Source organism: Equus przewalskii, chromosome 8 (assembly GCF_037783145.1).
Source record: "Equus przewalskii isolate Varuska chromosome 8, EquPr2, whole genome shotgun sequence".
NCBI lineage: Eukaryota > Metazoa > Chordata > Mammalia > Perissodactyla > Equidae > Equus > Equus przewalskii.
In genome coordinates this window covers 6,877,706-7,166,063 of record NC_091838.1, presented here as the reverse complement: position 1 = coordinate 7,166,063, position 288,358 = coordinate 6,877,706, and the positions used below count along the sequence as shown (strand labels likewise).

The 288,358-nt window shown below is 43.1% G+C and overlaps 1 protein-coding gene and 2 long non-coding RNA genes across 3 annotated transcripts; 1 reads left to right on the top strand and 2 right to left on the bottom strand.

Moving 5' to 3' along the window:
* Nucleotides 1-58,598: 58,598 nt before the first annotated feature.
* LOC139085005 (uncharacterized) lies at nucleotides 58,599-68,213 on the top strand. The gene is made up of 2 exons (XR_011542956.1): nucleotides 58,599-58,987; nucleotides 67,770-68,213. It is a non-coding gene; the product is annotated as an uncharacterized lncRNA (long non-coding RNA).
* A 7,404-nt stretch (nucleotides 68,214-75,617) lies between these two features.
* Nucleotides 75,618-286,690, bottom strand: ZNF704 (zinc finger protein 704). Its single transcript, XM_070630381.1, has 9 exons — nucleotides 285,778-286,690; nucleotides 243,073-243,314; nucleotides 122,292-122,395; nucleotides 117,550-117,788; nucleotides 102,669-102,769; nucleotides 97,660-97,927; nucleotides 95,059-95,163; nucleotides 89,330-89,427; nucleotides 75,618-88,664 (listed from the first exon to the last, which is right to left on the bottom strand). The coding sequence occupies exons 1-9, from the start codon at nucleotides 286,261-286,263 to the stop codon at nucleotides 88,553-88,555; spliced, it is 1,755 nt and encodes a 584-aa protein (XP_070486482.1). The 5' UTR covers nucleotides 286,264-286,690; the 3' UTR covers nucleotides 75,618-88,552.
* On the bottom strand, nucleotides 105,401-117,456 carry LOC139085006 (uncharacterized). Its single transcript, XR_011542957.1, has 2 exons — nucleotides 113,755-117,456; nucleotides 105,401-113,674 (listed from the first exon to the last, which is right to left on the bottom strand). It is a non-coding gene; the product is annotated as an uncharacterized lncRNA (long non-coding RNA).
* Nucleotides 286,691-288,358: the final 1,668 nt, after the last annotated feature.

Here is a 288,358-nt window from a genome sequence, read left to right as displayed (position 1 = left end):
TTTAAAGATTGGCACCTGAGCTAACATCTGTTGCCAATCTTCCTTTTTTCTTCTTCTTCTTCTTCTTCTCCCCAAAGCCCCCCAGTACATAGCTATATATTGTAGCTGTAGGTCCTTCTGGTTGTGCTATGTGGGACACCGCCTCAGCATGGCCTGATGAGTGGTGACGCATCAGCGCCCAGGATCCGAACCAGTGAAACCCTGGGCCACTGAAGCAGAGTGCGCGAACTTAACCACTCGGCCACGGGGCCAGCCCCACATTTGTATCTTTTTAAAAACCCAGATATATTTTTCATATTACTTCCAAAATAAAATTTTGGAAAATACAGAAAAGTCAAAACAATCTACAGTCCATCACCCAGAGACACCACTGTTAATATTACTGTGTATTTCCTTTTGTATTTCTTATTGATTGCATTATTTATTGAATTGTGTGTATTGAATATACACAAGAGGGTCCCTATGGCATTATTTGTAATAGTAAAAAACTGGAAACATTTTACTGTCCATAATTAGGAAATGGTTAGACTATGATACACACATACTAAGACATCCTATTGACATGTTTAAAAGAATGAAGTAGAGCTGTATGAACTGATCTGGGGAATGTCCATCGTCAATTTGTAAGTGAAAGAGTCTGAGAACTATATGTATATTATTATCTCTTTTATGCTAAAAATTCACAGATGAAAAAAGATTTGGATGTTTATTTATTACCCAAAAACATCTTCTTTGGTCTCAGACATGACTTAAGCTTGTTTTAGGAGTAATTAAGGAACACTTTATACTTAAAAGCCAGTGCTATTTGAGAACAATGGCAAATGGCTATTTATTCAATAACCTATCTATTGGTAAATAATGGTTTGGAAACCAATACTCAAGTGTCTTGTGGAAATGTCAGGTATTTAGTGTTATTACATTTATAACAATATCCTATTATGTAGTAATTCATGATTTTTAGGGTGTCCTTCTCTTTTGTGAGATATTAATGTATCACTAAGCCACGTATGAATTATTCAGATATATGAGAAGTTAAACTCAAGATGCAACCAGAATAACCCAAGTACAAGATTGTTTATTTCCAATTGCCTTGAAGTTAGTGGCCTCATTAGAAACATAGCTGTGGAGGTATCCCGTTTTCACCACTATAAATGGTTCCCTCCCCCCTTTTTCTTATTACCACACTTTTTGAGAGCCAGCTTAAAGGGGTCCTCCTCTGGGAAGGCATCCAGGCTTCACTCAGATAGAACGAGATACAGTTTTCTTTTCATGTACATAGCAATGCTTATCTGCATTATTGCAATTATCATATATAATTATCCTTATTTACTTCAGGGTCTCTCCCAAAGATTACATACTCCTGAAAGGCAAGAGTAATGCTTTATTCCTCTTTAGAACCCTAGCACAGTGCTCAACACATACCAGTACCATCCCTGAGATACTGCCAATGTTTAAAGAATGGTACTTGGAGATGAAAGGTAGTACCTACATATTTTCAAAAGCAGGTCGTTTTTGTTTCTTTTCAATGAATAGTTCCATTGGAATGATTTATTTAGCGACTGTGGAAGATTTTATTTTCCAAAGATGGCCACCAGAACATGTCCCATCGCACATGCTCCTTGTACATGAGAAGGTGACCCTCCTCTTATCAAGTAGTATGGCTTATGTCCCCTCCTCTGGAGCCTGGGCAGACCTGTGTGACTGCTTTGATCAATACAGTAGAGCTGCAAGCGATGCTGTGACTTCCAAAGGCAGGTCATACAAATGCCGTGGACTTCTGCTTCGTCCTCTTAGGACACTTGCTCTTGGAACGTAGCCACTGTGCGAGGAAGCCAAGCAGGCACATGGAGAGGCCACAGGCATGGGTCCCAGCCAACAGCCCCAGCTGAAGTCCCAGCTGGCAGCCAGCATCAACTGCTAGGCGTGTGAGCGAATCTTCGGATGATGGTGCCAGTCCCTCGCTGTTATCACTGGCTGATGCTGCAGGGAGAAGAAAAAGGCTGTCCTTGCTGAGCCCTGTCCAAATTGCAGGTTCATGACCAAAAAAACCCATGGTTGTTGTTTTAAGCTGCAAAGTATAGGCAGCTAGTTATGAAGCAGTAAATAACCAGAACAGCCACCACTAGTTCAAATTCCAGTGGAAATGGACGGAGGATCTGGGGCCCAGAGCCCTCTCTTCTGTTTCCTGTTCTTAATCCAGGAGCAGGGAGAACCAACGTGGTCAAATGGAAGTCAAATTAGAACCAGCAGGACAACCCCAAGTAGGACAGACAGTCCCTGGAAAATTAATTAGAGCCCATTAAATTCCAAACAGAAACACTGAAAATGCATTTGTGATGCCCAGTTTGTTTGTTTGAGGAGGCAGAAAAAAATATTACAGAATGATTGGGGCAAACTCTTCTCCTATCTTATTGATGTGTTCAGAATCATGCTACAGTTGTGGGAAGTGTCATTATTCCAATGCTGGTGTTTTGTGATCTCGTGATAAGAAACCTGTTATTTGCTGCAGGATGACTTCAAGGTTTGTCTAAAGTTACTGAATAATCAGTGTGAACCGAGGGTGGTTACTGACCTCATCAATGCCTTTGACATAGTAAGACACAACGCGAGGAAAACGTTACGCAGGAGTGAAATGCACGCTGCAAGCGTAGATGAGTTAACCGGCTGGTCCACGACATAGGCTGCTTTCCTTCCTGGGAAATTACGTGTGACAGTTAAATTAACCTTAAGGGACTTGGAGGTTGGCAAAGATTTGCATACTTTTTTTCCCATTCTTTATTTACGAACCGCCAAGTTCTTTGGAGAGTACAACAGTGCACTTTTATATTAACAAAGAATGACATTATTTGGGAGGAAGCAATGAAGAATGAGATTGAAGAAACCAACTTGGGGCTTATCAACCATTTCAATCTATGAAAATATTGCAGCATACAACCTTGGGTAAGACTGCCTTAGTTCTTTAATGAAGACAAAATGTAAACTATCTTTTATTAAGAACAAAAGGCCATTAGATTCTAACTTTCCTTTTATTCCCATTTAAGTCAAACTATCTCTTTATTTTTGACTTTGAAAGTGGCAGCTGTCAAGTCCACAGGAGTCTCTGACTTAGGCTGACAGGGTGCGTTCCTTTAGACATCCAACTGCACAAACGCGGGCATTTCTCCTTGTTCTCCGGCAAAGTAGATAAAACTGGAAGAAATGGACATTGAGACCATCTGCTCCTCCCTCTGATTGTTTTTCCCCCTTTTTTCTCTTTGTCTACAATTCTGAGTGGTTGCTGATTTAAACGAACTACAAATCTGACCCCCTATCGTATTTTTTTTAAGTTTTAAAGTCAGTGCAAATTTCTAGAAGCAGAAGGTTAGCACCCATTGTCATTGTGGACTCCCTCCCAGAATGCTACTGTCCTACTGCTTGAGTGTGGGAGGGCTGAGTTGTTAAAGACAATTATTAAACCCAAAATATTGATAGAGTCTATGCAGGAAGATGTTCATCACAGTATTGTTTGTGATTTTTATCTGTTTTTGTTTAATTTATTACTTATTTATTTATTTATTTTGAGGAAAATATGCCCTGAGCTAACATCTGCTGCCAATCCTCCTCTTTTTGCTGAGGAAGACTGGCCCTGTGCTAACTTTACAGAAAAATGTCACTATAAACAAAGGTTGGATTATGTACAAAAATTAACCTGGATCGGGGGAGTGGGAGAAAGTGAGTACTTGGGGTTTCCAGTGGTCTGGGGTTGCATACCTGCAGCCTTTTTGGCTTGCTCTTCTGTCATAAGTATGTTATTAACCTGTAGTTTACATGTGCACTTGGAACACAAATTCAGATTTTAGAGATTATCAAAAGATCTTGCTTTTCTCCCCTCACTTTAACGAGGAGAGGTTTCTCATCTTACTTAAACAAGTTTAGCCTTGGACGATTTTGATTTTCTTGTTCAACACACACTTTTGTTTAAAAGATTGTTCTAGTTACAAGTATCTAATAATGGGTTAATGCAAAATTTATATAAAATGGTATTTAAAAAGTGTTCATTTTACCATTTGTGACAACATGGATGGAACTTGAGGACAAGTGAAATAAGTCAGACAAAGACAAAACCGTATGCTTTCAGTTATACCTGGAATCTGAAAAACAGAAGGAACAAACGAAATAAAACAGAAACAGACTCATAGATACAGGAAACAAACTGGTGGTTACCAGAAGCGGGAAGGGTTGCGGGCAGGCGAAATAGGTGAAGAAGATTAAGAGGTACCAACTTCCAGTTATAAAATAGTCACGGGCTGTAATGTACAGCATAGGGAATATAGTCAGTAATATGGTAACTTTGTATGGTGACAGATGGGAACGAGTCTTATCATGGTGATCATTTCACAATGTATATAAATATCAAATCACTATGATGTATACCTGAAACTAACGGGATATTGTCTGTCAATTATGCTTCAATTAAAAAAATACTCATTTTGCCTTCCACCCTGCATGCATCCAAAATAATTCCATCAAAAGTTTATATTCATTTCCCAAATATGATAACCAATATTCCTGAAATCCTACCTAGTATCTTTTAGGCTGATCAATACCATTATTGTTTGCATATATGGAGAATAAAGACAACTGGCAAGTAACATCTTCTGTGCCTTGCTTGTAGCAGCCAAATTTTTTCCAAAGAGTTAAAAAGTATGGCTCTGGGGCCGGTCCGATGGCGCAGCAGTTAAATTCGCACGTTCTGCTTCGGCAGCCTGGAGTTTGCCGGTTCAGATCCCGGGTGTGGACCTACAAACTGCTTGTCAAGTGGTGCTGTGGCAGCATTCCACATAGAAAGCAGATGAAAATGGGCATCGATGTTAGCTCAGGGCCAGTCTTCCTCAGCAAAAAGAGGAAGATTGGTGGCAGATGTTAGCTCAGGGCTAATCCTCCAAAAAAAAAAGATGTATTGTTCCCTTAGCAAATCCATTTCATAGTCCTGATATGTGGCTGTAATAGTTCTCTGTTAATGTGGTTATGAAAGATTATTCACAAAGTAACCAATTGGGTATAAAATCATTTATCCATTTCTAATCCCCTCAATCATGACTCTTTGACGAAAATGTATAGGATAGTTGTTTGCAGAATACATCTTAACCTGTTAATGCTTCTCAAAAAAGTTCCATCCCACAACTAGAAGGACCTGCAACTAAGATATACAACTATGTACGGGGGGTTTGGGAAGATAAAGCAGGAAAAAAAAATTCCACTTCTCCTTCCTGATATAAACAACTCGAATCAAATTTTCCTCACACCTTCTGTGCAAGAATCACCCCACCTTCATAAGAGCAAGAGACTTGCATCGGGGGCTTCCAGTTTTTTCCAAGAGTCGTTCCCACAATGAGGACTCTATACGTGCAGTCTACACCAGTTATTTAACTAATGACTATGGGGAATCTGGTGAGTACATGTTTGTCGTTCAACTGTTCTACATGATCCAAATACGAGCCAAGTGCTTTGGACATAATTCATACATGAGTCAGGTGCTTGATTCATCCCTACTTTTATTCTGACAGTAATCCTTCTTAATGCTCTAATTTTATGATGTAATTTTAGGGGTGGAATTAACTCAGAACAACTCAAAATTGTGTAATTAATTACATTCAGCTTCAATTATAATTACAGTTTAATCTCAGCCTAACGCCCCAGCAGAAATCCGGTCCACACAACGGCCGTCACGGCGGAGTGGGGAGGCCCTTCTAGCTTGCTGGTTTGTATGGACTCACTGTATAAATGGTATTTATTTTTGCTAAAAAATCTCTGAAATTAGCCAAGCTTGTGCCATTTCCTTGGACCTGATGCTTGGGGAAGTGATGGGATAGAGACTGAACGGCACTGCTGGCAGCAATTCCTCGTTATATTTCCCTTAACACTCCTTTTGAAAGGGTTTAATTGGTGTAACGTTTTTTAAAGTTCTTGTGGTCACATAAATTTGGTTTATGCTGGATTAAAAAATTAGATAAGTTTCTTTACTATAGAGTTTCTTGGTCTTTAATATGTTAATGCATGTTGTGAATCTCCAAGAGGTGGGATATGAAATGTTTCCCAAACCGTTTTAAACAGAGGACATTCTCTCCTTTAACAAACAACAGCTTATTGAGGTATAATTTACATGCCATGAAAGTCTTTTGTTTTAAGGTACAGTTAAATGATTTTTAATGAATTTACAAAGTCACGCAACCATTACTAAAACCAAGTTTAGAATATTTCCATCACCTCAAACACATCCCTTGTTCTCATCTGCCATTACTCTGAATTCCCGCCTCCAGCCCCAGCCAACCAGTAATCTACTTTCTGTCTTTACAGATTTGTCTCTTTGGGGCATCTTCTATAAACAGACTCGTACAATATTTGTTAATGTGCCTGGCTTCTTTCACTATGCATGTTTTTGATGTTCATCCATTTTGTAGCATGTATCAGTATTTCATTCCTTTTTATTGCCAAATAGTATTCCATCTAGATAGATCACATTTGCTTTTTTATCCATTCCTGAGTTTATTGGCATTTGGATTGTTTCTGCTTTTTGCTACTGTGAATAAGACGACTATGAACACTCATGTCCAAGCCTTTGTGTGGACATCCATTGTTATTTCTCTTGGGTATATACTTAGGATTGAAGTTGTGAATCATGTGGTAAATTTATGATTAGCTTTTTAAGAAACTTCCAAACTGTTTCCCAAAGTGGCTGCACTATTTTGTATTCCCACCAGCAGCGTCTGAGTTCCATTTTCTCCACATCCTCACCAACCAGTGGGTGTGTAGTGTGCGTATGTTGGTTGTGGTTTTGATTCGCATTCCCTGATAGACAATAATGATGAGCATCTTTTCATGTGTTTATTGGCCATTCATACATCATCTTTGCTCAAATGTCTATTCAAATTTTTAGCCCATTTTTAAATTGGGTTATTTTCTTAATATTGCGCTGCAAGAATTCCTTGTAGTCTGGATGCAAGACCTTAACAAAATGTGATTTGCAAATATTTTCTCCCTCTGTGGTTTTTCTTTTCATTTTCTTCATGGTGTCTTTTTAAACATAAAAATGTTTAACTTTGGTGAAGTTCAACTTATCAAATTTCCTCTTTTATTGCTTCTGCTTTTTTGTTGTATCTATGAAGGTTGTAATGATTTACTTCTATGAGTTTTATAATTTTAGCTCTTACATTGAAATGGAGGATTCGTTTGAAGTTAAATTTTGAGCATGAGGGGAGGTAAGGGTGTAAACATGTCCTTTTGCATGTGGATATCCAATTGTCTCAGCACCATTTGTCGAAAAGACTATCCCTTCCCTGTTGAATTGCCCTGGCACCTTTGTTGAAAATCAATTGAGCATAAATGTAAGAGCCTTTAATATGTTAACGCTGTTGTGAATCTCCCACAGAGAGGATATAAACTGTTTCCCAAAATGTTTTGAACCAGGAATCCTACCTCTCCCTCCCTCTTCAAAGCACAGGCTTTCACACAGGTTCTCCCCGGGTCCACAGAACAAACTTTCGGGGCTGCTTCTCTACCGTGCCCAGGGCTCTAACTTCTACTTGCAACTTTATTGCTTGTTTCTAGAGGCGGAGAGGCTGAGCGTTGTATTGGAAGCTGCAAAACCAAAGACATAATTTCTAGTAATATGTTTATAAGAAGCATAGGAAGACATCTCACCATGCAGAAATGTATGTAAAGACTGTTTAAAATATTTGTTCCTGAATTAGGTCCCTATTTTACACATAGATAGGAATAAAGGGGAGTTTTCTTATTGGCATAATGGATGAAACCCTGGAAGTATGGAGAATTCTGCAATTGTGTTTCGACATTTTTAGGGCAATGCATCTTGCTTGATCATGACATCAGACAAGAGTAAACATGAGGGGGCCGGCCCTGTGGCCAAGTGGTTAAGTTCACGCACTCCACTTCGTGGCCCAGGGTTCACCCGTTGGGATCCTGGGCGTGGACATGGCACCACTCATCAAGCCATGCTGAGGTGGTGTCCCACGTGCCGCAACTAGAAGGACCCACAACTAAAAATATACAACTAGGTACTGGGGGGCTTTGGGGAGAAAAAGGAAAAATAAAATCTTAAAAAAAACAGAGTAAACATCAATAGTAAAATATTACAGTAAAGAAGCAGATCTATTTGCATACACTATCATATGCACACACATATATATACATGTGTACACACATATGTTGGAGATATATTTTTTTCCTTTTTAAAAGATTTTATCTTAGTGTTCTTATTTAACCAAATATAATGCAAAATGTTGGATAATCGTTTAAATGACCTTGTTAAAGTGACAATGCTCTCCCTTTAGCGTTCTATTACTACAACAAGCAAAAGAACTTAGTACAAAAATAAAAAATGAAATTAACAAGAGTGTCTCTTTATCACCTTGTTTTTATCTGCAGAGCAAGAAAAATGTAGATAAAGGTCAATGATGAGAAAAAAAAATGTACAAATACCTTGACAGGGAGAATGTGTCATCATAAATCTAGAAAAGCAGACCAAAAGTGCTTTGTCAGGGCTCCCTACACAGAACCTGGTAATTGTAGATGACCAACCGACAGGCAGACCGCCCCAGTAAATTCGTGAGGTTTTCGAAACCCACAGAAAATGACAGTGTAAACCAAGCATACAGGGGTTCCACCAAGGCATTCGGAAGTGCATTCAGTGACCCTAGTCGGCATGTTGATTTCCCAACCGTGACTCCTTCTGTCAGTAGTGATTTACCGTTCTTTTTAAAAGTGTACTGTTGTTGTCTGAATATTTTAGATGGCATTATCTCACCTTTTATATAAGAAGTCATTGCATACACAAGTTTCCAAATAGATAATAGCATTTTTCTTTTCCCTATTCTATTACACCAAACAAAATTTATAGTAGAACGTATATTTTCTTGCAAAATTTTAGCCATCTTTAGGAGAGGATTCAGAATGTAGGGTGCCTCCCCGCCTTTACTTTCCATCTCATGTGGAGGCGTCATAGCCTTTGTCCATTTCTATTCTCACTATACTTTTTTTTTTTAAAGATTTTAATTTTTTAATTTTTTTCCTTCCCAAAGCCCCCTCGTACATAGTTGTATATTCTTAGTTGTGGGTCTTTCTAGTTGTGGCATGTGGGACGCCGCCTCAGTGTGGCCTGATGAGCGGTGCCACATCCGCACCCAGGATCCGGAACGGGCGAAACCCTGGGCCGCAGAAGCAGAGTGCGTGAACTTAACCACTCGACTATGGGGCCGGCCCCTCACTATACTTTTTAAGTAACTTGAACATTCCTCTTAGTTTAAATCTCAAATCTTTTTTGCAAATGGATCTTGGTAATTTAGGAAATTTAATTTTAATTTCGGATTTAGCTAATTCGGGAAAATTGACTTGTATCTTATTCTATCATTTTTTCCCTGAAACCATGCCTCCTGCTTGCTCAGCATTTTAAGATCTTTTTTCAGGTTACTTGGAACTTCAGTCTACTTCCCCCGAAGGAGGCTGACGACAGATTTTGTTTTCAGCTGTTCTCTCCTTGGCCTGAGTGTGTGTCCCCATTCTTCTCTCCCAGGGTGTGTTATGCTCCCCTACAAGGCCCTGCCGTCAAAGGAGAGGAACTATGGGAGGACAGCACCAAGTTGAACAGTTACAGCTCTGCCCTCGCTGACCTTGTCAACCTTGGGCGGGCACCCGGTGGGCGGGTGGTGGTGACGCCACCAGCCGTATGCTCAGGTCTGGGAGATAGTTACATAGTTACCTCCAGGCCTCCCGGGCATGGCTGAGCCCTGGATGCAGAAAGTTTAGATGTCACACAAATATTGCGCATCCACCTTTCTGCCCCTGGGGGCCATCTCTTTCAGCCTGGCCCCCAATTCTGCTCAAGGAGGAAATAAAACTCCCTTTCCAACTGTGCAGCTGGAGAGTTTCAGAATGAGTGGGGGCAGAAGGCTGATGAAAGCCTGGTGCACACAGGAAGCCGTTCCCCTGGAACCAGAAATGAGGGGCAGGAATTCACATATCTTTCCCAGGACTATCAAAGTCTGGGAGCTTTTCCTCCCCAAAGCAAGCTGCCTTAAACTGCATTAAGACAGCCACCTGCCGAGGACTGTCCTTGAGTGGGCGCCCACGTGGAGTCCAGGAGAATTTGGATAATAGGGGAAGCAGAATCCACTCAGTAATGGAGATTACTCTGTTGCACACCTGGCTAAGATTTTTACGAGCGAAGAGGGATTGGAAATTAAGATATTTGTAGTCATACATCAACCAGGTATTGTAACATGCATGTAGTTCTTATGCTGCTGTGTCGGTTCAATCATTACCACATCAGTTACTCCTTTTGTTTATCTTTATAAAGCTCTGATGTAAAGAACTCCTACGTGTTGTTACAGATAAATGTCTGGGCTGGCGAAACTCCCACATCACTGTGAGTAACCACTAGGCTGTTTTTCAGTCGGTTTACCTCAGTGCTACACTTTGCACATGCAATAACAAATACAGGCAAGGAACGATGACATGGGTAGAAAATGCCCAGCAAATCTGTAAAGTAAATTCCAGTAAACTCACAATAGATTTCTGCTTAATTGCTTGCACTCCTCACTTCTCCATTCCTTCTATTTACTTTGCAAAGAGAAAAGCCCTTTGAACCCAAACATTTATCAAGCCCAGTTCCAGACGAGTCACAGAAGAGGCCAGAGGGAAGGCAACTCTCTCAGCATCTGCCTCTAGCGGAAGCGGAATTGCAAAGAGTAACCGCTCAAGAGCGGTGAAGCAAACAAAATTGGCAGTTTTCCCCACTCAGCTGAAAGATTTGACTCGGAAAACATCTTCACACAGCCATTCAAAATATAAGGATAATATATTTAGCAAATCGAAAGTGAGTGATTTTTGAATTGTCCACACCGCTACTTCCCTCTTGTCGATTCTCTTTAATTACCTTAAATAAATTTATGCATTTTCGATTAAAGGAAAAGGAAGAGGGAAGAGGTAGGCTGTGAAATGAACAGAAATGGAGGCGCCCATCCTGAAACTGACCTAAGACTCTGGAAAATTCTCAGAGGAAGATGAGATTAAATTCAGGCAGGCAGGGTTCCCACGTGAGGTTAACTTAAACTATGTCCTTTGTTTGCTTAGATACAGTGGGGATGGAAAAAAATTCCCCCATTTATTTATAACCAAGTTATTGGTACTTCTTGTGAATTATGATCTGTTTTTTAACTTTTAGGAGCGTGGACAGAAACATCTTCACTGATTAGAAAATGAGTTTTGATTTTTAAGAGAAAGTGAGAGCACCTAGAAAATGAGGTTTGTGGCTGTAAAACTTGGAGTTCAGAGCGTTCTTTGAAAGGCAAGTCGTATTTTTATGTATGTGCGTGTACACTTTACGATCAGTTACCATCTATCTGAACCAGCTTTTAACCTCAATGTTGCACTGTTCTGGGGAAACTTCAAGCTTTTTATACTCAAAGAACTTAAGTTCATTCTAAAGAATTGTAAATAGGTTTTGAAACCCTCAAAGTATTTGCTCTGCATAGAAACTAAAAGGAACTCTCCTATTTGAGAAATTGTGGTGGATTAAAGATGACTGCAAATTCTTTGTCACCACTTCCTCCCCAACCCCCCAGGTGGGGTTTTTGTCCCCTAGAACTCTTGGTTAACAGCGAATGCTTTGCGTTATTGGAAAGGCAGCTAGACCTGCTGCCTAGATTGAGTTTTGGCAGATAATTTGGCAGATAACTGTGAGTGGCAGAGGGCTCAGGCAAGGGTTCCTGCAGTTAGGGAGCACGGGGAGATGGGGTCAGAAACGACGATGCAGACAGTCGACTGGGGGTTGGGAGCCAGGGATGACCTTCCTGGCATGGGCTGCTGGTGATGCACAGGAGGACTACCCAACAAATGCTGTGAAGAAAACCAATGATCCTGGGGCAGAGCATGGCGGTGGGGGTCGGGGGGGAGGGGCGGGGATGATAAAAATAGACGCGTGATTATTCAAATAAAAATGTTTATTCCCACGCCACGTAACACGATCTACCCTATTACCCTTTTGGAAATGTTGTCTAGAAATAACACCCTTTTTACACTTCAAGGCCCCCTTTGAAAAAGTCCTTCATGAGAATGTAAGTACATAGGGAATTTCTCATTTTTTCAAAAACTGAGGTATGTTTTTTACATAATGAAACCCCGATCTTTCTTCTTTGCTCCATGGAGCAGCCACATTTAAACCCATCAACACAATTACACAGACACATTCACACACAGAGAAACACGACACATACACACACACACATTCACAGGCACACATTTTTGAATAGGATGTTTTTCAAACTGACAAACGTGAAGAAAAATTTTCAACTTTTATGCTTACAAAGTTCCTAAAATTAGATGAGTCTATTTGATATCAATTTTGGCATTTTTGAGGGAAATAAGCTTATTCATATTTTCAAACTGCAAGCCTAAAACTGCATAATTTAAAAAATTCTATATCATCTTTGATTTGCATAATTGTCTTATCATTTAACTACTAAATTGAGATTTCATCATTAGCCTTTTAAAAAAAAAAAACTCAAGGGTGCTGGCCCAGTGGCGCAGCGGTTAAGTTTGCACGTTCTGCTTCAGCGGCCCGGGGTTCGCCTGCTCGGATCCCAGGTGCGGATGTGACACTGCTTGGCAAGCCATGCTGTGGCAGGCGTCCCACATATAAAGTAGAGGAAGATGGTCACGGATGTTAGCTCAGGGCCAGTCTTCCTCAGCAAAAAGAGAAGGATTGGCAGCAGATGTTAGCTCAGTGCAAATCCTCCTCCCAAAAAAAAAAAATAAAAAATAAAAATGAAAGTATCCGCACTGGATAAAATAAAGCTTCTCTTGATTTCAAAAAATCCAGTTTTATCTACATCTTGAAGCCTTGGGTTATAGTCTCATGAGCATGCTATTTTTCCTGAGACCCATTTCTTTGAATCCCAATGTCTTCGCTTATAAAACGGGTATTCATCCACTCCAGAGCAGGACTGTCGCCATGAGGTAACCCATGTTTAAGAGCTCCATAAGCTGCAGGGGGCAATAGCTTGGCTGTGTCTTAAAGATTGAATTGGTAGACTTTCATTTCATAATTTTAAAAATAACTTACTGTTAAGACTGTTTTTTCCCTTGTGCAGTGGTTACAAGAGCGTTTTCTTAAAGTTCTGAAGCAGTGAGTTATTTGGGCTACTTCTTTTAAATGCCTGGAGTTTTACTGTTGCGTTTAGTCTGAGGACTTACGACCAACCCCTTTTGTGTTTGATCGTTTGATGAGTTTCTCCTGCCATTTCTACACGTTTATCATGGAATTGTGGGACTACAGAGCTTCGAGCAGTCATGGAAGTCACCTAGTTCTCCAACCATTTAATTTAGAAATGGTGTCCCGGAGCGAGTCATTTTTGCATGTGATTTCTCAAAAACATCCTATATCTGTGATGAGGCAGGTCTTTGAGCGGAGTGGGCTTCATGGTGTCCCAAAGGTGGGCCACAGCCCGAACGCCAGCACCCGCCTTTCTCATGAGCAAAGCCCCTCCAGAAGGCAGAAAGACCTCGACCGAGACCACCCACCAGGTCCTGGTCATCCAGAGTCCTGGCCCTCCGAACACCTGTGTGCTGGTGTGCACGGGCCAGAGCGAGCCGCTCACTGAGCTGAGCCCTAGACTGCTGCCATTGCTGCTGCTCCTTTCCCGACTCTGTGCCCTGGTCCCCAGTACACTGGAGTGGGAGGCGGCAGGGTATGCCTGGAAAGCCCCGGCACAGAAAGTTCTGCTCCAGATGAGGAGTGTGACCCCAGGCAGGGCACTTAACGTCTGTAGGTCTTAATGGACTAGATTAGATGATCTCTGAGATAAATGAGAAAAAACAACAGATGCTTAACCCAATCCTAAAAACAAGATGAACTTTTTTCACTTCCATTTTTACAAGAATATACTGCACTTGACTGCACTGCAATAATTCAGCCTTCTTCCTGCCCCTTGATCTGGAAGCAAGAAGGATGGAGGGGGGACTCATGGAAGAGCAATGTTCCACCCATGGCAAGATAAAGGACTTGTGAAGCTGGGGCTGGAGAAAGCAGAGAACCCATTTATGGTAATTTTTAAAGTAATGGGAGTGAATAGCAGTTAAGATGGAACAAGGAAAAGAAGCATATTTTAGAGAATGTGGAAGTCAGGATACAAGGAGTTAAAACACGCAGTGGCAAGCCAGAGGGAGTCTGTGGGAGACGGCCTGCCCAGCTCACGGCAGACTCCTTTCTCTGGGAGGGACCTTTCTTCCTATTTAAAACCAACCGTTGAAAATCAAAATGTTCAACCACAGACGGCTGGCTCAGAGGGGAACACTCGATTCAGTTGGATCAGTCAAATGTTTTCCCCCATATGCGGACAAGAGATTCAGAAAGTAGTGTTCCTAGAACTAAGGTGATATAAGCTGAGCTTTTCTGTGACCTCATGTTCAGGGGAGCAGCAAAGCTGGGCTGCAGAGGTGAAAGCGAAGCAGCTTCACGAAGAGAAATAGGGACAGAAGGCAGAAAGGAGGGGGGCGTGCTGCCTCGCTCCTGATGACTTTGGGTTTGGGATCTTGTGGGGCCAGGGTGCACCTGCTCTTGGGCGCCATGAAGTAGGCCTCGGTTCCTGCATTCCTACAGTCAACTCCTCAGGTAAACATTGTTAAGGCATCCCATAAAAAGGGGCAGGAACATTCTTGTCTAGTTTAGGCTCTCGGGGAAGATCAGTGAAGATAAAACCTGTCCTTGGTGTGGAAGTTGGGCTCTTGAACAACGGAGGAAAGGGTGAGTCCCAGCCAAATCAAATCCGTCGGCTTCGAGGGGTCTTTGCACAAGCTGCCCCGCACCCCCACCCCCACCCTCCCGCTTCCCCAGCGCTGCTCAGTGTTGACTCCTTCTTTACTAACATGTGGCTAAAATCTCACCACCTCAGGGAGGCGTTCCCTCCCCAATCCTTTATTTTCCCTCAGAGGCTCTTCCCTCAGGCCGTAAGAAATAGACTAATGATTTCCAAATTAGTAAACCCCACAAAACAAGGATTCTCCAATTAGATTTAATAGTAACACTATTAACATCGTCTTCTATCTTTATTTCAAGTTTCAACTCATCAATTAGCTAAGAATTTTTCTGCATCAGTCCTCTGGATATTTCTAAGCACGTCTGGACGCCTAAGAGATCAGCCTCCGCTTTCCACCCAGTTCTGGGTAGAAGAGATGCTATTATCTAAAACTTCGCTCCTCAAGGAAAGCCAGCAACACCCCCAGCTCTGTGGTTTCTTCCAGGGACACTAGGAACACAAAGTGGAAGATGGGGAGCTCCAAATGGCAGAAGGACTTGACCACGTGTGCTTTTCCTTGGGAGTCTGGGAGGTGTTGCGCTCCACCCCTACTCACTCATCACTACGATGGAAACGGGATGGAGAATCGAGATGGAATTCCACCTTCGCCACATGACCTGGGTGACCTCGGGTCAGTTATTTGGCCTGTCCGTTCTTCAGTCTCCTCATGGCTACAACCAGCCCAATGACACCACAGTATGTAGGTGAGCCTCCCAGGCCTATACGAGGATTGCCGATAATAGGCATAACTTTATCACCCAGCATCTTGCACTCACACGAAACGTCAGCTGTTCTTTTTATCCAGGTAGAACAGCCCAAGTGGACACCTCAGCCTGTCACTCTTGTCCCTGTTGAGACTTCTCTGCTAGCATAGCCCTCATCCCAAGTCCTGTCTTCTATCCCCAGATATTATGACAGCTTCCGCTAAATAATGTGTCCTGCCCAATAAACTTGTTTTCTAATGTGGCAGCACCACAAGCCCCATTTTGTAAGACCTTCTTTTCTTTTCCTCATGCTAATGAGGTCCAGATACAGTGTTGTTGCTTTTTATTTTTCTAAGAAAATATATTGCTTCCTTTCCGTATAAATAGCACATGTGCTTAGAATTATTTGGTGATCTATACTAATTAGGGATTCTGTTCAGTGGATGTTTAATGCTTTCATTCTAGACTTTCATCTAGTCACTTTGAATTGGTTGACCCAAACTCTATATTGATTAAATTGTCTTCTTTCTGTTTGACCTCCTTAGTAAGGAAAAACAAAAATCATTTCGTTGTATTCTTCTAAATTTCAGACCTAAAAATCAGCCTGTGGGTATAAAAAGAAGAAACAAGGCATGCAATAATGTTACGGCAAAATGCTGCTTATAAATTCAATTAACGTAAACTTTTGTTGAGACAAAAACTAGAATCCTGTGAAGAACGCTTATAGTCCTTCTCTCTCTCTCTCCCAGCCCTTCATTCTTATTTTCTAATAAATCTTACTCAGACTTGAGACCCAACTGGGAAATTTCACTTTTAGTTTTGGGAAATGTCAGTTACCACTGGTGGGAATAGCAGAATATTTAAGCAAAGAGAAAATAATCTCTTCTCTCTCACACGTGTTAAAAATAGTCATAGGGTATTTTTTCCCCCTAAATTCTGTAAAAGGAAAAAAAAAATCACCTTTGGACTAAAGTTAATAAGGGAGTGTTTTCCTAAGGGGAAAATCTTTTTAGAAAATGAAAGAAACCAAAAGATTGGAAATTGCAATCAGTCACAGCAGAAGGACGGGGTTGGCCAGTGGCATCTGCAGAGCACAGCGGCCCCCACTTCCTTCCCTTGCTCTCAAGGCCTCTGGACAGGCGCACAGGCCATTCGGGAAAATGGCTCTGACTGTGAGCAAATACCCTTTTTTCCCTTCAGTGTTTCAGTGAGAGGAAGAAGGGAGAGCTAGTCCCTACTCTCTGAAACTTCCTGGGGGCCTGGCCTATTGGACAGGGCCCTCTACCATCCCCAGTGAATCACTGAAGGTCAAGCTTGACCCCTAAGCCAGCCCGAAAAGAAGCTCTTCCCTCTAGATCTCAGCCTAAAAAATGGGCCTCGCCACCTTCCTGGTTCTCACCCCATCTCTCCATCTCTCCCTGGTTTTTAGCTCCCAGCATTGCTGACTGCACAGGGAGAAGTCAGTCCTTGGCTCACTTCTGTCCCAAATGTTCTCCTTCTGTTTCTTCCACACTCCTTTTCTCAATTGTTCTTCCTCTAGCCGAGGCGAGTAAAGGCCTTTAGGACTGATTCCCGCAGAAGGAAAGAAAAGTTGCAGAAGCAAAGATTTCAGGGCCATGTATATTCGCATTATCTATTTATAGAGACCACACTCAGCAGAAAACTCTCAACCCCCACTTGACTTTGAGCGTGCAAACAAACTGCAAGTGATGCTTAGTCTATTCCTCCTAACGTGCAGGTGCCCAAGAAGTTAGGGGGTGGTCAGACCCCCGATAGAAAATAGAGAAACAAGCCCAAGGATAAGTAACAGGTCAATGCCCAACCCAGGGACCCTGGTGTCCAGGCTCTGCACAAAGAGAGTGCACAAGGGCAACCAGAATAAAACGACCTGTGCAGTCTACACACCCTCATGTTTGACTGCCCTCCATGCTGTCCCCTTTCCAGTCCTGAGTCACAGGCTCAAAGGGGAATTACCAGGAGGCATTCATGACTCAAAATTTACTTCCTTTGACGGATCCCCACTCCCCTGGCTAGGAGTAAGTGGAAATGAGGCTACGGTCAGAAGGCTCTCCTTGACTCTTGAAGCTATGGCAGCATCTGCTGCTAAAGCAATAGCTTGCCTAGAATCTCTGGCCAAAGCTGCTCTTGATGATAGGATAGCCCTTGATTACCTTTTAGCTGAGCAAGGAGGAGTCTATGCTGTGGCCAACACCACTTGCTGCACCTGGATTAACACTTCTGGGAAAGCCGAGACTCAGCTACATAAGATCACTGAACAAGCCACTTGGCTGAAGAAAGTGACTCCTTCAATGGGGTCTTTCTTCGATCTATTTGATCTGAGTCGGTTTGGGCCATGGGGACCGTGGCTTCACAGCACCCTCCAAACCTTGACTATTATTCTGCTTGTAGTCATTCTTTTGTTTTGGGAGGGAAAGACTAGCCTTGAGCTAACATCTGCCAATCTTCCTCTTTTTGCTGAGGAAGCCTGGCCCTGAGCTAACATCTGTGCCCATCTTCCTCTACTTTATATGTGGGACGCCTACCACAGCCTGGCTTGCCAAGCGCTGCCATGTCCACACCCAGCATCAGAACCGGCGATCCCCGGGCCACCGAAGCAGGAGCATGTGCACTTAACCACTGCACCACCGGGCCGGCCCTGTAGTCATTCTTACAGTTTCCCTGGGTGTTCTCTCAAAAGCTTTAAATGTACACGTGCAGCCACTGGTGGCTAGACAAATGATCTTCAGCTGCCTAGAACACCAAAAACAGGATGAAGAAAATGGCCAATAAGGAGACCGAGACCCGGATATCCTTGGCAACATATTTCAGCCAGAGAGCCCACCCAACTCCAACATCAACCAGACACGGTAGCTCGGAGTGGCCCCAATATCTTACATTTTGATTAATCCTCTCAGGACTACAGTTGTACTTTGAGTACAATGGAGAGTATTGATCAAAAAGGGGAAACTGATAAAGTTAATTTGTATATTGGGAGCCACAAAACGGAGGTCACCCCAGGGACAAGCCAAGGTCACAAATCTAAACCCAAGTCAGCCTGTACTTAGGGGAAACACCTGTCAAGGAAACCTACTACACATCAATCACAATCCTCTCACTCAGCTGTAGTTACCCCACTTTAGCCTAGAAAACAGGGCTTGCTAGCCTTATAAGGAAACCTGTGACCTACTAGTCAATCATGTCCTATTTCCACGTTGCCTCTTCTAACGCTCTATAAACCTTGCTCCTGCCCCAAATCCCTCGGGAGCGGTCCTCCACTGCCCCTGACACACTGTACTCCCCCACCTCCAGTCCATACATTGTTTTCCCCTGAATAAAGGACATCAAACTTGTTACTAGGGGAGAAAAAGTCTAAGTAACAGGATATAAGCAAGTTTAAAAAATAAGGTTGTGGCCAGCCTGGTGGCGCAGCGGTTAAGTGCTCACGTTCAGCCTTGGTGGCCTGGGGTTCGCCGGTTTGGATCCCGGGTGTGGACATGGCACCGATCATCAAGCCATGCTGTGGCAGGCATCCCACATATAAAGTGGAGGAAGATGGGCACGGACGCTAGCTCAGGCCAGTCTTCCTCAGCAAAAAGAGGAGGATTGGCAGCAGATGTTAGCTCAAGGCTGATCTTCCTCAAAAAAATCCCCCAAAAAACAAAAAGTAATAACGTTTATCACTGAATTCAGAATATGTATTTCTAAATATTCCCACAATTCTAAATACTTATGTGAAGCTACATTAGCAATTTGTGCTTAGTAGATTTTGGTTGCTGCTTTCTATATTTCCAAAGTTTACAATATCATACAAAGATTTATTAGAGGAACACTTTTCATTTTTTTTTTTTAGGAAGATTAGCCCTGAGCTAACTGCTGCCAATCCTCCTCTTTTTGCTGAGGAAGACTGGCCCTGAGCTAACATCGTGCCCATCTTCCTCTACTCTATACGTGGGACGCCTACCATAGCATGGCTTGCCAAGTGGTGCCGTGTCCGCACCCGGGATCCGAACCAGCGAACCCCAGGCCACCAAAGTGGAATGTGCACACTTAACCGCTGTGCCACAGGGCCGGCCCCTAGAAGAACACTTTAAAAAGCAAGAAAATAATGACTAGTGATTTTACATATCTAGTAACGTCAGGAAACCTGGATGGAATTGAGAAATTCAGTTAATCCATAAGTATATTTGACCTACTGTTATATTTATATTATTCTAGATGAGATGCAAGGGACATGCCAGCCTTGTGGAGCGTGTGGTCAGGGAGCAAACTGCTCAGTGATGGCTGGTTTGGGGTCTTCATCCCAACTCTGCCGACTATTGCTGTGTGACTCTGGACAAGTTCCACACCTCCTCTACGCCTCAATTTCTTCATCTGTCAAACGGGATATTAGTGTCTGCCTTCTAAGTTTAAGAAGAGTAATTAGGGGCCAGCCCCATGGCCGAGGGGTTAAGTTCACACACTCCACTTCGGTGGCCTGGGGTTTTGCTGCTTCAAATCCTGGGCACCAACATGGCACCGCTCATCAGGCCATGCTGAGGCGGCGTCCCACATAGCACAACCAGAAGGACCTACAACTAAAATACACAACTAGGTACTGGGGGTCTTTGGGGAGAAGAAGAAGACAAAAAGAAAAAAGATTGGCAACAGATGTTAGCTCAGGAGCCAATCTTTAAAAAAAAAAAAGAGTAAATAAAATGCTAGTATCTATAACTTGCTGAGAATAACGCCTGCAAGGCTGCGAACCCTCAAAAAATGTTACGCATCAACTAGTTGGGAAGCAGAAACTAGAAGTTACTCAACTTGCGTCAAAATGAGTGAACATTTAGAGCTTTGTAGATATAGCTGGATGTTCGCCTACATTTTTCACCTTTTCTTTTCTTTTTGGTCAAAGGTAAGAGTTGAAACCAGGTGGGAGATCACACAATTACAAACCCACAAGTTTTCCTGTTTTTTTGGACTGGTACCTAATTTGGGAGTATTTGGGTAGAAGAAACCAAAAAATATTCCTTTGAGGAATACCTGAAAAGGGTTACAGGTTATCATTTTCAGAACAAACGACGAAAGAAAAGCCCTGGCTATATACACAGAAACAGTGTTCTTCAAGGCTGGGGCGGATTCTCTGACTCTGCTTTATGAAACACGGACAATCTTACATTTGATTGGCTAATTTTCTGCCTTTTTTTTAAAACCATGGTCCCCGCCTGAAAGCTAAACCTATTTATGGTGAGCACTGTTTTTTCAATTAGGTTTATTTTCATTTTCCCATAGGCCACGTTAGCTAAGAACAGCCAGAAGTTTATTTTTCTTTCCTTTACTCTTTATAATGATTTTTAAATAAATATACAGCACTTAGATCTGTTGGTTTTCTTTTGAAATCCTAAGTCTGAATTTTTTTTCACACATTCAACGCTACACCCTATGAGCTATTCTAAAATGCTCTTCAGAGTGTAATCGTTGTCCATTTTCGTGGTAATCTCTTGGCGAACAAGATCACATCCGTTTCGCCAACTTTGTGAAACGTCTTGGGAAAGCTGGTGCGCAGCAAAGAGGACTGAAGAATGATGATGTTTGTGGTTTGGCTTTTCCCTAAACTTTTCAGCCGGATATCAGAAAATATTATTTCAACGTCTGAGCCGAAGACTGGTAATAATTTCTCTCCATGAGGCCCCTCGTTTTGCGGGGGAGGACAGTGGACTCAAAACAAAACCCCACATCACCTTTCTAACAGTTGTGAAACAGAAAATACTCTCTGGTGCAAACACGCGGTGAGAGCGAGACTTAGCTGGAATTCTCCCTCCCCTCCGCGGCCGCAGCGTCCCCTGCCGAGCCGGCCTCGCCGCTCTCGCCGCCCTCGAGGACGAGGTGCGCACATCCCGGGGTGTGTGTGTGGTGGGGGAGGTCGGGGAGGTTGGGGAGGCGGGATCGCGGGCGGCTCTGCGTCTGCGGAGGCCGCTCCGGGGACCGGGGAGGTCGGCACAGCTGGAGAGGGGTCCTCCCGCCGACGGCGAGGGAGGGACCTGGGCCGGCTCCCGGGGCGCGCCCCCGGGTTGGGGTGGGCCGCGCCTCCCAGGGTACCCCCACCCCCCGGGCCCACGCCGCCGCCCCCCCCGGAGCGCGGCAGGAATTCGGCTGGTAGCTGGCCGGCCCGAGCCAGGAGGGCGGGGCGCCCGGGGCCGCGCCCTCCTCCCCAGTCCGGCTGGCTCCCCGCTCCTGCTCCCGCCTCCCTTCCCCCCGCCGCTCCTCCCCCCGCTCCGCCCCTGCGGCTCCCGGCGCTCCCGCTCCCTGCCCCCACCCACGCTCCGGCTCCCCTCTGCCTCCCTGGCCCGCTGCTCCCCTCCCTTCCTCCCCTGGCCTCCCTCTCTCTGCTCCCCGCTCCTCCTCGCTCCCGTTCTCCACCTCTCTTCCATCCCAGCTCCTCCAGACCCCCGCCTCTCCTCCACTCCTCTCTCCTGCTCCCCTCCTTCTTCCTCCTCTGCTCCCCCCTGCGCCCCTTCCTGCTCCCCTATTCCTCTCTCCTGCTCCCCTCCCTTCTTCGTCCTCTGCGCCTCCCGTGTGCTCCTTCCTGCTCCCCCACCCGCCCTCTCCTGCTCCCCTCCCTTCCTCCTCTGCTCCTCCCGTGTGCCCTTTCCTGCTCCCCCCGCTCCTTTCTCCTGCTCCCCTCCCTTCTTCGTTCTCTGCGCCTCCCTTGCGCCCCTTCCTGCTCCCCCGCCGCCCTCTCCTGCTCCCCTCCCTTCTTCGTTCTCTGCGCCTCCCTTGCGCCCCTTCCTGCTCCCCTCCCTTCTCTTCTCCTTCTCCTGTGCGCCCCTTCCTGCTCCCCCGCCGCCCTCTCCTGCTCCCCTCCCTTCTCCTCTGCTCCTCCCGTTCGCCCCTTCCTGCTCCCCCCACGCCTCTCTCCTGCTCCCCTCCCTTCTTCCTCCTCTGCTCCTCCCGTGCGCCCCTTCCCGCTCCCCCACCCCTCTCTTCTCTGCTCCTCCCGTGCGCGCGCCCCTTCCTGCTCCCCCAGCCCTCTCTCCTGCTCCCCTCCGTCTTCCTCCTCTGCTCCTCCCGTGCGCCCCTTCCTGCCCCCCACCCCTCTTCTGCTCCCCTCCCCCTTCTCCCCTGCTCCTCTTCCTGGTTTGTGGAGCTCCCACGCGGTTGCTATGGAGGCGCCCGCGGCTGTTCGCCGCCAGGCGGGAGCTGCCCTGGGGCCCCGGGGACGGAGCAGTGACTCTGCCCAAGGCTCTGGCGCCTCGCCCCCCGGGGCCCGGGAACAAAGCGCGCCCTCCCCCATCTCGGGAGCGCGCTGTGGGACCTACAGGCGCCCGGGCTGGGAGGCTTAAGACCACCGCGAATCTGCTGGCCCCCAACCTCTGTGGACCGGACCCCTGGGGTCGGGGTGACAGCTGCGCGCTACTGAGCCACCTTCCCGGCCCCCCGAAGATCACTCCCGCTCTCCCCATCCCTACCCCCATCGCGGAGGTGTCACTGGGGCCGGAGCACGGCCAGATGGCCCCATTTAACAGGACTGTCCCCTTTTGTTGGGGGCTGAAGCAGCGTCCAGGCCGATTTACATAGGGAAATGGGGTTTGTGTCCCCGATTCAGTGCAGTGCCCCGACAGCTGGTGGCTCTGTCATCATGTCAGGACCCCACAGCATGATGTTTAAAGTGGCTTTATGTGTGCAGATGTGTGAGTGTGAATAGCAATTGATTGCGAAGCGGTGGCTGTTAGGTCCAGCCTGGAGAAACTCGGTTCACGGAGGAAATTCGATCAGCCTGGCGACAGCATGCGATCATAGACTGGAAAAGTCTTGCCAAAGACTTCTAATGCTCTCTTCCGGAACTGACAGCTTATCATTTTATCCAGAAATCTAAAAAGCCAAATCGTTTGGATCTAAGGAGCATTTTGAAATCCTTACTCTTTACACTTTTGGTCTTTGTTTGTAAAAGTTGTGAGTCTGAACGTAAAAAGTCATAAGGAGGACTGTTAGGAGTTAAAAAACAATTATTGGTGAGAGATCTAACCTAATTCATTTTATTAAACTACCTTAACTCAGATGGTTTGTGTGGCTGCTCCAGCCTGTAGCAGGCTGAGAGTTGTCATTAGTTTGGAAATCGGTAGTTTAAACGTGTGCAGTTAGGTGACAGATGATTAGAACAGGGAGGAAGTCCTGTTCTCATTTTACCAGCGAGGGTTGAATCTCAGAGAGGTTACGTGATTTTCCCAAGATCATACAACTCTGGAATATGATCTCAACCGTTCGAATCCATAAAAGATGAAGGAAAGAGAAGCCTTAAGACGGTAGACTTAGGAGCCCTTGAAAATACCTTAATCCAGAACCTCTCAAACCTTTCCGCCAGTCTGTTGGAGCCACCAACAGGTAATTCCTCAGAAGACAAGGGATGGAGAGGAATTTTTCTCTCAGCCGTTCCGCATTCATCAACTTTAGCTCCAATCTGTGTTGGAGCCAATTCCAGCCACCAGACTCTCCCAGAACCCTGAACTGGAGCTTCTGTCTTTGTTTCCATCAAAGCAGTCATTTTGTGACAGGATGGAAAGTGCATGGTTAGGATTTGTATGAAATGGGAAATCAAAGCTGGGCGGGAACTCCCTGTTCTCGCTTTCAGGTGGGAGGGCAAAATGGAACCTGCGTTCACCTTGCTAGAAGGTGGGGTGGCTAGTTGGGAAAGGCTTTGATCTCCACAGAACAATTACACTAGCTGCCTTTGTAACTCTTGAAAAGGATCCTTGAAATGTGGTCTCCTCGCTTCAGGGAGTGTGTTGGAAGAATTCTATTAGCTAAACCTGCCTATAGACTTCTCTTGGCTAAACCCTCTACCTTTAGACCCTAAGTGAGTCTGTGATAAATTGGGAAAGAGTGCTTTTGGGGAGATTTTAGTAGAGCTGTAGTGAACCAGAGGATGCCACATTAAAAGAGAATATGAGTTCACACACCACTTCAAACATGAGAAAAGAGCAAGAGTGTGCAACTGGATCAGAACTGGAACTGGGGGTTAATTTCTACTCTGCTTCTTATATCAAAACACGTTAGCAAGTTTTTTCTGCCTCCCTTTTGCTTGGGCCCCTGTAGTACTAGGATGAAAATGCCAAATATGTGATGGGATGTTAGGTAAGGAACATTTTGAGAACCTCTCAATTCTTGGAAAGAGGGTGTTTTTAGGATCACTAATAATGTGTTATTATTATGTAGTTTTTGCTGAGGAAGATTTGCCCTGAGCTAACATCAGTTGCCAATCTTCCTTTATTTTTTTTTTTGCTTGAGGAAGATTAGTCCTGAGCTAACTGTGTCCTAAGACTGTGCCAGTCTTCCTCTATTTTGTATGTGGGTCACTACTACAGCATGACTGATGAGTGGTGTAGATCCATGCCTGGGATCCAAACCTGCAAACTCAGGCCGTGGAAGCAGAGTGTGCTCAACTTCACCACTCCACCATGGGGCCCACCCCTATTTTAATTTAATTTTTTAATTTTTTATTTTTTGCTGAGGAAGATCAGCCCTGAGCTAACATCTGTGCCAATCTTCCTCCACTTTTTATGTGGATATGTGGGTCACTGCCACAGCATGGCTGACGAGTCGGGTAGGTCTGCACCTGGGATCCGAACCCGTGAAACTAGGCTGCTGAAGCAGAGTGCACCAAACTTAACCACTATGCTATGGGGCTGGCCCCCTACATCTGTGGGTCAGGAGGAGGTCCGCTGATCTAGGCTGGGCACATTGGGTGGCCCTGCTGATGTTGGCTCAGCTCATACATGCATCTGGGGGTCTCCTGGGGCTCTGCTTTAGATTGAGTGGCTGACGAAGCTTAGCGGAAGCAGCTCTGCTCCACGTCTTTCTCCTTCTCCTGGGACCAGCAGACTAGCTTGGGCACTTTATTCTCAGGGCATTGGCAGAGCAGCAGAAAGGCAATGGAATCACGAAGGTCTCTTGAGGTTGATGTTTCTCTAGAGTCAGGAGTTGGTATGTTGTCACTCCTACCTCATTCTATGGCCCAAAGTAGGTCGCATGGCCTGGCTCAAAGTCAAGGAGGAGAGAAAAAGCCCAGCTCACTGCAGAAACCATGACAAAGGGCACGGATAGAGGGAGGTGAAGATTTGGGGCCTATAACGCAGCCAAACAGCGCTTGTCAACATCTGACGTTATGTATCTTGCTTATCCGGAAGTTTGTTTCTCTTCCTGCTCAGATGTAAGCTCCATATGGGGAGGGATTTCTGTCTGCCTTGTTCACTTCTACGTCCTCAAGATCCAGAACCGTGGGCACAGTACAGATGCTTAATCAATATTGGATGAATTAGTGAAGAGGATTCCCTTAATTATTGTGGCTTGTGGATAAAGCCCAAATTCCCTGAGATAGAATGCAATTTTGCATTCTAATCATCTAATCATCTTCTGATTTAGAGATCATTGTTCACATTTGCTGACTGTGGAAACTGCTGTTTAGAATAAACATTACTTTTAAACTTTTAAAAAATGTCTAGGTTTAAAAATAGTTTAATGTTTCTCTAGAACATATCAATAGGTACCGTATAAAGTAGATTAATAGGCGGGCAGGAAATTAGCAGTAGGGAGAGGAGGAGCTTTACATATGTTTTGGGAGAGAATATATTGCTTCTTCCCATATGGGAATAATACTCATATAAATCTCAAATTTCCAGAATTTGAATCCAAAATAATTCTCAAAACCTTTGGATTTGAACTGTTCCAAGAAATGTGGGATACAGGATAGCACCCACCCAAATTACCTTTTGTGGGGCTTTAAGGTCCACAAAAATTCAGTTGTTTCTCTCTCCTCTCCACCCCGCCTTACCCACTCCAGAAGACAGAGCAAAGGAATTTTCTCAAGGTCGTGCTTTAAAGGGGAATTCCTGTGCGATGTATTTTTTTATTCCCTTGACATCTGAATTTGTGCTGCCAGTTTTTGTGACAGATGGTGAGGCGGGAGATAAAGTAGGCGTTACTGCTTAGTTACCTAAAGGGGAACTTCCATGTGTCCATACTTAGCGGCAGGCTAATTTGGGACTCCCGCAAGAAACCCGGGTCTTGAACACTGGAGTGAATATCTGAAGTTTCATCAAGCCAGGTGACTAACCCCTCGGACAGGCAGCTTTTAGACCTGAGCGCTTGATTCCAGGTGGGCATATTATTCTGGATGAGAGGCACCTGGAAAGTTAGGGCCTAAACCTATCCTGTGTTATAGTGATTTCTCCTCCCTGCCCCACCCCACATGTTACTCAATAGAGTCCCCAACAATGACTATCGCAAGTTATAAATTTAAAATGTAAACATTTCTCAGGAAGGTTTCGTTTACAAATTTATACAAACATGTTTGCCTTATTAGTAGTGAGACCCTAAAAGTGTTCAATTAGCTTAGTTTAACTTCAGTCTTTTGTATTGGGAGTTTGGAGATTTGTTCATTCGGCAAACATTTGTTGAGGGGCTACTGGGTGCACCAAATGCAATTAGACAAAGTCCTTGGCCCTAGCGAGCTCAAGGTTTTTTGTGTTTTTTTTCATGAGGAAGATTGGCCCTGAGCTAACATCTGTTGCCAATCTTCCTCTTTTTGCTTGAGGAAGATGGTCCCTGAGCTGACATCTGTGCCAATCTTCCTCTACTTTGTGTATGGGATGCCCCCACAGCATGGCTTGATGAGCTGTGTGTAGGTCTACGCACAGGATCTGAACCAGCAGAAGCCTGGGCACGGAAGCGGAGAACACAAACTTAACCACTATGCCACTGGGCCGGCCCCAGAGGAGCTCACAGTCTTGGGGGAAGTTCTGCATGTCGATGGGCAATATCAGCACAGTGGGATAAAGGCTATGATTGGGAAAAGGGTACAGCGGGAGCTCAGAGGGGCTAAGGATGTCCCTAAGGATGTTGAGAGACAAAGAAAGCAAACTAACACTTGTAATTGTGTAGTGCCTTCTGATCTGCAGAAGCCCTTTTGCATTCATTGTCTCCTCTCATCCTGGCAGTTTCCCTACCTGCAGCTCGGGCAGGGCATTATTCCCATGATGCCCAGAGAAGATGGCTGAAGGGTGTGCAAACTCAAGGCTGTATGCTTTGCAATGATTGGAACCGGCATTCACACTGGAGTATCCTGATGTTCTCTTGCAGAGCTATTTCCATCCTGGTCCTACCACTGCTCCCTCTCTTGGCCAGCTCGGGTGTGTTAAAGAACAAAAATTCAACCAAATAAATTTAAAGATCCAATTGGCTTTATGCAGTGACTCGGGAATAGGGCCACATCCCATCCAGCAAACAGATAGGAGCAGTACGAAATGGAAGGTTTTTATAGGCAGAAAGAGGGTGGGACAAAGAAGTTAAAAGAGTGGAATATTTCAGGCAAGTTCACCCTCCCTTAGGGGAAGGCAGGGGGTCTTATCAGGCCGATCACCTCACCGGTGTTGATCAGGAAATTCCAGACTGATTGCTTTACAATTCCATTCCTGGGAGAGGATGAAATTGCATCCAGTTAGATGTGAAGTCTTGATGGGGCTTAGCATAAGTGACTCCATTTTGGGCATGTTGTTTCTTTTTAACAGGTGATTTCCAGGTGTGGCTCGGTCCAGGTCTACTTAACCCTTCCATTCTTCAAGTGTAAAATGACGACACTGTCCGGGATGATTTCTAAGATCTTGCACCTCTAACGGTCTATAGTTCCAAGAACCTTTCCTTCTCTTGTTGATCTGAGGAAGCTTGGTGTGAAAGTAGTGTTGGTTTTTTATTCATGTTTTGCAGAACCGTTTGTGACAGGTTGGTCTTAATTTAAAAAAAAAATCTGTTTCAAGATGAAGACATTGAGGAACTAAGATCCTGCCACTTCTCTGTGGCCCCACAGTGTCCTGGCACAGTCAGTGTTCATACGTCTGGCTCCTGAGTTTCTGATCTCTTGTTCCTCTGTGTGAAATGGGTTTCCTTGTACCCCTTCGTTTCTATTTTAGTTTCATTTCTAGTGGGTGATGCTTAAAACTCTGTTCTGTAATTAAATGTCCCAAGCTACTTCTTGCTCTGGGTGTTTGAAAGTCTGTGTGAATGTGTGCCCGCATGTGTGTATTCTGTACTTTGCCCATTGTTGAAAAGAGAGGTTGCAGACTGAAAGTTGGAGGGCCAAACACTTACTTGCAGATAATATTAAATAATATTAAAAATATCATTTTATTTATTTTGAACAAGGAAAACTTGAAAATGGTACACATTCCAAAAAAATCTGTACAGGATTTAAAACATTTAAGCTGACATTTAATGAGTGGGGGATTTCATATATAAAAATCTGGGTTTATGACTTTTCATGGAAATTAGATCTGGAACATTAGCCCAGATTTCCTATAATGTCCCCAGTCAGCCTCACCTTCTTTTGGCACACTGTGGGCTCACCAGGCCTCCCCTCCAACCCCCACTCCAAAGTCCTCACCATTGACAGCCTCGGTCAGTCACTTAATTCCCTGGTTGGCCCCTGTAGACATTTGTGTTTGCACCTGCTTGCTTCAAGTATTTGTACCTTAGATGCCCCACTGACACTGAATGGAGCCTGGTGGATCCAGGGCGGAACAGCTCAAGAAGGCGACTTCAGTATTAGGATGCCTGCACAGCCTTCCACTCTGCTGTACAGAGGGTCGCTGGGAGTCAGAACGGACTCAACCGCCCTAACAACAAATGAGGATGAAGGTGGGTGGGGTCATCTGAGAGATGCTTGAGGCCTGAGAAGAAAATGCTGATCAGGAGAGTCTTGGGATCGGCTGGCATATTTGTTCTCTGGACCACAAACAAACAAAGAAATGATAACAATAACAACAGCAAGTAAAACAGGGAGATCAAAGGAGAAGGAAAAGAAGGAAAACAGTAGGGCTTCTTGAAAGACAAAATTGGGCCAGTGAGGACAAACTGGAGAACAGCTCAAGAAGGCGACTTCAGTATTAGGATGCCTGCACAGCGTTCCACTCTGCTGTACAGAGGGTCGCTGGGAGTCAGAATGGACTCAACCGCCCTAACAACAAATGAGCCCTAACCACATGAAATGGCGAGCTAGAGCAAATTATTCTCATCCACGAAACGGGGATATCTCCCTTAGAGAGCAGTCGTAAAGATAAGAGGCAATATGATTAAAGACTGTGTCACAATGCCTGGCCTTTGAGAGTTGATAGAGGATGGTGTGAGAACTCCTAAATGTAGGTGTGGCTGCTTCACTACGTGCTCGAGGAAGTAAAAAAGGCATCATTTTTTTTTGGATAAAATTCTATTTTTTAATAAAATATATACTCTTTGGGCATTGAAAATGAGTTTTTGAATATGGCAGCATTTTTCTTCCCAGTTACATGTGGGCCTCCTGGTCTCACAGCAGTTACCTAGAGCCTGTGAAATAGGCACCTACAGGGTTAGGGTGACAGCTTAAATTTCCAAAACAAGTGACTTTACCGTTCTCGTAGTTAGAGCAGAAGTTCTGGCTGAGCCTGACTGGGTTCGGAGCTTGCCTGTGTGTGCATCCAGCAGGGCGGTGAACACCTATTAGAATGGGTTTATTGGATGTCGTCAATCTGTTCACAACTATTCTGGTTCTCTTCCTTTCAAGCATACAGTAATCGTACTTTCCTGTTGCCTTGAGTTCGGGCAAGCCCGTGGGACTTTCTTTGGTGGCCGAGGAGATGCGTTTAGAGGTGATTTGTGTCACATCAAGCAGCCACCTGGCCACGGAAGCCATGGGAGCATGTCAAGAGGGAGCCTCCGTCAACTTGGTTTCGTAGGTGACTTGGATGAGCAGAGACACCCTGGTGACCTGCGCTGAACACATGGGAGGCACAAGAAATGAACTTTTGCTGTGCTACGCCCCTGACAGTTTTGTTACAGTTGCACAGCTTGGCCTATCCTGACTGATAGAGTTGATATTCTAGAGCCATTGTTTTTTTAACTGAAGGAGGAGAGGTTTTGTTTCTTTTGCTTCTTTTGTGGAAGGAAGTGGAAGGGATGGAAAGGACAAAGACAATGGAAGGAGGTGGCATGTATCTCCATGCAGGCTCTTGGTCTCGTTGGAAGCCCCAGTGGAGAAAGAAGTTGAGTTGGAAGCTGAAGGAACTCTTTTCATGGGTAAACTTCAGAGAGCCTTGCCGTAAGTTTTTAGGCCTGACAAAGAAATGCTCTGAGATCAGGAGAGGGTCGTGTTCTGCACCTGTCTCCCATGACCCAGCAGAGCCATGGTGTCTCGTGGACCGGTGGTTGGGGAGTATCCTGGCACAGCTCCCCTTTATCAGATATTGGTATTTCCACACAGGGGAGCAGCAAAGGCAGGTATGACATCCTGAAGTGACAGCAGGAGCAGGAGAACATGGGTAGGTTTGTGACTGGACGTCCATGAGATGTCACCTGGAGACTCCCAGAAATAACTGGGGGAGATTTGGGAGGAACGGCTAAGGTCCTGGTTACACTGGGGGTGCTGAGAGCCGCTGTCCACTGGAATTAATATTAATGAGACCTCGTATGTATACCCAGGGTTGGGAGGCCTGGCGACAGTGAGTCAGATAGTCAGCTGCTTTGGTTCAGCTGGGCCTGAGGCACGGCTGCAATGTGGTTACTGAATGCACCTATTGATCTTTCTCATTGACCATCAGCCTTACGCTCTGTCATGTTTCCACGGAGCCTCCTTTTTTCTGGCGGCGTGGATCCATGCCTATTTCCTCTAGCAGTCAAACTAAATGTATGAAGCATTCATTTCTTGAGGAAGAAAACAAAAATGTTTAGTATTCTTTTAAAAACCGCTGTAATTTCTAGACTTCATTGCAGGGACAATTTTCCTCTGTTTTTCTTTTTTATGAAATAATTTTCTTCTTGGGAGAGAGGTTTGGGGGCAGTTTGCCAAACTACATTGACCTTGTCTATGAAATGACTTTAGGAAGCCAACAGATTACTCCCAAGGTAGATTTTATAATGAATGAAGAGTGTTTCACAGGAAGAAATAATAAACTGCTATTGGAGCACAGATATCTGTGTGAGTCTAAATGATACCAAAAAATAGAGATAGACGATTTTATTTTATTTTATTATTTTTTTATTTTTTTCCATGTAGTTGCTAGTCTTCCTTTTATTTTATTTGCCTTGGGTATAAATTATTATTACAAACTACCATAAATTCCTTTAGGAAGTAGGCAGCATATATTGTTTAAATATGCTTTAGTGCTCGGTAAGAAGAAACTTAGACTGACTTTCTTGCAGTATCATAGGGAGAGGGCACTAAAGGGCTGGGACAGGGCAGTGATGCGATTAAAGCTTTCTTGGCATGTTGATGGGCTGCTTGCAGGAGGCTGCTGGGAAGCGCATTTTATCTGTTGTACAAGGGGTGGAATAAGTCAGTCTCTGGGAACCCCAGGAATCTCAGAGTGTTGGGAGGGGCCTGCCAGGTGTTAGGTCGGCCGTGAGGGCTCTCTGCAACCCTCCTTGCCCCTGCCAAGCTTGAAGTCACGTCCTTCACATGCCCAGACCACCTTTTCTTTCATTTTCACAGTATCTCAAGATAGACGATTTTATTATAAGTAAGCTTGAATTGGGTTGGGGAGAGTTCCATTTTAACACCTTTTTTAAACCCACAAATTCAGTCATACTGCCTGGGGGATGTTATTAACAGCTCACATTCGTCTTAGGCTATCTGACCCCAGACGGCGGCCTGAGAGGATCAACTGCTCCTCTCTCTCTCTCTCTATTTTATTATCTTTGTCCCTGTCTTTAGGCAGCAGCTTGAAATTTCCTGGTGACACCTGCCGTTGAGACCCCGGCTTCGAGAATCCATTAATTCTTCTCCATCTGCTTGGATCGATAGCTTAGGCAACCCTGGGCATCATGGTTTTGTGCACCCCAGAGCCACCTTCCTCCTGAAACATCGTGTAAAAATCTGGGACAATGCTAACAGGGCAAACAGCATTTATTCTCTTTATAGTCAATGGCAAATGGTTATATTTGTTAATAGTGTTATATTTCTTTCAAATATTATACCTTAAAATTTATAAAGGTCTTTCCAATAAATTAACGCAATTTCTCACCCCAAAATGGTGAAGTCCTGACTCTTACTCAAGGTCCCCAATTAGTAGCAGAAATAGAACTCAAACTCTGACTTCACCCTCCTTGACCATCTCTCCCTTCCTTCGTTTGGGAGACATTGTTTTTTTTTTGTTTTTTTTTTTTTTAATTTTTTTTTTTTTTTTTTAAGATTTTATTTTTTCCTTTTTCTCCCCAAAGCCCCCCGGTACATAGTTGTGTATTCTTTGTTGTGGGTTCCTCTAGTTGTGGTATGTGGGACGCTGCCTCAGCGTGGTCTGACGAGCAGTGCCATGTCCGCGCCCAGGATTCGAACCGACGAAACACTGGGCCGCCTGCAGCGGAGCGCGCAAACTTAACCACTCAGCCACGGGGCCAGCCCCGGGAGACATTGTTAAACAACTAAAGCGTAACGTTTTCTACAGTGTTTTCAAGCTTCAACACTGTTATTTTGCTTCTATGGAAAGGATTAAAGAAAGAATGTTTCTGCTTTGATGTGAAGTGCTACATTTCCCTTAATGACAGCTATTTTTCTTACATTGGCAAAACAAGCTTGTCTCTCTATGAACCACTCTACAAATTTACCCCAAAAGCTAGCTTGGGGCCAGCCCGGTGGCGCAGCGGTTAAGTCCACACGTTCCACTTTGGCGGCCTGGGGTTCGCCAGTTCTGATCCGGGTGCGGACCTATGCACAGCTTGTCAAGCCGTGCTGTGACAGCATTCCACATAAGGTAGAGGAAGATGTGCACGGATGTTAGCTCAGGGCCAATCTTCCTCAGCAAAAAGAGGAGGATTGGTGGCGGATGTTAGCTCAGGGCTAATCTTCCTAAAAAAAAAAAAAAGTGAAAACAAAAGCTAGCTGCTGAAAAGAGCCTATATACAATTAGCCACCTGGAATCTGACAACTTGGGATAAAAAAATGTTAAAAGCAAATAGTTGCCTGTATATGACTTAATCCAAACCTTTCTGTATTAGCTCTAAAGAGAATAATAATAATATTAAACCATTAGCACTAACCATTTCCTGAACAGCTATTCTGCGGTCGAGCTTGGTACTCAGCCTGATGGCCATCGCTGTCATTCACACTCCCCACAACCTCATGACGTCAGTGCTGTTTGAGCCGCATTTTACTGGTGAAGAACTGAGGCTGGTGGAGAGTATGTGACTTGCCCAGGTTTCACAGCAGCGAGCGGCTGAGCAGTATTCACAACCGTACCTCTGATTTCACTCATGCCTGAAAAAGCTCATTTCCAGAGAAAAAGAATTTTCCACAAATCAAAAAACATTCACCCAACCCAGAAAAGAGCTGAAGAAGCCAAGAGACGCATGTAGCAGATCTAAGCTTTGCTTATTGGCATCTGGCTTCGATGGAGATTTGTTCATCTTGTCAGTTTTCCTGGAAAATTAATTGGCTTTGCAGCAAAGCCTCAGGATCACGTGTATTAAACATGAAACTAAGCTAGACCTGGTCTACCTTTAGCCAGGCACAAACTGTACAATTAGGGGAAAGAACAGTAAATTAAGATAAAGCAACGTGAAACATTTTTCATTTAAAACAGAGCCCGCTGCTTAATATATTATTTTTCTCTAGCTACAGGGTCTCGACCCTTTGGGGATGTTGAAAGGAATAACAGGATTGATTGAAGTAGGGAAAACAGCAACTCTAAAAAGGTTATGGCAGATTAGATGGCGTTATGATGTCCTTCGTGATTCCTCCTGCCAAAATGAGATTCATTAAAGAAAACTCTTAACTAAATTAAAACTGTCTTCGCCAATATCCTCCCCTCCAGATGGGAACAGCCGGCCGCGGCCCATTGGACAACACGGCTGAGGGTAATCAGTGGAAACGGTTCTAATAAAAGGGATGACAAGAAGCCCTGGGAAATATTTTGTTTACTTTTGACCAAAAATGATGAAAACAGTTGATGGATGGATGACTTCTTGTATCAGGAATCCACAAGGAGACGAGGCGATGCTGGTGCTGTGAGGAGCGATTGCTCACAAATTCAGATGTGGTTGTTCCTGCTCCAGCACGATGCTCTGGGTATTTCCTGACTTACGTCCATGATGAAAAGACAGCTTAGGGAGCCACAGGGCGAAGGAGCATTTGCTCAGAGAGCACCAGAATTGTGGTCTTTTCTAGAGTGATCAGTAGGGTGGCTTGTGCCCTGGGGTACAGTGACAACTCCTCCTGTGGGTATTTCAGTTTGTGGAAAATGGCAGAAAACAGAACTGTCCACGTCAAACAAAAATAAACTTCCAGCTCTGCCTTTTTATTGTCCCTTGAGAGAGCATGCCAAGGACACATCCGGTTATGGGGGCTAACTGTGTGGTGGGTCGGGGGAGGACCTGCACCTGGGAGAGGTCATCGCAGGTCACACAGCTTGTATTCCGTCTAATTCTAAGGGGAGTTTAAGAGTCCTCACCCTTAGGAGACGAGTTGTGCCCCGTGTGTGCACAAGGGGGAAAGAAGTGTGGAACAGGCCGCTTTGCTCACCCCGCTCCAGGGCTCGGGGGAGAAGGGCCTTGTGTAGTTTTCAATTTGTCCCGAGGCTGATCTGGGGCTGAAACTCCAATTCAGAGTTCTCAACCTTTACTGAACCTTAGAATCTACTGGGAGTATTTTTTAAAAATACCAGGATCCCACCCCCGGCTAATTAAATCAGAACCTGGGGTAGTGATATCAAAGGGAATGAATATTTTTTAAAAAGTCTCTAATGTGCAGGCAGAGTCGGGGGCCAGGGCTCCAGTTCAGTGGCTCTCGCTCTGTGATGTGTCAGAATCACTCACGAACGTTCGAAATGTGTAAATCCTTGGCCCCACTTCCAGAGGGGGATTCGGGGGTCCAGGTTGGGTTCACACGTCTGTGTTGACACCAGATTTTGAAGAACAGCAAGGATTGAGAGAACTCTTGGACTCAGGGTTCCACCTTTCAGGGAACAACCTGGGGTGGTTGTTTAGAACACAGATTCTTGGGTCCTCCCTACACCTGCTGAGTCAGACTCTCGCACGGCGGGGGGAGGGGTTGGGAATTTGTAGTTTGAAATGTGCTCCAGATGATTCCCATGATTAGGGGAACATTACTCTAGCTTGGTATTTCTCCAAGTGTGGCCCCAGTACCACCTGGGAACTTGTTAGAAATGCAAACTCTAGGGGCCAGCCCCATGGCGGAGTGATAAGTTCATGCGCTTCGGCCGCCCAGGGATCCTGGGTGTGGACCTAGCACTGCTCGTCAGGCCATGCTGAGGCAGTGTCCCACGGAGCACAACCAGAGGGACCTGCAACTAGGTTATACAACTAAGTACTGGGGGGGCTTTGGAGAGAAAAGGAAAAAAAAAAAGGAAGAAATACAAACTCCAGGGCCCCACTTTGGACCTACTGAATCAGAAACTCTGGGGGTGGGACCCAACACTCTTTATTTAACAAGCCCTGCAGGTGATTCCGATGCTCGCTGAAGCTTGAGAGCCGCTGCTCCAGTTGCCTGCTTCTCAAAGTGTGGGACCCAGACCAATGACATTGGCATCACCTGGGAGCCTGTTAAAAATGCAGACGCTCATTAAAAAGAAATAACGTGTTGGAGAGGGTGTGGAGAAAAGGGAACCTCATACACTGCTGGTGGGAATGCCAACTGGTGCAGCCACTATGGAAAATAGTATGGAGAGTTCTCAAAAAATTAAAAATGGAACTACCATATGATCCAGCTATTCTGCTTCTGGATATTTATCCAAAGAACATGAAAACACTAATTTGAAAAGATATGTGCATCCCTATGTTCATTGCAGCATTATTCACAATAGCCGACAGTTGGAAGCAACCTAAGTACCTGTCAATGGATGAATGGATAAAGAAGATGTGGTACATGTAAACAGTGGAATACTACTCAGCCATGAAAAAGACAATACCATCCCATTTGTGACAATATGGATGGACCTTGAGGGTATTATGCTAAGCAAAATAAGTCAGATGGAGAAAGACAAACACTGTATGATTTTACTCACATATGGAAAATGAACACATAGATATGGAGAAGAGATTGGTGGTTAACAGAGGAGAAGGCAGTGGGGAGAGGGCAAAAGGGGTAAAGGGACATATGGGGATGGCAACGGATGGAAACTAGGCTTTTGGTGGTGAACACAATGTAGTCTATAGAGAAGCCAAAATATAATGATATACACCTGAGAATTTACATAATGTTATAAACCCACATGACCTCAATAAAATTTTAAAAAAGCAGAATCTCAGGTTTGCCCTCCCCATCCCGACCTAATGAGTCAGAGTCTGCATTTTAAGAAGATCCCCAGGTCGTTCTCATGCACTCTAAAGTTTGAGAAGCCCTGCTTATCACCCAAATAAATATCACTTTGCTGTGGAAAGAAAAAAAAATGTAAGCTCCTTTAATGAGAAGCAGAATCCAAAATCAGTAATATGTCTCCCTTTAAGAATAGAAGTGGCTTTAATTAAAGAGAAACTGTGGGACTGGCCCGGTGGCACAGCGGTTAAGTGCGCACGTGCCGCTTCACCGGCCCGGGGTTCGCTGTTCAGATCCCGTGTGCGGACATGGCACCACTTGGCACGCCATGCTGTGGTAGGCGTCCCACATATAAAGTGGTATAAAGAGGAAGACGGGCACGGATGTTAGCTCAGGGCCTGTCTTCCTCAGCAAAAAGAGGAGGTTTGGCAGCAGTTAGCTCAGGGCTAATCTTCCTCAAAAAAAAATAAATAAATAAAGAGAAATGTGAAGCAGGTCACTTGGAACTATACTAATATAATTAATAAATCCCAGCATTGCGTCATTAATTAGGCTGAAGTAAAGGATTTGAGTAAGATTAAATGTAAAGATCTTCTATCTACTATCCTGTATTACTTTTTCTTTTCATAGTATTTCCTAATTCCGTATAGTCTGTCAAATTACTTTACTCCAGAGCCTAACTTTACTCCTTTGGAATATAAATTTGTGCTGTGCGTGTATACAGATAAATACACATACACACATGTGCCTATAAATGTTTTAGCATTCTCCAGAGAAACACAGCCAATAGAATATAGTCATACATATATATACACATGTATTTTTATACATATTTGTACATATATTTATGTGTGTGTGTGTATATAGAGAGAGAGAGGGAGAGACAGAGACAGAGAGGAGCACTTTACGGAACTGGCCCACGTGATTGTGATGCTAGCAAGTCCAAAATCTGTAGGACAGCCTGGCAGCCTAGAAATTCCAAGAGTTGATTTGCGGTCTTGACCCCAAAGGCAGTCTGAAGGCAGAATTCCTTCCTTCTTGGAGGAGGTCCATCTTTTTCCTCTTAAGGCCTTAAACTCATTGATGAGACCCACCCACATCATGGAGGGTAATCTACTTTACTCAAAGTCTACTGACTTAAATGCTAATAACATCTGACTAATAGCTGCGCAGACACATCCAGACTGGTGTTTGACAAAGCAATTGGGCACCATAGTCGAGCCGAGTTGATACATACAATTAACCATTTATATTTATGAAACATAACTTTGAAAGTTCTAGAAAGTCATAAATATGACTAGAATCAGAGCTAGTGATAATTCATACAGTGCATCTACTTTTACTCATTTTAAATGTAATTGAACTCTTTGGGGTTTTTTTCTGTTGCCCCCCCCCCCCCCCCCGTCTTTTCCCACCTTGCATTAAACTTGTGTTCAGACAGCATAATCTCTTAGCGCAGCCTGTGGTGTTCCAGATAGCTGTCACAATTGCTCATTCTCTGCTGTAACTGTTAATAACAAATCCGAATGAAATACGTAATTCCTGACGGCTGCAACTGGAAACACACTGTGGAGCTTCATTTATCTTCCACACTGCCCTTCTGGTGTTTCGATAAACGCGGCCCGAACCCACGTTTCAAGGCCTGGGCCAGTCCACAGTCCTTTTGACTCTCCGTTTGCACTACCAGCCTATCTTCCTCACTGCTCTGTCCGCCTCCACTTCTGTGTCCAGGAGAGGCATTTAGCTGTGGCCCCTGCCATGTAGAAAGACAAATTCAGACCAGGCACCTGTCTCGGGGACTGACACCTATTAATTTTGAAATCTTTTCCTTTAGTGCATTATTTTTGAAAGAGATAAATGATTTCTGTATGACAGTATAGAGGTAGCTTTGCGTAGACAAGACTGAAGATATTGTGGTTTTGCATGGCCCAAAGAGAGAAGGGAGGGTTCATTTATAAGAGGATGTCTAAGTGTGGTCCCCGATAGCTCCCTGGACTTTGCTTTGGCTTGTCTTAATTGCTATGCACATGAGTCACCTTAGACCACCTTAGACCCCGGGTGGGGATTACTGACTACAAAAGTCGTGCAAAACGCTGGAAATGACAGTGATTTCCACAGATGCAGTGGGCCGTCATTTGTTCATGTGGATGATGGTTTCAGGTGGGACTCTGTGACAGAAACTCGATCTGATTTAAGGAAAAAAGAGGCTTTGTTCGATGGTATCACAAAATTGAAGACTGACAACAAGGCTGAGGGTGACTCCAGGCATCTGGGGCTGGGTCCTGCGTCCTAGGACTGGCTTGTCCCTTGTCATTTTCTCAGCCTTCTCCGTAAGGTGGGGCCTGAACTGCTGGCTGAGCTGAGGGTCATCAGTATAGCTCCCGGTCGACAGAGAGAACAGGCTTTCCTATGAGCCTCAGGAGAAAAATCTCAGCAGAGGACTTGCCTTCACCGTGGTTGAGTCACATGCCCATCCCTAGACCAGTCGCTACCGGCAGGAGGACGGTTCTCTGACGCCTCAGGCTGGCTCACGTGTACATTCTTATGGAACAGGGGGTAGAGTTTGTTTCTAGAAAAACTGGGGACAAAGTAGGCAGATAAAAACAAAAGCTACTATGGTTTGAGAATTTATTTGCTTATTCATGGGTTTTAATAGCTCTATTGGCAGCCTCTTTCTTCTCTGGGAAGAGCTTCTTGCCTTTCTATGGAGAGGTTTTTAGTTTTTCATTGTGTGCTGCCCAAGGCGGCCATTTTTGCTCATGGCAGGTTTTTCATGCTCCATCTCATATTTATTTCTTCTCCATGGGAGACTCTCGCTATGAGAGTCTATATTCTCTTTGGTATATGTTGGGGTTCTGTTTGGTTATGGTATAATAATTATCTGGTCTATGGTATCATAATTATTTTTAACGGCTTATTGAGTAAGTAGATATTTTTGTAACTTATTCAACCAATTCTCTTGGACACCTAAGTTGTTTCTGATTTTCCTCTCTTATAAATGTGGCAGGATGGGATTTTCTTTTACCTTCAAACTCATCTTTTCTTTCTCTCTTCCCTTTTTGTGAGAGAAGTTATTTTATAGACAGAGTGAAGAGAGACTCTGCTGAACAATACTTCAAAATTTTGCTATGAGAGGTGGTCAGTGTTAGGAAGAGAAAAGTTTGTTTTTCCAGAGCTGCTCTGCTCTAAAGAATGGGAAAGGCCAATGCTTCTTCCAAGAAGCATGATGAGGACCTGCCGTTGACCTCTCAGGATGGAGATACTAAAGACTTTATGGGCAATGCATGAAGGAGCAAGTACACTGGAGAAAAAGGAAAAGAAAATTCTTTTAAAAGACTAGGAAGTGGACAGAACATGGAAAAAAGAGATTCCTGGAAAACTACATATGGAAGACTCTGGATGGACAGTAAGCGTTATATAGATGCAAGCAATAGAAACCAACTATGGATAACTTAAGCATGGCAAGGTATAGAGAGGTCACAGGATTTAAAAATAAATTCATGAACTAGACTCAGAGAGGGTACATACCAGAGCAGCTCCAGAGACCCAGGGAGCAGGAACTAATGGACGGTCTCCAGTGCTGGGGCCATAGGAGAAATTAGCTTCAGTCTGGCTTGCGTGGGGGAGACCAGGATTCTTGGACAGCCACACCAAGTCTGTGCACAATAGTTGGTACTTCTCAAAGCAAACACAAGGTGTTGCTACCAGAAGAAAGGGGAATGGATTTTGATCAGCAAAAACAACAGTTGTCCTCTACGATGTCTACATGGGAAGTGAGGAAATAAGTTCATTATCTTCTGGGAGCCATTCCCTTTTGTGCTGGGTCAATAATAGGATTGCTTTATTTCTCACTAGACTATCCTCTAATACAGGCAAAAGGATGGGATTACATGAATAATGCGATAATGAAGATCTTTTGCATTTGTTTCATCTTCTGGGTTATTTTCTGAGGCAAATTTCTGGGAGTGGAATTGCCAGGCAAAAGGGATGATCATGCATATGGCTCCCCAGCTTCAGTTTTAAACTGAAAACAAATGACAGCAAAGATAATCAAGAAAGGGCAAATAAGATCAAACTGTTGAGGCCTAATTTTGTCAATCATGTTTTGTAAAGAATGCAAGAAGAGATATGGAGTAATAATTAAGGTTAAGCAATGAAAGAACAATATTATCAGATAATATTTTGTGAGGAGTAATAAAGGGAAAGAGCCCAACTGTGATTGTGTTAGGTCCTGTAGATTTTGAGCAACAGAGACATCTTTGGTTATCTCAGTTAGTGGAAGTGTTTTTCTTTTTAACACAAATTTTATTTTGAAGCCATCTACTGAACTTGCAACTACAGAAAAAGCTTTTCTTTTCCTTCACCATTTGAGGGTAAGTTGCCAACCTAACGTCCATCGCCACTGAATACTTCCGTGTTCATTTCCTGTAAACAAGGACATTCTCCCGATAACCCTAGCACACCCATCAAGGGCAGGAAACTGACACTGATACATTTCTACCATCTAATCTTTAGCCTCATCCAAGTTTTGCCAATTGTCCTTTATAGTAAAGATCCAGTTTGGAATTAAGCGTTGTGCATAGTTTCAGTCTCTTTTGTCTCCTCTCATCTAGAGCACTTCCACAGTCTTTGCTTGACTTTCATGCCCTTGATACTTTTGAAGAACACAAGATAGTTACTTTATTATCACAGAAGTGATGTGGTGTTCTTCTCATTGCATCCTATCAGGAAGCACATGCTTTTGATTCATCCATTTACTATGCAGTTCACTTGATTGCTTGATTTAAGATGGTGTCTGCCAGGATTCTTTAGTATAAAGCTCCATTTTTTTTTTTTGTTTTTTTTAAGATTGGCACTTGAGCTAACAACTGTTGCCAATCTTTTTTTTTCTGCTTTATCTCCCCAAATCCCACCGGTACATAGTTGTATATCTTAGTTGCAGGTCCTTCTAGTTGTGGCATGTGGGACACTGCCTCAACGTGGCCCGATGAGTGGTGCCATGTCCGTGCCCAGGATCCAAACCGGCGAAACCCTAGGCTGCCATAGCGGAGCACGCGAACTTAACCACTCGACCACAGGGCCCGCCCCTAAAGTTCCTTTTTTACCGTTTGTAGTCAATGAGTATTTTGGGGAAGATACTTTGAAACTGTATATATATCCTGTTCTTCATCAAATTTTGGATTTATTTCTATCAATATGGACTCATGGTTTCCTTTTCATTCAGTAGGTTATAATATGATACTATTATTATTTACTTTGATGCTCAAGTTGTCCCAGAGTTAGCCCCTTCAAGATGGATCTTGTGTCTTTTTGACTTGGCTCTGTTATTCTTCACGCGTTTCTCTGATTTCTGGCCCAACAAGATGGTCCAGGCTCACCTTGTCCTTTTCCTGCCTCAGCCTTGGAATCAGCCATTTCTGCAAGGAACCCTGGTTTATTTTGAAGGAGAATGGTATTTAAAAACATCTTTGGGTTGTGGATGTGCTCACTGCTATTGGGCTGTGCTCATTGGGGTGGGCTCATTGCTCCTTGACTCTTTCAGTAGATAGAGCTGGGGAACACGGCCTTCCCCTCCTCCCCCATCTGTGTTTGTTTCTGTATCTAAACATGTCTATCTATCCATCTATCTATCTATCTACTTACCTACTTATCTATATCTATCATCTGTCTTTTATCTATCACAAATGTAGGTTATATTGATATTTACAACACTTACAACACCACAAGGTTCAAGCTGGCTTCCATTATCCTAAATATAGTCACTTATTTGGTCAATCTCCCTATGTGTAACTATCTCCCATCATCTCTGCTGCCTCCTCCTCAGCATGGGGACCTCCTCATCCAGCCAGTCTTCTGAATTTCCACGCTGCTTCCATCCCCCTGGATGGACACCCACTCCAGTCTGCTTGGGCTCCAAAATCTCTCTGAAAGCTGCCTTTACCACCCCCACACTTGGGGGCCCTTTTCACCCCTCTGAGGCCCTGACACCACTTGCCGGGAAGTCACTCTGAATGGCCAGAAGGTTTCTTTTAAGGGAGAAAACATCAGAAGTAGTTTTAGGAAGAATTGCTTCCTGGGCCTTTTGTCTTAAGAGAAAATCATCATAAAGCATGGGTCATTGGGACTGTTGAAGAGGCATGCTGAGCTGCTATGCGGCCAAAAAGACCACAGAAGAGCTAGAACTCTTAAGCATGGCATAAGTTTCAAAGTAAATGGGCTTCTGGTGACTGTGTTGTCCTTGAGGAAACCAAGGCTAAGCAGGTCGCTTATGCATCACATCTTTGATTTTCTCCATAAGAGCACAGACCTAAGTGTTCTGTTACTTTCTGCTGTGCCTATCTTATATTCCCCAAACTGTTTCAATTGGCAAGACGAGCCTTCCTTGCCCTTGAACTCTAATGGAAAATTCCTGATGAGACCTCCTCTGTCAATGCCCGTGCGTCTTGGGTAGACAGATTCAGAGAGGGTTGTTTAGCTGGGCGCGGGAAGGCATTGAGAGGAAGCCCTGGACAAACCTCCCACAGCAGGACCCAGATGGCTTCTGTAACTTCCCCAAGCTCACAGAGGCGGTGGGAGGCTCAGCTGGGGATAGCAGCCTGGTTTCTGACCTCCAAGGCCAGTGCTCTTACTTCAACATATCTGCTTATGATGGCTAACTTTATGTGTCAACTTGACCGGGCCCCAGGATGCCCAGATAGCTGGTTAAATATTATTCTGGGTGTGTCTGTGAGGGTGTTTCTAGAAGAAACATTTGAATTGGTGGACTGAGGAAAGCAGATGGTCCTCCTCAACGTTGGTGGGCATCATCTAATCTGTTGAAGGCCTGAGTAGAACAAAAAGGCAGGAGAAGACTGAATTCTCTCTCTGCCTGACTGCTTGAGCTGGAACATCCATCTTCCCCTGCCTCAGTGCTCCTGAGTCTCAGGCCTTCAGACGTGGACCAGAGTCCACACTGTTTATTCTCTGGCTCCCAGGCCTTCAAATAACACCATTGGCCTTCCTGGGTCTCCAGCTTGCACTTGGCAGACTGTGGGACTTCTCAGCCTCCATAATCATGTGAGCCAATATCTTGCAATAAATTTAAAACACATATATAATCCCCTACTGGTTCTCTGTCTCTGGAAAATCCTGACTAATACACCAGTCGTTACAACTTCAAATTCAGGTGTTCCATGAGTGAGTTTTTACTGAATTTGAGAATCGATGTGAGAAGTAAAAGAATAATTAAAGCAAGTATTTGGAGAAAAAAATATTATTGATGACAATGGGGCATGAATGGGACAGCAGCATTTCTAGGGCAGACTTAGATTTCCAATATGGCTGTTGACGGGAATTATGGGAAACAAGGACTGGTGCGGAAGGTGAAACATTGTGGGCCAAGAGATGAGCGCTTGGGTCCTGAGGAAGATCAATATGTCATAAGCACAAGGCAGAGCCCAGTGTCTGAAGAAAAAGCTCATTTTCTGGATATATGAAGTTGTGCCCCAAAATCCATAAAGTGCTTTGCTGCGGTTCAGAAACAAAGAGTAGGGGGGTAACCGTAAACGAAGATCCTATGAGAAGTGAGGGTGGACGATCAGGCAGAAGGCAGGCCGGGGATGCGGCATCTGCACGCGCCGGAGACTCGAGTCATCTCAGGGGAGACACGAGGGGTGGAGAGGTGAATGGGGTGTTGGCTAGAAAACAAACGGACCAAAGAAGCATAAATTAAAGGACTATAGTCGGCTAGTTTAGAACCTACAAAAAAAAAGACAGAAGGTATGGCTGTCAGATAGCCAGAAACTGGAATTTGATCTAATTTTAAGTTTTACGAACTTTGTTTAAAAATTATTAGTATGTTTAGGGGCTGGCCTGGTGGCCGAGTGGTTAAGTTTGCATGCTCCGCTTTGGCGGCCTGGGGTTCACAGGCCTGGATCCCGGGTGCGGACGTGGCATCACTTGGCAAGCCATGCTGTGACAGGCGTCCCACATATAAAGTAGAGGAAGATGGGCACGGATGTTAGCTCAGGGCCAGACTTCCTCAGCAAAATGAGGAGGATTGGCAGCAGATGTTGGCTCAGGGCTAATCTTCCTCAAAAAAAAAAAAAAAATTAGTATTTCTACTGAAAAAGTACATAGTAAAAATTTTAATTACAGATCTCTATTACAATCCCTTAATTGCAGTTAAACTCCGAAAACTAAAGTTCTCAAACTCTGAAAATTAAAGTTTAAAAAAGTTTTCTTAAAAAAAGAAAATCCTAACGCATGGGTGAAGCACACAGGTAATTTGGAAGAGCTGAAGGGGCACGCTGGACCAGGATGCAGCCAAAGAGACAGCAGAAGAGCCAGAATTGTGGAGAATTAGAGAATTTTTGATGTAGATGGGTACTCCACAAAGTATTCGCAAAACCCTCCCTGAGCTGACATGACGCTATTTTTGTTTTTATTTTGCCCACTTAGTATGATTATTTTTTCTGCTGCAGAAATATTAACGTGTTCAGTTATAGACAGCTTTTTGGCTCAAGGATATTCTATTGCCCATGCCTAAAGAAACAGCCAGTCCAGATACTTCTTAACGTTTTCTCTTCCTGACCCTCAATTTTGGCTTAACGCCGATGTTTCCATTGTTCCAGAACTGTGCCCCAAGAAGCGATGGGAATGGAGTAAGTGCTCAGTGGAATGAGCAGAAAAGAACAAGGATAACTTGCCACGTTCTTGATCTTTCCCTGCCTGCCTTCCTTTATGATTCTGCTTCTTCAGTCTTCATTTAGAGTTCAGTGAACTCCCAAGTGAGAAAAAGAATTCTTTCCCATCCAGAACTTTTTCCCATCCAGAAATAGTAAATCATTTTATATATCTATTATTAATACAACCTCGCGGCGCTCACCACATGGGCTCCCTGCCCGTGCTTTCTAGGACTCTTCCTCTTTGTATCTGGGAATTGTTACTAGCCTGAGACTTCAGTGTTCTTCCTTACATGACCTTCCTTGTGAGTAGTCTAGCACAGAATGTGTCAAGATGTTAAAATGATAGAATATATTATATAACGCGAATATGAATTTGTACGCAATGTGTTGAATGAGGTAACGCAAATAACACATGTAACACATTTCCTGGCCTTCTATTTAAGTCTCCATAACTGTGCATGATGATGATGATGACAGATGATGACGACAGTAGTTATTATTGTTTTAATACCCAGAATCTCCAGGCAGCCTTGTCACTGTCCCATGTTTGTTTCCCTCCCTAGTGACCCTGGGCTCATCTTGTGCTTTCTACTCTGGTCAAAGCAAATCGGGCTCCCCCATTCTCTTGGAACCTCAGGAGCACGCTGATTTCTAGCATCTCTAGGACTCACCCTGTATTGCACCATCATCCGAGTAAGGGGCACACCACTTCCCCAGGACTGACGATTTTGTACACATGCACTTAGTGGTAGAAAACCTCTCAGATTTACCCCAGAAGAGTGGTCATATTCCCTCTTCATAGATCTTAGCACTATTACCTCTCTTTTTCTCTCTTCTAAGAAAGCCCACCTGTCCTATTCCACAAGAGAAAAACAAACCCTAACTCTGAGAACACCCCCACATGTTCCAAGGGTGGCTGCCTTTTTGACTCCCCCAAGAGCAAGTTCAAAAATTATACCTTTGTTCTCCCAGGAAAATTTACATCACCTATGAATTACTTAGCCTTTAGCCCATATAGAGTCTTCAAACATTTTATTTTTTATTATTACATTAATAACCAATGTCTATTACAGATGAATTAGAAAAAATATAAGCACTTCCATAAATTATTCCATATGTGATTCCATATATAGTTCAAACATCCAGGATTTGCTCAACTAGCATGTTAATGTGTGGACTTCCATATTTTCTCAGTTCTTGGGATGGGATTTTTGTGTACATGCTAGTTTTTAACCTGAATTACAATTTTTAAATTTAACATAATTTGAAAACGTTTGACTGTTAATAATAAAATCTGATGCAGTCCCAATATTGAGTCCAATCATGGAAAGGAAGGGAGATATGGTTAACAGCAAATAGAATTACTATTGGTTTGTTGGCATCCACATGGGAACCCCCAAAACAGACAAATCATTATTGCAGAGACGTCCCCCTTCTCTTTTAGCCCCCTTGCCTTATTTCTCTTTATACCTCTTATCTCCACTTGACTATTTTTTGTGTATCGTTTATGGATTGTCTATCCTCCTTGCCACAACGTAAGGTTTGGGAGAGCAGAGATTTTATATCAATGAAGAATTCACAGCACAATCTGTGATTACCTACTTGTTCACTTATTTGCTATCTTGTTTATTGTTTATCATTCTCCACTAGGATGTAAGCACAACATCTGGCACATAGTAGGTCTTCAATAGGTATTTTTTGATGGATGAATGGTGAATTAGTAAATTCACATCCTCACTTGATGCCACAATAACCAAGTGGATTGTGTCAGAGGTGGTGCTTACTAAACGTCCATCTTTTCCCCTACATTTCCCAGCATCCCTTGCAGAGATATTGTAGTCATGTGACAAGTCCTGGCCAATGGACTGTGAGTGGGAGTAGCCTGTGTTGCTCTGGGGATGAGGCAATTAAGAGCTAGTGCGCTTCCTGCATCTCTGTCTTTCCCTGACTCAGGACCTGGGAGGCCAGGTGTTTCAGCTGCCATAGCTACAAGGTGGAAGAAAGATACCCAAAGCACATCAGACTTTAGGTAAGGGAGAAATAAAGCTTTTTTTGGATTAAGCCACTGATATTTTAGAATTTGCCTTTTTAGGACTCACTGCAACATAGCCAAGGCTAGCCTGGTTAAGACAGATATAAAACCAGGATTAGAACTTTGCTCTTTGGCTGTGGAACTGAACACATTTAATTGACGTAAACTAGAATGTAGTCTGTGATTTTGACCTCGTAGTTATATTTGCTTGATTATTTTTATAACACTCACCCTGAAGTGCTTGGCTGAAAGCAAAGGAAATGAAACCTGAAAATGTTCTGAATATAAATTAGACGTGTCATAGGTTTGAAAGAAAATACTTTAATTTACTGTGCTATCTGGATTGCTTCTATTGTAAATTCTAATTTCACCTAACCCATAGGGTGTTTATAATTTCCAAACAATTCCCTTAGAGCCATAGTAAGAAACAAATCCTTATACTCCTGGGTGTCATATCTTCAGGCTGGCAGCTGCAATGATGGCAAGTCTGAGGAAGAGGGACATTATTGATTTGCTGGAGTCAATTGTTCATCTATTTCAGAGGTTCCCAAACTTTCTTGTTTCATGGTTACAGTCAACTCAGTAATTTATTCATTGGCCGTAGACCAAAATATATATATAAATGTAACCTCTCAGATTATTAAGTAGTCAGGTCCAAAGAACTTACTGGTGGTAATTTGTATGGTACCTGACAGATGTCCCTGTGTTTCCCTCAAAAATTAAAACCTCCTGGGCCGGCCTGGTGGCATTGTGGTTGGGTTGGCGTGCTCTGCTTCGGTGGCTGGGGGTTTGCAGGTTTGGATCCTGGGCATGGACCTGCACACCACTTATCAAGCCAGGCTGTGGCAGGTGTCCTGCGTACAAAGTAGAGGAAGACTGGCATGGATGTTAGATCAGGGCGAATCTTCCTCAAGCAAAAAGGGGAAGATTGGCAACAGATGTTAGCTCATGGCCAATCTTCCTCACCGAAAAAATAAGTAAATAAAAGCTCCGGCAGGGCCCATCTGATTCACTGTGGTGACCCAGGGCACCTCAGCACACACAGTTTGGGAACTATAGATCTCTGATTTAATGTTTGTGAGGATTTGAGGAGCCCTATCTTTTGAGAAGATCTTTTGCAACGTTCATAGCCTTTCATGAGCCTCTGTCTTGTTGTAGAGAAACCTGAATATCTACTGAGAACATATCAAAGAGTGATCATTTGAGCTTCATGTGAAATTTGGAGCGTTGAAGCCATTGCTCTACGTATTTCACATTTTACTGAAAGAAGTCACCAGAGTAGATAACAACAGGCGGGAGTCACTAGACAAAAGAGTGAAGTGGATGAGCTGGTCCCTGGTACTGCCAACCTCTGTTCTGTTGGCTTCCAGTAATCCACACCCTTGTGGGTTTCCTGTGACCTCTCTGGGTAATCCTTCACAGCTTCTTTGATCAACTAATCCTTGCTGTGGAGCTTTTGATTGTTGACATTCTTCAAGTCTTGGTCTTAGATTTCAATTATAGTCTCTGAGCAGATGGCTGCCCAAACCTTTAATTTTTTTTCTTCCTACTAATGTTTTCCTTTTGAAATCATCCCCCGACTTTCAATAAAATAAAGTCAACCTCGACAGCCAGAGATAGAGCTCTCGAGACAGGCAGGGCCGTCAAGGGCTGCCTCCTCAATTTCCCCTCCCTCCGGCCCCGTAGACAGAAGCTGGATCCCGTGAAAGGAACGAAGGTGTGGAGGTCCAGGTGGGGAGCAGCAGTACTGTGAGGGGGCCTGCGGTGAAACAGGACCTGATGGAGGAGACAAAGGACACCCATACACTGCATCTGGGGAGATGGTTCCAGAGAGCCCTGAGAGGCAAAGCTTCTACTTACCCACAGGGTGCTACATCAGGTGTCCTTCATTCTGAATGCACAGGAGAGTCACCTGGGGAGGATTTTAAGACACCAGGGCCCTACTCTGACCAACAAAATCAGATTTAGGAAGAGGCCGGAGTATCAGGAATTTTAAAAAGCTCCTGAGGGGAGCCCAGTGAGTAGCCAGGGTTGAGAACCACTTTGCTAGAGGAAGCTGATCTGAGAAACAAGCGGAGGTGACGGTGGGGAAGAAGGAGCTTGAATCTCTCCCTGGTCTACCAGCAGGTTCGGGGAACAGGGGCCTGGACCTGCAGGCAGACATTTTGCCACCACCTGAAGCAGGGGATAAACCCAACATGGAAGACTGTGGAGCTGAGATACGGAGAAGAGACAAATCTTGATGACATGATTTGAGACATTCCTGAAGGTAGCACTGTGTTGGAGATTCCAGTTTCATATCCCGCACTTTCTGTTTTTACTTAAACCATGATGGCGTGGGCTTTCTGCTTTTGTAAGTCATGAGCAGAGGCTTACCCGCGTGGCTATTACTTCCTACCTTCCTCTTCTCCACCAAAACTGTGGGCCTTACGTAAAGGACTTTGTTTGTGCTTTGGTTGGCAGAGACTCATGCTCATATTTATGCTCCCTTTCTTCCATGTAGTAACAGTTATAGCTGAGCTGCCTAGAGAAATAGACTACAAGCCTCAACTTCCATTGCAACTGGAGCCATGAGACTAAGTTTTGGCCAACAGGATGCAAACAGAAGGATGATGTGGTAGCGTCCAGAATCCTTAACAGACAGCAAGAACTGGCCTTTTTCTCCATCCTTCCTCCATTCTGCTATCTGAAACGTGAATGTCACCATTTTTGACTTGAGGATGAGGCCATACCTGAGGAACGGGATGGATGGGGAGCTGGAGTTGTTGGAATTGCAGGGAGCAGAGCCCACATTGACTCCGGCCTGACACTTCTGCACTTCACTTATGTGAACGAGAAGTAAATTTCTCTCTTATTAAGCCACTGCTGTGTTGAGTGTTCTGTCACTCAAAGCTGAACCTACTCCTAACTAGTATACCCTATTATGTCTCATCTTGATAGATTTGGACCGTCGCTGTGTGTCTGGGTATAATGTCATCGTTCAACATCTCTACCCTATCCAGCTTTCCATCATCTGTTAATGAGATCAGGGTGCCATCTGTGCCTCCAGCCAAGTCATTAATAAAAATAGCATCAGGAGAGGACCAAGGACAGCAATCTCCAGCGTGCTCCAGAGGGCTCTCTCATTAGGGTGCTGGTGATCTAGCCACCTCGCCTTTGAACACAGATATGGGATGGTGCGGAGGGAAGCTGGGGAGCGTCAGCCATTGGTCGGCGGGTCTCAAACTGTAGTGTGCATCAGAGTCACCCAGAGGGCTTGTTAAAACACAGGTAGCTGGGCCTCATCCCCAGAGTTTCTGTTTTATGTTTTTTTAAAAATTATTTTATTGAGGTCATTTTGGCTTATAACGTTGTGTACATTATTATATTTCAGCTTCTGTACAGATTGCATCGTGCCCACCACCAATAGTCCAATTTTTATCCATCATCACACGTACGTGTCCCTTCATCCCTTTCACCCTCCCCCCACACTCTTCTCCTCTGGTAGCCACCAATCTGTTCTCCTTATCGACGTGTTTGTTTATCTTCCACATATGAGTGAAATCATATGGTATTAGTCTTTCTCTGTCTGACTTGTTTCACTTAGCATAATACCCTCAAGGTCCATCCATGTTGTCACAAATGGTAGTATTTTGTCTTTTTGTGGTTGAGTAGTATTCCGTTGGGTATATATACCACATCTTCTTTACCCAATCATCCATTGATGGGCACTTGGGTTGCTTTCTAGCCTTGGCTATTGTGACTAATGCTGCAATGAACATAGAGGGGCTTGTATCTTTTTGAATTATTGTTTTCATAGTCTTTGGAAAATACCTAGAAGTGGAATAGCTGATCATATTGTATTTCTATTTTTAATTTTTTGAAAAATCTCCATATTGTTTTCCATAGTGGCTGCACCAGTTTGCATTCCCACCAGCAGTGTATGTGGGTTTCCTTTTCTCCACATCCTCTCCAACATTTGCTGTTTCTTGCCTTTGTAATAATAGCCATTCTGATGGGTGTGAGGTGATAATCTCATTGTAGTTTTGATTTGCATTTCCCTGATAATTAGTGATGTTGAACATCTTTTCATGTGCCCATTGGCCATCTGTACATCTTCTTTGGAAAACTGTCTGTTCATATCTTCTGCCCATTTTTTGATGGGGTTGTTTGTTTTTTGTTGTTGTTGAGTTGTATGAGTTCTTTGTATATTTTGGATATTAACTCCTTATCAGATATATGATTTGCAAATATTTTCTCCCAGTTGGTGGGGTGTCTTTTCATTTTGTTGATGGTTTCTTTTGCTGTGCAGAAGATTTTTAGTTTGATGTAGTCCCATTTGTTTATTTTTTCTTTTGTTTCTCTTGCCTAAGGAGACATGGTATTCAAAAAGACACTGCTAAGACCAACGTCAAAGAGTGTACTGCCTGTGTTTTCTTTTTTTTTTTTAAAGATTGGCCCTGAGCTAACATCTGTTGCCAATCTTTTTTCTTCTTCTTCTCCCTAAGCCCCCAGTACATAGTTGTATGTTCTAGTTGTAGGTGCTTCTAGTTCTGCTATGTGGGACGCCACCTCATCATGGCTTGATGAGTGGTGCTAGGTCCATGCCCAGGATCCAAAATGGTGAAACTCTGGGCCCAAAGTGGAGCACGTGCCACTCGACCATGGGGTCAGCCCCTGCCTATGTTTTCTTTTAGGAGTCTTATGGTTTAGGTCTTACATTCATGTCTTTAATCTATTTTGAGTTAATTTTTGTGTATGGTGTAAGATAATGGTCTACTTTTATTCTTTTCATGTGACTGTCCAGTTTTCCCAACACCTTTTATTGAAGAGATTTTCCTTTCTCCATTGTATGTTCTTGGCTGCTTTGTTGAAGATTAACTGTCCATAGATGTGTGGTTTTATTTCTGGGCTTTGAAGTCTGTTCCATTGATCTGTGTGTCTGTTTTTGTGCCAGTACCATGCTATTTTGATCACTATAACTTTGTAGTGTATTTTGATGTCAGGGAGTGTGATGCCTCCAGCTTTGTTCTTTTTTCTCAAGATTGCTTTGGCAATTTGGGGTCTTTTCTTGTTCCATACACATTTTAGAATTCTTTGTTCTATTTCTGTGAAGAATATTGTTGGGATTCTCATTGGGATTGCACTGAATCTGCAGATTGCTTTAGGTAGCATGGACATTTTAACTATGTTTATTCTTCCAATCCATGAGCATGGAATATCTTTCTGTTTCTTTGTGTCTTTCTTCAATTTCTCTCAATAATGTCTTATAGTTTTCTGTGCATAGGTCTTTCACCTTCTTGGTTAAATTTATTCCTAGATTTATTCTTTTTCTTGTGATTGTAAATGAGATTATAGTCTTGATTTCCCTTTCTGCTAGTTCTTTATTAGTGTAAAGAAATGCAACGGATTTTTGTATGTTGATTTTGTACCCTACAACTTTATTGTATTTGTTAATTATTTCTAATAGTTTTTTGGTGGATTCTTTAGGGTTTTCTATATATAGAATCATGTCATCTGCAAATAGTGACAGTTTTACTTCTTCCTTTCCAATTTGGATCCCTTTTACGTCTTTTTTTTTAAAAATGTTTTTTTAATGTTTTTTCTCCCCAAAATCCCCCCAGTACATAGTTGTATATTTAGTTGTGGGTTCTTCTGGTTGTGGCATGTGGGATGCCACCTCAGCAAGGCCTGATGAGTGGTGCCATGTCCGTGTGCAGGATCCAAACCAACGAAACTCTGGACTGCCAAAGCGGAGCACAGGAACTTAACCACTTGGCCAGGGGCTGACCACCCCCTTTTACTTCTTTTTGTTGCCTAATTTCTCTGGCTAAAACTTCCAGTACTATGTTGAATAAGAGTGGCAGGAGTGGGTACTCTTGTCTTGTTCCTGTTCTCAGGGGAATGACTTTCAGTTTTTCACTGTTGAGTATGATGTTGACTGTGGGTTTGTCATATACATCCTTTATTAAGTTGAGGTAGTTTCCTTCTATACCAATTTTATTAAGTTTTTATCATAAATGGATGTTGGATCTTGTCAAGTGGTTTCTCTGCATCCATTGAGATGATCATGTGATTTTTATTCTTCATTTTGTTAATGTGATGTATCACATTGATTGATTTGTGGATGTTAAACCATTCCTACATCCCTGGAATAAATCCCACTTGATCATAGCATATGATTCTTTTAATGTATTGTCATATTTGATTTGCTAATATTTTGTTGAGTATTTTTGGCATCCACGTTCATCAGCAATTTTGGCCTATAATTTTCTTTTTTTGTGTTGTTCTTGTCTGGTTTTGGTATTAGGGTAATGTTGTCCTCTTAGAATGAGTTAGAAAGCATCCCCTCCTCTTCAATTTTTTTTGAAGGCTTTGAACTTCCTCATCTTTTGTTTGTCTGGGAAAGCTTTTATTTCTCCTTCATATCTGAAGGATAATTTTTCTGGATAGAATATTCTTGACTGATAGTTTTTGCTTTTCAGTATTTTGAATATATCATTCTACTCTATCCCAGCCTGTAGGGTTTCTGCTGAGAAACCCACTGAAAGCCTGATGGGAGTTCCTTTGTAAGTTGTTTTCTTCTCTCTGGCTGCCCTTAATATTCTTTCTTAGTTGTTGACTTTTGATAGTTCTAATATTATATGGCTTGGAAAAGGCCTTTTTGTATTGAGATAATTAGGAGTTCTATTAGCTTCATGTACTTGTATATTCAGTTCTTTCCCCAGGTTTTGGAATTTCCCAGCTATTATTTCTTTGAATAAACTTCTCCTTTCTCCTCCATCCAGGATAGCTATTACTCTTATGTTACTTTTCTTAATTGAGTCAGATATTTCTTGTAGAATTTCTTCATTTTTAAGTTCTCTCTCCTCTTCCACTTTAATCACTTCTGGATTTCTGTCTTTGAGCTCACTGATTCTCTCTTCCATATGATCTGCTCTATTTTTAATGCTTTCTACCTTATTTTTCATCTCATTATTGTGTTCTTTGTCTCCAGAATTTCTGTATTTTTTTTTTTTTTTAGAGTTTCAATCTCTTTGGTAAAGTACTTCTTCTGTTCATTACTTTTATTCCCAAACTCATTGAACTGAGTTTTTTGTAACTTGTTGAGTTTCTTCATGATGGCTATTTTTAATTCTCTGTCAGATTGTAATCTTCTGTGACTTCAAGTTTGGTTTCTGGAGAGTCATCATTTTCTTTCTGCTCTGCCGTGTTACTGTAGTTCTTCATGGTGCTTGATGAGTTGATCCTCTGTCAGCACATTTGTGGTAGTAAACACCTTTCTTATTTGGGTTCAGCTTTGGTTACTTTGGTTCTGAGCTGCTTCCAGTTGTATTTGAGAGCCTGCACTCTCCACTCTCCATTGCTTCTGCTAGAGGCACAGGCAGTGCCTTCCTTGTGCTGCCTTGTGCCTCTGAGGTTGCTGGTGCCCTGCTGCTCACAATGTTGCTGCAGTCTCAGATGTTACCACTGGCGTCTCCAGGCTGCAAGCACTTCTGCTGCTTCCGGGGTTGCCTGGGACTCATGTTTCCCCACTGGCTCCCTGTGAGCTCTCCACAGGCTCTCCATGGGCTCAGGTGCTGCTGCCCTGTGCACACCTGAGCTGCTGCTCCTGGGTTGTTTGGGAGTGCTGACTGCACTGCTGTCAGGGGTGCTGGGTTCATGAGTTTCACTCTTGCTGCCAGGGGCCTGGGGACCTGGGGACTTGTATGTGGCTCCTGTTGCAGGTAGAGCCAGTGTCAGGTGTGCCACCACTGAGGTCTGGGTCACCAGTTCTGCTGTGATCCTTGAAGCCTCTGGTCGCAGGTCCCACCTGCCACCACTAAGCAGGGAGAGATTGTCGTTCCTGCTCACTCTGTAGCCTCTGGTCTCTGGCATGAGCCAGTGTGTTTTGAAAACTTAGGTCAGGGCTTGCCACACCAGCTGGAAAAATCTGAGTTTTGTATATTGTCTCCACTATTGGAAAGACTGGGCCATTGCCGGGGGAGGGGAAGGGATCTGGGTCACCGGCTCTGCTCTGTGTCCTGAATTCTCAGGGTGTGTGCACTGCCCGCCACTGCTATGGAGTTGCAGGGGCTAATCCACAGGTGCCGTGTCTGCCCCTGCAGCCTCTCTTCTCGGGCACACATGCCAGATCCACTGGGGGCGGGGGTGGGTAGAGGCTAAGCTGAGTCTGTTGTATCTGCCCCTGCAGCCTCTGTTTGCAGGCACACGTGCCTTGGATCGCCATTGCTGGGGGAGAGTGAGGGGACTGCTCCCCTAGTTACACTGCCTCCGGAAGGTCCAGTCCACCTACCTTCAGATATACAGGTGCATGGATCTTAGGCATTCTGTTGGGCTGTATAGGGAGTCCTTTGCTGGTCAATGGATGTCTGATTGGTTGTAACTTAGAGGGAAGAGACAGAGGCAATGAGGCAATAACTCACTCTACTGTGATGCTGACCTCACTCCCCCAGAGTTTCTGAATCAGTATGTCTGGGGTGAGAATCAAGTATTTTTGTTTCTACCAGATCCCAGGTGATGCTGATGCTGACGGTCTAGGGATCACACTTTGAGAACCATTGCTCTAGGCTATGACTTTTTAGTTGGAAGTAAACTATAAAAGAGAAAGAATATTTAAAAGTAGCTTGGCTATGGAAAACAAGTTCTTGAGGAGACGACAGGGGATGGACTGCAGAGAATTGGGGAGGGCTGGACTCTGACAGGACCAGGGCACTGTGTCGTGGCTTACAGGAAGGAGGCCAGCAAGGTCGGGCACAGATAGAGGTACGGAGGTCCACTTGCTTTGAGGAGGCTGTGGGAGCTCCTGTCCGATGGGTTCTATTTTCTCAGTGAAGAACATGCAGGAGCATTAACTGAAGTGAGCAACGTCAGCCATGTGAGGAGAAATTATGAAATAGTTTTGGCACATCCAATATCCCAGGGGAGTGTAATCCATACTAGCGAATGACAGAAGACTCAAGCAGGGTTGAGTACCTTCTTAAGGAGAGAGTTGACTAATCCTCACTTTAGTACATACCAGGAACATCTAAATATTACACTTTAAACAATTCCAGGGAGGATAAGGCCAGGGCAGTATATTCATCAAGATGTCTCCTGGCCCAACAAAGTGCTTGGTGAATGCTCAGCTCACATTTAACTGTAGACGGGCCTGTGAAGTTCAATTTGTGGTTTAATCGTCTCCTTGGAACAAAATGACAGTTTTTACATGGGTATTTTTTTTTTGTTACTTTTAATGAATTAAAAAAATACTTTACTTCATGGGCACACATTGTATAATGTGTGATTGTCTTTTTTTTTTTTTAAGATTAGCACCTGAGCTAACAACAGTTGACAATCTTTTTTTTTTTCTTTCCTGCTTTTTTCTCCCCAAACCCCTCCAGTACATAGTTGTATATTCTAGTTGTGGGTCCTTCTAGCTGTGGCATGTGGGACGCTGCCTCAACATGGCCTAATGAGTGCTGCCATGTCCGCGCCCAGGATCTGAACCCTGGGCCGCCTAAGCGGAGTGCGAAAACTTAATCACTCGGCCACGGGGCCGGCCCTATAATGTGTGATTGTCTTAAGAGACATAATACTTCCTACAACCTTGAAGCATCACCTTAAAAAAAAGAGGCTACAATTGTACAACCACCAGATCCTGAAACGCAGTTTTCTTTCCAGCATTATAGGGAATTCCAACAGGTGCTGCCACATATGAGCGCTTTTCAGCTTACTTCTGACATGTCTGAGCAGCCAGAATCACAATTCAGCAGCTTTCTCTCCGAGGACATAAAAAATAGGGGGAATAAATCTGAATGGCTTTGGAATGGCTTCACACCCCACCACAGAGATGGGGACTGGCCTAAGATTGCGGCTGGTTCTGAGAGGAAGAGATTAAGACCAGTAGGAAATCAGAGGACAGCTCTGTCAGTAGAACAAGTCCGCAGAGAAGAAGGTGGTGAAAAATGGTCCTGTTTTGCCAGGGACTGACTATGTGACCGGAAGGTGGGATTTTCTGTGTTGAACCTCTGATAGTCTTGGCCAGCCAGGACAAGTCGATCACCCCAGCAGGGGCTAAACATTGTGGGGGGGGAAAAAACCAAAATAGTAGTAACCACAGTAAGACTGCTGTTTTGATTTATAGTAGGAAATCGGGCTGGCTTCATGGGTGTGTCACTCGAGTGGTGTAGTCACACAGCCCTGTGCTCAGAAGGGCCCGGTACTTGGCATCATGCTCACTTGAAAGTCTTAATAACGTCGGAAGAAAGTGTTCCTCACTTTCATTCTGTGCTGGGTCCTGCAAGTTATGTAGGAAGAAGCCGGGGTCTTGTTTTTATCTTTGTGTGGCCTGATGAAGAGATGAAGACAGGTTCTCTCTCCTTCTTGCCCTGTCTCTCTTCCTCTCCTCCCCCTCCCTCCTCTCTTCTTCCTCTCCTTTTCTGGTTAAGCAAAGTGAGGTATTTCTTTATCCATTAATTTTATTAAAAGGCCACGCTGTCCTCTCACAATCATTAGTGTGTAAAAAATAAACTTGGCTCAAATACGGGATTTCCACCCTGGATGTGTTTCTCCCAGTATGGAAAAGGGAGCATGGGAAGGAACAGATAAAATACATAGGAAAGTTTAAGAAAGTGTGGTAAAACTTTCAGCTAAGGAGTCTCCACAGGGGGATAAGCCACACATAACTCAGGATCAAAGGGGAAACCTGAGGGAAGATGAAAGGGGTGATAATTGTAAGTTGAGAGAGAGAGAGTTTTATAACAGGTGACAATAACAGGCACTTATGGCTGACACTGGGGGAGGGTTGAACTTGGGGAGAGTGGCTGGTGGCCTGAGGAGGGTCCCCTGACTAATCTCTCCTATGGGAATTTTAATTCTCTCCGAGTTACCTCTACTTGGACATTAAAATCAAGCTTTTCAAAGAGGGTGTTCTACTGTGGTATTTACTTATGCTTTCGTCGTTTTAAATATGCACCATAAGGAGGACGGGGACAGTTGGCTGAGAAAGGGTAGATAACGCTGAATTTGGAGTGTGACGCTCTGCCCTGGTGGCTGGGCTGGGTGTAAGGTTGTAAAGGTGACCTTTGGGAACTCGCTGAGCTCAGCTGTGTTCTCACCGTGACCACACCTCCTAACGGGGATCCAGAAGGCCGGCTTACGTGGAGGGCGAGCACCGTTGCCGCTCCCCGGGTGACCTTATTATCCTCCCCGCCTCACCTGAGCGAGCCGCCCAAGCGACAGGCATCTCGTCGGGTCGTTGAACAAGGCTGTTCCCGGCCACGGGGCGCCGGGCACCGCAGCTCAGAAAGGAAGGTGGAATAGGGCCTGCTGTGAAAGGCGCAGACTCTGCGATTTTGAACGTATTTTTCTTCCCGTCTTTGGATGGCTTGATGTCAAGGCCCTGTGATGGATGAGGCCGGGGAATGCGGGCTGGAATCAGACGCAGGGGTACTGCCCCAGGCGCTGAAAAGGATGCTGCTGTCCCTGTTGTTTCTCTTCCCCATCCCTTGCATGTAAGTAATAGGATTAAGAATCGCTCTGTGGAGGTCTGGGCAAAGCATTCTGGGCTTCTTAGGGGGAAAAAAGTACACTATAAATACAAAGTATGACCCGGCTGGAAAAGAATAATTTTTAAAGCTTAGAAAACTTGGCAGCGCGCGTGTGTGTGTGTTTTTGGGTCCCGAGTTATATTAAACGACGTGATCAATGACTTCCAGGCAATGAAGCAGAAAGGCCGGAGAAGTTCCCAAGGGACTGCCAGTGTGTTCAGAACAAGGACACCAACCCTATGTGCTTTCTTGCTAAAATGCTCTTACATTATAGAAGTTACCCCTCTTTTAAGCTCTGCTTTAACAATTTTAAGACTCAGAACAGGGTTGCTGATGAATGATTTTTAAAATTATTGTGCATATCTACCTATTTCTGGAAGTAAGTTTTATGAAATAGTATACATTTTGTTGGGATGTTTCTGAAGTCAACTCAGGTCTGCCTTGGAAAACAGACTCTATTTGTGTGTTAAGGTAAAAGTGTTCCAGCAGGGTAAATATTTAAAATATTTAAGGAAATGAAGACAATGTCAACATTTCATGAAAGGCAGAGGTCATTGAAATTATTGTTGGATGGTGAATACTTAATTTCAGAAGAGGTGCATCTATTTCTAACGTTCTCTCAAAAACACATCTCCAGCCTTAATTAAAATCTATTTTTAGCGGAAGGTTTTACCGGATAGTCCACTAGAGGGCAGCATTTGATAAGCGTTTGATAGAAATATACGTTCACTGTAATTTATACATCTCATAGAAGTTGAATGTGTTTTATTAACAATGATAATTAGCAGACGGTACTCCTCTTGCTTCCATCAGCACAACGGAGGCAAGGAAGCTATGCAGGCTTGGTTCGTATGTCGGGTAAATAGTTCTTAAAGCAGCATGTCCTAAGTTGGAAAGGGTGTGTTTGTTTTATAGTTTTCAAGATGAAAAAAGCAATCAAAGGAACTAGAAACAATTTAGGTAGTACTTTACAAGCCCTGGATTGATCCCATTGGCTTGCTAAAAAGGAGTTTGGTTGTTTTAACTTGATCTCCAACGCACTATTTACCCTTCCTGGGAAACCAGTCAAATTTGGCTGCCTTCCATATGCTAGAAAAAGCTCGAAGTCAGGGCCAACTGTGGGTTTGACTGAGGTGGCAGAACAGCAGGAGGAGAGGTTGCAGGCTGGTTTCCAGGGGCTAGAAACATCCTCGCCATGCCCAAGGGGCGAGAGTGATTGGGAGGCGGTGGGAGGTACACTCGGCTCACAGATATTGGTCAGTATTTGTTTGTCTTCTATTCACTCGCTATGCAATGATTTTCTGACTTGTGGTGTTGCTTAGCTTTTGTTTGTTGTATTTACAATTTAAAACAAGGAAGCACATACACGTGGTAAACAAACTGTATAAGATGCTACATGATTAAAAACGTCTTTCTCACGCCACACACCAGACCCACTCTCCAGAGATAACTACCAGCAATGATTTTTCGTATATCATTTAGAAAATTTTCATGCAGAAATATGCCTATATGGACATATGTATATACCATATACATTTTTTTATTGAGTTCATAATAGTTTACATCAATGTGAGATTTCAGTTGTGCATTATTTCTTGTCTGTCACCACATAAGTGCTCCCCTTCACCCCCTGTGCCCACCACCCACCCCCCTTCCCCTGGTAACCACTGAACTGTTTTCTTTGTCCCAGTACTTGTTTATATTCAGCATATGAGCGAAATTGTCTGGTGTTTGTCTTTCTCAGACTGGCTTATTTTGCTTAGCGTAATTCCCTCTAGGTCCTTCCATGTTATTGCAAATGGGATGAATTTGTCTTTTTTTCTGGCTGAGCAGTATTCCATTGTGTATATATACCACATCTTCTTTATCCAATCATCGGTCAGTGGGCACTTGGGTTGCTTCCATGTCTTGGCTATTGTGAATAGTGCTGCAATGAACATAGGGGTGCATATGTTACTTTGGATTGTTGATTTCAAATTGTTTAGGTAGATACCCAGTAGTGGGATAGCTGGGTCATATGACAGGTCTATTTTTAGTTTTTTGAGGAATCTCCTACTGTTTTCCACAGTGGCTGCACCAGTTTGCATTCCCACCAGCAGTGTGTGAGGGTCCCCTTTTCTCCACACCCTCTGCAACATTTTTTATTTTTAGTCTTAGTGATTATAGCCATTTTAACAGGCATAAAGTGTATACCATATACATTTTTATATAAATAGGAGCATGCTATTTATACAGATGCTAGTCTGTAACTTGCTTTTTTTTTTTTGTTCAACTCATCTTGGACATCTTCCATATCTTATTGCTTCCAGTCTTATTTCTCTATGACAAAAACTTCATTATTTTTCTTTTCCCCTTTGCTTTGTAGTGTCAGAGAGAGCACTGTCAACATGCTAGGTGTTTAATAACCATTCTAGGATTGATTGCCTAGAATGTCAGTCTGCTCCTGACGAGCTGGGACAAGGAAGAAGGAAGGGTTATGATCATATTGAGGGATTTATTTTGTTCATTTTCAAAAGACAAGAACTGGAAAGAGCACCTTGGGTCATCTTGTGTAATATTTTCCATAGCCTCTAATACTTGAAATTGACTGCAAAAGCCTTGCATTATTTTGGTCTGTGGGTTGTATCAGCTCCCTTCGTCATTCACCAGTGAGCTGTGCTTTTGAATCAGCAGATGTTCCTAATCTCATCATTACGACCGATGCTCTGTGATGACAGGGTGTGAATGGCTCCTCAGAAGCTGAAGAAGACATTCATACAGTCTAGTGGGTCCATGCTGTATCGCGCTGATGATGGTCCTTCATTTTGTTTCTCCTTGGGCCTTGATCAGAAGGACTTGGGCCCCCAGTCCTTCATTTTAAAGATTGCGTATTGGGATAGTTGAAATCACAACAAGAAATCTTGGTACTTTTTACACTAGATCCTTTGTTAAACTATTATTGCCTCGATTTGAGAAACCATTTTTTGTTTCCAGAAGATCTGTGTATTTTATCGTTTAGAAATAATCGTACCTGGAGACTTGATTGTGGTGTAACCTCTCAAATTTTTCTCCAAGTCCTTGCATGGTTTTAACAGTGAGTTACAACCGTTTTCTACTGAATACAGGCTAAGTCTGTGAGGCTGGGCAAGGTCATAGTGAATCTGAGATGTCTGTTTCCTTCCAAGGACCCATGTGTCAGCCAACTGGACTGTTTACCAAATGTGCCCCTACTTTCTTGCCTTTGGGCCTTTTTCTCCTTATTGGCCTTCAAAAGTTCGACCGGTTTCTTAAGGTGCAGCTTTGATGCTACTCAAGCCAGCAGGCTTCCAGGGTGTTCCGTGTGCAGAGATGCGCCCATGGCTCTGGGGAGACAAGGTGGATAGGGCTTGATTTCTTCCCTGCAGTAGTCCATGTGGACTACAGCCACTAGGCAGGGCTGCAAGGGAGGCCTTGAATGTGCTACAGGAGAAGACAGAGGGAGCAGTAAGTTTGTACTGGGGATGAATTTGTGGTTTTGCAGAAGCGATGCTCGAGTTGGTTTTTCAAGAGTTTGAAGATCTTGGTTGACCGGTTACTGCCAGTGGAAGGATATTCCAGTTCTGAACGAAGGCCGTAGGTCTTTTCTAATGGTGGCATGTGGGAGAATGACAAAGAGTCTGTGTCTAAAGGGTAGAGGGCATGTGGAAGAGCTGGAGGCAGACCATGTCTAGATTCTGAGCCTTGATTGTCATGCTCAGGAATTTGGAATGGAAAACCATTGGGAGAATGCCATGCAGGGGATGACTGGGTGGGTGATGATTGTGTTAATCCAAACAGGGACCGTAAGGTGTCCAGGGAGGGAGAGAGAAGAGAATTCCATGGGTCTTGTATATACTGAGTTTAGGGTGCATCAGAGACCTTTCATGGTGATTGCTGATAAGATTTTGAGAGCTAAGAGAGGTTAAGAATGGGGATGTATGAGTAAAAGGTTAACAAAATATTTTCTCCTTCTTTATGAAAAAAATGACCTTGGGTTAACTTTCCAGCTCCGTTTGTCTGGAAACCAGTTAGACGTGAACGCTGGCTGTGTTACCAGGCAACACTGCTTATGCTAAGAATGACCTATGATCAGCAAGTTGCATATGGACTGGGAGGTCCCTGAATGAATATCACCACCTGGCGAGAAGGCACAGATTTGGGCTTTCTGAGTGCAGTGATGTAACTGCCCCCTCCTTTCACTGGGACCTGAAGCTGCGGCTCTGGGACTGTTATAGTAGAAATGGTCCTGATGTGTGGGGCTTCTAGCCAGGGAGGCTTCTGTATCCGCCTATGTGTTCTCAGGCTCTCATCTTGGCCTGTGACATACACCCTTCAAACCAGCCCCTCCCCTGCTGGGAGCAGCCCTACTGGCATGCTGCTTCCTGCTCTGTACCCCTGGGGAAGCCAGCCCCATGTGAGGCTTCCGGGGCTCTGTAAATTCCCCACGCTGAGCCGAAGGCCACAAAGAGTGGACACTGCAGGAAGTAAACATTGAATTTATTTATATGTAAGTGGCAGGCCAAAAACCAAATTGTTCTCTTCTTGCCTGTGAAAGAGATTATTCTGGCTTTGTGCGATCAACTTTTCCCCCGCTGAACCCAACAGTGAGCCAGGTATACGTCCCTAGCATCCAGCACAGTCAGTGCTGGTCACGTGGCAGATGCTCAGTCAATACTTGTTACATAACTGCTGTCAATAAATATTTATCGATTACCTCCCATATGTCAAGTACTCGCTTAGTTGCCAAGAAACAAATATGTGTCAATATGTCCCTTCCCTCAAGGACTTTGTGTTCTGTTAGAAGACTCTTCGGAAGAATGTTGTCCCTGTGTGCGGAAACGGTAACAGTAGAATGAATGACCGACAAGGTTGATGTCATCTTAGACTAGAGAAAGTGACTCTCAGTTAGGACCCATTTTTCAAAGTATGCCTTTGTTACTTCTTTTCAAGGTTATATTCACATTCTCAGATTTTCCTCTCTTTCTCTCTACCAATTAGTCACTAGTTATCATCCTCATCCTTCTCCTCATCATCATCAGTTGGCACTTGTTGAGCACGTATTATTCACCAGGAACTGTGCTAAGTGCCTTGTGTGGATTATCTAACTGACTCCTCATAACAGCTCTATGAGGTGACTGCTAAAAGTATCCCCACTTTACAGGGGAGAAAACTAAGTGGGTGGAACTGGGATCCAGACCCTGAAGTCTGACTCCAGAGCCTTGCTTCTTAATCGCCCCACATTCTGCTTGCTGCAGCCATCACCTCAGTGATATTTAGGTGAAGTGTATTCTAGGCATTTATCTGCTTGGGTCATAAAAAGGGCAGAACTGCATCCTGTGTATGTCTGGAAGTAAATTAAGGCAAATTATTTTTCAAATATTTCATAGGTATAGTGGGTTCAAGACTAATGTAGTAAAAATGTCTAGTTCTCATTTGTGAATCTTTGCTAAGTGAGACATCCCTTAAAGTCCTGTGTTGATTTTTGGATGTGGCATTTGGAAGCGGTTTTATTTATAACATACAAGAAGCAAAAAAAAATCTGATTTTTAAATGGGCAAAGGGCCTGTATAGACATTTTTCCAAAGAAGATATTCAAATGGCTAACAGGTATGTGGAAAGGTGCTCAACATCACTAATCATCAGGGAAATGCAAATGAAAACCACAATGAGATGTCACCTCACATCTGTTAGGATGGCTACTATCAAAAAGACAAGTGCTAACAAGTCTTAGCAAGAGTGTGGAGAAAAGGGAACCCTCGGACATTGTTGGTGGGAATGTCAATTGGTACGGCCACTATGAGAAACAGGATGAAGGTTCCTCAAAAAATTAAAAATAGAGCTACCATAGGATTCAGCAAGTCCACTTCTGAGTATATATCTGAAGGAGATGAAATCAGTAGCTTGAAGAGAAGCCTGCACCCCAGGTTCACTGCGGCGTGATTCACAGTAGCCAAGACTTGGACACAGCCTAAGTGCCTGTCGGAGGATGAAGGCACAGTGTTATATATATATATACAATGGAATATTATTTAGCCATGAGAATGAAGAAAATTGTACCGTTTGTGACAATATGGATGATACTGGAGGACATTATGCTAAGCGAGATAAGCCAGACAGAGAGAGACAAATACTGTATGATGTCACTTATATGCGGAAATTAAAAAAAACCACAAAGGTGAACTCAGAGGAAGAGAGTAGAATGGTGGTTACCAGGGGCTGGCGGGGAGGGGAAATGGGGAGCTGGTACTGTATTGTATACTTGACCTTTGCTAAGAGAATAGATCTTAAGCGTTCTCACCACACGCACGCAAAAGGAAAAAACACGCGAGCAAACACCCCATGTTGGATCTAAAGTTAGAAACTAATGCTAATGTATTATAGTTAAAGCTCAGGCTATAGGACTTTTTGGTTTTACTTTACTTTGCATGTGCTAGTCTAGTTTTATTTTCTCCTTGTGGAAATCTTAGATAACTTTATTTTAAACTTTAATTGTGCCTTGAAGAATTTTACAGGTGTTGTTACGGGTTTAACCGCAGTAGAGAGTTCTGCAGAGTAATACTGAATTTTATGAAGCACTGGGAAGTGGAAAGGCATTTAATTTGCCCAACTTTTCTTGACAATGCTTGAAAATGCCAGAAAAACTTTATTTCTCTTCCCTTTTTTGTAACTAGCTCTCTCCCCTCTTCTCTCTGTCCCCTCTTTCACCCTCCTCTGGTTTTCTTGGGGAAGGGAGGTTTGGTCTCGCTTCTGTCCGGGTTAGCCACATGGGAACTGGTCCACCATGTTGCTGGGTTCTTCTGCTGCCGGCTCTGCCTCCCCTTCCCCCAACTCTTGTGCAAGGCTGCTGGGGAGATGGCACAGGGAAGTTGGAGCTTCTTTTTACATTCTTGTCCCTAAATCTCTACAACTCCACGAGTACAAGGTTGTGTGTGTAAGTAGAGAGTTGATATGATGTATTGTCCAAATGGGACAATTTTGAGAGTGAAGCAGGGACTGTTAGTAATGACACCAGGACATCAGACACAAAGGGGCGGTCCCAGGCAAGCTGAGATGAACGGCCACTTCAGTGTAGGAGACATCCACTGAAGGCTTGTGGACGACAGAAGGGAAGCGCACAGCAAGCTACAACTTATTATTATTTTATTTATTTTATTTTTTATTGCAGTAACATTGGATTATAACATTATATAACTTTCAGATGTACATCGTAATATATTTAGAATTCTGTATAGATTACATCATGGTCACTACCCCAAAACTAATTATAATCCATCGTCACACCTGTGTCCCTAATCACCCCTTTCGCCTTCCCTCCTCTCCTCTTCCCCTCTGGTAATCATCAGTCCAATCTCTGTTGCTATGTGTTTGTTTGTCATTTTTATCTTCTACTTATGAGTGAGATCATAGGGTATTTGACTTTCTCCCTCTGACTTATTTCACTCAACGTAATACCCTCAAGGTCCATCCATCTTGTCACAAATGGCCGGATTTCATCATTTCTTATGGCTGAGTAGTATTCCATTGTGTATATATACCACATCTTCTTTATCCATTCGTCCCTTGAGGGTTACCTAGGTTGCTTCCAAGTCTTGGCTATTGTGACTAATGCTGCGATGAACATAGGGGTGCATGTATCTTTATGCTTTTGTGTTTTCAAGTTCTTTGGATAAATACCCAGCAGTGGGATAGTGGCTGGACCAGTTTGCACTCCCACCAGCAGTGTACGAGGGTTCCCTTCTCTCCACATCCTCTCCCACACTTATTTCCTGTCTTGTTCGTTATAGCCATTCTGACGGGAGCGAGGTGATATCTCATTGCAGTTTTGATTTGCAAGCTACAACTTAAAATTGACTGTCACTTGCTCATTACCTTCTTGAAAGCCCCTCAGCATCCCTACCCCGGGAGATTCGGATCTCCTCTCCTCCTGCTTATGGCTCAGGTTTGGGGACACGGAGGGATTGATGTGAAGGGCCCTCTCTCCTGTGCTGTCTAATAGGGTAAACATTTAAACTTAGATTAAATAAATTTTAAAATTCAGATTCCAGGGCACATCAGCCACATTTCAAATGCTCAACAGCCACACGTGGCGAGTGGCTGCCTTATTGGACAGCATGGGTGTAGAACATTTCCATCGTCTTGGAAACTTCTCCTGGATAGCCCTGCACTCTCCTCTTCCTTTCCTAGCTCCAGGTCCTTTATCTTCTCCACCCCGCCTCGCCCCCTCCAACACACAAGCTGCCAGACTGTCCAAATTTCATTTGTTTATTTTTCAGAAAAGTTGGCCGTTCAGGTTTGCCCAAACAGCCTTTTTTCTTTCCACTAAAAAGAACTGTCAAAACTGTCTGAGGTGTTTTCCTCAAAACCAAAGACCTGTCTGCCTGGAGATGAATGATCACTCTCTCCTAGAAGGCAGAAGGACCCACAGTCAGCTGGGTTTCTCTAAAGTTACGACACTGGTGCGCGAATGTGGCGTTTGGAAGCAGGTTTATTACTTGATCATCGTGTGGTGGATAAAGACGGGTAAGAAGTTCTCAGTCAAATCCTTTGTTTATTTGGCTATAAAAAGCACAGAGAAGAAAATGAAAAAAGAATTATGGCTCAGCCTTAGGTGCAACATTAACTTCTAAGTAGAAAATATTTGACTTGTACTGAGGGAGAGTCTGTCTGCAGTATGTTGAATAATCTTGCCAGATGGCCGTCCAAACAAGTGAACCGAGCAAAACAGCCCAGATTTATGGTTTCGTTGCAGGCGAAAAGAACTTTCCTATTAAAAGGAAGAATTTCATGTTAAGGTGCTGCGGCTTACATAACGATTTTGGATTGGGAGATACGCTAGAAAATAGTTCCATTGCAGAAGATGGTAAACATCCGCCCGAGAGAAGAGATGATTCACTTCGTGGGAGCCGTGCCAAGGGTGTGTGCTTAGAGTCCAGTTTTTCCAGACGAACATCATGTTGTAAAAGTCCTAGGGCTTCAGCCTCCGCTCAGGGACATTTATTGCTGGAGTTTTCTCAGAAAACTGTCTTCTTTCCATTGCCACCGCCTCAAAGAAACTTAAAGGGGAGACGCTGCTCCGTGTGGTTTCCTTTTTTGTAACCCTTTTTTTTTAAGGGAAGATCAGACTCCAAGTGACTGTAGTAGCCTTGCGATTTTTATTCTGTTTATTTATTTAATAAACTTTCCAGTATATTTTCATGTGCCTATTATTCTGGGCCTTATTGCCCTCTCTTTCCCCCAAGTTTGTTTGGAATTTACTCTTCCATTTCTGCCCTTGGTAGAATAGGTAGAAAAAGGCTATGAAATTACGTACAAGGAAAGACATATGCCCAACTCACGACTGGGAATTTTAACCGACTACACACATATAAACTAAGGTGCATGATAATATATAAGAAAGGATGATCGATATTGCATAGAGACAAACACTTTAGGTACCCAAGACGTGGTTCATGTTTCCCACTTGGATCTCCTGCATCCTTTCATTCATTCATTCGTTCATTCATGACCTATTGTAAGTAAGTAAGACCAGCATGGTCCCCACCTTCACAGACCTCTTGGATGCTGACAGTGTAGACCTACCCTCCACTGAGGAAGTGATGATGCGTTATCCAGATGAAGGGGTGGGGATGGAGGTGAGGGCAGAGCAAAGGACAGTAAAATGCAGGGGGAGCTCTCCAGGCAGAGGGAAGACCATAGGCAAAGGTGCTGGGATGGGAGGCAGGATGTATGTGTGAGGGGCTGGAGGGCCAGCAGGTGGGAGGGGGTGCTATTAGACATGGCTGGAGTGGGCAGGGACCCACGCATGCTGGCCGTGGTGGGATTTGGAGTTTTATCCTAAGAGCAAAGGGAATTTGCTGAAGTGCACAAAGGAGGAGCTATCTGATCAGCTTTCTGTTTAAGAGCTCAGTGGCTTCTGCGTGGAGAAGGCATTGGAAGGGTGCAACAGCAATTGAGGGAGACCTGCATGGTGCCATTGTGGAAGTCCAGGCAATAGAGGATGGGGCGTCCACCTGGGGGGGAGCAGTGGCAACAGAATTGAGGATATTCATGAGATATTTAGGAGGTAAAATCCACTGGACTTGGTAATGGACTTGCCACAAGAAGTGAAGAGAAGGTTGTGTCAAAGATGACACTGGGCTGGTAGGAGCACATGATACTATGAGTTAGAGACTAATTGAGGAAGAGGAGGAGGAGGAAGAATTCTAGAGAGGCAGAAAGGAGCAAACCTCTTGTGTGGTCGCACCAAATGTCCTAGCGGAGTGGGAGGTGCGAGCAATGCCAAATGGATTTAGGGAGATTTCAAAGTAGAGTGGGCCTGTGCCCTGCTTTCCAGAGCATGCTGCAGAGAGTGGCCATCATGGCACCAGAGAGGCGATGTAAGGGAGGTAGTGTGGCATGTCAAGGTCTGGGATGGCTTGAGACCTCCCTCGAGTCTCCCAGGACCCCAGGAGAGAGGCAGAAGAATTGAGACAAGGCCAAGGGGCTGGAAGAGTCCTGGAGGGAGTAACTTGTGGTGCTATCAGCAGATGTGCCATGGACTGTGTCAGCTAGAGACCACAGCAGGCTCATGGGCATCAAGAGTAGATGATAGATGGCAGAAATGGAAGCCCAAAGACCAGATGGAATGGATCTCTCCTCAGTAGATGACAACACATGACTTTCCGGGACCAGATACTCTCCCCGCCACCATCCCCATGTCTGATGGTGTGCTCGTGCCCAGAGAAAACAGAAAGGGAAGGTAACTTGAGTTGACTGAGTGTAATCAAGAACAAAAGAGTCTTGACAAAATCCTAATATGATAACAATTCAGTAACTAATGGTATTGCAAATCTGGAAGAATGGCTGGGTTAATCGTCAGTGAGATTTGGGACAATTAGATATTTGGAAAGAAAAAATATATTTGATCTTTGCCTACACCAAAATATTCTAGATAGTTTAAAAAATAGTATAAATAAAAGCTGCAAGAAAATATAAGGGAGTATTTTCTGATACTTGACTGTGAGGGGTCTGTCTAAGATGTGAAATTTTAAAGGAAAACACTGACATATTTAATGATATAAAGATTTTAAAATTTGCATGCAAAATGTCTCATGACTGAATTGAAAATGCACATAAACTGGGAAAGCTATTATAGCAAATAAGACAGAAGTTTACATCCTGACAATATAAAGAACTCCTACTAATACATAAGGAAAGATTAAGGTCACAAACGATAAATAGGCAAAGGATGCACATTGACATATTGTAAATAGACACTGTAAGTGGTTGACATAGAAAAATGCTCACTATCATTAGCTGGTACTGAATAAATGTAAATTAAAACAAGAATGACATGCTTTGAATATCTATAACTTGGGAAAGATTTAACAAATGATACTTCTCCTTTCAGGTGAGCATGTAAGAAGACACTCATTCACTTTGCCATTGAGCCAAATCATTTGGATAGTAATTTGACAATCTGTTGTAAGAGTTTCAAAGAGTTTAAAAATGGAAACAACTGGGGCTGGCCCGGTGGCGCAGTGGTTAAGTGCACACATTCTGCTTCTTGGCGGCCCGGGGTTCACCAGTTCAGATTCCGGGTGTGTACATGGCACTGCTTGTCAGTCCGTGCTGTGGTAGGCGTCCCACATATAAAGTAGAGGAAGATGGGCACAGATGTTAGCTCAGGGCCAGTCTTCCTCAGCAAAAAGAGGAGGATTGGCAGATGTTAGCTCAGGGCTAATCTTCCTTGATAAAAAAAAAGGGAAACAACCTATGTTTTCCAAATAGGGGACATTTTCAGGAAATCAGTGTAAATCTACATGCTGTACATTACACAGCCATTAACATGGAGGCATTAAAAAATATTCAATGACAGGAAAATGCATACGCTATAATGTTAAGTGGCTAAAAGCGACACGCTGAATTAATATTCCAGTGTGATCACAACTATGCAAATAAGTATGCACGGAAATAGTTTGAAAAAAACACGTCAATCTACCCATGCTTATATTTGAGTGTGGAAAATATATTTCTAGTATTCAGAAAAAAATATTTCTACTTTTCCATACTTCTATAGTGCAGAAGAATTCTAAGTTGGACAAATTAGAAAATAATCTTTGTTAGAAATAAATATACATGTTTAGTTTTACTGTAACTTAACTAGTAACTCCTGCTCTAATGGTTTGAGATGATTTTGTTGGCTAATGCATTTATCTCAAGCTATTTAAGTGATGACATCGTCGATGACTCAGACAATACTTCCACGGCCCTCAATATGTGTCAGGCACCATACTAAACACTTTACACATATTAACTCAGTTAGAACTCGCAATGTTCCTGTGAGGTAGGTCATACTATTATCCACATTTTATGGAGTAGGAGTTTGAGGGGACAGAGAGGTTAATTAGCTTCCCCTAGATCACACAGCTAGTAAGCGGTGGAGCTGAGATCTGAACACAGGTAGTGTTGCTCCAGTGGTCCTACCCTCTCTGCTCCACGTGGTTATGTTTAAGACAGTAGACAACCTTGTGTTTCAGAAAACAAGCAAACAATAAAAGCTTATGAAAACAAACTAGCATCAAACAACACTAATAAATGGAAAATGACACGCTTGGCTCATGAATCTCATCTGTGAAATAAGAGTTAAATTAGATGATCTTTAGTATACTGTACCAGGAATGCTAATTATTTCCTCCAGCCATCATTTCCTTCCCAGCCTCACAGCCTTTTACTAGAGACCCTCCCACGTGAGCCCGGAGGCCACCCCTCCCCCTAGCCCAGTTGACGGGCAGGGGAAGAGATCTCGCACAAGCTGGCCAGGGATTCCTGAGTCTGGAGTTGGTGCTCCAAGATTCTAGCCCACTCTTGATCAGATGTGCTGCGAGTTCAGTCAGTGTGGGCCACCGGGGGCCATTTTTCACCGTGTGCTAGAGAAGCAAAGAAAGCAGCTGCGTTGAGCGAGAAGAAAAGAGACCCACAGAGCAGAGAGGAGTCCTGATCCTGGAGAACATGGAGGCCAAGGAGGGGATGGGACAGGAAGGGTGGGGAGCGTGACTTTCTCTGTCTTGGGTCTAGGACTCCATGAGGCCTGGCAACATTACCTGTCCATGGGTCCTATAAGACACCTTGTGTCCTTTCACTAAACCCCCTACGTGTGTTTGCTTAATCTAGTTTGAGTGGAATTATTACTTGTTACTAACCGTGTAAGACACACGTGTGCAGCTGGTTCCCAGCACGTCTGTTGTAGCTGCAAAGTGAACTGTGAACAACTTTTGCATTAAGCCCTTTTGTAAAATGCTGTATTCCTGTGATGATCTGGGCATTATAGCGAAATCATCTAAAGTAAGGAATGCACCTAACAGCAGGAGTGGTGGTGAAGACGAGATAGAAAAAGATGGTGGGAGACCTGTTAGCCAGCTGTGGGCTGAGGCCCTGGTCTAGAGTCAAGGCCAGTCTGCAGGTTAACTTGGCGCTCAGGACGCTTGATAGTTTCCACGTTACTCAGGGCTTACTGTGCTTTGGGGAACTGATTCATTGTCGGCAATCTCGTGAGCGACTCCAGGGAGATGTGCGTGTTGCTCAGAACGTTAGCCCTGGACCGTGTGCAGGAGCGCCCTCGGGGCGGAGCACTGCACCAGTCCCTGTGCATCCATCTGCGGCCTCGTGCTGGGCCCTGTCTCTCTGGGTCATGATACAGTTGAAGGCTTGGCCTGTGCTAGTCTTTCTGTTTGCCGGGCAAGACTTGCATGTAATTTAGAAAAAATGGAGTCAAGCATCAGGAGAAACAGTTAAAGGAGTTAGAAGTGGCTGCTTCTGGGAGTCGATGAAGGGGCAGAAAGGGGCAGAGCAGCCGGGGGCCTGCTTTCAATGGAAGCTTTTCACTACCCTGATTCTACTTTTCTCACTATGAACAGATATCACCTAGATACAAACCATCACTATAATACGCAGATCCCCATCATAAAATAGTGTCTCTTATGGCTTAGTGCCAGCCTAGGTTCCCTCTCCTGTGTTATTGACTCAAATCCTAGTGGCCTCATTCCATTGCTCTCCCTGTTTTTAATAGCACAGATCTATGTTGCAATTTATTTCATTTAGAAGCATTCATTTCTTTCTCTAGATGTTCATTGAATTCTTGCTATGTGCAAGGAGTTTCTCCAGAAGAGCAGTGTATGTTATTGCACATTTTGTCCTGTATTGAGTAATGACTAGATGATCAACACAGTCACTTGGAGATGGCAATTTTGAGAATGTACGTATTCTAAAGAAACTTAAAAAAATGCTACTCAGACCAAGGAGATGTCTATGCCAGTCTTCAGAATGTCTACTCACTTCTTCCATCTTTGCTTTGGCGGGAGATGGTAGATTGAAAGCGGAGAGTGTATGTAAAGCCTGAAGAAGTGCTCAGTCTGAACAATTTGTTCATTCATTCATTTAAAAATTTACTGATCACCCCTTATGTGCCTGGCAGTGCACCACAGAAGGTGGAGATAAGAAGTGGGGCATGGTCTGCACCCTCAAGAAATGTAAGGACCTAGAGAATATTTTTTGAAGGGGGAGGTAGCTTTCATTTTTTTCATTAAAAGAATTCATTCCTTCATCAGCAGCATCCCTTTAGACAGCAAGCATTTGGCAAAAACCTGTTTTGCAAATATATGACTTACACATAACTTTGCAAGACATCTACAGTCCAGATCCTCAATATCTTGTCCTGCTCTCCACCCCCGAGGGCTGCGCAGCCCCCAGAGGTCGCTCTCAGAGAAGAGCTTCCTGGAGCCTTGGAGGGAGGGCCTGGAAGAAGCAAGAATGTGCAGCTCGAGCACCGTCTGTGGAGGCTGCGATGCCCATCCCTCCTCTGTCACAAAAACGTGGGCGCTAAAAGTCAAGGGCCTGGGACCATCTTTGGGAGGCCTGAGGATGATCACGCTGTGGGCTGGCAGACACGCGGTGGGGAAGGAAGCACAGGGACAACTCTAACTGTTGGCTGTGAACACGGGGCCAACCTGTCCCTGGGTGGCTTTGGATTGTGGGGAGAAACTGCAGCCAGAAGAGATGAGAATGAACAGGGGCAAAGAGGTGGAGACGGAAGGCAGCAAGGGGATGAAGAGCAGCCCACACCTGATTCAAAACTAGAGGAAAGCCACTAAGCGGAGAAAAGGAAGGTGAGCTCTGCCTTGGATAACTCACAATGGACCCACATACCAATAGCCCCTGAAGACACAGAACATCCATTGGCTGGGGTTGGAGGTAGGGGATGCTCAAGTCCGCTCTGGCTGTGTGGCTTTGGGCCAGTTAACCGTTACGAAGCTGTTTCCTTCTGGATAAAATGGGGATGACAGTTCCATACACAGAGCTGTTGTGGAAATTAAATAACATGATCATATGAAAGCATTCGGCACATTGCCTAGCATACAGTAGAAGCGCAGCAGTTGCCTAGCACACAGTGGGAGCACAGCACCATTGGTCTTATTTCTTGTGCTATCACAACTCAGGAAAGGTCAAAGGTCTCAGTGTCCCCTAGCTGAATACAAGGAAATCATAGGGGTTCAATGTCTGGGAGCTGGACTGGTGCTGGGGAGGGCGTGGAAGAAAGCAGTGGGTGTCCAGCTGCACAACCCTCTAGTTCTAGTTCTCGAATAGGCTGAGCTCGCAAGCTCTGTCCCCACTGCTCATTCAATTAATTGATGTAATACTGATGGCCGGGAGTAACCGAGAAAACACTCAGATGTGGCATGTAAGCTATTTAAGGTAGGACGTTTTTATTTTAGAAAGAATCTTCTTAAAAAATTGAAAAGAGAAAATCTTAATATTTGGAGGCACTCATCCCGGATGTCTGAGGGTTCCAGTATTTGAGTATTTTGCCTTCCGTTTGTGGAATACTTCTCCGTGCACGATGAGGTGTTATTTCAGGTAATTCTTCCCAAAGCCCCATGACGTAGGAACTTCTCTGACCCAGGCAGTAGGTCATGAGTCATAGTCGTTCCCACCCCAGCTAAGGCTCATGGAACTAGGAGTAAAGATATTGTCCAAGCCGGGCTAATTAGTTTTCCTCCCTTTATTATCATTCCTATTATAAGGATGAGGCGTATAAAGGTTAAACCTCTTGTCCAGTTATTTATCCTGTGAGAGGCAAAGCTTGGATTTGTGCCCAAGTCTGTTGAACTCCAAAGCCAGCTCCCTTCCTGGACATATATATATGCTTGGCTCTTGTAGGTGAATGTATCCAGTTCTGGCGGACACAGCCTTGGCTTAGGGGAGGGTCTCCGGGCTGGCTTGGCACCAGAACAGATGTCGCCTTTCCTCTGCTAGCCAGGTTGTATCTACATGCCTGGGACAACAGGACCAGCACACAGGGTGAGCAGCTAACATATCTGGGCAGTCATTGCCAAGGGAATAGGTTTCAGCTGTAATTATTGGGGCTGAACCCCAGAAGAGCAATGTGCCTCCCACATGTTTCTAAAAATAGCCTTGATGGCGAAACAGTTGATATAGGGAAAATATCCATTTGGTTTTAAATTATTTTTCCAACTGCGGGTAAGACCTCAAACCCTCTAATCCCATGAGCCTTTCCTGGTATAAATTAGTTTATCTTTCACTTAAATAAACAGTCCCCAAGTAGAAGCAGATACACAAAAACTTTTATTAAATGGAAGTTAGACTTCATGGTAATTAACCAGTTACAAGTGCATTTAGATCCATGTGTGTGGACACTGTAGAAATCAGAAAGGTCTTATTGAAAGTCCAGTGTTCTGGCTTGGCACGTGCCAGTGCAACCCAAGGTAGAACCATACACGCGGGAAGTACAGGTCAACAATGCTGTTGGACTAGATTGGCAACACCATATTCATTGTTACAGCTAAGCAGTACAGAAACATGAGAGTCCAAAGACCAGAAGACTATTACTAAAGAGACTCTTACTATAAGCCTTTACTTCTACTTCAATGCTCCCATAGTACCAATGTAGCAAATCCTCAACTCTCGGGGGACAGCGCCATTTCTGTATTTTATACTTAAATGGGCCACAGAAACTGTAAACATTCAGTGGTCCTCCTGACGCCCATGGCAGGTAGACGCCACCTGTCCCCTGGGGAAAGTGCGGTTTAGTTCAGTTTAACTCGTGTGAATATTTTATACTGTAAATCTTCAATCTGAAATTTTTCTTCGCTTTCAATTAGCACCAGTTTATTTTAAATGTTTTTCCTGGTGTTAAATACTTAGGAAACATTTTTTTTTTTTAAACCAACAGACAAAGTTCCAAACGATGGAAAGCAAAAAACATTCAAAAAGTTGTTTTAGAGAACAGCATTTAGAAAAACAACATCATTTAAACGTTCGACAGATTTATGTACAATGTGCCAAAAGCTGGCAAGGAGCATGGCCAAGACAGTCACGTAAAAGGTTATTAACCTGAACCTCCACAGGCTGTATGTACAGAAATGTAGTATCAGAACATCTGAATTTGGCTAAAATTCATATAAAAAGACACATCCCTAACCCCCAATAACTTCTAAATAGGTAGCAAACACATCCAGTATAACCATAAAGACCAGGCTGAGAAGCGCGTTTTTCCGTATTTTACATACAAACAGTTGAGAAACCTTCTCAATGGACAGAGAAGAAAACCAGAATGGCAGGGAAATGGAGTTCTTTATTCCCACATTGTCAGATGAAGGCGAGAATACTCTTTCATGCTGAGTAACGTAGTAAACCACTGATTCAGGAGCAAAGATACATTATTAGAGGAAAAGTTTTCATGGAAATACCAAATCAAAAGAGGGCTGAAGAAATGTGTGCATACTCTATATGGATCTTCCGAAAATATAAGTAATTATCTCCACGTAATTTTGAAAAAAAGATTAAAGACTTGTTTTGCTGGACAATATTTTTATATTTTGTTCTTTGAAACTATATAACCCAGACCCTTTGGGGAATAGTTTTTTCGTAGATTGAGAATTAAACACAACAGGCACAACCTATGCTCCGTGGCTCCAACGCAAAGCACATTAACTTTATGCAGTTCTGTTTGCTTGCTAATCCAGTGTTACCGGATCATCTACCTTTAAAGAACCGGGCACATTTTGTAACAGCCAACGTTTCCCATTTCTGCTTAAGAAGTAAAATATAAACCATTTCCCATTTATTCACCGTAATGGCTGAATTTGTTCAGAGCCTGAAGTTTCAATGCCCTATCTGTAAAAACATCAGCTAGAAGAATACCGACACGGGAGTCCCACATCCCCATGGTGATGTGCGTGCAAGTTTATTTTGAATAGTTTGCTGTTGTGAGAAGTCTCTGTGGAAAAAATTTACTTGGATTTGATACAAAATACACGTTACTCTTTGAAAATGCATAGTTTGTAACTTTATACATTCATTCACTAATATTAAAGACTTACCTCCAAATGGTGGTAAGATTGTATTTCCAAAGATCTCTAAAAATTGGATAGCGTTGCCACATTGCTTCTGAATTCGTGCCCAAGTTAATGCCTGTCCTGTTAACACCAGCATCCCACGGCAAGGACTGCTTCTTTCTCTCCAGTCGCCTTTCTCTTACTTGTGTAGCAGGCACTAAAAAGCAATGCTTTCTCCCGACAGCATTTCCACTAAATACCCCATTTCAAATATTTTATAATTTCATTTTAATATTTTAGATTTGGTATAGAAAACAATTCAAAAGATGGCTTCATTTTTAAGAGTAGAGTTTTTTAAAAAATCTTATCACGGACTAAGGGCCACAGAGGTTTTGTGGTAACTGGTGTTCTTGCTCCCCAGCCCCTCACTTGAATTGATGAGCACAGGCCACTCGGCTGCTGTGTCGGATGATAGTCACGAACCCTTTGGGACTTAGCGATTTCTCTTATCCTGAGTTCTTTTCTAAGTATATAGATTTTGATACACGAAACACTTTGGAAACTACACTAGTGTCTGGTTATTCCAGAGAGCATATGTTTAAATGGCTGACCATCATTCAACCATCAATTACAAAAATAGGAATTTTAGGTTGCGTAGTAGGAAAATATTGATTAATGACTTTTTTTTTTTTTAAAACCTCTATGATCCACATTCCTGGGTTATTTTACACCCAGGGTATTTTAGTTTATTGAAGTCATGGACAAGTGCATTTTGGGGCTGAGTGCTTCCCTAAACATCTAAATCTCTCCTAAAGCTCTCCAGTAGTGGTCACGGAGGTTCCCCAAAGTTGGGATACTTTGGAAGAAGGGGCCTTCTTATCATCACAGGGCTTGGTGAAGTCACAGTTATCGATTTCCAATTAGCAGAATATAGGAAAAAGGCGTAAAAAGCAAAGCAAGGGTTTGTAATCTGCGAAGTGATGCATCCTTTTTTGGGGGGGGGGGTAGTTTATGGTTACCCTACGCTGTAGGTCCCTGAGGGCTAATTCCAGCTCTGGAGCTGCTGGCCCCAGAGCTCTCCCTCTTTCCTCTCTGTGCCCAAAACATGAGGTGGGGTGGGGGGTGGGGGGTGGGGGGAGGCAGGCGGGGCTCCACTGGGGGGAGGGGCTAATGCTTAACAACGTGAGTGGATTGGAGCAGTTTCCTCTGTGCATAAATATAGAGTTAAAACAATTACACCCTGCAGGGGTGGGTCACTTCCTTGTCACATAATACCGGCCAATTCATTTTCCTGCCCCATGATCGGTGCAGAGATCAGGCCCGGAGCGACCACACCGGGGCTCTCTTCCTCTGCCTGTGTTGGCTCTGATCACTCTACTGCTGCCACGTGGAGGGGGCTGGCGGGGAGGTGACTTACATGGGGGAGTCCAAGTGAAAGGATGAGACATCTGCCCCATCCTTCTCCATCCGTGAGCCTGACCAACCTTTCGTGATGAGCGTGGCAGCTGTACGTTGACCCACTGGCTCTCTCCATGAATGGTCATCAAAGACCCTTCAGACAGATAGAAACTTTTCCCTCCAAGGAAGAGGCAGCCTCACTGACTGAGCCTAACACACCCGTCACAGTAACAGCTACCCTCTGGGACCTTAGCTTAAGAGGGCCAAGTCAGCAGCACAGAAGCAAGAAGGTGTAATCTGGGGCTTTTGGAAGGGGACGCACATAATAAGCGCACGGCCTCAGCTCGGGCGGATGGGGGCCAAGAGGGGAGAGTCAGGTGTCACCTGCGAATGCAAGGTGGGTGCCAAGACGGGGGAAACAAGACCAATAACCAGAATGAGGACTATTCCTTCTGGAAGCTCAGCAGCTTCTCCAGAGTTCCGGTTTTCCTTTCTAGTCACGGATGGAGAGAGAATTTGGAAGAAAATAGATCAGCAACATTTTTTTTTTTTTTTAAAGAAAATTTTGTTAATGACAGCTTGCTTGCCTTTTTCAGAAGTTGCTACTTTCTACTCTGGCTAATTTCCTGAATTAAAAATTTAGGCGATTGTTCCCAGTAAGTAAATGTAACAATTAATTAGACTTGAGAATTAAACATTTTCATAACATAAATAAAGGGGAGCTTCTCTCTGGAAGGTGGCAGTTAATAATTACGCGGATGGCGCCCAGTATGAGACATTTTTTAAAAACGAGGACTGCAATTTAAGTGTTGAATTCACAATCTCCACCTTCTTTCAAAATCTACAGTTATCTTCCTTCTGGACGGTAGCTTTCTTCCCGTCCCCTAAAGCCCGGGTCCTTTTAAGTCCGGCTCCTGTCACAGCATTGGTGCTAATTGTTGCAAAATGGGCATCTTTTCCAGCAGAGGAGAGAGTCTCAGCGGCTCCCTCCTCCAGCACTGTATTACTTTTTGTTGTCAGTGTCATGGAGTCCATTCTGACTCCTAGCGCCCTTTCCGCAGCAGAGCGGAATCCTGCCCAGTCTTTCTGTGCCGTCCTCTCCCCTTCTGGTGCTCTATCAGACAACGCTCCACTGCTCTTCACAGGGTTTTCGTGGCTAATTTTTTCGGAAGTGGGTGGCCTGGTCCTTCTTCCTAGTCTGTCTAGTCTGGAAGCTCCACTGAAACCTGTCCACCATGGGTGACCCTGCTGGTGTTTGAAATACAGGTGGCATAGCTTTCAGCATCACAGCAACACGCAACCACCACAGTATGAAAACCGACAGATGGGTGGTGTGGGTTCCTGACCAGGAAGGGAACCCTGGGCCGTGGTGGTGGTGAGAGGGCTGAATCTTAGCCACCACACTGCCAGGAAACATCATAAAAGTATCACTCATCAAAAAGCCCGTTGATGAAGTAGGTGGAGGGCCAGGATGGTTTAGGCCCCTTCTAGCTCCATCAGTAAGCCCCTGTGAGTGGCTTTACCGTAAACTCAAGATGTGAAACCTGGTAAACTAATGGGAGAAGGGTCAGATGGAATCCATTTGTGTATTGGACGGCCTTTTAATCACTCACAATGACAGAAACCTCAGGCATGCCAAGGCTGTTTAAATTGCATTCGTATTTAAATATTACTGAACCCTATGACCAGGCGATTCCAACTTTGAGTTGACAGTACTTTTCAGTTTGATCACTACCAATTGTAAGTTTGAGCTGTTTTTAAATTTTCTGGCATTGATTTAAATTTACATGGGTAGCAAGTGTTGAATGTTAGCAGCAAAATAACTATTTCTCAAAGAGTCAAAACTTTTACTCAGAATATTGCGTTAGCTAATAAAACTCCTATAATTAACCATGTGGATGGTTGCAACTTAGGGAATAGTGGCAGGGTAGTCACCCTAAAGGGACGCATGTGGGCATGATTTAATAGTTGGCATCTGACTGTGGGACTGAGCGGGCTCTTTATTTCTGTGCTGAAAGACCTGGATTGAAAGGATGGGTTGAGAACATGGTGCGTCCCTGGTCTTCTCAGGTCTAGAGCCATTCTGGAAGACCAAGGGCTGAGTCAGCCCTTTAACAAGCCCCTTCTCTCCTCCTTGCAGGCAGCAATGAGGCTGACCCACAGGTTCGAGGCTCCTCCGGGCTGGCCTTGGAGGCCCATGATAGTCATCCTACATATCCCTCTTCTACACTGGACTCTTAGGAAGGTCAAATGAATCGTGTATTTGAAAGAGACAGACTTTCCTGTATATGGGAAAGGGTCAGTGGTTTTCCCAACGCTGTCAGGACTCTGGTGTGAGACACAGTCTGAAATAACTTATTCCATCCGAATGAAGGAAGCGACTTCTAATTTTTTCCATGACACATTTATTCCCATTTTGTCTTCGTCTGAGGGCTAAGGTTTTTCTCTGTGGAAAAACTCCATTTTGAGGTTAGTGGACACTCAAAAATACTTAAGTATCTAGCATTCTGAGGCAAGGATTTTGCCAAATCAAAGGGGAAAGACGGAAATTTTACCCTGGAACGAAAACTCGTGAGGCGGGATGGAGCGGGCAGGAGTATGGAGGGGGCGGCAGAGGGCTTTGGCACAAGGAGGCAACGTGGGCTAGCTTTAACGGCTGGGGCTCCCGGCCTTCTCTGAAGGCACAGGCTGCTCTTTGCCAGCCCCTCGTCACAGTGGTCACGGTAGCGAAAACAGTAAGAACGTCGGGATTACAGTCACTCGATGCTTTGGGGCATGGCCTGGGCACGCCAGCAGGCAGGGGGAGAGCTGGACGCCACCTCAGCATCTTTGGATCCGAGGCAAGGCTGGTTCAAGGATACTAGATTTCTGTATTCAAGTCTTCCATGGGAATGATTTCCTGGGGAGAACTGACCTCTTTCCCTTCTTTGATTTTAGTTGCCCAGACAGTACCAACGTGTGCGTTCGTGGGGCTGATGGAAAAACTCGATGGCCACGGCATGTGACATGTGCTTTCCCCAACAGTTCAAACTGGTGGCCAAAGGCTGTATCTGCCCACATACGGGCTCTCTTTGGTCTGCTTAGTGTTGGCCAAGAATCTGACTTAGCTGTCAACACTTCAGTGTCACGTGACAGCATATGTCCAAGTCAGAAGGCCAGCAGCCCTGGGCCTGATTTCTGTGTGGTTCTGATTGTCTAGAGCTGAGTGCGGGGTCCCCCCGTCAGAGGGGGCATGTGTTCTCTGCTTCAGTACCATCTCCACCACTCGCCAGGGTCCCTCTTCTGCCTGAGCTGAGTCGTTCCTTTATAGAACCTGCCTGGCCATTCTAAGGCCTGTGCCATGCACCATCAGGCAGCTTTTATTTAAAGATGAAGCAAGACTCATTTGGTTCAAAACCACAAAGCAAGGAACATTTCTTGGGGACTCTCATGCTAACAATGGAGATGCTCCAAGGGAATGAAGAGAGAGATCTCAGATGGCCTCATCTCAGAGACTGGGAGCCGAGGCCATGCACAGTTTTCCCTAACTCTGTGCATTCCCAGTCCTCATGGGTGCAGATTCGAAAGCCTACTTGAAAGCAAGATCCGAGGGACCCCCTGACCACCTCACAGGAGTTGCCCAAGGGGTAGATGACCATTCTATCCTGGCTTTTCTTTTGATGTTATCTGCATACTTGGCTAATTAGTCTAGCGTCTGAATTATTAAAATCTTAGGGGGAAAAAAAGATGTTTTCTTGTTTTATCAGTGAGTGGGCTAGAAAAAACTGTACAGTATTAGGAAATGGATTTGGCAATGCTCAGAATTATTTGTGCAGTTCAAAAACGCTCCATGGCTCCCTTCCTTGTTTCCCGACTCTAGGGAATACAGTGACTTTCTGATCTCAACCTTGCGTGTCTGCGAATTCTTTGTGTGAAAAATCCAGCACTTGTTCCGATAAGGAAATTCGAGTTATTTAGTTAGTGCTGGGGACAGAATTATTTTAAACACCACTGATCACCTAAGAGTTCTATCTTTGGGCTGACCCACCATGACTTTAGAAATTTCCACCAAATGATACTTGCTAGTTAAAGGCAGGTTTGTGGTTCTGGTGGGTCAAGTGGTAAGCTTGTCTTTGTAACAGAATCTATCATTTTACACTAAAGAATTTGCAAGAATAGTTTTCCCATTGCCTATAGGCATATCTACTGACATTTTTTAGATTTAAGATACCTAGGATGATTCTTAACATGTCTTTTTTCCATTATACTTTGAAAACACTGGTAATGACAAAGGAGTCGCTGTTGCATCTTGATTCTCCTGTGATGATCTTCCCAGCTGGTCTGCATTTCTACCCTCGCTGCAGAGGGTTAATTGGAAAGATATGCATGAAAACACTTGCTGAAAAGAGGCATAGCCCTTTGTCTGGAGAGCAGGAACTGCTTATAATATTAACAGTTCCTGTCTGGTAAAACACTGTATTTTAAAAAATAAGCTACAATGTAGAAAACCAAGGTCGTTTCCCAGAAAATGTTCATGTTCTTTGTGATTACAAAACACTGCAACTTGTAAGATATTTTCAGTTCTGTTAACTCCAGAAGGTAAGAACTCATGCTTGTTATAAAAAAAGGATCATGTGTCTTAGAACTGTAGAAGCCTAAGCAGGAAATATCTTGTCTCGTTTGGAAAATTAAGTTATAACCGTTATTGTATTTAAGATTACATTTTGACACAACACATTACCATTGTGATTCTCAGACCCACAAGAAAAGCTATAAAACATGAGATTGTCTTCAAAATAAAGGAACTATTTACAGAACAGGACCAGAAGTAAAATTCCCAGTTTGATTTCTGGTTCTATGATAGATACACCTTTTAAAGCATGTGTATAATCGGCTATGGGCTTTTTCAAAGTCAGTCACAATAAGCAAACCAGGTGGTCTTAAATACATTTTACGCTTCCTTGCTCTCTTGGTGTGCATCACATGGTGATACAACTGACACCAAGAAGTGCTAACTTGTCCTGTTTACTGACTTCTGGTTGGACTAGTTACAATGCAAAAAGACCCACGGGAAACAGTTCCATATGGAGGAATCCCCACAGGTAAGAGGAACACAGAGAGTGTGTGTGCCGCTGGTAGGGTTATTTCCCTTAAAGAAACAAAATTTCCAGTTGACCCATGTGCCCAGCGCATTCTCCAAAATGATCCACATCCTCATCCATATTCATGATGCCTGCTCTGTTTCCACTCATTTGTATGCACAAATTCTTCCCTGCGTTCATACAAGTCAATGCTACGGTTGATGTGGTCGTTAGAAATTCTACAGGGTCATGAGAAAAAGCAGCACCTTGTCCACAAAAGTCCATGGAAGTTTGCTCCTTAACATGCTATTTAAGCAAAAATGCACCTCTTTAAAGGCTTTACCTACAGAATTCGGCTTAGAGCTAATAATCAGTCACCCAACCAAGGGATTATACAAAGGAACACCAAGGCTTCATAGTCACAATTACATTCAGAGAAAGCCTTACGGGAGCCTAGGATTACTCACCAGGGGCTGTGCCTGGGGTTCAAATGTCAGCTTTAGATGCAGGGCAGCTACAAAGAAACAGCTCTTTTTCACAGAGCATTCCTCCACCCCTCAAAAAGTTGGTAATGTCCAGTTCATGTAAATTTGTCTTGAAATGATATCATGTTGATTAAAAAAAAAACCCACCAAACTGTTCTAACTAGAAAAGACTCTCGAGATAATAAGTCTTTCTAGTCTTAGGATCCTCCAGATCTGTTTTTCACATACCCTTTAAATTTCCCTGAGGAAATGAATATTATTTACAGTATTTTGCTACTATTCTCAAGGTATTCTCTCCCATATGTACAATTCTTTCACTTTTCTCTAACCATTCTCAAACGAATGCTGCGCTTCCATTTTCAGATGAAGTCTGATGAAAGAGAAAACCGATGCAGCAGTGTCAGTTAATTCAGAGCCCAGGGCTGCTTTCAAAAGTGGGGCTTAGTATGACCCCAGAGACAGCCGACTTCAACTCAAATGACCTTGGAATCTGACAGAGGGCATTTCAGTTTCAGAAATCTTTTGCAACATACATGTAACTATTTCATGAAAAAGTTTTTGGAAAGCTCAACAACTGCATCACGCATCATTCTCTGCTGAGCATTTTCATCTGCAACCTGATGATGACTGGACTAGGAATCGTCTCGTAAAGGGCACCTTGGTGGTGCGTGGAGCTGCCGACGGGCACTTTGCAGCTGAGCACGCACGTTCCTGGTCAGAAACCCACCGCTCTCCTCCTGACACTGGCTTTTGCCAACCAAGGGAGGAAGCTGTCCATCAAGGGAGGCGGAGAGAAGCGCCTGCCCACTGGAGATGTGCACAGCAGCCCCACACCCCTGGCTGGAGGTGCTTCCCTTACAGGAGCTCGCTCCTTGCCTTGGCAGCTGCTCCCAGAGGGAGAACAGGCTGCTCCCTTGGAGATGCCAGGGACAGTCACCCCTGGCCTGTGCATCAGTACTAGAAAGAAGAGCGGGAGACCTGTGTCCGTAGGCCTCTTGTATCTCCTCTCTGTCCCCCGGCCCGCAGCTACCTGGGTGTTCTCTCCAAGTTGTCACACTGCCTCCCGCCAATTAGGTGCATGTCCTCTGGGAGGGAATAAGGCTTAAAACTACTGCCTGCTGAACGCTTTGCTTTTCAGCCATCTGGAGAATGCCTGCCCATCACTATGAAACACCTTCACTGGAGAAAGATGAGAAGTCTTTTTCTGAAGAAAGGGGCACCAAGGGAGAGAAAAGTCAAAAGGCTATAACATGCCTTATTTAGAAATATTTTGGGACCAGAATCCATCGTATTGCTATTCCTTTCACACAGACAGGTCTCTGAGATCCTGTGATGGACAGGGCTCCAGTAAGCAGCCAGTGTGCCGAGGGACTCCCCTTACCCCCGCCCCACCTCCCCCTGCCGAATGAAGACATCAAAGAACATGGTACCACAGGGATGGCATAAGAGGAATGGTGGGCATAATTTGGCACTTTGTTCAGTTCCAAAATACAACAAAATAGCTCTACATTTTTTTTTTTTAAATTTTAGCTTTTACAATCAGTGCTATATATTGCAATTCATAGCTTTCTGGGTGGCTTGCAAGAAGTTTAATCCCTTTTCTTCAAGGCCAGCCAGGCAGTCCCCTAGTTATCACATGCCTTGGTACAGGGAATGGGGTCTGTGTGTGCAGAAAGGTACTGAGGTCTCTGCACACCTAGAAGCTAGAGAAGAGGGTACACAGAGCCCAGGGCTGGCCGGCAGAAAGGAGCCCCCCACGTGCGTGGGAGATGCAGAAGAATATGTGTAAAGAAGGCTTTAGAAAGTAGGAGAAATCCCAGGGAGGTTGCATTCAGCTCTACACTTCTGCTTATACCCGTGCATTGGCTAAAAACCAGGTAAGAACTCAGCTTGGCTCATCCAGGTCAGAGCTCAGCACCAACCACGGGCTGTACCTCTGGGGGTAGAGCCACAGGTAGGGCCCCGCTCCAGGACTGCTCCACAGCAAAGATCTCCCCCTCCTCGTGTCCCAAAGCTCTGAGTGGGGGTGGAGTTAGCCCCTCATCACTTCAATATGTTTTGACTAGTGATTTAACCCAAGGGTCAAGGGCCAGGGAGATCTGCTGAAGAGAAAACCTCCAGGATGCTCCAGGACTGCACCCCAACCATCATTTAAGTACACAGTGAACCCGCTCAAGTGGTCGAGCAGCCCTGGGCTCACCGGGGCCCCTGGGCAATCCATCCAGAGCTCAGGGCCGGGCCTCCTGGACCACGCCAGAGCATCATCTCATGGCCCAGGGTGCCTGCAGGTGAAGTGACAGGACACCAGGGAGGAGCAATGATATGCTGGGGGGAGGATGCAAGTACATTTCTGTACTTAAAAAAAAAATGCCCTTTCCTGGCTGACCTTCCAGGTACTAAAACATATATTATAGCTGGTGCTGTGGCTCGTATTGATTGGTAATCACAAGGCGAAATTAAATGACGCTCTTTTTCTGCTCTCTGAAGTGTTTTCAAAGAAAAAACAGACGAAGGAGGAAAACAGGATCTTTTTCAAAAAATAGTGTTTAAAAAGTCATATGAGAGTTTAAAAAATAAAATTGCCAAAATAGATGAATGCACAGATTGTGGATGTTACACCATAGAACCACCTTATATTTCCCTCACTTATAAAAAAAAAAGGATATCTATTATTACTAGATGACTTCTTTCTACTCTTTAAAAAAAAAGTGTATGTACAATCTCTAAACATATATTAAACTTTCTTCTGTGCAATTTCATTTAACATTCCTATGGCTGATCCTAGGCCCCCCATCCTGACACAGTACATCCCGAAGGTGCTCTTCCCTCTTTGCATAGGTAGAGGAGAACAACTCTTTCGCAGGGCAATCGAGAGTAGGGTAGAGAATGAGCTTATTTATAGGGCTTGACAACTACTCCCTTCCCCCTGCACCGTTCCCACCAAAACAAACGAATGAACGAACATACCAGGCTAGAAAGCCTGGAACACAGTGTAAGCCCTGGTCCTACTAAATCGAGAGGGTCCTATACCAACATGCCCTTCCTTTTGGTGTTCTGTACCTTCCCTTCTGAGCGAATTCTTAATGAATAGCTCCAATATTTTTATAAGAAAAATAAAGGTTTAAACCTTCTGTCTACCCATAGAGTGTTTATATTAGTCATTAACCCATCTCCCAGGCATGCTAAAGCATACAACCTATAAAAGTGCACTCAGAATGGACGCTGGCTTGTCGGCCTCACGTGACTTTCTGGACAGCCGGGGACGGGTGGGCTGTGCTTTGCTGTCGAAGGCAGCCCTGCTGGGACCGGGTGGAGCTCTCTCCCTCTTCTGAAGCCAGTCAGCGGTGGGGTTCTGTGGGAAGGCCCGAGGACCCATCACTCTGGCAACAACTTTGTCAGACAAGCGGTGACGACCAGATCGGAGCTGCGGGGAGCGTCACATCCCTGAAGGAAGCTTCGAGGCTTACCCGGAGGGCCGCCCGTGCCCGCTCTTGACTGCATCGTGGCAGGTGGAGAAGGAGCCGTGCTGCCTCGTGGGGATCATCAGTCCAAGGAAGGCTCCTCGATGTTTCCCAATGGTGACAGCTGCCCGTCCCTACCTCAGCTGGGGGCTGGCGTGTGCTGGCGGATCCCATCGTCGGTCTCTCTTCCAGCTTATGCCATCCGGGGCCCTTCGAGCTAACAGCTCGACCATGGTTCAGTTTGGGGCCATTCTTCAAAACCAAACCAAACAAACAAACAAACAAGGACATAGAAAAGATACCTGGTGCTGCCCTTTCTGGCAACACATCATGATGTGGACTGCTCCAAGAAGTCCAGCGGGAGACAGGAAACAGACCACTCACAATGACAGCGGGTCCTTTGTACAAACGCTACCGAACAACGTGTCGCTTTTTAAGCATCCAAAAAAATCTCAGAAACGACGTTATTCAGAAAGCTTATCAAAATATGCCTCCTTTCTAGGTGAAATGGACTTTGTCGGTTCGATTGCTACAGAAGTCCACAGTTTTCAGACCTAGACATATGAAAAGTCAGTGGACCTTTCGAGGAAAAGAAAAAAGAGCGACAGCTGCTTGAGGCTGGATTCTCAGCAAGAAAAGGAAGGTGGGGACCTCTTACTGATTTATTTTTTTGCTATGATTCCACCAAGGTTCCTGGAAGTGCTTCTCCTGGGCTTCCTCTGAATTTTGCTCGGAAGGAAGAGCGCTTTCCAGAACCCGCAGCGGAGGCGAGGGCAGGGCCGGGCGCTGGCCAGCCTCAGTCGATGAAGCGCTGGCACGCCTTCTTCCAGCGGCAGGCCGTGCACCACAGGTCCCGGTTCTCCATGCCGTACACCTTGCGGCACTTTTTGCCCTCTCCCCGGGGCTTCCTGGAAGACAGGGAAGGAAAACGCACTCAGTGGGAGGGATTCCACCAGCATTCTAGGGAGAGCTGCAAATCACTTGAAAAGCTGAGACAAATGGTTAGAAACATCGGGGGGGGGGGGCGCCCCCCGGGTGCAGAACCGCCGTGCGACGGATGTCTTCCAGGCCACGACACTTGGCTGTCACAATCTGCTCCCGTGACTCTGAAGCTTCTATTTGTCCCTTGGTGGACATGTCCATCTGGCTTCTTCATAAAACCGAATTAAGCAAGCAAATGCGAGAAACACCATAGCGTTACTCTTTCAAGTTTTTAGATACGTACTTTCCACTGCCCTCTTGCTTCTCAAATTTCTAGCATTCTAGTCCTCCTTGATCTGGATTAAACATTGTATCTGGTAGTTCATTTCATGCAGGGTTTAAAGCAATGTGGCTTTAAATGCCCCGGCAATCAGCATCACCTATTCTGCCAGAGACCTTACTGCAAACTGTTACTCCCCCCACAAACAACGAATCTTCATTAATAGTTAATGGATGGCGAAAACCATGGGAATGAACGAAAGAGCGTTTCATCCATCCAGACACATGGCATACAGGATCATATCTCTGCATCCCTTTTCCCTGCTGGTCTTCTATTTTGAGGTCACTCCCCTACAGTTTCCAGCAGTCGTACCTTAGGCTGACCGTCCCCCGGGGCGGCGAGGACAAGACCGTGTGGGTGTGCTGTCTCTGCTCTCCTGGGCCCGCCGGGTGGCTGTGTGTTGGCGACACCTGGTGAGTACACGGAAAACAGAGTTGACAGGCGTGTCCTCCTCACCATGCATTTATTCAGCCTCTGCCACAGGGGTAGGCAGGGGTGCTTACATCAGACACGGGGATGAAGCGTTTCCTTCACAGAGACTGCATGCTAACATGAATGCGGCAATGCTCCTGGCAGAATTTAAATGCATCCCAAACCGAAAAGACCCAGCAACAATGACTACTTTAAAGATCTTCATGACTTCACATCTGTGCATTCCAGGTTGCCCCTAGTAACATGCTTTCACTTGAATAATATTTTAAACCTTAGTTTAAATAGTGATAGTATTATTCCTATTCTAAGCCTCATGATCTCCACTTTAAAGAAGAGAAATATCTAGAGAGGTTGAGAGAAACATCTGCAATTCTACAGCCAGTCAGTGGCAACAACACAGCGGGACCCCGGCCTTCAGTCCCTCTACCAGATCATTCGCAGCCACTAAAGAAATGGCTTCTTGCATGAGACAGCCATGTGGCAGACTCGAGTCCGAACAGGGATAAGGGGAAGAAGCAAAGAGTCTGCACAAATCAGGAGCAAATCCCATCCACGTCATAGTTACTCAGCACTCGCGATGTACCAGGTTCACTGGCAACAGCTTTAACTCTCACAACTACCCTGTGCGTTAAGTACTACTATTGCTCCCATTTGACAGACGAGGAAACCAAGGCAGAGGAGGTTGTGCAACTTGCCCGAGGTCAGGGAACTTGCACTGGCAGGGCCAGGGCTGCCTGAGCTCTCCCTCATGCCGGAGTGTGTGTTGGACCCCCGACACCTCTGCTGCTCAGTCGTAGGAACAGGGGCCCCTTTCGTTCTCCATTCCTCTTGCGTTTCTCACTCGGTCTCTCCATCACTCGCTCTCATAACACTAAATATCCTCTAAGCTCGTGGGATTCCCAAAAGCTGCAAAAAACTAATTTTCATAACAAAAGATAAATGATGTCTCAAGGAAATACACGATATTGCCACAGACAGAAGACCAGGCATTTAATGCACTTAAAAACTCAGTCATCTAGAAGCCAACATGGCCGGAGAAATGGGATCACCAGTCAACAGCAATGGGAACGTTCCTCTGGCACACTTATGGGACTGACCTGTCTCCAGTACAGGTACTGGGACTTGCCATTTTCTTCCACTGTAAAGGAAGGTGCGTCAGTGTTCTTTTCCCAGATATTAATCCCCCCCCCCAAAAAAAAAACAGGTAAGAAAAAAACCTAATGTTTTAAACCATTGTTGTCATGAGTGTGAATTATTCTGTACCATTGGTCTTTACTTTTTGCTAAAGTTGGGTGGAGCGAGGGCCAGCAGAGGTGAAGAATATGCAGAATTTTTTTAAAAATAAAAGTTTTGGGGGCTGGCCCCATGGCTGAGTGGTTAAGTTCGCGTGCTCCGCTTCGGGGGCCCAGGGTTTCGCTGGTTTGGATCCTGGGCGCAGACGTGGCACCGCTCGTCAGGCCACGCTGAGGTGGCGTCCCACATGCCACAACTAGAAGGACCCGCAACTAAAAATATGCAACTATGTACCCAGGGACTTTGAGTAGAAAAAGGAAAAAATAAAATCTTAAAAAAAAAAATAAAAGCTTTGGAATTCAGTGTGTGTACTTGAGGTGGATAGATGTGTAGGCTCTTCCAGGAGCAGAATCCCCACGAAACCCGCCCCCCATCCCCTCTGGACCAGGATGCAGAATAGCAAACCAGAGGGTGTTCACGGCCACTGTAGATGATGTACACTCCTATGAATTGCACAGTGCGCAACAGCACAACTCTACAAGGTAGGGTTGGGGCGGAGGCCTTTGCTTAAGAGAGGCCATGTGACTGGCTAGAGGTCACGGTTTGTAAATGCCAGACTCAGAATTTGCATCTGAGCCTCACACTAGAGCAGTAATATGGATGTTGTGTCCTTCTGGAAAAATGCTGGAAGGGCTGGCCCGGTGGCGCAGTGGTTAAGTTCACACGTTCTGCTTTGGCGGCCCGGGGTTCGCTGGTTTGGATCCCGGGTGCAGACATGGCACTGCTTGGCAAGCCATGCTGTGGTAGGCGTCCCACGTATAAAGTAGAGGAAGATGGGCATGGATGTTAGCTCAGGGCTAATCTTCCTCAAAAAAAAAAAAAAATGCTGGAGAAATTTCTTGTCTTTGTGATTTTCTCTCTCTCAGGTGGAAAAAAAGAAAGGACACGTCTTGGTTTTAACCTCTTATAATATACTATTCTGAACCCTCCCTCAAGGTGTAAAAAAAAAAACAGAACCCTCTAACCACCTAACAATTGAACACGGCGAGGTCAGGTTTGCAGAGCCTCACTCTGGCCTGACTGGTCCTGGAACGGCCCTTGGATAGCAGGTTGATTAGCTCTTTCTTGCTGGGGTGGGGCCTGCTATGGACTGAATGTTTGTGTCCCCCCCCAAATCCATATGTTGAAGCTCTAATTTCCAGTGTGGTTGTATTTGGAGATGGGGCCTTTAACGATAAATCAAGGATAAACGAAGTCAAGAGGGTGGGACCCTGATCCAACCGGATCACTGTCCTAATAAGAAGAGATAGGGCTCTCTCTCCATCCTCCATCCCTCCAACAGAAAAGGCCAGATGGGCACACAGTGGGCAGGTGGCCCTTTACAAGCCAGGAGGAGGTCCCACCCCAGGAACCGAATGCGCCAGCACCTTGATCTGGGACTTCCAGTCTCCAGAACTGAGAAAATAAATTCTGGTTGTTAAGCCACCCAGTCTATGGGATTCTGTTATGGCAGTCTGAGCAGACTAACTCAGGGGCCAAGAGCTCTCGGCTTTCTGCCATGAAAAGACAGAAGAAGGATTGGAGATAATTAGAAGATAAGACGGGCCATTCGGGAAAAGCAGGTCAAAGAAGGCTGTAATTAGTGACGGTCTCCTCCCTACCCCCAGTCCACGGTCTTCGGCTCGGGAAGACTGCACCTGCAGGGATGTTTGTAAATAGGCAGCCGGCCTTCTCGGCTACAACCTCCGGGAAGAGGTCTTACCCAGGGAACTTATTAGAGCCCAGTGTCCAGGAAGTCTAGTGTGGGCAAATGAATAAATGAAATCCTGCAAGCCTTGGCATTCCTCAGAGGGAGGTGACTTCCACTCTCTAGGAAGCATACAGAAGCATCCTCTCTGCAGTACCAGGTCTCAGAGATGTGTGAGAAGGGCAAACCCTAAATGGAGCGGACAACCTCGGCTATTTGGTTTGGAGTCCAAAGAGAAATGCGTTCTTTAAAGAGCATTTTATAAAACGGCAACTGCTCTGCTCTTCAGTTTGGATATATCTGAAGCCATCACTAATACTAATTCAGTATAGTTTAAAACTTTTGGAGCTTCTGTCTAAAAACCCTCTTCTACTAATTTATAAGGTAGGAATTCACACATTCTTAGATTCCACCTGGCTGCCTGTCTTCTAGGGGTGGGACTAGCGCTCCTGGAGAATTCAGGGACAGCGGCACCCCTTCAGTGGAAGTGTGACAGTCCTGTGCCTGTGTGGTGTGGAGTTGTGAGATCCAGCCCCCAGTAGGTGAACGGCAAACACGCACTTTTTTTTTTTAAAGCATTGATAGAGAGTATAGCAACAGAAAGAACATTGTTAGTAGTAAGTCCTTGTGTCTTCTTTCTAGAGTAAAACAAGCCTGGAAAATAGTGCACCCTTCGCTTATCTTTCCTTGTAAACAGGAGTGGCAAGCTTGACAGTTAAAATAGCCTAGAGCGTTGGCTGAAACAGACTACACATCAGACAGATTGGGAATTCTCTGGGGAAAGAACAAACTGGAAGCTCACATAGGATTTCAGTGGGGCACTGGCTAACCCAGCCACTGTATATACTTTCTGTCTAAGCTCTAGTCTAGAACATCCCTGGTAAGCGAGAGATAATGAAATTGGGGACTCTGTGAAAAGTTTGGGGCATTGAGATGAGGACAGACATATAAATACTAGTGACTATAGCAGAGAAGAGTTTTAAAATTTCACTGTTGAAAAAGAAACAGGAGAAGGTATCGTGGCTGGTGTCCTACCGTGTAAGACATCCTGGAACTATGGGGGGACACAGCCAGTAAAACGCCACTCAGAGAGAACTCTCTGTACTTCAGAAAGGAAATGACGGAATTAATAAAACGAAGGGGAAAAAATTCCATTTTGGTTGGCCACAGAGGCGATTTGAAAATAAGTCAGAAGTGGTCTGTTCCATCTACACACCATACCTGTTTTACCCCAGATGAGCCATATGGTGCATGCTCTTGAAAATGCTTCTCAAATCAAAACCAGCAATTAACAGAATTCAGAATAGCAGGTCTGCAATTCTGTAAGTGTAGCTGCCTTTCTAGGTTAAAACTGTTGTCTCAAATGTGAATTGAGCCACTCTGCATCTTTTTATGTCTACCCCAAAAAATAAGTCACCAAAAAAACTGTTACCCTCTGACACCCACCTCAGCAGATCATTGCTCTTGCCAGAAACAAAACTAACACTGTGTGTCTACGCTGCTCTCTACCCAGGTCCCTCACTGCATTCCTGCTCTTTCAGACCGACTAGCAGTTACCATTATCTGATGAAGCAGGCAACTTTCATAATTACTCCAGGTCCATGATATTGTTTAAAAATCGAATTCCGGGAGCATTTTCTAGAAGCCACAAATTGTTGCCAGCAGGATGCTTTTTATTGTTGGCTGTTCCTCTAGGGAATTTAATAAATATTCATTGACAGAGCACAGCATAATTGATTGAGCCACTTTCATTTTTATCAGCTCCACAGGAGGCCTTAGCATTTGCTGGAAACCTCTGGGAGCTGCCAGTGGTGGCAATAAGAGGCTTTTGGGAAGTCTTTGGGGAGAGGGGTGGAGAGGAGAAAATAAGTTACTATCGTTATCATAAGCCACTTTCTGAACCTTATCAGGAGTTATAAACCACCGTGAGCATTTACAGTGTGTAGGTCTATGGCTATTCCGTGATAAGCTATAAAAGACCCAATATATTTTTAAATGAACGCTTAGGAATCAAGTTAATCCATGGTGATTTATCAAACAGTAATCATTTAATATATCAAGTCAATTCTTATATACTACTTAAAACTGATTGCATATTTCAGCACTCATTTATTTTCAAATTACCCATCAGCATGCATTATTCAGGTTTTGGAAGAAAAAAAGTGATTTCAGTTTACGTTATTTGAACCTTCAAAATGACATACCCACAAACAATAATTTTAAAGTCAAATTTTATAAAGTTATTCATAATGATCGATGCCATGTACATACAGAGTCTTTTTCTTTTATGTTCAGAGTCTGCGTTCAGCTATTAATTTTATAAAGGCTTTTGGAAACACACAAATGTACACCAACACAAAAAATCTTGATATATTTCCAACAAGCCGTTTATCAACCGCTAAAACTTCCTTCTAATTTTCTAAAATTCCAATCCGAACACCTTTTCACAGAGAAGCTGGGCCAGTCTGGACCGGGTGGCACCTTGTGCAGGAGGTCACAGATATCGCTCAAAAAATAAAGGACTTTGGGCATTCTGATTTTTGTCTTTTTCTTGCGTGTTTCTGCAATCTGCTCTCTAAATTTATGTTTCGTTTTGACCAGGTTTCTGGCTTTTTGTTTTTCTACTTACTGGAATGCCTGTGAAGGTAACTGGAGGAGACTGCCAGGAAATGCTGAAGCTGCTGCCATTGGGGGTGAATTCGGCCGATCCTGGAATGGTCACGGGGGGCGTGGCCTGTTAAAGAGAAAACAAGGGTGTTATGAAAGAATATTTTTCCTCTGAATCTTCAGCTGTCACTGCCAAGGGAGGGCCTCAGAAATGGTCTCAGCTGTATTAATAACTTAGACTAATTATCTAATAGGAGCAGCTGAAACATGGTCAAAGAGAGGAGCTAGAAATAAACTTTCATATATCTAAGCAATCTATCTAAGGTATAAAAGGAGAAAGTTTTTGACTGTTGATTTCAGAAAAGAAATGTGATTATACCTACATATACCTGTTTTAGCACTTGTGAGGTACAATTCCTTACTATCAAATTGGGAAATAAACACTTTTATACAAAGGTGGTGGGTGTGTAAATTGGTACAACCTTTTGGGAGGGTAGTTTGGCAATACATATCAAAATTCCTCGTATTCTGTATATTAGCTATTCCACTTCTAGAATTCATTCTAAGGAAATGGGTACAAGGAGGTTCACTGCAGAACTATGTATTATAAAAGAAAAACTGGAAACACAAATCTCCAAGAACAGGGAAATGAGTGAATAAATCACAATATACCCACAGAGCCATTAAAAATGAGTGTTGGAGAATACTCACTGGCGTGGGAAAATGTTCATGATATATTAAGTGGAAAAAAACAAAGCATAGTAAAAACAGTTCTACAATACATTTGTTTTTTTTTCCTGAGGAAGATTAGCCCTGAGCTAACATTCATCGCCAATGCTCCTTTTTTTGCTGAGGAAGACTGGCCCTGAGCTAACATGTATGCCCATTTTCCTCTATTTTATATGTGGGGCACCTGTCACAGCATGGCTTGCCAAGCGGTGTGTAGGTCCGCACCCAGGATCTGAACCAGTGAACCCTGGACCGCCGAAGCAGAATGTGCGCACTTAACCGCTGCACCACCGTATTGGCCCCTCCTTTTTTTTTTTTTTTTTCCTATTGAGTATACATACACACATAGAACCAAGTCTTGAAGCACATACAAAAAATATTAACCAAGGGGCTTTCCTGTCACTGGTACTTGGGATGAATTTTCTTTCTTTGTTTATGTTTTTAATATTTTCCATGCGGAACATTTATGATATCAATAAGCAGAAAAATTCCAGTATTATGAATAGATGGTTTGGGAAGGAACTTCTCCATTGCCTAGTGTGTGCTCCGATACAGATGAGCAAAGGGAGTTAAGTACGCTGACTCACACCCATGATTTCAGACCTGAACGCGACACTGACGAACAAGAGCAAAGGAATGAATTCTTCTTCTTGACCCACGTAACAAGAGTCAGGAATGAGTTCTACTGCATCCACTAATTTAATAATTAGCTCTAATCCATTGCTCTCGAGGTTTAGTCTACTAAGTAAGCGGCCGACTTCTTCCCCCACAAGGTTGCTTCTTCTAATTATAAACAGATTTGCTAGTGACAGAGGTTTCGTAACGGGCGCCACTGGAAGATATTTTGGCAACACATAGCAAGAGCCATAGCTGGTCATGTTATACCCTCTGACTCAATAAGTACTCTTCTGGGAATTCCAGGGGAAAAAAAAGCTACTGGCACAGAGGTGTTCCTAGTAGAGTTATTAATGATGGTGTAAAAACCAGATAGACGAAAAGGTAGATACCCAACAATAAAAGAATGATGAAAACAATCTGGTGTTTCGATTTAATTGAATACTACTCAGTTATATGAAAAGCGTTCATAAAACAAAGGTGGGAGAACAGAATTACAAATATGTTAAGCAGATTTTTTTTCTTAAAGTTGCATAAGGTAGTGGAGAATTATAGGAAAAATGTTTTCGGAAAATTTGAATGGATTGAGATTTTATTAAAACAAATCAACATTTAAAAGAGTTATTAATAATGGCTGGAGGGAGGGACCTTTAGCCCTGACCCGTCCTTGCAGGATTTGTCTCTAAGCCCTTTTCAGACTTTAGAGAAAAGTGGAATTGCCCGGGGAGTCTGTTACAACAGCTTCTGGTCCACCAGGTCTGGGGGGCTGGGGTGGTTCCAAGACTTTACATTTCTAACAGGTTCCCAGGTGATGCTGACGCTGTTGGTTTGGGGAACATTGACAACCATGCTCCCATCTGAGAGCGTTAGTTACCAGTCCAGAAGGCGGCGCACCAAGTCCCAGACTTGGGGTGTAGGGCGATTCTGTCACTGTGCCAGAGCTTGTCAACACTCACCTTTTCATTTATTTCTTATTTAACAGATACTTATATCACGCGCCAGGCACCCCTATGATGGCTTTACAATATTCCGGATTTTAATCCTCACAACCACCTCTAAGGGGTCGGATCTTCAGTCAGTAAGGGGAGTCCAAGAACCCACAGGGTCCCATCTGTGTGAGATCTTGGCTTTAAAAGAAGAAAACGAGACAGTGAACTCAGCTACTGGGCTGCCATGCCTGATGCTGTTTTCCTGCCGAGTTATCCTTTACTCGCAGCTCAGAACGACTGCTTTTGGTCAGGGGTCAAAGCGATTACTCTCACGGGCCCTCGCAAGTCACCTGGTAAGCGTGGTCGGTGTGCACGAGGTAGAGGGTGGTGGGAGCCGAGCGGCTCAGGGGCGTCATCAGCTTAGTCTCGGTTTTGGCACAAGGAGTTTCTGTTCGGCTTGACTCTGGGATGGGGAAAGTAGGAGGCGAGGCCAGCGACTGGGAGGGCGACACCGGGGCCAGGCTGCTCAGTCCGTCTGCCACCGAGTCTGTGTTGAGCTTGATCTCGGTGTAGTAAAAATCCTCTTCACCATCACTGTAGTCGGAGTCCCCCACACGCCTGAGGCAAAAGAGAGCAGAGCAATCCTATGAAACCAACCTGTTTTCTTGCCTCGAAACTGTGCACAGGCTGTTCCCTCTGTCTGAAATGCTTTTCCTCTGTCTCGTCTGCCTTGCAAACTCTCACTTATCCTGCAACACTCAACTGTCCGCTTCCAGGGGAGGCCTTCCTTGACCTCTTAAAGCAATTTATTCAATCAATCAAGTAATCAATCAATCATTCAACAAGAATTTATTGAGACTTTACTACGTCCAGGCACTTTTCTAGGGTCTCTGGAAATCACAGTGAACAAATATCACAGATAGATTCTTGTTCTGTGTCAGTCTCAGCCTGTCAATAACCAATGTTGTGAATGTACTGGCCCTTGTGGGTCTTATTATGACTGCAAGATGCCCTTCAGCAGTAACCATCAGGAAACTTTGAGAAAATAAAGGTTCCTTACTTACAAGACCTGGAAATTACCCAGCACACCTGGGGCCACACAGCAAGGTTGCAGGGAGAGAGAGAGAGCGTGTGCACATGGGCGTGGAGTTCTGCTTTTACTGGGGTTGAGGGTGGGGGCCGAGGGTTTTGCAGACTCACTCTGTATAGGGAATTTAAAACATAAGAGCAGGAATTTAAAGTGTGAGAAGAGAAAAATCAAGTGGCCCAAACGGTCAGTTATGGAAATCGACTGAGATCTTGACAACAAGGGGGCTGCAGCGGGGCAGGACCGGCTCGCTCTCTAGTCCGGCCTCGTGTGTTTACTGCAGAGAGCCCTCCTTGAACCGGATGCCTCGGCAATCAAAGTTCGAGTCAGGCACTTGAATTATAAAAAAGAAAAAAAACAACTCCCAGGGCTTCCAAGACAAGTCTGCACTGATGGAACTTGGAGTCTAGTGGGAGAGGCAGATAAGAAACCCATAAAGACATAGACCCTTCATGTATCAGGCAGTGATAAATCCCAGGAAGAAAAATTAAGCAGCATAAGAGTATCCTTAAGCACGGTAAGTGAGGGGCGACATTATTCTAATGTTCAGAGGAAGCCTCTCTGAGGAGGTGGTGTGAGCAGAGACCTGAATGAGGTGAGGGAGAAACCCAGGCTGGGACCGTGGGACGAGGGCCCGGTGAGCAGCAGCACAAAGCCGTGGGGCGGGCAGGTGGGCTTGGTGTTTTCCAAGAAGGGCAGAGAGGCCAGTGGCCGTCATTCAGGGCACCGGGAGAGAGTGAGCGGAGGGAGGGAGCGAAGGCAGGGGCTGTGCAGCCCACAGGAATGGCTTTGGAGTCTTCCGAATGTGATGGAAGCCACTGGCGGTTCTGAGGGATCCCAGGTACTTTGGGAAAGTATCATTCTGGCTATTGTCTGGAGGATAGAGGACAAGAGGGCAAGAGCCGGAGGCGAGACCAGCGAGGAGGCTGGTCATCGATGGTCCGGATGCGTGTTCACAGCGGCTGCGCAAGAGGGTGTGGTGGAGGTGAAATTTGGGCTGTATTCTGAAGGTTAGGAGTTGGGACTTCACTCCTAAATGTTAGATCCTTTGTGTTCCCTTGGACGTGAGTTCATTTTATTTAATTCACTTTAATCACTTGGTACATGTTTGTATTTTTTTTTTTAACCTCTGTCGCCTCCCTAAGCCTGTGATTCTCTAGGGCTGCGTCTTGTTCATCCTCATGTCACTTCACATAGATCAGTGTATCTGGCATGGAGTGGGTGCCTATTAAATGCTGAATGAGTGAGTGAATGAATGAATGAATGAAGCTGATGGTGATGCAGCATAGGGATGATGAGCATGAATTCCGGAGTCAGATGTCCCGGGTTCAAATCCTGACACCGTCTAGCTGCGTGTGTGATGCTGGCGGCCCACGTGGCCCCATGCCTCAGGTTCTTCACTGATAGAATGGGGGTCATCACAGTGCCTGCCTGTTGTGAGGATGAAGCAAATTAATCGACAGTGTTTAGAGGTGCACCTCCCACAGAAGCAGCACTAACGCTTACGAAATAAAAATAAAGTTGATGCTAGAAGCCCTCGATTTTTACTATCACCAGGAAAAGTATCTTCTCAGTGCTTTCAGAGTTCTTCACCCTAAGACATGGGAAATTGTCCACAGAAACTTTCCACAGAAGGTTCTGAGTAAAATAAAATGAAATAACTGTCCATCACATTAGAAAACAATGATTGGGTTTGTTAATTTCTAGAGACGCGGGGGATATCTAGCCACCCAGCTGTGTGGGACAGCTGAGCAGAGGCCTCTGCAGTCTGCCTTCCACGGGGCACCCCAAATTTCACGGAACAGCCAGCAGCGGCAGATCACTGACTCGGAATCAACGTTTTTCCCGCTTACAATCCCTACATGGAAACTAAGATAAAAATCCGCCCCTTTCTTGGCCTTTCTGTTGGGCCAAATCAGTGGTTTCTCCCAGCCTGGGGCCACCTCCCCTGAGCTCCTAGGCCCAGTGGCTAGGAGGTGTGTCTGCACCATATCAGGTCTGGCCCGCTTGGCTTTCGGACAAGCATCCCGTCAAAGACCCCAGAGAGTGGGACGAGGCTTGCACCTCAGTTCTTTTCCTGTCCCCACTTCCTTTCCAGTGAAGGGCAGGCCCTGTTCCTCCTGGCTGCCAAGAGCTAACAGACACAGGGGCCTGGGGGAAGGGAGTATCCTCTACGGAGATAGATCAGGATCAGCCCCTGCCCCTGGTGCGCAGGAATGAAGTGAGATTAAAGAGAAAAGCAGGGGCCCGCCCGATGGCACAGCAGTTAAGTTCACACATTCCACTTCTCAGCGGCCCAGGGTTCGCTGCTTGGCAATCCATGCTGTGGTAGGCGTCCCACATATAAAGTAGAGGAAGATGGGCACGGATGTTAGCTCAGGGCCAGTCTTCCTCAGCAAAAAGAGGAGGATTGGCAGCAGTTAGCTCAGGGCTAATCTTCCTCAAAAAAAAAAAATGTATTAAAGAGAAAAGCAGTGGGCTGTTTTTCCCCGGCCACGGGGTACACTGCAGCCACAGCAGAAAGATCTATGTTCTTTGGGGTCTGGAAGGTGTCCGCCACCTCCACCAACATTCATGACACACATTCCATCGTCTCAGAGACCCCTAATGGAGCTCCTGGACGAAGGCAAAGGCACTCTCTCTCCCAGTCCATGGAAAGCTCAGGCCCCGGGCTTCACAGAGTTCAGCCTTGCATCCTGCTACCCAGCCCATTGCTGCGCAGTGGCTGGCAGGCAGGGAGTCGGAATTCACCGGGGCAACGTGAGGAGTACAGCGTGAACAGGGACTCCTGCGGAGGCAAACGCGTGGCTGCATTTTGAATGGCACCCACCACGAGAGCACCCCGGGAGCTCAAGGGAAAGTCGTGTGATGCCACTTAAACATGTATACACGGCTTCATGTGCTTCTGCGAGGGGTGGGACAGCATTCAATTTTCCAGGCAGACGGACTTTAAAACAAATGTCCTAGTTCCTGATTATAGCTTCGGGAAGTTCTTTCTAAGCCTTTAAATAACTCTGAGCTATTTATAAGGGGAGTTGTCCTGACGATGAGGTTTGAGGGGAGGTGGGCAGGATTTCCTTGCCTGAAGCTTCAGGAACAAGAATGAGGCAGTCTGCCCAGCGTGGTTCCAGAGTGGGGTTTCTTGGAGGATGAAGGCGGGCCTTGCTGGGTCACACCCACAGCGCTTGGTGCCATGCTCTGGAAGGGTCTGGCTCCGTCTCCAAACATCAGCCCTATGGGTTAGGGAGCCAGATCCTCGCTGTTCTCCACAGTCATGGAAGGCGCCCGCCGGCACAGATGAGCAAAATCACCCCAGCATTGTCATTTTCTTTTTACATCACTTCTTAAGGATGACGCATTTCCTAAACTGATCCCTTGCTGGGCAAAGTGACTGTACTGTTTATTTCTCAACACTCATCTTGTTGGAAGGCCACCTCTGTGTCCAGCATCCGGGGCCGTGGTCATGAGTTCGGACCTGCCTTATGTGCACTCCTTATGCCTTACAGCCTCTCAAGGTCCCTTCTAAGTCCCAGATCTCTGGACGAGAAAGACCCGGAGACTACAGGACAAGACTGCTGAACCACCACTGTCCCCCTATGTGGTCCCTAATCACTGAGGCTCCCAAAGCTTTGGTTATCTTTTCTTAGAAAGGTTTTTATAGAACACAAAGGAAAGTGTAGATTGTACAAATAAAGGGCTTATTTGAACAGCAGAAAATGATGGAGCCAGGTCATCCGGCATCCTGAGAACAGCAACAGCAGCACTGATCAACACAGTGGTTCTTAAAGCCTTGTTGGGCTGTCCATGCCTTTGAGGCTCAAAGTCACGAATACTCTTCATTGGGAAAAAAACGCACATTAATTTCAAAGACAATTTCAGGGGGTCCTACCCTACGCTGGTGCTTTATATCTTACAAATCACTCTCACATTTTACTTTTGACCCTCACACATGAGCCTGCAGGGCTGATGGTATCAGTAGCCTCACTGGCAGAGGGCCTGGAGGCTCAGCACAGTGACTTGTCTAACATCACTTAGTAAGTAAATTGGGGAGAGTTTACAACGTTCAATCCACGTGCTTTCCACCGCGCCATGTTGGCCCACACTGTCTGCAGTGGCCATCTCCACAGTGATCAGGAAGACCAGGCACACCCAGTCTCCATTCTGGTGCTCAGGACCTTGAAGGCACAGTGTGGTGTGTAATGTCCGAGAGCAGGTGGCCTTGGAATGAACTGATGGGGACGCCACCGAGCTCTGAGGGGAGGGCTGCCTTACCCAAGATGGATGGTCCGGATGTGTTTCTGGATTCCCGCTGCAGTGCCCAGCACCTTGCCACAGTTCTTCCAGAGGCATTTGAACATCACCTTCATGGAATTCTACAAAGGCGAGAGGAGGTTACCTTAGAATGAAAACTAGCCCATCGACATTGTCTTTCTGTCGCCCCACACATTTTTTCCTTCATTAGAAAAGTAAGGGCTTCCCATTTTCTCGACTATAACTCAGCACATTGTTCTAGGAAACCCCCCAGCTGCGGAGGGTCTTGGTCATCTCACGTTCCCCTGCATCCCTCGTGAAACTGAGTTCTGCTGGAGCACTTAGTTCACTTCCATCGAGGTGGTCACAGCGTCACTTAGCCATTAAGGAAGTAACATTCACAGAGCACTTACATGTGCCAGGTGCTGTTCTAAGAGTTTATGTCATTTAATCCTAAAAAATGGATACGATTATTTCCATTTTACAGATGCATAGACAGCTCAGTAAAACGCGCCCAGTGGATGAACCAGCTTCCTGCAAAGCTGGGATACGAATCCAGGAGTCTGGCTCCAGGAACCACCCTCCACCAGGATGCAGTCCCACCTTCTTCTATAAGGGTCTCAGTGTTTTCCAAAAACAGTCCAGCACAGTGATTGAGAACACAGATTCTGGACTTACTTTCTCAAGTCTGCAGTTCCTTTATTTATCAAGAAGGAACAAGAATAGTACCTATCTCACAGGGTTATTACGAGGGTCAAATGAAGTCATGAGAGTGAATCCTTTAACACAACCCCGACAGGAGTGATCATTCAACCAAGGGCAGCTATTGTGGTATTATTATTATTGTTATTATCATCATGATTAGACTTCCCGTTGTGAATCTGACAGGCAATAGATTTTCTCCAGGGAGAGCCCTTGTCATTGGGATGCTGTCTCTTTGCTGACTGTTCCCACGGGCGTGGTGACAATCACTTCCATGTGCTCACCAAGCCCCGTTTCCTTGTCCTCCTGGGCACACAGCTAGACTGAATTTCCCAGCCTTCCATGTGGTCAAGTGGGGTCATGTGACTAATTAGGACCAATGGGATGCGGGCAGAAGTGACAGATGTCCCTTCTAAGACTTATCACTAAACTATTTCCCAACACCACCCCAGCTCGCTCTGCTGTCTAGATGCAGAGGACACTCGAGGACTCAGGGGGCAGCAGGACCACTAGATCAGGGCTTCTCGATCTTTTGTTTGCCATGAACCCTTTTGGCAGTCTCACGAAACCTATGGACCCCTTCAGGGAATAATGCTTCTTAACGTTTAAAATAAAATACATAGAATTACAAAGAAAAGCAAGTGTACTGAAATACAGTTACCAAAATGTTAAAAATATTTTGTGATATGGTAATATATGTACTCTTTAATTAACACATTAAATAACAAGATCTGGAAGTGAGTCTAATAACTACCATAATTTCAAAGCAGTGTTAAGCACAAATGATATTGCATGATATCTGCTAAAATTGTAATGTGATACGAAAATATCTATGATTTCCCATGGTAGTAAAGTCACAGGTGGCACTCATATTATTGTGGTTCAATGCTTTCAATCATAATTGTAGGAAATGCTAAATTATAGTTAAGAGGTTAATGACAATGAAGATTTACTTTTTCCCCCGTCTAAGTGCGCAGACCCCTGAATTCTGTCCACCCCGTTGGGGATCTGGAGAGTCCAGGTTCAGACCTCCTGCGTTAGGAGGAAGGAGCCTGGGTCCCTGGAGGACTGTGTGGAGCAGAGAGCCACCTGACTGGATTGTGACATAAGAAATAAATAAACCTGCGTGTTGTTAAGCCATGTCAGTTTGGAAATGGGTTCTGGACAGTAAGCCGATCCTGACCAATAAACACAGCAGTGGCGACACCGTCCCTGAACTGATGAAACTGATGTAGCTTTGCTTACAAGTCTAGTAGGATTTCTGCCATAAAGTCCTTGTGGCTCCCACCATCACATGCCCAGTTCTATGAAGCAATCGTTTACACATTTAGAAGATGACTCATCTGGCTATTACTGATGGGATTAGCGTCCTGATCCAGACAGCCAACCCCACCAAAGACCTTCTCTAGGCTTTTTATTTTTTTGGAGGAAGATTAGCCCTGAGCTAACACCGGCTGCCAATCCTCCTCTTTTTGCTGAGGAAGACTGGCCCCGAGTTAACATCCATGCCCATCTTCCTCTACTTCATATGTGGGACGCCTACCACAGCATGGCTTGACAAGCTGTGCCATGTCTGCACCTGGGATCCAAACTGGCGAACCCGGGCCGCCGAAGTGGAACGTGTGCACCTAACCACTGCACCACCGGGCCGGCCCCTTCTCTAGGCTTTTTAATTGAAAAGGTACTTGGAAACTTCCAGAACTGAGGAGTATCCTGTGCGTTGGGGAATGGTCACTTTCAGTATGGCAAGAGGAGGAGAAAGCACAGCAGCGCATGGCTGCCTCTGCTAGAGCAGATTAGTGACAGCAGAAGGAGCCCAGGGGTCCGCTGTACCCCAGAGGCTCTGCGACCAGCATGCACGGCGCAGCAACCCAGCCATTCCTGCCGCCACTCCTGGGCGTCACCACAGCTTGGTGATGCTCCCCACAGCAACGTGCGGTACTGAACTCCAGGAGCTGCAGCTACAGGGAGCAGGAGCTGAAACTGTTACAGGAGCTGAAACTGTTACGGGACGTGAAGGAAGCTGAGAAGCAAAGACACAATTAAGAGCCTTTAAGGTACAAAATCCTGATGAGTCCGTGTTTATTCTAAGGAGACAGTTCACAAATTTCAGGCTCCCTGATCTCCTTGGGCCACTGATCTAAACACATAGGATGTAAGATGAGCTGAAGCGGGAGTTCCAATCCCACCGCCAGCCCCCAAGGTTCGCAGAAAGGGATCTATCTGCTTGGTATTTTTTTATTCAAAGCCCATAACAACTTAATAGTATTAACGAAAAAATCCTCACACTATGAGTGCTTTCTGCCCATTTTTCAAATGATGAAGCTACATTATTAGAAAATATGTTCCACTTAAAGAAATTAATGACTCAAACTCAAATTACAGGTAAATGAGAGTCCAAATATCTGTCTGCAAATGCAGCCATGATAGATGACAACACTTTCTGATTAATTCCAAACCTCTTTGCTGATGGTATTCCTTGACACATTGAACTAAACAGCTATTTAGCAAGGAAGATTCCAGGTGCTGGGGATACAGAGCAAAAAGAGGAAAAGAAGCTACCCTCTAGGAACCTTATGTTCTAGCGGGGGAGAGACAGAAATGGTAGCAAACGAGGGTCGTTTCAGATGTGGAAAGGCTGCTGGAGGAGCGGGTGGGGCTGCTTTAGGTGTGAAGAGGCCTCTGGTAGGTGACTTCTGAGCTGGGAGCTGAAGGTTGGAGAAGGAGCCAGCCATGCTGAGAGCTGGAGTATTCACGGCACAGGGAAGAGTTCATGCAAAGGCCTGAAGAAGGGGAGGAGCTTGACATCCTGGGGGCCAGGAAGGATACGTGTTTGCAGGGAAACGAGAGCGAGCGATCTGTTGGAGAAAGGTGGAGAGGAAGGCAGGGCCAGGTCATACAGAGCCTTCTAGGCGAAGGTAAGGAGTTCGGATTTTATTCTGAAATAAAAGAGAAGCTGCTGAAGGGGTTTAAGCAGAGGAGTGACGTTATATCATTTGGGTTTAAAAAAATATATATCACTCCATTGTGGGGAGAGAGCAATATCATCAGCGTTATGTTACTGCAGGTCAGAGAAGATGGTAGCCTGGAAGAAGGTTTGGGCAGGAAGGATGGAGAAAAGGAGACACACTCAAGATACACGTTGGAGGCAGACCCAACAGAAGTTGCTGTTGGGTTGAATATGAGGAATGTTGAAAGGGATGGTGTTAAAGATGACTTCGATAGCTGGGTGAATTGCGGTTCTGTCTTGCAAACGTTGATTTTGAGACACGTATTATAGATCGGGGAAGGGGGCAAGTGGGGCACTGGATATATGAGTCTGTAACTTAGGGAAAGTCAGAGCTAGAGACATAAATGTGAAGTCAGGAGCTGAAGGACTACTTAAAACTTAGGATGAAATCATGTAGGGAAAGGTGCAGCCAGAGATGATTCGATGGCCCAGGACACGGCAGCATCCAGTATTTCACGTCTGAGATCGAGAAGGAGCAGTCAGAGAGAGAGAGAGAGAAGCAATCACGACAGTGCAGTATCACCAGCACAAACAGAAGAAAGCGTTCCAAGAAGGAAGATGTGACCAGCTGCACTGAATGAGGACTGGGCGGTGTCCCATGCATTTGGTCCCATGGATTCTCAGTGTCCCAGACAGGAGCAGTGTCACAGAATAGTGGGGATGGAAGTCAGATCACCATGGTTGGAGAGAAAGTGGGATTTAAAGAAGTGGCGAGAATAAGTGCCAACTTTTTCAAGAAATTTGGCTGATGCATGAGCAGTCAAGGGAGAGTTTGTAAAGATGAGTGATACTAAAGCGAGTGGCTATGCTGATAGGAATGAGTGCGAATACAAGAAGAAACTGACAGCGTAGCGGAGATGTGAGGGATAACGCAGGGAGAGGTCCTGCAGAGGAAGGCCAGAGGAGATCAGCATCAGCACCTCAAGTAACAGCACAGGTAGAAGGGCTGCCCTGGGTGAGAGCAGGCCAGCTCTCCACCGCAGGAGAAGGGAAGCCAAATGGTGGATGGAGATGCAGGTAGTTTGCTGATTTAAAAAATGGCATGCCTGTCTGAATGCTTTCTGCTTTTTCAGTGCGGCAGGAAGCGAGGTCAAAGCTAAGGGCAAAGAGGGGAGGCTGTGTGCAAGCTGTGAGGAGACCAGAGAAGGACGCAAGAGTTGCCTGAGAGAGTGAGACAGGACCAGGCAAGGCAGAGGATATTTCCATATTCACGGGGGAAAACGAGCATCCACAAGGGAATGAGACTTAACAGTGTCACCGGATGGTTCCTCCCCATCAGTCAGCTTGATAAAGGCTTTCATAATTAATATAATAGTATTACATGACTTATTGAGCCAAATTCCTTCTAGATCTTAGGAATTTTTTAAAGGCTCAAAGTGCTGATTATTTTAAGAAATGGTAATCACAGTGGTATTTTTGCACCATAATAGGTATTATTTATAAGAATGCTGTTCCTAGTCCTTGCAATAGTATGTCAAGCATTTGTTTTTTAAGTTGATAAGTGGTAAAGCTTGGTACTGATGATAGCAAATACATGTCATCAGTATAACTCCTTTCCTTAGTTAGGAGGAAATAGTTGAAATACAGGTATCAAACCCGAAAAATACAATGACACTGACCAACGTCCTCTCTAAATCCTGTGGAATTAGGATAACCACCAGTTGCAGCTGTTTAAGTATTATCTCCTCAATTACACCCATATCTTTTCGGGCCCCTGCTAAGGGCTCCAAAGAAATCTGTGGCCCGTGGAAAATTAGGTAACGGATCTGAGGAAAAATGACCAGCTTTGCTGCCTCCTTGCTTTTTCCTTTTGCTGGGTCTCCAAGAGGCACGTCGGGGATAGACAAAATAGCATTCATCACAGTAAGCTCCCTGAGCGTAGGAAGCATGGCTTCTTGGCCAACACTCTGCGCCAGCGCCTGACATCACATATCAGTAAGTGACTCTCGGGAGGGTCGAGTTTTGGGGCCCACAGCAATGAGCCACATTTGAGATGACTGACTTTATGGAAGCATTTTGGAATTCACTTAGTACACAATCTAAGTTCAAAGAATGTTTGTCAAAAAGATTATCGTTCTGTAGCATTTGAGAAGATTTGCCAGCACGACCAGCACTTGATTATCTTACCTGGCTGTAAATTAACTTCTCAGTGGAGGTCTATGGTGAGGCCCCAGGTGGGGACCACTGGCTTATGGAAGGCTTTCTCCTCACTCTATATAGTACTTTTTCTTCCAAACTTACACACCCTGAACTGAGAGCTACTTAAGGAAGGTCTAAGTTCACCAGAAAAAAACAGAACATCTGCTGCAGGAAAAACGACTAATTTATAACAACTCAGGTCCTTAGCATAAGCAACAGGAAGACCTTTATGCGGTTTTATACCCTAGACGTACAGTTAGAGAAAGTTCCTGTTGATTCGGGAGGTGGTAGCAAATGCAGACTCGGAACCATAATGACATATAGTAGGGAGACCGTAAACTGAGTTTGGGGAGCGGGCAGTCCCCCAACCCCTTCACAGAGGGAAAGCTCTGCTCTCTCCTCTTCCTCTTTTTTTTGGCATTTCCTTTGAATGACACACCTCACATTTATTCTCCCATTTTATCCTAACCTGCCAGAGCTCTGCCCTCAGAATTTACTCATGGCCCAGTCCCGGTGGCCTAGTGGTTAAGTTCAGCGTGCTCTGCTTCGGTGGCCCAAGTTTAGTTCCTGGGCACGGACTTACACCCCATCAGCGGCCATGCTGTGGTGGTGGCTCACGTACAAAAAAGAGGAAGAAAGATAACAGATGTTAGCTCAGGGCAAATCTTCCTCAGCAAAAAAAAAAAAAAAAAAAAAAGGAAAAGAATTCACTCCTGCACAGATATTTGCCATCTCTAAATTTGGGGTCGCTATAGATTAAAAGCTTTGGAAATGCCTATAATCTTGACCCAATTCAACTTTTAGGGATCTATCCTAAGAAAATCAAAGTGTCTGCAAAGATAGATGTATAAAGACATTCATCACACTGATTTTTAGACTAGCGAAAAATTAGAAATAATCTCAAGGTTGAGAATAGGAGATTGGTTAAATTAATTCCATATAACTAAATATTAAAGAACCTTAAAAAATGGAGTTGCAAGAAAAGCTGCTTTCATGTGAAAAAACAAGTTCCCAGCGCCGTAAGGGAATTGCTGACACTCCCAGTTTGCCCCTGCAGGTTCATAAGCTCCCTTCTCCACTCTGCTCTGTGCCCTAGAGGCTGACCTGTGTGCATCAAAGGGCCTCCTTGCCTCCTGCTGGTTTCCAGTTGGGTTTGGCCAATGGGCGGCACTCACAGGAGGCCAGGAGGCAGGAGGAGAGACAGAAGGCAGGAGGGTATGGATTCCCTCAGCTTCCTTCCTGCCTGGCCACAGGTGGGCAGAGATGACATTTTTCCTCCAAAAGCTACCACTTCTGTTGGTATTTCCAGTGTTTTGGTAAATCTATGGGTTCTGAAAACCCCTCTCTTACTTGTCTCTTCTGCTTAGGGGTGGTAATGTTGTCAGCCCCCAGGGTACCGCATGACCCCCTTCTGAGTCCTCGAACTCCGTCTGCACCTTTGCAAAGAACCCCTTTGTCAAACTCTTCTCAATCACCCCACTTGAGCATGCCACCTACTTCCTGCCAGAAATTGACCCATACAGGGGAAAGCAGGTTATAAGAGAATATGAACATTATCTCTTTTTTTTTGAGGGGGGATGTGTAATGCAAATAAAAATGTATGCTGCATGGTGGAAATATTGGGGAGGGGCATCTTATTTTTACATTAATTTCCAAATGTAAAACTTACCGTACTTTCAATTTTAAAAAGTTATTTCTTGAAAAATGGAAGTCGCCCTATATTACTTGCCTGACTAATTTGGGAGAATGGAGTCTACCAGCAGGACTTTCTCAACTTTAATGAAATGAAGTGGCTTCTCGCCACACAGGCGAAGGGTGTCCTTGGGTCAACCATGAGGTCCCTTAAATGGTCCCCTAACTACGTCCAGTGCATTATCTACAAACTGACGACTCGCTGTTCCACTGAAGGAAAGCAAGCCACGGGAAGAGGAGAACAGAGGAAAATAGCTCAATAAACAATGCCCGGATGGCCACATGGGTCCAAGCTCGCCCGAGGAAGCCAAACCAAGCACAGCAGCTGGCAGAGTCGTGGCGGCCAGGTCTGAACGTGCCCATCTGTGACTCGAGCCTGGTTCTCCTTGCAGCTCTGATGGAAGTTCCCAAAACTGGAGTGTCCAAGGGAGGCGGAGGTCACAGGTGCTTGGGAACCAAGGTGTGCTAGGGTCTTCCACACATCTGCCCTCTTTAACACTCACAGCCACCCCAGGAGCTGTGCTACGAACAGACTCGTGGACTCTCCCGTATGCCCACGTGGGATTTGCAGCAGCTTCCAGGCCAGCTCTTGAAAATCACCGGCTTTGGTGCTGCGGGCTCCAGTGGTTGGAGAGAGCTTCCTGGAGATTCCTCACCTTTGCAGCAGCCTCCAGACCGTGTGCGACACCAGCTGCTCGGGGGCTGCAGGCTGAAATCACTGGCCACGGCTTCCCAATGCAAGCCTCGTCCCTGTTTTTGAATTGTTTTGTCCTTGGAATACATGGAGTAGCTTCTGTTTTTGCACAGAACCAGTCTGATACACAGGACTGACAAGATGCTGCTGAAGGTCACCTTCTGTTCCAAGAGTGGAGACATAGCTGGATTTTGAAGTATCACATAACATGCCCAGGGATAAGTCCAACTAAAGCCAGATTCGAGAGGGGACATGGGGTTAACACCAAATTCCCTTTTCCAAGGCAACGGAGAAGATCCTCAGGTGTGTTTTACATAGTGATTGGGGGGTGTGCATACATGTGTACGGGTGTGTTGTGGACGGGTGGGGTGGGGTGGATGCTCACACATCGAAGCTTGCCCAGAGAGGACCAACGTCCTTGCGGGAAGGAGAGAGTGCAATGATTCTGCACAGGTCATTGGCTGCATCACCCACACTTCCTCAGCCTGCCTCATGTGGGAGGAACCCACACTGCAAGGCGGAGGCTTCGATGGCTCTTTCAGGATCAAGAGGTCCACTCGGACCCTCAGCAGGCTCCACAAGACTGAGAGGTGAACAGATATCTTTAAAAAATCAGAAACTGCCTAGAAGCTAGGAGGGGCTCCACTTTGGGGCTTTATTTCTTTATTTGTAAAATGGGGACTGAACAAGATGAATAGTTTTGTATCTGCGAGGTGTTTGAGGTTAATGCAAAGTGATGGGTGAATTCAAATGTACCCCAAGCACAGATTAAATATCTCCCACCGGTCTGCACTGTCTATAGATGCTGTGGTGATAAAGAAAATAACAAGAAGAATTTTGTAAAAGGAAGAACGCAGAATGTATTCTTTTGTGTCTCGCTTCTTTACCTGAGCGTACTGTTTCTGAGATTCACCCGCTGTTTTGTGTATCTGTAGTTTCTTCCCTCTTTGGGGTAGGATTGCATTGGATGAATGTACCACCATGTGTTTATCCATTGCCCTACTTACGGACATGTGGGTTCTTTCCAGTTTGGGATGGTAAGGAATAAAATTGCTATAAACGTGTGTCTACCGCTCTTTTTGTCGACACACGTTCTCTTATCTCTTAGGTAAATATGTATGAGTAGAATTGCCGGGCAATATCCTAAGTGTATATTTAACTTTACAAGAAACTGCCAAACTGTTTTACAAAGTGGTCGCACCACCTTGCATTCCCACCAGCAATTTGCCAACACTGGGTATTTGGCACAACAAAAAGTGTACGCTGTATGGTTCTATTTGCTGGAAGCTCTACAACATGCAAAATTAACCCACAGTGACAGAGTCAGGTAGTGCTTGCCCGTTTGCCACGGGGGCGGGGGCGTTGGACTGCGAGGGGCACAGGGAGCCGGCCTCGATCAGAGCAGTGGTTACTCTGGTGGAGAAATCAGTCTAAACTCACTGAACTCTATGCTTCAAGTGGATTCATTTCACTGTGTGCAAATGACACCTCTAAAAAGCTGATGCAAAGTGATTTCCACAACCACCACAAAAGCATCGCTGAATTAATAAAAATCCCTGGTCGTTATGTATTTTCTCAATCAGTGGGTTCTCAATGTGCATCGCGTCTCTGAGGACATCCATCCATTTCCAGACATGATCATGCGGTCCTCTGACTCGGAAAGGTCGAGTCTGGGCGAGGCGATTTCTGAAGTCATTCGAGCTCCAATGCTCCGAATCCTTTTTACTGCCTGGCAGATTATTCTAAGACCCTGTCAGGAAATTGCCCAGATCCTTCTGTTCCTTACCCTGATCCTCTCTGGGGCCAAGCGCTTCCCCTGCTCCGGTTGGCGATGCCGTGTCATCAGCGGGCCATCCGTATGGGGTGGCCCTGAGCTGCGTTTCTCGGCGCCGCCCTCCCCAGCACTGCTCCCAGACGGGTCTATTTCTGGAGCATCAGTTTTGCAGAAGGCATTCTCTGCTCAAAATTAGTGGGTTAGGAATTCAGTCAGCCGAGAGACTGGCAACGTGCTCATTCGTGAGGGCTTTACGGGTTTGTTTTCTTTTTAGAACAGTCATTCACAATTTAAAGTGATTCACTGCTTTTCGGTCCTGAAAGATGGAAAACCCAGAGTGGAGCAAATGATGAATTCATTGTTTACTACTGTGTGACTCTTCTCGAAGCACCTTATGCTAACTCCGCACTTTCTTCTCTGCCTTGAGATTCTCCCTAGTTCGCAGGTAAATGGTTTACGGTCAAGACACCTGGGAAGTAAATGAAAATGATGAAGGCTGGAATTTCGTGATTGCCTATGAGTTGCTGCTGGAGTCCTAGATGGGGGTCTTTGGATGGCCCCCGATTCTGCCACTGTCATTACTGCCCTCGCATGATCCGTAGGCTGACCTCTCCCATTAACTGCAAATAAGCCCAAGGTAGCTGAGGGGCCCAGAGCATCCTGAGCTGCAGCGGCACTGACACGGTCCATGGAGGGTGAGGACAGAGGACGGAGGGAAACAGCTGCTTCTCTCCACACCCCGCTTCTCAAATTTCCATTCGGTCAGTTTTCGACGGGTAAAAAGAAAAGCAAAATATTAGCAGCCAGCATTTATTGCTCAAATACTCTCACAACAACCCCATCCACGGGGTGCTCTCATTATCCACATTTTACAGATGAGGAAACTGAGGCTCAGAGAGGTCAAGTGACTTGCTGAAGGTGACATAAGGACCAGAGATGGGGTGCTAATTCCAGAGTCTGAACGGTTTTATCCTGTTCAGGAATGGACAAATCTGGAAGTTGACGGAATCAGGAATCTGACACAGAAAGAAGCACATTAATAATTAGTTATCAGCGCTTCTTGATTTTCTGGAGGTCTTCTGGAAGGGATGGTTACCTCTTGGCCTTCCACAGAATCTGTTTTCTCCCAGACGCCTGGAGCGGCTGTATTTAGGGTCACTGCATCACCTTGTGGTCACGACAGGAACTGCACCTTCCCGGAGTCCTAGTCCGGCTCACGCTGCCAGGGTTTTCTCTGAGCCTGTAAGGACTGTCAGTCTGTCTGAAATCCCAGAGGAAAAATTCTGCTGGAAGTGGGCTTGATGCAGCTGGCTGGCTGATCGCCAGGGTCGGAGAAGGAAGCCTTTCATTTCCCCTTCTCGCGTTTCCACCCACCTAGCTGAAGGTCCTCTTAAGAGCAGTGGGTGCTTCATGCAGGCGGGCGGCCCACCAGCAGCCAGCCTGGGGTTCCTGCCTCCGCCCTCCATTTCTTTCTGAACCCTCTGCACCCCTCTCCCGCCCTGCCATGTAATGCTGGCTGTAGCTGTGTCTGATTATTTCCTTTCCATGTGATTCTCCTCTGTGGGCAGAGGGAAATGTGGATTCTTAGAATTAATTTGCCTCAAGAGTCTCCTCTTTGCTATTTCAACAAAGCTGATCTTATCTCAGCCACATTATAAGCTACACAACCTTGGGCAATTCACATAACCTCAGTGAGCCTCTTCTGCAAAACGGGGATATGAACATGCCAAGGATTTTTGTGACGATTAAATGAAATGCTGCATTTCAAAGCATTTGGTAAACTGTAACTAAATATGCACACGTAGTTATTATCAACAATGTTTCTTCCTTGCTGCTGATAAGAAGAGACATTGCCTTGTCTAGGCAGCCCATCTCCAGTTCTCCCTCTTGACGTAAGTGGAACATGGATCAGTGTAAGAGGTGAGAGGTGTGTGTCAGGGGGAGGGAGTGGGAGAGGAGATAAATAGCTCCCATAACCAGGTGGGAGATGAGGATCATTGCTTCATAATCACATACAGGGAATGCTGGCTCCCCCTTGGATTAAGGGTCCTAAAATGTCTATTACAATGTTGCCACATTCCAGTGCATGGGGTTTTAGGACCTATAAACCCTTTCTCCACATGGTTACACTTCATCTGCATTACTGTCCTAAGATAGCTTTGGTAATACCTGTTTGCCTGTCGGACAGCTGAAGCAGCTGATGATCAGAGAGGTGAAATGATTTTCTTAAGCTCTCAGGGCAGCAAAGTTGAGTTTAGAATGTGGATCTTTTGGTTTCTGATCGGGTCTCCTTTATTTACCTTTTATCACGTTATCTCTTTATCACACAGAATAGGGGCTTCTAAACTTTTTTGACCATGAGCCACAGTAAGAGAGACATTTTGCACAGCACACACTAAGTGTACGACCGAAACAAAAGCATCCAGAACAATACCTACCCTGCTTATCTACAGGACACCCTATTCTGTCCTATTTCTCACAGAGGTGCTGTTCACAGCTCATGAAACTGATTCATAACCCCCTAGTGGATTGACACCTGCAGTTTGGAAAGTACTGATCTAGAAGGTTCTTAAATACTCCCCATAGGACATGTGACCATCACGATTGCTCATGGTCTCAAATGGATATCATGAATTTGAGGGAATGAAGAGAAAAATAAGATGAAATCAGAAATAGGATGAAACTAGAACATATTGTCTAATGGATTAAGCAAAGTAACCTAACTCTTAGAAATCTTTGGAAATATGATGGTAAGAACTCTACAGTAACTGCCTTATAGTTACTGTGTTTCTACCACATCATGAGCGCAGAAGTTATCACTCCTAATCATCACCGCCTCTTTACACATCAATGTCCACCCACCCAGCTTCCAATCTTGAAGGAAGAGGCTGCCCCTTACCCTCAGGACACTGAGCATCGTGCCTGATTGGTGCTCGATAAAGATTTGATCACTTAATAAATAAAAAAATGAACAGCAACCATCTTACTTCCTCATTCCTCTCACTATTCAAAGATACTTTAAGCTCAGAAGGCAACAACTTGGTCTATGGAAGATCCATGCATTAAAAATTAGCAACTGTGAGCTCCACCCTGTTGGTATCACCCCGGGGAAGCCCAGGATCTGAACAGAGGGAGAAGTGATAAAGAAAGGATGAACACGGTTCTTTCTCGTTCATTCATTCCTACTATCCAGCATCCTGCAGACTGTGTCTGTCCCCTTCAAATAAATGGCACTTTGTAATGAAGCTTTTTTTTTTCCTCTTCCTTTGGCGACTTGACTATCCCATGATTTAGCCCAAGCCTATATATCTTCAACAGAGTCTGACCAATGCAACCTAATTGTAATGCAAGAGTGTGCATTTTGGCTCGCGGCTACATTAGAAAGGAAAGGCGGTGGGCATTCAGCAATGCCCCTTACAATCATTGGGGGTGCCCTGTGCTGGGAGTCCTTCCTGCAACGCCAGGCCCTGCTTGATGAGAGCCAGGACCACACACACAGGGGACCCCAGGGAGAAAGTCTGTGCAGCCCGAAGCAACAGGCCAAGACTGGCTTGCAGGTTCCTACTGATACAAGTGCTGGCCTCTCTCCTCGACTAGTCAAGCGAAGACCCAGTGTCCCTGGGGATCCGCAGGGCGCTGGAACGACTCCAGCTCCCTGCAAGATGGACTGGTGTGTGAAATAGTGACTCTTCATGCCACTGCCTCTGGGAAGGACAGCAGACTACATTAATACCCTGCTCTCCGGGTAGAAAGCTGCCTGTACAACCTCCACTGTCACACGGGCTGAACGCCGCTGAGGGTGACGCAGGCAGGGACGGTGTTGGAGCAATGCCATCTCTTTGTTTTCCTCTTTGAAATGAATTGGGGGGGAAAAAAGGTTGCATCGCAGTCCTCGGGGTTTCACTTTGGATTTTCGTTTGTGAAGAGTCGTTAATAATGAAGTTCCCACTAACAATGGAAAGGGCTATATATAGAATAGTGGTTTTGTATTGACATGGTGATTTTAAAAATGTTAGAATAGTTTTCTAGATATGGCAGTAGCATTGCTTTATTCTATGAAATAGAATCGCTTTTGGAAAATTGTTTGTAAACATAATAATTTAAATGTATGTGAAGAACATGAAAAGAACACGAGCTTTAGATTCAGGCAGACCTGGGTCTGACCGTGGCTCTGGCCCTTTCTAAGTGAGTGACAGGTTGAGTTAAATGTATCAGCTTCTTGATCCTCAATTTCCTCCTGTCTGGATGGGAAAACGCTTACCCTCTGGAATCACTATGAGCAGGAAAGAAACGAGTAGTGTATTAATTTATTAAATCCATGAATTAGATCTCCTTTTTCACGTTTCATTTAGTAAACATATAATTTTCGGTAGTAAGTAGGTACATATGTTTATATGTCAGCTTCCACGTTATGTTTCATGTCTAGTTTTATAAAAATAAGATACAAGATATTCTTTCCAATTACCCTTCAGGGCTGATTGAAGCAGAAAAAAGAAAAAGATGTGAATCACGTTTTCCAGGTGAAAAAATTAAGTCCCACAAAGAGAGGGAGTTAGTCACCAAACCAAGCCCGAAGCCCCATTTTCTAACTTCCAAACAGCGGCGAGTCCCAGGATTTCTGATGTTAACTCTTACACCTGTGCAGCCACTTACAGCCAGAGGATGGAGCGCGTGGGCTCGGAGGAAACGGATCAATATGTTAGTCATTCCGCCTTTAATCCTGACCCTGAGTTCATTTGGAAACTTCAAGGAACATTGGAGGGACAGGCTGGCTGTCTATCAAAGGGGGCGTGGGTTGGAGGAGTCTGAGAGTCGCCCTCCCCCCCCCCCCCCCCAGGCGCAGCCTGGCCCCTGGAAGGGGACGGGCGCGGGACGCCGGCCCGGGACCCACCTTTCTCTTCCTGGGGATGGGCTCGTCGAAGAGCAGGCTGCCCGCCTCGGCCTCGTCGATGCCGTCGTCGGGCGGCGCGGGGCTGCGGAAGGGCTTGAAGCTGTCGGCCGAGAGCGGCGGCGACGGCGTGGACGGGTTCGACTGGTCGCTGGGGGCGCTCCAGCTCCAGTAGCCGCTGCTGCTGCTGCTGGACGGCCCGGCTCCGCCCTCCTTCCAGGAGCCGCTCAGGCCCTCGGTCCCTGGGCACAGACACAGAGTCAGCGCCCACCGCCTCCCGCGCCCCGGGGAGGATGGGCCCCGATGCCACGCCGGGCGGGCCCTGCAGCCCGCGCCACGGGTGCAAGAGCGGGGCTTGCAGGTGCCACTCTGTGCATCCCTCCACAACAAGAAGTCGCATCGCAGTGGGTCAACATTTATTTTACTCACATGATAGGTCTTTCTAACAGTTTCCTGATGTGTGTTGTTTTGCGCAACGCTAGCTCCTTAAGACGATAATGGAGATTATATGCAAACAAGGAGGGGAGAAAAGATGTTCCCTGAGTGTAGGGAGCTCTGCGTTCCTGGACCGCAGTATTTCTTAGAGGGAGATCATTTGCAGGATTCTCCCGAATTGGTTGGTTACAGAGTTCCCTCCCACGCTTCCCGCTATTTTAATTGTTTAAAAAGAATTTCTTCTAGGACTATGATCTTTGGAATACATTTGTAGAAAAAGTTAGCCAAAGATTTAAGAATCTGAGAGAAATAAGTTCTGGAGAGTTACCTAAAGCCATTACTATGCTGCTCATTATAACAGTTAGTAGTGCCTTCCGTTTGATGGATATTTACATCTTGTAAAGCTCATCCACACCATCTCATACATTCTCACAATTGTCTCTCAGAGTAAGGAATATCACCTCCATTTTACAGATGATGACCCTGAGGCACCAGGAAGTTAAGTGACTTGTACTGGGGGCTGGGGACCAAACCCTGGTCTCTCAGTCGGCCTTGTGTCTCCCACAGTGCATGCCGGCCCTGTGTTGTCAGTGTCCTGCATCTCCAGCGAAGGTGAGACCAGAGAAGAATTTATTGGTAATAATTACTGATAAAACTGATGTTGAATTTTACCCCTGCACTTGTGGGGGGCCAACATTATGAAATGTTTGCTAAGATAGAAAGATCTTTGCCCGGTTAGAATGGGCAAAGATCTCTTTTAGTCACTGAAGATTTGCTTTACTTTTCAAGATTCCCAATCTTAATTAGCATTGGTATAAGTTCTGCTTTCTTTTTGAATAATTTCTCCTCCATATTTATGTGCATTTGGAATATATTAAAATATTACAACTGCAGGGAGGAAAAAAAATCCCAAAATGCCTCATTAAAAAAACGCTGTTCACATCTGTGTAATTAGTAATGAAGACAAACGGTAGACTAACATTCATGGAAAAACTTCTTGACTATCTTCACCTAATTACAGATTTCCAGCATATTCTTCAATTATGTCAAGCAAAAAGTTTAGTTAGAGGGGTGAAGTTTTAAGTTGAAATAGCAGAAGTAAGCTACCCATCTCATTAAAGCAGGGTTATTGCGGACTCAAAATGGTCACTTATGCGGGCTCACACCTGGCCAGCATCAGCAAAACCAAATTAGCATCTCCTCTCTGCAGGCCACACAGAGACGGATGCGCTCACCAGCCCCCAGGCGCCTGTTCTAAATAAGGAAGCTGCATTCATACAACAGGACTTCAAGAGGGCTAGTGGAAGGCCTCAGGTAGTATTACCTGGTGTGACAAACTCACTTGGCAGGCCGAGGAGGCCAATGAGTACACCGCTGCCTGCTCTTGTAAAATAAAATGTTCATGGTGCTAGATGTATGATTGTGTTAAGTATGAGGAACCGAATTTATTTTGAAAACCAACTATTATTAGCGTGTGGTTACACTGCTTCATGGCAATGCCAAAAGTTAATTTGCTTACTTGTGAATGACACTTCCTTCAGAAACACGGTTTAATCAGAAGGGCAATGTGATATAGAAATGAGTTTTTCAGAACCAATTCACAGTAACTTTTAGGGAGCAGAGTCTCCCTATCTTAAACAGGTATTTGCCAGAAATGCAGACAGGCACTGCTGGGAGCTCAGTTTCTTTGCAGACCCACATCCTGGCAAAATGATCACAGACAAGGATCACAACAGTTTCCAAAAATTCACTGATATCCAATAATCCTGGAGAAAGTCTTTATTTCTAAAATAATAATAATAATAATGCCTTCATTATCATAAGCTGCTTTCCCTTTTTAAGAATTTGCTTCCTGTTGTAGACTACATGAAAGCTATCAGGCAATTTGGGATTATTAGTTGGGCAGCTATTTTTTAAATCATAATGAACGCTGAATTACTTTCTTAATAACTATGCTAACAAAAGTTTGCATCGAAGCAGCAAAAGGTCTATTTTGATTCTAACCTTTCAACACAAAGGAACATCAAAAATGCTCTCAATTGAAAAATAATGCAACAGTAAAAATAACAATTACATTAAAACATATTTTTCCTTCTCTGAGGATTCCAGGAAACTCTGCAATTCCTTTTTCCTACGATTGGTTTTGGGGGTGCCTTCAGTTTTGCTTTTCCTGTAGTCTTTCTTTGTGGTGTGGATGAAGTGAGAAAGGTAAATCAAGATTCCTGTTTGCCAAGAGGCCCCGATAAGAGAGGTCAGGTCGTCCTACAGGAATGGTCAGGCTCAGCTCAAGGACACCTTATCCACTCTGTGTAAAGAGGTGACATCACCACAGCTTGGGGTGAATCATGACAGCGGGCACTACTGATTCACGGTACTGATTTGAATTCCCAGCATCTTGGTCATTCTTGCCACTTAACTGGATTGGAGTAAGTTTTGGTGAGGACTCGCTGGATGGTCAACAAATTTATTTTAATACCTCATGCTTTCACCCAAATTAGGTGGGAACCATAGCTCCATCTCCTCATTGACTAGTCTGGCTCTTAAGAGAAGCTTTTCCCTCGCTGGTGAGTTTCATTCAGTGGTCTCGGTGCATTACATTTCAGGGAACTGCAGTCTGGCTTCTGCCCATGGACAGTCCACAGTGAACGCTCTTGCCAAAACCACCAATGACCTACCTGATGCAGAATTCAGTCCTTTCCATGACTGACCTTCTGAAGCATCAGATGCCTCTCCTTGAAACACGCTGTTCCCTTGGCTTCCCTGAAAGCACACTGTCCCAGTTGTCCTCTACCTCTCTCTCACCCCTCAGGATCTTCCTGGGCTCTCTTCCCTCTGCTGATCCCTTCCATGATGGTGAGCCTTACTACTTCCCCCTTAGCCATCCTCTCTTCGCACTCTGCTTTGACACAACTCTCTCAGGGTGATCTCATCTACTCTCATGGCTTCAAATATTGCTTTCCAATTCTGCATCATCAGCCCAGATCTCTCTCTCAGCTCCCACTCAAATCTCCACCGGGTGCTGACCCTTGAATGATCCTCATGTATTGCCTACTAAACTGGACCCATTGTCTTTTCAGCAACCCCCGCCCCTTGCCCAAACATTCACCAATAGATCTGTTCCTCTGCCTCTGTTCCCTGTCTCAGGAGGAATGGGCCTCCTGCTGAAGCATACCAACTGCCTGGAAGTGGGCCTCGTCACGCCCTCTCCTTCTGCCTCTCTGTCCATCATCAAGTACTATTGATTCTGCCTTCTCTGCATTCCTCAATTAGGCCCTGTTCATTCGCACTGTGATCCCCAAGGTTCAGGTACCCATAGGGTTTTGTTTTTTTGTTTCTGCTTGTAAACCCAACTGTAACTTCCCAGTGCTGAAGTCATCTCATAGCTCTCCTACAGCCTCAGAGTAATGTCTAAAATCCCAGCCAGGCATACATGGCCCCTCTCGGTACTTCTCCTGCCAGGCTCTCCAGCTTCATCTCCTACTGCCTTCCAGATTTATCCTATTGAATTATATGAGTCAATATTACATCATGACTAGGAGAGCAGACCTGGAATCAGAAAGATACTAGAATAGAATTTCAGCTCTGTTATCTACAAGTCAATTAACCTCCACGTGCCTCAGTGTACTCATCTATAAAATAGTGATAACAACATCTCATAGAGTTGTTGTGAGAATTACATGAGATAAAGCAAGCCTAGTACTTGGCACATAGTAAGTACTCAATAAATGCTAGCCATTGATATGGCTATGATTGATAGTCTTGTTTCTCCTGTAGAGATTGTACATTTCCTGGGAGTACGGAGATTGTTTTTAATGATGTATTCAAACCATTTAGCAGGGTACCTGATAAATATATATTGAATGAAGGAATGGATTAAATAATTCTATTTCATTAAAGAGTCCAGGAGAATGCTTTTTCAAAAATATTTCATCTTGGGAGTTGTTTGATGCAACCACCTCTCCAATCAAACAGAGGTATTGCTGGGGAAAATAAGTTCATTAGACCAATTTCCATTTACCTGGGAAAAAAGGAACATGAGTACTACAAAGATGTGTATCGGAAAGGTGACGGAGCGCAATAAACGTGAGTTGAATGGATGGATGTATGAATGAGATGCGGTGGGGTTCCCGGGAAGATGAGGAGGAAGCTGATCACTCTGAGGTCTCCATTTCTTCCACATCTCCCCTGCTTCCTGCTACTGAGTGAGAGTTAACTGTTCACGGTGTTTGATGGGAATGAGACTCCCTCAACGACAGACCCCACTCTTGGTGTCCAGGGGCCCCTCCCTAGGCCCCATACCCCAGGCTTACCATTCGGTCGCACAGGAGGGCTTCGAACCAAGGGGCTGGTGGACAAGCTGGTTAGTACCATTGCTGCTGTCACCTTGTCCATGTCCAGTTCCTCTGAAGATTTCCTGGAAAACAGAGAGGGACACTGTTAACTGTGCATCCACTCTTGGCCACACCCTGTACCACATGCTACTGCACACATTTCCTCCTTTAACTTATCCCCATGAAAATGCAATGTTTTGTTAGCTTTACTGTACAGATGAGGGAGCTGAAGTGCAGAAGTTAAGAGATCCAGTCAAAATCCTACAGTATTAGGAAGAGAAGGATCATTCATTGGTCCTCATCTAATAAGTGCTTATTGAGAGTGGACTAATGGGCTAGACCCTGTTCTAGGCACAGGTGATGCGTGGGGAACAACAGACAAGGTTGGTGGGGAGAAACACAATTATCAGTAAACAAAGGAAAAGGAAGAGAATAGTTTTTGGTAGTGACAAGTGCTACGAAGGGCTAACAGATGGACAGTGACTGTGGGCGGCTGCCCTTGAGGTGGTCAGGAAAGGTTTCTCTGAGGAGGTGACATCCAAGGTGAAGTGTGAAGGGGGAGGGGGAGTCAGGCCTGAGGGGTGGGAAATGCCGTCCAAGCAGAAGAGCCAGCCATGCAAAGGCAAGGCAGCAGGAAAGAGCTGGATATTGGAAGAACCACCCAATTAGTGCAAGAAGGGGAGGAGGGGGCAGGGCTGGCTAAGTGGGTCCTGTGGCCATGGGAGGCATTTCTATTTTATTCTAAGTGGAATGGAAAGTCACTGGAAGGCTTTAAGCGGGCCTCATGACATGATATGATTAGTATTTCAAAAATAATTACGTGAACTGCTATATGGAGAATAGATTATGGAGAAGGCAGATAGAAGCAGGGAAGCTAGTCAGGAGATAATTGCTAGGAGTCAAGACAAGAGGAAACGGCGGCGTGGACTGGGGGGGGGGCAGTGGCAGGTGATCTGATGCACTGGGTGTGGGAGAGGAGCAAAACGGAGCAATCCAGGATGGCTCCCAGGTGTCTGAGTTGAGCATTAACTAGAGCCATTTACTGAGATGGGAGAGAGCGGAGCAGAAATGCCATTAAGGTGTTTAAACCCCAGTGCTCTGCTTTGCTACCCCTCTCCTAGAGGAAGGAGAGGTCAGTTACCATGTTGTTAAAGTTAAGAACCACTGGTAACCATCCATTGAGATGAAGAATTTCCTCTGGTTCATTAATTTTGGCCACTTAACCCTGAATAAAGGTTCATAAGATAATGACCATTGTGAACTGGAGCCAGCTTGTTTAAGCTTATTTCAATAAAGAAGTAAATATTGAGAGGCAAAAATTTACGTAGTACATTGACATCAGATAAATTGTACCACCTCCCGAGGGACGAACATTTTCAAATTAGGGAACAGTTGAAGAAGCACGACACAGGATTAATAAGCCATATTGACAAATGAATTGTCGCGTTGACAAATGTGGCTTTCATTCACAGGTGTGCTGTATAATTTGTAAAAGCAATGAACTCTCATAGATAGAAACTTCATAGCATCACTTCACAACACAGTGGGAAAGAGATTCCTAAACTGGAGAACAATCAAATTGGTCCCAATGTTGGTGTAGGGGGCTGCTCGCGTAGTTTCATCATGAAGTTATAAACATTGTGACAGTTTGGCTTTCCAATGTCCACCATGATGCTAAATTGCTAAGCAAAGCTTACTCTTTCAATTCAAGGTACCAAAAGATGGGAATCTTTGAAATTTCCTTTTATAGTTCTTCTTAGAGCACCTTGTGCTCTTTCTCAGCTAATTGTTCCATCAAAAGACAAATTACTTTTTTTCAGAGACTGGCAATTAAAAACACATCTAGGAAGCAAGCTTGAGAGTACACAATGAAACTCACTCTGCAGAAGTTTTCAAGACAATCTCATACACTTAGGGGAAAAAATTGCTCGTTCTTTTGGCAAACCGTTAAAAGATTTTACAACATCCACAATTTACAAGCTCCTCGTACTTGGGAGTAAAGGTGAGGCCAATTTCTTACAGAAACGGAGCTTCCTGAAACAGCACCGGAGGAAGGGCTTCCAGCACTTTAAGGTAATTTGGAAAGTTTTGTTGGCTCTGTCTTGCCAGCAGGGGACAAGGAGGAGGGAAGTCAGAGGGGGAAGGAGAACCTTGGGGGCCTCGAAGGACAAAGGCTTGCTACACAGACTGCTGTGTAGACCCTGGGACTCCCCCACTGCCTCCCCAGAGCCCAGCTGGGAGGACCCCTCCACCCCTGTGTGGGCCGCTCTGCTATCTCCCCCAAGACTGACTTACAGGAGCTGCTGACTTCTCTTTCCGACTGTCGGTCTGGTCTTTTCTTTTTCTCTCATTAACAAAAGGTTTCAGAACCAAGAGGAGAGGCCCATGAGTGCGGCACGGGGAGATGGCCTGACTCTGTCGGGAGCCGGTCCCCTCGCCTGCTGCCCCGACCCCCAAAAGGACTCGCTATACCAGCCTTTTCCTCTTCTACATCTTGCTTTCAGGGGCCTTTACTTTTCCAGTCTGCTTTGTATCTTTTTTGATTTTTCATATCTAAGGTGAACATTTTGTTTTAGAGGTCTAATTGATAGTTAACTCAAAAGCTGATTTATGCGTTTTTTAAATATGAAAATCAACAGTGTATCATTATAAAGCACGCAATTTTTTTGCAATGCCAAAGTCTACCACTCCATTTCAAAATAATCACTGAGAGTCATAAAGCAGATTTCTGATGAAGAGTGAAAAGAGGAATAAACATTATTGTAATCAGAGTGTTTTTCTATTTGGATTACCTTAAGTTTCCCATTGGCATTGGAGGTCACTGACAACAACAAGAAAAAAATCAAAGGAATATCCTGCGAATGCTTCAGGTAACCTGTATTTCACAGGGAGTATTTTTATCGTGCTGCATGAAACACTACCAGACAATATGGCCCGTGCAGTTGTGTTGTTGTTTTTATCTTTGTTTAATTTCTTTTGGTACAGTACTATCTAATTACTGATTAATTGGTGCTGCAAATTCAAATCCTTATAATTAAACACCAAGAGATGATATACAAAGTAGAATCTGTTACACTTTGAGAAAACTGCGGCAAAGGCCTGCTGGTGGATTTAGAGTTGTTGAGGAAAAAACCCACCGGAGGAGATAGGAAATATTCTCTCCTAATCTGAAATTGAATTTGAATCTGCTGTTGAAAACCTTACCAATCAGATGTTTACAAAAGGCTGGGACCATTTTCAATGACTCTTTCCTCCCAGGCTTAGTTGAGTATTACGGAACTTAGTAATATTTAGAATTATTTAAAAATAATAGTAATATTCATTGTCATTCTATATGCTATTTGTGCCTCAGGTCGACCTGGCTTCAATGGATGGTAGGAGTTCAGCATGGGAGAAATTGCATCTCAGGCAAGGAAGCAGGCAAGGCCTTGGCTTGTGGTCTGCTCAGGAGTCCTGCTGGAAGGATTTAGTGGGAGACGAGAGGGGCCTGGGCCTGAGCCAGACCACGTGGCCTCCTGTGCCAGGCTGAGTAGTTTGTCAGACTCGTCTAAGCAGAGAGAAGCCCCTGAACATTCGTGAACCTGGGAGAGAGACAGATGATCAATCTGTATTTTAGAAACGGGTCAACATGGAAAATGTGATGGAAAGGGAAGAAAGTAAAGGTAGGCTATTTAGCTATTTTTAGTTAACTCTTGATTCAAACCCAAAGTTTTAGACTCAGGGACAACCGTCCTTCTATGAACAGATAGAATTTGGTCTACGAATACAGAACTCCCTTGATATCTGTCAAGGATGTGTCCTGGACCTCTCTGGGAGAGGAGGTAAAGGTAATGGTTAGGAGTGCAGGCTCCAGAATGTGTTAGATCACGTGGCTTCAAATCCACTCTCTGCCATTACTAGCTGTGTGACCTTGGGTAAATTACTTAACATCTCTGAGTCTCAGTTTCTTCATCTGTAAAAGAAAGATACAAATAGATCTATTGAGGGGCCGGCCCTGTGGCGTAGTGGTTAAGTTTGGCATGCTCTGCTTTGGTGGCCTGGGTTCGTGGGTTTGGATCCTGGGTACAGACCTACACCACTCATCAGCCATGCTGTGGTGGTGACCCCCATATAAAAAAAAAAAGTGGAGGAAGATTGGCACGATGTTAGCTCAGGGCTAATCTTCCTCAAGCCAAAAAAAAAGGAAGATTGGCAACAGATGTTAGATCGGGGCTAATCTTTCTCAGCATGCACACACACACAAATCTGTTGAGAAGATTAAATGAGAAAATATACGCAAGGCAGCAGCACATAGCCTCACCCATAGTCAGGGTTACATGGTGCTTGCTATTATTAACCTTCAAATTCAGGACTACGCCCATAGCATAAACCCCCATGAAAGAGGAAAGCATGAAGTTACTTTGCTTACTCTTCTTATTCAGCATCAGCACTAGCAATTGCGCCTTTCTTTTTTTGGGGGGTGGGGTGGTGGTGGTATTTTTCATAGAGAACCAAACCGCTATGACTTCACGGGAGTCACTGCGTGAGAGGTGACACCTGGCCCAGGGTGGGGCAGCTGCTAGGCCTCAGCAGAGCTTCCCAGAAGCGCCTTGGCATGGACACAGCTCGTGACAGAGTGGCTCTTAAGGACAGTCTACAAAGAGCCAAAGGCTGAAGTGCCGTTCGGATTTCACGTTTAAGACTTTCTGCTTTCAGTCCTCGCTCTTGGAGTCCTTGCTCCATGCTGCGGGCTCTTCCGCATCCTGGAAACACAGTCTCAATGATAATCAAGCAGCCTCTGCCCTCCTGGCTCTAGTGTATTGCAGAACCAGATCTTAATCAAACACACACACATAACCGTGAACCTGCAGCCATCACAGATGCCAGGAAGGGGTGGTATGCATTGATGAGGACCCACCCAGGCCTCCCGGCTAAGGGGAGGACTCCTGGCTGAGGGAGACTGGGAATGACCCCTGGGGGGGCCTGGCTGAGGGCAAGGACGAGCTCTGGGTGGTGGTCGAGAATGAGGCAAGGCTGCCTCCGAGAGGAACGGGCAGGCTGAGCGTGGCACCATGCACTTGGAGATGGACAGCCCAGGGAGGGCCTTCCGAGCCCTGTAAGGGTTTTCATCCGTATCTTCAAGGCCCTGGCAAGCACTGAAGTGTTTCAGGCAGCGTGGGGCTGGGGGAGGTCAGGTCAGTTGGGGTGATGCTATCAGATTTGCTTTTCACAAAGCTCCCTCTGGCTGCCATGTGGAAAATGAGTTTCTTAGTCTGACAACTGATCTTTTATCTGTGGAATTGATTGCCTGGTGACTGTGGCAGCAGGTTGCAGGATGACATCATCTGCGACATGAAGAGGCAAGCAGGAGCGCGTGCAGCATCAGAGGACACAACCCCCAGGCCCCGGGGCCAGTGCCCGGGTAGGCGCTGCTGGTCAGGGCCTGGGCACTGGGCCGGGGCCTGTGTTTATATTATTTATGCCATGAGGAGCCTTTGTCTTCTTTTGAGCCACTTTATGCCCAAATGTCATCTGCTTGGACGGTACATACAAACACGGCCTCCCCTGGCTAATTCACCAGCTAAGAGAAATGTTTCACACCCGCAGAGCCATCAAAGACATTTATCTGCAATTGAAGTTTAGTACTAACAAATGGAAATAAAAATGGATAATACATCCCTTAGATTAGCACTAATCCAGTTCCTTAGCAACTACCGAAATCTGCAGTCTAGACCAAGTTCAATTACTTTAAAAACTTGTAGTAACCCTAAAACAAGGAATAAAGTCTGAAAATAAAATCTCTTCTACTGGAAAGGCCACAGCAACCATCCCCAATATTGGAATTCTGGGAAAGCTTTTACTAAGAATTTGGAAAAGTGGATTCAGTAACTATTAAATGTGATTAAGCACAAAAACTTTGTTTCCTTTCTCAATGAATCTTGTAGCAAAAGTTGTCAGTGTTAACTCCTCCAATTTCATTTTGGCTGTTGTTTCTTTCAAGACTGTAGGGAAGCTGCCCATTGCAATAAAGCATCCACTGGCCTTGATCAACCAAGACGGGAAAATCAGAGCAACTGCGGCATAATACATAAGGCAATACAGATGAGTACTTCTGAAACTCCCTGTGGTGGAGGATCATTTTTAAGAAATTTCCAATCTGGCATGGATCGGTACTTTCGTAAATTACAAGAACAACTGGCTTGTGGAAGTTGTTGCAATGTCAAATTGCTATGCAAATTTCTAAACTGTGGCTTCCTCTCAGTTTCTGTACCTAGCTCATCATGGACTGGTAACAGAGTTTGCAGACGGGCACTGGTCCGCAGACCACACGCTGAGTAGCATGGAATTAGGCAATTGCTTTGATGTCCATTTCACTTTGGCTGAAAAGATGACATTCAGTCCCATCCTTTCTTCCACTTGCTGCCATGCTCCTCTTGGATGCTCCCACCGCTGACTTCTCTCCTGGCTCTTGTCGCTCTGCCCTTTGGCTCCCAAGTTCCACGGTAAATAGACCCTCACATGTCCTCACCATGGCTCTCCCCTAGGGTCACTCTTCCTTCCCATTGAGTTACTCATCCTGTCACTCCCACTGAGGTCAAGTGGGGGTGTTGGCCTTTGACCTGCCTCCCCTAGGAGACCATCCCTTTTCACCCTCATATGAAAACCCCTGGTCCTTTGAGGCTCAGCTCTGCAGCCATCTTGCTGTCTCCTGCTGCCTATTTCAGGCATCAACCAGCCTTTCCATCAGCACCTCTCTCCCCTAATAGTTATCACATCTTGGCACATAAATTATGGCCATCACTTTTACCTTACCTGGAATTATGATCCTAGGAGACTGAAAGCATCCAACAACTTCGTAATTTCTGTGCCCTTGCCCCAAAGACACTCAGCAGAGTGCAGAGGAAGGACACTGCAGTCAGACAGACCAAGGTTTAATCCCCAGCAACCCCATTTACTCGTCGAGTGACTTTAGGCAAACCTTGCAGCTTTGCACTCCTTCATATTCCTCCTTTATAAAATGGGAATGATGATAATACTGACCTCATAGGGTTTTGGAAGAATTAAATAATGTATGTAAAATATCTAGCATATACTAAACAATAGATAATAATTATTATTATCATCATCCTTTACCAGAACTCTTATTTCAGTGAACTATTCACAGGTTAAAAACCTCAGTTTTACCTACTGAAGTGTTTGTAGGTGAAATAACATGAAAACTAGGATTTGCTTTAATATACTACAGCCTCCCACTTTCCCACCCTCAAAAGTGTGAGTTGGGGATGATTCGACGAAATAAGACGGGCAAAATGTTGATAACTGTTGAAGCCAGGTGACGAGTACTGAGGGATTCATTAGACCATTCTCTCACTTTTGTGCATATTTGAAATTGCCATCATACAAATAAAAACAAGAACACAAACCCAGATTTTGGCCCCAAGCTCTACTCCACCTCACACTCTCCTCCTTTCCTTCGAGCTCACCCTGTCTCAGTGCCACTGCACCTGCCCTCCCATCCCGCAGAGACAGCCAGGCTCCCACTTCCTCCGTTTTCTCCCCAGTTACCAGCCCGCTGCCATCTATTTCTTCCCTGCAGTTTGGTTCACTGGTTGATCGCCTGAATGCGTCTTTCATCAGCATCCTTGAATCCCTGGCCTTTCTGGCCTTTTGCTTCACTGGCCCAGAAGAACCAGACCCTGGCTGGATCCTCCCTGGCTGCTCTCTACTCCCCTGCTCTGGGGCAGCTAGGTGCTGATGGAAAACACTGAAGACTCTGCTGAGGGGATGCATCCTCTGCCCAGATCCTGCCTGTGCTTGGCCTCCACAGGTCCTTCACCTGTGCTCGGTCAGCACACACCTCCATTTGCACCCAGGATTATTCCACATCTTCACCTCTCTCTTCAAAGTTGCACTCCTGCCAACCCAAACAGCAGACACGCTTACCTCCTACATTTGAGAGAAGAGCGAGGCCGCCAGGCATGACCTTTTTCACATTTTGACTTTTTAGCACCTTTCTTCAGGCTCCCAGGTGGGTCAAGTGTTGCTTTTCCTGTCTGAAGCCATGCCTCCACCCAGGCTATCTTCACCCTCTTCCAAGGCCTCGCTCCTCCCTCCTGTTCCCACTTGCTTCTTCCCTCAGTCTACGAACATGCTTGAGCTGTTTTTCCCACCTGCACGCAGGGACACTACGCAGGAACAGACAGGGAGGTCGAAAAGACATGAGGAGAGTGGTTAGAGAAGACAAGAGAGGAGAGGGTGTCAAAGAGGGACAGGTTAACAGCATCACGCACGGAGAGAGACTGAGCCGGACCAGGACGGACAGGGGGCCCCTGGAAACCGCAGCAAGGAAGCAGGCAGAACGTTAGAGGGAGTGGAAGGGGCAACGCACGGACGAGGTCTTTCCTGAGTCTGTGTGGAGTGGGGTCCTGGGCTCAGGTGCAATGAACTTCAGGTGAAAGGAGGAGCAACTGCCATAGAACTGGGGCGAGGAGAACAAAGACGGCCTGGGTGCAGGCACACTGGTCGGTGTGGGGCTTGGGAAGAGGATGATGTTTCTTGCTGGCGGTCTCTGCTTTAACGCCCTCCTCGGAGGCAGACACGTTTCTCTGTGGGGAATGGGAGGGGGTCTCTGGAGAGCTGAAGGTTGGAAATCGCTGTTATGGGTAACAGAAGAGAAACCTGAACAGGACACCAAAAGCCAGGCGGCAGTGACGGCTCCTCTGAGGTTGGGAACCTTGCTTCTGCCGTGGTGGTGACCAGATGGAGTCTGATGGCCATGCCAAGAAGCCTGGAGCAGGAGTGTGTGAGGGCAGGCTGAGGGACTAATGCCGTGCTGGGGGGGTGCAATGAATAAGAGCGCGCGAAAGCGGAAGGTTTTGGAAAAACTGTGTTTGGAGAGAGAGCCATGGCATCTTGGCTGGATTAGGAAGTGAGTGAAGGGCGGAGAGCACTGAGAGATGGGGGAGCAGACGGAGAGAAACCAGAGATCTTGATGAGGTCAACAAACGTGTGGTGGAAGCAAAAGAGAGAGAAAGCTGGAAGAACAAGAGGTTATGAGCAGGAGAGGGGTACCCGAGGTGGAGATTCGGTATATGGAGAATTCTGGAAGAGGGCAGGGCCCAAGGTGTGGCTGTAGGAGCAGAGGATAAAGGCGGAGTAGATCACTGGATCACAAACGGTGAGGCTGTGAATAGGATGGTCACCGATGTCATTCAGGATGATGGCAGGATTGGGGAAGAGAGGAAACTATGAGTAAAGGGTGAATGACCAGCATGTCATCAAGGAAGGGTAGAGGTGGACAACACCTCAAAGCAACAGGAGGTTGACGGAGAGTGGAGGGGCAACAGCTCGTTCCCAGCAATGGGGCCGTGGAGAAATACGTCCTCGGGAGCATCCCCACTGCCTTCCGGATAAGACTGCTGTGCAGGCAGCCCCTGGCCCTCTCTAGCCGAGTCTCCCCACCACCGCTCCCCCCATTTCATCCCAGCTGCTCCGTGGGGCAGCTCCCCAACCCCCGGCAATCCTCCATAAGATGAGGTACCCTCCTCTCCGTTCCTCTGCATGAGCTCTGCCCTCTGCTCGGAACAAGCTTGCTCCTCTTTCCACCGGGCCTGTTTCCATTCACCCTCCCAAAGCAGCTCAGTCTTAGCCCTGGGAAGCTGCATACACCTGCCAGCCCGGGCCAGGCGTCCCCACTCCTGTACTGTGTCGTCTGGACTGCTTGTGCCCTCTCCGCTGCCCCTGTCGTAGATCAGACTCACTCTTGCATCTCTCTGCTCCCAACACCTAGCACAAAATCTCGCTGAAGGTTAAGTTCTTAACAAAGGGCTTTTGGACAAATCAGCATTAAGTAATGGCAGTCAACAGTCACAGACGGGTGCCAGGGGGGAGCACAGAAAACATCTGGAAAACTTGTGCTGCTGGTCTCTGCTCTCTCCATCCCATCTTATTAGACCTGGTAATTTATTCATATCGTCTCGTGGAAATCAGTTCCTCAAAAATTCAGTTACTAAATAAATCATTCGTACGAATATTTTTTTACCGGCCCTAAAAAAAATGTTGGCCTATCTACGCAAAATTGATTCTGTTCCAGCGTCTCTGAGGATTCCTCTCTGTTCACAGAGGCTCGCAGACCCATCAGTGAACTCTAGAACGGCAGCAGTAACATTATTAAACAATAAGTTCCAACTCCCCTGAAAACAATTCTGTGTGATTAGCGGACTTCTTGATGTGAGCAGGCTGCAAAGCATGGCCCCGGGAAGCATCGAGAACATCCCGGGATCGCCTTTTTGCTTGGTCGGTTTGGTGCTTTTGATTGCAGCCCACATGTTCTCCCGGGAGTCAGAAGTCCAGTCTGCAATCCTAAAGGTTCTCTCCAACACAAGGCCCTCCGTGCACATGCGAGTGCCCTTCTGAGGCTGTCGTTTAGGCACCCGGAGAGAAGACCAGAGGGAACACATCAAATTCCCTCTTGTGATAGTGTGTTGTGTGTGTGTGTATCTGTGTCAATGTCCTGTGTGTGTGTGTGTCTCTTTGTGTCTGTATCTGTGTGCATATCTCTGTGACTGTGTGTGTCTGTGTCTGTGTATATCTGTGTGTGTGTGTGTGTGTATCTGTGTGTGTGTCCATCTCCGTGTCTGAGTCTGGGTGTGAGTGTCTCTCTGTGTCTCTGTGTGCATATCTGTGTATGTGTGTCTCTGTGTGTATCTGTCTGTGTGTGTGTCCATCTCTGTGTCTGGGTCTGGGTGTGAGTGTCTCTCTGTGTCCCTGTGTGCACATCTGTGTATGTGTGTCTGAGTGTGTGTATCTGTGTGTGTATAGTCCATCTCCATGTCTGGGTCTAGGTGTGAGTGTCTCTGTGTGCATATCTGTGTGAGTATGTGTGTCTGAGTGTGCGTGTGTGTGTGCGTGTGTGTCCATCTCTATGCCTGGGTCTGGGCCTGAGTGTCTCCGTATGAACCCGTGTGTGCTCTGTGCGTGGAGGCAGAGATGAAGGGAGTTGGAGGTGACCGTCCCTCCAGACCCTGTCTCCTGCCCGAGGAGGCCAGCCCCTTTCTTCTCGGCTGTCTGGGGTGGTGAAGTCCTGTCTCACTTCTCTGTCCCACTAAAGCGTCTACCTGCTACTCAGCAGTGGCCCAAGCAAAGCTGTCCGACCCTCTGGGGAAGTGCTCGTGGATGTTTCAGGATGCTCTGGCTGGGCTTCCGTCTGTCCAGGCTGTCAGCCAGTCCGTCCCAGGGTCCTGGGGAGATCCCCATTGGGCAGAGCCTGCCACGCGTGCAGGGGCGTGGGGCCCAGGCTACTGGGGTTCAAGAACCCCAGGTGTCCAGGCCGCCTGCAGGTTAGCAGTCTGACTGATAGATGCCACAGTTGTCCTCAGGAAGACAACTGTAACCGAAACTGCCTCTCTCACTCTTATTCGTGTCCACGTCGGGCACTCCGGACGTCTTGGTGGGGTTAATTACGTTATTGCCGGGAGGCCGCAAATCCAGGCCGGTCTCAAAAATGTAAAGAACTCCCAGCTCCATATTATGGTGATAATAGTTATTTCATGAGGACAGCTGGGAGAAAACAAATCCAGTGTTTTCTGTTTTTGCCAATTAGAGAAAAATAAGGTGATTTTTTCCTCTAGATTAAAAAAATAATAAAGTTTAAAAAGACTTAATCTCTTCTTAAGCTGCTTAAGTTCCAGACTTGGCTTAAAAAAGGCAAAAGAATGTATTCTTTTTTCAAAAAATGCATCTTCTTTCCAATAATAGCTCATATTTATTGAGCTAATATTTATTGGCATTAACATTAATGCCAGACACTTTATGTACAGTATTTTTAATTGTACTATGGGTTGATATTATTGCCCCATTTCACAAACATGGAGACTTTGTTATCTTTCTAAGGGCACTTGGCCAGTCAGCCAGGCCTGCCTTATTCCAGTGCCAACGGGGTCTTCATTCCACACACTAATGCTGTTTCATTATCATCTCTGTAACCTTGTTTTAAATTTGAGACATACATGTCATCTTCTATAACTGAAATATAGTTGTGAACTAAATGCAATTCATTTTAGATTTTCTGTATTATATTTAAAATTATGGTCTAATAAAAACAATTTCTTTAATATATATGGATGATTTTACATTAATGAGAACATAGCATATAAAATCTCAAGTTGACAAAAATAGATTAAATTATAGGCTTATTACTTATGTTAAAAAAGAATGTTTTGCTTTCAAAACGATTCTCTATGGATCTTCTTTAAATACAATTTTTATAATATGCTTAGAATGTTTTGAATGATTAAATTTCAATTCAATTCATATACCCAAATTCTAACCCCTACACCAATGACTCTTTTATACTATTAGGTTGAACTATATGAAATTGCCAATACTCACTATTTTTTATCCACAAAAGTGGCAGTTTCATATGGTTCACTCTGATATTTGCTCTTATTTAATCATTTATCTTTAGTTTCACAGGCTAGAAGTGTACCAATTTACCCTCATTTTAAATCGATTGTTTCAGATCAATGAGCCAAACAATGGTTCTCTTTCCTAAGGTGTGAATTGTGGGTAATTTTATTTCTGGAGCTGGTTTTTATTGAACATAATTTCCTATTAATATAATTCAAGCACACTTCAATTCAATAATGTCTATTACCTGCAAAGTATTGCTTTAGGCAGGATTCCTTGCCCCACAACTTGTCAATGTTCTACACAAGGCACTTGGACGTCCAGATTCTGAGAAATGAGTGGGAGCATCTAAGCTGCCCATGGAGGATTCTCACAGCCACACAACATTGCTGGCTCTATTTCCCACGTTCGTTCATTTATATGTTAACCATGTTACTAATATATGTTTCCATCGATTCATACAGCTATTATTTGATGACAGATCAATTCAGACCATCAGTTAGGTATCTTGTTCCGAGAAAATGGTAATTCTATCATTCTTAAATTTGTTTATAATAGTAGAGTCTAAGCGCTATGAAATCAAACTACTTATTGAACACCCAAAGGCTGAACAATTGCACATTTAGCTGTTTATACTCTGTGCATAAGGAACATGACTTCCCCAAAGGAATAAGCAGGAGAAACTGATATAGGCAGGCACACAATGCAAAGGTTACTGCTGTGCATAACAGCAGATCAGTAACACGGCTGGGTGGCTACTGGCCAGGGCATATCCAGTTTCCTGTAATAAGGGATGGATGAATACAGGTTAGTAATGCCAAACACAGCTTAAGCTCAAGCCAAGAGAGGTCTACAGGGCAGGGAAAGCAAAGCATTGTAGCTACTATTTCACATTTCTTCTGGAAACAATATAAATGGCTTATAAGCCTAGGATGCTGGAATTAATATTTAATGTACAAAGCATCACTAAAAACAACTGTATAGCTCTCGGGTATAAATAATAATTTCTACCTCTGCTGGAAATTTTTCACTCATTTAGATTGTCATACGAGTGGAGCTATGGTTTAAAGGTGCACTTACTGTAATAGCACGTTGATTAAACTACGGTGGAATTACCCATTCAAGATATCTTTCAATTCTGTGCTATTATGAAGTTCTAAATATTTCAAATGCAAATAGGCCTCTACAGTCAACAGCTCAGGGGTTACCTATCTGTTTCTTTTCCTTTTTTTTTTTCAATCATTAGGAAGGCTTCTAAATTTGCCTTTGTACATACTTGACATGAACCCATGAGCTTATGATAAGGAATTAACAAGCATACAGACTAGAGAATCTGGATTTATTTGAAATTTGATGAGAAAATGAGCCAATTAAAAATGATTATGAAAATATGGAGAAAAAAGCCTTTTCAGGATGACACATCACTAACTCCACTAACATTTCTTTTCCCACTTGGGACGCTATCTCGACGAAGCTTCATCCTGCAGAGACAGAAATAAAGCGCCTGCTTTCATTTGTGGGCAGGCAAAACTTCTAGAAGTTGAGAGAGGTAGTAATAGTTGCTATGTCAGTTTGACTCTTCCACGAAGCAGTCACCACAAGAGGCTCAGTTCTGCAAGCAACTTTTTTGGGAAAATGCCTATGAAAAATAGAGAGGGTGGGAGCACGAGAAGGCCTCGGTCCACCAGGAAGGTCTGACACTTGTAAGAAAGGAGTGAGGAAAGGAAGGACTGAGTAGGAAGTACTTTGGAGCAGTTCTAATAGAGACTCAGCTCGATCTGATGGGGTCTCCTGAGCAAATGTTGCCCGTTAGAGGAAGCTCATGGTCTTGGTGGCCACAGATGCAAAGGACTGGCAGGGGGTCGGAGACCGTCCACCAACTGAGTTCCCACAGCAGCAGCTTTTCTTGAAAGGAGATCTGAGTGGTGCCCTTCCAAGCCCTCCATGAGTACTGTTTCTTTTTGGTGATTATACAATTTAACACGGGGATCTTGTTCCTTTTAGACAAAGCTCAAAAATCCCCAGGTGGGACACCTTCAGCAGCTTCGCTGAGATACATTCTTTGAGGACCAGCTGTCTGCAAATGTGTTTTTCCTTACCAAGCATGGCTTACACTTGCTGTCATGGTACAGAGGAATAAGACAGTCAAGTTAAATAAAGCATCTGGGAGGATTTCCAGTCTCTAGAACCGTTCGAGGCCCACGCCAGTATTTGCCCAAGAGTTACCTGGGTTATGGTCCTATTGGGTCAAATCCAGGGTATAATCCACGTCCCTAAATAAATCATAATAGTTAACATTTATGCAGCCACTGTTCTAGCCTTTACTGAACTCAGTTAATCCTCCTAATTCTATGAAGCCAATATTATTGTTATCCCCATTTTTAGGGATGAGGAAACTGAGGCACAAAGAGGTAAAGCTGGAGCTTGGATTCCCAGCCAGGCAGCTGGACACCACAGGAAGTGTCTGTCGTGGACTGAATGTTTGTCTCCTCCCCAAATCCATATTTGAAGCCCTAACAACAACGTGATGGTACTAGGAGGTCCAGCCTTTGGGAGGTGATTAGGTTTAGATGAGGTCATGAGGGTGGAGCCCCATGACGGACTAGTGCCCTTATGATAATAAGAGGAGACACGGAGCCAGACGGTTGCACCCGTAAGCCAGCAAGAGGGCCCTCACCGAGAACCAGATCAGTTGGCATCTTGATCTTGATCTTCCCAGCCCCAGACTTGTGAGAAATAGATGTCTGTTGTTTAAGCCCCAAGTCTACATACTTGGTTAAAGCAGCCTGAACTAAGGCAGTGTTTTTACCCAGTATGCTGGGGAAGGAGGGTGACAATTAGGCAAGTGGATAGGGTGCCCGACATGCGAGTGCAGCTGATCACAAGCTGGAGACCAGTGACACCCACTGAATGAGCTGGGCCAGCATGGAAGCAGGGTGGGCAAAGGCTCACCCTGGTGAACGTGGGGCATACTGCAGCCCTGCGAGGCCCCCAGGATCTCAGGCCTAGGCTAACACAGCTCTTCCTGATGCCACCCACAGTGGTTCCCAGGATGCTTCCAGCTGTCATCCAAATTGGTTCTAGAGCTGTGCGTGTTCTGGCCTGCTGATGACAGATGTCAGAGGCTGTGACTCAGCAGCCACTGGGCAGGTGGAGACCAATGACAGTCCCGATGACAGTGACAGTTCTGACAGTAGCAGCAGTGGCAACGGAAGTGAAGAGAAGCAAACAGCAATAGTCTCATGGATATTGGGATTAACGACGTTTTGGTCACATACACTAGACTGAGAGAAACCCTCTGTGAATGGCAGGTCAGGTGTAAACTCTGTACCAGGAAGGAAGAATGTATATATACATGCAGACAAGATTTCGTATATTACTGAAATCATATTATTTTGTATCTTGCTGAAATTGATGCATATCCTCCAACAGGTTACAAACTCACTGTTTTAAAGAAACTTCAGGGAGAATCTGGGGAGCTCAAAATTTATAACCTGTCTTTCAGTGGCCATGTGCTAAAGGGCAGAACATAGCATAATTTTTTAATAAGTAGGGTTCCCAGGGGATAGTGGAAACCTCAACTATTGAGGCCCAGATTTTTTACCTTTTAAGCTGGTGAAATTGAAAGGGTGGGGCCACAGAACACTAAGTAAATGACACAACTTCTGCAAAAGCAAATTATGCAGGATTCATCTGTTATAACTGTTTGAGGAGACAGATAAGCATGTGGATACAGGGGAAGCCGTGAACGAGTGGCTCACAGCCTTCTGTCTTCCCAAATGACGTTTAGCTATAGTATCTAGCTGGTTAGACCACGCATGGCTCCTGAGCAAGTCCAGCTGTGGCAGGAAGGACACTGAAGGTGATCCCTTTAGGTTTTAAAAATGCCTTTAAAAAGAGTTATCTCGGAATTGAGGCAGCCGTGTCATGAATAAAGAGCCAGTTTAGAGACAGAAAAAATGGTGGAAATGGATGGGCACCTCTCTGGATGGAGACGTGTCAACAACTGAGTCCCTGTGAAACTGCTGCTCGGGACCATTTTATAAATGATCTGGACGAGGGTACAGAAAAATTTCTAGGTTTGCTGATGATCCTGACATCTAGTTGATAAGGACGGATTTCAGAAGATATTTTAACAGTATACTAAATAGACAAAAACATTGGTATATTTCAATGTGAGAAAGTGGAAGGTAATAAATGCATGAAGAAAAAAAAGCGTCACAGACTTCCAGGCATATGAGATCTGAGTGATCAGTTACAACCCAGAAGAGCTTCCTAGGATTAAATGATAGAATCCATTAATAGGAAAACTATCTCGGGGTCAGCTAGGCCAACCTGTCATCTGAAGCCACCGCTGTCTTCCACAGCATCCTCACCACGTGGACACTGAGTCGTTGCTCTCAGGTGAGGAACACATCAACTGCAGAGGGAGCAGTCTTTTTCAGACAATTCAATGTTTAGAAAGTTCTCCTTTGTGTGGAGGCAACACTAGCCTTTTCCTTATGTAGTTCAGTGTTCCAGGATGACAGAGAGCAATTCTGTAGATATGCTTTCACATCAATGGGTTCATACAACATGTGAGCTTTTGTGACTGGCTCCTTTCACTCAGCATAATGTTTTCAAGGTTCACCCGTGTTGTAGCATGTATCAGAACTTTCTCGTCTTTATTGCTGAATAATATTCCATTGTATGGATATATCACATTTTATTTATCCCTTCATCAGCCGATAGACTTTTGTGTTGTTTCCACATTTTTGGCTACTATGAATAATGTTTTTATGAATATTAACATACAAGTTTTTGTGTGGCCGTGTGTTTTCAATTCTCTTTTGTATATACTTAGGAGTAGAATTGCTGGGTCATATGGTAACTCTATGTTTAACCTTTTGAGAAACTGACAAACTGTTTTCCTTTCCTTTCCAAAATGGCGGCACCACTTTATAATCTACCAGTAATGTATAAAGGTTCCAACTCCTCCATCCTCTCCAACACTTGTTATTGTCCATCTTTTCGATAATGGCTATCATAGTAGGTGTAAAATCACTTTAATTTACATTGCCCTAATGACTAATGATGCTGAACATCTTTTTTTTTTTTTTTTTTTAAAGATTTTTTTTATTTTTTCCTTTTTCTCCCCAAAGCCCCCCGGTACATAGTTGTGTATTCTTCGTTGTGGGTTCCTCTAGTTGTGGCATGTGGGATGCTGCCTCAGCGTGGTCTGACGAGCAGTGCCATGTCCGCGCCCAGGATTCGAACCGACGAAACACTGGGCCGCCTGCAGCGGAGCGCGCGAACTTAACCACTCGGCCACGGGGCCAGCCCCGATGCTGAACATCTTTACACTTGCTTATTTTCCATTTTTCTTTGGAAAAATGTCTATTTAAGTCCTTTGCCTTTTTTTGTGTGTGAGGAAGATTCGCCCTGAGCTAACATCTGTTGCCAATCCTCCACTTTTTTTTTTTTTTTTTGCTTGAGGAATATTAGCCCTGAGCTAATATCTGTGCCAATCTTCCTCCACTTTATATGTGGGTCACTCCACAGCATGACTGGAGTAGGTCTGCACCCGGAATCTGAACCTGTGAACCTGGGCCACCAAAGTGGAGCACAGAACTTTAACCACTTGGCCACATGGCCAGCCCTTCCTTTGCCCTTTTTAATTCAGTCATCTTTCAAAATATTGAGTTGTAAGAGTTTTTATATATTCTGGATACTAGATCAATATCAGATATATGATTTGGAAGTATTTTCTCTCATTCTGTGGGCTGTCTTTTCACTTTCTTGATAGTGTCTTTTCCAGCACTAAAGTTTTTAATTTTGATGAAGCCTAATTTATCTAATTTTTCTTTCGTTGTTTGTACTTTTGGTGTCATATTTAAGAAACCATTGCCTAACCCATGGTCATGAGACTTATTTCTATATTTCCTTCTAAGAGTTTTATAGTTTTACCTCTTACATTTAGATCTTTGATCCATTTTGAGTTAGTTTTTTAATATGGTTGAGGTAGGGGTCTAACTTCTTTCTTTTGCATGTGGATATTCCAATTGTCTCAGCACCATTTGTTGAAAAGACACTTCTTGAATTGTCTTGGCACCATGTTGAAAGTCAATTGACTGTAATGGGAGACTCATTTCTAGCAATGACATTGGCCATTTGCTTTTCATACTGTGGACTCATACTGAATTTAATGTCAACTAAATCCTCTAAGTGTTTCATGGTGTTGCAGTAAGCCAAGTCTGCCCCATCCTGCCCTTGTGCAGATGGGAACTGGGGCCCAGATAATGGACTTCATCTTTATTGCTCCTGAATATCACCTTTCTAGTTCAGCTGGTCATTCCACTAAGTGGGGAGCTTTGGGATGTGGTGTCCAATGTCCCTCCCAGGTTTATATCATCCATATCATCATTTATCCAGATCAGTCATGGAATATTTAATAAACTTCCTATCAGGCAGCTAGTCTGGGTATGGGTGAATAAGACAAGGTACTCGCCCCTATGGACAAGACAGAAAGAAGACAGATAATACAGAATTAAACTAATAAAGAAGAAAGGAACAGAGAAGAACTACTAAACCATCTGGAAAAAAAAAGTAACAAAATGGCAATAAATACATTTTTATCAATAGCTACTTTAAATGTCAATGGTCTAAATGCTCCCATCAAAAGACATAGGGTGGCTAATTGGATAAAAAAACAAGACCCATGTATATGCTGCATACAAGAGTCACACTTCAGAACTAAGGACATTCACAAATTGAAAGTGAAAGGATGGAAAAAGATACTCCATGCAAATGGCAAAGAAAAGAAAGTGGGGGTAGCAATACTTATATCAGACAAAATAGACTTTAAAACAAAAACTGTAACAAGAGACAAAGAAGGGCATTAAACAATGATAAAGGGAACAATCCACAAGAGGATACAACACTTGTAAATATCTATGCACCCAACATACGAGCACCTAAATATATAAAGCAACTATTAACAGACATAAAAGGAGTAATAGACAGTAACACAATAATAGCAGGGAACTTTAATGCGCCACTTACACCAATGGATAGATCATCCAAACAGAAGATCAGTAAGGAAACACTGGCCTTAAACAACACCATACACCAGGTGGACTTAGTAGATATATATAGAACATTCCATCCAAAAACCACAGAATACACATTCTTTTCAAATGCACATGGAACATTCTCCAGTATTGATCACATATTAGGCCACAAAACAAGTCTCAATAAATTTAAGAAGATCCAAATAATACCAAGCATCTTTTCTGACCACCAAGGTATGAAACTAGAAATCAACTACAGGAAGAAAATCAGAAAAGCCACAAAAATATGGAGATTAAACAAAATGCTACCGAACAATGATTGGGTCAATGAAGAAGTCAAAGAAGAAATCCAAAAATACCTCAAGACAAATGAAAATACAACATGCCAAAATCTATGGGATACAGCAAAAGCAGTTCTAAGAGGAAAGTTTATACCAATTCAGGCCTATCTCAACAAACAAGAAAAATCCCAAATAAACAATCTAACAGTGCACCTAAAGGAACTGGAAAAAGAAAAACAAACAAGGCCCAAAATCAGCAGAAGGAAAGAAATAATAAAAATCAGAGCAGAAATAAATGAAATAGAGACTAAAAAAAATAGAAAAAATTAATGAAACTGAGAGCTGGTTCTTTGAAAAGATAAACAAAATTGACAAACCTTTAGCTAGACTCACCAAGAAAAAAAGAGAGAAGTCTCAAATAAATAAAATCAGAAATGAAAGAGGAGAAATTACAACAGACATCTGAGAAATACAAAAGATTATAAGAGAATACTATGAAAAGCTATATTCCAACAAATTGGATAATCTAGAAGAAATGGAGAATTTGAATAGACCAATCACCAGTAAGGAGATCGAAACAGCAATCAAAAACTTGCCAAAAAATAAAAGTTGAGGACCAGATGGCTTCCCTGGTGAATTCTACCAAACATTCAAAGAAGACTTAATACCTATCCTTCTCAAACTCTTCCAAAAAACTGAAGAGGAAGGGAGGCTTCCTAACTCATTCTACAAAGCCAACATTATCCTGATACCGAAACCAGACAAGGACAACACAAAAAAAGAAAATGACAGGCCAATATCACTGATGAACATTGATCAACAATCCTCAACAAATTACTAGCAAATCGAATACAACAATACATTAAAAACATCACACATCATGATCAAGGGGGTTTCATTCCAGAGATGCAGGGATGGTTCAACATCTGCAAATCTATCAACTTGATACACCACATTAACAAAATGAAGAATAAAAATTACATGATCATCTCAATAGATGCAGAGAAAGCATTTGACAAGATACAGCATCCATCTATGACAAAAACTCTAAATAAAATGAGTATAGAAGGAAAATACCTCAACATAATAAAGGCCATATATGACAAACCCACAGCAAATATCATCTTCAGTGGAGAAAACTGAAAGCTATCCCTCTAAGAACAGGAACCAGACAAGGATGCCCACTGTCACCACTCTTATTTAACGTAGTATTGGAAGTCTTAGCCAGAGCAATCAGGCAAGAAAAAGAAATAAAAGGGATCCAAATTGGAAAAGAGGAAGTGAAACTGTCACTCTTTGAAGATGACATGATTTTATATATAGAAAACCCTAAAGAATCCACTTAAAAACTTTTAGAAATAATAAATGAATACAGTCAAGTTGCAGGATACAAAATCAACATACAAAAATCGGTTGCATTTCTATACACTAACAACGAAGTAGCAGAAAGAGAAATTAAGGATACAATCCCATTTACAATTGCAACAAAAAGAATAAAATACCTAGGAATAAACTTAACCAAAGAGGTGAAAGATCTGGCACCAAAAACTATAAAACATTGTTGAAAGAAATCGAAGAAGACACAAAGAAATGGAAAGATATTCCGTGCTCTTGGATTGGAAGAATTAGCATCATTAAAATGTCCATACTTCCTAAAGCAATCTATAGATTCAATGCAATCCCTATCAAAGTTCCAACAACATTTTTCACAGAAATGGAACAAAGAATCCTAAATTTATATGGAACAACAAAAGACCCCGAATAGCCAAAGGATTCCTGAGAAAAAAGAACAAAGCTGGAGGCATCATGCTTCCTGATTTCAAAATATACTACAAAGCTATAGTAACCAAAACAGTATGATACTGGCACAAAAACAGACACACAGATCAATGGAACAGAATTGAGAGCCCAGAAGTAAACCCACACATTTATGGACAGTTAATATTTGACAAGGGAGCCAACAGCATACAATGGAGAAAGGAGAGTTTCTTCAATAAAGGGTGTAGGGAAAACTGGACAGCCACATGCAAAAGAATGAAAGTACACCATCATCTTACACTGTGCACAAAAATCAACTCAAAATGGATTAACGACTTGAGTGTAAGACCTGAAACCATGAAAATTCTAGAAGAAAACATAGGTAGTATGCTCTTTGACGTCAGTTTTAACAGCATATTTTCAAGTACCATGTCTGACTGGGCAAGGGAAACAAAAGAAAAGATAAACAAATGGGACTACATCAAACTAAAAAGCATCTGCACAGCAAAGGAAACCATCAACAAAACCAAAAGACAACCTAACAACTGGAGGAAGATATTTGCAAACTATGTATTGGATAAGGGGTTAATATCCAAAATATACAAAGAACTCATACGTATCAACAACAGAAAAACCAACAACCCAATTCAAAAATGGGCAAAAGATCTGAACAGAGATCTCTCCAAAATACACGGATGACCAACAGGTACATGAAAACATGTTCAACAACATTAGCTATCGTGGAAAAGCAAATTAAAACTACAATGAGATATCACCCTACTCCAGTCAGAATGGCTATAATTAACAAGACAGGAAACAACAGGTGTTGGAGAGGATGTGGAGAGAAGGGAACCCACGTACACTGCTGGTGGAAGTGTAAACTGGTGCAGCCACTATGGAAAGCAGTATGGAGTATCCTCAGAAAATTAAGAATAGATCTACCATGGGATCCAGCTATTCCACTGCTGGGTATTTAGCCAAAGAACTTGGCTAAATAACACAAATGAAATGCAACACAAATGCATAAAGATACATACACACTTATGTTCATCGCAGCATTATTAACAATAGCCAAGACTTGGAAGCAACCTAGGTGCCCATCAAGGAATGAAGAGATAAAGAGGATGTGGTATATATACACAATGGAATACTACTCAGCCATGAGAAATGATGACATCGGGCCATTTGGGACAACATGGATGGACCTTGAGGGTGTTATGCTAAGTGAAATAAGTCAGAGGGAGAAAGTCAAATACCCTATAATCTCACTCATAAGTAGAAGATAAAAACAATGACAAACAAACACATAGCAACAGAGATTGGGTTGGTGGTTACCAGAGGGGAGGGGGGGAGGGGGAAGGGGGAGGGGGGAGGGGGAAAGGGTGATCAGGCACATGTGTGTGGTGATAGTTTGTAATTAGTCTTTGGGTGCTGAACATGATGTAATCTACATAGAATTTGAAATATAGTATGATGTACATCTGAAAGTTACATAATGTTCTAATCCAATGTTACTGTTATAAAAACAAAAATAAAAATAAAAAACAGAAGTAAACTAATAAACAAGATAATTTCAAATAATGAGCCTCTTCAGTAATAGATGATTTAGGGGAATCTCTTTAATCTGTAATTGTTTTTAGGAGCAATTATGTCTTCACTATCATCTTAGAAGCCAGTCATGTCTCAACGTCATTGTCTAAGATTCATTTCAGTGAGTGTTGTACTTTGAGAAAGTGCCCTCCTACTCTCTGATGCTGACATGAAGGAGAACACCCTCTTTGGTGCCACGTAGGTGGGTACACTACAGGGATGGCTGGGCCACAAGCCTCACCCAACAGTCTTGCTTCACGTTCTACAAGAATACACTGCAATCCTAAAATGACCCCTGCAACTTGCTGCATCAGAGAGGGCCTGAAAACACTGCTGCCACTTTGTCCTGGATAAACCACACAGCCGTCTGCAGTCGTGGTCCAATCTCTTCCACCAGCAGCTGCAGCTCTATATGCGTGTTCTTACTGTCTGTGAAAACTGCCGTCTTGTGGGGCATTTGTAGAGTCAAAGGAGAATCATATTTGACTTAGGAGGAATCCTACTGAAGCAAATGAAAACGAAATGCACCAGAGGGAAAACATTTTCTTGAACCTCCATCACCTTTGAGATGAAATTCTATCAACACTGACGAAAAGCAGCCTTATCCCCAGAGCCTGACACGTCCAACAAATATTTGTTGAATGAGTGAGTGAATCAAGAGAAAATTCTGCACTATTCAAAACTTTGGCCTCTGCTGTACGTTCTTTGGTCCATGAGACTTTTTTCAAGTTCATTTGAGTATCAAACTTTCTGGGATTTTTGGTGTTGGATTTTGTTTTTAATTCCTTCTTCATCAATGAACCAGTGACTGCTCCCAAGGCTCCAAGGAGGTATTGGTGACCGCCCGGATACTTTTAGCACCTCTAGCCAATCTCAGTCCATGAGATTACTGGACGCTACTGATGAGCTCCTCTGGCCAGCCTCTTCTGGGTGCCTTTGATCTTTGTCTTCCTGGCTTCATATATTTACATCAGCAGTTTTCTTCAAAATAAGAGGGCCCCCAAGTTGAATTTCTCTCAGCAACCACTGGTTTCCATTTGACTGGTAAGTCATCTCTTAAGTGCACTTGTGAGTAACATATAGGTCCTTTAAAGGGGGTGGTGGCAGGAGGCTGTTAGGACCAGGACTGTGATAGCTCAGTATAAATATTTTGTTTAACACAAAACGTTTCTGTTGCCACTGATCTTTCCTTTCTGCCGTTTTGCCTCCGTGCACACAAGGAGAAGTCAGATTTAATATTCATCAATTCAACTGATTCCATGGAAACAATAGTGATTTCTAAGATGAAAAAGAATTATGGATGCATGCTGATTATATTTCTTGGCTGCAAAACCCAAAATTCTGACTCATCAAATTAAATTACTCATTAAAAAACACAGGCCAAAAAAGTATACTCTGCATTCAGATACTGATGTCTATCAGATGGGACAGAGAATGAGATAATATCACAAGAGAATAATTCACTGCCCTGTTCTCATGGGCAGAAATGAAGGATGCATTTCTAGGATCACTATTAATTTATTAAGCCCACACAAGATGTGAATTAAATAGCCCTTGTCCTTTGTTTTCAATAAGACTATCTGAGACACATGTTTTTGTGTTTCTAAAGTGAGCGTTTTATTCTTTTTCTCATGAGAGGGGCACTGAGACCCAACAGGAGGGCTCTGCAAGACTCAGGACAGCTTCCAGGGGCCACAGCATCTCTGGGCAACAGCTCATTTATGGCAGTGATTTTGCTATTTGGAAGAGAGTGGCACACTGCTGGGCCACTCTGCACCGTGAAATTTCTATTTTGAGGATGTGGGGCTCCTAGGGAGCATGAAGCCCAAGGGATGGGTGAGGCCAGAGGCTTCTCCACTCCCACCTTTTAGAGACTTGCTGTCTATACCTGCATTCTTCAAACCTTCCTGCACATTAGATTCCCTGGGAGAACTTTTATTAAAAATAATATAGACGCCCAGCTCCACCCCAGACTAATTAAATCAGGATCTCTCAAGTGGGCCTAGGAGATTAATATTTTTAAAACTTCCCAGGAGACTCTAATGAGCAGCCTGGGTTTTGAGTCTGATTCAGAGGTTAACAAACAAGGAACCCCTCATGACAAGCGGTGGGGGACTCCTTTCAGGGGGGCTTCCTGGATATCATTTCATTTCCTCCATCTTTCATTCTCAAAACTAGGAACAGGAGCATTAAACCAAGTCACATGCCATATTGGAATTGAGAGTTTAACTTCAAAGGTCTTGGTGCTTATAGGTCAAAAAACATTCATATTCTCTCCAACGCTTAACAGGATCCATACCCTTCTGCCAGCCTCCTTTCTAAAATGCTTCTTCCCCTTGATAGAGTCCAAGGAAATCAGGTCACTTAAAAAGAAAATGACGACTCCCAGAAGGAATCTTAGTTCATCCGAGACCCTTTATCCTTGCATCACCCAGAGTCATGTTCCCTTAGCCTTCTAGCAGCTGCAGCCAAAGTATTCAAGAAGACACCTACCCTTCTTAAACGCCGTAACTGATACTGATAGCTCCTAGGAAGCTTATTATGTCAAGAACTGATCCACAGGAGTTGTTTTTGGACAGACATCTAATTGCATGTCCAGAAAACTTCAAGTAATCCATTTTAAATCATTTGGAAACTGCTGTTGTTCATAATTTAGCAATTTCAAGCAAAACAGTTACATTTTTGGCACTGGTCTCTGTTCTGTATCCTTAAGACTGCACGTCTGTTCCTAAAATCTGAAAACAAGAACTCAACAGTCTCTTCAAACTGGGATTACAATATTCCTCAGTCTTATCTACTAAAGGAGCTTCATATTAAATTCTACATGGAAGGCATGTGCTGTCAGGAACAATACCTAAGGGCCAGATCAGCAAGATTTGTTACTTGCTGTTATTCGCTGGCAGCTTCCTCTCCTGGTTTGGTTTCTCTGCCTCGGGGAAAACTAAGAAAGGCCAATTAAAACACTGCTTAAACTTTATCACACTTCCATTTTTAAGTTGCAAAGGCATTCCATACTCTTAAAATAACTCCAGTAGTTAAGCCTCTCCGAACGCTTTTAGCTAATGTAAAAGCTTCCTTGGCAGGGAAAGGTTTAAGCAGAAAAAATACGTGTGAAATGTCTGAAGTCCAACATCCACCCATCACTCGTAATTCTTGCCTTAACAGCAGGGTTATTACTCATCACGGCGAGAAGACATTCAAATATCCCGTTGCTCAGTCACAATAGCATTCATGCTCACAGCACCACTTATTCACCTAATTATTTCTTGGGTCAATATCATTGGCTCCTACTATGTGCGAGTTTGTGCCAGGCACTGCGGACACAATGGAAAGCCAGAGAGCTGCACTCATGAAACATACTTTAGCGGGAGGATGACATGGAACAGAGACTCTGCAGCCTGCCAAATGGGTTAAAGTTTTCGTTCTGCTACTTACTCTGTAACTCAATTATCTCAACTATAAATGGAAATCGTAATACCTGCTTCTTGGGGCACTGCAAGATTTGAGAAAGAATGTACACAAAACCTCTGTCTCCTCTGTCTTTCTCTTTGCCAACCTGAACTCTAGGTTCTTTTGATTCCGTTTCTGCAAATTCTTTCCAGTCCATTCCCTCCTTTTTATATCTCCTTTCCTAGTCACCGTCCTCTTATTGGGATGATTACCAAGTGGCTGGCTGGGCTGTCTACTCTAGTTTCGTCCTCTTCCCCTTCTGGCGACCATCCTTACTCCATTCTTCAAATTCCCATTTACGTGATCTTTCTGAAATTTAGCTCTGATCACGACCTTTCCCCTTCTCCAAATCAAAAATCTGTGATGACTCCATATTACCTCCTGAACAAAGGTCAAACCTCCTGGCGTGGCATTCAAGGCCATTCAGGAGCTGATTCCAATCCAAAATGGTCTCCTTCTCTCTCATATATTTACAGGGTTGAACTTGCATGTCAATGTTTAAGTGTGCATTTTTCTAGAATAGAGCTTCAAAACATTCAACAAATTCTCAAATGAAACCAAAATGTTTAAGAACTACTAAACTGCCTGCCTGGCCTTAGTTTCCACCTTCCAATAACCCCTTGTTCTGGGGCTTCCGCCACCCCAGAAGACTTTTCACTCTCATATTAAAGTCAGTGTTGTGCATGATTTTCTTTAGAGTTCACTCCACCTGGAATGCCCAAACCCCCAGCTTGGCTTATTTAAATTCTACCTACTCTTTAAGGCTATCTCAAATTCTATGCTCTCCAGAAAGTGACAACTGATTCTCCAGTTAGAATTACTGCTCTCATATTATGTGCCCAACACTTTGAGCTTTTCTTGTATTACTGTGGTAGTTGGCATCATTCCTCCCAGGACCTCACTCCTCTCTGCATCCATGCCCTTTAAGAGTTGAAACTGTAGTTCCTTCCTTGAGAGGTAGAGTATTCTTCCTCACCCCATTGTTTTGGGCATGTCATGGTACTTGTTTCAGTCAGTGGAATGGGGCAGACGTGGTGGTGTGCCAGCTCTAAATCTGGGCTTCAAGGGGCCTTGTGGGGTCTGTTTGTCCCTCTGGCACTTCTGCCATCACTATGAGAACAATCTCCAGAGAGCTTGCTGATCCAGAGAAGATGAGAGCCATCGGGAACAAACCTGAACCCAACGTGCACTTTGAAGCCCGTCCCTGTCAAAGCCAGTCTAGATCAACTGACCCCCCAGCCAACCCGCATAGGAACGAGTGAGAATATATAAGTGACTTTAGAGCAGTTTGCTACTCAGCATTGTTGTGCCAGTAGCTAACTGAAGAATTTTTGTACAATTTTGTATTTTAGTTTTCCACGTACACAAGTCTGTTCCTTCCAGGAGGCAGGAGGAGCCACACAGTCTGGATCTTTGCGTTCTCTAGTGCCTTAGTCCGTATCTTGCACAGAGTGGGCACTCTATGCCTTTTTCTTGGTTTCAATTGGATAACAAACAATTTATTAAGGTTTAAAATCAACAGAGGGAGCCATTAGTTAGATGTCTTGATTATAGTCAGACTACCCAGTGTGCTCTGTGGGGTGGTACCATAATAATCTGACGAGCTTCCATGGAATGCCTCCAGGAAAGATCAAAGTAACAATAACTACTGATTACTATACAAATAACTATTAGTTGCTAGGCCAATAATGGCAGGGTTACTCTTTTCAAAATGTGACATAGGTCAATTATCACGAAGCTTTAAGGAGCTGGGACAAAGGAGCTACCACTTGTCTTGTAAATGGCAGATTTGGAGGTCTTTGACATGCACTCAAAAGGGCTTCTTGCTTCCACAGATCTTCTTTGGGGGCATTTTCTTCCTTTTCACCAAGGATTTTAGCTAGTTCATGGATGTTTGACTTAAAAGAGGTCTGCTTATCACTCTGCTTTTAGGAAATGTGTTAGGAGCTGAGGGCTGGGGGAAAGCAGGTCACTGTTGCAGCTGGCAGAAGCAGGTGGCTGAGTAGATGAGAAATGAGCAGACTCCAGACTGAGAACTGGGCCTGTCTTCCAGCCCCAGATTGGCTTCCACATAACCAGTTGTGTGACCTCAGGAAATCACTTAGCTTCCTTGAAATGGAAGGAACTAATATTGATGGGATGCAGTCATTGGTCTAGTATCCCGTACACATTGTCTCATTTCATCCCACATTAATACCATGGGAAAAGTGAAGAGCTTTAAAGACGCTGGTTTGCCCAAGGTCACACAACATATCAAATGACAAAGCCAGGGACTGAATTCAAGTCTGTCTGCCTGCCTCTAAAATCCATGCTTTTCCCAGGGCACCACTGCCTCCCATTGGTGATTCCTGCCACCTTCCCCCATCACCCAGATGTGACTCCTTGGATATTAACCTTAGCCCAGTGATAAATAAATGGAAAGCAATGGGACATATTGGAGTATGTGAGGAAGCCATGTGGTGTAAAACTAATTCAGCCTGTTTTTCCAAAGCCTTGTTTTTCCAAAAAGGGCTGACGTGGCCTGTTGAGCAGGCATTGTACATCTGCTTTAAACATTTACTATGCCCCAAAGACAAGAGTGATGCCCCTAAAGATAAGGATGTAGCCTCTCCCCATATCGGCATTTCTTTAAGGATAAGCATCTCTTCCTGGAAACTAAGAATTAAGTGCTGACCTGCTACGCTCACCTCGTGACCACTGACCTGCTGGCCACCAACCTGCTGTGCCAGCAAAGCATCTCATGACTCTAGCAAAGGAGATATTCTTGTCATATGGGATGGATGCTCTTTGTTCCAAGATGGTACATAATCACTCTGCACACCCCACTTCTTTGGGGCCCCTCCTTCCTTGGGGAAGGAAGGCCCTGGGCTAGTCCTCAGATCTGGCTCATAATAAACTCACCTTAATTTTGATTTTAGAGATTGGTTATGGATTATTTGCATGGACACAAGGTTGAGTCTGAGGTTGACAAGCCCCCTCTACAAGGAGATTTATATTTCTGTGCCCAACCTCCATTGGAAGTCAGCCCCAGGGCTTTTAGCCCCAGCTGCCAAGCCACTTCTGCTTTCCTTCCTATCTCCTCTCTGTTCTCAAAGTTTCACAGCCAAGCTCACGAAGGTTATTAGAGAACTTGTGAGCTTTCTTTTTATTAAGTGTTCGTACACAGGAAATGCTGAAGTATGAGATGAATTTTCAAGACTAGTGTATGGAGCAGTCTCTGTGTTGCACGCACAGGAACTTCCTATATAAACTTCTTCCTGTGTTCGTCCAGAACGTTCCATTTCAGTAACTCAGGATGGAGGAGGCTAAGCATCTGTAAGGAAGCAGTTGTTCTCCTCTGCTTGTGGTCTCTTCCTTTTAACCACAGCATTCATGGGCAAGCTGGAGGAACCAAGAGAAAGTTCCTCTCGTTCCCCTCAGTGGTAAAGGAGAGATACTGGGAAGGACTGTTTCCATGGGCCCTGCTTGCTCATCCAGAGGGGAAAACTTGAAAGCTGGAAGCAAAGCCCCGTAGCAAGCCATTCAGAAGGTTAATCGGCAACCACCCTTTGCTTACTCTCATCAATCTCAGTCATCCAGCCAGTCAACAGGCGACTTAGTCAAGTCATCAGTCAGCTGACCAGGCAGTCAGATGCTCCTGCGCCAGGCAGAGGTCAGACATTTACAGCAAAGGCTCATCTACTAGGCCATGCCAGGGCACTGTTCACAGAGTACCTCCACGCCCCTTTGGTATCACTGATCACACTGTACTGTGCTTGTGGTTCAACTGCTTACACCGTCTTCTAGAGCGTAAGCTCCATGAGGGAGGAAGCACTTTGCTCCTTGCTCTGTACCCGGAGCCTAACACAGAGCCTGGCCTGTAGGTAATGCTGAAACAGACATTTGCAAATGAAGTGAATTCTTGAGAAAACTAAACTTTCTTTGGAATGATGTCACTTTAAGGAAATAGAAAGAGGAAGACGCTTGAGATTCCTTTATATAATAAGGAAGGAAATATGCAGCTGTCGCAGTCTGAATGTCTGAGACATGCTACACGAAAGCAGGGCAGTGGGGGAGGCCTGGAAGGTTGGGGAGAAGGGATTTAAGTGATCACAGACGTTTTGTATTAGAAGTTGCACAAGGGTTTGTCTGTTTAATTAAAATATATTGATATTTACATTGTTAACCAGACTCCGTGGTGTGTCTGAAGGTATTCTGAGAATTTTTTTCCAAAGGTGTACTAAAATGAGAGAAATAGATAACGTATTTGGTTAAAACTTAGGAGAACTTGTTTGGAGTTGCTTAAAACTTTTTAACATCCGTTTTCGCCATGTATACAATGATTTATCATGTTTTAGTAACCAAACTGACCAAGCAGTTTTTGGACACTAAAAGGTGCCCTGCATCATTTCTGACTTACAGTTTCTAGAACTATTATTATCACATTCATGCGTCACTTAGCGACGGGGATATGACCTGAGAAACACATCGTTAGGCGATTCCGTCATTGTGTGAACATCGTCGAGCGCACTTACACACGCCTAGATGGTACAGCCTACCATATACTTAGGCTATACGGTACTCATGTACGGGACCACCGTCGTATATGCGATGCGTTGTTGACCAAAACGTTGTTATGCAGCGCGTGCCTGTAGACAGCACCTATAGTCCAGTGGAAGACCTCTTAACATGCTGGCTGGGTCAGTTAATCAACTGTTCAGTTAATCAAAAAAGCTTGTTAAAGAGGAAAATCACAAAAATGCTACATATGGACCTTAAACATTTTGTTTTTAATTCAAAATTGAGATCTTAGAGTAGGGGCTTCCTTATTAAGAGCGCTGATTCTGGAACAAGACTGCCTGGTTGCATCACTACCAGCTGTGTGATTTCCAGCAAGTTACTTTTTCTCCATCTCAATTTCCTCATCTGTAAAATGGGAATGAAAAGCTATCTACCTCATGGGGTTGTTGTGAGAATTAACTAACAAATACAAGCAAATTAATTAGGATGGGTCCTGGCACACGGCAACCTCTTAGTAAGTGTTGACTATTGTTGCAGGAATCATGAATTGTAGAAAATATTTAGTTGTGATTTAAAGTGAAACAAGAATTTGAAGACAATTACTCAGCAAGAGAAGTGCATAACTTAAAAAGATTTTTCCAGTCTTTTATAATGTTTTGTAGCACCTAGTATGTCATCAATTTTGATCAATCAAATAAAAAAAGCAACTTGTTTTTAAAGCAACGTAATTTTTATAGAAATAATTTATCATGTTCTTCAGCTTGTACGTACACTTTCTACAGCTCCTGTCTCCTACAACTGATCTGAGAATATACTCACTCTGGGGAAGAGTGGGTTCTCTTTGTCCACATCCCCAGGCTACCCTCTCCCACTTCATGAAAAAAGGCCACCTTTCATCCATCTTTCTAAATTGCCCCAGTGTGGCAAGACCTCTGGGGTGGCAACTGAGGAGTCACTTAGAAAAATCAGTGTTGGTGTCGTAAAGAGTGAATGACCCCGAGTATCGAATAAAAAAAAAATTCTTTTGCAATTCACATGGTTTCCAATTTTTTTGGTTTCAAGAAAACTGAAGGAGAACCTAATCCAGTTAGAGCATTAGAAAGAGCTTTTGGTGATACAGTACTGTGTGATATACAGCATTTTTCTCTCTCTTGATGGCAGTTCAAATAACTGAGTGACATGGATATAATAAAACTCCTTCCATTCCTATCTACTTGTCTGTGTGTACAAGTTTTTTCAGCGCTCACATTACAAACAAAAAATAGGGATAAAACTGATGTTGAATAGTGTCTCATTCTAGTAAGATGTAATATTCCTCCACAGATAAATGAATTTTTTTAAAATCCTCTATCTCAATAAGTGAGGCGGTTTTGACAAAATTTTATTTTTATGTTAACTTGCTTATCAAATTTTTAATGGATGTGTGTTGTGTTGGTCAAACATGTACGACTAGTCATTGTTAAGTATGGCTCGTAGCAGAAACAAAATGTTAAGGACTCAGAGTAGGGTAATCAAAAAACTTTTAAAGCATAAATATATTACATTAGGATAAAGTTGTATGGAGAAAGTGAAATGGAAACTGAGTTAAAAAGAAAAGGAATAAGTAAAATTTCTGCCAGTTAAAAAAAGAGTTTATTTGTGTATTTTAAATGATGGATGATGACGGGCATCAAATCTCTGCGGTATTTAGATTCCACTGGATATTTAAAAAGTGATGCTACGATTTTTAATTAAAATATCAATATGATTATTTAAATTACTATTTAAATACAATATTCCTATTAAAACCTATAATGCAAAATCTAAGGCATCAACATTCAAATGTGTGAGAGCGTGCATAGTTTTGAAAGAACTCATGAGCAAAAAGTTTTGAAGACCCCCATTGAGAGAGCAGCCTGTCAGCTTTGAGTTTTAACTGTCAGAATGAAAAACACCAGTTGATCCAGGAAATCCCTTAATAGAATGTTCTTCTGTTGAAGGATTCAAAAGACCTTTATCATCACTACTTAGTTATTAATCAGGGAAATGCTATTTGGTGGTGTCTCACACTCATTCTTATCAGCTTTTTATACTTCAAAACGATTACAAGCCTTTAAGTGGGGCTGTATTATATTTATGCACGTACATGTAAAACTGGGGCTGCTCTGAAGATTGTTAGAAGGGATTTTTTAAATCATCATCAATAATTATCTTGTGACGTTGGAATTTTCATTTTTTCTCTTCCATGCAACTCAAAGTACTTTATCGACTGTGTTCAGTTGGTCTTTAACAAAGCCTGATGAAATATGCAGGGGGCAGTCAGAAAGGGGTTAAGTGACGTTTCTGTAGGGAGTCAGGGATGGTGTCAATAACAAATCGAATAAAGCCAGTGACTCTTCCTATTTATGAAAACATTCTGGATGGACAACAGCAAGCCCATATTAAGGAGTCACTATGCCTTTTCCAAGCTGATGCTGGGTTTGGGCTCCTTCAACCATATGCAAATGCATGTACATATGTCTACGTACATGACAAACGCATATCTGCAAAATGGCATTTCCCAAGCCCACCGCTAATTTTTTTTTTTTTTTTTTTTTTGGTGAGGAAGATTGGCCCTGAGCTAACATCTGTTGCCAGTCTTCCTCTTTTTGTATGTGAGCTGCCACCACAGCATGGCCACTGACAGACACGAGTGGTGTAGGTTCCGCACCTGGGAACCGAACCTGGGCTGCCGAAGCGGAGCGCACCAAATTTAAGCACTAGGCCACCAGGGCTGGCCCATTATCATGGCTTTAACGCTCAACATTCACTGATGCTTCCCCCAAATATCTCTCCGGTCCAGACCTTTTAAAACTATACTCCTGTGTGCCGTCATGGAACCTTTGTCCAAACAGCAGTAGAAGCCAGAAAGCTGGGAGTTGTCCAGCCCATCCCCTTCTTGACCTCTTATACCCAACTGATCCAAAGTTCCATGGATTTTCCTTCAGAAATAACGCCCAAATCCTGCTCCCGTTCTGAATTTTTACCACCACTGCCTAATCCAGGCCCTCAGTTCCTCTCTGCTGAGTCCACCCTCCCAAACAAGAACCACTTCACTAGTCTCGCTGGCCCAGTCTCCACGCCACTTAATCCCGTCTCCACAACACCATCCACGCGATCTCTTCAGAAGTCAAACGAAATCGTGCCATTCCGGGTCTAAACCTTTCCCAATGGCCCTGCACTGTTGACAATTTAAATTCACATTTCTAAGCGTGGCTTCTGAAGCCCTTCACGATCTGCCCTGTGTCTACTTTCAGAGTGACACCTCCACCCCTTCGCCGCGGCCGCTCCATCCTCCTGCCTTTCTCTGAGTACCCCACGCTTGCTTTCATCCCCTCATTCAACTATCTGTCAAGGCCTCCTCTGCTTCAGGCACCGGTCAACGCACGGGTTTCCAGCAGCACATGCGCCAGGTCCCTGCCCTTATGGAGGGTCCATCCTGGGCTTTTTCACAGTCTGTTCCCTTGCACTTGTCTACTTTTCTTGTGAAGCGCCCATTTCCCACCCATCCTCTGTCTAGCCAACTCCTGCTCCGCTTCAGGACCTGGCCTTTTCATCAGAAATCCTGGAAGGCCACCTGGACCTCTCCCTCACATCGAGCTATTGCATATCCCTTCTTCAGGAAATCGACTTCAGCATGGGCTCTCCTCTTGTGCTGCTGGATGCCCAGTGCCTAGGACAGTGGCTGGCATATAGTGGGCTTTTAATCAATATTCATCAAATAAGTCAGACCTACCCAAATATCTACCTAGCTGTGTGTTTCTACCTTGACGCCACGAACTGTGAGTTCCTAATGGTCAGAAACATTTACTTCACCTCCTTACCTCCACTGCTTATCACAGTGCCTTGTACATTGTTAGCAACCAATAATGGTGGATATAGGCCACACAGATTTACATGAAGAAACCAAAAAAAAAGAACTCACTGGGAAAAATGTTGTGGTGGGTTAGCGTTATCCAACCCCTGGGGTGGGAAGGGGGAGGATGTGTAAATGAGAAATAAGACACAGTGTTTGTGTTCCAAAGTGGTGGGGAGATACACACACATACAACTAATTAAAAAGTGCTGGGGTGCTTTTGTATTTAATTAGGGGTTCCAGCAAAATGCTGTGGTAGTGGGATAGGACAAGAGCATTTGGGAAGGCTTCCTGGAAGAAAAGCCAGGCCTTGAAGGGTTTTCTTAGGTTAGCATTGCCAGATAAAACCTAGGACTCCCAGTTAAGTTTGAATTTCAGATAAACAACAAATAAAATTTTTCTATAAGTATGCCCCATGCAATATTTTGGATATACTTACCGTAAAAATACATTCATTGTTTACCCGAAATTCAAATTTAACTGGGCCTCCCGCATTTCTATTTGCTAAATTCAGCAACTCCACCTCAGGTGCATGAAATAGCTCGACAACAAGAAGAGCAGGATGGAAAAGCACAGAGAGGATGCCCAACTGTCCAAGACGGTTGGAGTCTCAGGTATATGGGGCACCGGGGAAGGATGAAGCTATGGGGTTATTGCTAGGAAAGTAATGCGGCCAGATCGCAGAGGCTTTGAATGACCTTGACTGTCAAAGAAGAATATGATGTCATCCTGGGAACTTATGTTCAGCAATGAAACAGGCACTATATCCTTTATGAAAATAGAGGGTACGCATAAATTTTTACGGAAATAACTCATGTCTTCCCGGGGACTTACTGTTAACACTGATTATATGAATTCCAAACACATTGGGAGCCATACAGAACTCGCCCTTAAATAGAAAGAGAGAGATTTTCTGAAAGTTAAATTAAATGTTTACATTTAACCGAGAATAGCTGTTGGCACTACTGAACATGAGAAACTTTTCTAAACAAATTTCTAACGTAAGTAGTGATTTACAGACCCTAAATTAAGATGAAACAAGCTCATAAATGTCCACAGCAGGGAAAGAATCAATAAATTACAATCTTGTTCATACACTAAGTGTTGGCTTAAGTAAAATTTTTAAATCATGTGTTTACACAATGAGCACATCAAAATATTGGTCATTTGAATCACAGATATAAAATTAATGATTAAAAATTAACACGATTATTATTTATTAGTTACCCTAACCAGTATAGAACCTCTTCAAAATAAAGCATTCAGGTTAACAATTGACAAAACCAAATTAGCAATGTTTTTTTACCTACTGCATAAATATCAATACTTATGTTTTTTAATGTTTGCAATTTAACTCTGAAAAAGCAAGAATTTATAGGACAGATTTAGAAATCCCTTTTAAAAAATCTAAGCACTGAGGAATATTTTCTGTGATTTTTTTTTAAGGTATAAAAAGACATTTTTGAGCAATTGGGGAAATTTGAATATGGACTGGACATTAGATGATAATAAGGAAGTATTTTAATGTTGTAGGTGTATAATAACTGTGGTTAAATTAAAAATAAAATCGTTTTCTGTTAGAGGTACACACTTAAATATCATGGGTGCAATGATATAATGTGTGGGATTTGCCCTTAAAATACTCCACCTTAAAAAAAAAGGGGTGAGTGGGGCTGGCCCAGTGGTGCAGCGGTTAAGCTGATTTGGATCCCGGGTGTGGACACGGCACCGCTTGGCAAGCCATGCTGTGGCAGGCGTCCCACATATAAAGTGGAGGAAGATGGGCACAGATATGCACTCAGGGCCAGTCTTCCTCAGCAAAAAGAGGAGGATTGGTAGTAGATATTAGCTCACGGCTAATCTTCCTCAAAAAGAAAAAAAAAAAGGGGTGAGGAGTAGCTGAAGGACAGCTGCCAGTATGTTGATGATGGTTGGAGTGGGGTGCTGGGTGTATGGGGGTCCAGCATATTATTCTATTTCAGCGTATGTTTGAAAATTTCCATAATAAAAGGTCAAAAACCAAAAGAGGCCTTTTTCATGAGTGAATAATTTCCTTGAAAGTATGTCATATAATACATTTACATCTTCCTTCCAATTCATATTTAAAAATATATATTTACATATGTATACTATACGTATTCTCTTACTGTGCCTGGTTAATAAAGCCCATGAGCATGTCTATCTTATCAACGATCACTCACATTTGTTGAGCACCTTCCAAGGACCAGTCATTGTGCTTGGCGGTTACCATGCAATGTCCATTTAATTTCTGCAACAAGCTTGTGATCTGGGCTTGATTATTATCCCTGTTTTACAGAGGGAGAAACTGAGGCTTGGAGAGGTGACACGAATCTCACCATATGAAGAGAGCACAGGTATCTGTGTTGGGATCCGGACTCCGGCTGCCTGCCTCTCAAGTCCGTGTGTTCAACTATTACTGTACTGCCAGGGAGACTAACAGGAGTATAAACATACTCACAACACACATTATAAGGAAAAGAACGTGGGAAATTGCTCACACGGTTCTCCCTGGCCACAGCCACGTGGCTCAGGGCCAGACTTGCGATCCGTCCAGATCCAGCATGGGTTCGGGCCCAGATCAAGGTGGGGTTTGAGGGACCAAAGGGGGGAGATGCTGCTCTCGGACAAAGGAGGAGAAGCAAAGAGAACCTGCCGCAGTCTCTCCTCACTGACAACCGCAGTTCTGCCACTGCTGGGTTTTTTTTTTTTCCTTTTAGTGATGCAAAACAACTAAAATGCAGAGTTTGCCTTTTTTGTGCCTTCTGACACCTGGTTCTATTTTGCGGGCCTTCGCCTCGGTGTTCAATCATTCGTCACGCAGAGCCTCTTGTTTGGCGCAGGGGGCCGGTGGGGGCTAGGGGAGTGTGGCGGGGGCGGCGGGGAGGGAAGAGAGGCGGGAGGACGCGCATCCTACAGTCGAGGAAGCGGCGCGGCTGCAGCCCCGCGAGGCCCCGCCCCATGAGCTCATCGCCTGGCAGCGCAGACCAGGATGACATCATGTTTCTGGAGCGCTCCTTCCAGCCCACTGCGGCGAGCGCTCGTGCTTCGCCTGAGCACAGGAAAAATTAGCATCAGTATTTCTAGCTGCTCCCGAGGAAAAGGCGTTTTACTCAAAGGTGTCATGGGAAACACTACGTTACCTGCATCAGTATCAGCTCCTGCCAGAGGAAAGCAGAGCTTATCAGTAAATAAGTCACCGATTACTGCCCGTATCGGACCAGGAAGGAAACCGGCATCTTCAAAAACAGGGTCCAATTGCAATGGCGAGAGAGTGCGTTTTTTGCTTTTTTTTTTTTTTAAAGATTTTATTTTTTCCTTTTTCTCCCCAAAGCCCCCCAGTACATAGTTGTATATTTCTCATTGTGGTTCTTCTAGTTGTGGTATGTGGGACGCTGCCTCAGCGTGGCCTGACGAGCAGTGCCATGTCCGCGCCCAGGATCCGAACCAACGAAACACTGGGACGCCTGCAGCGGAGCGCGCGAACCCAACCACTCGGCCACGGGGCCAGCCCCCGAGAGAGTGCGTTTTTCAAAGAGCTTCAGCCCAAAATTGTTTTTTAAAAAACCCACGGCAATAATATTAATAATTGTAATAATCATTATCATTTATTTAGCTCTTGCTGTATGCTAAGAACTATGCTAAATGTTTTACATATATCTAATTTAATCCTTATTACCAGAGTAGGCAGACCCCCCGCCCCCACACACATATACACACTTTACAGACGAGGAAACTGAGGCCTGGAGACGTAGGTAACGTGCCAAGGTCAGACAGCAGCAACTGGCAAAGTCATCAGAACTCGGTCCCAAGTCTGCACTGTTGATCACTATGTGCACTGCTCCACAGGCCACCGCACAGCTCTGCTGCATGCATGGCGATGTTTAATAACAATAAAATACACAAGAGAGGATTGTTTCCACCGAGACATCACAGACGACCAAAGCTGGAGTATCTTCCATGCCTGGCATTTCCCACCTCATTAGACACCCCATCTTGTAAAGGGGAAATGTGGGGAGAGCAGGATTTATTAAGACCCTACTGCAAAATAATAGAAAATATATACATTGGTCTCTGCCCCCATTCCTAGCAGAGAGCTCCTAAAATTGTAATTTCCTAAGTGATAACAGCACTAGGAACATCTTTTGTTCTAATATTTGATCTTTGACCCTGTTCCTGACACAGTGCTCCTAAATCCTTTGGAATTTCCCGGGTGATAGGAATGTCTTTTGTCCTAACCAGGTGACTCTGGGTGGTCTCCAGAATAGGGGCAGGGGGGCGTCAGCAGAAAGCCCATGCAATGATCAGAAGCTTGGAATTTTCAGCCTCACCCCCTAGTCTCCAGAGAGAGTTGTTAATTGATCACACCTTTGTGATGAGGCCTCCATAAAAATCCCCGAAAGATGAAGGATGGGGTTCAGCGAGCTTCAGGGCTCCTGAACACAGGGGGGTGCCGGGAGACACCTGGACAGGCACGGAAGCTCCACGCCCCTTGCCACATTCCTTGCCCTACACATTCTTCCCATCTGTATTCTTTATCAGACACTTTTAGAGTAAACTGGTAGACAGGGCGTAAACTTTTTCTGTAAGCTGCTTTAGCAAATTAATTGAACCCGAGGAGGGGGCTGTGGGAACCTTCAATTCATAGCTGGCTGGTCCGAAGTACAGGAACAACCTAGACTTACAATTAGCATCTGAAGTCGGGGGCAGTCTGGCGGGCCTGAGCCTTCCTCCCACTTCAGATGCCAACAGAGGGCCAGAAAGAGAAGGTGGGATGAAAACTACTAAAAGGAGAGGTGATGTGGCAGAATGGTTGTGTGTGGGGCTCTTGGGTCTGAAGGGTTTGGATTTGGGTACAAGCTCGATGACAGAAGCTGGGTGGCCTTGCACCATAGACTCAGGCTTGGAGCCTCTACTTTCTTATCTATACAATGCAGAGATAACACACTCCTCACAGTGTCCCTGCGAGGCTCAAAGAAGACAATGCACAGTTCTGAACCCAGTGCCCGGGGTGCGGTCTGAGCTCAATAAGGGGGTAGGGTATGATGACTAAGGACAGGGACCTAGAATTCCCTCCACAGTACCTGACACCTGGCGTCCTCTTGGGTCCCAGAGACTAACCCTGTTTCACTGGATTAAGTGGGAGCCAATCACTTTTCTGTGAATTTTGGGGGAAGATTTTCCACCAGAACCCCTTTCACTCCCAGTCCACCCTCTCTCAAGCATTTTGCTCCCAACGCTAGCTATGGTCTGGGGCAGTGCCCTTCGGCTGGCAGGTCATTGAGCACTTCAGCTCAGCTGTGCCACGGATCGCTGATCAGAAATGCAATCAAGGCTCTGGGGGATTCCAATTGGAGAGAGAATCTATTCTCTACGGTGAGATGTCATTAAATCTGGGCTGATTAGGTATAACAAAATCTCACCCACGGAGAAGAGATTCTGATTACTATTGGAACCCCCCTGAGCCAGGATCAAATTTCTGATCAGCCTTATCGCAGAGAATCACCCGGATGGTGGCGTCTTATCTGTGCCCAAGGTGTCTGTCCATAAAATGACATGCCTGGTCCTAACGCCTATCAAACAAAGTAGGCAGCTTGATATTAATGGCACCAAAATCTGTGCCACAGGATGCCAGAAACAGAACACTCCCGGGGAGATGCTACAGCGGCACTAAGAAGGGAACTTTAAACCTGAGTCACATGGCAAGGAAGCAGATTAAAAAATGTAATTCCTGTGAAAGCATTTCTTCTCTCACAGTTCAAAGGAGAAATACATATGCGTCCAAAAAATATTGTTCGTATGCTTCGTGACTTTATCTGAAGTCATGTTATATTGGTTTGGCAAGCCTTCATGACAGTTATAGGTTTAGCTAATTGTGGCCCCAGGTGATACAGTTCAATAATTACCAACAGTAAAAAATATATTTTAATTTCTAAGCAAGAGGTTAGATTTTTTCCTCTAACGGTGGGAGCATCTCCTTCCTCACTTTCTTAAACGGGACGTTTGCAACAACGTTACTTCTGGACTTTGTCCTGGTGCAGTAAAGCTGGTGGTTTACACCAGGAAGAATTCAGCTCAGGAATGCAACAGAAAACCACTCGAACAACATGAGTTACATTTATCACAAATTGGGAAATGAAAGGTGTGACCTGGATGCCTCGTAGGCCCAAGGCTTGATTAAACTTTGGAGAGACAAATAGAATTATATAATTTCATAACTAGAACCGACTTCCTAAGACACTTATTTTAAATGCTCTTATATTTGGAGAAAAGCAAGTTCTTCTGAGAATCTTTTTAAATGAAAGAGGTCAGTCTAAGAGATAATGAGTTAAACCTAATCTGCTTTAAGGTATTTGCTCCCTTATGACAGCCACCAAATAGCCATTTGAAGCTGGAACGGTCATTTGTCCCTTCCTGTCGTGAACAAGACCCAGAGTCCATTGCTAAATGGACAGCATCCACTGTTTCATGAAGCATACCAACGTTTTAGGGGCTTGATGGTAATCAGAATTTCTATTGTTAAATCCTTGTTATTACTTAAAATGCTTGCCATTTAAAAAATAACCAGTAGAAGGAAAATTGGCAGTTTTTCTAAACAAAAGAGTCAGGTATATACCAAATTAACTCCTGCTACTATAGCATAGCCAAGGAACGTGGGGTGTGTGGTTATTCAGATACTCAATTACCAGTGCTATGTACATGGTCAATTTTTAAAGAATCGGATTACATAATCATGTGTTTACCCACAAAATACAATCAATACATCATAATGTTAAAAGAAAGAGTCTGATGGGATTTCAATACTTCAAAATCATTTTTATAAATTTCAACTACCACTGCTTTCTATATGTTTGAAAGTACCAGTTAGTAATAGTTGAATGCCAGACAGCCAGATATCATCAAGTTAATTGTGGTCTTATTCTCTGTTATAATGTACATTTTCCCTTTATATAGCGCTTCAGCTTGACCCAAAGGCTAGTTACCAAGGACTAGCAACAATTTAGAATGAAACACAAACAATACCAAAATCTCATGGCCCATTAAGGCAGGATTTTCCAAAACTATAAAAATGAACAGGCCCATTCAATCAGCAATATTGTCTTCAAACAGAGACTAAAAATATTAAGACCAATTACATGTGCATACAGTGTGGGAGAGACTATGGTTTCACATTTTTATCCTGCTTCGAATTCATAGGGCTTCTTGAATTTGTGCCTTGATACCTTTCATTGATTTTGGAAGATTCATGATTGCTTTCTCTCCAAATACTGTTTCTGCCTTAATCTTTCTCTTCTCTCCTCTGAAAATCCAATTACATAGCATATCCTACTCCCTCTTCTGGATTTTCCATCCGATTGTCTCTTCATGTTCTACTCTGTTTACTAATTTTTCTGCTGTGTCTATTCATGGTAGCAGCTATCAAGAACCCCCCTTACCCCCACAATTATCCTCACTGTCTAGTATTCACATCCTTGGGTAGTTTCCTCTCACATGAGATCAAGGCTGATCCGTATGACCAATAGGGTATGGCAGAAGTGGCAGTGTGTGACTTTTGAGGCTAGGTCATCCAAAGCATTGCAGCTTCTGCCTTACTCTCTTGGATTTTTAGTTCTGAGGAAAACCAGCCACCATGTCATGAGGACACTCAAGTAGCTCCCTTGAGAAGCTCACACGGAAAGGAACTAACTTCCCATCCATATGAGTGAGCCCACTTCAGATGGCTCCTGCCGCAGTGGTCTTTACATGACTGTCCCCCATCCTATCTGATAGCAACCTCATGAGAGACCTTGACAAGAGCCAGCCAAAGCAGCCACTCCTAAATTCCTGACTCACAGAAACTATGAGAAGGATTAAATGATTCTTGCTGCTGTCAGTCACTAAGTCTTGGGATGGTCTGTTACACAGCAATGAACATCTAATCCCCCCATCCACAAAGTTTTTGATTTCAGTTCTTGGATTTTTCAGTTGGTTCATTTTTATAAGTTTCCAGTTCTCTTCTAAAATTTCCAGTCTTTATTTAAACCTCATGGAACATATTAAGAATATTTTTTAGGGGCCGGCCTGGTGGGGTAGTGGTTAAGTTCTCATGCTCCGCTTTGGTGGCCTAGGGTTCATGCGTTCAGAACCAAGGCACAGACCCACACACTGCTCATGAAGCCATGCTGTGGTGGTGTCCCACATAACAAAACAGAGGTAGACTGGTGCAGATGTTAGCTCAGTGACAGTCTTTCTCAAGCAAAAAGAGGAAGATTGACAACACATGTTAGCTCAGGGCCAATCTTCCTCATCAGAAAAACAAAAAGAATATTTTTTGAAGTCTGTGTGTGCTAAGTTTATTATATAGAGTCCCATGTTTCCTAATCTGTTGTTTTTCTTGTTTTTTCATCCATATTGTCTTTTGTCATCATGAATCTGATTATTATTAGCTGAGAAGTGGACATGCCAGCCAGCCCTGGTGGTTTAGTGGTTAAGATTCAGTACTCTCACTGCCACAGTTTGGGTTCATTTCCCGGTCAGGGAACCACACCACCTGTTGGTTGTCATCCTTTGGTCTGCATGTTGCTGTGATGCTGAAAGCTATGCCACTGGGATTTCAAATACCAGCAGGGTCACCCACGTGGACAGGTTTCCACAGAGCTTGCAGATGATGACAGACTAGGAAGAAGGACTTGGCCACCCACTGCCAAAATAATTGGCCATGAAAACCCTATGAATAGCAGCAGAGTATTGTCTGATACAGCACTGGGAGATGAGACGATGGCGCAAAAAGACCACGCAGGATTCCACTCTGCTGTCCAAGGGTCACTAGGACTCACACTCGACCCAACGGCACTAACAAAAAGTGGACGTGGTACGTGAAAATTTGTAGAAATAATTTGAGACCTTGATGACTTTCTCTTCCTTGACAGACGGAAGGTTTTCACTGCTATTGGCAGGTTCAGAAAACAGCCATCTGAGATCGTCTTGATTCAATTTCAAGGATTAAAAATGACTTGAAGTTCAACTTCAAGCTCTGAGAGGACAACATACTTATAGTTCATTCTTACTTCTAGTGGGTTGCCATTCAGTGTCTCAATCCAATTACCAATGGGGTATTTACTGGCCTCCCCACCAGCTTTGGTGGGTTCTAGACTCCAAGTTTTATTCCTCTATTCCACAGGGCTGTCAGAAGCCCTGTTCAGTTCCTCAGCCTCTCAGTTATGTCTTCCCGAATCTGCAGACAGTTGAGTGGAAAAGTGGCCCCTCATGGCAGACTCACCTCTCTAGATTTTCTTCATTTTCCCTATCTTTCCTATAATTCTGCCTATTAGATCTCTGATGCCTCTAAGCAATTGCTTTTAGTATATTTTGTCCAGCTTTTATTGTTCTCAGTAGGAGGGTTGGTCTAAATTTTGACCCTAATAAGAAGTGGAAGTCCTCGCCTTGTTTTATTAGCTAATCTAGAATTGCAGGTACCTCAGAAAACAAAACCATACGCTTACAGCATCACTTCTTTAAAACACTGTCCTACTACAGGAACCAGGATTGTTTAAAGAAAGTTGTGAACAACTGCCATTCCACACGTTTATGACAAGTCAGCTGGTCAGAGCAGAGTGTGAAACAATGCCTATTGATAGAAATGAATAGTTTCTAGAGAACATCAAGCAAATTTCCTCAAGGCCAAACCACTAGACAGGCAGGTCATTGCTCCTCACATTTAGCCTTCAGAAAAGGACATGGGCTCTAGTTCTGTGGCGAAGCAGTAGCCATGTTGTGAGGACACTCAACAGCACTGTGGAGAGGCCAAGTGGCCATGGGGATAATTGCCCACTGTCTTCTGGATTGTTCAATATTATCAGTATATCAGAAAGCCTACCTAAAGGCTAGTTACTGAACAAGAGAAAGGAAGAAATGTTTCAAACACATAAGAAAATCTCATTTTTGAAGTAATATGAGGATTAGTAACAAGAATTAGATGTCCAGTATAAGATTGCACAAGATAAACTAGAGCTTAAAATCTCAGGTACTTTGTGTTAGAAATGGGGGAATCAAATTCCTAGATGTAACAATGTCATTTTAAAAGAAATCCTTTAAGTATATATTGTAGACAAAACCTTATTTCCTCCTGAAATACAGTCTGAGTTTATCTAAAATAGAAAGATGAATAATGTCTTTGCAAGTTTTACCACGGATCCCAGCTGAATTACAGGACTTTGCAAGAATGACAGAATCACAGAACTACACTCCTAATTTACAAATTTGGGATTCAAACGTACAAAGTAGGGTATTTGTTGATTGTATTTTTATCATCATCACTATCTATTGATGGCTGTCTGCCAGCTAGAGCTGGTCTTCAGCCTAACACCTATCCACTAAAGGGAGACTATGTATCCAATTAATCACCCAGTTCAAGTTTCCCAACTCATCTCTACCATGTCTCACGGTATCTAATTTGTCTATCCCTTCAATCCCTCTAATTTTCTCCTCTTTCCAAATCATCCTGCAAATTACTTACTCCTCCAGCCCTCTCCTCTGTACCCAGCCCCTCACTTTCAATCTGCTCAAGAACCTTCACCAGCTTCTGGGTGTTCAGCCTGGCTTCCAAGGCTTCAACATCATCTGATCTTGGTCTACTTATTCAAAACCATTTTCCATTACTTCTCAAATAAACCTCCACTTTATATCAGTGAGTCATTTCACTACTCCCCGCAGGATGCTGATTTTTGCTTTTGTGATTCTCGTCCAGCTTAGATGCTCTCCTTTCTCCTTATTTATCCGAACTACACCCATGATTTGGTCATCACATATCCAGGACCTAGCACTCTTATTTATAAGGACCACACACTACCTTCTCCTACAAATCTTCTCTGCCAAATCTAATCCATGCTTGTCATTGTTTTCTTTGAAATTATATTTTATTCATGGTTTAAAATGCAAAAACTTGAAGTGCATTCTATACTGTCTTTCATTTTATCAATTGTGTTGCAAACCTGTTGAATCAGGGGCAGAATTTTCATAATCTTTTCAAGTGCCACTCATGAAATCTATACTCAACAAATGCCTTTTAACTATCTTCAATCTGGTGTCCAAATCTAAGTAAAGGCGTTTCATTGGACGTGATGAATCTGCTTAGCCCAGGAATGACCATTTGCTTCACTCCTTTGCCAATGAGCTGCCCAGATGACAAAATAGAAAGGTCAAAACTCATTTTGGTAGAGAACTGGCTGGCTCCTGGTGGATTATATGCTTCCCTGGGTTATGCAAGGGGATGAAATGACAAACTCCTCTATGTTAATTATAGGCTCCCCATTTCATGGCTCCATGTTTGCAGTATAAAATTGCAGATCTTTTCTTTTTTTTTGTCAAATAAAGGATATTTAAACAAATTGGTAATTTATTTTTCCTAGATGACTTAAGCAGATAATTCTCTTAGACTCATATGCAGAAAATGTTGCTTTGGTAATTATGCACGACAGAGAGAGAGAAAATATAAACAGGAAAGAAGAAACTCCAGGTCACTACATTAACCAAGGAAAACATTAACTGTCCTTTGGAATACAGTCCACAAATAGTCTGTTTTGCTGCCGTAAGGCCAACAAATTATCCTGTGGTTTCTCTGCCTAGTTGATAAACCCCTTTAGTTAAAGATTGTTTCGTTCCTTTCAAAGGAGGCTATATAATCATACGCTATTTCTGTGGACAGTTTTTGAATCTTTTTTTTTAGCAACACATTTCCCCAATGCTCAAAGCCTATTTTGTAAGACAGCAAGAAATACTTTATGCTCCTGAGTTCAGAGGTCTTAGAATTTTTGGCAGCCTTTATTTAATGCTACTGTTTCTATAGCAATGGTCCTTTACCCTAGCTGTCCATGAAATTACTAAGGAAATTTTTAAAAAATATTGATGCTTGGGCCCCATCCCAGAATTTTTTACTTAATTAATCTGGCCTATGGCTTTGAGCCTTGGGCCCTCGTGTTTTTTAAAAAGCTCACCAGGTGACTTTTAACATGCAGTCTTGGTTAAGAATCACAGTCCCAAGAGGAGAGAAAATGGGAGGACTAGAATAAGAGGGGAAGAAAAATAATAGTTTCTGAACGACAATAATAGAAACTATAATTTATTGATAGAATTTGTTATTATACATACCATGAAGTATGTTAACCATGTTTCGTACTGTATTAGTTATCTATTGCTGCATAATGAACCATTCTAAAGCTTAGAGGCTTAAAATAACCAACATTTAGTACCTCATAGTTTCTGTGGTCAGGAATTAGGAGGCACGTAGCTTAGTCTTCTGGTTCCAGGTTTCTCAAGACAGGGCTGCAATCATCTGAAGGCTTGACTGGGGCTGGATGGTCCTTTTATAAAAAGGCTCAATGGCATGGCTGTTGGCAAGAAGACTTAGTTTCCTGCTGGCTGTTGGCAGGAGGCTTCAGTTCTGTACCACGTGGTCCTCTTCACAGAGCTGCTTGAGTGACTTCACAGCATGGCAGCTGGCTTTCCCCAGAGCGAATGATCCCAGTGAGAGCAAGGATGAAGTCACTTGCCATTTATGATCACGTCTTGGAAATTACATATCATCAATTATAGCACATTTTATTCACTAGATGTGAGTCACTAAATACAGTCCACTTAAGGGGAGGGCAATCAGACTCCATTTTCTTTTTCTTTTCTTTTTTTTTTTTTAAGGAATATTAGCCCTGAGCTAACATCTGCCACCAATCCTCCTCTTTTTGCTGAGGAAGACTGGCCCTGAGCTAACATCCATGTCCATTTTCCTCTACTTTATACGTGGGACACCTCCTACAGTATGGCTTAATAAGTGGTGCATAGGTCCAGGCCCGGGACCCAAACTGGGGAACCCTGGGCTGCTGAAGCAGAGCATGTGAACTTAACTGCTATACCACCAGGCCAGCCCCTAGATTCCATTTTTTGAAGGAAGAATTTGTGGACATATATTTAAAAAAATAAACCTTTTACTTGGAATAACTTTTCTGAATAGATTTATAGAAAAGTTGCAAAAATAATCCAATGATTTCCTGTCTACCCATCCAGTTTTACTTTCCCCTAATGTCATAATCTCACATTACCGCCGTACATTTGTCAAAGCTAAGAAACCAACATTAGTACGTTACTATTAACTAAACTCCACTTTATTCAGATTTCACCATTTTTTTCCTTATTTTCGTTTTTCTCTTCCCAGATCCATCCAGTGTTCCACACTGCATTTAGCTGCCAAGTCTCCTCTCGTCTGCGACGGTTTCTCAATTTTTCCATGTTTGCATGACCTTGACAATTTTAAGGAGTACTGGTTACTTATTTTGTAAAATATCCCTCAATTTGGGTTTGTCTGATCTGTTTTCTCATGATTAGACTAGGGTTATGAGTTTTTGGAAAGACCGCCATGGGGTAAAACGGCTTCTCATCACACCACTTCAGGAGGTCCATCTTAGCAACGTGACTTCTCTCTCATAACGTCAGCCTTGACCATTTGGTTAGAGGGGTATCTATGAGATTTCTCCACGTAAAATTCATGTTTTCCCTCTCCACACTCTCTTCTTTGGAAGTGAGTCACCAAGTCTAACTCGTACTCAAGGCGAGGGGAGCTAACCTCTGCCTCATGAAGGAGGAGCATCTACGTAAGTCATTCGGAATTCTTTTCTAAGGAAGATTTGTGTGGATGTATTTTAAAGCTGCATATATATATATATATGTATAGTATATATATATATATATATATATATATATTCCACCATTTAGTTTTAGTTTTTGTTTTTTTTGTAAGATTTCATTTATTTTTTATTTTTCCTTCTTCTCCCCAAATGCCCCCAGTACATAGTTGTGTATTTTAGTTGTGGGTCCTTCTAGTTGTGGCATGTGGGACGCTGCCTCAGCATGGCCGGATGAGCGGTGCTAGGTCCATGCCCAGGATCTGAACCAGCACAATGCTGGGCCGCCGAAGTAGAGTGCGCGAACTTAATCACTCGGCCACAGGGCCAGCTCCTTTAGTTTTTACAACAATCCTATAAGGATATTGTATTCCTACTGTATAGATAAGAAATCTATAGCCCAAAAAAGTTAAGTGATACGCCGGAGGTAACACAGCTGGTGAGACCTGGCATTTGATGTGAGGTTGGTTTGATTCCAGAGTCTATGTTCTTTTTACTGAACCCCTTAACCTTTGCACTAATAAGAACCTGTTTTTAGCACCACTCAAACATATTTTTAATATTCTACAAAATCCCCAAGAACTTGTTAGAAAGGGCAATACAAAGCTCACTTGATTCTATCTTCTTGTTATGTTGTTTCCCAGATGTATGTCTGACCTCCCCAATCAGCCTTTGAAAGTAGGGACATAGTTTTATAGACTTTTGTCTCCCCTGAGCACCGAGTACACGGGTACTCAGCAAATATTTATTGGCTCAAAAGAACATGACTCCTCTTCTCACAGCTTCCCACACTGCCCTGAATGTCTACCAGGGGATCCCCAAACTTAAAATGGTTGATGCCTTAACACTCAGACCCAGGGCTAAGAACTGAGATACAGCAGGGCTCACTCCAGAAGGACTGAATGGAACCTGGGAATCAGGCTAGAGCTGTAGGAAAAGCAGGAAACATTAGTTTGATCTCCCCCTGCTCCTACTTTGAGGAGCAGTTATGACTGAAGATCAGATACCAATCTGGGTTATTTAACAAATACTCAGCCCAGAAATCCACTCAGGCAATGAGTATGATCTTTAGATTTCTAAAGTAGTGGATTGTTTTCATCCCATCAAAGATTAAGAATCGTATTTCTGGGTCATACATAGTAAGTCATTTTCTCTAAATCTTGGGTCTTTGGAAGTCGAGATTCCAGGAAAACCATTAGTCTTTCAGTCAATCCTTTCTTATATGGCAGACGTCCAGATGGCTCAGGCGATGTCCCACACTGTGGTTTAACTGGAGTGCTCTGTCTCCCTGGGATACAGAAGCAAACCAATGGAGAGGAAGGCAGCAAGCCTCTAATCCTCTCTGCCCATCCTTCCTGACCTTGTCCTACGTGCTGTGTAGACAGACATATGGGACCAGTCCAAAGGAAAGGGCTAGCTCCAGATATGGTCAACACGCTAATAAACTTAGGGAGGCTTAGCAAAGCCGGGCACAGGAAGATCATGTTCATCAGATCAATTACACTGCAAAACAGTTTCCTTCTCTTCAGCCTTCTAGCAAGAAAGTGTGTTCAGAAGCCACACCTGGTTTACCTCTCCTCCATTCAAAGCACTGTCTCCTGGAGCAGAGAGAACGAGGGGGATGTTGCCTCTTTGTCTACATCAACAGTTAGGAGACTCCCGGGTCTAGATCCTTACTCACAGACTCCAGGGAAGAAGAAAAAGCCTCCCCATAAAACAATATGGGGCATAAGGACACAGCAGAATTTAGAAACATGCTTAAGGATGTGTCTCTATGATGTTAGTGCGTAAACATCCTCACACGTCCCACTAAGTAAATATGAACTATACTGTGGTCTGGGAAGAGAGAAGCACATGCCTGGCGATGTTCAGAAACGCAGGTAGGTTTCAGAGCTGACCAAGCAGCTCTCCCAGCTGCCCTGTGCCATTCTGCACACTCTCCATTCTGGTTGATCTGTGAGGGCTCCTGGGAGCTCGGTCAGCCTGGAGTCTCAGGGAGCTGGTCCAGCAAATGGGGATTCAAATCTTGACTCTGCCACCTACTACCCAGGTGACCTTAAAGAGGTGAACCAATCTCTCTGTATCTCGATTTCCTCATGTTAACAGAGAGATATTGATGCCTAACTGCAGCGGGTCACATGAGAGTTAAATGAGATAATGAATTAGTGTAACATGCTTATTAGCACACTGGATGGTTCTCTGCGTGATGCCTTTTACGATTATCAAAACTTCACTTTCTAATGATCTTAAGTCTTAAGGATAGTGAAATGTGGCTCTAAATTACAAAAAAAGTTAGACATTTTCATGACAAAACCAAGTGAGTGGCTTCCAGGTTGCCAGATACGGAGATCTTTCTACTCCTGAAATGTAGCTAGTCTGAACGGAGCTGTGTTGTAAGTGTAAAATAAATGCCAGATGTTGAAGACTTATTTTGGAAAAAGAATCTAAAATATCTCATGAATAATTTAAAAATATTCATTGCATGTTGAAATGACAATATTTTGGACACGTTGGGTTAGATAAAATTTCATTTCACCTGCTTCTTTTCACTTTTTTAAATGTGACTACTAGAAAACCTGAACTACACATGTGTCTTGGAATATGTTTTTTTTGGACTGCCCTATTCTAGAACACCAAAGTAACACTGAGATTGCATCCCAGGGCCATGAAAGAGTTAATACATCTCCCCAAGGGCCAGCTTGAAAGTAACTCAATCACAAGGGAACAGGAAGCCAAATATGTCACAAACTGCTAATTGCATCATTAAATATAGTCTCCCCTGTTGCAGTGTGTAATCACTTACGAGAGCAAAATGCTCAGGGACTTTCGAATCACAGAAAATTTCAAATAGCCATTCAAGAAATCTTGTCATTCCTGCGACATTTGTCATGATCTAAACCGGCTGTAATTTAGTGCATGACATTTTTATCACAATCCACAAAGGCACTCCACTGGCACAAACACACTTATTTATGCACGGAGCTGGGGAAAAGGAGATCTTTGCTTAAAATAATGTGCTTAACTAATGGACTGTCCCCTTTACCATTGGGAAGGCCAGAGGTAATGGAAGACACACATGAACGAACCGACGTTAAATATTCAAGTAGCTATAGTCAGGATTTATTTAAACTAGAGGATAAACAGATATACCTTCATTTGCGATTGATCCTCAAAGCTTAGTGGCTTCTGAACTTTTAACTTATTCCCTTGTAGTAGTAAATTGCTACAAAAAGAGGAATCAAAACAACACAAAACAAACAAACAAACAAAAAGAAACAACACTTGTAGGCAGTGATGAACTCTATTTTAAAGAAATCTGTGGTCAATTATTTAGAAAAACATTTACAATTAGAATGATCGACTTTTTTTTTTTGATCGACATTTTAAATGTGTACTTTTGGAATGAAAAATGTCTGGGTTTTTTTAAGAGCAGACCCATCACTTCCATTCCTATTACATCATGTAGCATTTCGTTTCTGTTTTTTCCTTAATTTTTCTATATCATCATCTCGATATGGTTGATATAAAAATTTGAAATTTTCAAATTCATAAGTAAGGAATGAAATAATTTTACTTCTTTTTGAGCCCCTATGGAATTTTGAAGCAGTGTTACCCTATATTTTTGATGGCAGCTGATACTTCTGCAATGTTCTTCTCTACTGTATTAAGCTTTACAGATAGTCAAGACGAGAAGAGAAATTTCAATTCAAGGAATCCCACAAGCACAGTGGAAATTCCTTAGTTTTGATTGACAGGCTGTGGCAATGATGCAGCTAAATTCCAGCACTAGAAAAATGCTCTAAAGAGAAATTTCACTGCAGGTGGAAATGACATCTTCCACGAGAAATAACACTATGTGTTGATAATGTCCAGTATCTTCACAGATTGGTCACCCAACTCAACGAAAGTCTTAAATAAGGGAGACATCGTAAACTTAGAATAGAATACTCTACAAAATTTACATTCAATTGTACTAGTAAGTGCACATATTGCAACAGGACGGATTCCTATACGTAAGTGTATCTATTAAAAAATTCCTTTGCAATTCTTTTTTCTATAATTTTGGAAGTGCCTTCGCATCCTAGAACATCAGTCAATGCACATGAGCACAACCAAATTCCACAATCACTGCACTTCGAAATGAAGTGGAACATGAACTCAGAACCAAGCAGATTCTAAAGACAGAGTGTAGAAAACAGGAACGAGCAGGCCCTTTAGAAAGAGAAGGAAAACATTAAAATCGTCTCAAGTACTCTCAGCTGATTAAATAAATTTCTGTCAAGGGAAAGTAGATTTAATTTCCTCGTACAATGCAGACTTTCTCAGGACTGCTGTGAGGATTGCAAAACAGTACAATCACTTTGGAGCACTGTTTGACAGTTTTGATAAAATTAAACAAATATCTACTCTATGCTTCTGGGTGTTTACCCAAGAGAAATGTAACCTCATACAAGAATGTTCCAGGAATGTCGTGAAGATTAAATGAAATCATGGATGTGAAAGTGGTTTACACAGAGTTGAGCACGTGGTAAGAGCTTATTAAATAAGATTTTCAACCTCCTTTCATGTTTTTGGATGTAATAGAAAGAGTACAGGATTTCAATAGTGCAGACTTGGGTTTATGTCCTGGCTCTACTCTTCACCTGTTATATTCATTCATTCAACCTTGTGGCGCACCTACTCTGTGCCAAGCACCCTTCTAGCAGTTGGGGATATCATATTGAACGTGATGGTCCAAGTCTTTACTCTCATAGGGTTTACATTCTCGTGCTTTGGGGCAAGATGCTTAGGTTTTCCGAACCCCAGTTTCCACCTCCGTGATTCAATTCAGTTCAGCACCCTTGACAAGCTGGGTACTGTACTGAGTTGAGGAGCACAAGAATCAACTACATAGACCCTGTGCTTCCAAGTACTTTCCAAGTCCAGTGGGGGCAGCAGACAGTGGAGGCAAATCCCCTGAAGAGCGGCAGGTGCTATGAGAGGGCTAAGGACTCAGGGCTCTGGGGTGCTGAATCCCGTGCTTGGTGGCAAGAAGACTTGTCACAAGAGTGGGTCAGAGAAGGCTTCCTGGAGGAACATTGAAAGGCAATCTTCAGAGTAAACCAGGCAGAATGCACTCACAAATTCACCATATTATTAGGAAGATGGAATGAGAATATATTGTGGAAGCACTCCTCAGTCCATAAAGTCCTTTATAATGGAAAGCAATCCTACGTCCATTTTAAGGGCAATAGAATCAAAATGGAAAATCGTTGGGTAGTCCTGAATCCAGTTTATACTCTTTGACAATACGTTGTCTTCCTAACACAGGTGCTTAATCTGGGTTTTCTACGTCTGTTTCCTAGATCCCACCTTTCTGCCTGAAGGAATTGGGTAATTGAATACATTGTTTTTAACCATACGGGGCCAATTCTGACTTCCAGTCAAGTTGGCTAAATTCCCATTTGGCAGTGTAGCTCCATGGTAGGCCACACCAGCCTCTAAGCGTGAAGCAGGCTTTAGAAACAACCAAGGTTCTTGCTCTTCTGGAACCCATCAAGCTCTTACTAATTTTTTTTTTCAATTTAATTGAAAGGCTCTGTTTATGGGACTTGAATACAATTTATATCATCAATAACCAGAACTATAAAGAGGCACAAAAAACACGAACGCCGCTGGAAAACGTTTGATCTGCATTTGCCGCTTTGTTTTATACGCTACATAAACCTCTGGAAAAAATGAAAGTGGCAAACAGAACTGGGGGCAAGGGCTTAGAAAACTACTCCTTCCAAATACTGTGGCATTCAAATGAACTTGGATAAAGGATGTCATTGGAGAAGCACAGACCACATCCAGCACATCCGCACTCTGCGGCGTGCACTGAGGCTGCGGGAAGCCTTCATGACTGCACCAGCAATCATGATGAGAGCCACTCTAAGCACGTGAACCTTGAACCGTTTAAGCAGATTTCGAAAAAAATGTTTAAAGGACTTCATTTTCCTCTTGGGAGGTTGCATCAGTTGTTAAATAGAGCAATGCTCCTATTAATGGCGAGGATTTATACAAATGTTATCTCCAGCTTCAGAAATATCTGTACTATACTCAGATGTTAGAGATGTTTTCTGAAGTGTCAGAAAAGAGGGGCTGTGATACGGAGATGCCCTTTCCAAAACTAATGGCAAGTGCAGACGCAGGAACCAAATCGGTGGTATTTCTAACAGAAGCAGGCCCCAGGCAAAGCCTGATGGAGCCCTCTCCCCAACCTGGGTACCCAGAGCCCTCTCACGTGAAGAGGCAAAGTGTGTGTGATGAAATAAGAATGACAGACTTTATTCCTTGGAAAGGAAAGCTGACCGACAATAGAAGGTGCCCAAGGCCTCGGGGTTAAGGCCATCATTCAGGCCCGCCAGCTCTGGCATCAATGTCTTGTACTCAGAGGAAACCAGACTTCTGACCTTAGAGTTCTAACTCCGCCCTGGAAGCATCTCACAAGGTTCCCTCATGGATGTGAGTCCAAACCAATGCATTAGCAACAGCCTTTTCTTTTTTAAAATCACTATACAAAAGCCACACCTTCAATGAGTGGAAATGGTAGAGGAATGGGCAATGACTGGAGGAAAAGAGGAGATAAAGCTTGTTTTTGGGTGGGAAGAGGAAAGAGTAGGAGAAAGTTCTAGAAAGAGAAAGACTGATTGGGGCAAGGGGGGATTCAGGTCAGAGTGAGAAAATACGCCAAATTTTGGAAGGAAAGAAAAGAAGGGAGGGAAGGAGGGAGGAAGCTGCCTAGTTTGAAGATGTCTTCCCCAACTTCTACACCTCCAGGAGGCATATCGGGCCTGTCTGCTGGAGAGGAGGGGGGAGTGCAGGAGTTTATCCAAACCATGGTCCAGTTAACAAATATTTATTTAGCACCCAACTGTCTAATCATTGTTTTTGTGCTGGGGATTCAGCAGGGAACAAACAGAAACAAAAATCCTTGACGTCATGGAATGTAGATTCCAGGCAAAGGTCTAAAGCAGCCGGGTATCTGGGGTCATCTCCCAACGAGGGAGGGGTGCGTTCAGCCCCTCTGCCCACAAGAGTGTGCTCACATACTTCCTAAGGAGTATAAGATTTTAACTGTCTTCAAGTGACAAGCAGCCTTTCTCCCCCTAGAAGACCACAATCCGTCTGAGGTCAAAGACTGTGTCTTATTTTCTCATTGCATTGTTTAAGGCACAGAAGGAAACCCAGTGCCTGGCCCACAGTGAGCATTTAATAAACGTGCAGTTAGCATTCAGTAAATGTCTCTGGAGGAAAACTGTCCCCGTGGAGAGCAGCAAGAGTTGAGCACCAATAACCCTACCCCCGTGGTGTCAGTCACCAATCCAGGGGTGAACCTTTCCTCTGTCTCTCCTTCTTCACCACGGGGCATTTTGCGAGCCAATTAGGTCAGTATGGAGGGTTCCAGGTGTGCTGATCCTCCCTCTCCTGGGCTGCCTCAACTCCTTTAAGGGCGTCCACTGCCCTGGAAGCTTCTACTCAACTGTCCTTTAGGCCAATCAAGAACTCTTCCTGGAGGGGGCAAGAGCCCAGGCCAGGAGCTGAGGGCACTCCTTCCCGCTCAGCCACAGTATGGCCTCTTCCTCCTTCCCCACACATCCCCCAGGCAGCTGGAACACTGCGGCTTGCACAGGAAGCCATCCTCAGATCGAGCCAATCTACTCCTAGAAGAGGCAGTAAGTGCCACGTGATGTAAAACTGGGGGCCAGATATTATTTCTCACTCTCACTGACTCGCAGGGGTGGATTGCCTCCTATTCCAAGGCAGCATCCCGTAAACATCTGTCTCATGGAAATACAATGCAAGCCATACATGTCATTCTGAATTTCCTAGTAGCCACATTAAAAAAAAAGAGAGGAAAGGAGAAATTAACTTTAACAAGATACTTTATTGAGCACAACATACGTAAAATATTATCATTTTAACATGTCATCAATATAAAAATTATTAATGAGATATTTCACAACCTTTTTCCCATACAAAGTCTTCAAAACCCACCACGTGTGTTAAACTTGGAGCTCATCTCAATTCTGACCACTCACATCCCAAATGCTCAGCAGCCACTTGAGGCTCACAGTGACCGGAGTGGACAGCAAAGCTGTAAGGAGCTTAGAGAAATCTCTGAGGACATCTTGGGGTGATCGTTCCAAGACAGATCTTTTGGCATAAATATCAATTTGGGAGAAATAAAAAATGTTTACAAACTAATAGTTCTAATAAATTCTGTGTGGGAAAATATTTACTCTTGCAACATAGACTACTAACTTTGTTCTTACAGAAGAATGTTAACGAGAAAAGTTTTACTCCTTTTTAGCCACTAAAATCTTACTATCTGGATGCACTTGAGAAGCAGCACAGCTGAGGAAGGTTTTAAACTTTCAGCGGCGATCACATTAATGGTCACACCGCAGAGCGAAGTGGGCGGCGATGCTGTTCCCCGCTGGGGCGTCCTGCCCTGACCAAAGAACCGCTCCTTGGGTCAGCCTGCTCTTGCTTTCCTGGTCTTTGTTTCCAGCGGCAAGATGAGCCCCACACAGAGGCACAGAAATAGATGGCATCTTGGTTTCCAACTTGTGGGCCCTGAAGTTCTTCTCAGTCTGCATGGACACTAACAGTTGTCCATCGATGGAATAAGGTCTAATTTTCAGTCAAAACTAGGTCTTGACTGCTGATTAGGAGGCAAGCTCTGTTTCAGGGGCTGCAACTTGTCTCCCACGTGTTTGTACTATTTTCCAAATATACATGGAAGATATTAGGAGTAAAATAAAAATTAATGTAGAAAGGTGAGTCCACTATTACTAGTATAACTAGTAGTTCTAGTACTACTAGTTTAGTATTACTAGTCGTACTAGTAGTACTAGTACTACTAGTTTAGTATTACTAGTCGTACTAGTAGTACTAGTTTAGTATTACTAGTCGTACTAGTAGTACTAGTTTAGTATTACTAGTAGTTCTCTCTCCCTTGCATTTTCCCAATCAATGGAATCTAAAAGAACACGTGAGGATTCATGACGGCGCTTGATGCTAAAGTGTGGTCTTTCGGTGCCACAAATCCCTCTTTACCCAAGTTAGTCACCGCTAGATCACTGTGGTCCGGCTCCTGTCAGCCAGGACTCTCCTGGGATGAGGACCTCCCATAGCGTCCTCGTGATTGAGTTAATGGTCTCTGGTTCAGAAACACTAGGTTTGAGAACCAACTGCCTGCTGAGATTCATTGCTCATCGCTAACACAGTCAACATGGATGATTTCATTATACAACATGCACTGCCTGTTTTGCAGTATTCCCTTAGGCATAATAAGCTTTTACCATAAAAACCAAATCAACGTTAATCTGCAAAGCTGCCATTTTATGTCCACTGCCAAGGAAAAAAAAAAAACAAAGTGAGATAAAGTAAACCTTTATTGGGGAACTGGACCCAAACAATCTTCGAGCCAGTTCTCTCCATCCCCACGGTGCAATCTGATTCGTAAGCTGAGGTTTCAAAGTATGTTTTATTTAATTGCCGAGGGCAAGAGATCAGTAGGCGTTTTCGAGCTAAGCTCTTTAGCTGCTGGCCTGCCCTGCTTTTGGGGAAAACTGAAAAACAATCTTTTAAAGTTAGCATTTTCAAGCTGGTCCACTAATCCTACCAGCATCTATTTCCTTCCCGTGGCATCAAGAGCAAAGAGTTGGAAGGTAAGAAGCTGCCTTGGTGAATGAGCGAAAAGTAGTCAAGTTTCAAAGCAGGCTGGCAGCCAGCAGCCAGCAACATCCTCCTGTATTTCCAAGCAAACACAGGCAAGGCAATGCTTTTTCTACCTCTTGTAAACAATCTGTGTTTAAACAAGGCTTCACAATGCCTTCTTCCCAGGCTCTGAAAGCTGCCCATTGTTATGTGTTTAATTACACTCCCAAATGCAAAGAGCAAAAACAGCCAGCTAGGTAGGGACTGTTTGATCTACACATCTTGGCTGGAGACGTGAGAGCAAGGCAAGCCTGTCCAGGCTCCCGTCACTGTGCTCCTCCAGGCAGAAGCAGCGCCCGCGGCCGCAGGGGCCACCGAGCCAAGCGCCCCTTCCCGCTGCAGGGCGGCCGGGGCACTCTGCACACACCAGTTGCATTCACCAAGGAACAATCTTCCTGCCCACCCGCGCTATATTTAGAGCCATCTCTTGGCTTGCAAACTCATATTTCTGGGCTTTCTGCCACTCAGACCAAAAAAAAAAAAGGGGGGGACAAGAAAAACTGGTTTGGTTCCAGTGCTGAACCCAAACAGCCAACGTTAAACGTGTCCTTCCCCATTGAGGCATTTCTGTGTCAAACAGCACTCCTTCTGCAAAAGCAGCGAGCACTGGAGGCGGCTCTGAAGAATGCTTTTTTCTCCAAATTCTGACGAGGAAAATGTGTCCCATTCTCTCAGGGTTTATGTGGTCAAGAAGAAAGCAGTGAAGCAAATTTCTATGAAAAGGACAGAACGTTTTGAAATCTGTAAAGTAATGTCATCCGTGCTGGGGCTGTGGACTTCCCGAAACATGGGGTGGCCCAGGAGAAAAGTTAAATCCCAAAGCTGGCTACAGAGTTGATGGAAAAAGAACATGCCATGCTATATCACCGGGCCTCTCCAGCCCTCAAAGGCAGACCTGGGGAGAAACACCCCCCAGCGTTCTGCTCTTTTGCCCCAAGAACATGTGGCATTTGGGAATATTGGGGCTCCTCACCAGGAGAAGTGACGTGGGCAGAGGCCTTGATACAGACACGCTGAGCAAGCAGCTGCAGGTCTTACTCACATAAGTTCCAAACTGCGGAATGTCGTGTTGTATCAGAACTGAGCCAAACAAACATCTCATCTCTCCTGTCTACTCCCAAACCTAAAGAGCCTTCCCTCCCTTTTTTGTTTTCCAGTGCGTTTTTCTTACTATCGTATTTACTGAGTTAATTTCAACATTTCTTTTAGCTCAATATCCAGGCATGGCACTGACTGCTTAGAAATGCAACAGCCTACGAACGGGACAGCCAGTATTGTCCATAAAGGCATCCTTGGGCAGGACAGCCGTTTCGTGATTTGGGTAGCATTTCCTCCACAGTGGCAGGCGTAGTCACCTCTAACAGTTTAATGAATATATACCAAGAAAGGATAAAAATATCTGCAGTTCTGCAGCCATTTTCCCATGTTAAAATTAATTCTATAACAAAAAATTAAAACAAGTACTTAAATGAAAAAACCCTCCACATAACGTCTTAAAAATACTAAATGATATGGATGCCAAGTAACTTCCCTGGACATGAAATATGAACCCTTCTGAAAGTCGCAGAACAGTTCTATATAATATCTATTCTGGTTCAGGATTTCATAAATGGGGAAATGCAAAGGAAACTCACTCACTGCCAAACAAAGAAACACTCTCAGTGTTGGGGTCTTTGGGCCTGTTCACTGTCCTGCTCCCTCCAGGCCTAGCGTAGAATCGCAGGGCCCCCCCTGAGGTCAGGTGCGGCCACACGATTTGCTTGGGTTAGTGGAATGTGAGTGAAGCAACACTGTCACCTTTCTAATGCTGGTGCTCAGTCCTCTGTGCTCTCTTCCTCGCCACATTTACCTGAGTCCTAGATGGACATGAAGCATGAGCCAGAAATAAAATTGCAATGTTTAAATCTAATGAGATTTTGGGGTTGCTTGTTACCACAGCAACCCGAGCCTAACCTGACCAACATAGTAAACTAGTAAACAATTAATAACAATTAGCAGAAGATAATTATGTAAAAGTCCCTCACAGGTCCTGGTACCAAGAAGGCACTTAAGTTGATCCTTCCATGGTGCCCCCATCCCACCACAGCTTAAGACTGGGATCTAGCCACTTTCACTGTATTTCCTAGCAGCTCTATCGAAACCAAAAGCAAATAAAATACTTAGGAAAAAACACAGCAGAATGGGTCCAGATGAAAAAACCAGACATGACGGCTGAGAGACAATGATTCCTCAGATCTGAATCTGTGGTTCTCAACATTGAGCACTCATAGGGCTCAACCCAAAGCTTCGTATTTGCTCAGTTCCTGGTAGAACCCAGGCCTCTGTCCTGCTTCCTGGTTCCCTGCGGTGATTTCAGGATACAGCCAGGCTTGAGAACCACAGCTCCACATGACCAGGCTCTACTATTTTCCAAAACTCAGTCCTGGGACATTAAATATTGCAGGAAAAAAAGAAATGCACAAACAACAGTAGCCCCAAATAGCACGTGCGTGTAACATGAAATGAGTGTCCTCAGGTACTGGCGCTGCCAGGTTTCCCCTCATCCAGGAGTAGAACACGTTTCCCATTCACGGTTTGTTGGTCATCTCACACTCTTACGTTCCATCCCTGGAGAAACCAGAAGCAATGGCTCTAACACCAGCACTTAGTATGCGAGGGCCAGACAGTCAGGCAGTCAGTTAGCTGTCTCACAGGACTCCGAACATGAGCTCAGTGTGGATTCAGGATCAGGACAGAAAGTCGACTGGGCCCTGGGACACTACAGACATAGAAAGTCTGTTAGCAGAGAAAACATAGCTGAAGAGCTGTAGCATCACCGGGGCCCCTCAAAGGACATGTTTTACTGCATCAGAAACCCAAGTCCTTTGGGTAGCAGGAGAGAAATATTCAAGGGTTTCGTACAATCTCATTCTCCCTAAGAACATCCAAAGTCTCTTTGCACCCAGACATCTGGACACATGGGTTTCCACTGTGATGACGTTATTTACCATTCATTCACTGCCTACTACACACCAGGTATAGTCTTAGGCGTTTTAAAGATACAGCTTCCTCCTATCCTCACATCAACCCCATGAGGAGGTATTATCATCATTTCCATTTTAGAGAGGAGGCGATTGAGACTATGAGTTTATGTGACCTGCCCACTGTCACATGGCCAGGAACATCATGAAGAATAAAGACATTCACCTACTGCCCCTTAATATGGAGTAAAACTGAGGGACAGGTGGTTTATAACAACTTCTCCATTGCTCTTCCAGTTGTTACAATGCTTATCTCCTAGGAACTTGGTTTAATCCAAAGAACACGCCTTATTAATGGTAGGCCATAAAGCATAATTTTGACAAATCCATAGCGAAGAATCATTCTTATTCAAATTCAAATGTGTTTATTTTATTTAAATTTGATGAAGTTTGGCATCATTAAACATAATTCACTTCTCTGCCTAACGTTAAACAGTGTTGACTCCATCATCCAGGGAACATGTTTTTATCTGAGTGCTAGTTACCGCAGATATAATGGGGAGCAGGATAGATACAACCTCTGTCCCGCGTGAGCTTATAATCCAGCTGGGCACAAAGGCAATTCAACAGCAAAAAGAGAGCGATAAGGGGTGTGATGGGACAAGCAGTACGAAGTCCTTCAAGGCGTCCAAGGAGACAGAGTGGCCAGCTGTCCCTCCTTACACGTAAAGTGCACTGGGCTTCTTACACCTGCAGCCAGTTTACCAGACACCCTCTCGGATGTCCAGACTTTGTCCTTCTCGGGAGCTGTCTTCTGGCTGTGCCTTTAGAGCAACCGGTATCAACGTCACATTGCTTCCGAGAGATCTTCATTGTCATCTGAAGTATTGCCGGCTTCATGCAGTAAGGCCTTCCCTCAGTTCATGGGAGCAGGCAAGCAGAGCAGAGCTGCATTAAGAGCTGGCTTTCAACCTGTGGAATGACTACGCCTAATGTGGGCCTCTATTCTACTTTCATTTAAGAGATGAAATGAGGGAAGCGCACTTCCCACCAAAAGGCTTTTGTCAAGCGTCACGCTTATTAAGCTTTCCGGACAGAATCATAGGTCTGAGATAGCCATTTTGCTAATAGCCACTCTTGATTTGCAAAAATCAACACTGGCTTTGTAGATCTGTTCTGCAACTCCATTTCAGATATTAAAAAAGAAACCGAAATACAATGATCTGTTTTAAAATTTGCAAGGTGACCACAATTGCTAATGATAACAACATAGCTCATACTTATTAGGCTCTTACTACGTGCAAGGTACTGTTTGCTCAGTGTTTTATGCATGCTATCTCAATCAAACTTTATAAAAACCATATAAGGTAGGCACCAGCACAATACATCAATTCTAAAGCATGTATTTTTTTGCACATTCTAAGATTTGAAATCGGGGAACATCTTATAATCAATCAAGCTATAACACAGTTTAATTGGCAGCAATTTTTCTTTATGAGTTACACATAAAATAATGCTGTATCCTAAAATCCATGTACCTCAGATGCAATAAAATAAGGTATTATCGTCCCTATTTTACAGATGAACAAACTGAGGCTTGGAAAATTTGAGTAACTTGCCCAAGGTCACACAGCAAGTAAACAAAAGAGTAAGAATGTAATCCCAGGTTTTTCTGGCTGCAAAGTTGATGTTCTGAAGTGGTACTCTATACTGCTTCGCATCATATGGAAAAAATAAGCTTTAAAAAACATTCATTCATTTAGCACTTAGTATCTATTATGAATTAGCCACCAAGCTAGGAGTGCTGGGGGTACCAAGATGAGTAAGACAGCCTTTGTGTGACAAATTAGGGACCATGGGTATATGAGCAGTTAACTAGAATGTTCAGCTTCATACATCTTTGATGGACTCTTAGTAACACCAGAGCTAAGCCTGGACTTTCTCTTCAGGGACATTTTTTCACAAAGAGTTGTTTTTCCACTAAGCATCTCACTCCCACACACCAGCCTTACCCTGGGTGAGGATCATTTAAGTCAACATTTTGGCAAGACAGACAGACTCTAACATGGCACCCAATGATCTTTCCCTCCTACTATTCTGTGACTTGCTTGTAACCAAGAGAATATGGCAAAGATGATGGGATGTCACTCTTGCAATTAGGCACACAAGATTGTGACTTCCATCTTGCTAGGAGACTCTCCATCTTGCTGAATGATGGACATCTCCAACTTGATGAAGCAAGTTGCTATGCTGGAAAGGCCCACATGGCAAGGAATTAAGGGCTGTTTCTGATCAACAGCCAGCTAGGAACTGAGGCCCTCAATCCAACAACCCAGAAGGAAGTGAATCCTGCTAACAACCACATAAGTGAGCCTGAGAGAGGCTCCCTCCCTAACTGCGCTGCCAGATGAGACCTCAGCCCTGGTCCACACTTTAGATGCAGCCTCGTGAGAGAGAGCCTGAGCAGTCGACCCAGCTAAGCTGTGTCCAGATTCTGACCCACAGAAACTATGAGATAATAAATATGTGTTTGTTTAAACTGCCAAGTTTGCAGTAATTTGTTATGAAGTAATAGATAACTAACAAACTTGGATGAAAAGGTAAATTTCTTTGTGTCATGGACCTTTACGGTATTCTCAAATAGTTGATACCAACAATTCCAATTGTGATTTTAGTCTCTTGGCTAGAGCATAAAAATTACAGCTACCATTTATTGAGCATTCACTAAGGGCCGGTAAGTTCTAGCATAGTATTAGTGAAACTCTGGCCACATTTACCAAGCAACAGTTCATTAGCATAGTCACTTCATATACAAGAAATATTAAATATTTATTTAACAATTTTTTCAAAAAGATTAGTGATTTTACTATTTTATTGTCCAATTACTACTCCCTTGCTTCTTTTAGTAAATGTAACCTTTCCTTCTAGAAAATGCTACTTCCCCTAATCACAGTCACGTTATTGTAGCGGGTCTGTATCTTACATGACTCGCTTTCCTGTTCAGAGTGGCTTGGGCACCTCATCCAAGCTGGGCCAACAAGTGCCTGTCTCCAGGATTTTCTTTTAATGTTGGGCAGGAGAGAGTGAGGGAGAGAGTCCCTCTTAAGTTCTAAAGCTATGAGGGTCAAGCAGGAATTGTCAGTGGCCATGCTCCCTGCTGTATGCACAGACATTCATGCATGAACGTGACGGATACTCATGGAGAGGATAACACAGATACTCAGAAAGGAGCAGGCACAGAGAGGGAGAGCCTAGTTCCTTCCAGTCCTTACTGCTGTGTTCTTGAAGCCCAGCTGCATCCCTACCCTTTCTCCAGGTCACAGAAGCCTTCCTGTAAACTCGCTTTGAGATCCCAAGAAGCATAAATTGAGATTCACTCATTTCCATCAAAAAAGACTTAGTGAACACGTGGATCAAGACTTCACTCATGATTTTGGATTGTCCTTTCCTGATCCATGTTACTGATGTTTTGAAATATCTGAGTCCTTCATAGTTGTTTAAAAACGATTGTTCTATTGCTAAATTACACCACATCTAGCTGATTGCTATACCGTAGAATGTTAAAATGAGAGAGACAGATTACGGGTTATCCAATCTGAATCTCATTTATAAATGAGGAAACTGAACCACAGGGAGGTTAAGCTATTTTCCAAGATAAAAGTTAGTCCATGCCAGAATTTCCTGAAACTTGACCTTCTACACCCATTCCAGTGAGTGCTGTCCATCACATGGCATTACACTGGGGAATTTATAGAAGCTTAACTTAAAGAATTTGACCTTTGTTATAAAGATCCCTCACAAATCTGTCATCTTTCACAGACTTGTAATTTGGTTAATTAATAAATAACATAAAAATTAAGAACAGTTTATTCGATTTCACCCATAAACGCGTTCATTCCTGATTCTGATCACATTGAGACAGACATGGTCACCAGTGTTCAAATTATTTAAATAAAAGGAACTCTGTGTTCACTGATCTATACTCTAGTTTAATTTAACTATTTAACGTCTAGACTGTGTAATGTTTGCTACACAAATTATAAGAATTACTAAAACTTATAATCAATAATAGTTTCATTTTTCTAATAATGTATGATTTTTAATATAAAATAATGCATACTAAAGAAAATATGGAAATACAGAAAAGCAGAAAGAAAACAATCACTCCTGTCTTATGTGTGAAACTGGTATAAGCAATGTCCTTGAATTAATAATTCTTAGGCTAGTTTCTGTAAACTTTTTAATACTAAGCAGCTAAAATCCAACGTCCCAAAGAAATAGACCTTAATATGTTCATCAATATCCTAGGCGTTCTCTTATAACCACATTTACAGAGAAATCCTCCCACTTCTCTCTACACAGCCTTTTTTCTGCTTTCAAAATTACCCCCTCAAGCCAGGGGCATCAAACCATTTTTCCGAGGGGCTCCTTTGCTTACAGCACGAATTTTCAGGATATCTGGGCCTACCAATCACCTTGAGCTTCAGAAAATCCTAAACTGACTTCTCCGAGGTTTTCTTGGGCAGTTTAGCTCACTTAAAATCTCTACACAACCTAAACGCACAGATACGTTTGGAATAAACCATGCCAAAGCCAGCACAGACTGTGGCCCAAGGGCACGTGTGCTACAACACAAGCTTTGAGCGTGGATCACGTAGCAGCTGCACGATAGAGTGAGGAGAAAATACTGCCTTTGAGACAGTTTGCAGAAACATTCAACAAGATTGAGAACAAGCAGAGGGTAAGGCCGATGACTCAGATGTTAGAAGGGAAGCTGGGATACTGAGCAACAAGCCCATTACACAAAGCTGACTGGAGATTTCTCCTTTCAGATGCCTCAAAAAAAAAATAAAGCGTTATATTACACACCCTTTTAAGTACATCTCCCATACGTGATCACCTCCAAGAAGAAATACAAAGGCTAATTCAGGAAAAATGAGTCTGCTTCCACGCTGAGCTGGACGCCAGTAAACCACCGTAATTGGTACCTTTCTCAGCTCTCCACATGAATATCCCATCCATCACAAAAAGAATTATTTTCACCAACAATAAGCCGTGTTCTCTTTTACTTTTCTTTTCTAGGTAGAGGTCATGGGTTTGCATTGAGCCAACTACTTACTGATTCTCATTGGATCTCTTAAATGAATGATAACATCTTTAACAATACGTGTGGAAGAGATTAGGCAATAAACCGAGGCCCAGCTGTCTTTGTAATTTTAACGGGACCACACAAGGTTGACATCAGAAAACAAAAGCATCACACACTATCCAACTCAGTTCCATCCAGTGGTGTGCTGGAGCTGGGTCATATTGGCTCATGAAGGGTGACCGTTAGCATCTCTTCCTGACTCTGTGTTTAGAGATGTGACCTTGGTCGAAATCAGTCAAGTAGGAGTATTTACACCAGAGAAATGAGCAAATGACACAATCAGGGCTTCCTTTTTGTTCTGGAGAGCTAACTGTACCAGCAAAACACTGGTTTCGCCCATTCATTCAACCGTCTGACAACTATTTATTAAAATCTAATGTGAGCGAGGTAGAGCTTGTGATAAACATTGAGGGCACAAAGACAACCTACACTCTGGGCCATAAAACAGCCTACAGTTTACCGTACTAAAATGTGTGCAACAGTTAAAATTCTAATATAGGATTATCTTTGCCAGCTCAGTCAGATGGTCTATGACGGTGTTGGCATCTTGAGAGATTCTAAAGAACTCTATTAGATAATGAAGTGGAACCTAAGAAAACCGCACTTTTTTTTTTTTTCAAAAGAGAATAAAGACCTACTGTTGAAACATTTGATTTGGTGATTCTGCAGAGGTCCACTCACTCAGCTATTTTTTAAATTTAAACTTTTAATTTTGATATAATTGTAGATTCACAGGAAGCTGTAAGAAATAATACAGAGAAATACCATGTATCCTTTACCCACTTTCCTTTACCACTTTGTAGTACCGTGCAAAATTACAGCACAATATTACAAGCAGGATATTGCTATTGGTACAGTCGAGACTGACATTTCCATCACCTCAAGGATCCCCCATGTAATCCTATTATAGCCACATCGACTCACCTCCCATCCCCAACGTCTCCTTATTCCCCGCCAACCACTATTGGCATACTTCGGAGATACTGTGGGTTTGGTTCCAGACCACCACAATAAAGCAAATATTGCAACAAAGCAAGTCACACAAATTTCTTGGTTTCCCAGTGCATATAAAAGTTATGTTTACACTATACTGTAGTTTATTAAGTGTGCCTATTGTTATGTCTAAAAAAACATACATACCTTAATTAGAAAATACTTTATGGCTAAAAAATGCTAACCATCATCTGAGCCTTCAGCGAGTCACAATCTTTTTGCTGGTGGAGGGTCTTGCCTCGATGATCATGGCTGCCCACTGATCAGGGCGGTGGTTGTTGAAGGTTGGGGTGGCTGTGGCAATTTCTTAAAATAAGACAACTGTGAAGTTTGCCACATTGATTGACTCTTCCTTTCATGAACGAGTTCTCTGGAGCATGCGGTGCTGTTTCATAGCATTTTGACCTCTCCCCATGAATCACAAATGTTCTTAATGGCACCTAGAATGGTGAACCCAGAACCTAGAAAGGAAAACCTTCTTTCCAGAAGGTTTTCAATTTACTCTGCCTAGATCCATCAGAGGAATCACCATCTGTGGCAGATATAGCCTTAAAAAATGTATGTCTTAAATAACAAGACTTGAAAGTCAAAATTACTGCTTGATCCACGGGCTGCAGAATGGATGTTGCATTAGCAGGTGTGAAACAACATTAATCTCCCTGTACTTTTCCATCAGAGCTCTGGGTTGACCAAGTGCATTGTCAATGAGCAGGCATATTTGGAAAGGCATCTTTTTTCTGAGCAGTAGGTCTGCTTAAAATACTCAGTCAACCATGTCGTAAACAGATGTGCTGTCATCCAGGCTTTGTTGTTCCATTTATAGAGCACAGGCAGAGTAGCTTTAGCATCCTTCTTAAGGGTCCTAGGATTTTCAGAATGGTAAACGGGCATTGGCTTCAACTTAAAGTCACCAGCTGCATTAGCCCCTAACAAGAGAGTCAGCCTGTGCTTTGCAGCTTTGAAGCCAGACACTGACTTCTCCTCTCTAGCTATGAAAGTCCTAGGTGGCAGCTTCTTCCAAGAGAATGGAAGGCTGTTTTGTCTACACTGAAGTCTGTTGTTTAGTGTAGCACCTTCATTAACTATCTTGGCTAGATCTTCTGGATAACCAGCTGCAGCCTCTGCATCAGCACTTGCTGCTTCCCCTTGCACTTTTATGTTATGGGGACGACATCTTTCCTTAAACCTCATGAACCAACCTCTGCTGGCTTCGGACTTTTCTTCTGCAGCTTTCTCCTCTCTCTCAGCCTTCACAGAATAGAAGAGAGTTAGGGTCTTGCTCTGGATTAGGCTTTGGCTTAAGGGAATGTTGTGGCTGGTTTGAGCCTCTATCCAGACCACTAAAACTTTCTCCATTTCAGTTCTGGTATCAGGGTAATACTAACTTTAAGAGGAAAAGAAAACTTTGCTGTATTTATGCATATTTTTGCTCACCATGTTCTTTCTTCTTTCCTGATGTTTCCAAGCACCTTCTTTTATTGTTTATAGAACTTCTTTTAGCTATTAGTTTAGGGTAGATCTGCTGGCGACAACTTCTCTTAGTTTCCCTCCATCTAAGAATGCCTTGATTTCCAATTCATTACCGAAGGATATTTTTGCTGAGTATGGATGCTGGGTTGATAGTTCTTTTCTATCAACACAGGAAAAATATTGTGTCATTTTTTTCTCAATGTTTTCTGCTGAGAAAACTACTGTCATTCAGTACTCCTACAGGTACGGTGTCACTTTTCTCTGGCTGCTTCCAAGACATTTTCTGTCTCAGACAAAGAAAATTTCCAGAAGTTTAATTATGGTACATCTTGGTGTGATGGTTAATTGCATCTGTCAACTTGACTAGACCACTTAACCTAAATCTTTGGTTAAACATTATTCTAGATGTTTCTGTGAAGATATTTTTTTAGATGAGATTAACATTTAAATCAGTAGACTGAATGTGGGTGGGCCTCACCCAATGAGTTGAAGGCTGTAATAGAAAAAAGACTGACCTCCCCTGAGGAAGAGGATATCCTACCAGTGAACTGCCTTCAGATTTGAACGGCAACATTGACTTTTCCCCCTGGTCTACAGCCTACTGGCCTACCTTACCCATTTGGGACTTGCCAGCCTCCACAATCATGTGAGCTAATTCCTTAAAATAAATCTCTCTTTCAGAGAGACAGAACCAATAGGATGTGTGTGTATGTCTGTGTGTATGTATTCTCTCTCTATATATACATGTATATATATGTATAGGTATGTATATGTGTGCTATATATACACATGCATGCATGTATATGTGTGCATTATATATATACAACACACATATCTCCATTTATATGTATGTTATATATACATGTGCATATATGCACACACATCCTATTAGCTCTGTCTCTGAGAAAGAGACAGAGATTTATTTTAAGGAACTGGCTTACACGATTGTAGAGGTTGGCAAATCCAAAATCTGCAAGGTAGACAGAACCAGGAACACACATGTATGCACGTATCGATACATATGTGTATATATAAGACACATATGCACACACATCCTATCGGTTCTGTCTTTCTGAAGAACTCTGACTAATACATTTGGCAAGGATTTCTTTAGGTTTATTCTGTTTGAGGTTTGATGAGTTTCTTGAATCTGTAGGTCCCAGTCTCTTGCAAATTTGTGACACTTTGAGCTGCTCTTTCTTCAAGTACTCTTTCAGCTCCTCTCTCTCTTCTCTCCTTCCAGGGATCTGGACACAAACACTAGACCTTTGGGATAGGCCCACAGGCCCCTGAGGCTCTGTTCATTTCTTTTCAACCTATTTCCTCTCTGTTGTCCAGACTCAGTAATTTCTACTGTTCTATCTTTCAGTTCTGTCTCCTCCATTCTGCATTTTTAACCATACATTGAGCTTTTATTTAGGTTATTGTGTTGTTCAGTTATAAAATTTCCATTTTGTTCTTTTCATATCTTCTATGTCTCTGCTGAAGCTCTCTTTTTATTTTTTATTTTATTTTTATTTTTTTGAGGAAGATTAGCCCTGAGCTAACATCTGCCGCCAATCCTCCTCTTTTTGCTGAGGAAGACTGGCCCTGAGCTTAACATGTGTGCCCATCTTCCTCCACTGTATATGTGGGACACCTACCACAGCATGGCTTGCCAAGCGGTGCCATGTCCACACCCAGAATCTGAACCGGTGAACCCTGGGCTGCCGAGAAGCAGAACGTGCACACTTAACCGCTGCACCACTGGGCTGGCCCCCTCTATTTTTTCTTTTGTTTCAAGCATGTTCATAATTTTTCACTGGAGCACTTTTATCATGATTGCTTTAAAATCTTCGTCAGATAATCCTAACATCTCTGTTGTCTTGGTGTTGGCCTCTACTAATTGCTTTTTTCATTCACCTAGAGATCTTCTTGGGTTTTGTATTATGAGTGATCTTCAACTGAAACCTGGACATCTCTGTGTTATGTGATGAGACTCTGGATGCCATTTAAGCCTTGTATTCCTGGCTTTCTGAGACATCCTCTGGCAAGGGAAGTAGGGAGATCCTGTCTTGTTAGTGCAAAGTAGCGGGAGAAGCCCAGGGTCCCTACTTGGGTCTGTTGACATCCAAGGCGGGGACCTCCTGCTGGATGAGGGTCGGAGTTCCAGTTCCCCACGTGGTCTCCACTGAGAGGGTCTTTATTGTCCAGTGGGGATGAAAATCTAGGCTCCTTATCTGGCCTTCTCCGAAACCACCCCAGCGGGACTTTGGGGCCTTCCTACAGCTTCACCAGGTAGAAGTCCAGGCTCCCCACGGTGCCTTTGCTGGTGTCCATGGGTGGGACCCCCAGTCTTCTCTGGGTGTTTGGCTGAAGCAGAGTGCTGGTAGTCTAGAAGTTTCTGTCTTGCTAAGCTGCCCCTTTCCTGTCTCTTGGCTAGGAGAGAGCAGGCTGTTTTTTTGTTGGAGCTTTTTTCGGTCTGCGCCTTTGGTGTTTCGGTTTGCCAGCTTCTCCAGCAACAAGTCCGGGATATAAGAAGCAAAAGGAAAATTCAGGGAACTCATCGCCCTGTTGTTCCTCTGTCCTGAGGTCTCTAGCCAGTCTGCCTTCTTCTCTCCACTCTTCACCTTTATGTTTGTTTTATATAGAATGGCCAGAGCTTTTAATCGTTCTTAGAGGAAGGAATACGTCAAAGCATGCTAGCTCGATCTTCTGGAAAGCTGAAGTCTCCCACTTAGCTGTTTTTTTTAACTACTTTGTCACCTTGGGGATAAAAAAACCCACTGGATCCCACCAAATCAGTCGATAATCTTGCCACAATTATGCAGCATCAAACATCTTGCTTATAAAAACATTATTTTGCTTAGATCGACTGCAAAGAATTTACTAATAACGTAGGTACAGAAGATTATGGGTTTTGTGATCTGTTTCATTCTCTATTTATATGACATAGTTTTTAAACTAGAACATCAACTTTTCCACTTACAGTTGGATAAAAGCATGGATGCTAATGATTTATCTGTCGTATTGGTCTGCCTTTTCTATATTTATAACAGTGATATCTGGGAAGCCGTGCAAAGTGCTTGAAGGGAAAATAAATTATAAAGTCATTTTCAACAAGTTATTTTTCAGTGTTTATAGAGTAGATGAGCATAGACTACGCTCAGCTATATAAGGTAGACCTGTATAGTCCATACACAGATGGGGCCAAATCTATGGTAGCTAAAAATTTTAAAATAGTAACTATTATTTAGTTGAATATCCTAAATACATCATCCTCTGAGAATATTTTCCCTCAGTCTGCTTCCCGATTTACTCGGAGTGTGGTAAAAATGATAGGGTGGGGGAAAATGAGAGAATTATACAGCAAGAATGATAAAATATAGTTGTTTGAATACTTATCTTTCTGTATAATTCTAGAGTGAAATGGCGAGTGATGAAAGTTTGCTCTAATACATAGATAAAGGCTGCCTTACACAGGAGACTTCATTGAATTATTTTTCTTCCTTGATGGGGGAAAAGAGATATACTACAAAGGGTAAAAACTTGGGTGAGACGAATGAATATTTATCTTAATGGTAAAGAGTAGCTCATAAAGTTGGCTTTAAGGAAATAAATATCATTTGTATTATGTTTGTAATTTTTCAACATTTTTAAACTTCACATTTCAAAATAATTTTTCGTGCAGTCTCCATAGTCATTATTTTTAATAGCTACACAATATTCCTTTGGGTACCACATCATAATTCACTAAATAGTCCATTATTGCTAAATATTTAACTCACTTGCAATCTTTCACTTTTATAACTAATAACATTAGTGACAAGTTTTTGCACACAGTTTTCACCATACCCACTATTTTGGATTATTTACTTAAGCTAGAATCCGTGAAACAGAATTACTGAATCAATGGTATGATGATTTTTATGACTCATAATAAGAAGTGCTAAATTATTTCCTAACAATCGTACAACTTTACAACGCTACCAACAGTGCATAAGAACGGGAGCTTGTCTGCGCCCTCTCCAGCAAGCTGCTGTTATTTAAAAAAAAAGAAGTAGTAATTTTAGAGTTGAAATATTAATTGTTTAATTTGCAATGATTCAGTTAGAAGTTATTTGCTGTTTTATTTCTTTTGTGAAATGTCTGTGGTTGACCTTTACCATTCACCTTCTTGGATTCAAGGATTTTTAAAAATCAATTTGAATGAATTCCTTCTAATAATAAAATTATTAACCTGCAAATTGTTCACCAAATCAGCCCTTTAATATTTTTTAATGGAGTAAGGTTTTAGTTTTTATATAAACTTTCTGATTTGTTGTGATTTGTTCAGTTTTTTCTAGGCTTAGGACGTTATTCACCATAATTGTTTTTCTTTTCATATGCACTTATATTTTTTACCTTCTATCAATATAATTTATTTCAGTGTTTGTTTTGAGAGGAAGGGCAAAGTTGATTTTTTTTGGAAAATTGCTAAGAATTTATCTCAGTATGATTTCATGAATAATCCTGGCCTTCCCTATTGATTTGTCATGTGAGAAATTCTTCATTGTGCCTGGCCCTTTGGCTATTTCAGCCCCCCGCTCCCTAGTTAGCCCTGTGCCACTACCGATTTAATAACTGCAGCGACATAACATAGCATGAAGTCAGTAACTGCTTGTTCCATGAATACAGAATCTGGCAGGGCGGGCAGCCCTCATTACTAATTTTTTAGATTTTTCCTTAATATTCTGTCTCACGTTTGTCATTCTTTTTTCCCCCAAAATTTATTTTGAAGAATTTCAAATCTACAGAGAAGCTGAAAGAAGGATACGATGAACATCTGTCTACCCTTCACCTTGATTCACCAATTACTAACATTTGCCACATTCTGTTTTTCTATTTGTAGAGAGAGAACACAATAACACATGCACACACGCAACACATGCACACACATTTTTTTCCTGAACTATTTGAAAGTATCCTAGAACCATCATGACACCCCGTCTCTAAATATTTCAGTATGTAGCTCTTAAGAACAAGGGCATCCTCCTTTATAACCACAGTTCCATTCTTCCATTCGTAGTATTATCAAATATATGGTCAATATTTCAATTTCCTCAAAGCTCCCGCAGTTAACTTCATAGCTTAAAAAAACAAAAGATCTGGTCAAGAATCTCTCATTACATTTAGTTGTCACGTCTCTTTAATCTAATCTTTAGTATAGGTCCTCTGACCCATCTTTCTTCTCTTTCTTTCTTTGTCCGGCTATCTCTCCACTTCCCCTCCCTTCCTTCCATCCCTTCCTTCCTTCCGCCTTCTCTCTCTCCGTCTCCTCCCCCTCCTCCTTTCTCTCTCTCTTTCTGCCCCTCTCCCTTTGTCTCTCTCTCTCTTTTCTTGTCCTTCATGACACGACATTTTTAAGAGGTTCGGGCCAGGCGTTTTATAGAATGCTCTTAAATTTGGACTTCTCTGACAGCTTCCTCACTTGTGTATCATTCTTGATAAATTTCAGAACCAAAAGTCCCAATCGCATCTCTTCCTCTCCTCACTTGCAGTTCTACCTGCAAAATCCTAGCGGAGTTCTGATCAGTTCTGTGATTATACAGACAAAATTTAGAGGGGGCCGGCCCGGTGGCCGAGTGGGTAAGTTCCCATGCTCCACTTCGGTGGCCCAGGGTTTTGCCGGTTCGGATTCTGGGCATGGACCTAGCACCGCTCATCAGGCCATGCTGAGGCGGCGTCCCACATAGCACAGCCAGAGGGACCAAAGCTAGAATAGACAACTATGTACTGGGGGGGCTTTGGGGAGAAGAAGAAGAAAAAATACTCCAGAAAATATTCCAGAAAAAACTGCACTGCACCTTAAAATCAATTTATGAAGAATGGACACCTTTACATTATTTAGAAGAATGTATATTTCTTGAAGTCTTCTTTCGTATCTCAAAATTTTAAAACATTCCTCATATAGATTCATACACTTATCATTAAGAGTATTATTAGTTATATTATTTTCCTATTGAGAATTATTGAAAATTATATTTTCTTACTGGTTATAAATTGGAGTCACCCTCTAACTAAAGGGCCACTGCTTTCTTTTCTTTTTCTTTGTTTTGAGGAAGATTAGTCCTGAGCTCCTGAGCTAACTGCTGCCAATCCTCCTCTTTTTGCTGAGGAAGACTGGCCCTGAGCTAACATCCGTGCCCATCTTCCTCTACTTTATATGTGGGACGCCTACCACAGCATGGCTTGACAAGTGGTGTCATGTCTACACCCCGGATCCGAACCAGTGAACCCCGGGCCACCGAGAAGCAGAATGTGCAAACTTAACCACTGCGCCACCAGGCCGGCCCCCCCACTGCTTTCTTTTTTTATTCATCTTATTTGCAGTCACTTTACTAAACTTCTAGAATTACTTCTATTAATTTCTCATTATTTTAACTTTTCTAGGTATGAGATCAAAACACCTGCATATAATAATAATAATTTTCTCTCTTCTTTCCCAACATTTATACATATTATACTACTGATGTGACCAAAATTTCCTAAAACAACATGAAGATGATACTGATCATTCTTCTCTCTTTTTTCAAAGACACTGAGTAAAGATGCGTCTGAAGGAATTTCAAAAATATTGTGAACAGAAGCAGCCTTGCTAAAAACTGGGAAATACAATTACTTAAAAAGCATACAAGTATTTTAACTTACAACTCTCACTTGATGGAATAAATTCTTGTATTTTTGTTGTTTAAAGGTTTGGTTAATTTTTGGCGCACTTTACATATCTATTTCAGCCCAAATCCAGCACAACATCATGTTTAAATAAAAGCAACGCGTGCACTGAGAAAATAGAAAATATTTTGTATTCCTTTGCACCTATATCAGATGTACGTACTTACAGACAATGCCCAGGGTGCTGTCAAGTGACAGAGTGGCCTACGAAACAAAGTGTCAGCAGCCATCCTGTACCACTATCTCCACCCACCCCCGTCCCCGCTCCACCCCATTCCCGCTTCTCTGGTCACAACTGCTGCCCCATAACCCCACTCAGGCATCTCACCTCTCTTCCTTACATCACCATCTTTTCTCCCTTAAAAAGATGATGGACGGGCGGTGTTCTCCCTGTTCACCAATCACGACTCATCCAAGCCATCCCACGCAGCCCTGACTGCCGGCGCGAGAGCCGTGGCACAGGTTCTCCCTCCACAGCCTGACGCTCTTTCCTACACGCCGTGGGAAAACCGTTTCCCACCTCACTATGTCTGCAAGTTGAGAGGCAAGACAGGTACCGGTGAGACTGGACGACAAGAAATGAAGCGAAATGAGACATAATATAGACTCAGTTCCTTGAACCTTCAACGTCATGGCAAAAACTGAAGTTCCCTGTAGACACTCACAAATCTCCATCTCCAGCCTCACCCCTCGTATTCCTCTGATTAAACGTGTCATCCTTTCCTCATCAGCATTAAAAGGAAGGAAGCTCCTCTGATTGGCTTTTTTGTCTTCTTTTGCTCTGTTTATGAGTGCTACTGAATTGGTTTCAGCTTTAGCTATCAGAAGAGTTAGGGGACACCACCACCTGTAGGAGGCAGGCCCGGAGGGGAGGAAAACGGATGCGGATGAGACAAACGGGAGAAGCTGGGGTTTTGGAAACCTCAGAACAAAAGCAGCAGCTGTGGAGAAGGGTCAGCAACCACCAATCAAGTCCACAGGAGGCCCAGGGCACCACCAAGGCCACTGGCAGCTCCACGTATGCAACGGCGGGCAGCGGGGCATTCCCTGGGCACGTGATGTGTGCACGGCTCATTTCCTTGAGGTCGTAACAGAGTGTTACATGCACAGCACTGCAGTAACTAGAAAAACACACCTAAGATTGCACAGGGAAGAATGAGTGGTGGCCATACAAGGTGTATAGCGTGGACACGGGGAACAGAATGCCTGTGTTGGGATCCTGGGTCTCGTTTTGTGAGCCGTTTGATCTCGGCATCTTTCTTCACCTCTCTGGTGCTTTGGTTCCCCTTATTTGGAAAATGATGAAAATCTCACAGGCTTGTTGTAAAGGTGAAACGAATTAGCATATGTAAAGCCTTTGGAACCCTGCCTGGTGCACAGTAAGTGCTATATGTGCATTAGTTATTATTTCTGAAGTCATTATATTTGTTACTCTTTAGGCAGCAGAGGTCCCATGTGGGTTGAATGAGAAACCCCACATTCCAGACCTGGACACCAACTTGGTCTCTTCCAAAGGAAAATACCATCTGACAGTGTTCCTACAATCCAGAGAGATTCAGCTTTCAACCGACAGACTTTCCAAACCTCCATACAAGGAGAGACTTGGAGAGTAAGATGAAAATTATGTACTCAGCTATTCTTCCCTGGTTCTTTGGAGGGTAGGCTGCCAGCCAGGTGGCAGGATGCTCCCTGTGGATAGCTGGGACGGGGCAAAGACTGGCAAATAGTATGTTTTAAAGAATATATTTTATGGGCTGGCCCTGTGGCTTAGTGGTTAGTTTGTGCGCTCCATTTTGGAGGCCAAGGTTCATTTGCAGGTTCAGGTCCCAGGTGGACCTACACCACTCATCAGCCATGCTGTGGTGGCAACCCACATAGAAGAAGGCTGGCACAGATGTTAGCTCAGGAACCATCTTCTTCAAGCAAAAACAGGAAGATTGGAAACAGATGTTAGCTCAGGGCTAATCTTCCTCAGCAAAAAAAAAAAAAGAGAGAGAGAGAGAGAGAGAGGAATACATTTTATTGCTAATGTATTACATTTTCGCTACAATATGGGTTAAACTCGCTTTGTTTTTAAATTATTCTCTGAAGTGAATAAACTTAATAACTTTGCTTCAATGGGGAAAATGCACATTGAATTCCAGAAAAAATGACTCATAAATAAGCGCAATCCATTTGTTGGGGAATTTATGTATGTCTGGAAGAAGCTTAACAATATCTAAAAGCTGCCTGCACACAAGACTGCTTGATAAAATTCCACAGAACTTTCAAAGAGCAAAATCCTGTGAGAGAGACCAGAAAGCCCAATCCCAGAACCCAGTATCAGATTAATCAGTCTGTACTTCGTGAAACTGCAGCCACCGTATCGGGGCAGGTCAGTCTGGCATCGCAATGCACTGTGTGGCCAAGTTCTATAATTATAGCAGCTCCTCTGAAGTTGGTTCAAAATCTGGCTCTAATCCAGAACTCCACCCACATTCCTTTACTACTTCCTCCCATGACACGCGGACCTGGTGTTTTGAAAAACACGTTCTAAATCCTCTTTAGAACCCTGTTCGCTAACTGGGTTAAGAAGCATAAAGACCACCCCCTTCTAAGCCCGTCCAGTCTCAGGGTCAGCCAGGGCTGGGTGCCCCCTGCAGCCACCAAGAGTGTTCTCTGCCTGGAACCTGAGCCCCACAGCAGTTTGTCAGATCAGGAACCTTGAAGCAAGTGCAGTCTTCCCGGGCCATCCTTAGAGGGCTTTGCCACAAGGGCACTCTCCCTTATGAGCATCACTATTGTGTGAAAAGCAATCTGTAAATTACTAGTTCCTGGCAGGGGTCACGGGTCATTGGTCCCTGTCCTTTTCTCAGGCACTTGCTCCTATTTTGTGAGGACTTTGTAAAAATAAAAGTCTCTGTCCTTTGGTTACTTCAGGTTATTTAGTGTTTGGCTACAAACTAGGTTCTAGGATAGAAATCACTACACGATGAAAACCTTATTTAACCACCAACTACTCATTCGATGAAAAGAAACAGTATCAAAAAGAACATTACAACAGAATTTCTAACAATACTCACATCCAGAAAAAGACAGAAAGTTGGTTTGTTATGTAGGTTTTTGCTAAAGACATGTCATATCTAGAGTTGATAAGCATGGGGTCCGAACAGAAAAACTCAGGTCACCTGCTTCTGGTGTCGGGGTTGAATCTGATGATTGAAACTCTGTAAGTATTTCTTTAGTACCTAATTATAGAAGTCCTTGCATTAGCCATCAGGAAATAGAGTTATAAGTAAGACAAGAACGACAGCTAAATATCGCATGCTTACTATACTCCAGGTACCTTACATGCATCATCTCAGTTGATCCTCACAACCACCCCAGGAAGGAGCTGTCATTATTATCCCTATTTATGATGAGAAAACTCGAGCAAGGAGCCTTGCACAACCTGTCCCAGGAAACATGGCTGGAGAGTGACTAGGGTTGTAGCAGGCAGCCTGATGCAGAGCCCTGGTTCCTAACCACTGAGCAACAGCGTCTCTCACAGCCCCCGATCTGAGGACGTTTACCTCTAGAGCTGAGATAATGCAAGTACAGACATGAGGCAGGATGAGGTAAACACCATAAAAGGTGCAGAAGGCTCAGAGATCCATATCCAGCGGGAAGGAGCCGTGAAGCTCTCATGGGGAGGCAGGACCTCAAATGCTTTGAAAGATGTTTGGGTCTTAGGTGATGCAAGGGCAGGGCTGCGGTGGTGAGGATGGAGGAAGAGCCAGTCTTCCAGGAGGAAGGAGCAATGTGAGTGAGTTCAGGAAGTGAACAGGAGCAGGGAGGGTAACGACAAATAGTACAGCGTGGCTGGAGTAAGGGACGCATAGAAAAGAGAAGGGAGAAGGAAATGGAAAATACTGCTGGTAACACCACTGCAGAAAGCCTCTAACTCCAGGCTCAGAAGTGTGTTCTACATCTTTCAAAGAGTAGGACACTATCATAAATTTCTAGGTAAGGGATTCCTGTGGACGGTAGGGAATCAGAATGGTACCAGTAGGACGGGAGACGGAAGGATGGAATCTTCAAGACGTGGAGACTGAATGGTTGTTGGGGCAAGAGAACATTGGCATCTGTACTGGGTTGAGTGGTGGCCCCCGAAAGACATGTCTGTGTGCTAATGCCTGGAACCTATCAATGTGACCTTATTTTGGAAAAAAGGTCTTTGCAGATGCAATTAAGTTAAGGATCTTGAGATGAGATCATTCTGGATTATCCGTATGGGCTCTGAATCCAAGGACAGGTATTCCTTCTAAGAGAAAGGCAGAGGGAGACTTGAGACAGACAGAAGAGAAGAGGCAGAGAAGATGACGCAGCAATGTGGCCATGAAGCAGAGACTGCAGTGGTGAGGCCACAAGTCAAGGAACGCCGACTCCCACCAGACACTGAAGAGGCAAAGATGGGGCTCTTCCCTCAGCCCCCCAGGGTGGGGGAGCAACGCCCCGCTGGATTTTGGACTTCTGGCCTCCAGAACTTGTGAGAGAATACATTTCTGTTGTTTTAAGCCCCTCAATGTGTGGCAATTTGTTACGGCAGCTCTAGGAAACTAAGACTGCATTCTTACCACAACACAGGAAAGTGTGCAAGAGATCTGACTTGGAGAAGTGCTAGCTGATCAATATCATTTATACAGTTTGTAGAAAAATGGCACACAGGATCAAAAGACTAAGTTGGGCAGAAAAAGCAAGACAGAACCTTTTCCTTCCACATCCTTAGCTCACCATCACAGTTCTGTGTGAGTGTTTGTCTAGCTGTGAGCTCCAGCAGCTTGAGAAGAATGCACCTTCTTGGAGCCCATCCCCAGATTCGGATGCCTTTGGTCTGGGGTGGGCTCAGGAACCTAGTTCCAACACATCCCCGGTGTGTCAGATGCAAGTGATTCTTTAACACAGAGCATGGCAAACTTTTTCTATAAAGGGCCAGAGAGCAAATATCTTAGGCTTTGTGGGCCATAAGCTCTCTGTCACAAGACCCTGAATTTGCTATTGTGGTGCAAGAGCAGGCACTGACAATATACGAACAAAGGGGAGTGGCTTCATGCCAGCAAAGTTTTATTATGCATACTAAAATTTGAATTTCGTATAATTTTCATGTCTCATCAAATATTATTCTTTTTTACAAATTTTTTTCCCCTCAACCACTTAACAACGTATAAAAACAGGTGGTGAGCCAGATTTGTTCCACGGGCCACAGTTTGCCAACCCCAGCTTTAACACGCCGCAGTTTGCAAACTGCTGATTTAAATGTTAGAGCTGAGGTTTTTCAAGCGAGCGGCATGTCATGAAGCAGCAGGAGAGAGGCGTCGGGGCACATCTGAGGCACCAGGATAATCCCCAGCATGCTGGCAGCCTCTCCTAGAGTGGGGGCCCATAATGTGCAACCACACTTACGAAAGGGAACACGATCCTTCAGGCGTGCTGCAGATTTACAAACGGACTGGGGCCATTATGCTGGAGTAGTGATGGCAAACCCAGTGTATGGACTGCAGCCTACACGAGAAAGCTTGGTTTCCACTAGTTTAATTCCACCCATTTTTCTCCCATTAAAGAATGTCTCAGAGGACGCAACGGAGTGGGACAGACGACAGAGAGAGTCTCAGATTCACTCTAACGTATAAGTCTTTCATAAACTTCAGTTTGTTAAACGCAGTTAGGAATGAATGACTTTCAATAGATTTCACAAAGTTGGACTGTGACCTGCGACCAAACATATTAGAGACTTGCAACTTGGTTAGAGAAGGCGGGTTGCCTCTCCATTCCGGGGCAATCATCACTGCTCTGGTTTGAGCGAGCCCAGCTGGAACAGATTTATTCGCAAGCTTCCTCCACCTCCGTCGTAGACAGAAGCAAGGACGCACAACAGAAATCCACGACAGAACCAGCATTCAATAAGTTCTCAACCAGCTGGAACGTGGGGCTCCAAATAACCAGATGAAATCTAACCAGGACAAATGTAATTGTCTGCGTTTGCGTTTAAAGAGATTCGATTACAGAAGCACAAGTTGGAGGAGAGACTTTATGAGCAGCTGCGTGCGGCACCAGTTCACAGGATGAAGGCCTCAGGGATGGTTTTAACGACAGTCTCCACGAGAGCTAGGGAGACAGGGCTGCTCAAGGACTTAATATAATTTTGGGCTGCATTAAAGCAATTACAGCGTCCAGATGAATACAAGAGTCCCCTGTACTCCAGAATAATCAGATGACAAGTCGAGTCCTTCCGCAGTTCTGCACATTAGGCTTTAAAGGGAACATTAAAAAGAATAGTAGGAAAGGTATTTAGTAACGGGAGTGTAATCAGAGGAGGAGGGCTGGGCTGAGAGGCGGAGAAAGGTATCCTATTGAGAATCTCTGAAGAGGCTGGACTTGTCAGCAGCGCTTTTCAGGAAGTACTTAGAAATATTTGGAAATGAAAGAAATGCCCCATTTTGAAAGTTAAACCATACAATCAAAGCATAATGGGTCAGAGCCAGAAATGTATAACATCTATGCCGACGGGGACCTGGGAAGCAGAACTGAAGGGAACTAGACAGAACATAACTGTGCTTCAGCAGAGACAATCATCTGTCTGGCCCATTCTGCACCGCACGGGGAGCGAAGGCCCGTCCATCCGAGAAAGAGGAGAGCATTCCATTACCAGAGCCTCATTTAAATCACGCAACTTAAGTCTCTTCTCCTTCTGACCCCATGTTCCAGCCACCTGGTTAACCTTTGGATGGTGTGACTTCCATTCAGCTCGCCTACTGGGAGAGGACATAATATATTTCTGACATTTTTTTAAACTAATAAACTTTATTTTCCAGAATAGTTTTAGGTTCACAGCAAAATTGAGTGGAAGGTACAGAGAGTTTGCATATACTCCTCACATATGGACAACCTCCCCCACTACTGACATCCCACACCACTGTGGTACATTTGCTACAACTGATGAACCTACACAAACACATCATTATCACCCAAGGTCCACAGTCTATATTAGGGTTCACTCGGTGTTGTACGTGTCACGTGTCCACCATTGCAGCATCATACAGTACAGTTCCACTGTCCAAAAAATCCTCTGTGCTTTGCCTATTCATCCCTCTCTACCCTCAACCCCAGGAAACCACTGATATTTTCACCGTTTCTTTGTTTTGCCTTTACCAGAACATCATATAATTGGAATTATACACTATGTAGGCTTTTCAGACAGGCTTCTCCAGTTAGAGATGTGCATTTAAGATTCTTCCATGTTTTTTCATGGTTCGATAGGTCATTTCTTTTTAGGATTAGTATTCCATTGTCGGGATGTATTATAGTTCATCCATTCACCTACTGAAGGACACGTTGGTTGCTTCCAAGTTTTGGCAATTACAAATAAAGCTGCTATAAACATCTGTGAGCAGGTTTTTGTGTAAACATAAGTTTTCAACTCCTCTGGGTAAATACCAACGATTGCGATTGCTGGATCCTACGGTAAGAGCATGTTTTCTTCCATAAGAAACTGTCAAATTGTCTTCCAAAGTGGCTGGACCATTTTGCATTCCCACCAGCAATGAACGAGAGTTCCTATTGCTCCACATTCCTGTCAGCATTTGGTGTTGTCAGCGTTCCAGATTTTGGCCATTCTATTAGGTGTGTAGTGGTATCTCATTGTTGTTTTAATTTGCAAATCCCTAATGATATATAATGTTAAACATCCTTTCATGTGCTTATTTGCCGTCTATCTATCTTCTTTAGGGAGGTGTCTGTTAAGGTCTTTTGCCCATTTTTAAACTGGATTGTTTCCTTATTGTTGAATTTTAAGAGTTCTTTGTATATTTTGGATAAAGTTCCTGTATCAGACGTACCTTTTGCAAATATTTTCCCCCAGTCTGTGGCTTGTCTTGTTCTCTTGACATTGTCTTTCGTAGAGAAGTTTTTAATTTTAATGAGGTCCAGTCTATCAACTGTTTCTTTCATGTACTGTGCCTTTGGTGTTGTAATTAAAAAGGCATCACCACACCCAAGGTCTTCCAGGTTTTCTCCTACGTATCTTTAAAAATTTGTTTTTAATGAATGTTATTTTTTGGGACAGTTTGAGAGTTACAGGAAAATTGAAAAGATAGTACGGAGTTCCCCTAAATCCCCTTATCCAGTTTTCCCTATTATTAACAACTCACATGAGTATGGTAAATTTGTCACAATTAATAAACCAGTGTCGGTACATTATTATTTACTAAAGTCCATAATTTATTCACCTTTCTTTAGTTTTCCTAATGTCCTTTCTCTGTCTGGCATCCTATTTAAGAGACCAACACTAAATTTAGTTGTTATGTCTCCTTAAGCTCCTCTTGGCTGTGATAGTTTCTCTGACATTCCTTGATTCTGGTGACCTTGCAGTTTTGAAGAGTACACATCAAGTATTTTACAGAAGATCCTTCGATTGGGATTTGCATGATTTTTTTACATGATTCTACTGAGGTTATTATTGATTTGGGGAAAGAAGACTACAAAAGAAAATGCCATGTTCATCGCAACATATCAAGCGTACAAATTAGTAACACCACTTATCCCTGTTGATGACCTTGACTGCCTAGCTGACACAGTGTTAGGTTTCTCTACTGTGGAGTTACTATTTTCTCCTCCTTTCTATACTGTATTTTTTGAAGGAGGTCACTACGAGCAGCCTACACTGAAGGAGAGGAGAGTTGCGCTCTATGTCCTTGAGGTGTGAGCATTTCCAAAAATTATTTGGAATTCTGCATAAGAAATTTGTCTATTTTCTCTCCTAAAACTTATTTATCAAATTGTTTATTTATATTTATAGGGACTCAGATATTTATTCTATACTTTGGGTTATCATCCAATACTACTTTACTTTGTTGCTTAAATTGTCTCAGCTTTGGACATTGGAACTCTTTCTGTTGGATCCTATGCTCTCTGCCATGCACCCAGCAATGTGCTTTTTTTTTTTTACTTCCTTACTTTCTGGCTGTCTCCAGGCTCCTCCTGTATATTTCCTGCCTCAGTCCTGGGGTCAGTCATTTTTTGAAGCCCTGGTTCCTTTTACTGGAGAAGGGTACTGAAAACCAAGATCTGGGTGCTAGGCATGCTCATGGCTACTGGACTGTTGGTGCTTCTAAGCCACCTCTGACATCAGCGGGCAGAGGAAGGAAATATACATGTGTTTACTAAGCCATGCATAAACACATTTCTATGAATGTGGCGTGTGCATTTAAATCCCCTTCTCACGTGAGCCACCCAGGTGCTGAGCTGTACTCAGCTATCTGGTCAACTCAGAACAGATGCAGCTTCTGTGTCTGCCTGGGGCCTACTGGCCTTTACTTAAAAAATGCCCTGCCACACTGCCACACCCTACTCCTCCTTGCTTCAAACATCCATAGGGACTTTTAGTCTGGAGAAGAAAATATTTAGAAAGGATGTAATAGTTGTATTCAAATATTTGAGTAACTGTCACATGGAAGAGAGAGAATTTGGGGTTGCTCCATAGGGCAGAGCCAGAAGCAACCGTAAAAGTTACAGAGAAAACAATGTGAAGTTAACATGAAGAAAAAATACGTAAAACTCAGAACTTTATTTTAAAAAGGAAGAGGCTGGTCTTGAAAAGCCATAAACTCTGTATAAATAGATGTGCTCAGAGACTGGGTGACCATCAGCTTGTCCTGGGTGCTATGATGGAGATTCTTGTACCAGGTCATAGACTGGACTCACTGAGAGCCATGCCTCCTAAGGCAAAAGTCTTCACCAGCAATAAGACTGTTTTTAAGAAAATGGTCTTATAATCTAAATACATGTGCTTATAGCCCAAAAGATTGGGATTTATCATCAAGAAAAGAATAAATAAGACTCCTGATTATTATTATACAAAAAGAACACATTTTGAGTAAGTCCCCAATAGTTGTTAAACATGGAGGTAAAATATACTAAAGAACAGAAGAGGCTTGTTTTTATTGAGGAAGTGTGACTGAAGTAGAGGTGGATAGTATACACTTTAATTGCTAAGACTATGGCAAATATTTGAACCACTGCAATAACCTCATGCAGAGATAAGATTTTGAGCACTATTTTACATCTGCTATATTCTGTGCGCGGGTTCATCTGATGAGAAGCTTCTGGGAGAGCATCCAAGGAAATCAAGCAATTTGGAACACCTTTTTCAGAAATGCTGCCAGATTCTTTTTCTCTTTACCTCTCCTTTTCCTCAAAAATTATGCATGTGGGAACACACGTGCATGCACACATGCATCATTCTGAAATCATCAGAAATTTAAACAACAACAACAACAGTATTTCAACAGAGTCCATGAGAATGGCTGATTCATCTAATTTTCTATTTTTCTTTTTTTTTTAAACAGCAAGGCAAATGTCCACCCCCTCCTGGTGTCTTTTCTGGTGACAACAATCCCAGCTCAGTACGACTTTCCCTCCCTCCAGTTTCTGGGGTCTGTGGTTCACAACAGAGCTTATGACTGAAAATGATGAGGACCACCAGTATGTTGTGAGGTGACAAGAAAAATATTATGAGGAAATTTATTTCGTTTAAAAAATTATCTTATATAAAATCTTAATTAGAATGAATTTTCCATCTAAAAATGCCCATTCTGATGAGGGGGGGAAACAGTTTCTTTGCCATATTGTAACCATAATGATTCATCAGATTCCTATTTTCCCATATTAGCAGGATTTCAAGTATATTTGCAAATTTCAAAATCAAAACACCAGGCAGCATGAATTTATGACACATTTTATTTTTACTAATAAAATTCCATGCATGACAATAATCAGAATTTTGTACAAATGCAGTGACATGCTTTTTAAAAGCGTTGGAACAATTAAAGTAGTTGAATATTTCTATAAACAGAAAAAAGGAAAACCAATAGAATATAGCTTTACTCAGTTGAATGAAACTCATTTATAATTTATAAAAATCTAGCAAATGCTGTCTTGAATTAATAACTCTTTTCCTTTAAGACCATAAAACTCATAACTTTTGACAACAAGTCACGAAGACAAGTTAAAATAATCAATGAAATAGAATGGCAGACACCACTGGCTGCCAATTCTATCACCCGTCTCCCCGTCTTCCTTTCCACCAGCATGCTTGGTTTATTTGGGATGGCAATGTTCCCAGCTAAAAAATTACATTTCCCAGACTGTACAAGTGGCCAAGTGACAATTCTGTCCAATGAGACGTAACTGGAAGGCAGAAGGTGGCCTCCAGGGACAGGAAATTCAAGGAAAGCTCTTTAAAAGAGCAAACTCAACTCTTCCCCTTTTGCTCTTTGCCCATCGTCTTGTCTCTGCTTGGAAAAAAGCGTGGTGTCGGAAGCCACAGATCTTACATCTAGGAGGACGACAGGCACCAATGCGGGAAGATGGAGGGTGAGGTCACAAGGAGTGTGGGCCGCCTCTGACATCCTGAGCTAGTGTCTACACTATGAAGTGGTTTCTTTAAGACTTCTTACTACATCAAGGGGAAAAAAACTACTTTGTTCAAGCCTCTTAGTGAGGTTTCTACTTCGTGTTGCCAAACCAATTGTAACTGACAAAAATAATGTCAAGCGCCCTTGAGTAATTTAAAAATGCCCACTTAAAAACAACTAATACACTACCACTGCCTATTTTTAACCATTCTAAAAGCAGATCTCCTACAGACCTTGACTCTGAAGCACTGCTGGCTGAGTTTGAACAAATATGTGCTTTTGAAAGTAATGTACTGTTTTCATTAAGAATAGTTTAAAATTGTTGTTGTTTGGGGAATAACGTACATCAAAGCATCACACAGTGTTAAAGAAAAATGGAATAATAGTATACGTACCATTAGTTTCAGTTTTTGAGGTTTCCTACCCAATGGTACAATGCTAAACCCAAGAGAAACATCAGCAAATGTACTCAAAAAACGCTCATTGGGAAGAAACCAGAAAGATGCTGTGAAAGAGAAAAACAGCATTTTTGATGATAGTTTTCGAGCAACGAAATGATGAACTAGCCTAACACGGCGAGGAGCTACTCAGTGTGGACATCAATACGTTCCTCTGAGAGGGTCTCAGAGTGACCGTGTCAGGCTCTGGCAGTAGAGGAACCAGCCACTGATGACCACGTCTAATTTTAATTACCATATTTCGATTGAGATATCAGCAAACATAGAATATACTGTAAACTTAGAGAAAGTATTGCAATGGGTTAAATTAAATTGTTTGTTCAAGATGGTAAACACCTTACACTACAGAGATCATAAAAAAAGAAGAAAACCGCATGGTTCAGCTTCAACAATTAACACTGGATGAAGGAACAAAATGATCAAATGAATTAAGTGCCCCCAAAGCTTCTGCCAGGATGCCGAGGTCGTGCTTCTGTCTGTTTGATGGGGATAAGGATTAGACTCAACAAATGTTGTCAAGAAGAAACAGAGGAACGGTAAATCTTCATGAATGCGTCATTTGTATGTTAAAGTCAAGTGGCTTGTCAATCAACGTACATTTCCTGACGAGTATGCACTTCAGCATCTGGTCAGAGAATAGAGATAAATGAGGTGGGAAAAAATCAGTGTGGAATTGTGTGGAGCTGGTTGTAAACACCACAGCATTGCCAGTGCGTTCTATCAGCCAGAAGCTGTTGTCCTCACGCTCCAGTGTGCATCAGTATCACCTGGGGGAATTCAGAAAAGAACAAGGATGCCTGAGTCCCACTCAAAGTTCAAGGTTCAACCGTTCCAGGCCTGGGCCCTGGTGAAATACGATTTAAGAAATGCCTCAGGCGACTCTAACACACAGTTAGGGTTGAGATGCCCTGTGTTAGCGTGATAGGGGATGGGACCCAAGGTCCATGAACTATACCTTGGGGATGGGCAGGACATCAGATCAATGGAAAGAAGGAAGATAAATATTCTAGAAGGGAAAATGTGAAAGGGATGGAGGAAGGAATGACCAAGGGCAAAAGACAGTGATGAACAGTGGAGATAGTGTTAGAAAGTTGCAGGGAATAAAAATCACATACATAGGATACATACGCACATAAGATGGGGCCAGGTTATAGGTTTTTTTTAAAGCAATGGTGGGAAATGGGAAACCATGGGTAACGAAGTGGCCGGGTGACAGCAATACAAGGGCAAGACAAGTGAGGCAGGAGCCTAATGGATGAGTGCCTGTGCACACAGGCAGAAGCAGGAAGAGCAGCTAGAAGGCAGACGCAGAAGTCTCAGGTCAAACGGTGAGGTCAGATTGAGATGGGGCACAGTAGGCAGGGTGAGCAATCTGGAGGAAAAAATACACCTATGAGGGCGTGGAACTAAGATTATCGGAAGATGCCGCGGGATACCAAAGGAAAGGGGGGAGGAGCAGAATGAGCAGAGGCAACAGTGAAGGAGCTGCAGACAACTAAGAAAGAGTTAACTAGAAACCCAGGTTGAGAGACCCTTGTGAAAAGGCAAAAAGAAAATGTACATCGCAAGGCCCATGTCGCAGTGGAAGGCGGGGGAATGGAGGAACAGAGCCCACACGTGGCTGCAGTATGAGGCTGCGGGTGGGGAGGGGAAAGTGGGCACTACAGCGAAGCATTGCAAGTTGAAGTGGAGCCGATTTAGTAAATGCATGAGATCTTACAGCTCACGGGGAGCAAAAAAGGATCGCGCTGCCCAAGAGATTCAGGTGAAGTGGAATTAAGACGAGAGTACGGAACGTAAAAGAAAATTTTCCACAGGCAAACCTACTTGCACTTTTGGGTGGAAGAGGATGATTCGCAAGGACCTCCTGCTCACACTCTGTACTTGGGAGAGAACACGTGTAGAGGTGACATGGAATGACAGTGTCTCGGTGGCTGGCGTAGTCCCTCTCCCTGGGGATCCTTAAGCAGAAATAAACAGCAGAAACTTCCCAGAACAGGGGAAAGAGATTTCCACCTCCAACCAGAGCAGGTGATACACTCAGGGCCAGAGGTACAGACTATGGGAGGAGGCGACTCCCCCAGGGGCGTTCTTGACCCGAGGTGACTACTGAATCTCAGCCTGGGAACCACAGTCCTAGCAGCAGACCCAGTCGATCCATGGGAAACATGGCACCCTGAAGTCCCCTGCTCCAGAAGCGACTCCTACCTCCACCTCCCGCACACTTCCTCACTCTGTGCAGGGAAGCTGCCCGGGCCCCCGCTGCCGAGTCTTCTCTCTGTGTGGTCATCTGGGCTGCAAGGATGGCGGCAACGCTGTCAGCGAGGGAGGAAGCGAGACAGGTTTTGCGGAGAGGAGGAAAGAGCCAAGGAAGGGATGTGTTTGGTTGGACAGGTTAAGTTTGAGGTGGGTCCAGTACATCCATATAGACCCATTGCAGGCGGGGCTGGAACTGAGGGAGCAGAGCCCTGGAGAAGCGCCAGGCTGGGCTTCCGCTTGGGAGTCAGCTCACAAAGCGGGTGCCTGTCCCTTGAGTGGGTAAGCGCACTGAAGGTACACACATTGTTGGCCTGCCAGCATTTGCTGATAGACCAGAGAAGGAAAAACAAGCCTGAAGATAGAGCCCTGGGGTACTTCTTATGTGGGAGTAGAAAGAAGAGTAAAGAAAGAGGCAGAGGGTAGGAATATTGGAAAGTTCAACACCATGAAGGTCAAAGGAAAGAGATTCTAGGTGGTCCCATTTTCACCTATTAGACTGGTAGACATTTTTTTTTTTTTTTTTTGAGGAAGATTAGCCCTGAGCTAACATCTGCTGCCAATCCTCCTCCTTTTGCTGAGGAAGACTGGCTCTGAGCTAACATCTGTGCCCATCTTCCTCTACTTTATATGTGGGATGCCCACCACAGCATGGCTTGCCTAAGGGTGCCATGTCTGCACCCGGGATCTGAACCAGTGAACCCCAGGCCTTCAAAGCTCAACGTGCGAACTTAACCACTGTGCCACTGGGCCGGCCCCTAGACTGGTAAACATAAGCATTAAATCATTAAGCAGAGAGAACTGCTCTGGTTTCCTGGGAGTGTAACCGCCAGTGGGAATGCAAGCTTGAACAACTTCTGCAAAGCAATTTGGCAACAGACATCAAAACCCCAGAAAAGGATGCACACCCTTTAATCAGGAATATTTTTTCAGGTTTATCATTTGGAAATATGTAAGAATGTGCACAAGGCTTAGCTATGAGATAGTTAACGTGGATGGCACGCTCTGAGATGACTTACAATGATCCCTGCCTCCTGATCTTCACACCCTTGCATAATCCCCTCCCCTTGAGTGTGGGCTGGCCTAGTGACTTGCTTCTAACAACCAGAAGGTGGCAAAGGTGATGGCATGTCACTTCTTTGATTAGGCTACATAAGGTTATGATTTCTGTCTTGCTGGCAGACTCTCTCCCTGGCACGGTAAATGCATGATATCCTTTTAACGTGTCAGGTGGAAAGACAGATTCCTTTGCTGACTTTGCTGAAGCAAGTTGGCAGACTGGGGAGGCCCCACATGGCAAGGAACTGAGAGCCGCCAACTGCCAGCTAAGAACTGAGGTCTTCAGTCCAACAGCTCTTAAGAATGTGGATTCTGCAACAACCACATGAGCTTGGAAGTGGGTGTGCCTCTGTTGAGTCTTCAGATGAGACCCAGCCTGGCTAACACCTTAACTGCAGATTTGTGAGAGATTCAGAAGCAGAGGACCCAGCTAAGCCAGGCCCAGATTCCCGACTCACAGAAACTGATGTGTTCCTTTAAACCAACAGGTTTGGGGGTAATTTGTTAGGCGGCAATAGATATCTAATTCAGTTAACTGCAGTGCTATCTGTAATAAAAAATAAATGGAAACAACCAAAATGTCCACTAGGGTACTGGTCAAATAAAAAAAGTACATGCATATGATGTAATACAATTCATTCATTAAAATTATGCTCCAGATGAACATAGATAAATATGAAATACTTCTGCAGTATATTAATTACAATATATATTTTAAAAGTTCAAAACATTCTGTGTCATATAAAACCACTATTTGGAATAAATATGCTTTATATAGATATATGCAAATATAAAAGAGTGAGAAGAATAATAGACAGCAAGGTGCTAATAGGCGTTGTCACCAAATGATGGCTTTCTGCGTGTTTTTTGTTTTATTTCTTCTGCTTATCTATGCCTACAAATTGTTTAAAATCATGTGCACAACAGGGCCGGCCCGGTGGCGCAGTGGTTAAGCGTGCACGTTCTGCTTCTCGGTGGCCCGGGTTTCGCCGGTTCGGATCCCAGGTGCAGACATGGCACCGCTTGGCACCCCATGCTGTGGCAGGCGTCCCACATATAAAGTGGAGGAAGATGGGCATGGATGTTAGCTCAGGGCTGGTCTTCCTCAGCAAAAAGAGGAGGGTTGGCAGCAGATGTTATCTCAGGGCTGATCTTCCTCAAAAAAAAAAAAAAATGATGTGCTCTGCATTCTAATAAAAAACAATGAAATGCATGAGTCAGAGGGAAAGAAGAGTAAACAAAAAAGGGATCATTAACAATATAGAATACCACGATAAATTAAGGAGGTTTCATTCATTCTTTTTATCAATTGCCTTTCACGTGCCAGGATGAAAACTGAGAAGAGTTCATTGATTTGATTTGGCAGGGAAAAAACAACTGGTTACCTCAGAGAACGTGTCAAGAGAAGAAGGATAAGTGATTTGTTCTAACTTGCTAAATGCCCTGGATGGTATGCGATAGAAACAAGGAAATGGAAGAATTTCAAATGATGTTGCAAGGACATGGGAATTGTTGCAAATGGGTAGAAAATGTTACATAGACAACATCTGAAATGGATACTTGCTATAAATAATTTTAAAATCGACCTTGGACAAAACTGAGACGTAACAAAATTACAAACTTGAGAAGGTCTAGGCAGTGTAAGTACAAAGAGACGAGATGGATACACACCTCAGAGGAAGAGAAACGTATTTTGCCCAGGAAATCTCAATATACTGTTTCAGTGAGTTTTGACTTTTTTGCCTGGCTGATCTGTTTCTTTAGAATACAAGTAATTTTAGGGCGGAAGCTTGAGTTTCTTCAATTCTGTTGGACTTCGGGAAAAATACACCCATATAGTAATCATTTAGAGTTTGATTCTAATGATAATTATGTAAGAAAAATATTAGATCAAGTTGACTATCAAAGAAAATTGCTGTTCATTTTGTAGCTGAACACTTCAAAAATCCTCTAGGCAACAGCCCATAAAACAGACAACCACCCACTATAAAAATACTCTTCAGAAGACAACTCAACTCTGGGGCAGGGAGACAGCACATTGAAAGAAACTAAAAAGTTATTTTAATTCCCAACGTGTCTCACGTATTCCCAGGGAGAAAGCTATGCAAGATGAAACTAACCCTCTAAAGGAGATCAAATGGTAAAACTGCCACGGTCTGTGCAAACAAATGCACAGTCAATTCCAGATTCTGCTTTTGTCTGGACTCACACAAAGCTGTCCTGGGTACAAACAACGAGGGGATACAAGCAAGTTTTGAATAAGTGAGCCATTGCTGGAAAATGTCTAAGATGATGAAACCACAACTAAACTTGAGGCTTAGGGTTGGAGGGAAACTCTAGGATTATTTTCCCTGCCTGGTCTCTATGTCCAGTGAGTAGAATTCCAAGGAAAGTTGCATGTAAGTTTATGAAACCAGAAATGAAGAGCCCCAGCATAAATATCTAGTACGTGAAGCACTGCATGGGGATAGAAGAGCAGAGGATGGACACGGAACTCAGCAAGTTGTGTTCAAAATCAGGAGATGAGTGACATGTCTTATTTCTGGGATGTGGAGAGGACCCAGCTATGGGGGGAATCTCCCCCCACCCCGGTCCCCCAGTACACACAGAGAACTTATATGAATAGCAGCAGACATATTCAGCTGGGACAGATAAGAAGCACCAGCACTCCAAAATGCAGAGACAACGCGAAAATGAATGACCCTTGGGCTTCTGAATGGAACTCGCTTTTTTCTTTTTAAAAAAATGCTGTTTGCTCTGTTTAAATGGCACAGTATAAAAATGGCACTGTAACTTGCAATTTTGAGATATAAAATGTGAAACATAAAACAAGGGGTTATAAATCAGCAGGAGACCAATTAAAATACTTAGACTGTCATTCAAACACATTCCACAGAATGTAATAAAATGAGTGGGTGGTTGGTTCTATTTTAATAACTGAAGGCTGCAGGAAGATTTTATTTCTTCAAACTATCAGCCAAATATATCTAGGACTGACTGGAACATGGAAATTACACTTTTACATTATGTTAAGCTCAAACATGAAATAAAACGCCTCAAAAGATTACATCAGAACAGTGTTCTGATTCACAGTAAAGCTCATTTGAGGTTAAACTACCATTTATCTTGAGAATTTTACAATGATATTGACAAATAGTATTTGTGCAGTTAGTGTAATAATCAAGTTATGTTCAGCTTTTATTCCACCATTTTATCATAATATGAAATCAATCAACGTTTCTTAAGGAGGGTGTCCTGGCATTTGGAGCAGGAGAATTATTCATTGTGTAGGACTATTCCACACCACCAAAACTGCCCCCTAGACATCCGCAAATGCCTCTTGTGAGTAGAATGGGGCTTCAGGATGATACCAATCACCACTGAAAACAAACGATTTTGAACTGCTATCAAATTCGTGCCCTTCAAATAGCATAACCATTTGCTTCTTCGAAAAATGGGTACTTATTTAGAAACCAAATAAAACTCAGGAACTGCTAACATCCCACACTGTAGGATTCCATCTAAAAAGACCTATAAAAAGCTGCAAGGAATAATTATAATAATGCACGATGCTGAAATATTAAATTAACATAAATTATTTTAGAGTTGAAATGGATTTATCTTCTAATTTATAGACCTGAGCCCGAAGGTGCTGACTTCTCCTGAGACAAGGCGCTATTAATGATGAATCCTAATGTTTCTTGATGTCCATGCTGGAAGGGACTTTAAGAGCTCAGCTGGTCCAATGGCCTAAAACATCCGTAAAATCAGATGACAAAACGGAGGGTCTTGGATGCCAAGGAATTTCTGTCAGTGGAGCGGAACAACCCAAGTCTCTTGACTTTCAGGGGACAGTTCTTTCCTCCAGCTTATAAATTTTGGGATTTCAAGACCCCACAATATTAAAAAATTGGGGAACCAACTTGAGGTTGCTAACATTTTAAGCTGCCTAAAATGTAAATATTAAAAACAACCTATCATCTATCATCATGATTTCATAAAAGAGGAGTCATTCTAACACTGAAAATGTGGGAACTACAGAAAAGACTATTAGGATGAAAACTTCACCATGGACCAGTGTGTGGGGGCTGCACTACACCACCTGGTTATTTCACTAATTCCTTATTTCTGATCACCATTGGGGGCATTCAGCCGGTGACAACTAAGGTTTATGATGTTTCATTTTACGATGCTACTAGGATAATCAAACTGTAAAAATGAAATATCTCATCATTGAAGTAGGCAAAGACTAGGTACATAAAACCTCATCTTTCATCAACAGACCAGTTACCTGCTTTGGAAGTTCTCGGTTTAGGGCCCACCCTGTCATTTAACAGAACCGTCATTCCTTTTAAGCAATTATCCCATGCTTTTCCTCAGTACTTCTGGCTTGTGACGCTGCAGCTCTGGGAGCACGGAGAACATGGTCTCTGATAACACTGTGCGCTGCATTCCGGAGCCCATGATCTGGAACCAACACCAACTCAACTGCACGGTCTGTAGTGGAATCGGGGGACCCAGCCTTGAGCTCACATCTCCTCTTAGATAACGTAGGAAATGTTACTTGAGAGTAATCTCAGTCAACCAAGAGAAATAAAGCCCCAGAGAGTCAAGGAGTGAACAATAAAATTAGACACCATCTTTCTTGTGGTAGGATTATGAATTTTTTTCTCACTATATATAAAAAAAAATTGTTCATTTGTTTTTAGTATCCAAAAGGTACAGGAATAAGAAAACAAAGATAAGGTGTTCTATCCACTGAATTAAACATCCCATTTTCCAGAAGATTGATCATAATTCTGACTATAGTCATAGTGGCCTTTCTCCCGCCCTAGAATGGCTGGATTTACATGAAACTACTGCCTGTCTTTGATTTTTAATTTTTCTCCCCTACTCTAGGATTTGCCCTGGGCTCCTGTGCATCTGCACACAGCAATGCATCATCCTGGTTGCATCGATCACCCCCTAAGCTGCCACCTGCCATCGCCTCCCACCTTTGATCCTTTGCCATCATCCGTGTAGTCTTCAAACAGCACTGCTGTGTTCTAACTGCAAAAACAAGTGCCCTCCTCAGTGGAGATACCACATTCCAGCTCGGGAAGCAGGTGCTACGCCTATGGGATGGGGCAGAAGGCAGCATCGCTTGCTCTCAGGTAAGAAGGAAGACTATTAGCACATTAGTAAACAAAGTCGTGCTCGATGAATTTTCAGTGCCACCTCTCAAATGAAAATGTGGCAAAATATGAAAAATCAGCTTCTAGAAAGTGTTTAAGTCCATTATTCAAGCCCAAAGTCTTTGGTCTTAAAAAAAAAAATTAAAAATCCTATTTTCCCATCTTTCAAATAATGTGGATGGACAAGATGATTTTCAAGATGTTCATAATTTTTTCTGCTCTGTGAGATATGAAAACTGACTTCGGCATAACCCAAAGACCATCACACTCAGCATCACCACCGCACACACAGTGTAGACGCCTGACATGCTTTATAGGTATCATCCACACAAAATATCCTACTTCACTTCTGGCCAGGTAGACAGAAGAAAAGGCTTGCGTTTTTTCTTTATGTGGATAATCAGAATTTATATAATTAAATTACTCAGAGTCTGGGAAATAAGGAGGAGGCTCAACCATATTTGGACTTCAAAGTTTCAGCTATAGGCTGAGAAAAACTCTGTGTTTTTTCATTTCTAATTTTGGAAGAAGGTTTTCTTCCCTATTAAGGCTGGTTCCTCTGAAGCCAAACAGGACACATTGAGTTTCAATAATGTGGAGACAAAGTACCATAACCAACAGTGGGAGCTGTCCCCAAGCCACTGGCAGATCCTTGCAAAGGTGGGGACTTCTGTCCGATTTTGACTGGGGCTAGTGAAGCGTAAGACTGACATCGACAGTGCAGCGTCCTTCATGGCAAACATCTCTGCCCCTGGGGCACTTCTAGATGTGACAACTGCTACTGAAGCCATGCGATCCTCTGGCTGACACCATGTACACCCAGAGAAAGAGTTTCTCGCTTCTGCACACAGTTGTACCACACATCGAAGGATGACTGCCCCAGAAACTCTATGTCTTTGCTATGGATGCTATGGGAGCAAAGTGCAAACTAGCGTAGTTTCACATTTGAGATCAGAGGAAGCCAGCCTCAGACTCAGTCAGCTACGCATGACTCCGAAGGAAACGCAAGCAGCATAATTCCAACATCATAATGTTTCCCTCTATTTACAAGGGTGGCCACAGAAGGAGTGACTCAATATAGAAAACTGTGAGCCTGGAAACATCAAACACATCAATGAAAAGCTGTGAAAACCTCTTGTTTACTGGACGTGTTGACCTGGCCTCTTGCTTGTCCAGAGGGGAGGAGATAACCGTGTCTCTGGGGACCACAGTCAGGTGGGTCCACCGGCCGCTACTCTTCATCACCGCTGAGTGAAGTTGGCCATCATGTGACGAATGAGGCAAGAAGGCCTCACGACCGAGAGTAACAGATAAGAGCTCATTTTATCAGATTCCTACAGAACACCTATCCAGTGAAGAAAAGTGTGTTTTTTAAATGATGAGAAAGCAAGCTTACTGAATTCTGTACAGGAAAAGCCTGGGGACGTCATGCCACGACTGTTACTTCTAAGTGGACATTTAATAAACTTCCAGGTGGTTATCCGATAATTGGCAAAAAAGTTAGCCAACAGACATGAACCAACACTTTTAGAGTAGGAAATGTGGACAATACATGTGCGAGCTTAGCTTATGAATATATCAGCTTTGCTTAATGTATTTTTCATTTGTTTGCATGGAAAAGTAGTTGAAGTATAAAAAAAAAATAAATGTATATATAGTACACCATTGTCTGAAGCACTGAGGAGAGGAAATGACCTATCTTTTTATCTCCATTCCTGTGGTTACAAAAAATATTAACAATTCAATTTAGCATTGTAATAAGCAAACAAACACTCAGAAGACATGAGTTGAATATTTTAAAGCCACAAAATGGGCTTTTACTTCTTTCTAGCTGTAGCAGGTTGTTGAGTCTTTCTTGTTTTGAAGGAGGCAGTAAAGACCCAAACCTTCTCGGTTTTCTCTGTCCAGTCTGATTACAACTATGGGAAGTACAGGCTACACCTCCAGCTTGGGACAAACAGTGTTGGGAGAGAGGAAACTCTCTGGCTAGCTGCAGAGAAGCTGAGACACAGCCAGAAAGCAAGGCTGCCAAGGGCAAGGCTGGACCCAGGGGAGAAGGTCACAGGATTTCCTAAAGATCTATGAGCAGCAGAACCCCAAATTCCTCCCTCTTAACCACCAGTTCTATTTCTCAAGCTACTCTATCTCCAAAATAGAAACATGCTCTTCAAGAACTCTCTTATTGCTTAAAATTACATTCTTCCCAAAGGGATCTGAAAGTGATGGCAGAAAAACATTTGTTAAGTTAAGAATTTTAGTTTATTTTTGTTTCAATTGCCTACAGAGAAAGGGACAGTTATTAATTGCATGTGAAGATGGGTTTGAGACCACCTGTAGGTGGCAAATCACAAAGTGCGTTTCTTTCCAGGTTTGTAGCAACGTTAACCTGCAAACGTAAACGTTAATTTTCAAGTTGTATCATTATCTGTAGAAATTATCTGTGGAAAAAATGACCGCACTGTTTATTTGTTAGGAATCAATCAAAAGGGAAACTTGTTAGCCCTGAAAAATAAACATGTGGGAGAACACAATTCTTAAAATTAGCTTTCAATGAGGGTAACGGGTTCTGTGAAGTTTACAAGGCACAATACAGGCTAATTGCCATGTTCCCCACGCCTGCAGCCCTCCTTACAAATGTGGTGCATCTGTCTGGCACTTTCTACAGCGATAGTTCTGTATGATCATTAACACTACCTGCTTAGTGTTTGTGAAATTACATTGCATGTGCAAAGAATTGAGGTGATATTTTGAAAACCACAGGGTTAATGTATTTACCAACTGCGGTTAGAAAGCACAGTTCCTCCACAGTTCACAATTACCAGGATTTAAGAGTCAGTGTTGTGTTTTATTCAGTGGCCTTGGCAAAACTTGGTAAAGTCTAGTCACACCCAAGCAACACAGAAGATTAGAGTTATCCTGGTGTAATCAATTCCAAGAAACAAAAATGTATGTTTCTAATGTGATTTGATGAAATCTCACATTCTGTAGATGAATTTATTTATTGACTTTTTAGTACCTTGTAGCAAACCGGATATAGAAGATAGCAGATGACCTTATGAGATGTTATTCTTAGAAAGGGGCAGCAAAATGAGGCAAATCTGCCCTGTGACTGAATACTGTTTGGGGTTGATTTAGGTAAAGCTGAGTTCACCCGCTCCACTGAAGAAGCGAATGTTTGGCAAATCCAGTCAAAACAATCCTGAGTCGGGGAGAGCAATCAGAATCTTTTCCTCAATTAGGGATGAAGCTGACAAGTTAAGCCCGCCTCTGGAAAAGCCAAGATACGACAGTCAAGACGTAGAGAGGCAGTATTTACTCTACGACAAAATATCTTAAAACAGCAAGCACTTCTAGTACATTTACTTACATTATGTTGATGATTTGACTGTTTAAGTTGGTCTACATATCATTCTTCATAAATACATGTAGTGTGCATTTGCCTTTTGCTCAAAGTATGCAGGCCTTTGTTAGAGTTTTGTTGCTACAGACAGCTTAGATTTAACATGTCTGAAAGCAAACCCCCTTATTCTCCCTCCACCCACATCCACTTTCTTTTGCATTATTTCCGAATTACTTGTTTTCCTTGAATAGAATCACCAACCACTTTCTCCAACCAAATGCCCAAGCCAGAACTTCTGGAAGCAGCCCGAGTACGCTTTCATCCTTACTCTGCTCTCCATCTGCTTTGTCCCCCAGATTCTGTAGAGTCTGCCCCTCCCTCTCTCTTGAACACAGCTCTCTTCCCTGATGCTTTTGTCCTGGGTAAAGGTTTCAAAATGATCTCTCTCCGATTTCTACACCTGCCTCTTATTCCTTCTGCCTTCAATGTCAACAATGCTTCCTCCCTACCTCGTCACCCCCACCGCATGCCAGATGACTTCCCTGAACCATCAGTCTGAGGTTCTACTTGAATCGCCCTCCATAACCTAAGAGACAAGAATCAAATTCCAAAAGCATTCCATGTTAAGCCTAACTCTCCAGCCTTATCTCTTAACACTTCACTGCCCACAAGTCTATTTATAGGAGGGGGAAAAACATTAAGTTAATATTTAAAAGAAGAATTGGTAACAGTTTAAGCCAGTAACAAAGTAAACCCTTTGTACTTAGGAGTCTTCAAAAAAACGGATAGATTTGTTGCATTTCCAAGTTCACAAGTAGTATGTATTAACTATTTTGTTACTATATAAAAAAGCGCAAGCAAATGCATGAAATGCGATAACCCAGGTCCATGCCTCCCGTGCTCGACTTGGCAGGTCAGACCGCTCTGATGGCTGCTGGGGAGGGCGCGGCAGAGGACCTGGTAACAAATAAGGAAGGAAGCTCGCTCAAATTCTGCAGGTAAAGCTGCTTTTATATTTTAAAGAACCAGAACTGTGCCTATACCAATTTAACCTTTCTTTGATTTAGATGGAATTTGAATGTCCTCATAGTAATTATAATTGTGTAAAACATCAGTTATTCACAACTGGGAGTCATTTTGCCTTTAGGAGACACACTGGAATTGTGCTACAGACTTTTTCCAATATTCCTTGACCCACACAGGCTGAAATGTCTCTCTCCTTCCATGGGACGCTCCTCCCTCCCACACTAACCGTTAAGAAACTGCCACAGAAAGTCACTGTCCCACCCCTATCAGAGTGAGGGAGGCATTTTCTTCATGTGTGTCAGAGCAGGAAAAAAAGAGAAACCATTGTCTTAGGGATAAATGATGAGCTGGGCTGAAATGTACAATTAACTAATGCTTTACTCTAAAGCTGCACTGTCTAAACAGTCATCACCAGCCACACGTGGCTACCAATCGCTGGAAATGTGCAGTCCAAATGGAGATGTGCTCTAAGGTGAAATAGACACTGGGCTTTGAAGACTTAGTATGCAAAAAAGAATGTAAAATATCTCATTAATAACTTTTTATATTGATTACATGGAATAGTGATATGTGAAATACATTGAATTAAATAATAAGATAGTATTAAAATTACTTTCAGCTGTTTCTTTTTCTGTTTTTTAATGTAGTTATAAGAAATTACATATGTGGCTCACATTAAATTTCTGTTGGACAGTGCTACGCAAATGTGATTCTTTTTAACCAACATCTTGTTTATTATTTGCCTTTCTGTTATAAAAGCAGAATACAGAATCTAAATTGGCAGGAGGAGGTAGAGAGAGGGAGGTAATGGTATTTCTACTACCTGATGATTTAAATTTTGAAGAGGTGGAGGGAGAAAAAAAGACATTGCATAAAATCTAAATGTAAACCAATTCTGCAGAGGCAACCTATGGGGCGGGTACCACAAAAGCAGAATAATGGCATTCCTAAGCATTCAGGAACATTCCCACATACCCAGCCTGTGCAACAAAGCCAGTACAATAGCGCTATTGGTCCACCTGAAGTTTTGCTTGTTGAGTTTTCTCCATTTGCTGCCAGAAATGATTTACATGGAAGGGCATTTATTAATCAGCCATGGACTCTTTGGAAGTGATGCCTGCAAATACCTGACTGTCACACTTTTAGCATTTTACTTTATAACTACCCAGTTGACCTAGAGAGCCTATCTTTCACTAAGAGCAAAGTGACATAAATTACTAATTATTTTAAAATCATATTAATGACCAAAATTCACAGTGCAACTTTAAACAGGTGGCACATTCTAATTTGGCAGTACTGTGTGCTTATAATAAATGGATATAAAACACAATTATTGGAAATTGATGAATTTTTAATGTCTTATTTATAAAGTCAACACAAATAGTGTGTAAATGTGCTGGCCCCGTGGCATAGTGGTTAAGTTCGTGTGCTCTGCTTTGGTGGCCCTGGGTTCACGGGTTTGGATTCTTGGTGGGAACCTACACACCACTCGTCAAGCCATGCTGTGGTGGTGTCCCACATACAAAACAGAGGAAGACTGGCACAGATGTTAGCTCAGTGACAATCTTCCTCAAGGAAAGAGGAAGATTGGCAACGATGTTAGCTCAGGGCCAATCTTCCTCACCAAAAAAAAAAAAAAGTGTGTAAAATTGTTTTTCAAACACACGCACACACACACAACCTGAGCCAAATTTATGTCACAAATCACAAGCTTTCCTAAGTTATAAGTAAGAAAGTGAAGATAATGTCAATGTTATCAGTGTTAGTACAGGAAAGAGAACTGCTGGCTTAGAAAGGCTCTCTGCTTGTCCTTATTAACTTTCTTCACATTTTGTAGAATATTAGGAGAGTGGAGTTGCAGCATATGTGCATTTAAATTACAGAAAGTCAACTACAGGTACTTGGCAGGAAGAGAGAACTACTTTAAAAAACAACAGACAGAAATCTCACCCGTCCATTCACTGAAATTGTGCCCCAGAGTAAGAAGGGGGAGAAGAATTATCTCTTTTTCAATTGGTTTCAAACCTCGAGTCTTTCATGGTGCATTCTGGTCTCAGAGGTGATTGGAAACACTGTAAAGAATAATTCTGTCTCTACTTAATCTTGACTTATTTGTTGACTAAATCCTTGGCAAAATGTGACTTGGTGGTGTACTGCTGGCACACTGTGTTTCATTAAGTTCTACTGCCAATTAAATTGGTTCCTAGCCTTTTCCTGTCTCCATCCTCTATCCACATGATCATACTTGTGCTTTAGAAAGACCGTTTTGGCTGCTGTGCAACAAACAGACAGACTGTAGCAAAAAATAGGAACAACAGTTACTTGCTGACCTAAATTACTACAGTGACGGGAAGGGATAGAGCGGGATAAAGGTTTCCTGGAAAAGATGGTCTTTATAGTTACTTTATGGAGATTGTTTCTTAACAAGAGTCCACAAATTGTGTAGTATTAGTATTTCTCCAGCATGGGTAGGTACATTTATATTCCCCTCCCAAAATTTTTTTTAAAAAGAAAATGTTCAATAAGATAAGCTTAAAGTGACCTTTTTACCTTTTCCCCCTTTTTGGTAGTTTCTTATTGGTTGCAGAGTTTGCAACCTAAAGAGTTTTTAATGCATTTAAACATTAAACATTTGTTCCAGGAACTGCGATGCTCCTGGAAATCGAGAAATAATGATACCAATCTTGCCTTATCTCTCACTTAATTCCAAATTTGACATCGGAGACTTTTCTATAAATGGTATACAGTACACAACAGACAAAAAGAGGAGATGCAGACAACATTGAAAATAGCAGCCAAATGAGTTCACAGGTCCCCACTGCACACATAGGATACTGCTTGTAGCTCAGGTCATCCCCCCACTTTGAACTCAAAGGTTAACAAGTTTCTGAAGTTCTTTTTAAACTATACGATTCCCAGGATGGCATCCTATAAGGAGAAGATGATTTCATTTTACCCAGCAAGTGATAAATATGACATCACTGTATTTTAAAACTCTGCAAAACAAACGATACCGTATGGTTCATTTTTCTCCAACAGCAAACTAACAATCTGGAGTATTCTAATAAACTGCTGTTAGGTCTAGGAATATTTTTGGCCAAATTTTTCTTTTTTTCCTTGTTACAACTGGTTTGCTAATAGATTTCTTTGGTTTTAGACTTAAAATTAGAAGACAGTTACTACTTTGCATAATCAAACTGTAATTACTGTTTGGGTGAAATCCAACCAATTTAAGCATCAGTGGTTTCAAAAAAGCAATGTCTGGCAGAAAGAGAATAACAAATGCCATGCGCTAATGGCCTAGGCTATCTAATAACGTTTGCCTAACTGTTGAGGTTTCTTTCTTTAGAGGTTGGATAGCAAGTGATATTAGAATCGTCAGTGTGTTTTAAGGCATCACAGTTGTAAATGACAATAAATGAATGTTCTCCAATAAATAATAATGGTGGTAATAAGGAACAAAAATTTACTTAGAGTCAGAAACCTATCCTAGTCTTTATGTCTGTCACTTGTTAAATGTGTGCTCCTGGGTGATCATTTAACATTTCTGAGTCTTTCTACTCATTTGTAAAATGGGAATTATGATACCTTCCTATGATAGACATCTGTCAACTTTTTGGATGCCCCATGGCTGAATTTGCTTCCTGTGTCTAGAGAATTTCCAAACATGCACATCTCTCAAAAAGTCCAGTTGCAGACCCTGGTTCTGTACAGTGAATGAACACAACTATGTTTCCAGCTGCCAACCCTCCTGTCCATTTTCTAATCTGGATCTCCAGCCATCCCAGCTGTTAGTCTTTCAAAAAGTTCCATCCTTTGTTCAATCAGCCAGACATTTTCTGTTGGTTACTACCAAGAAGCCTCACTTCCACTTCAAAAATATACCTCAAATCTGTCTGCTTCTCTTCATCTCAACTGTCACACTTTAGTCTAAACTACCATGATATCCTTTCTGCACTAACACAGTAGCTTCCCAATTGGACCTCCTGCATCCATTCTTGTCCTTCTCCAACCCAACTGACACGGAACAGCTAAAGTGAGCATCCTAAGTACAAGAGGAATCATATCATTCTTCTCCATAAAATTCTTCTCATTGACCTAAACATCTAATTAAAAAATCTTTAACACAATCAATACAGCTCAACACGATTTGGCTCTTGCCTAGCTCTCCAAGCTCATCTCTTGCCACTCTCCCCCACTTTCTGCGCGTCAGCCTCACTGGCCTTCTTTCTCATCTCGGAGCTTTCATGCATGCTCTGCCCAACCTGGAATACTTTCCTCTCAACTCAGTCTGGCTAACTCTTCCTCATTCTTCGGGTGTCAGATAAAAATGTACTTTCCTTAAAGAGGCCTTTTCTTATGCCTCAATAAGTCTTCTCGTTTATGGCTCTCATAATATCCTGTACATTCCACCTGTTAAAATTATTAGAATTCATGATTTTGTATTTATTTGTCTGTTATTTGTTTAGAATTGCTCTCTCTTCAATCCTATGAGGGCAGGAAATACGTCTAATTTATTCTACCCAGTATTGCAGTATCTGTCACATTAAATCCACTTAGTTAATGAAGATGTTGAATAAATTGAATGAAATAGTCTTCTGGTGACTTAGTGCTAGCAGACACTTTACCAGGTTACTCTTATTCGTATCACCTTCTTGGTCTTACTGGAATGGAATAACAGGGCACTATTTGTTCCCACTAAAAGTATATGTGTGTAGTAGTTCTTGTTAATAGATGTCATCCAGAAACTACTGGCAAAGTATATACTTAGCCTGTTGTTGGTTATAAGCCAATTAACAGAGTCAGAAAGACACGACAACTTCTAGTGAGTCCATAATGAGAACTCTGCATTAATGAACGTTCTAACAATGTTAAGCAAGAAACTTTTTTCTAAACACTCACAGTGAGACCCTTAGAAACAGGAAGGAGGAAAAGAAAATAGATTACCCCTCATCCTGTGTTTCTTGATCCTATCCAAAGCGGATCCACAATTGCCTATGGTGGTCCAATAACCTTGTGGATCCTTCAAGCAACTACTAAAACATCTTTTTAAAGCCATGGGGTGGCAGCTATTGTTTTTGACTATTCCAAAGATTTCCTCCCTTTCTTCATGAGAACAGGGATAGGCGCATGACCCAGGCCGGTCACAGTATTCTATCCCCTGGCCACAGTGATCGGTCCAGGAATGGCACTGACAAAAGCTGGGATAATCAGAGCTTTTACTGGAAATTTTTTTGGTGGCAATAGAGAGGAAGACAACCTCTTGCTTCTGAACTCATGGTGAACCTCTTGCCCCTGGGAAAGTGCTGGAAGGTTAAAAAAAAAAAAAAAACACCTGGTATTTTGAAGCTCTCTTCATCTTCTCTACCAGGTGGAGAAAGCCACTGAAGAAAGAGACTTAATGACATCAATATGTAGATCAATATAAATTTTTTTGTTTAAAAAATTTTAAAGGATAATTGACTATACTACCAAAACTTTAAAGAAGAATTAATAGCAATTATTTACAAACTCTTCAAAAAAATAGAAGAGAACACTTCCCCACTCATTCTCTAAGGCCAGTATTATTACCCTGATACCAAAACCAGATAAAGACATCACAAGAAAAGAAAATGACAAATCAGTATTGCCTATGAATAGAGATGCAAAATCCTCAACAAAATACTAGCAAACCAAATTAGGCAATATATAAAAAGGATTATACTCCATCATGATATTTATCCTAAGATTGGTGTAACATCTGAAAATCAATTAATGTAATACACCATATAGAACAGAATAACGGACAACAACCATATGAGCATCTCAATAGACACAGAAAAAGCACTTGACAAAATTTAATACCTTTTCATTAGAAAAACTCTCAACAATCTGGGAGCAGATGGGAACCTTCTCAAGGGCATCTACCCAAAAGCCACAGCTAATATACTTAACGCAAAAGACTGAATGCTTCTCTCTAAGATCAGGAACAAGAATGTCCACCAATGTTCAATGTTGTACTGGAGGTTCCACTCAGGACAATTAGGCAAGAAAAAGGAATGCAAGGCATCCAGATTGAAAAGGAAGAAGTACACCTATCTCCTTCTACAGACAACATGATCTGATATGCAGAAAATCTTAAGGAATCCACAAAAACTACTAGAACTAAGAAATGAATTAAGCAAGGTTGCAAGATACAAGATCAGTATATAAAAATCAGTTTTATTTCTAGTCACTAACAATAAACAATCTGAAAATAAAATTAAGAAAATGATTTAATTTACAATAGCAGCAAAAAGAAAATACTTAACAAATTTTTAATTTTAATTTTAATTTTAATTTTATTTTTATTAAGAAGTGTAAAACTTGTACTCTGAAGATTATTAACCACTGTTGAAAAAGATTAAAGACCTAAATAAATGAAAAGAAATCCTGTGCTCATGAATCAGATGACTTAATATTATTAAGATGGCAATACTCCAAATTGATCTATAGATTCAACACGATTCCTATCAAAATCTTTTTCCTATCAAATCAATTCCTATCAAAATGTTTTTATGCAGAAAATGACAACCTGATTCTAAAATTTATATGGAAATGCAAGTAACTCAGAGACAATCTTGAAAAAGAACAATGTGGAGGATCCTGATTTCAAACCTTACTACAAAGTTACAGGGATCAATACACTTACAGTGTTGGCATAAAGACAGACATATAGGTCAATAAAACAGAACTGAGAGTCCAGAAATAAACTTCTACAACTATGATCAACTGGTTTGCAACAAAGGTGCAAGACAATTCAGTGAGGAATGAATAATCTTTTCAACAAATGGTCCCTAAACAACTAGATGCCGATATGCAAAAGAATGAACTGGGACTCTTTTCTTATACCACACATAAAAATTTACTCCAAATGGATTACAGACCTAGACATAAGAATTAAAATTCTAAGATATTTAGAAGAAAATATAGCTTTAAATCTTCATGATGTTGGACTAGACAATGAATTTTTAGACATATCACCAAAAGCACAAGCAACCGAAGCAAAAAATAGATATACTGGATCTCATTAAAATTAAAAACCTTGTGCATCAAAGGACGCAACTGAGAAAGTAAAAGACAATCCACAAATGGGATAAAATATCTGCAAATCATGTATATGACATGGTACTTCTTTTCAGAATATATAAAGAAATCTAACAACTCAATAATAAAAAGATAAAGTAAAAAAAATGGGCAGTAGATCTGAATAGACCTTTTTCCCCAAAGACGATATGCAAATGGCTAACAAGAAAATAAGTTTAACATCATTAGCCATAACGCAAATCAAAACTACAATGAGATATCATCTTGCACCCAATAAGAAGGCTATAATAAAAAAGACAGATAATAACAAGTGTTGGTGAGGATATGGAGAAATTAGAACCTTCATACACTGCTGGAGGGAATGTAAAATGGTGGCACTGTATTGAAAACCAGTTTGGCAGTTTCTCAAATAGTTAAATATACAGTTACCATTTAATCCAGCTATTCTACTTCTAGGTATACATCTAAGAAAACCGAACACATATGTCCACATGAAACCTTGAACACGAATTTTCACACAGCATTATTCATAACAGCCAGAAAGTGGAAACAACCCAAATATCCATCAACTGATGAGTGCATAAACAAAATGTGATATACCCATGGAATGGAATATTATTTTGGCAATAAAAATGAATGAAGTCCTGACAGTGCTAAAACATGGACGTTATGAACTGAATGTCTGTCTCCTCCCAAAATTCATATGTTGAAACTTCACCTCCCAATGTGATGATATTAGGAAGTGGATGGAGCCTTTGGGAGGTAATTAGATTAGATGAGGTCATACAAGTGGAGCCCTCATGAATGGGATTAGTGCCCTTATAAGAGTCATGAATGAGCTTGCTTCCACTGCTCTCTTCTCTGTCACGTGAGGATACAACAAGAAGTCAGCAGTCAGCAACTCACAAGAGGACCCTCGCCAGAACCTGACCATGATCTCAGCTTTCACCTCCAGAACTGTAAGGAATAAATTTCTGTTGTTTATAAGCCACCCAGTCCATGGCACTTTGTAATAGCAGCCTTAACAGCTAAGATAATTGATGAACCCTCAAAACATGCTAAGTGAAAGAAGCCAGACAAAAAAGACCACAAACTGATTCCATTTACATGAAATGTCCAGAATAGTCAAATCTATAGAGACAACTAGTAGGTTAGTGGTTGCCTAGGATTCAGAGGTTAGGGGAAGAATGGAGAGTGACTGCTAACAGGTAAGGATTTTTTGGGGGGGAGGAAAATGTTCTAAAATTAATTGTGGTGATGATTGCACAGCTCTATAAATATACTAAAAATACTTTAAATAGGTGATTTTATTGTATGTAAATTTTATCTCAAAAAAACTATTTTAAAAAGAGATAACTATTTAAAGAAAAATTAATAAATGTAATTTGGGGATTGTAGCATTTGAGAGGTAAAATTCATAACAAATAAAGAGATTCAACTAATAAGAGCAGATCAAGTGGAAAAAAGCCAAAAACTCAATCCAAAAGAAGGCAAGAAAGGGGTGAAAAAGAGCAAAGAACATACGGGAAAAAGTAAACAAATAACAAGATGATGGATTTAAACCAAACCATATCAATAACTATATTAAATGGAAATGGCCTAAATATTCCAATTATAAGTCAGAGAGTTATAAAATACAAAAATTAGACTGATAACAAAAAGCAAAGCCCAATTATTCTGTCTATAATAAACCTACTCTAAATATAAAGACACAGATAGCTTAAAGGTAAAAGGATGGAAAATGATGTACTATGCAAATACTAAGATTAGGACAGCTAACGTGGCTATATTAATAACAGACAAAGTAGATTTCAGAAAGAAGCTTATTGTCAAAGAGAAAGAGGAACATTTCATAATAATAATAAGTTAATTCATCAAGAATACATACCAATTCTAAAATTCATAAAGCAAAATCTGAGAAAACTTTTCAGTGTATTTTCTTGCAGAGAAAGAAGAAGACAGAATCAGTAAAGAAGAAGACAAAAAAGTCAGTAAACATACAAAACCAGTAGTCACAAGTAGACAAAAAATCAGTAAATATTCAGAATTCTTGAATAACACTATTACCAATTTGACCTAATTGACACTTACAGAACATTCAACCCAACAACAGCACAATATACATATTCTTCAAGGGCATACAGAACATTCACCAAGATAGACCACATTCTGAGCCACAACACAAGTCTCAATACATTCAAAATGACTGAAATTATACAAAATATATTCTCTGAATACAACAGAATCAAATGAGAAATTAATAAAAGAAAGATGTCTGAAAAATTCCCAAATGCAACAAACTTCTAAAAAACTAATGGCGGAAACAAGATCACAAGGCAAATTAAAAAATATTTTGAAGTGAATGAATTGAAAACATGACCTAAGTTGATGGATAGGAAGACTCAATATTGTCAAGATACCAGTTTTTCCCAACTTAGTCTGTAGATTCAATGCAATCCCAATCAAAATTCCAGCAAATTATTTTATGGATCTTGACAAACTAGTTCTAAAGTTTCTACAGAGAGGCAAAGACTCAGAATAAGCAACACAATATTGAAGGAGAAGAACAAAGATGGAGGACTTACACTACCCAACTCCAGACTAACGGTAAAGCTACAGGAATCAAGACAGTGGGGTATTGAGGAAAGAAGAGACAACCAGACTAACAGAACAGATCAGAGAGCCCAGGAACAAACCCACAGAAATACAGTCAACTGATCTTTGACAGAGGAGCAAAGGCAACACAATGGAGCAAAGACAATCTTTTCAACAAATGGTGCTGGGACAACTGGGCACTCACATGTTGAGTGTTAAAATTCAACAATAAGAAAACAAACAACCTGATTAAAAAATGGGCCAAAATCCTTAACAGACACCTCATCAAAGAATATATAGAGATGGCAAATAAACATATGAAAAGGCTCTACATCATATGTCATCAGGGAAATGCAAACTACAATAACAACTGGATGCTACTACACATCTTATAGAATGGCCAAAATCAGGAACACAACAAATACTGGACAACGAGCAAAGGAGCTCTCACTCACTGCTGTCGGGATGCAAAATGGTACAGCTACTTGGGAAGACAGTTTCTTACAAAACTAAACATCCTCTTACCATACGATCCAGCAATCGCGCTCCTAGGTATTTACTCAAAGGAGATGAAAACTTATGTTCACACAAAAACCTGCGCACAGGTGTTTACAGCAGCTTTACTCATAATTGCCAGAACTTGGAAGCACCCAAGATGTCCTTCAGTAGGTGAAAGGATAAATAAACTGTGGTACATCCAGAGAACGGAACATTATTCAGCACAAAAAAGAAATGAGCTGTCAAGCCACAAAAAGACATGGTAGAACCTTAAATGCAAATTATTAAGTGAAAAGAGCCAACCTAAAATGGACATGATCCCAACTATAGACGTTCTGGAGACGGCAATACTATGGAGACAGTAAAAAGATCACTGGTTGCCGGGGTTCAGGTTAGGGTAGGGGTCAATAGGTGGAGCACACAGTATTTTTTACTGTCTTAGGGCAGTAAAAACTACTCTGTATGATACTATAGTGATGGATATGTGTCACTATACATTTGTCCAAACCCACAGAATTAAGAGTGAAGCCTAATATAAACTATGGACTTTAGGTGATTATGACGTCAATGCAGGTTCATCAATTCTAACAAATGTACTCTCTGGTGAGAGAGATTGTTAATGGGGTGGGGGCCGTGCTACGCATATATGGGGATGGTGTTATATGGGAAATCTCCATATATTCCTCTCAATTTTGCAGTGAACCTAAAACTGCTCCCAAAAAAATATAAAATCTTAAAAAAAATAAGGTATTGAGTAACGAATCCTAAAAGAAAAAGAAACAGAACATATAACTTTCTCATAAAGCTAGATCAATCCAAAAAGGTAGGAAAGAGGAAAAAATAGTAAAGCATCGTTTAAAAATGAAAGAAAAATGGCAAAGAATTCCAAATATATCTCTAATTATAATAAATGTAGCGAGTCAAATATCCTATATCAAGAATATACTCTATATTTCTGTTTTGTGGGTTGTTTTCTTAATTATAAATGATAAGAAAAATGTATTGTGCCTCTTGCTTTTTTAAAATAAAGGCTAATTCTAACAATCTAATTTTAAAAAGAAACAACCTAACAAAATTTGGGAGGTGCACATAAACAAGTGCTTAGAAGGAGTCATAGCATTAGACGCTTACGATAGAAAAGAAGAAAGGTCTACAACTAATAATCTGAAATTCTACCTTGAGAAGCTAGAAAAAGAGGAAGAACTTAGACTCAAAATAAGCAGAAGAAAGGAAATAATAAAGATAAAAGAAGAAATCAATGAAACAGAAAATGGACAAACAAAGGGAAAATCAAGACATGTAATAGCTGGCTCTTGGAGAAAAGTGAGATAAACTGTTAGACTCATTTAAAAGAGCAGAGGAAGACACAATAACTCACATTGGAAATGAGAGAGAGTCTGTTACTGTAGACTCTACAGACACTAAAAAATAAGGGACTATTATGAACAACTATATGCTAATAAAATTGACAATTTTATGAAATGGATAAATTCCTTGAAAGACATAAATTACCAAAACTGACTCAAAAAGAAACATAAAACCCAAATAGCACTATATCAATTTTTAAAATTGAATCTGTAATTAAAAACACTTCCATAAAGAAAACTGCAGGTCCAGATGCTTCACTGGTGGATTTATCCTTTAAGAGAAAAGTAATACCAGGGCCAGCCTGGTGGTGCAGCAGTTAAGGTCGCACGTTAGGCTTGGATGGCCCAGGGTTTGCTGGTTTGGATCCTGGGCGTGGACCTACGCACCACTTGGCAAGCCATGCTGCGGCAGGAGTCCCACATATAAAGTAGAGGAAGATGGGCATGGATGTTAGCTCAGGGCCAGTCTTCCTCAGGAAAAAGGGGAGGATTGGTAGCAGATGTTAGCTCAGGGCTAATCTTCCTCAAAAAAAAAAAAAAAAGAGAGAGAGAGAGAGAAAAGTAATATCAGTCCTAAAACAAACTCAGAAAACAGAGGAGGAGAAAACACTTCCCAACCCATTCTATGAGGCCAGCATTAAAACGACATCAAAACCAGACAGAGAGATCCAAATAAACATAATGACAGGTCAATAAATGGAGATGAATTAATCCCTAATAGAGTTTTAGCACAAATTAATCCTTCAATATATAAGGGGCTTTTAGCTCAGGAATGCAAAGTTGACTCATTCGACGGTCAAAAACCAATCAATGTAATTTGACATATTAAAATAATTTTTAAAAATATGCTCACGTAAATAGATGCAAATTTTTTTTGCAACCTTCGACATCTATTGATGATTAAAAAACACTCAGCAAATTAGGAGTAGGAGAGTACTTCATAAAAAACAGAAAACGACAAGAGCAGCAAAAAGAACTCTGCAGCTATCATCATTCTTACTGGCGAAAGACTGAATGCTTTCCCCTTTAAGAACACGACACATATTCAGTATTGTAGCGGAGGTCCAAGCCAGGGCAGCAAGACAAAAAACAAATGAAGAGTGTTCATCTAGGAAAGGAAAAGTAATGAGTTGTCTTTATTTGTAGGCGACATGATCATCTATGTAGAGGCTCTAAGGAAACTACCAAAAAAAGCTAAAAAAACCCTTACGCCTAACTTCAGCAAGATTTCAGTACACATGGTCAAAATACAAGAGCCAGTTGTATTTCTGTGTACCAGCAATGAAGAGCTGGAAGTTGACATTTAAAATAATGTCATTTTGAACAGTATCTAAAAAGATAAAATACTTAGGAATGAATTAACAAAATAAGTGCAAGACCTAAGCAGTGAGCGCTACAAACACTAGTGAGAAGAATGAAAGACCTGAGTGGATGGAAAGATGCTTATGAACTAGAAGACTCAATATTCTCAACATGTCAATTCACCCCACATTGACCTACAGATTCAATGTAATACCAATCAAAATCCCAAAAGGCTTTTTTGGGGGGTAGAAATTGGCAAAATATTCTAAAATTTATATGGAAATCCAACAAACATGGAATTGTCAAAAATATGGTTGAAAAAGAGGAACAAAGTTGGAAGACTCTACTACCTAATTTTGAGACTTATCATAACCTGAGCAATCAAGAGAGTGTAGTGCTGGCAACAGGACAGACATACTATAAATGCCAGAGCAGAGTCCAGCATTAGACACACACATATGTGGCCAGTTGATTTTTTAAAAAGATGTCAATGTCATGCAATGGGGAAAGGATAATCTTTCCAACAACTGTAACAACTCCATGTCCATATGGGGAAAAAAAGGAACCTCCATCCTTATGTCACACCATATGAAAAAATTAATTTTAAATGGATCATAGAACTACATACAAAAGATAAAAGTGAAATATCTTAAAGGGGAGAGAAAAAAAGTCTTAGGAAATAAAAAGCATAAATCACTAAAGAAAAAAATTAAAATTTGGACTTTATCAAAATTAAAGACTTCTGCTCTTCCAAAGACACCATTAAGAAACCAAAAAGCAAGCTACAGACTAGAAGAAAATATACACATTGACATATTTGTCAAAGGTCTTGATTTCAGAATACATAAAGAATTCTTACAACTCAATAATTAGAAGACGAACAATGCAATTTTTTAATAGGCAAAGACTTGAAAAGATACTTTATAAAAGAAGATAAGTGAACGCTTAATGAGCACATGAAATCACCAGGCATAAGAAAAATTCAAAGGAAAGTGACCATCTGATACCACTGCACAGAATGATTAAAATCAAATACATTGGCAATATTAAGTGTTGGTGAACCAGTAAAACCACTGCAACTCTCATACCATACTGGCAGGAATGTAAAATGGTACAACCACCTTGAACAAGTTTGGCAGTTTCTTAAAATTTAAGTATACAATGGCCATATGACCCATCAATTCCACTCTTGGGTATTTACCCAGGAAAAATGAAAACATTCCAACCAAAGGTATATACACAAAAATACTAGCAGATTTATTAATAATAACCCCAAAATGGACACAACCCAAATACTCATCAGAGGTGAATGGATGACCAGATTCTCATACATTCACATGACAGGAATACTCTATGACAATAAAAAGTAACAAACTACGGACAAATACAGACACAAAATATAGTAGATCTCAAAAAACATTACGCTGAGTGAATGAAGCCAGATACCCAAAATACATCATGTATGATTCCATTTATATGAATGCTAACAAAGATAAAACTAATCTACAGTGACAGAATATAAAATATTGGCTGCCTAAGGCTAAAGGTGGGAGAAGGGGCTGTTTGCAAAGGGGCACAACAAAACTTTTTTGGGTGACGAAAATTTCTGTACCTTGATTATAGCATTAATTACATGGGTACATATATTTGTTAAAACTCAAAGTGTATAGTTAAATGGGTGTATTTTACTATATGTAAATTATATCTCAGTAAACTTGATTTAGAGACAAGCTAAACAAATATCCACAATTTGAACAGCTATAGGAAAAACAAAATTCTACATAATTTACTTGATGAGGTAAGTTACTGCTTTAATGAAAATGCTATTATAAAAAGACATTGCATAAAAGTTTTCTCTATAGTAAGAAATAATAGAAAATGCAATGATAGTGTCTCTCCCTAAGAGGTATAGGTAATTAATAATGTTATTAAGTATAAATCTTAACTTAATTAATGAATATGAGTAATTAATCTATTCCAAGTAGACCCATAGGGCAAGACAGCAGCTGTACGGATCAGCACTAGCGACCTAGGTTAATTTCCCAGAGGGACTCTAACAATCACCACAAAGTGTGTGGTTTAAAACAACAGAAGTTCACTCTTTCACAATTCTGGAGGGTAGAAGTCTGAAATCAAGGCACTTGGCAGAGCCATATTCTCTCTTGGTCCCCTCAGGCTTCTATAATAAAATACCACAGGCCTGGTAGCGTATAAAGAACAGAAATCGATTTCCCCCTCGTTCGGTAGGTGGCAGGTCTCAGATGAGGGCAACTGCATGGTCAGTGGAGGGCTCTCCTGTAGGCTGCAGACTTTTTGCATCCTCGTGTGGCGGAAGCGGGCCAGAGAGCTCACTGGGCCTCTTTCATAAGGGCACTAACTCCACTCACGAGGGCTCCGTCCTCATGACCTAATCACCTCCCAGAGGCCCCTCTTCCTAGTACCACCACCTTGGGGTTAGGTTTCAACAAACGAATTTTGCATGGACGCATTCAGACCACAGCACTCTTTCTGAAGGCTCTGGGGCAGAATCCGTTCCATCCCTTTCTCTTACTTCGCTTCTGGTGTTGCTGGCATCCTTGGTGTTGCTTGGCTTGTAGACACATCACTCCAGACTCTGCCTCCGTTGTCTCATGGCATTCTCCCTATGTGTCCCTGTCTCCTCTCTGCTTCTTATAATGACCCTAGTCGTATTGGGATGCAGCCCACCCTAATGACCTCATCTTGACTTACTACATTTGCAAAGACTCTATTTCCAAATAAGGTCACATTTGCAGGTCCTGGGGGATCACGACTTCCACATATCTTTTAGGGGACACAACATAACCCATGACATAACCCATCTGGCACACACAGATCAGAAACCTTTCATTTTCATTACTTACACTACCTCACAATTTACAACCCTTTTACAATTTCTTAGTTCTTACATGATGCTATCATAGAGAGTGTCTAGCACTTGTTTCCCTTTATTTCTCTTTGGGTAAATGTCTACATTATTTACTACACAATCAGACTTTAAACGTAGCAGATTTAAATTCATATATGCCAAAGAACATGACATCAGTCTTTAAAATGTATACAAACACTGGAACAATCTTTATGAACCGTATAAAGAAACCAGCCTAGAGGTATTCCCAACTCCTCCGCACAACCAAGCAGAGTTAAAATGAGTGGAAAATTTCTCCTCCAAAGGCGACTCTCCTGAGCCCTTTACGTTCTCTTTTCTGATACTTACAGGTTTTACCACGCTGCCTCGTTACCCATCGGGTCAGTTCAAACACTCAAAGGGACATTCCTTGCACTGTGAAAGAATTTGGTGTTACCAACCAAATTCAATCAGGCCAAATCATAAGAAGTCTCATGTTACTCTGCTAGCTTGGCGCTCATTCCAGGAACTACTTCCACGCCTTACATCCCTGGCCAATCTGTAAATTTCCTACTCTGGATTTCAAATCTTCTTTCTCCTCCAATTTCCACCACTGAGCTGAGCATGACTCATTTATTATCTGGGCCCATGTTCCTCATCTTTTTCACATCGGGCTGAAATTACTGTCTTGGCTAATGAACCAGTGAGCTCTGCCCACAGGAAATCTCTGACTGGTCTTTGTCTTAATTCGGCCTCTGATTCATTTCTTTCGTATTTACAGTATTGGAATTCCATTCTGGCTCGACTCTTCCAGAGTTCACACCCCCGCCTCTTTTATTCCTGTCCTTACACTATTCAAGCTCATTTTCCTAAACTCTCTATAGAGATCAATAAAGCTAGTATTTTTCCCTTGAGATTAAAAAATACTTAAGATAACATATTTATAACGTGCAACTACTCATTCTCAATTCACAGTCTTTTGGGGAGGGGCCGTTATTTTTTATAACCGGACATCACTAAATGAACAAGTCACTAAACATGCACAGAGAGAGACTGGTCATTGAGCATCGCTGCTCCTGGTACTGGTTCCCTCGACCCACATTATTGCTCCCCACTAATTCTTCAAGTCGGGAAGATATTTTTTCTGTTAATGATAGACCTTTAGTTCCAAAGAGAAACACTAATTGTTGACATGTTCTCTTACACTCTCTTTCTCTCTTTGTTTAGTTTTCTCCACTTAAGAACTTGGAAGAATTTGAGGAGTATCTTGAGTATCTCAAGTCTATAATGCATACACCACTACCACCCCCCAAAAAGAAAACACTGTTTCTTCCTGAAATCGATCACGCAATATCCCAGGGGAAAGTGGACTCTGTGCATTAATAGAATGCAGGACTCCTGATGGCCGTGCGAGGCAGCCTGGGACACTTCGACCCAACCGTCCCTCCATCTCTCCCTCACCGGGCTCAGACCTGCAAGTCCCTCCTTCCTTGCCATCCCCCACCCCCTTTCTCCCACAGATGTTTGCCCTAACAGAACACTTGGCATGTTTAATCCTGTCTTGGCTTTTACTTCTTGGATGACCCAGCCTAACACACCTGGATTAAAAACTTACATAAATTTTTATTTTCCTGAAACTAGCAACTTTTAAATGGGGCCTCAGAAAACAGGTAAACAAACAGGGATTTTGTAAGATAGCTCTCAGATCCAGAGTTCCTCCTTCTCCATTCCATTCGTCCACATATTGAAAAAGGTACTAATAAAAGAAAATTAGGCCTTTAAGTAATTGTGTCAAATTAATAATTTCTTAAGATTAAGAGATTCTCCTTTACATACAAATTCACCCAGTTCTAAGGAGAAGGCAGCAAGTTAGGAACTGTGATTCTGTGAGCTCCTGTAGGGTTGCCACCCCATCTCACGCATTTCTTTACTGAGTACTGGGTTCACGGCAGGTACTCAACAAATGTTTACTGAATGGAAGCAGGAGATGAAGTCAGTGATGCTCAATCACAGTGAGCTATAGAGGTTAAGGGGGGGCTGGTCCCCAGACCTTTCCAGGGACATGAGAAAACATAAAATATATCCATTGTTTTCATTACACAAACCATAGAAAATAAACTGCAAGTTTCATTTTACAAACCACAAACAGCATAAGGTCAATGAAAACTTTCTGGGCTATAGTGAAAATAAGCAAAAGATAAACTGAGAAAGATGATAGCGAACTGATTTTAAACTGTTGAGCTCTACACAAGTGACACCCTTTCGTCTAAAATGATTATCCTGCCTTTCTAGAACTGGCCAATATATAACATCTGGATTTGGGAGAATAAGTTGCAATAATTATGTAAATAGATATAGCTATATAGATTATGTATATTTATATAGATATAAATATAAAATACATACTAGTATATATTATATATGATATAGATATATAAATTTCCCTATACCAATAAATTTCACTATACTGTAGACTTACTCAAACTTCATATTTATATACTGCCAACAGATATAATTATATTTCTCCTTAATAAACAAAAAGAAAAATCTTGTATCTTCCTACCACGTTAGGTAAAAGAATTTCTTTAAAACAAAATATTGATCTACTTTCGATGACAGTGGAAAGTTGACATTTACAAAATAACTTGCTAACAGTAAATGGGAATAGAACAGAAAGTGTTGAGAGTTAGATAATTAAACTCCACAATTTGTGATTCCTTCATCATCACTTAAAAAAAAAAGAGCAATTCATTTCGCCAACTGTCGGCATATTTGCGATGATTCAATTCTTACCATAGCAATGAAAACAAATGTATTAGTGGAGATCTCAAACAACGAAGCTTTAACTAGTACTTCCCACAATAGATTAATATGTCTAAATTATACCCTGTCATTGGGGAATTTTTGCCGTACATTAATGGACTTAAAACCTAATTAATTCCCCTATACTGTTTAAGAACCCCACAGAACACTAGCTTGACTCATAACTTTTAAGTACACTCAGTGAATTTGAGAAGGTGGAAAAAAATATTCCACACACCAAAGTCAGAAAAGGCAGAAGCATTTTTATTCCTCTTCTTTTCATTATTTTTCCCAGAAACTATTGCAAGTGGGGTGAAATTTAAGAATAAAGATAAACCTAAAACAATCTATGGCAATTTGAAATTATTAACTCCAGGTCTTTTAACATATAAAATCATCTAATGAAAACCTTACGTAGAGTAAGGCCTGTAGAATTGCAAGTTGGCATTAAACTCTCTGACGTTAGGAAGTCTAATCTTTGCCCTACAAACTTAGGAAGAAAATAAAACCACAGCTCTTCACATTTCAAATTAACATGTCATGTTTCCTATGAGTCACCCAAATAACAGATATGAATTGAGGTGCCAAACAGGTTCAGGGCATGATAAAACATTTCACAATGAACCCCTACTGAAAGGAACTAATCCTAAAGAATTTAACAGGTATTTTGCATGAAAAAATTAGAAAAGCAAATAATTCTAAGTAGTTAGAAGTAACAAAGATATGAAAATTTTCAATTAAAGGTTAAGGAAAACAAGGAGGCCTATAATTTTAGAAAGTCTGACAAATTTGGTAGCAGAATAGAAAAATATGTAATTTTCTAGAGAAGATACTTTTGATTTAACATAGAAATAAAGGAAATTTTAATTACAAAAAATGAATAGGTAGAAAAAGAACCTTTACCCCTTATCCAAAGATACCATTTTCCTAGTTAGCTGTCAGAAACCACTCTAAGAAATGCAGGACTTCTCAAACAATTGCTTATAAAGTTTCATTATAAACGGTTTTGGGTAACAAAATATGGTACTCATTAAAAATAAGCCAGCTTTTGTACTACAGAATTTCCTTTCTTTCCTTCATCCAACAAATGTTTATTGAGCCCCTAGGATGTAATTAAGCATCGTCCTAGCACCATGGATAAAGCATGAACAAGACGGACTAAAATCCTGGCCAAGGTGGAACTTACTTTCTAGATGAGATAAGTGATAAGCAAGGAAATAAGGAAGAGGTCAAGTATGGATATTCTACACCATTCCATTGCCATTCTGCCATAATACCATCCTTTGGTTCAATGCTGCCGGAGGTGGTTTCAGTAAAATTATAACGTGAGAAAAGCCTTTTGCTATTTCAGATAAACCCTCTTGGCCCTGTTCTAAGGTAGATCTGTCTTTAAAGGATCACCATGATATAAACCAGGGATCAGCAAACTTTTTCTGTAATGAGTCACATGAAAATATTTTAGGCTTTGCAGGCCACCTATGATCTATGTCACATATTCTTCATTTTCTTTAACCCTTTAAAAATGAAAAATCACTCTGATCTCGCAGGCCACAAAGAACAGCCCGGGGCCGAATCCAGCCTGCAGCCAGAGCTCTCCAACCCTGCCCCAAGACCTGAGGACCGTTGCTTTTAAGTGGCTCTGCTCAGTCCTACATTTCATGTTTCTTTTCTTTTTTTCTTTTTCTTTTTTGTAACTTATTCTTTCGCTCTTTATTATTCATTTGCCAAAATCTAACAAAACATTCTTTTCTAGAGCTGCAGTATTTCCAACTATCGCAGCCTCAGAGTCAGTTCTGAAGAGCAGGGCCAGCTGCTCTATTTCACACAAGCAACAGAAACAAGTTCCTGGCAGAAAACCCTTCTTAAGTCTGTACACTTCAGAGAGATACGGTGGAGCCTGTGCGCGCTCTCCACTGACTTCCCGGGCACACACGCAAGGGCTGCCATCCCCTTACCTTGCTGGAGGAACATCAATATTCGAAGAAACGACTTTTCGTTTTTGCTCCAGCAGACATATGGAGCGAGTGTTTTCTTTTTCATGGTCAAGGGCTCGGCTGGCTTTTTTGGTGTCTGTCGTTTTCACATCCTCCTCCATGGCCAAGGGGAACAAGTGTTGATGAGATACTTTTTTGCTAGAGTCACGTCTGACGTCCTCTGCTTGAAATGTGAAGGTCATTTCCCGCTTAATGCTCCCCACCTGTGAAAGGAAACGCAAACACTCTTACTTGTGCAAAATACCAGCTTTGCACGACTGTGCGCAGATGGCCGTGAGGACAGACCACAGACGCTGCCCTCGGTCCTCATCTTGAAGCTTTTATGGTTTAAATGGGAAAAATGTAACAGAAATAAAATGACGTTACATAGTAACATACAGTTGATGTATCATCTGTCATAACGCAAACAAGAAGCATGACAAATACAAGACTTTCAGACCACAAAAACTGTGAAGACTTGAAAGCATAAGTCTTCTAAAAAAAAATCTAAGAATTTAAGACATCATTGTTTTCTCTTCTACAACTGAGAAAACTCAATTAAGTAAATAAATTATTAAATATTTTATGCTGATTATGTTTAACACAGGAGAGCCTTACATATAAACCAAGTCTTATCTTTGACTACGAATAGTGGTCTTAACCAGACTCTTTAGTTCATGAAGAAATGCTTTTTATCCTTTAGCTACAGCAGTTAAGATCTTATGAAATCGTTTCATTAGTATGATAAAAAAAAGTCATATTAATTTTTCTTATCATTTTGACTAGATGCAGTGATGATGAAGGTTTAAGACAAATATAGAATTAAACCTCAGGGAATTGAATCTGGTTATTTCAGAATTTGTGATGACTGAAAAAAGGAGACTGAAGTCAAAAAAGGTTTTCGTAAGATGCCTGGAATTATAAATGAGGTTTGGGGCAAACTCGTTAAAGTCCTAAGTGTACGAAGAAGAACCAGATTCTCTGGTGACCTGGGGCCTCACTAACCAGGCGAGCATGTTTCACAGTCTGCACCTATAAGACATTTCACAGGTCTACACCGCCAGTCCAGCCCTCTCATCGAGTTACTCTGTGCAGTCAGTAAATCTTCCCTCATTCACTTAAATAGAAGATAGGCTCGTTTGTTTCTTTTTCATTTTAGGTCGGAGGAAAACCCCAAAGAGTTTGACCAAAAGATTTAGAATTATAGAAGCTCAAGCCACAAACATAACGCATTTTCAGAACAAAAGGAGAGTATGTGTGTTCGATAACAGCAGACACTGGCCAAGGAGGATATTAATGACTAGAAATTCTCAGACTAAAAATAAACTCTGAGGCATATGTGTGTTGGAGTCACAGGACCTGCCCACACATGAGCATCTCCAGAGCCCAGGGATGGCTTGTGCTTGGAATCCACTTGGCTGGAATGGATCTTCCACGTGAACACGGAGCTCTAACCTGCGCTCCCTCCCCTCCTGTCCCACACCTGGCAGGGAGAAGAGAAGACCTTCGCAGGGTGTGCCCGTGAGACCTAGCCCCAGCCAGCTCCTGGGCTGACCCAGGAGACGGTCAGCCACTTTTGGTTTACTCGCACTCATTAAAGAGTTACTATATTCTTTAGAATGCGCTAAGGAAATAAAACAACAGTCCAAGAAAAATGAGTGCTTTTAAGAGCTAACTGTTTTAATGACATCAGTACACAATAGAAAAGATTAAGAAAATATTTCGAACTTCGAAAAATGCAGTGAATGTTCAATAAAAACGTAGTTTGGAAAAGTGACAAATGCAATCACAAATATTACAAATATCTATCACTAATCACTTTCTAGGCAACTTTTCCTGCCTGGAGGAGGGAGTGAGTGGGATGTGTTTTTTTTCACATCCATGGCAGCTCCTCCCCAACATCTGTTACAATGGGAACACGCTAAACACCAGGCATAAAAGATGAAAACAAAGGCCTGGTTTTGATAACTATAAAGAGTTTCTCCCTGAGTGTCAAGTATTACATTAATTAAATATATAAGTAGCCATTAGTATCAAGTCGTAGCAATAATTGACTTCCACACCTCCCTTGGGGCCCCTGGACTGGTTAAATGAATTCCATCCGAGGAGAGATGGGGTTGAGGGAGAATATTACAGGAAGCTCAGCTTTTAGCTTCAAAATTTAGGGGAGAAAACCTAGCATCTAAAGCACAAATTGATACAAAGTAGAATAAATTTCCTATAGAAATGATGTTACAATTGTATGTCATGCTCTCAGCCAAGACTTCAAAGTAAAATAAATTATAGTAATATTCATTAATGTAAGCTATAAATCTTCTATAATATATTCTAAACAAAAAATTAATCTCTCAGTACTAATCAGGGAATCTTAGCAATATAATGGATTTCAAAGACAATTTAGCCCAGATTTCTTGTTTAAAAATGGAATTAGAAAGAGTCAGAAATGACCAAAGAGGACAAAACAATGTAGAGATGAGTAGGAGAGGCCGATACTTTGAGTCATGGGTTCTGCTGTTTGTAAGGCTGGTGGATGGAGGGGGCGACAGGTGTAGATATTCACTATGTTCCTAGGCTTTAAAATTTACATATATATCACATGTTCTTTTTAATGTCATTTTATTCATATCAAATATTACGTTAAAAAGACTTTTTAAAAGGAGAGTTCACAGGGGAGAAGAGGGGAAGCTAGTCCATGAGGTCCAATCTTGAGAAGTTGGGCTCAGAAATGGGCCAGACAGAAAGGGTGGTGGCTGGAGAGGATGTTGGACAAGGGAGAATGCTCTGGGATGGGAGATAATAGAGCATGTTTGACTGTTGAGGCAGAATGGGAAGAAAGAGATGAGTAAGGGTTTGTAGCAGCAGTCGAAGCGGACAGGACTAACATCCAGCTATTGTACCTCTAGCAGATTAGGAGGAGAAAGCAGCTACAGGAAGAGAGGATCCAATTTTTATGAGATTTCCAGAAAAGGCAAATCTATAAAGACAGAAAGCAGACCAGTGATTGCATGGGGCTGGAGGTGGGAGCAGGAACTGATTGCAAATGGGTACCAGAGAACTTTTTGCGGTGATGGAAATGTTCTAGATCTAGACTATAGTGATATTTGCTATCAATTTATTAAAAATTTGCTAACAATTTATTAAAAATCCTTGGGGGCTGGGGTTAAATCATGGCGTAGTGGTTAAGTTCACACACTGCACTTTGGTGGCCCGGGGTTCACAGGTTTGGATTCTGGGTGTGGACCTAGCACAGCTCATCAAGCCATGCTGTGGCAGCATCCTACATAAAATAGAGGAAGATTGGCACACGTTAGCTCAGCGACAATCTTCCTCAAGCAAAAAGAGGAAGATTGGCAGCAGATGTTAGCTCAGGGCCAGTCTTCCTCACACACACACACACACAAGTCATTGAATTATATTTTACAATGGGATGAATGTTACTGTATGTGAATTATACCTCAATAATACTGTTAATTAAAAAAAAAAAAAACAGGAAGAAACAACAAAACCAGGAGTAACTGATGTGGAAGGTGTCTTCTCAAGAACCCCCTACACCAAAAATTAGAAAACTGTGCTGCAAAGAGGCAGCCACAATGTCTACGGGTCTTTTTATTTTTTTTGGAACACAGGTAGTATTGCAATCCAGGCTGCTGCAAGCTTTTACAGTTATATCCTGCACACCAGTAAGATGGCGCCAAAATCCAGTCCCCACTCGACCCAGGTCCCCAGGCTTCTTCACCCATGGAGGAAGGATGTTTTTCTAATTCATCCACCCAGAGAAGAACTTTTTGTACTTCATCTGCCCAAAGAGGGCACTCTTATTTATTCTTTCCCCAGTTTACACAATGCCCTGGTGACAAAAGGAAACTCTTCGGGTGATCTACAGGGCTCACGCAAAGTTAGCTTCCTTCCTTGAAGCTGATATCAATTAAAAATGTGACTCATATGAGCTGACATTTTTGTTAATAGAAAAGCCGAGGCAATCTGAGAAATCACTGTCTACTACAGCTCCTAAGGAGGCAAAGGGTTCAACAACAAAAGACAGCCAGAAAAAACAAAACAGAACGAGAAGCCAGACAAATAATGAAGAAAAACAGCAGGACTGCTGACTAGCAATTTTCAGGAGAAAACACAAGGCGAAGGTTTAGGAATAATCTTGGTCTGGATTTAAAAGAAAAAAAAAGTGTTTCCTGCACAAGGAAGGTTCAATCTGACTGTACCAGACACTGATGAGTCTGGAGTTGGCAGTGGTAGTTGATTCCGGTCGCCACATTTCAAGATGGACATTGACAAATTGCAACAAACACAACAGGGTGATCAGGACAGCAAAAGATCTCACTGGGAACAACTGGAATATTTTGTCTAGAAAACGGAAGGCTTATGGCCCACATCGCTGCTCGTACGTATGTGTAGAGCAATCTTGAAGAGAGGAATTTGAGTTCTTCTGTGTTCCTCTAGAACCAAGGTCAATGGCGCCCACTTCTGCTTCCAGCTAACTCCCTTCCGACTCTATGATTTACTCTCTTCTTCTTTTCGTCTTCTCACTCTTCTACCACATTGTGAATGAAACATTTTGTGCCTCTAAGAAATACTACTTTCTACTTATATGTGTTTTCATGGACTCATAAACTGTTAAGCAGGTGGAATCTCAGAAACTATCTCGTCTCACTTAAACTTTTTATTTTTCCCTGTTTTTGTAGAGTTTAAATGTACTTTTCATTTTTAAAAACGTTTATTACAAAATAAAGCCTTGTTAAAATTTCAATAGAAATGTGCGTAAAATAAAACGAGGAAAGCTTTTTATTCCTCCCCACTCTCCTTCCAACCCTGTGCAGTCAGGTCCCACCCCTAAACGGAACAGCCTTTAATAATTTACTGCAAAACTTCAAACAATTTAAAATGCATTAAATACCTATCTGTGTTTATATTATACTGTTTGGAGTGTCTAAACACGAACGTGATTACACTACATGTATTATTCTGCAACTTAATTCTTCACAATAAATCATGGGCATCTTTTCAGGTTAATAGTAGGTTTACTACATTTTAAAATTTTGAAGGTATAACATTTCACAAGATTATATTTTTAAACCAATCTCTTCTTGACGTTGAGGTACTTTTCAATTTTTCGTTATTAAAAATAATGGCACAGTGAACATCCTTGTGTATGTCTGCACATACCTTTATGCCCTTGTGCAAGGATTTCTGCAGGAAAAATTCCCAAAGGTTGGAATTGCTAAATCAAACAAACAAAATTTCCATGATGGGGGAACAAAGTACGGAACAGCCATACAGGAAACACACCACGAAGTCACTAAAAAGAAGGTCATCAGAATACATCCACGGTCTATTAAGAGGAATACTTTTGTTCACGATCTATTAAGAGAAACAGGCAAGTTGCAGACTAGTATGTTAGGCATCATTTCACTGCTTTTAAAAAACAAAGTAGTTTGCTAAAAAGCTACTACACACCTTAAGAAACAGAAGACTGACCGGGCCAGGAGAGCTCTTTCGTTTCTTTTATAATTAGATACACATCTACACGTGTACAGCACACACACACACACAATTTTTAAGTGGTACGGTTATGGGAGATTTTTACTTAAGTTTGCAAATTTTAAAAATTTAAAATACAGAGACAATTTTTCTATGAGATTCATAAAAATTATAAGGAATCATGGTCTGTGCTGGTCAACATATGAGGAAATTGGCACTTCCAACCACTGCTGGTAGAAGTATACATGTTGACGGAGTATACATGTTGACGGAGGCCGCCTGGCAAAAGGGAGCAGATTTAACTGTGCACCCCCTTTGTTTTAGCAATTCTGCATCTAAGGGAAAATACAGACATGCACACAAGTATATTTATCAAAGAAGTTCTTAAATTATTAAGAAATGCAAATTTCCTAAACAATCGTCAATAAATTTTGAATTAAATATGAACAAATAATATGTAAGGTTAAAAACAGAGATATAGCTCTACACTTATTAAAATGGAAACATATTTCACATATTAATTCGAAAAAAAGGAAATCCAAATGAGTATATGTATATGACCTCAGGATGGAGGGATATGTATACATAAAGGGAGAAAAAATTCTGACTGGACATTCCAAAAGGTTAGCAATTGTTTTCCTCAGGAGCAGAGTTATAAGCCAATTTTGCTTTCTCTCTTGTTTGTAATTTTTACAATGTTCATGTAAAGTTTGATATTTTAAAATCTATGAAGTTATTCTATTATGAAAAAATATACACCATTTTTATTTAAAGTTTCTCAAGAATCTGGCATTTATATAACCATGACTTTTTCTTCTACTAGCTTTCAGTTATTAGTATATATGCATATATTAAAGGAGAAAAGTGAATTATCTAAAATAATACTTCTACTTGCACTATTACTTCCACTGGTCATCAACATCTCAGTCAGATTGTACCATACCAACTACCACCGGATTCCTTCTTCTTACGCAACAGAGGCCCCTCATACAGCACATCACAGACACAGGCATTATCCAGAGTAATTTCTTGCAAGAGAACAAAGCTCCAGTGTTCAATTACATAAGAATACTACCAATTACTGAGTTAACTGACAAATAAAACTCAAAGTTTTTATTCCAATGAACAGCTTTTGTTTTCCTAGAAGAAGATAAACAGCATATCTATAAATATGATATACTTGGGAAAATTACAATTTTTTCACAAGAAGTTAACAGTATCTATTTAAATCTTGAATTTCTCTAAATGGTGTCCTTTGTAAATTGAATGCAGATTTCTAAGACACGGACTGAGGCTCATCAGCCTTTCTCAAAACAAAAACATCTGGTTTCCATAAGAGATTTATAACAGCGCATCAGAAAAGAGGACGGCTTCTGACACCAGCCCACTTAACTTGATCAATTCTTCTGTCTATACCCAAATGCCTTCGAGGTCACCTTAATCCTAACACCCTTCCTACGGATTTATAGCAGTAAGATGCCAAAAGGCATGTGTCAACACTCACTCTTAGAAACTGTCCTTGCTTACTCATTTCAACCCAATAAGATTTGAAGAGCTGGCTCTGGATATTAACTGGATTTCTAGGAACAATGTGCAGAAAGCCAACCCATTTGCCTGTTGGGGCTTTCTGTATAGTAAGAAAGTTGTATAGAAATTCTGGAAAAGAGAACGAAATTCAGGCCACAGCAAAAATGGCTCCTGGAGAGCAAGCCATGGGAGATATGGGATGGTCCAACCGGCAGAACAACTCTTTAAGACTTCCATTCACCAGGAAAGCACACAGTCACATCCGACAAACTTTACAGAGAATTTTTCGTATTTGAGATTGTGTTTCCCCACATTAGGATTTACTCTAAAAACTTCCTTTGAAAACACATAACTAGACATTATATATTTAGTGACTGATGACAATGACACGTCAACTACAGTGTGGAACACGAAATCAGACCCACAGATTTTAAAGCATGTTACAAAAGAAGCAAAGGATATATCAGTAACAGGAACAACTGATTTTTTAATTAACTTAAAATACTACCACTAACGGTCATGCTCAAAGAAAGATTAGACTTGAGTCAATTGATAAAGACCATGTCCAAAAATAGTCAACAGAACCCTACTCCTCACTTCAGATTAAATTCTTCAAATTTCACGCTAGGTACACAGAAAAACAAGGTGAATGGCAAATCTATGCAGTGCTAACGAACAGCTATAGCAGAAACACTTTAAAAACGATTGCTTCCCATTGTTAGCCCATTGATTATATTATTCCCTGGGCCCTCTGAAACCAAGGAAGTGTTTTTTTGACTGCTTTATACTCCGTATATTATTTCTCTACACCAAGACGAGTAGAGTCACTGGCAGATGAAAATCAGACTGGTTTGGTGATCTGATGATGGGGCGAGAAATAAAACTCAGTCCAACAGAGTTGAAACCTAGTGTTAAGTTTTGGAACCACGCCTTCCAACCACACAACTACACTATCTCAGCAATCAGTGTTGTTAATGCTGGGTTTACTACAGCAAGTTTTAACTTTAATATCTTGACAATTTAATATTCAATGAAGTGTGACTTGGCTTGCCTAATGGCAGATCAGTCAGCCGCACACTTAGGAGAGAAAGTGATTGCAAAAATCTTTGGCTGAAGTTTCAAGCCTTTTATTAACATTATGCAAGTGAGAACACACAACTTGAGTATTTTTAAAAATCCTCTCGGAAAAGCCCTGAACAGAAATATCTATTTCTGTAAAGCCCAATATTAAATTCAAGCTCAGCTAACGTGACCTGTATATTTTTTCCAACCAAATGTACGGAGAGAGGGGAAATCAACACCAATGTGGGTCGACTCTACTGGATTTAACTTCTGTATACAGAATTTTGAACTTACCACATAAATTAGGCATTCCATTTGTTTTATATAAGTCAAAATTTAACTCAACCAATCACATCCAATCCATGTGAGAGTTCTGTGCTCCTTACCTTCAGAATATGTCCAGAGTGCAGTCACTTCTCACCACCTCAGAGTTATCAGAACTCGACTCTGTCAACTCACCATCATCTCTTGCCTGGATTTGTGTAACAGTCTCTTCCCTGGATCCCTGTTTCCATCCTTGTCCAGCCTTCCCCATCTCCCAGTTCCTTCTCAATAACAGTAGGCAGCCTCATTCCCTAAAAACCAGAGTCTGATCATACCCCTCCTCAGCTCAGAACCCTCTGGCTCCACATTTCACGCAGAATAAAAGCCAAAGTCCTTGCAGGGGCCTCTAAGGCCCCATTCGATCTGGCCCCCCTCCATCCTTCTTTCTCCTTCTCCTACTTCCTCCCTCCACTCCCACCTCTCCCCTATCCTTGCTGGCCCTGAACGTGCCAGCAGCACCGTGCCCCAGGGCCTTTTCACTGGCTGTCCCATCTTCCAGGAATGCTCCTCCTTCAGACATCCACGCTGCTTGCTTCCTCACCCCTTCAGTCTTTGCTCAGACGGCTCTCTCTCTGCAAAACCAACCCTGACCACCCTATTTACAACTGCCGCGCTCCCTCCCACTCCTCACCTCCATAGTCTAAAATAAATTTACTCTTTATTATGTCTAAGGTCTGGGCTGCACCACCAGAATATTAGGTCTCTGAGGGTGGCCATTTTTTGTTTTGTGTACTGACGTTTCCCAGCACAGAGAAGAGTGTCTGAGACAGAGTGGGCCCCCAATAAGTACTCGGGGAATAAACAAATGAGTCAATTTTCAGGTGATTATATGTGCTCTAATGGCAGCACCCACTAATCAAAGTCTCAGGACGATGGGTGCCAAGTTCCTAGAGCTGCAGAAGGTCGGGTCACAGAATCCCTCGGTCCAAAAGAAATTTCCTAAGCTACCAAGAAGGAAACAGGGAACCGTGCTGTCATTTGGAGAAGAAATAGGTGAAAAATAAGTACAGGGTGGCCGCCACCTTAATCCTTTCCTTATCAAGTATCCAACTTTATTTCAGGAGGACTTTACCTCCAGGAAGGCAACCTTACTTTATAATAAAATGTCGGGAGAAAACAGCGTTCATTTTACTTTTAAATTAAGGGACTCTGAAGCTACAAATATCACCAGGTTAACCCAGGACAAATCTGTAAAGAGATAATAAGGCCGAACTTCAGATCCAAGTCCCGGTTCAAGTTACCTAAGTTTTGAAACTCCTGGGGAGTGAGACTTCCTGGAGAGTAAGGTGTTAAGGGCGGGTCCTCCAGCAGCCCTGGCCGGCCGGGGGATGCCCAGGAACACTTCCTCCCACTTGTCTGAGGCTCTCAGCAAATCCAGTCCACTTACTCTCCAAAGAGTTCTGACATTTACAGTCAGGAATAACAATGACGATGATCCACACTATTTCTTCCACATCTGGCTTGTAGGGATTATATTTGCCAGTGGAATTGGGGCCCCACCTGAAGCTTTTCCTTAGAAGTTTCTTTCTGAAGGAGAACAGGCCGCTGCTTTGCTGAGGGACAGTGAACCAACAGAAGACTTGTCCACACCAATTGCTGGGACTGCCACGCAGAGCCTCGCTGACTGCCACTGCCAGGAGGAGCCGGGGACCCTGGGCACAGAAGAGATCTTCGCCGGCTCTGACCTTTCTTCCCTGGAGCCTCTCCCCGAGGGGCCGCACGGTCTCTTCTCACTGGGACCTTCCCCCGTGCCATCACACCAAACAGAGGGACCACAGACTTCACAGAGCCTTTCAACGCCCCCTACTGGAGCCCATCCCCCATATCCTTGAAGTCTCCTCCCCATCTCTACTGAGCGTCCCTGAGCCCTTCTGTCCCCACCTGGCCTGAGTCCTAGGCACAAACACACAGCCAGAAAGAGGAGATGCACGGGGACCCAGTTACAGTTCATTTTCTCCATGGGTTTCACGGTTATTTGCCAATGACCTGAGAATCGAACCAGACTTTAAAACATGGTTTCTCTGACCAAACCACACATTTCACAGAAGTGGTTGGAACAGAACTTTTCGGTAAGTTGGAGAACGTCGTTCTGATATGTATAAATCAAAGGGCAAGTCAGTTCTCGAAGAGAATATTGCACAACTTCTCTGGACACGAACAGGCCCAACGAAATCCTTTCAGGAATCTGATCTGAGAGACTCAGACAACTGATACCAATTAGTGGTTGACAATTGACTAGAAGTGGCAACAAGGGTGACCAGGCCAGGCCACGTGCACACAAGAAAGTAGAGAAGTCAGGGAAGAGCGAGGAGGAGGGTGGAACAGACTCCGGAGAGAAACAGCAACAGGGGGCAGGAGGACCCTCAGCCAGACTAGGGGTCTTGGAGTTGCTCATTGCCCACACACTTCCAGCCCTTGTCTGCATGGAGAGCACTGTCTGGGGGGGTGTCTCTGTGCTTGATCACCATTATCTCTCTCCTCAGAACCATAATCCCCACCCCACGCACCTCACTCCACCTGTTTTTTGTTTTCTTTGGTAAAACCTGAACTGATTTCAACCTCTTGCAACAAAAAGAGTTGGACTAACTAACCCAATACCTAGAGTTCCTTTGGCAATAAGAACTATAAAAAAAGCTTTGCAAATTCATCAGTGGTTGCCACTGTCTAACACCACTGCTGTAATTTTCAGAGCAGATTCAGAAGCAGATTTTTAAGTAAAAAAGAATATTGGTTGCTAAGGGTTCTTCCTTAAATATATGTTTCATTTAAAATACAATTTATCATTCCTTTGAGCAGTAAACAGCAGGTGAAATTAAAAACTAAAGTTGAAAACTAATGAATTCACATTTTAGCTCGTTCTGCTCTTAATTTACAGGCAGCCAATCACTTTTACTAGCTGCACAGATGACTAAATAAAATCTGTGAATAAATGCAGCTAGAGTGTGTTGAAGAAATTAAGCAGTGCATATTAGAATAAACTTGTAAATATGCTTATCATCAATTTAATTCTGTGAAATAAAGGTCCAATTGGTGTGTAACATAGTAGATGAGCATATGAGGGAGAATGCCTCCCACTTGAAGACAGTCTTTCACAAGAAGGGAGACGGCTCAACAGAAGAAGCAGGCTAACCCATGATAAACGAGTGGAGGAAGACCTGAAGATAACACTCCTTCCTGCCTGCCTTCCTGCCTGTGGACTTTGGGCTAGCTCAGCCAGCTATAATAAATACACAAGTAGGTGTGTGTGCATGAGTGTGTTTGAGTGTGTGTGTGCAGGAATAAATGAATAAATATAACACCCCCATACGCATATCTCCTAGTAGTTCTGCTCCTGCTAGAACCCTGACTGATACAATATGAAACTTGGTACAAAGTCTTTATGCTTTACCCATCTCTCTTTCCTCTAGTGATCCAGAAGCTACTTGGAGGCAGAGAACAAGTTTTGATCAGTTTTCTTTTCCCTTTTTTTTTTTGAGGAAGATCAGCCCTGAGCTAACATCTGCTGCCAATCCTCCTCTTTTTGCTGAGGAAGATTGGCCCTGAGCTAAGATCTGTGCCCATCTTCCTCTACTTTATATGTGGGACGCCTGCCACAGCATGGCTTGATGAGCAGTGCATAGGTCCACACCTGGGATCTGAACCAGCGAACCCCGGGTTGCCGAAGCGGAGCGTGTGAACGTAACCGCTATGCCACCAGGCTGGCCCCGAGTTTTGCTCAGTTTTGTATCCCGGATAAATGCATACTTGGCACATACTGAGTGCTTGATAAATGTTCCCTTAATGAATGTAATTGTGACGGTAATATGGCAACGGGGTCAGCTTAGAAGAGCTGAAAGGAAGATCTATAAAATCAGGAGACAACACTGATTGCTATTCAACATTCGCAATACTCTAAAGTGTGCAGAAGACAATAACAATGACAATAATAGTAGCTGTAGTAATAATAATGGATACATTTATTAAGCCCTTACTAAGTACGAGACTGCATCAAAATTTCTTCATACACATTATTTCACTCCAATCCCCAAAATCCTAAAAGGAAGATCTTATTATCCAAACCTTACAGGTAAGGAAGCTAAGTCCCAGAGAAGTTACATAACTGGCTCAACGTCTCACAGATCTGTCCCCTGCCCCACGCTCTCCTGTGTTTCCCTCTCCACTGGGTATTTCCCACCAGTAGTCAAACAGGCTCCGATATCTCTTACCTTAAAAAAACCCTTCCTTTGACCTCTGATCCTGCTCAGCTCCTGCCCCTCTGCTGTATTCCTCGTCACCGTCAACTTATCAATAGAGATGTCCACATGCGCTCTCTCCACTTCCCCACCTCCTACTTACTCTTGGACTTACCGTAACTGATTTCTACTTCCACCAAAAACGAGAAAACATGCTTTTGCTAGGGTTACCACTGAACCGCATATCCCTAAATTTAATAAGAATGTGCTTTTCAATTTCCATTCTCAACAGTACTAAACACAATTAGCCTCCTTTTCTTGGCTTTCTCATACCGGGACCTGTCCCAATTCTTTCTTGTGGAATAAGACAACAGAATCCTCCAGCTAGTTGAAGCAGAAAGAGGGTTATTGGTAGTTCCTAAATCTCCAAGAAGCCTAGAGTGTCAGGCTGCGATGTTCAACAGGACAAATGCAGGGAGCCAGGAGAAAAGCCCAACCACGTCACAAGTTTGAACAGCAAAAGTTCAGCAGCACTGCCTCTCACCACTCAGACCCCACGACAGGGGTGCCGAAAGCGAGAACTTCCGCAACAGGTGCCGCATCAGCACCAGGAAACTTGATGCTGTGTTTGCCAGAAGATCTCTTCTGTACTTGCTACCCTGACATAGCCTTACCTGTGCCTCTTGTCACATGCCTCACGGGGGTGCAATGCCTTGGCAGAACCTCAGTCACACACAGAATTCTAGCTGCAAGGTATTCTGGGAAATTCTGGCCACAGAGGCATAGGAAAACAATACAGGAGGGGATGGCGGAGGGTGAGAATGAGCCAATCTACAGGACCTGCCAGACCACCATATGTTTCTGGATTTCTTTTTTCTTCTTTGCAGCCTCCTCTGTCTGCTACCCCCAACACGTATTTTTTTTCTTTTAAAGATTGGCACCTGAGCTAACAACTGTTGCCAATCTTTTTTTTTTTCTTCCTGCTTTTTCTTCCCAAATCCCCCCAGTACATAGGGGTATATTTTAGTTTCGGGGTCCTTCTAGTTGTGGCATGTGGGATGCTGCCTCAGCATGGCCTAATGTCTGCACCCAGGATCCAAACCGGCGAAACCCTGGGCTGCTGAAGCAGAGTGTGCGAACTTAACCACTCGGCCACGGGGCTGGCCCCCCAACACATATCTTTAATGTACTACTTCGCTCTATTTCTACTGCCACCATTGTTATTCATGTGAACTATGGACTACTACAATAACTTCTATTCTAATCTACCCACTTTTGCTCTTAACTCCCAAGAATCTACATGTTACTCAGAGAGCCAATAAGAAAGAAGATGATTTTGTAACTTTAATATACCATAGAAAAATATTATTGGTAATAAACTATAGTTCTAAGTTATAACTATTAAAACACATCCTTTGAGTAGGCAGCTACCTATCTGACATGGCTTGAAGGCACCAGAAAGATCCCTGGTTGAGATAGACATCCCATTGTTTAGGAATGATGCTGGAAATTCTATCCACAGTGTTAAACCATATTTATATCATTAACTCTGCATCCCTGGTTAAACCATAAACATCCTAAGGAAGGGAGTCGATGTTGGCTGTGAAGTCATGTAAAACGAATCAAATCCCAGCCCTGCCACATGTTAGGTGGTGGATCTGGGGACGTTTTTTTAACCTCTCTGCACTTCAAGATCTGGTCCCCATCTATAAAATAGGGATGATAGGTTGGTTGAAAGGATCAAATGGAAATATCTAGTAAAGTGACTGACACGTGGTAAATAGGCAATGAACTGTAGCCCTTCTCTCTGGCAATACCTTCCTGAGAATTAGTGTGTGAGGATTAACGCCCAGTGTGCTCATTAGTGAAAGGTAAAGTATTGTACAACCTGACACAGCTTAGTGTGCAAGAGAGACTACAAACACACAGAAAAGGAGGTGCTCAGAGAGAATGCTTAGGGGCCACTGAGGGCAGCCAGAGGTAGGTGAAGCTTCTAGGAACCATGAGTGGGAAGTGAGTCAAAAGAAAAACAGAAACAGCAATAAAACCAGGACGAGATCATGAAATGCATCTCACCCTCTTAAAAGCTTCTGCCTGGAGTGAGCCCGGTGGGGTGCCATCGATGCCTCTCGCCACTGTCCACATCACTCCACTCCCTGAGCTCTCAGCTCACTCCGGAAAGCACAGGAAATGGGAACCCCAGTGGAAGACGGGCAGGAAGCAGGAAGAGGAAGTGTTCAGCAAGGGCACATCACTCCTTGCTTTACTGTGTGTGTCAGAGCCAATTCAACAACAGTAGCAATCTTCCTCAAGTCAACGGGATCCCACACTTGAGTCTCTCTAACAGCGACAGAGGGCAAGCCTGTGAGCCAGATAACACGCCAAGGAGACGCTTTCCTTCTCCTCTGCCAACAGCCTGCATTCATCTTCAACTCAAGAAGGGAGCCAGGAGACAGCTCTACTTTGGCAGTTGCTAAAATGTACCCATGACTGTTTACCACCGCAAACTACGTAGGAAAAATTATTTTTTACCAACATTTTTTATATATTTGGCCCATGGACTAACTCAATTTATAGTTTTCTGAATAAACAGGAACCTTATATTAGGATAATCTTTACTAATTCAGTAAAATAGGAACTTTGTATTAGTTTGTATATTCTAGAAGGGTGCCATTTAAGTCAGTACTTTCAAAGACAGAATTTGTGGGAGGTGGGATTTTGTAAGTCGTTTTACAGGTTTTATATACAAACCTTCTCTTTACAAACACAACTGTGTGGCCCTGACATCCCAGGTATAAAAAAAAATGAACCTTGGCTGGCAGCCAAATAGGACTTCTCACAGGACCCTAGACAGAGCAAATGATTAATACGTGTTTGTGAATGTTAAAGGTCACACGTTCAGTTTTTTAAAAGTTGAAGTCTTTTGCTCATGTGTTAGCTATTTGAAGGATACTCTACAAAAAGAAGGTAAAATATGAATAAGCCATAATTTATTCTCTAGCTTCAAAAGGCAAAGAAGTTGTTTACAGCCAGAAACATGTACATTCTTCCAGGAAAACAGCAGACAAGTGATAGACACTATATAAACACCTTCTGTATCTCCGCATAACACACAATTTTTAAGTATATGTTAATACATTAATTCCCAACTAAAACGCCTCTTAATTTTCTTATTTAAGGATCATTTTCATGGAACTCTTTATAAAAGAGGTTGTATAAAAGATTTCAAAGAAGATAAAAATTCTAAAGCTTGAATATTTATTCCAACCCACACATATACCAGTCTCCTTTTTCCCAGTGATAATGAGAAAGGAAGATATTGTAGTAGACCTTTGAAAAGAGTGTTTGCTTAAAAAGTAGTCATTAATTCAATAAGTATTTTTACTAGGTATTGTAGGCACAAGGCATAACAGTGATATACACATATGTACGTGTGTGTGTGCATGCATGCATGCATGCATGTGTGTGTATCTGTGTGTGTGTGTGTGTGTGTATTAAGAAGGTATAAAGGTCCCTACACTCATGGAGCTTGCAGATTAGTGGGAATGGGGAGGAGGGGCATAAATAAAAGAATCACATGAACATAAGTAATACTACAACTGCAACAAATGCTCTGATAGAGAGGTACGTGGAGAAGCTATGAGCACATGAGAAGGGAAAAATCAGAGAGGTCTGCGTAGGCTACTCTGAGAAAGCATCTTCGTCGATTTGGGCTGCTATAACAAAAATACCATTGAATGGCTGGATTGAACAACAAGCATTTATTCTCCACAGTTCTGGAGGCTGAGAAGTCCAAGATCAAGGTGCTGGCGGATTTGGTGTCTGGTGAGTGCTGGCTTCCTGGTCCACAGAGAGCTGTGTCCTCATGGCAGAGAGAGTGAGCTCTGGACTCTTTCCAAGGACACCAATCTCATCATGGCGGCTCTACCCCATAACCTCATCCAAATCTACTTACCTCCCAAAGACCTCACTTCCAAATACCATCACACTGAGGATTGGGCTTCAACACACAAATTTGGGGGGAACACACACATTCCATCCACAGCAGGAAGTGATGGTTGGACTGAGGTCTGATGACAGGTGGAGCTACCTACGTGAAGAGCGGTTGTGGCAGGAAGGCATGACAAGTTTAAGAACTTGAAAGAAAACCACCAAGGTTGGAGACCAGAGGACGGGATGATATAGGGCATACGACAAGGCCAAAGAGATAGAGGTGGTCAGACCACATGTTATGGGCTGAATTATGACCCTCCCCCCATCCACATGTCGAAATCCTCACCCCCAGCACCTCAGAATGTAACCATATTTGGAGATAGGGTCTTTAAAGAGTTAATTAAGGTAGGGTGAAGTCACATGGGTGGGCCCTAATCCAATATGACTGATGCTCTTATAAGAAAAGGAGATGAGGCCAGAGACAACATGCAGACTGAGGGATGAACATGTGAGGACACAGCGAGAAGGTGGCCATCTTCGAGCCTAGGAGGCAAGGAAACCAAACCTGCCAGCACCTTGATTGTAGATTTTGAGCTTCCAGAACTTTGAGAATACAAATTTCTGTTGCTTTAGCAACAGAGTCTACGGTATTCTGTTATGGCAGCCTTAGCAAACTAAGGCCACACAGGGAATGGTAAAGACTGTGCTCTCGATCCTAAGACCATGGAATCCACGGATGGGTTTACGCTGGGGGGTAGGAGTTACAGATCACACGTGCCTTTCGCTCTGGCTGCAGGGCCAAGGTGAACTGCAGAGAGGCTGAGTGGATGCAGGGTGCGGGAGGCTGACTAACGGCCCCGGAGACATGCGCAGTCCGCTCCCTGCAACTCGTGAATGTTATCCTACAAACTCACTCTGCAGCTGAGGTTCAGTTAAGGATCTTGAGACAGGGAGAGTCTCCTGAATTATCCAGGTGGGCCCTGACTGTAACCACAAGTGTCCTTCCAAGAGGGAGGCGGAGGGAGATTTCATAGCAGAAGAGAAGGGTATGTAATGACGGAAGCAGAGAGCGGAGCGAGGCGCTTTGAAGATTGAGGAGGGGCCTCTTAAACGCGGAACACAGGCCGCCGCTGGAGCTGGAAAAGGCAAGGAAACGGACTTACCCCTACAGCCTCCGGAAGGAGCCAGCCCCGCCAACACCCCGACTTTAGCCCAGCTGAGAACCACGGTGAACGTCTGCCCTCCAAAACAGTATGAGAAGGAAATTTGTGTTGTTTTAAGCCACTACATTTGTGTAATTTGTTACAGTGGGATCAAGAACCCAATACATGGGGAGATCACTGGGAGGCCGCGAGCAGGAGCCTGGGAGAGAGATGCTCGGATGGTGGTGGCGGGGATGGCGAGAAGGGGCCTTACTTGAGACATACGTAGGAGGTAAAATCAACAGGGGTGCATGTCGGGTTTGATCTGGAGGAGAGCTGACCAAGAGGGAGCCAGCGAGCAGCGCTGTGTTCTTTACCTCCGGACAATGACAGCCAGACAGGTTGACTGTTCCACCCTGGGAGCAGAGATCTGACTGGGTGCTTCAAGATTTGAAGGCAGGAAACAAGAGCTGTTCTCATTTTACTTCATCTCGGAGTTTTTAAGTTTTAAAAATCTACTTCCAAACTATGCTAATGCTATACGCTAATAAAATTTTATGTGGAGACAACCAAAACACTTAGTTTTAAAAATGTTTCTGGGGGCTGGCCTGGTGGCTCAGCGGTTAAGTGTGCACAATTCTGCTTCGGTGGCCCGGGGTTTATGGGTTCAGATCCCGGGTGCGGACATGGCACCACTTGTCAAGCCATGCTGTGGTAGGCGTCCCACATAGAAAGTAGAGGAAAATGGGCACAGATGTTAGCTCAGGGCCAGTCTTCCTCAGCAAAAAGAGGAGGATTGGCAGCAGATGTTAGCTCAGGGCTAATCTTCCTCAAAAAAATAAAATAAAAATAAAAATGCTTCTGAATGTGGACTATTTCTTGCCTCTATTTCAAGAGAGCCTGGAGTCCTTGAAGTGCTTCCCGTGAAGATGGCTAAATGGCAGTTACGGACGATCTAGTCTCTTCCATTTTTCTGTATTCTACTACCTTATTATATATTTATGCTCCCCACCGTAACTTTTTAGCCTCTCAAAACCACCAAAAATAAGTGTACAGACAATACCACCACATATTATTTAGTAGTATCCAGCCTCACCCACGCCCCACCCTTCCTCACTCGGGCAGCGAGTGTGATCTCATGGAGCTCCACGCAAACAGCCATCACGAGAGCCTGTTTGATGCCAGATCTAATGCGGATCATTTCCTGCACTTGCACTTCAATTTCCTCACACCAGAAGCTGACCCTGCTGATAAGAGGAGTCTTGGCTACATTGAGGAAGTTCAAGCATTTGATTAAAAGTGGCGTTGATGTGACTTGTGCTATTTACCTTTCTCACACTCACTGCCCGGCTTGTATGAGAACCAAAAAGACCTAGTATGTTCTAATCCTCTGCATTCCTCTTTTAAGGGCAGAAATACCCCTTACATCTAGACACAAACTTCTGCAAACATTGTCGAGAATTTGCAAGGTCTTTCGGCACTGAGGAAGGAACTATCTGTCTTAAAGACTGGGCTTCACTGTGAGAAAAATGCTACGGAACTATCCTCAGAACCCTGAATTTAGACTCGCTTTTATAAAGATTTCGAAGCAGAACAGGCATATCTGAATACCCCAAAACAAAGGAAGAGAACGAAAAATCTCCAAAATTATAGCAATCTGGGACTTTTTTACTCAGACGGTAATTGCCCTGAATGACGTAAGCATCTCCATGTGAAAACCCCAGGATCTGATGCTCTTAAGATGCCATGTTCATCCTCAGGGGGCAGCCAAGTGCGTGCTTTCATTCTAAAAGATTTTAATAAAAACTGCTAAAGTAAAATGGTTAAGCTCCTCACCTCTGCTATGTCCAAAACCATGTGGCCCTAGTCATTTCTAGCAATGCTAAATAAACAAAATAAAGAACGTCTTTTTGTTTTCTATACTGCTGGGTGTTGTGTGGAATGTTCAAGATTTTGAAGAAGGGACCACAGAGCTACCTGGGATTATTCTCTGGGAACGCTGCTCACGAGCCGTCATGACTAAGTCAGCCTTCCAGTTTTGCAGAGATTTGCATCCCTCCCCACGTGAGCCAGGTCTTATTGATATCATGATATATTCAGTTCATTGACTAATGACGTGCACACTCTCCACCGATGTTTTTCAGCAGTTGCTCTTGAGTGAAACTGAGTATAGTTTCCAGCAGCAACTATTCATTTCCTAGGCAGACACTTTAAAATAGAATTGATATTTTATCTTGAAGGATAGGAGCTAAAAGACATTCCAGACTTAGTGAATAACCCAGCTTTTAAGATACACAGACTTAATACATACATACGCACACGCGCACACACAAACACATTCCAGTCTTAATTCTTCTACTTTGAGGATACTATTACCAGTACATTTTTAAATAAATCAAGAGATCTTTGGGGTTTACTGGGGGATTAAATAGATTAGCTAAAGCCAACTAGTGTGTCTCCACGAAAGGCCGACTACAGCCTTGTCAGAGCTCTCAACAAGTTATTTTCTAGGCAGTCTGTTGATGCGGCCAAGTTTTTGGTTAATAAGTTCTTCTTCTGGTTGAACTTAATCTGGGTTCCACTCCAGAAGAACTTAACCTGGTTTCCACTCATTCCGTCTTCACTGGAGATAAAAGATAATTGGCCAATATCCTTCTAGAACTTCAGAGCTCTAAGGACTCCTAAAGACATCTAGCTCAGCGAGATCACAAGATACAGGACTAACAATGCAAAAAAATCACATTCTGCATACTTACAATAAACACATGGAAACTGAAATAGGATCATCAAAATCCCAGCAAGGTTTTTACACACAGACGTGCTCATTCTAAAATGTTTATGGAGAGGCACAGGACACAGAGCAAGCAAAACAATTTCAGTAAGAAAGAATAAAGGGAAAGGAGAAACTCTATCCTATGCAAAGCCTTACTATATAGCCACGGTACTCAAGACAGTGGGATACTGGCAGACAGAGAGACACAGGGATCAATGGAACAGAGCAGGGAGCCCAAAAATAGACCCACACAAATATGTCCAACTGATTCTGTCAGAGGTGGAAACACAGTTTAATGGAGGAAAGAGAGCTTCCTAAACCAATGGTGCTGAAGCACTAGATATCCATAACAAAAACATGAACCTCAACCTACACCTCACTAGTTCTACAAAAATTAACTCAAAATACACTGCTGGTGTGAACGTAAAATGACACCGTCACTGTGGGAAAAACTACAGCAATTTCTTATAGAACTAAACGTGTACTTACCATAATTGATCCAGCAATTGTACTCTCGGCCATTTATCCAAGAGAAATGAAAACTTAACAAAAATGTGTACATGAATGTTCACATTAGCTTTATTCGTAATAGTCAAAAACAGGAAACAACCCAAATGTCCTTCAATTAGTGAAATAAACTGTGGTACATCATACTACAGACTACTACTTAGTAATAAAAAGGAACAAACTATTGACACATGCAACAACTTGGTATGGGTTCAAGACCTTTAGGAGCTTCCCAGGTGAACTCTGAAACCGGACCCTGTACACAGCAGGCAAGGAGAGACTGCAGAAACAGGCAGACACTCCAGATTGGTAGGTGGCGGTTTCAATCAGCAAGGGAACTGACTAACCAGGCTCATCTTGGGCAGCTGGAGATGAGGAGATCTCCATACCTGCCCACTAGCATCTTAAAAGTTTATACAGAAGACTTGACTGGGTTCAGTAACGCACACTGTCCAGATGGTCTCAACAACACCTTACTCTCTGAGGGTACGTCCTTGAAAGAGCTCCTAGTGTGGGAACGGTGGGTGGAATGTACATTCCAAGGACAGTGAAGGCAGCGAGGAGTCTCCCATCGCCTGGGTCCAGTTTGTGGGTCAACTGGTGGTTACACCCTCTCAATTACCTCCTCCAACACTTGGATGGATCTCAAGGGAATTATGCTGCATGAAAACAGCCAATCTCGACAGGTGACACACTGTACGATTCCATTTATATAACATTCTTGAATGACAAAATACAGACATGGAAAACAGATTAGCGGTTGCTACAGGTTAGGGAGGCAGCAGTGGGAAAGAGGTAGGTAGCTGTGGCCATAAAAGGGTCATCTGAGGGATCCTTGTGATGAGACTGCTCTGTGTCTTCACTGGGGTACTGGTCACACGAATCTACATGTGATAATATTGCACACACACACACACAAGTGCATGTAAAACTGGTGAAATCTGAGTAAGGTTGGTGGATTGTATCAATGTCAACTTCCTGGTTGTGATATTGTACTATAGCTATGCGAGATGTTACTACTGGAGGAAACTGGGTGAAGGATATATAAGGTCTCTCTGTATTATTTCTTACAACTGTGGATGAATTTACAATTAGCTTTTAAAGTTTTTTTAAAAAGTAAAAAGGAGGAGCTGGCCTGGTGGCACAGGGGTTAAGTTCGCACACTACTTTGGCAGCCTGCGGTTCACAGGTTTGGATCCTGGGCGCAGACCTGCACACCGCTCATCAAGCCATGCTGTGACAGCATCCCACATACAAAAAAAAAGTAGACGGAGATTGACACAGGTTTTAGCTTAGGGCCAATCTTCCTCACCAAAATAAATAAATAAGAAAAGGTAAAAAAGAAAAAAAAATACATAGTCTAAGCACCCCCATTTTACAACTGAACAATTCAGGAACAAGCAGTAAAGGATTCACTCAAGATTACAGTGTTAGTAAACAGCTAGATCAAAAATAAGGCTCAGGCCTCTGAATTTTCCACCACGCCATAATCCTTAACACACATAAAAAATAAGCAATCACTACTGTTCCACCTCATATTGGGGGATTAAAATAATAAAGATACCTTCAAGCAGCTAAAAATCTAGTTGCTGATACATGGAATAATATTAAGGGAATAAGCGAGTACTAAATTTAAGCATTATATGGTTCTGACAAATATAAGAACTCAGGGAAAAAAGGTATGGACTTATGTTTATCACACAATTCTACTGCAAATTGGAACAAATCTGAGGCAAGTAATCTGATTTAAATGGAATAACCCATAAGAAGGAATTTCTTATCCAGATGCACAGACTTAGCCCAGGATACATTCTCTGCTTAGGATACCATGTTATGGGCGGAAGGTGGACCAGCACAGGAGACAGACAGCTATGGTTCCCAGACACCACCAGGCTGTCCTGCCCCCGCCCTCCTCAGTGGGAAGCACAACTACACAAAACATCCCAGGAAAGACACAAGTCCTTTCCTCCACAGAAATAAGCCACACACAACAAGTAAATCTAGGCCATCTGAAGTGGGATTTGTTCTCTCCCTCAGATTCTAGATTTAAATTTATTCCTATTGTAATCTGTGGCTCAAAGACGACAAAGGCATTGCTGTAATCCTCAGATCTGTCTTAGCAGTATACGACTTTGCAACAAAATACTGTCAAAGGATGGGAAAGCAGTGCTGTCTCTGCACGTGGGGCTGACTACGCTGCCATGAGTTCCAGTCACGAAGACCATCACTGGATTCTGGCAATGACAGTGGATTCTCAGGCTCTGTTTACCTGGCTTTGAAGATGATGGATTTTTAAGGTCTGAGGATGAAGATTAAAACTTTTATGACAGATCTAGGGGCTGGCCCAGTGGCTGAGCAGCTAAGTTCACACATTCTGCTTTGGCAGCCTGGGGTTCGCCGGTTCGGATCCCGGGCCCAGACCGACAGACTGCTTGTGAAGCCATGCTGTGGCAGGCGTCCCACATATAAAGTAGAGGAAGATGGGCACAGATCTTAGCTCAGGGCCAGTCTTCCTCAGCAAAAAAGAGGAGGATTGGCAGCAGATATTAGCTCAGGGCTGATCTTCCTCAAAAAAAAAAAACTTTTATGATAGATTTATACATTTGGGGAGCTTGTTATATAACTTAAATGTTCACTGAAATATACTTCCTTTTGGAATTCAATTTTTCTTGCTCCCAGTAAAATATTTGCTTTTATTGCACCATGAGCATAACCCTGGGATTCCTTTAAGTTTGTTTTGTTACATTTCATATCAGTTTTTCCTTTTTTTTTTTTCGCATTCATATGCAATGGTAACTTTTTAGGATCTTACTCAAATTTATTGTAATTTTGCAGCTTTATTTATATTTGCTTTTCAATCAAGTTCTGGATAAAAATTCATTCCTAATTGTGGCTAACCTTGTGGTTTGCTTTTTAATTACAATCCCATTATTTGCTTCATATGACATGCATGGTATGGGATTAAATTCACCAGAAACTTGTCTTTTCTTGTTTGCTGTTAGTATTCTCTAACACAGAAACTTAGCTGTTTGCACATTTTTGTTTTTTCACAATGACTAGGCTATCACAACCTTTCCACGGCTTATTAGTTCTGTGTTTTTATGAACACCACTTAAAAATCATTCATAATACATGCATGACATAAAAAGTACTTAATCCCTCCCTCTAGAAAAAAAACCTTCCCTATAAAATTGAAATGCATTTTGCATGACGGCATGACAGTGGCATGGTGTGTCACCAGCAAAGTCCAGCAAAGCTGGTGCAGTCCACGCACTGGCACCTGCTTCCACCACTGCCGTCCCGTCTCCTGGGCCTCCACCAGGCTCCTCCCACACGCCCCGATCTCTGCACTCGCTGTGGGCTTCTCGTTGTTTTGCTTTTTGCCTAGAGTGCCATTCGCCTCATTTTCCACTTCACAATCTCTTTTTCAGCCTTTAGACTTAGTTCTAAAATCACTTACTCCAAAGGCTTCACGGACTCCCCTAAGGAGATAACTTTCTCTTTTCTGGGTTCCCAGAACACCTCTGAGCTCCTCACTACAGAACTCAAGAGGCTGTGCTGTAAATATCTGCCAACATGTTTGTCTCCCCAGTTTTGCAGGAACCCCTCCAGTGGAGACCATGGGAAAGTGCCTGACATAAAGCAGGTGCCGAGCTGAGCAGGCTGGCTTCCTGATGGTCCGCAGCCATCAGCCTGCTGGACTGGGCTATTGTTTTGTATTTGGAAAACCGAGGCAAGTTTATCCCCATGATCTAGGGCAAAGGCGGGAGCCCACTGTCCAGCTGACCCTGGCAGGGACCTCTCAGGACTCTCACTTAGAGAGCAACAGTTGAGAGAGAAAATCCACGCTGGTTCAGGACCTTGCACGTCAGTAGCCACATTAGGGGCGGGACTGACTCTTCTGGGCAACCCGGCTTCGAGAGCAATAGCTAAGAAAGGAACGCAGTGCCCTCAGCCAGTAGGGACCCCTTGAAAAACACACAATGTGTTAAATGCCCAACTTACTCTGGACACGAAGGTTAGAAAATCATCTCTTGAACCTTTAAGATCTGAACCTGAAAGGAAGGGCAAGAAAACAATATGGGGCCTTGCTGATAAGAACTCTTAGACAACTGCTGCGAATGAATGAAATTTTTTTGGAATGTACTTCCATATTGTACTTACGGTAAAAATACTTATCCCATCCACGTTAGTGCACATGCGCCACATAACCCAATTTTTAATAAAAGAATTTTCTAACCCTTTGAAGGACAAACTTTAATAATTTTTGTTGCAAATTTTTCTAAAATGTATTAGTTGCTTTCTTGCCTCTCAACTGAGCAAAACAAACTTTTCTGGATGGTATAAGGGCATGGAAACGTTATTAAACTGTAACACAGAGTGATATGCCCTCAGGAGCCTCTTGCCACCCCATTAAGTGGATCCAGAGTGTTAAGATTTCTTCTTTCGCATGCTCACTTGCACAGCATCTCAAATATACATCTCATATCCTCCAACAGCATCAGTTCCAGGCTTTCTGCTCGTAGGACACTGACTGCTCATTGCCCATTTTTAATTTGTTGGGGCCAAGATACGATCTAACCACATTTGTTGGGACTGAGTGTGAATAAGGCAATGGATTTGTGTTTCTCACCGGACTGGGAAATTCCTAGAAAGTAAGAAACAAGCATTGTTATCTTTGAGCACCCTCAGTGATCAGCACAGTGTTTTGCATACTGTAGCACTAAGTAAATGTTTTCTGATTTGAATTAGGCAAGTATGAGCTGTATTTTGACATCTGTTCCAGCTACTCAAGCTCTATTAGCTTACTTTTTTGTTTTAAGGTAGGTCGCGGAGAATAGAGTTCACCAGATAAGTTACCTCCCTATGGGATATCCCTCTTGGGGTCTGGAAGGATATGCAACAGCAAGGTGAGTAAGTGGTGGTGATCTGAGAAACAGGACTGGAATTCTAGGTGATTATTAGTTCCTTCTTTCTTCTTATCAGGACTTTAAAATACTCTGCAAGTATTGCTTCTATAATATGAAAAAGTTATATAAGACCTGAGATAATTTTAGCAGTTCTGTGGAAAACAGACTTAAAGGAGGAGGCAACGGGAGCAAAAAGTAGGCAATGAGAACACTATAGGAATGAAGAGAGTAACTACTGGGGAAGAAAAATAAATAGGACGTGGTAATAGATGAGATACAGACAAGAAAGGTGACAGAGGAAAATCATCAGCGTGTTTGTACGACGACATGCTCGTTCTTTCATTTTCTATTCATTTCAACATTTACCGGGCACTCATTGCTACAAAAGTATTTTTATTGGGTACTGGTGCCACCAATATGGAAGAAAATGAGAATCAATGGGTGTTTTTTGGGAGGAAGGGAAGACAAAGATGATGGCCTGGAAGTCACTGGGGAACAAGATGACTATCACTGGTGGACGTGGGTAAACAGAAGACTAAAGCGAGCATGAGTCACGATGAAAGATACCAACATGAAAATCTACAAACACACGGCAGATGAGAACAAAAATAGGGGAAAATCAGAAAGAAAGGCTTCAGTCACTTATTAAGGCATCTTCAAACAGCCTTTTAATCTCTGATCATGGCTGCCTCATGATTAAATGAAACAATAGTGACTGTCAAGGGTATTATAAGAAATACTAGAGGTACTGCATGTGAAATGACTCTAAAAAGAGCAAGCACTGTAGGAACACAGGACACAATCAGTGTTTTGCTGTCACAAATCCAAGGGTAAAAAGAAGGACAAAAGCATTCATTTCCCATAACACATTTACTTTAAAAAGTAAAGTCTTCTCTCCCAAGAGATAAGCTCCAAGTCCTATATTTTTCTCTACTTGTACTCCCCAGCACCTTCCTGTCAACTCTGCCAACTTTTTCAAAAGGATACACCAAAAATACTTAGCAAAGCAAAGATCAGGACGCCCTGAGCAAGGGCTCTCCTTTCCAGCTCACTGAGATTACACAGCAAGAGAAAATAATTAGAGAAACGTACCTAACTTTGATGCTGATGTTAAAGTCTGAAAAACTAACTTTAAAACAAGGCTTTCAAGACAGCAACATTACAATGGAATTTATTTAAAGAGCTACAATTCCATTTCTCTTCGTAGTAAACTAAAAGCAAGAATACCCTTTACTAATTGATTCTAACCACTAAGCTTAAGTTTAAAAAATTCCACTCCCTTTGCTTAGAACAGAAAGAAGAAAAAGGTTGAGGTGGGGGAACCAGGAGTCAGCAAATATGAGCTCCGACTGGCTTTGCAACTTAGCAAATTATTAACCACGGCCAGGTTTCCACATTGGTAAAATGAAAACTATGAGTCCTTTGCTTTCACTATCCTTTCAGTTGTAATCGTTTCATGTTGTAATTATTTATTTGTTTGACTATTTCTCCCACTAAATTGAATGTTCCATGAGGACCACGTCTTTCTTGTTCAATAGCATATTCTCTGCACCCAGCAAAGTGGCTGATACAGAATAGGAACTAAATGAATTTAAGGTTTGGATATCTCCAGATAGAAGTGACAGCAGAGAAAATTTATTGATTAATCTATTTTCTTAATTGTGGGTTTTGACAGGCATATATCTTCAATTTTAACAAAGTATAATTTGTCAATTTTTTTATCTTATAATTACCATAGTGTATCCTTGTTCTTGTCCAAGAAGTCTCTGCCTACCCTAAGGTTGCAAAGATTTCTCCTCTGTTTTCCTCACGAAGCTTTGTAAGCTTTAGCTTTTACAATCATATCTACGTCATTTTGAATTAATTTTTGCAGATGCTACAAGGTGGGAGTAGAGGGTTTCTTTCTTTCTATATGGACAGTCTCTCTAGGACTATTAGTTGAAAAGACAGCTCCAGTGAATTTTCTCGGTACCTTTGGTGAAGCATTTCTGTGTGGGTCTACTTTGGGGCTCCGTATTCTGTTGCAAACTGTCTGGATTACTCTCACTTTATACTAAGCTCTGAAATCAAGTAGATTAAGTCCTCTAGTTTTTTTATTTTTCAAAGTTTTTTATGATAGTTATTTTGCATGCCCATAGACATTTTATATTAGCTTGTCAATTTCTACAAAAAGTCCTACTGAGATTTTGACTGGGATGGTGTTGCTAAATCAATTTGTGGAGAACTGACGTCTTAATTGTATTGAGAGTTCTAATTGAACAGTAGACCAATTCATTTATTTGGGTCGTCTTTAATTACTATCATCGTCTTATAAATTTCACACATCATTTTTGTACATTTTCATTAATTTTACCCGAGTGTTTAGCTTTTGATGCCACTCTAAATATTTTTTTAAACTTTCATTTTCCAAATGCAGTGCATGCAATTGATTTTTGTAAACTGATCTTGTATATCGCAACCTTGCTAAGTTCACTGATCAGTTCCAGTAGTTTTGTGGATTTCTTAGGATTTTTTTTGCATATGATCATATCATCTCCAAACAGAGACAGTTTTACTTTCTTTTTCTCTAATCTTTATGCTTTTCATTTATTTTTCTTACCTTATCACACTGGCTAAACCTCCAGCATGATGCACACATCATTGCCTGTTCCTGATATTGGTGAGGAAATGACCTTTGCCCTTAAGTGTGATGTTAGCTAAAGGTTTCCTATATATGCCCTTTATCAGTTTGAGAATTTCCATCCTATTTCTAATTTGTTAGGAGGTTTTGCTTTTCTTTTTAATCATGAATGGGTGTTGAACTTTGTTTTTTCTCCATCTATTGAGATGATCATGTGGCTGTTCTTTTTCAATCTACTAATATAGTTAATTACGCCAATTGATTTTCAAGTCTTTAACCTAAATTACATTCCTGGAAGAAAAAAATGAATAAACTTAGGTCATAATGTATTATCTATTTCTATATGGCTAGATTTGATTTGCTAATATTTTATTTAGTATTTTTATGTCTATGTATATGAAAGTCTATAATGTTGTTTATTTGTAATGTCACTGTATGTTTTTAATGTCAGGATTATGTCGGGCTCATAAAATTTATTGGGATGATTCCATCTTTCTCTTTTTTGGTAAAGGTTTTTGTAAGATTGGTATTATTTCTTCCTTACATATTTGAAAGGTTTCACTGGTGAAACATCTAGGCTTGGATTTTCCATGTGCAAAAGTTCTTAATCACAAAATTCCATTTCTTTAACAGATAGTTATTCAAATATCCTGTTACTTCTTGTGAATGTGCCCATTTCATCCAAGCCGTCAAACAGACAAATATAAAGTCCTCTACTAACATAAAGTAATATGTCCTAATTATCCTTTTAAAGTCTGTAGGATCTGTAGTGACACCACCTCTTTCATTCTGGTTATTGGTAATTTGTGCTTTCTCTTTCTTTTTAAAATCCGTATAGCTAGGAGTTATCAATTTTATTGATCTCAAATAACTGGCTTTTGGTTTCATAGATTTCCTGTACTGTTTTCTGTTTTTATTTCATTGAGCTCCCATCACATCTTTTTTATTTCCTTCCTCTTCTTTTTCTAGCTTCTTTGGATGGAAGATTAAATTACCGATTTAAAGTTATATTTTTCCCTCTAAGCAGGGATTTACCTTTCATAAACTTCAATAGGAGGCATTTTCATTTTCTGTTAGTTATTTTATAATTGTCCTTGTGAATTCTTCTTTATCTAAGGGATTATTTAAAAGGATACTGATTGATTTTTCTAATATTTGGGGATTTTCTAGTTAATTTTTTTTACTGACTTCTAATTTAATTCCCTGTGGTCAAAGAATATACTCTGTATGATTTCAATCCTTTGAATGTACTGAGACTTGGCTTTCCCCTCATATATAGTGTATCTTCATAAATATTTATTGTACAATTGAAAGGAGTATTTATTTTTCAATTATCCAGTGTAGTGTGCCATACATGTCAATTAGATTAAGTTGGTTGATGGTATTGTTCAAATATTCTACATTCTTACTTTTTTTTGCTACCAACCAGCAATAATTGAAGAAGTAATTAAATTATCCAGTTGTCATTGTGGATTTGTGTATTTCTCCCGTTGGTTTTGTAGGTTCTTGTTTCTTCTATTTTGAAGCTCCTGTTAGATGCATATATGTTTAGGATTTTTACATCTTCCTAATAAAATGACTCTTTTAACATTATGAGATATCCCTCTTCATCTCTGACCATAAGTTTTAGGTTCCAGGGGAAGAAAATGGCCTGGATAGGCAAGTTAGTTTTCTTTTGAAGAGGGGTATATTTCCTATGTTAAAGTGAAAAGGATAAACCTGAGACCAGATCCATAGGCTCGCAAAGCCACTACTTTGTGTGGCAGAGAATCTCTCGGGGGGCAGGGCAGGGTTTTTCCCAGTCTTGTCTCTATGACCTCTGATACAGGCTGCTGGGGACTATCCTAAGCCATGGGTTATGACAGTGGGAAAAGGGTGCTGGGGTGACAGCTGCAGGCCCACTGTCTCTAGGCTTCACTCCACGCCATGCTGGCCCATTAGGACTTTATTTGCTCCCTTTGCATGGCTCTAACTTGGGTCACGCCTCCCCTCGGGATGCCAACAGTACTAGCTACGTATGAATGATGCTTGTTGTGTACTTTAAATTTTTTCTTTATTTTTCTTAATATGACTCTTTTGATTTTGCATTTTTGAATACACGAGTCTGAGAGGCCCTCATTCCTACGCTGTGTTCTCAGGCATGGATGGGAGCAATCTCAGGGATAAGTCAGCAGCAGCTCCAGGTCTGCAGAGCAGGAATAATTTTACTCCAAAGAACAACTTTGGCTTACCTCTTTCTACTGGATGACCGGAAGTGAGCCTGAACAGGAAGGTGGCACGGAGAGGTTAAAGGAGGTCAGAGCTGGCGAAAGGGTCAGAGTGGAAACAGAGCAAGGCTTGTACAGATAGATACATCTACATACACACATATACACACATACACACAAATAGTTAAGGATTCCTGATCCAAACCTTTACTCCTGTGACACTGGCTCATTTTCCTCACAAGATCCATCCTTTGTTGGATCAGGTGAAGCCTAAACGGCACAAAGGTGTGTAGGGGTGTGTGTGTGTGCACTCGCACACTCTCACCTGTGTAAAAATCTCAACATACTGTTAGGTAAGCAGGATGCTCAGAACGAAACCTCTGTACTCCTCCCGTGCTCCTGGGATGTATGTTTGGAACAAAACTAGAACCCTCAGCCTTTCGAAACTCTGAACTTGTGTGGCTTTCAGATGGACCTCTAAACAAGAGCTTCTTTGGTTCCAGAGCCAGCGTCCCCTGCTGTGGTGGTCATGATAGTGTCTGAGTAGCTAACGGAGAAAGAAGGATTTTACTGACAACGGGTAAGAACAGCACAAACCTCCCTCGGCGAGCACTGTGTGTTGAAACAGGGCAAGCGCACAGAACGCAGCCGGTGATGTGTATGATGCTGGGTCCAGTCTTCCCCAAATCCTCCTCCCTCCAGTTTTTGGATTCATCTGAGCTTGGGAGGACTTCACAAGCTACTAGTGTGGTAACTGCTATGTCTAGTTTGTGTACATATACGGTGTTGGTTTTTCTCATGTTGTTTTGGGGTATTTATTGTTTACAAATTTCTTTTTTGTATTGAAAAAAAAATAACCAAAGCATTTTTGTCAAAAGATTCTGCACCAGGCAAAAGGATGTGAAATGTTAAGCTTGGGTGCCCTCTTCACACAGCGGGGAGTCTCTCCCCATTCTTTGTACTCCTTCCCTTACTTCCTATTTTGAACAAGATATTCTGTCCTGAAAACTTGACTCCTATCCTACCCTTAGCCAAAAACAAAAAACAAGACACATGTATATATTTAATTCTTGGGATGACTCTAAATCCTAAAAGACTTGTGTAAAAGCCTGAATAAACTAGGAACTCCCTAGCCGTCATTTCCAACCCACACCCCTCTGGTTAGGTTGGGTATGACTCCTTACGTGTTCACATCAAACACTTCTACTGCTAGATCTGTATGGACCAAATAAATATGTTTATCATTCTAAAATCCTAAGGTAGAGAGAAATAAGGGGTGGTCAGTGGGAGAAAGGACTTCCATATAGACACCTGACGTGGGAGACTGAGACAGGAGAGAAAGTCTACCCAACTCACTCAGGAACTCTTCTACTGATGGAAGAAACCCATGTCAAAGTGGCCACAAGATTATCTAATAGGATGTAGATTGGATATAATTCAACTCCATGTTCACTGCTAGAAACCAAAGCTTCATCTGGAATTTACAAGAAGGAAGAGAGTGGGGGAGGCAAATGAGGACCGGTCTGTGTCCTTTCTCTGATCCCTTTCCCCTTATTCCTAACCTGCAGGAGACGGAACCCCCGTGGGCCCTGGTGACCCCATCACTGGGGTATATTCATTGGACGGTTGATTTTGCTGAACTGGATTCTTGCTTTCCCTCTCCGCTCTTAGTGTTTTCTAACACACGTTATCGCTCTCTCTCCTGCCTTTTCTTCCTGAAAAAAACACAGTGAATGAATAAAGACTTATTGGCACTGAAGAGCGTGGAAAAACACAAGTATGGCTGCATGCAAAGGGGTGTGGGGCCGTGACTGTTGACGGGTACAGAGTTTCTTTCAGGGGGTGACAAAAATGTTTCAAGGCCCCGTGGCCGAGTGATTAAGTTCCTGCACTCTGCTTCAGCGGCCCAGGGTTTCGCTGGTTTGGATCCGGGTTGCGGACCTGGCACCACTCATCAAGCCATGCTGACGCAGCATCCCACATAACACAATCAGAGGGACCTACAACTAGAATATACAACTGTGTACTGGAGGGCTTTGGGGAGAAGGAGAAGAAAAAAAGAAAAAAAAAATTGACAACAGATGTTAGCTCAGGTACCGATCTTTAAAAAAAAAAAGTTTCAAAATTAGATTGCGGTTATGGTTGCACAACTCCATGAATAAACTAAGAAAACTGAATTGTACACTTTAAAAGAGAGAGTTATACGGTATGGTGTGTGAATTCTATCATAATAAAGCTGTTGAGACAGCAAGAGATGGAGCCTTACACATGAAGTGTTCCAGAGCTTGGCCCTGGGCACCTGCCTTTCTCTACCCCTACACTATCTGCCCAGGTATTCTCACCCTATCCCGGCCCTTTAAATACTGTCTATGTGCCCAGCACTGTTTATTTCTGTCTTCTCCACTGACCTTCCGCCTACTCAACACCTCCATCTGGAGGTCCAACAGGCATCTCAAACTTAACACAGTTAAGACAGAACTCCTGATGCCCTGTTTCAACCCAAATCTCTTCTTCCTCCACTCATTCCTATTTCAGTAACACACCACTAGCTGTAGAGGTTACTGTCTGCCTGTCCAGCTAGAATGTGTCACTTCCCAAGTCTTCTCTCCTGTGTCCTTGGTGCTGGCAAAGGGTAGGAGCTCAGTGAATATCTGTTGAATGAAATAACTATGGGATTAAATAAAATAGCCAAAACCAAATTTTTTTAACAATCAAACCATCAACTTGTCACTGAATTTGAACAAGACCTTTGAGATATCTCAATTTTAACACATAAAGATAGGTATAGTTTACAAACAACGAAAACTACATTATTTCTATTATAATTTTTAGAGTAAATATAATTTTCCCTAACAACCTCTATGTGAGATTGTGAGAAAAATTCGAGTGACAAAAATCAATACAGGGAATTGAAAGACTTATTTGAATAGAAATCTCTTTTAGAATAAGAATAAAGAGCTAAAAAAAATTGCTGTCACCCAACAGATGGCTAAAAGCACATTTTCAGAACCTCTTTCAAGCACTCATGTAACAAGAAAAGCAAATCGCAGTTCCTGCTCTCATTCCATAAAGCCTATGTTGGGTCATTTAAAACCCTCAAGTGGCTCCTTCCTTGCTATCAATCACTCTAACATGTCCCACTCTAAGATGTCACAGAATTCGGTGATTACATAGGTTCAGGTGTCCATTTTCCCCCCTTTTCTGAAACGATTTTTACTGCAAACGTAATAATAATATGTATCATTATTATTTATAATTATAATTATACTATTATAATTAATAATATTTGATGAAACAAGACCTTTTCTTTCAGAAGCTCTTCACATATTCATTTTTGTAAGTTCTAAGATCCTTATTGTAATATTTCCACTATTTGCCTTAATACTTTGTTAAATAAGTTTTGAGTGGTAAGTATGTAACCTGCTAATTCAAAACATTTTCAAAAGCTTACAATTTTAAAAAAAAATTTCTTCTTTAACTTAAACTTTAGGTGCGAACCCAAATTAATAGAAAGTCGGTGAGGTTCGGTTGTCAGTAAGTACTTGCAGCTGACTTGTAAAGCGTGTCCAAGCTCCAGGAAAGTGTTTATGACAGCCTATGAAAACTGTATTTCGCATTGTTTTAATTTATAATTTGCTCCAAAATAAAGTCTCCTCGCTCCTTAAATTTCCACTGTTGCTTAGGTACCAATTTCAATTATTTTTTAAATCTGTTGGTTCCAACTGTTTTCTGCAATGTTTGACAAATATCTATGCATTTGGTATAAAATTACCTTTTTTAAAATTTTTTTTACAGAAACCACCCCATTCTTCTCTGGGGCTTATTTTCCACATCAATAAAGTGGGGCTCATAATCTCCACCTTTCAAGATTACTAAGAAGGTCAAAGGAATTTAGCTATGTGGGCCATCTATAAATTATAAGGCACTGAATGGTGGGTAACACTGAAATAAATATTGAACAGTATCCAATAAAGAGTCCTTATATGAGATACTCAGCATTCACAAATGCTTAACCCCTTTTTTTGGTAATAGTCATACTGTTGTTGACAGAAAATGTGTCAATCTCAGTATCCTAGTGAATTTATAGGCTCTTTTCGTTTACACTGTTTTGGTACTTTCAATCTTTTTTCTTTTAGAACGTGGAAAACATATTATTAAATACACTTTCCTGGGTGTAAACACCTTGTGATTTTCTGCTCCCTCAGCACATTTTAATTCTGTTACAACAGCACTTCTCTCCCCTCCTTTCTCCTCCACTAGACCCATCGTGGGGCCTGACTGACCGAGAAGGTCGTGTTCTCTGCCAGGTCTTAAACTTCACACATGAGAATGGTATTCACAGGTACACAAGTGAAAATTTACCACATGAAATACTGCTTTTTTTTTTAGAAACTTGACACTGAAGAAATTAGCAGCTTTATGAGGAAAAATATTTCAAGGCTCACATGACCCACTGAGAACATTTTAATCTTTGTCTGCGTGTGTGACTACTTATTTATTTAATAATGCAATTTTAGTTATTTATCCCAAGGATAAGCCACTTATCCAGGGATTTCCCATTTAGAAAAATAGTTGTAAACTAGTATTTCCTAAAATGTATCCCAAGGGAAAGACACTCTAGAAAAAAATCCTCTGTAATCCAATAAACATGTAAATGCCACAACCTATATTCACCTTCCTAGAAACTCAAAATGGCCCGCGGCATCTATGGTCAGTAACTTCTTTATTGGTATATGGGTTTTACACTACTCTTCCAATTTCCTCCCTCTTTAAAATATTTTATAACTTAAAAAAAAAATCTGTGTCTCCATTTTTAACTGGGATTTCCCCAAGTTGGTTAACCAGTTTTCTTAGGGTAATGTCAAAATTACATCCCAAATCATGGTAGTCAAGTAAGGTCTCTCAGAAGATCTAATCTTGATCTTAGGGATAAAGAGGAAAGGGAGCCTAGAACCTCTTTCTAGACAACTTGGTAGGAATTCGTTGGACAGTGGGCTCCCTGAAAGTTGGCCTTATTCGCCATCATTTCCCACATGTCCATCAGGAACACGATAAGCAACTGCCCACGATGAACGAGCAGAAACATGAACAGCCAACCCAAAGACAATCCTCCTTATTTCAACGACACAGATTTGGCTAGGCCATAAGGTTGCCCATGTGGGCCTCCGAGTAGTCTCAAATACTTAAGAAAGTCTAAAAACCACACATTTAGGATGAGTTTGCCCAGGGCCACTAAAAGGTCGAACTGCCTTGACTTTAGCAGACTGTATCAAGCCATTACGCCAAGACTGGTTGTTGTGTGCAGATCAAAAGTTCTGGTACTGCGCACTGTAGTGGGGAGGAAAACGCTCCCATTCTCCTCTCCGAGCCCCCCTTGAGGTGCAGGACACAGTAATCTGATGGGTGGGATAGGTTTACTAACAAATGGGGCCCTGGTGCTTTCAGAGGTCAAGCAAATAGACAGCTGTTGGTCTTTCTGTCTCCTTCTCACTAAGAGGCCCAGGGAGGCAGATTCCACCAGGGCCGGACTTCTCGCTTTTCCTCCTCTTTTTTCTAACACTTGTATTGTGGGGCACTCCACGGTCAACTAGAGTAAAATTGTGGTGAAGGAGGAGAGGCCAGGGTGAGGGCTGAGTATAAATGGCGTCTTCCAGGCCAGTGTAGCAGGAGCACCACCCCAGGGATGATGGGCACTCAGGTCACAATGAAATGGAGCTCACTTCCCGTTTGTTATCATCCCAAGCGCACACCCCTTGGAAACTGCACAGGGAGGGGGTCCAGCCCAGGCAGGAGTCACTGAGGGTCCCGGCCACAGGTGAGGCCACCTCTACCTGAGGAACTTCACAAAGGAACGACCTTCCAAAAACAGAAGCTGAAAAGCTGTGAGTGATTTTTCTATCCACAACCCTTGGGGAGCAAACTGCAGACCATTCGTGGGCACAAGGAACTAACCCAGACAGGAGGAGACAACTTGGGGTTGGCAGAGCAGGGCGTTCATCCTGGCCCCACTTGCCTTGCTGAGAGGCCAGAGCTGGACAAGGCGTTTCCCTTCGCACAGTCTCAGCGTCCTCAGAGGTCAAAGGAGGGTGTCGGATGACTGGATCATCTCGGGTTCCCTTCCAACTCCGCAGCCCACAATCCAGTGACTGACAACCCTGTCTGGTGTCTTAAGCACATGCCGTTCACTCGAGCCAACACAGACCATTTGCAAGACACATGCTTGTTAGCAAATTGGAATTCAGTGTTTGCTGCACAGTGCCTGCCAAAGGCTTCTTAAAGTCATCTGACATTCAAGAGAGAGTCTAATCGATGCGTTAATCATCCCTGAAGAGCTGGCACCGGGGACGCAGATTCCACTCAATTAAATATTTATTGAGAACTGCAAGTGGGAACTTTGAGAGATATTATCTCATTTAAAAGCCTTTCTTCCCATTCTTTCAATAGATGAAATCTGGCGAGAACTACCAGAAGTCTTTCATGTCCAGGTTTTTCCTAAACTTATTATCCCAGTAAATTATCAAACCCTTCAGGTTCTCCAGTTCTTGCCCTAAACTAAAACACAGCATGGCAGGGCACAGTCCAGGGCCCTTTACCTCTGCCCTCTACTGTTCTGTCTTCACCGAGTAATGGCTTATTATTGAATCCTTCCTCCATTTGACGGTGTCCTTGTTTTTTTTAGTTTTATTAAACTCTGGTTGAAGATATTGTTTACTGTGCTTCTTAGTATTCCTCATATAAGCTCCCGTGAAAATAGCTTTTTTTGTTTTTTAAGGGGGTGAAATCTTACCACTGCCGACAAATGTGTAAGCTTCCTCTGATCAGAAACCGAAAACCAAGTAAGACAAAGTTTCTCTTGTTGTCTCAGTTAAAGCCTAAACTAGCGTCCAGTAGAGTAATCAAGCAATATATCTCTGATACTGAGCAGCATCTATTCCTCTATTTCCAAATCCTCCTGGAAATAAATGGGCATATAAACCCCAAATAAATATAGGGAGATTAAAAACGCAGGCTATGGATGTGAACGAGGCCCCTACTTGTGGCCATCCGGCCTCAGGTGTGCTATTTCACTGTCAGTATCCTCAGCTGGAGAATGGGGCCATATTGATTCCCCAAATCATAATTTCTCACGCAATCCTCCTCCATATAAAGCATTCAGTACAGTTCCTGGCTCACCAGTTCTCAGCAACTATTCATTTGTATTAACGTTATTTTGGAACCCAAATTGTCCTGCGTTTCATTCCCATTCTTTTACTGATTTGATTGGTTAACTCTTTGTTTATTCCAATCCACGGACCCCTGACTTATTCACTACCCCTCACCCCTCCTGTCCTTACTTTTCTTAGCTCCCCCAGTCCATCATGACAGTCACAGCTGTGCCAACCTCCTCAACAATATCTTCCTCTCTTTCTCTCCATTGCTCACCCACCTGGCTAAACCCCATCCCTGCTGAATCAAGCTCTCTGCTTTGTCTACAAGACACAGTGTAGTGTGAGACAGAAGGGTGCGTGCTCTCGCGTTAGACTGCTCAGAGCTCAAACCCAGCTCTGCCACCTCACACCTGTGTGTCTTTAAGTTGCTTATCACTTTCACAAAACGAAGGTGATAATAACAATGCCTGACTTGTGAATATGTAATGAAGTTTAAATGAGACTATACACTTAGCCTTGTACTGACCATAGTAGGCACTCAATAAACATGACCTAGGATTCTTTGTATTATTAGTACTCTATGCATGAGTCAGTGGAATGAAGTTGAGAAAATCACATACCCAGACAGACTGCTTGCACCAGAAATGTAAAACCACAAGCATCAGATGGGTCCTTGATACTGTCTGCAACTCTATTTGATTTCCCTGGCATGCGTGCTCTCCTACTCTCCCACAACACTACTTCATGTCTCCAGCTCTTACTTCAAGTCTCCTTCACCCTCAGCTGATGACCCTCCCTCCTGCTGCGTGGGGAAAAACGGAGCCATCAGACAGGTACTACTTCCTCTGCCCAGCATCCCGTATACAACTACCCACATCCAGACTCATTTTCTCCACCTTCTCTCTAATTCAACAGAAGAAAGGTTGTGCTTGGGTTACAGGTCTCCCCCACCCCAACCCATGGCTTTTCCAGGGACTTTCCTCCTGCACTTAACCCTCTTCCGTCTGCATCTTTGGTTTCTCCCTCAGGTTACCCCCAGTCATCCTCACCTCCTGGTATTCATGCCCTTGTATCTCTCCTCCCCGGAAGTGTGGCTGGAACCCATAACTCACTTGTAACCCATAGAATATGGGGAAAATGATGGAGTACTGTTCCTGCAATCACAGTGCATCATATGAGAGTCCATCTTGCGAGCAGACAGGTGCTAAGATTCTCCTTGCTGGCTGATGAAGTAAGAGGCCGTGCTGAGGAAGCCCACGTGGAGGAGCAGGGCTCTAGGAGCTGAAGGCAGCCTCCAGGCAACAGCCAGCAAGAAGCTGGGACCCTCAGACCTACAGATGCCAGGCAATGAATTCCGCTAACAACCCAAGTGAGCTTAGAAGTGAGTTCTTCCCCAGTCAAGCCTCTCGATGAGAACACAGCCCACCTAACACCTTGACTGCAGCCTTGAGAGACTTAGCAGTGACCCAGTGAAGCTGAGCCTGGACTCTCAACCCACAGATACTGTGAGAACTACTGTAAGTCAAAAATTTTGAGGTAATTTGTTCCACAGCAATAGAAAACGAACACAATCCCCCTCTACGAGGTAATTCCCATCACGCTGTAACCATTACACTGGGGTCTACTGTATCCTATCCTAAAGAAAAATCTAGACCATATGCCCTCCAGATACTCCCCTTCTCTCTGCTCTCCTTTCCCAGAAAACTTGTTAAAAGAGTTTTCATATGTCTCGCTATATCCTCACCTCCCATTCACTGCTCAGTGCACTCCAGTCACATCACTGACTTCACGTTCTTTCAAGGATCCCATTAAGTCCCACATGATCTAATCTAAGTGAACACGTCTCTATCCTTATCTTATTCAAAATCCCAGGAGTATTCAACACAATTCACTACTCCCTACTTTTAGAACTCTCTCTTCTCTTGGCTTGGCTTACTGGATTTTACATTTTCTAGTTTTCCTTCAACCTCTCTGGCTGCTGCTTCTCCTTCGTCTCTGCTGGCCTCTCCTTCTACACCCAGACTTAAACAATGCTGTGTCCCAGGGTCCGGCCTGCGGCTCTCTGCTCCTGGCAGACTGCACTCCCTGTCTAGTCCCCAGCTTCAAATGACATCAACACGCTGATGACTCCCAATTTTTTCCCTCTAGCCCTGACCTCCCCTCTCAGCTTCACACCCTACAGCCATCTGCCTAATTGCAGTTTCCACTTGGATGTCTAATCGTCATCACAGACTTAACATGTCCAAAACAGAACACTTGATTTCTCCCACAAAAATCTGTGGTTCTCCCAGGTTTTCCCAATCTCAGCGAACGGCACATCTAACCAACCTTTACATCAGGGTCTCATCCTGATGCCTCTCTTTCCTTCACCCCCTCACCTAATCCATCAGCACGTTCTCACAGCTCGCTCTTCACAATGGATCCTGAGTTTGTCCACTCCTCTCTGCCTCTGCTCCCGTCAACCCAGTCCAAACTGCCCTCACTGCTCATTTAGACAGCCAGCCAGCTGGTTTCCCTGCTTCTGCTGTCCTCTACGCTCCACATGGCATGACCTTTGCAAAAATACAAACCACCTTTATGCCTTTACTACTTAAAACTTTCCAAGGACTTCACACCCTACTTATAAAGGCTCCCAGGCTCCACGTTGCTGGGTCCTACCTGCCTCCCTGACACATCTCCTACCTACCAAGTTCCAGCCACGCTCACCTTTTCTCCTTCAAACACCAAGACTTTTGCAACTGCTGTTCCCTCTTCCTGGAAAGATGTTCTTCTCAAGCTGCAGGTCTCAGATTTCAGTTCGAATGTCCCCTCCTGGGGGAGGTTTTCCCCATAGCAGCTTTCTCTTCTTCCTCCCAGACTCTGAGGTATCACTATTTCCCTCATAGCATGCATCACAATCTCAAGCGCCACGCTTATTTATTTGTTCAATTGTTGCTATGACTTTTCTCACTAGACATGAGCATCTGGAAGGTGCTTACTGCTGTGTTCTAGAAAAGCAGCTGGCACACAGTAGGCGCTCAATAAATATTTGAATAAATGAACGCATAAGAATATATATGAGATGTTGACATTCTTAAATGCATTAGAATAAAATGATCCTGTCATATTCCATTATAAAATCTCTTCAGATGGCTTAAAGCAGTAAAAAATTATATAAATTATACTCCAAACTACTAAATATATAAATTTCTGAAAAGTTGTGGGCAAACCAAAATACTATCAAATGAAGCCCATTTTGAAAGAATTTAACGGAAATTTGTTTGGAGATGGGAAAAATCTTTTCTGATAATGTGAATTATCACACCCTAGTTACTCTGTTTTTATTGACTTTTTTCCCAACATTGCATTTGCTTTAATCACAGAGCATAAATTATAATTAATTTTTCTATCACAAATTGTGCAACCACTGCTCAAACCACAAGACACATTTTCAGCATTTCTGGACAAAAATGTTAAGGAGTCACCACTCTTGTTAATCAATGTCACTGATGCCACGTGACTTAATTCCAAACCCAGCTATATCCTGTAGTTATCCAAGGCAGGTTTTCAACAGCCAACGGTCATGAGTGTGGTCATGGTCTGCATTCCAACAACCAAATGTCAAAAACTATCATCCCAAATGACCACTTACTGAAAATTTCTCAGTTCCAGAGCTGGTACTTCCAGGGTGGTCTAGCAAAAAAATCTGTGCCCATGTCTACTCTGGGACTATTCTAAATGTTGATGTTTAACATTTTGGGATCTGCAATTTCATGCTTCGAGGAACTGACTTTTTTGCAAGCCCCAGAATATTTTTTTAAAAAAATAGTCTCTTCTCTATTAAGCTCACTTGTTTATGTATTTTTCTTCCTGATATACCAAGATCTTCTGAAAACTCCAGTTGATTTTCAGAACCACTGGAGAAAAATCACTCCCTCCACCGCTTACCACTTGCTGCCCTCAAAACTTCTTAGCAACATACACAGTGCATCAACCTCAACGTGGTCTGCTTTGTCCAATCGCATGCCTGAAAGCCCAGCCAGTCAGTTGTGCAATAATAAACCCCTTATCTCCTGAAGATACACAAACCGAAAGATCTCTCGGTGCTTCAGTGCACAAGGGACTTCGCTAGAATTCTTAGCAGAAACTCACATCCATTTTAAATGCCAAATTCCCCCCCCACACACACACACACACTCCCCACCTTTTCCTGATTTCCTCTTTTTTTTTGCATTTGCAATTTTGAGGAGAGACAAACCCAAAATGCTAAACAATGTCGAGTTTAAACCGGCGAGGGCGGAGGAGGCGGGGTTGGGGGGTCTGCCAAAAGCTGCCGGTAAAATGCTTGTAGAAACCAGGCGCTTGGCTTTTGCTGTACCGCGCTCACCGGTTCCCTCACAAGCGCCGGTGCTGCAAACTCATCAACAATTGTTCTCGGGTGAAGAAGGGCTCGAGAGGTGGACAAGAGAAGCTGCTGCTAGTTTCTATAAGCTTCAGCAGCCCTCAACAGAAGGAGCAGGGGACATTCCTGCTTCCTCGGGGAAGAATAAAATCTCACTGCCTCCCCCCTCGCCCGTGCCCCCAGGCGCAAACCAGCGCCTCCCTCGTCCCATCTCCAAGTTCCCCACCCCAGCAGGGAGAAGCGTCCCTTTCCTGCACCCCCGCGAGACAGCCCCCCGACCCGGCCTTTGAGGACAGGGGGCGGCCGCCTGGGAGGGGCGCCGGGGGACCGAGGCGTGAGCGCGGCACTTGGCCGCTCTGCCCGCGCTCCGCCGGCGCCGCCGGACACACCCCTCCCGGCCGGGCTCGCGATCGCCGGGCCCCGGGTCCCGGGCACGTCCCCCTCCCGGGCCGGCCGGTCCCGCGCGCGCCCCCGGCCCCGGCACGCACCTTCACCGCGCCCCGGGCCGGGCCCTTGGGGAGCGCGCGGCCGGGGCCGAGGGGCACGAAGCGCTCCTCGCCGTCCTCGTCGTCGTCGTCGCCGTCCACCACCTCGACGACCACCTCCTCGTCCTCGTCCTCCTCGTCGTCATCCTCCTCCTCCGCGCCCCCTCGGGGCTTCTCCTCCACGCGCCCGAGCCCCCGGCGCCGCCGGCTGCCGCCCTCCTCGTCCTCGTCCTCCTCCCCGAGCAGCAGCAGCACCGGCGACGAGGCGGCGGCCCCGGCGGCCCGAGGGGGGCCGGTCCCGGCGCTGCGCGGCGGCGGCAGCGGCGGCCTCCAGCTCCCGGGGCCGGGCGCGGGGGGCGCGGGGGGCGCGGGGCCGGGCGGGGCGCCCTCGCCGGCGGGCGCGGGGGGCGCGGGGCCGGGCGGCTGAGGCGCGGCGCCCCCCCGGCGGCTGCCCAGGCTGGAGCGCTTGGCTAGACGCCGCGCCTGCATGCCTGAGCGCGGGCTGCCGGCGCGCGGAGCCGGCCGCGGGCTCCCCTCTTCCTCCTCCTCCTCCTCCTCCTCCTCCTCGTCCTCCTCCTCCGGGCGGCCGCGGGGGTCGCCGGCGCCCGGGGCGCGGGGCGCGGGAGCCGCTCCCGGGCGGCGACAGCGGCGCTGGCTGCAGAGGCGCTGGCCCGGCCCGCGGGGACGCCGGCGGCTACGGGGCGGCGCGGCGGCCGCGGGCGGGGGTGGGTGTGAGCGAGCGGCGCGCTGCCGCCTCCGCCGCCGCCGCCGCCCCGGAGCCGCGGGCCGCTCTGCGCTCCATGCGGCCGGCGGCCGGGCCGCGCCTCTCCGGGCCGCTGCGCCCGCGCGCTCGGGCCTAGCCTGCGGCCCCGGGCGCGAGCTGTTTGTGCCGTGTGTGTCCCCCGCGCCCCCCTGCGCGCGAGCCCGTCCTCGCAGCCCTCGGGCCCCCGTGCAGACAAAACCCGGACTGGATTGATTTCCCCTACCCACGGCCGCCGACAATCTGTGCTTCCGAGCCGCTGGCGCAGACGCTCCCCGGGGCCGATCACTCCCTTCGGAGGGAGGAGGGTGGACTTTGCTGCAAGTGAGGTTGTCGGTCGAAGTCAGACTTTGGGGGAAGAGATTTGCCGCAAGTCCTTGTAATGGTCTGTGCTGTGCGTGGCGCCTACTTCTGAGCTGCTGTGGAATCGGGGACGGGGCGCCCCTGCGAGATTTGGGGTCAATTCCGAATAGGAATCATCAGACTCATATGGGTCTTTGAAATACTGTTTCATGACATCGCCTGCCCATCTCTCAGTCTCTCTGAACACGCCATCCTAGGCCCTGCCGATTGAGGTGTCTTGCCACTGTGTTGGGTCTGCAAATCGTTTTACCTTTTATTTCTGCGTTTTTACCTTGAGCGCCTGATCAGAACTGCTAATTCCAAGCAGCCTTCTGCTCTCACCATTCACGCTGCAGACTATCGACGCCCTCAAGGCCTTTGGAGAAACAGGAGCACGGGGTCGAGATTATTTGAATTTGCTATTTAAAAAAATTAATATTAAGTAAGATCAAGTCTGGAAACCAAGCACATAACCAGTTTGCCATGTAACTAATGACATTGTCACTTTCTGAGCATTTTTAGGTGTGACAAAGAAAAGTCATTTGCCACTCTTTGGGGTCGGGCTTTGTAGTAAGCCATACTCTCTACCTTCCAAGCATGTGCCAAATTCCGCCTCTATAGGTGAGGGCTGGGGAGGATCGAACTCATCAGGTACCCTGGCAGGTGCCTCCGTGAGGCCAGTGTAAATGATGTCCTCGCCCTCAGCTCCCTTTCGTTGTAATTACTGTTGGAGGCTTAACATCCTGCACTCTGTCAGACACTTGAAGGGAGCTCATTAAATTCTCGCTTATGGTGTCTTCCAACTGTTGAACATTTCCACTGGGATGATGACAAAGCTCCTAAAATGAACTTTTTGTTCTCCCTGAATCAGATTAGCCTCCTGATACACCTATTTCAGGTAATGACACTCTCATTATAATCATTCGGGCCCAAAATAGCGGTATCATTTTAACTCCCTTGTCTCCCTTATCCTTCGAGGCAGTTGCCCACAAGTCCAGTCCATTGTTCTCTCTGAAATGCCTCTGGAATCCGCCCCTTCCTTTCGATTCCCAAAGCTCCTACAGTATTTCGTGGTGTGGTGACAAAAGGGAAAGTCTCTAAGGAGTTCTCTCCACCCGGTTTCTCAGCAACACCCACTCCGCTGAACCCCTCCAGGCTCCACCGCCAGACCCATCTTCAAACTCTCTTCAGATCTGGCATTTTCCCCGTTGAACTGTTCGTTTGTAAATATTCCATTCAGGAATTCAGAGCGAGGAAACAGTGTGAGCATTAAGAGATTCAGAAATGGGTGGGTTTGGTCAAAGCATGGAACAGCAGGGGCCAGCCAGGAAGTGAACTCATCACTATCTGTGAGTGTTTAGGAAGGACGGAGAAGGGTCACTGAAGTGGTTTCATCCCAATTACAAGAAGTTTACCGTGGTCCATTCGGGAGATGATGCTGGAGAGAGGCAGCAAGGTCTTTCTCTGATGGAGAAGAGTAGA

Excerpts from the sequence above, each read along its gene's own strand:
- ZNF704 (XM_070630381.1), bottom strand. The coding sequence starts at position 286,263 with ATGCAGGCGCGGCGTCTAGCCAAGCGCTCCAGCCTGGGCAGCCGCCGG. Across the intron at positions 122,396-243,072 it reads ATTGATGTTCCTCCAGCAAG|GAAATCTTCAGAGGAACTGG; the intron begins GTAAGGGGATGG and ends TCTGTTTTCCAG. Across the intron at positions 117,789-122,291 it reads CCCTCCTGTGCGACCGAATG|GGACCGAGGGCCTGAGCGGC; the intron begins GTAAGCCTGGGG and ends GTCTGTGCCCAG.